The 259,325-nt window shown below is 48.8% G+C and overlaps 10 protein-coding genes across 11 annotated transcripts in view; 3 read left to right on the forward strand and 7 right to left on the reverse strand.

Annotated features, from left to right (window-relative positions):
* SLC41A1 (solute carrier family 41 member 1) overlaps positions 1–764 on the reverse strand; it is a 20,790-nt gene extending 20,026 nt beyond the window's left edge. Inside the window, exon 1 of the mRNA XM_082329910.1 lies at positions 1–764. This exon is cut by the window's left edge and continues 301 nt beyond it. Coding sequence (XP_082186036.1) covers positions 1–77 — 77 coding nt within the window. The 5' untranslated portion in view covers positions 78–764.
* Positions 765–10,330: 9,566 nt separating this feature from the next.
* PM20D1 (peptidase M20 domain containing 1) lies at positions 10,331–21,846 on the reverse strand (the record flags this gene model as incomplete). Its single annotated transcript, XM_082330120.1, has 13 exons — positions 10,331–10,897; positions 11,721–11,820; positions 12,540–12,708; positions 13,566–13,637; positions 14,775–14,853; positions 15,110–15,171; positions 15,404–15,479; positions 16,299–16,418; positions 16,858–16,991; positions 17,806–17,892; positions 19,336–19,568; positions 20,168–20,254; positions 21,639–21,846. 13 exons carry the CDS (start codon positions 21,844–21,846, stop codon positions 10,768–10,770), a joined length of 1,557 nt encoding a protein of 518 aa, XP_082186246.1. The 3' UTR covers positions 10,331–10,767.
* A 3,798-nt stretch (positions 21,847–25,644) lies between these two features.
* SLC26A9 (solute carrier family 26 member 9) lies at positions 25,645–39,084 on the reverse strand (the record flags this gene model as incomplete). The annotated part of the gene is made up of 20 exons (XM_082330126.1): positions 25,645–25,692; positions 26,313–26,390; positions 27,184–27,329; positions 27,734–27,788; positions 28,019–28,336; positions 28,908–29,024; positions 29,475–29,567; positions 29,809–29,878; positions 30,448–30,554; positions 32,843–32,938; positions 33,280–33,357; positions 33,813–33,926; positions 34,663–34,810; positions 35,067–35,149; positions 35,541–35,693; positions 36,293–36,457; positions 36,907–37,082; positions 37,379–37,489; positions 37,810–37,949; positions 38,960–39,084. The coding sequence occupies 20 exons, from the start codon at positions 39,082–39,084 to the stop codon at positions 25,645–25,647; spliced, it is 2,421 nt and encodes an 806-aa protein (XP_082186252.1).
* Positions 39,085–58,195: 19,111 nt separating this feature from the next.
* RAB7B (RAB7B, member RAS oncogene family) lies at positions 58,196–61,396 on the reverse strand (the record flags this gene model as incomplete). The annotated part of the gene is made up of 6 exons (XM_082330368.1): positions 58,196–58,276; positions 58,769–58,894; positions 59,296–59,511; positions 59,803–59,929; positions 60,080–60,141; positions 61,223–61,396. The coding sequence occupies 6 exons, from the start codon at positions 61,394–61,396 to the stop codon at positions 58,196–58,198; spliced, it is 786 nt and encodes a 261-aa protein (XP_082186494.1).
* Positions 61,397–65,249: 3,853 nt separating this feature from the next.
* CTSE (cathepsin E) lies at positions 65,250–69,567 on the reverse strand (the record flags this gene model as incomplete). The annotated part of the gene is made up of 9 exons (XM_082329921.1): positions 65,250–65,414; positions 65,647–65,745; positions 65,853–65,994; positions 66,088–66,210; positions 66,472–66,671; positions 66,767–66,885; positions 67,838–67,955; positions 68,715–68,871; positions 69,509–69,567. 9 exons carry the CDS (start codon positions 69,565–69,567, stop codon positions 65,250–65,252), a joined length of 1,182 nt encoding a protein of 393 aa, XP_082186047.1.
* A 3,879-nt stretch (positions 69,568–73,446) lies between these two features.
* On the forward strand, positions 73,447–79,326 carry RHEX (regulator of hemoglobinization and erythroid cell expansion). Its single transcript, XM_082330109.1, has 7 exons — positions 73,447–73,592; positions 74,145–74,322; positions 75,284–75,385; positions 76,020–76,108; positions 76,981–77,094; positions 77,471–77,532; positions 77,887–79,326. Exons 3-7 carry the CDS (start codon positions 75,369–75,371, stop codon positions 78,091–78,093), a joined length of 489 nt encoding a protein of 162 aa, XP_082186235.1. The 5' UTR covers positions 73,447–73,592; positions 74,145–74,322; positions 75,284–75,368; the 3' UTR covers positions 78,094–79,326.
* A 1,871-nt stretch (positions 79,327–81,197) lies between these two features.
* AVPR1B (arginine vasopressin receptor 1B) lies at positions 81,198–83,399 on the reverse strand (the record flags this gene model as incomplete). Its single annotated transcript, XM_082330431.1, has 2 exons — positions 81,198–81,505; positions 82,421–83,399. 2 exons carry the CDS (start codon positions 83,397–83,399, stop codon positions 81,198–81,200), a joined length of 1,287 nt encoding a protein of 428 aa, XP_082186557.1.
* A 23,340-nt stretch (positions 83,400–106,739) lies between these two features.
* FAM72A (family with sequence similarity 72 member A) lies at positions 106,740–110,138 on the reverse strand (the record flags this gene model as incomplete). The annotated part of the gene is made up of 4 exons (XM_082330177.1): positions 110,059–110,138; positions 108,970–109,047; positions 107,747–107,871; positions 106,740–106,834 (listed from the first exon to the last, which is right to left on the reverse strand). The coding sequence occupies exons 1-4, from the start codon at positions 110,121–110,123 to the stop codon at positions 106,740–106,742; spliced, it is 363 nt and encodes a 120-aa protein (XP_082186303.1). The 5' UTR covers positions 110,124–110,138.
* A 2,053-nt stretch (positions 110,139–112,191) lies between these two features.
* SRGAP2 (SLIT-ROBO Rho GTPase activating protein 2) lies at positions 112,192–221,102 on the forward strand. Its single transcript, XM_082330178.1, has 22 exons — positions 112,192–112,349; positions 148,897–149,089; positions 158,774–158,936; positions 173,424–173,486; positions 177,180–177,395; positions 178,305–178,433; positions 183,161–183,382; positions 184,437–184,538; positions 185,428–185,625; positions 190,212–190,296; positions 193,067–193,094; positions 195,021–195,045; positions 197,091–197,151; positions 199,147–199,224; positions 201,160–201,294; positions 202,665–202,770; positions 204,216–204,440; positions 207,764–207,843; positions 211,996–212,176; positions 212,599–212,745; positions 214,864–215,191; positions 217,832–221,102. The coding sequence occupies exons 1-22, from the start codon at positions 112,283–112,285 to the stop codon at positions 218,213–218,215; spliced, it is 3,216 nt and encodes a 1,071-aa protein (XP_082186304.1). The 5' UTR covers positions 112,192–112,282; the 3' UTR covers positions 218,216–221,102.
* An 8,430-nt stretch (positions 221,103–229,532) lies between these two features.
* On the forward strand, positions 229,533–242,735 carry IKBKE (inhibitor of nuclear factor kappa B kinase subunit epsilon). 2 transcript variants are annotated; one of them, XM_082330065.1, is made up of 21 exons: positions 229,533–229,705; positions 229,862–229,962; positions 230,761–230,901; positions 231,313–231,442; positions 231,930–232,111; positions 232,430–232,590; positions 233,115–233,225; positions 233,546–233,725; positions 234,074–234,276; positions 234,704–234,768; positions 234,848–234,939; positions 235,050–235,151; positions 236,497–236,572; positions 236,672–236,784; positions 237,082–237,158; positions 237,410–237,449; positions 238,299–238,400; positions 240,457–240,553; positions 241,134–241,237; positions 241,542–241,613; positions 242,385–242,735. In XM_082330065.1, the coding sequence occupies exons 2-21, from the start codon at positions 229,876–229,878 to the stop codon at positions 242,416–242,418; spliced, it is 2,169 nt and encodes a 722-aa protein (XP_082186191.1). In that variant the 5' UTR covers positions 229,533–229,705; positions 229,862–229,875; the 3' UTR covers positions 242,419–242,735. The 2 variants fall into 2 exon arrangements, with proteins under 2 accessions (XP_082186191.1, XP_082186192.1); XM_082330066.1 differs by lacking the exons at positions 237,410–237,449; positions 238,299–238,400; positions 240,457–240,553; ... (1 more) ...; positions 241,542–241,613; positions 242,385–242,735 and adding an exon at positions 237,478–237,599 and having other exon boundaries at positions 229,533–229,962.
* Positions 242,736–259,325: the final 16,590 nt, after the last annotated feature.

Here is a 259,325-nt window from a genome sequence, read left to right on the forward strand (position 1 = left end):
AGACAGTCCACGGGCACAATGGGCAGCACAGTCCCGTTGGCCTGGTGGCTCTCCTTCTGCTCCGGCTTGGAAGACATGCTGCAGAGAGGCTATCCTGACCTTTGGGTTGGTGGGCCTACAGCCAGCAGCTGTTCCAGAGGAGATCTTCTGCCAGGAGCTTATACAAATGGCCTTTCCGGCATCTAGAGGCGACCTCTCCTATCCCTGCTCGCCTGCCTTTGAGTGCAGAGCCTGCTCCTGCAGCAGAGATCCCCATCAAGCAAAGTCCAGGAACGGAGGACACCAGCCACTGAGCTAGCAGGGAACGCTGCGGGAACTGGGAACTACAGCAGATCCACTCTAGTTCTCCTCCTCTCCAGCACTGTGTGGTGCAGCAGCCACCGAGACAGGATCCAAGCCTTTCTTCTTTGATGTATGACACTTTAGTGCATCTTTCTCCAGGTCTTCTTCCAGCAGCACGATGTGATGGGGCACACAAGGCAGAGAGAAAAACAGACGAAGTGAAGACCACTGAATAACACAGATGCTTAAAGGGATGAGGAATCAGAGACTAGATACGAGAGGGACTGGCTTTTAGAGATGATACAATCCAGAAAAGCTCTTCTTACTACCAGGGCTTTGTCACTTCCTCCAGTGGCACTGTCCCTCTGCAGAATTTGAGTCTGAAGGCTCCTGTGGGCTTTTGCTGTTTCAGCCTGTTTCGTGCTCCCTGCCAGAAGGGCCAGCAATACCAGCAAGCTCCAAGTGTCACTGTCGTCCTCCTCCTCTTCCAGAAGAATTTCTCACCTTACAGCACGAGGCAACGAGAGCTCTTATTTAAAGTAACAGCAAGTTCCCAGTTAAGGTTACTCACTGAGCTGAGCAGGCTGTAGGGTGGGAGCTGGCATTTGGACAGCCTTGGATTTAACGTCACTCTTCAAGAACTCGCCTTTCACCTGAAATACAGGGGAGGAAAACGGATATTCTGTTGGGTGTCGCGGCGGTCAGCACAACGGCTCATTCATTCGACGGCGTGCGTGGAAGGCTGTGCTGTCCCCCGACTCCTCGAGTCCCCTTCCACGACCCGTCGGGGGGGCTGTGCCAGGGACCCGGGGGCAAGAGCAGCTCCCTGCTCCCCATGCTGCCGAAGCCGGCACCCGGGAGGGACCCCCGGGCCGCAGGACAGGGGCACCCCGCCCGGAGGCCAAAGCGCCGGCGCGGAGCCACCGGTCACAACGGCGGCAGCCGGTGCTGCCCAGCGCAGAGCCGGAGGAGGCCCGCAGACGGAGCGCGGCCCGGGGCTCTGCCCCCGTCTCCGGCTGCCGCAGAGCCCCGCAGCCCCCGGCGCGGGGGGAGCGGGCGGCCGCAGCCCCCGCAAGCCGCCCGCTCTAGATCGGACCCAGCCGAGGCCCAGCCCCGCCGCCGCCGGCGGGGACAGCGGCCCCGGGGAAGCGCTGCCCCGAGCAGAGCGGAGCTGCCCCGAGCAGAGCGGAGCTGCCCCGGCCGCCGCGTCCCCTCCCCGCGGCACGGGGCTGCTGCGGCCCCGGCGCCCCGCGGTGCCGCCGCCCGCCCTCCCGGCGCGCCGGGCACCTCACCGCTGCGCACCGCGGCGCCGCCCGCTCCCGCTCCCGCTCCCGCTCCCGCTCCCGCCGCGCTCCGCTCCGCTCCGCTCCGCCGCGCCGCGCCGCGCCGGCCCCGCTGCGGGCTGCCCCGCGCCGCCCTGACATCACCGCCCGCCGGCGACGGCCCTGCCCAGCGCGCCGTGCGGCCTCCCCATTGGCCGGGCGCGCGTGGCGTCACGCCTGGCCCCTGCCCACGCAGCGGCGGGTCAGCCGGCAGGCCCCGCCCCTTCGCGGGGCGGAGGCGTGGCCTGGGGGGGTCACGTGTCGCTGAGCCCACATGGCCGCCATCCATCCCGCCGTCCATCCCTCCATCCTGCCGTCCATCCCGCTGTCCCTCCATCCCGCCGTCCATCCCTCCATCCCGCCGTCCATCCCTGCATCCTGCCATCCCTCCATCCCGCCGTCCGTCCCACTGTCCCGCTGTCCATCCTTCCATCCTGCCGTCCATCCCTCCATCCCTCCATCCTGCCTTCCATCTCACTGTCCCACCATCCATCCCTCCGTCCCTCCATCCCGCCGTCCATCCCTCCATCCCGCTGTCCCTCCATCCCGCTGTCCATCCCTCCATCCTGCCATCAATTCCGCCATCCATCCCTTCATCCCTCCATCCCGCCATCCCTCCATCCCTCCATCCATCCCGCCGTCCCTCCGCCGGGCTCAGGGCGCTCCCCGGGGCTTTGCCTGCTCCCGGGGCGCGGTGCTGGAAGGAGCGGCTCCTTCTCCCCGCCGTCCGCCCGCTCTCGCTCAGCTGCGGCGGGGGAGCCCCTCGCCGGTGGGGCGCACCGCGGTGCGCTGCCGGGGGGCCTCCTTCTCCCCGCCCGCGGAGGGGGGGTTCACGGGTCACAGGGCTCCCTCCGCTCCCCAGGCAGAGGCGCGCCGCCGTCCCGCCCGCATCGCTGCGCCGACGCACCCCGGACCGGTGCTCGACACCTCCGCGCGTCCAGCCGCGCCGCTCAGCTTAGAACGACTCTGAAATAGCAACCCAAGGGCATTTTCTCATTTTGACTCAGTAACTTATTAATTAAGCCCAGCTTTGGTACCTTGTCTGTCGCTTTGGGACCGGGGCCCAGGAGCACCGACACGGTACAAGCGGTACGCGCGGGCTTTCACGCCTCTGTGCCAGACTCAAGGGCTTCTCCGATGTAGTTCAGCAAAGAAAATCGGGAATATTGTCACGTACTCGCTTCGCATCTGTTTACGCCACACGGTCCCACAACCAATACACACATAAAAAGCAGCAACTCCTGCTTACAGAGCTCAGCGCCTCATCGCTCTGCAGAATTCTGTACTCCTGAATGAAACCAGCTCTTCTGATTCATGTTTTCCCTTTATTTCCTTTTTTTTTTTCTTTTTTTTTTTTTTCTTTTTTGCACAAGTGGAACTTTTGACCAGTTGTTGTTTTTCCTTCCTGCCTTTCCTTTCCTCCCAGGAAGCAGTCAACAGCGAGTTATTACCCAGAACGATTACGTGATCCCCAGCTCCGTGCCTTGGAGACAGGTCCGGAGCCAATAACGGCGGCTGCGACCCAAGCATGCGTGCGAGGGGAAGAGGGCGGGCGGCGCAGGAACCGCGTTCCCCCGCAGATACACTGAGTCAGGCGTGACTAGGGCCGGTGACTTCATGTCTTAAAATAAGGAAACGAAGGCAGTCACGGTCAACGGCAGCAGAGATCCATTGTGATCGAGACCCCTCTGAAGATGTGGGCCGTGCTACTTCGTTTCTTTCTGCTCATATTAAAAAAAATAAGAAATACTTATAAATAATATATAATAAATATAATAATAAATACTTATAAATAATAAATTTCCTGAAATACTTGTTGCTTTGGGAGAAAAGGGTGACCGGCACACTTGAAGCAGAGCAGGACCTATAATTATATAAAGCAGCACGAAGATAGCTCAGATAAACCCACTCCGGTCTTCTAACTTTCTCGGGCCCCCAAACCTTTGCAAACGCGTCTCTTGTGAGGAAGCCGAATTTCTGGAGCAGATGAGCAGAGCGCCGCTTTCGCTGGGGTAAAGTAACTGGCAAAGCGCGCTGGGTTTTGTGCCTGTCTGCTGCTACACAGCCTACCCGAAGCCAGCCCTTCAAGGGGGGATGAGCATTTGCAGTATTTAACTAATTCCCAGGGCGCCCTGCTGTGACATTAGCAAAGAGGCATCAAGGAAAACGTGAGACATACAGAGACGATGCCTTAGCTAAAGCCCTAGCACGGTTCCACACTCAAGCTGGGAGTGGAGTTCCAAATCCTGCCTCCAAGCCTAGCCTCCCTTCTCCTTTCTCCGAATAAACCCGGTCTGTAAGGCTCCCTTTCCGCCTTCATCTTTCCTTCCTGACCTGGAAAATCCGTATCTCCCCCGGAGCAACCATTCTTCCCCCACCCCCCTAAAAAACAACGCGCACCAAAATGTGACCTTGTTGATTAACAGTCCAGCCAGCTGCACGCTCGGGAAGTGGAAACGCGGAGACAAAAGCCGCCTGAGACAAGAAAACAGAAATAGATAAAATCCCTACCAGCGACACTGACGCGCAGAGATCAGAAAGGCCGAGGATGAAAGGGCAGGAAACGGGTTTCCAGTTGCAGAGCAGCAGGTACCAAAGGCAACAAAATGCTTGGAAAAGAAAGAGTTTACCATCGAGCTACAGCAGATCACGGAATGTCGTGCCCATGTGTTTCACAGCAGCCACGTGGCTTTGGCACAAGCAGGCTGCCAGCTCTGCGCAAGCACTCGGGAATGGCCTAGGAGGCCACAATGTGTATAGGATGATTTTGCCCTTTTCACAGAGGAATCCAGCAAAATAAAGCGGTTCGGCCAAAGTCACTCAAAAAACCCCCCTAACGCAGAATTTGACAGCGTCCTGTCCAACCCTTTGCTCTCTGTTCTAGCTCCACTGCTGTCTGTCATGTCGAAATGCTGATCTGAGCAGAGTCCTGGCTGCCTTTGATCAAGGATCCCGAGGGAACCTAGTTCTTAATTTCTTGTAACCAGGAATCTCAACAGGCAAACTCAGAGACTGAATAGGTTATGGGTAATGACTTACAGGACGTCAGTCCAGAGCAGAAGCAGTTCATGAGGGCATGCAACAACGTCAGCAGCTGGCCCTAATCTGGTCCTGATCTGGGAGAAGAAACGCAGACCACGGAAGTTCCATTTTACCAGTCTGGAAGCAAACAAAACCATCACCATCCCTTTTCCGAAGGTCCAAATGACTACCGCTCCCAGCTGTGTTCACGTGTCACCCGCGTGCTGTGCCCGCCGTGACAAACACAGGCCGACCTCAGTCAGGTACATCCCTAGGGCTTTTTGCCACGTGAGAGCATCTGGCGGAGGGGAGCTGGAAGGTCCCGGCTTCCTGCGTTCCACCAGGCCAGCGGTTCCTGTGCCAGCGGCTGCTGACCCAGCGACAGCAGGGACACCTGCCACCGCGGGGCTGAGGACAGGCCTCGCTTCTCTGCTTTGTGCCAGGTATACGCTGCGAATTCGTTTATATTCAGAAATTAGAAAGGACTAACACCACAAGCCTGCTGGACTGATCAGAGCAGACACGGATATTAAAAAAAAGTATAAATGAAAGTAATTTCTTAACTCCCCCCTATTTCCTACTCCACAAAGATCCTCTCACTTCCCAAAATCCCAAAGAGGACATTGGATTAACCTCTTCTGGTATCTGTATACTGACAGTACTGTAGTAACAACGTTTAAAAATCCAAGTGGACTTGGAAGGAGAAAAGTGCTCCAGGGCAAATAATAAGTATCATTCCTGAGTACTTATACAGCTTGTCAAGTAGGCTGAACTCAGACCTATACCGAAGCTAGACTAGGATCCGAGCTAGTAAGTTTAAAGGTGGTTTAGATATGCACGTGCCAGATGTAGCGGCTGCAGTACAGTCAAAATAGTTAGAATCTGGAAAAAAAACATTCAGGTTTTCTCCTATGGCCTTTCTGGAGGAGGCTATATCCCTTACCCTGGCCACCGGGTCAGTCTGGGATGGTAATCCACTGCTGCCTGTCTCTAATCATCTTCACCATACAGAAAACATGAAAATAACCTGTCGTACCTGTGGTAACTGGAGGGCGAGCATGCAGACAGCCTCAGCACTGACACGCAGCCAGCACAGTCACCAAGCACAGGATCATTACCATGAACTACAACGAGCTTTTTTGGTTACTCAGTTAAATAACTGAAGCGCAGCCAGGCCCCTCCACGTGGTTGCCTTTCTAGTGCAAGATCAGGCACAGTGTTCAACTCATCTGAGTATTTACAGGGCTACAATAAACCATACAATTATGTTGGATTAAAAATATAAATTAAAAGATGCGTGGAAAGCCCTCTGGGATATGCTACATGACTTGCACGTTGCTTCTCATACCCCACTGCCCAGGCCTTGGCCAACTCATAGGTAAATCCATCAGTGACAGAGCATTCACCCTTTGTCCCCTACCCCCTGCATTAACCACCCTTCCATGTGGTCATTTTCCTTCCTGCTGAGAACTGACTGCAGCTTCCTCTGGGGCCCACCATCACAGCTCTTCAATCAGCCAGAGCGATCTCTCCTGAGTGCAGCAGGTCACTCCCTTCCCCACCATGCTGAGCGCTTTATCTCTGCCGCCCCCGCTACCCTGGGAAGCCGTGGAACCGGAAAGCGGAGCCAAGCCCCCTGCACGGCAACTCAGATGACACACAGCCTTCGCTGTGTTGTTGAGTTAAGGAAAATAATTCCCTGGGCAGCACTTCTGCACGCCTCTGGGCCTTGCTACGGGCACTGAGAGATGCTGGCACGCAACTACCAGTGCTGTATGAGACCTCACAGCTCATGGCAGCACAGTGCCTTTAAAGGGTTATTGCAGGAACCTGAATTTGGGGACTAAAATGACAAACACGTCTAAAAGTTTCAGACTGCTAGCAAGCTCTGCATAGGAGCTGCGGATGAGGACTGAATGCGCTGGCAAGAACCCGTGCAGGGTTCAACCTGGCAGCAGCAGGCAGCGCTGAGGAGCGCTGCAGGTCAGGATGAAGGGTCACAGGCTGAGCTACAGCAAGGACCGCGTCCCGCCAACGGCAAAGGACACTGCAGGCTACGACGGAGCGGCCTCCAGAGTCCTCAGTGCTCTGTGGCACTGGTAAGAGTAGGGCTCGGTGGCGTGGGCTGAGTGGGGAAGCTTTCACAGCACCTGCTTGAGAAAATGGATTTCACCAGCTCCATGAAATACCAAACAAAATGTCAGAAGAGGAGCCAAGAATGCAAGTGTCAAATGCAAGGCTGGAGGAAACAACTTTGTAAACACCTTGTTCCTGCGTTCTCCTCCAGCTCTGTGCCTGAACTCTCCACGGTCACTCTGGGCTGAAAATAAACCAAGCCCTTGTAAATAGAGGCTAGCAACAGAGCTTTCTTTAGAAAATGCAGGTGTGGAACGTGACCTTTTCTCCATCGCGTAGCAGGCCCGCATGACCCTCAATCAGCTGGTCTGCTAGGTAGCAGGCTGCTACAGCTGGACAACTGCAGACGTTACTTTGAGTAACTTGTCGGAAGAATGGCAGCTTTGTAGACTTGGCTACACAGAAGGGGAAAAAAAGGAAGTTGCTATGGATGTAACACAGAACATGTTAAAACACTGGAACCGGACTAATACAAACAGCGTTCAAAACCCCATCAGGTACGACACCAAGTTGTGTGTCTTCAGAGCAGAAAAGCAGGCTTTTCCTTCTCTGATGAATCAGAGGTAATTGCTCTACATGCTCAAAACACAATGACTCACTACAAAAAAAAAGAGAATAGCTCCCAGAGCTATTACTCTGTGTTTTCATTATGCACTTGACATTATCAAGTAACTACTCATACAATGCAAAGTTGTATATGATCTTAGCAGAACAGGCCAGCGCATCATCCTCACGCTATTATTTACATGACGACGCTAAGATTTCAAATACCACTCAAGATGAGAGACGTTCTCTGAAAACATCTCATGGGAGCAGTAAAATGGGGTGGAAAGAAAACTGTTCTGTCAGGAGAGGTGTGGAGATACCACATCATTGAGTGATCCTTCAGAATTGTGCCAGATAAGCATGACATGGCAGCTAATATAAAATAAGGAGACTTGGGAATACGAAGGGCAAAGCCTCTGCATAGAAAAAAACCACAGACAATTATCAGAAGTGACTTGAAAAAATGGGCAGAGGTGGGGAATGTGCTTTTCCACCATTGGATCCCGCAAGATAGGTCTGTGTCAAGCACTTCAGTTTAGTGGCTTCAGGTTGCAGCAAAGCCCTGTTGAACGTTTACTCAATGCGGAGGCACTGCATGATTTCAGCAGTGGCTGATGAGCAGCACTTAATGAGGCTCTGCAACAAGCTGCATTAGCAAAATCTCATGGCGCACATTTGCACAGTACCTGCCAAAACCAACCCTGCCTTCCCAGCGCTGTTTGCCCTTCACTTTTCCTTCAGCAGCAAAATGAATCTCCAGATGAACGTCCTTTAAAGAAACAATCCTCACCAAACACAGAGATGAGTGATTTTTGGTTGGGGACGGGAGATTACAAAATATAAAGGATGCTTTATGTCTTTAGGACCCATTTGCTATTACAACAGACAACAAATCCCTCCTTCCACAACACAGCCTTCACTGAACAACAGCGTGACCCAGGTTAGGATTTTCACAACCTGTGCCCTACAACAGAATCACAGAACGGTTGGGATTGAAAAGGACCTTGGGACATCATCTAAGCTTTACTCCCAGGAGGCTGCCGGCCTCCTTTGCTCCCAGGGCACATTACTGGCCCATGTTCAACCTGCCCACCAGGACCCCCATGTCCTTCTCTGCAAAGCTGCTTTCCAGCCAGCCAGTCCCCAGCGGGGGGTTATTCCTCCCCAGGTGCAGGACTTTGCATTTCCCTTAGTTGAATTTCATGAGAGACCTGTTTTCCCGTTTCTCCAGCCTGCCGAGGGCCCTCTGAATGGCAGCACAACCATCGAGTCAGCCAACCACTCCTCCCAGTTTCGCATCACCTGCAAACTTGCTGAGGATGCACTGTCCCATCATCCAGGTCATTAATGAAGACGTTAAACAATATTGCCCCCGTACTGCCATAGCCAAAGTGAAGGCTTTAGACTCAGTTGTGTTTATAGAGACTAGCCAGAGAAAAAAAACCCCAAAACCCTTCCTCCACCTCCCACTCCCGGGGATGTATTTTGTTCTGTGCTGTACCCTGACACATCGCTTTTGCTGTGTCTGCAACCGGAGTTTGCAAGAGGAATGACACCTTCACAAAAGAGCCATAGACATGTGGCTAAACAAATTAATGACGTTATGGCACACAGACAAAATGCAATAAACCGTAAAAGATGCAAGCTATTTACTACCCAATAATGCATAAACAGAGTTAGCTAATTTTGTATAGAATGGGGAGCACCAGGGAGGGTGCAAAGATTGAAGCAGGCTGGAAAATATGTGGATTTGTTTTGATGGAAACTTTATTACTTGCTCTAGTGTAGAATCAGGTGTGGAAATGACTTCATTGCAATTATACAGTTACATAAAAAGACTAAATAATAATCAGAAAAGAATCTGCATTCCTTGTTTTATTAGATGAAAATGCTGATCTGGTTTCAATTATTTAGTAGACTGATACAGTTTTAGCCCATTGGCCATACTGATAAGATCAGACTGCAAATAAATAGAGAACAGTGAACGGAAAGAATAGGAATCACCGTTCCATCACTGTTTTTCAGGATACGTTTCAGGGTATTTCCTGTACATTCCAGTACATTTTACAATATGAATTTAGAGCAGAACAACCACCCATTCCAGTGTATAATTCAATTTCGGACAAAGAGACACACATCGCTGCAACAGTGCAACAGGAGGAGTTGCACTAGTACCTGCAGCGCAGAGGCTGCATGGCAGTACAACAAAGCAGCTTTCGCCCAGTCTTTTCTTTGGCTAGCATCTGGTTCTTAACTCTTTCTTTGTTTAATTAATAATGGTAACCACAACTAAAGAGGCTATCAAGGCCAAAAGAATGCTTAACCCTTCAGTGCTAACAAGGGTAGGCATGCTAGTGCAAGGGGTGCAAGATTAAATAGGGTCAACATCGATGGCCTGTCTACACTGGGATTCCCCAAGAGCTGAGTCAACAGAAGTGCTGCAGCAAAGTGAAAACTGCTTGCACAGGCAGAGAAGGAACAAAGACTCTGCTCCCACTGAACTGGAAGAAACTGAAGGGCTTCACCGTCTTTTGCAATCAAGTTCTCAGAGGAACAAAAGGGAAACGTACACTACAGAAACTGATTCAGTGAAAACAGAATATATACGAGCAGACAACACCGATTTAGCTTCTTATTTGAAGCTGCAATTCCTTATTCTGACACCCAGCTGCACAACATACCCTGCGCCTTACCAAAGAGTGAGAGAGAAAAAAAAAGTCATGAGAGGACAGGAAGAAAAGTTTTCAGCACCTCTGAGATCAGGGCAACATCAGTTAAAGCAACACAGCTAGGACTTCTGGAGCTCAGGATTTTAAAGTAGTCAGAAATCAGTGCATACATGGGAGAACTTAGCAGTAGCAAGTTAACACTGACACTGGTTGAGAGCACCACTGATGCTGGTTGAGGAAGCATCAGCTGGGGAAGAAGCCCACACCACGCAGCAGTGCCACAAACTCGTAGTGCAACTCTACCAATTACGTGAAACCTACACCATGTCACAAACCTTCCACGTGAGCTTCTGACAGACACGTCATTTGTGAAAAATCAACTAACTGTATAAAATGAGTTTGTCAAAAGCACACATAGGAAGATTCACCTCTGTTACCGACAGCTGAGTGACTGCTGATTATAGCTTAGATTTCTAAGTTACTACCAACTTCAGAGGCTTAAAGAAAGCACTGAAAAAATTAATACCATCAGATTAATGGCTGCATGTCAGACCAGGGAGGAACAGAAACCAGGGTTACTTGTTGTGTTTTGTCCAGGTTCTTATCACTTTCTGGCAAACCGTACATTTGCCTAAAGCAGCAACAAGCAGTTTTTCCATCTGTATGTAAACCACAATATGCAAAAACCAGATTCCAGACATAGCTCAATATGCAACACAACCGCATCTTACGGCCCAGAGCCCTGCCATCCCGGAGTCCACCTTAGCAGCTGCTCCTCTCAGGCGTGCTGCTCACAGCTCGTGGGAGTTTGCGTGAGGCTCCGGAAGCTCGTCAATGTCACAGTTCTTAATCAGCTGAAAGAGGAACTCGATCTGCTTCTCGTAATTCTCAATTGAGATTCTCTCATTCAATCCATGGATCCTGGTAGAAAGAGAAGAATGTTTTTCATTCCAGTGTGCATTGGTGACTCACCTGCATATAGCCAGCACCCTACTTGCCTGTTCACTTCATAAAGCAATGCCCAACACAAAAAAGCAGCAATATACACCAAATACTGCACTGTAACTGCGATGCTTGTTCCTCAGGCCAACCAAATTTACTGATTCTAAGGCTCAGAGCGTAACAACTAAGTCCATGGTGTATGTGGAAAAGAAAAAACAGTACTCCAGCTCTTGGCCATTTATGTCATGGTCCTGTACAGCTACAAGAGCACTCTACTCCGTATCACCTGCATCTCAATAAAATGCCAAATCTATTACATGGTGAATAAATAAACAATCCTTTGCATGATGATGTTCTTTGCTATCACTTTACCCAAGCAAACCAAACTTCCAGCTTTAAGGAGCAAATAAATTCAGAGTAGCATGTGTCCAAACGTACGGATAAATCTCTTAAACAAGGCCAACTACCAGAACCACACCTTTCACACTGCTGCACTACATAAAGGATCCGGTCAGCTTGACAGCATTGCTGTATCACCGAATGGGACGCCTAAATGAGGTCTTGTCTGCATTTGAAGTAAAGGAGAGCGAGGGCTAACACTCTCCCAGTGTAATCACCACCCCCTATTTGTGTAGCACCCAAACCCGCAGGAAATGGGTGGCCTAACAAAACGTGAGGCAGCACCACCACCACGCCAAGGTATACAAGGTTGGGTTTCCTTCTTCTGCCTAACGCATATCGATTTTCTCTTTCGCTAGTCCCCACCCCAAACAGCTGCTCACGTGCAGACAGAATACAGTACCTGGGAAGATCATCTGATTTCAAGAGCAGTGGGTTAAATCGATAAATGGCATTTGTGACGTTAGTGAAATGCCTGCTGTCTGTGTTTCCAATGCATGTGCCTGGAAAACAAACGTCAGGTTTACTTTGCACGAGAGCAGCATTTTAATGACCCACGCTTTTCCCAGGAGAAAGGAAAGGCATCTGATAATAGTTCTATATGAGCCCTAGCTACACCAAAAGCAAAATCACTAGAAACAGTTTATTGGTACATCCTGGAAGAAGAACATTCTCTCTTTCATGAACAGGAAGAGCTGAACATACAATTCAATCATTCTAAGAACAGCCATGATACTCAGCCTCCGCAAAAGTTTAAGCGTTAAACTGCAGTCTATAAAACAGAAGAGAACTAGGAAGGAGCTGCGAGAAAGGGAAGGGGCTGGGATCATAAGGAACAATACAGAAAAGCAGGAATGGCTTTGCCAGCTATGAAAACAATAAAAGAAGAGCTAAAGCAAGAAGACCTCCTACTCTCCCTCACAATTCCTTTCTTCCCCGAAGAGATTCCTTTGTATATGCAGAGAGTCAAATTCAAGGCTCATTGTTTCTGTCAGTTTCCTGTTTGCTTTTTTACTTCCACTACTAAAAAACAACATTAAAACTTTTAAAACATAAAGAGAGAACGGAATAAAAAGAGGAAAAAACAGCTGTTTCCAGTAGTTAACAGCTGGGGTGGAGAAATACACAGAAAATGGAAACAAGTCAATACTGGGGGATGGGGGAGAGAAAAGCAGGGCGGAAGCTTGAGAGGAAACAATAATTATCATGTGTTTGCTGTTACCTGGGACTACAGTGTCAACATCTGGGAAAGTATCCAGAATGGTTCTTTGAAAAATATGGGCTCCAAATGTCTGGTCATCCCAAGGACTGACGGGGAGTGGGTCAAAGGCCTCTACTACATCAATCTTCACTCTGTCATCAGCAATAGTGTTTCTAACTATCTCTAGCACCTATGGGTAAAACACAGAGATTAAATAAGCAAAAGAAATGACAGCCCCCTTCTAGATGTCAGCAAACGTTCCACTTTCCAGAAAACGTTTGTCCGTGAACTGCCAACTGTGCCTGCAAATACAGATGCATAGTTAGGACTGAAACTGCGTGGCAGGCTCTCTTCCTCTTACTCCGTGGATGGCTGATACTTAAGCTAATTGTTTTTCTCCCTAGTGCAATCAGATGCACATCACTGTCTCAAGGTATTCCTGAACCGCTTCAGTCCTGAAAGGCAGGTGGTCAACCTGCTGCTACTTGGTAGTTGGGTCATCCATGTAAACGATCCAGAAAAAGCTTCCAGAAAGATAAACTCTCAGCAAAAGTGTGGGAAGGGAAGATACTATTTACTGACAATGTTTCACGGCTGTCCTTGGCTGGACAGGCACGCTGCACCTACTGAAGTGTGCAAGACTCCCGTATTCTCACAGGTTACAAACCTCGACGTTACCATTCCATAATCACATAAGATCCACGTGCTCTTTGGCAAAAAAGACTTCTGAAATCTGCTCGGTATAACTGCAAGGCACCCTGCCGAGGCTGGCCTGCCTCTTGCTCTGCTCCACATTCAGAAGCCATAGCAAACAACACATTTTGCAATCCATCTCAAAGGAGGAGAAAAGACATTAGATAAGCTGTATTTCTGACAGCCTCCATAAAGGAGCACTTCCCAAATCTTCCCCTTCCACTGCCTGTATGAACACAGGGAGGGACGAAAAGAGCATTCTTATAGAACAGATGTGCTGCCGCAAACGGGCAAGTGCCACGCTGCTCAGAAGGGGATGGAGAACAGCCCCGCGGCTGGGGGTACAGGAAGCACCTCAGCGGCCTTCTCTGCAGAGTGGATCCGGAAGTTCACCGTTGCTTTTGCAGAAGATGGGACGACATTTATCTAGAAAAAAAAAAAGGAAGGACCAAAACTTAAAAGGAAGTTAAAAACAGATTAAAATGCCAACTGCAAACTCAGAAACTGCTCAAACAACTCCAGGCCTCAGACTAATGCTTCACTCTGCTTCCACTAACATTAAGTGTGATATCTCTCTCCGTACTCTGTGTTAAAATACTGTAAATCTCATCTATGTGAATATCTCTTATCTGCATTAAACAGATATTCATCAAGTCAACAAAAATGAAGTTAGCTGTTGTACAGAAGTTTTCCTCTTGAGATAAGCCCTCTCCCTTCAGAAACTTTACACTGAGAAATTCTGAAAGTTTACGTTGGTTTTTTTAAGCAGTATTTTTACTAATTGTCATATTACTTTTCCCCAAGTATGAGACATGTAAGTCGCTTAACACATGATGTTACTGAAGACATGTAACTCTTCTTTTCCACAGAATGAATATTTGTAATTTCGTTAAACAAAAAAGGAACAATCTTTAGGAAAAAAACCAAGAAACCAGGGTGTCACTTCTCTCCTGGCCACTCAGTGTCACTGTTCAGCCACTGTATCTTGTTTTCTTGTCCAGCGATGCCTTCCAGTAACAAATTTCTTCAGGGACACACCAAAAAGCCTGTTTATTTTCCAGGGCTACAGTATTTTTGGATAGCTACACCTCCTTATCAGGGCAAGATCTGGCTAGATCAGCCAGAACCTGTTAGCTCTCAGTCCAAGGCGCACACTAACCCTACTCGAATGAAGGTAAACGTCAGACCCATGCTGGCAAACACAAGATCCCATCTGGGCTAGGGAAGTGTTTTCGACTGTGACATAGTTTCAAATACTGTCATCGATATTTTGCGTGATTACATAGAAAACACTCTTTCTCGTCCATCCTAAAACATAAACAATCTTAACACTAGTTTACAGAAAACGTTTTATGACAGAGATCAGACACTTCTGAAAGAAGTGATTTTCAACTGTAGCTAAATCCAAGCCACACCTAAAGTAAAAAATGAGACTGGTGGTGACACTACACAGGGTCTAAGACCAGGGCTGGTACTGATATTGTAACTGGATACAAATAGGTGGAAACCAAATGTCCTAATTGTCTCATCGTACTACATGGAGAAAAATCAAAATGAAGCTACCTTGATTCCTGCGTTAAACATTGTGACTGCTGTAGTAGTTCGAATCAAGGCATTGGTGGAAGGTTTCCAAGCAAGAACTCTTACAAAAAAAAGAAAAAAAAAACATGTTTCAGAGAAGTTAAGTATCGATAAAACATAAGCACCGCAATTACATAGGCAAGAAGCTGAATGATGGCCTATTCAATTAACAAAGTGGTTATTAACAGTAAAGCACTGATGTTGTCTACACTATGAAATGGTACAACTGATTTCCTGGGAAGACTAGAAATGGCTAGTGGTCTTCATCTTCAAAGGGTGAGAGGCTGGGAATGTTCATCAAGCATCTATTTTCTTACCTGCTGACAATAGGTGAAAACAGCCATAGGTTGCTCATGATGAGATTGAGAGGAAAACTGAACTAAGTGGAAGAAACAAAACCACAAATCAGAAAATGTCTAGTTTTCAAGAGGACAGTGTAGTCACTTGGCTGTGGTTGAACAATTCCAGCAGAAACAATTATCTGGCAGAAAGGACAGCTTAAGTCTTCTCCTTCCCATGAACTACATAACTGTGCTCTAAATTCATATGCTGGGTCACCCTTCACTTATTAAGATGAAAATCTGAGAATGAAATTATAGTTCTTTCCTCACCTCTGGTGCAAGGTGCTCCATAGTCATGAGCTCTGGCCCATGGCCAAACAGATTGCGCAAGGGATTCTGCTCCAGTCTACGACAAAGCAAATCGACATTTGAAATTTAAAAAATCTGTGGCTATTATTGCTCCAGAAGGTTGATAGGAATTTGATTTGTGAAATGTATCCATGTATTTGAGATGCAATCACACTTTCCTCTCCTGGTAAGTAAATCTGTGAGCACAGTTCCGTGACAGATTTCTGGGCATTCCAGTCCCATGCAAGGATTTTCTTTCAAGAACAGCTGAAAAAATCCAAAAGCCTGACTTTTATAAAGAATACATGGAAATCTATAAAGATATCACACCAAATACCATCAAATCTGTACATTTTAAGTTGTTCTAAAGTAAGTATTTATTAGCCAATTTGCTATCTACACAGACATGTAATGAGGTGATTTACCCAGTCACATTCTGACTTTACACCATGTTTATTGGCTTGGGTAATTACCAGCTAGAGGTAGCAGGTATGTGCAAGGATAAATTCCAAAGAAATTCTGCAACCCAAACAAATCAATCTCTATTGCTACAGAGTAAATTATGATAGACATCATGATGTACCCATTGTCTTGGTTTTAAGGAATCAACTGACACCAGGAACAGCTGAAGTGAAAAGACACTCCAGACATTTGGCAACTGTCCCTTTGCTGGGGATTGCATTTCTGCCTTTCAAAGTGAGCTACAAACTTCAATTTCAAATATATAAGGGGAATTTGCAAAATAAATTTAATACAAATATGACAAATATTTGTAAATAAATACAAAAAATACAAATATGAAAAAGAAAGTCACGTATCAGTGACTTAGGAGCCTGCTTGACTTGTCTATGACATTAGGTGACAGGGAAGCTCTCACCTCGACATTGCTGCTGCAAGAATGCCAATACTGGTCTCCTTAGGAGGAAAGGATGAATGTCCTGGCTCTTTTTCCACAGTGAAGTTCAGTGTCATTGAACCCTTTTCTGTGATAGCAATTCTGGTGAATGATAAACACATAAATGATTAATGCAACTCCAAACACACATGCACAGACTACAGGTAAAAAGAACTACTCTGCATATTTTTAGCACCATAAAAAACACCAAAGAAGCAGTAACAACACATCCTTAACACAATCCCTACATGTTTGGAGGACTGATGCCTTGGCTGCTTCTCCAGTGAGCAGACCACGATTAACATGCTTGCACTAGGTAAGTGGAACATCCTGCTTTTGTCAGCACAACTGTGATGGACAGCAAGCAAAAGCTCAAGGTCCTTGACTTGCACTTTGTGCCACTGCTGTAGCTTTAGCAACACCAACGCTGCTACATGCCTTGAAAATGTATTTTATTGACATTAGCAAGGTCATTCCTCACAAATTAATTCTTGAAAATGAATCACTTTCATCATGGTCAATTGTGTTCTCTCTTACTTACACAGCTACTGGCTTCTTCACTCCCGCAATGATGCCATCTAGTATTGCACTTCCCTCATCTAGTAAGAAGGAGAGTTTCACTCCTCTAGCTTCCAACAGAGCTGCAATCTTCATTGCTCCCTTCCGACCATGCACCTGTGAGAATCCAGTCAGAGGAACTGGTCAGATTAAGCCACGCCATTGGGAAGGATACTGGAAAACATCTTGCTGTTGACAGTGACCAGTGCTACAATGCAAAGAATGCAAGAAATCCCCTAATCAACAGCTCTAGAGCAACCTGTCGATAAAAGATTCTTCCTAGCAAAATTCACTGGAGATTGTTAACGGCCTAGTAGCATATGAATTTATATCCACGCTGAGGAATGCTCTCATTCACGAGTCACTGAATGTTGCTTTGAATCCTACTAGTTCTTGGACACAATGGTATCTCAGAGCTATAAGCTCCACAGATTAATTAGCCATTTTAAAGAGATATTCATTTTAACTACTAACAATTCTTCGTCTTTATATTTTGAAAATGAAAAAACAAAACCACCTCATCTGTTTCTTTGTACTGTTTACTTGTGGGTATACCCACAACCAAAGTGAAATATTTTTGTTAGCTCCTCCTGATCATTTGGAACAGCCATGTAAATCTTAGGCCAGCTTTTCATGTATTATATATATTCCAAAATGTGACTCCTGCTGGACCTTCCATGCAGAAAAGATTTTGAAATAACATTCTACTGTTTTCTTTTCTCTTTGCTCATCACACTAAACCCTTTGTCGATGTCACTTAAAGCCAAACAATCAATATATAACTATGACCACGTGCCTGACACAGTATCTACCCACATAACCAAGAAAAACAGGAAAGACTTTCTAGCTAAACCATGTTTAAAAATTAAGCCTTGTTACATACATGAACAATGCAAACAACTAGTTGTTTTGACGAAATGAAAGAAAATACCTCTTCATCATGTCCAATGCCAACATAGAAAGATCTGCGGGGTCTGTAATTTCTTCTCAGCAAAAATTCTAGAGCTTGCAGAATACCCTGCAGAGAAAAAAGCAGAATGTGTTGTACTATTCTTGTGTGTTAGTAAGGAGAATATATGTAAAAGAATGCAATGTAACGTAAAAGAAATACGATGCATTCAGAGCCCTTAAGGAAACTTTGTCCTGTCCACAGCTGAGCTTTTATTTCTACAACTCCTACTGATTATATTCATATTCTCTGGAAAACACACTGCAATATTTTCGATCAATAACGCTTAAGACTTAGTGTGCTACACAGTGTCAGTGTGCATACACAAAATACAGTGTAGGCTTGTTCTTGCTACTGATGAAGTCAGTGACAAACTGCACAGGAAGCACGACAGAGTTATAATTGCCCAAGGAATTCACTGTTCCTTTAAGCTGTCTATCCTACACACAGTTTGGCTCTGACTTGAGCTACCAAATCCATTTATTTTAATAAGCGGTATGTTTTGTACAAAAAGTGCTAAGAAGACAGAAACAGAAGAAGAAACTTAATCTGAAGAATGAGAAATGAAATCTACCATTTGCTGCATTTTTTCATCTCACCTGTTTTCTCAATTTAAGCTAGTTAATTTTTTTACATTTCAGCAGAAATTTATATCGCTTCTACCTTGCCAGCACCCATTTTTGCCGTGTTCGCTGAAGTTGTTGATTCTTATTGTCCATTTGTGGAGTTACTCGTGCAGTTGACAGCAGAAGGAAGCACCAAACCCAAGGTTTAAGTTGCAGGGCTTTGAAACTGACGATTAAACAACTTGAAGAAACTTTCTAGGAGTACGGCCTATGCCGTAACAAGCAGCCACAGCATCTGTGACACTGGTTTGCTAAACATCTCTTTAAATTTAAATACAGGGCTGTCATGGAAGTAATCTCTGCAAATCACAAAGGACTGTTTTCCTTATTAATTTTTCCATCAACCTTTTCCCAAATGAGAAATCCTTCACAGATCCATGTTTTTTGTACTTCACTCCTCCCAAATGTACTTAGTACAACAGCTCTTTGTTCTGCCACAGACTAGATAACAAAAGATATAAGGTTGTTTGACTATAATATTAAATAAACATTGTTTATTTTGAAACTCAAGCCTTTTCAAAGGGCCAAGTTTGGCTCTGAATGCCCATATGACACCTGGAAAAAAGTAAAAAGTCTATGCCTGGTTTCAAACACAGCATTTGACATAAAATCTAAATATGGCATTTAACCAAATAAATCTGCATCTGTGAATATGTTTTTCTGTATCTTCTACAAGCTTTAACTCTGCTTTCTTCAGTAATAAAAGACCACTTCATTTCTAGGAAAATTTGGAAGAAAACCACAGGGCTTAGGAATTTAGCACTAACATCCTGCATTTAAAGAGGGGAAGAGAGACAATACAGTAAATCTCACGAGAATAGATTCCTCCAATCTGCCTTTTTCAGGCTTTGTATCTCTCTGAAACGATATTACCCAGATGACGTACTATGGCAGAGTTTTTGTTATCCAGCGTTCCTCGTCCATAGATGAAACCTTCATGCTCTGCAGCTGAGAAAGGAGGGAAATCCCAGCCCTCTGGGGGCGCAGGCACAACATCCATGTGTGCAAGCAGCATATAGGGCATCATTTCAGGGTTCGAACCCTGAACAGTAAAGAGATGGCTGTATTTCCCAACAATTTCATGTTGAATGAACTTTGAAGAAAATACAGCCGGGAAGACTGTTAAGAAAAAAATTAAAAACACATGAAAAAGAAAAATTAACAATAATGTCCAATTTTATCATTATATACTCCACAGAGCCGTCATCTATCTAGCCTCAAGGGGAACACTGTAAGACTGACCACAACAAATTTGCTTCAGGAAGCAGATGTGCAGCTTCGTTCTCACACCTCTACCAATCCATCTCACTTTGTATTTAAGACTTTCCTAAGCAAACCCAGGAACTGTTGTTCACCAGTGCTGCAGCTGGTTTTCAGGTAGCAATGATGGGACTGCCAAAAAAGCGGGCTGAAGCAGGGGTAGGCTTCCCCCATTTTTTTTTTGTTTTTAATGGCAAGGTCATTTAACCATCTCAAGCACCAAAAACCATCATTGCAAAAAGACATTTGAACCTTCTCTGTTCTAGCTTTGCCCGTTGCTACGCCAAAGCACACTGTTGCAGAGGTGACCTACACATGCCATTTTTGCCAGTCCTTTCTTGAGGAAAAACAAAATAAAAATCTGTTCCATTACATTCAAGAACCATATAGACTCTCTTCAATTTGTTTATGAAAATAAAATTTAGCAGCAGAGATTAGTAAGAATGAAAGTTTAGTACCTTTCTGAATGTAATTCCCAAATTCTGCCATGGCAGTTGTATTCAAGTCCTCTGGAGATATGGAAACAGTTGGGATTTTAATAGCACCTTCAATGAAATACAAAATAGAACTCATTTGACACTGAAATCAGTCAAACAATACTTGAATTGCATTTCAAAAGGGAAAGTAATATTTATGTTCCTGAATATTTTCCAGGCTTTAAAGATTATTTCACAGGATAGTAAGAGCTGCCACTATCAAAAGAGACTGATGTACTTCAGCTGAGCTGCGCACATGCAGCACACCAGTATTTCCTTCCAGTTTCAGCCAAGGTATTTCTCTAGTTACTTCAACTCCATTTTTCATCCTGAAGTGTCGAGTGATAATGTTAGAAATGCTACTGTCCAGAAGCAGCTGCATTTTGCTAGGGTGAACTGATTCCTCATAGCCATAAAGTATTCTGGCAGCTAAGCAGGCAGCTTAGTTGGCAGTTCAAGGTTCTTTTTCAATAGGAAGTCAGGTTGTGACGGCAAGACTGTAATAGCACCTTTTTTCATACTGCTCTAACCCTTAAAGATATAGAGAGAGACAGGCCTTTTGTGGCTCCTTCTAGCCTGCTCTGTCATTCAAAAAGGCTCAGACAAGGCTGCTCTCCAACATCGCATCACCGTCATGCAAAGCATGGGTATAACTTAGTCCCAACGACTGCTGCCTTTCCTAAGAGCATCTGTTAAGTGTGGGTACAGATTCTTTTAAAGGTCGTGTTATTCAAGAAGAAACACAGCAGTAAGTATCTCTCATATCGCTGCGTTTTCCCATTAAAAAGTACATAAACAGAATTTGCTAGGCAATAAATCTTTCAAACCAACAATGCCAGGTTTACAGAACCCAACCCCTACTTGAACAGCCAACGACCATCGCTTCGTGCCAGATCACGGTTTCCTGCAAAGGGCCAGCCCTCACGAGATCTAAGTATCCTCAAAGTCTCCTGCAGAAGACCGTGTCAGGGAGCACAAACACACCCTGACTTGTTACAGACAGGCTGCCTGCAGCAAAGCGATGTGCAAGGTTTCAGCCAGCAAGGAAACAAAACAACCCGACAGTGATTTATCCAGTGGACAACGCGATGCCTAGCAAACGCAGTCACAGGGTGCCTGCAGCTTTCTGCGTGTACCAGAGGGAAACACTGATCATCAACATGGGAAGATGGCTTCAGGAGAATAAACAACCGGTTTCCTCCCAGGGGAAAGCACCTGAGCAAGCCTCCTTCTTCACTGCTGCCCGGTTCCCACCCGTGCCCCAGGGCCGGCCCTCGACGCCAGCCTCTCTCCCTGCGGAGACCTCGGGACGCCCCGGCCGCGACGCCGGGGACAGAGGGGCCGGCAACAACCCCTGAGCCGGGGCGGGGGGCACACAGGCTGCAGGCCCCCGAGGGGGCCCGGTGGGCCGGGAGGGTGGGTCCAGCCAGGGCGGCCGGCCGGGCCCCCTCACCTCGCAGCGCCTCCTTGAGCTCCAGCCTCTCGCCGGCACTGAAGGCGGCGGTGCCGCCTCGCCGGGCCCACAGCCGCGGGATCGCCGGGGCCCGCAGGAGGTAGGCGCGGAGCAGCACGGCGGCCAGCAGCGCCAGCACCGCCGCGCACAGCCCCAGGCCCGCGGCCCACGCCGCCGCCCGCCGCGACCGCCCGCTCCCGCCCGCCATCCCCGGCGGACTCTGGCCGCCGCCGCCGTCCGCCCCGCCGAGGAGCGGACGGGCGTGGCCGAACGCCAATCGTCACGCAGCCGCCCCCAAGGACGGCCAATGGGCGGCTTGGACCCGCCCCCTCCGCGAGTGCTCCTGGGAGCTGTAGTTCTGCGCCGCGGAACATTTGAAATGGCGGCGGGCGGGTGGGCAGGGCGCCTTGGCTCTCGCTCCCCTGCGTGAAATCGCATATTTCTTATCTCGAGGGGACGTTTAGGAGCCGTGGCGAACGGTGTCTGGTATCCACAGCAGCAAGCAATAATGGGAATGTCCCCTCACCCTGGCTTGGGCCGTGCCTGGAGCCCGCTGGGAGGCCGAGAACGCTGGGGCTCAGGATGCTGCTCCCAAAATGACGGAGGGAAAAGGGGTGCCCGTGGGGAATAACCACCCCCAGGTTCAGTGAGGTGGCGAGAGCCACAGGGTGGGCAGGAGGGTGCTGGTGAGGAGCAGGCCGAGGGACGGGCCCGCGTCGGGCACAGTGGTGTGTGCCGGGCTGTGCCAGCCCCGCTCCCGAGGGGCTTAAATCCGCCGGGTTTTCAAAACGCGTTACTTGCCTGGTTTAGGGAGGACAATGGAAAAAATGTTGTTCTCCTCTTTACAGCTGTCTTGTACTGAATTTGAAGATTTATCCTGTCTTCCCATTGCATAAACTGTCCTGCGATGCTTAATACCTGATGGGAGCTGCCATGGAAAGCCAGCTCTTGAATCAGCAGAAGCAGCAGATGATTGTTCACACATTCTTTATTATCAAAAAAGAACAAAACCAATATTAAATTAAATAAATTACAAACATTGCTGAGCTGGTTATACATCATGCATTTATCAAGTAAGGCTTCAGAGCCATTACACATCAACATCACTGTTACTGTAAGAGCAATAAAGGGACACTGGAAATCAACATTTTTCTACCCCAGCATGAATTTGAGCTTCCCTAATTTTCTCGCCTGGGCACTTGGAAATTAAGACTTCGAACTGGCCACATTGTGGCTCCAGCAATGCCACTGGCCCTCTGATGTAACATTTATTGCCAGAATGGGCCCATGGCTGCAGAAATGAGGTATCCTTCTTCCTAGGTCATCAGAATCGCAGAGCATATAGTCGGTGCGGCTACTTTCAAGCCGTCTCTCTTGACATCCCATCCATTATGCTTGGAGGAACCTCAAGAAATACAATCTGTTTTTTACACATGGTCTGTTGCTCTGAGGCTTCCTGCGTTTGGCCTGTCAGTCCCTGAGACTGTGAAATCAGCCTCCGGTAATTAACCTTGAACGAAGAACTGGAAACTGGAATTTTCCTCGTTTAACGTGATGCCACCTCAGAGATACAGAACTATTGATTAGCTGCTGTAGGATAGTTTCTTGTTCCATTGCACCAATTTCTTTGTTGCTTTTTTCAAACGAGCAAGTAAAAGGAGCACTCAGGCAGTAACGAAAGACCATGAGCAATCACCCTCAAAGATAATTTAAGAGAATTAATCTCTTGATTTTACCTTATAGAACAAGCTATACATGGTTCTGGAAAAATCACTGCTGTCTAAGATTAAAATAAGTAACAACCATTAGTTAGTGGGTTTTTCCTTTTGGAAACTAACCTCCTTTGGTTTTATTACTCTCTCCTGCACCACATAATCAGAAACTGAGGTAGAGAAACGGTGACTTAGTTAACGAGGTGTTACATAAAACCAAACTGGCAGGGTCCTGACGTTGTTTCCTTTAATGGTTGTCTGGCTAGGATGGTTTGTGAAGCTCTATTTTCCTTAAAAATGAGACATCGGGGAGCTGTAGGAAAGCCCCACTTTCTCTCCTCAGAAAGCCTTCTAGCAGTCTGCTAGTGAATCAGCTCAATAATGTATTAAAGCTTGTTATTATTTTTAATATCTTAGAGTAATAAAATAGAAATAACCTTTAAAAATATAATTTACATTCATTATTAAGGCCACTCTTTATTTTTTGCATTCATGGAAAGAAAACAGACTGTCCAGTTTTACTTTCATTAGTGTTCACTTTTTCTTGTTGACTCTTGCATTTTATCCCAGTGCTGGAAATACCTTTTAGGAAGATTTGGAATTCAAACAAAAGAAATTGTTTTCATTGCAGTTGAAGACATACCAGGACGTGTCTTTATCTTAACTTTTTTATAACCTTATTTTCATAAAGGCCATATTTGAGGTTGAAATGCACTGAAGAAGGGTCCCTTTAACCCTTGGCTTATGCTTAGATTTTGCAGGCTTTATATTGTCATCTTGTCATCACTGTCACAACGTCAGCACTGGGTAAGAAAGGAAGGCATCAGAGAGGGAAACTAAAATAGCAGTTGTTATTAGCATCACTCAAATATAAAAGAATGTCAGATTTTTAGAAATGATTAAGATCTCAGCTGTCTGTCTCTGGGTTAGTGAGGCAGGCTTGTTTGCCTGAGAGGTAGATGGTCCTGGTAGCATCAGTCTGTGGTGAATTTTAACGGAAATCATTGAACGTGTAGTAGAGAATCGTTATGGAAATATCACCTACTATACAAGAGCTGTCCCTTGCTGCACAAGTGACCATTTGAGAGCTTGTCACCAGAGGCCCTGCATAGCACAGGGTGTCACTTGGGCTGTTCCCTAGTTGCAGGCATAAAATACACTCAAATTTCAGTTTTACTGCTCTGGATCTATGGCATTATGAAAGGTGTGCAGGAGGGGCTTCCTTCCCTGTTTGCTACTTGTGATCAAAATGATTTGGGAAAAACATCTTTCCCCAAAGCACTCATCCATGTTCTGGACTAAATCTTTTAGTTGCTCCAGTCAACTAGAAGATGGGAAGAGTCAGAACACCCTTGGGATTAATGCTTTCATGCCATTCACAGTCCAAGAGCCTTATCTGAAGCGCCATTCAGTCAGTAGAAAGATCCCTAAAAAACTTCGGAGGGGATTTGAACTGGACCCTGGGTCTTTTGAACACGTACTCAGCCTCCCGGGCAGGCAGGACAATGTGTGCATGTAACACACAGTAACAAGGAATTCTTATTTCTGATTACAAACTAGTCCTATTAGTAAGAAAAAAAAAAAAAACGTAATCCAGAAAGTAGCCCTACTGAGACAGAGTACCAAGGTCTTCAGGGTATCAGAAAGACAGCACTGGATTGAGGCAGTGGTTTCTGCGGCCACAGGAGAGGCAGAGGTGGTGCTACACAGACGCGGGGAAATTCAGGGCCTTGCACTTACTCCGCAGACACCCCGAAGGTCAGTGCACGTTTTAGAACAACATTACCTTACAAAGCTGCATCGCCGCACCTTGCAAGAGTTGCTTTTGCTCGTGAATCAAAGCCGTGAGAGGCTCCTAATATTTGCTTGTATTTCACTTCATCGGGAAAAGAGAGAGGAGGGAAAAGAAAGAAGCGGGATGCCCGAGTTAGGTAACGCCTACGTGGGCAGAAGAGTGTGTGAGACAAAGGAGAGCACTTGGCAATCATGACTAATTGTCCCATGTGTTAAGGCACCTGCCTTCAAATGAACTCGCTTCTCTTCTGTAATTAATGAGATGGCATTTCCTGAGTTCCTGCTGCCGTAGGTTTCTGTTGCCCACTCCAGAGTCCATTGCTCTGAATACCAGAAGCAGAGCAGGAAGGAGGGAGGAGTTTATCAGTTCACGAGGTGTGATGGCCTCTTGCTTTGCAAACTTATTGTATCCCCAGGTAGAAGTGCCGCTCTTCACGAAGGGATGGGAGAGAGGAGTCTGTTCGGGAGGGTTTGCCCGTACGCTGACGCTCCCCGTGCGCTCACAGAGCTGTCTGGGTCTCTGAGTGGAACATGCTTCCAAACATCTCCTAAAGGGCACACAAGGCACGCTGGGTTAGCGCTGATGCCGTGGCACAAACCCAGCAACACAGCAGTCGTTCAGTCACGCAGAGAAACCCCACCAGAAACTCCAGCCCTTCCCAGCCCTCCTCCACAAGGGAAAGCTGGCGGTGGGGAGGTTGCTCTGCTTCCAGCCGTGCATGGATAGCCCGGGGAAGGTCAGCACTGGAACGTATCTCCTCCCGGGGACCTGGGTTCAGTGAGTGCAGATCACTTCAGCATTAACAAAGGCTGTGCTGAAAAACTTGACCAGTGGCTTTTGGGCTTGAGCTAAACCTGGTTCTCCAAGTTCACCCCAGTGCGTGCAGACCACAGGTCTGACTATGAACCTGAGCTATGCGGCCCAGAAGGGACCAAAGGATTCCCCTGTGGGGTAACCTAGCTGCTCCTTCATCCAGGTGCCTGCCACTGCTCCTCAAGACAGGGATTTTAAATTATTTTTGCAACTAACTTTTCAACGTGTTACTGTTGCTGGCAGTTTTTCCTGGCAATGGCACACGGGACTTCCCATCTAATCAATCCCAGCCACGACTTCTGATTTCCACCTTAGGTCCACAGCTGAGAAGTGACCCCTGGCACTAGAACTAACCTCCTCCAGGTTCTTGAACTCTGCACTGCTTTCACCCACAGACTCGTCGTAGATGGAGAGCTCTGTCTGAGTCGGCTCCTGTGCAGGAAAGAATCAAATCCACAAATTATCAGAGTGCAGGGTTGAAAGGAATGAAAAAAAATTACTAACCCAGGCTTAAAACGTCATATGTCCTCAAAGGGAAATGCCCAGGAAGAAGGGGCACAGAAGGAATCCTGTTTCAATTGTTTATCTCCTCTGACTGAGCTGGCATTTACATATCTCTCTGCCGAGATATGCGATACATTAACTTATCCTCACAAGAGAACTGGCTAATGCTGCCCGGGTTCCAATGCCAATTATCATGCAATAAACCAACCCATATTTAGGGAAATGGCCTGTTTGACCCTGTGTTGTCAGCATGTGCCACATTCCTGCCTCAGCCTTTTCTCCTCCCACCAAGGGAAGCGTTCATGGATGCTGGGGCTGTTCAAGGACAGGCGCATGTGCTTTGCCTTCATTTCCGAGGGCCAAATTCTGCCTTTGTGTGCAGCTGCATGATCCAGCCAACGCCAAACTGAGGGCATAGTGCTGGAACAGCTCTTTTGGCTTCTCCAGGCTGGGACAACGTTCATCTCCCAGCTAGGGGTTTGCAGAAGACATTTACACTTCTAAATTCCCATTGAAATCAATTCAGTCAGTAGGTACTTGGCCCATTTGTGAGAATTAGGAGATGAAATATTTTGTTGGATTGAGACCTTTACCACTTGAGATAAATAAGGAACTTTCTTAGGTGCAGTATTGAGTTGTTATTCTTCCTTTGTGCTGATGCAGTGTGTAAACCTAATAGTACAGTACTGTGAGCTGGAGAAAGACTGGGGAGCAAATTTACCTCTTCTGAGATGGGCGGGTGGACAACTTCTTTGATATTTGCCAGTGCAAACAAAACAGCATCATGGATCGTCAAGAAGATGTGACTTTGGTCCAGGCCTCCTTCCTCAAAGACTCCACCTGTGCTAATGTCATTGTACACCTGGGCTGAAGAAAGGAAAAGCACGTGAACAAGAAGGAAACCAAAGAAGGAAGCTTTTGAGAGTGCACGTGGCTGACAGTGGTCCTCTGAGCTAAAGCAAGGCTGAGATGCATAGGGAAGAAGCAGGTTTGCTGCAGAAATGAGAGTGTAGGGATCTATTTTTCTACATGCTAAATGTGGAGATGTTCCGGTCGTATCACTTCCCAAATGAAAGGACCTATTTCACACACAGAGAACAGTGTTTCTCTTTCCTTTCTTCTGTTCTCTTCTTTCATCTGTTCTGGTTTGGTCCAACGAAAGGCTGACAGCTCACACAGTTTGCATAAAGAACACAAAAAGATCTCCTGTCTGTCAGGAGCACATAAATGGGGGAAGATCACATGGAAATGTGTTCTCTGTGGATTCTTACCATGCACGTTTGCCAAGAACACTTTAATCCCAATCTTCTGATAACTGGAACACAACTAGAAGGGATGAGAGGGGAGAGAGAGGATTAATAACACTGCTGCTCCAGTTTTGTGTTTAGACATAAAGTCTTTTAGCCAGGGCTTTACACGTGTCCTGGGGATGCTGAAGGAGAAAGCCGCACAAACCTTCTGTTGAGGAGGGTAAACATCTTTATCTGAGCTGCCCAAGGGAGTAGAAGGTACCTGGGTGATACGTTGCTTGGCTATGTTTGTAGTACAGAACTAACCTTGCCCAGTGCTTTTGTGCCCATGAGGTCAACAAAACACACTCCACTCATGTCCAGGATGATGGTGTGAAAGCTGATATAGGGCGGTGCTGTCATCATAGGGTCGCCATCTGCTGTAGGCATGACGCTGAAAGTGCTTCCTTGCAGAGTAGTGGTGCTGCCCAGCTCACTGGAGGTGTGCACTTGCCCAGCACCGTTGGCAGGTGGATGGAACGTGACATAGGAGATGCTGGCACCATTAGCAGTCGTCTGGTTGTTATTGGTGTCTGTTGGAGAGGTGCTTTCAAAGTCTTTCTGGAGCTCTTGCAAAGACAAGGTCTACAGCAAAGCAGAAATGCACAGTCAGGGCAGGGCGCAGCCATCAGCACAAGCTGAGATCCTGACATGTGAATGCACCTGAAGTATTCAGTGGCATGAAGTGTTTTAATCTAGACTAACTCCAGCCTGGTGCCAGACTGGATGTCCCTTGGGGCTGGCATACATTAGGTTAATTTTAAATGATTCCTGTTCACATGCTTCAAGACTGCTCAGCAATGCAAACCAAATGAAGCTGGGATGACTGGGAAATATGCTTCAAAAGGGCACTTTTGAACTGAAATGCTGACTTAGATGCATCCTTAGAGAAAGGGCAAGCCCGGTTTCTAGCAAATTTCTCACCATGTTTCCATTCTAGCCATCTTTATGGCTTTCTTGCTCCCAGCCGTTTCCAGTTCTCCTGCATCTTAAGGTTTTGGCTATTGGGAGGAATGGAGATGTGGGTGGGAAGGAAAGGATGCAAGAAGTGGTGAATGTGGCTAGGAAGACAGTGCAGAAAATCCTGTGTCAAAAGGAGCTGTTTGATGGGGACTTGGGGTCTTATTCGTCAACGCAGGAACCCAAACTGAGTTACCTTGTTCTGCCTCAATAAGAATTTCGGTAGCTTTGTTGATGGTTGTGCTGTCCCCTTCTCCTGCCGTTTCACATATTTCTTCCTGGCTAAGTACACTTTACCAGGATCCACCCCGGTCTGTGGAAAAGAGAGAGTTTTCTTTGAAACGGTCTGTTCAGCCCCGTAGTCAGGGACTGCTATTTCTTTCCTGCTATTTTCCAGCACGTGGCACAGGAGGACAGCACCAGCCGTACTGCGGAGTGAGGCGATCCTGATGGCAACCAAACAGCAACATCTTCAGTAACTGAGGGTACCTGCACATGCAGGGAGGAGAGACTTGCAGTAGCAGGATGACTCTGCTGTGGCAGAGCTTGGAGGAGGATCCCTGCCAGGATTCAGGCATAACCTCTAAAATGAGGTCTACAAACAGTCCTGAAGATCAGGGAGAAAAGGGTGGAAGAGTACAGGATGGATGGGACCATTTTTCGTGATCATCCTAGGCTTAATTATCTGCACATAGCAGCGCAGGAGAGAGCAACGGCCATTTGGGATTGGCTGCAAGCAGAAATTTGTTAGGGCCTTGCTCACCTTGGCTATAATCTTCTCGCGGAATATCTCTGAGTTGGCAAAATATAGTGGCGAGCAGTAGGTCACGATTTTAATCCCATTAAGTTCATGTACCTGCAACAGAGACAAGAGCTCAAACCAGGCCTGACGGGGTGTGTGTGGGGTGCAAGGGGGCCGGGAGTTTGGGCAGCAGATAATGGGGAAGGTCGAACCGAACGGCAGCTCTCCTGCCACCCCTAAACAAGCAGCAACCAACCTCGCTGAGACAGAAACATGGACTTGAGTTTCCTGGTCACATTGGGTACCAGTGGCAAAGAACAGCATTTTCTCTGAGGATGCTTTAGCTTCTGCTTACCTTGTTGTAGGCTTTAGGGTTCTTGTAGATGTCGGTGGAAGTTACTTGGCCCAGGGCAGAGCCGTTACGGCTAGGAGAAAAGAGGCGATCAGAATTAGAGTAAATGCTGCAGGGGAAGAAAACTGCTTTGCTTCACATTCCATACCAGGATTTGAAAATTTGCTTTATGAAAATACTTAGATTTCATCCCTGCAGAGTCTACAGGGCAAAAAAGAGTCAGCAGTTTGAGATCCCAGGCTGGGAAATATTAATAAAGGGCTTTGATGGATTAAAAATGGTGTGAAAACTTCACGCCAGTCTCTGCACATATACGGGGCTCTTTTATGAGCAGGATTTTCTGCTGGGAGCTATGCAGGTAGCTTTTCGTGCTGAAGTAAATACTTTCAGACTTCCCCCTGCCTTGGGATGTGCACATCGCTAACCGTGTGCCGGAGTGGGAATGCAGGCAGTAAATTAGCGCCTGCCATTCCTGTTTGCACATTCCAGGGGCTGGGGAGGACACCTGCACTCCCCCAGGCTCCTGCCGCACGTTCCTTCGAAACATGGGCCAGAGGTCGGTTATAAAAATAATCTGTCATTTATTCTGCAACTGGGAGATTTTCCTTCTCTTTCGATTTTTGTAGATACACCGGTACTTACAATTGGGTATGGAAAACCACGACCAGCACGGAAAATCCCACACCCACAGCGACTCCGTAGGGAAGGCTCAGGAAGAAAGCGGACAGGAAGCTCACCAGCCAGACCAGCTGCGGAAAGAGAAGAGCATGGCAGGTCTTTTTACTCTACCATGGGCTGGAGCACAGTGATGGATGGAAAAAGGCTCTGTGCTGATATTCTCGACCCAAAGAACTACACAGCTGAGGATCAAAAGACCAAGGCCTGAATTCTGCAGCTATTCTAATTATACAGTTTATTGCATGCTTTCATGTGAAACATCGTTGCTGGGAAGCTTGCCAGAAGCCCCAGTTTTTCAGCCGTAAAAGCAGCCAGTGCGTTTCTTCACAGCTGCATGAACACCCGCACCACTCATTCAGTTCAAAAAGTATCAGCCTATCTAGCCAAGAAAAGGCTCCTGCGGATCAGATCATCTGCTGCTCAGTAACTGCGCCCAGCCCCAAGAAAGCTCCTGCTGTCAGTCAGAGCGCGTCAGAAGGAATGAGCATCCATCTGAAAACCGTCTGAGCACCTTCTATAAATGACCTGAACACAGCGCAGATCTGATGACAAAGTATGACAGAGCATACCAAAACCTGCTCCACCTCTCAGCTCAGAGCTCTGCCATTTATCATTTTTATACATTAGCACTCGAGCATCTCCCTCCCAATGAAATTAGTCCTGCCTAAGCGTATAAACATGCCCTCTGAGAATCATTATCAGGTTATTATAATCCCATCCTCAAGGCTGGTAAAACCTAACTTTGGCCTTGGACAGATCAGGGTAACTTTGATACCTTCAGCATCTTAATTTATATGTGTGGTGCGTATAAGTAAGGGCTTCCCTCCATCCAGACTTGGAATGGTCCCTGCAGTTAGCACTGACACACAGCCACACTTGAGGTCATGAACACCGATGGTCTGACATCACCCAGAAATGGCGTTCCCCATTTTGGGACAGGACACTGAATCTAGTTCAAATTCCAGGGAGATTAAGGTCAGGGGAGTGCGGTTCACTCCGTTGGCATCTGCCTGGTCCCCACGCTGCCGGCACCTGTGGGCTGTCTGTGGCTGCTGGCAGCAAGAGCTTTGTTCCAGCGTCTCAGTGGAAACACAGCACAGCCGGGGCAGCGGGTCTGGCTGTGCCATGGAGGAGAGATGATTCACACGGGCCAAACCAAAGAGGCTTCTGGCAGCCGTTCACCTCCGCCATGGTGACCACGTCTGGCAGAGACACGCTGGCAAGGCGTTCCCAGGCAGCACCATGCGTCTCCGCTCAGTCCCCCGTCTGCCCAGACGTGGGGCTGGGGGCTGTGGAGCCCGCGGGGCCGGTCTGTGCTCCCTTCTGTGAGCTCCGATAACGGGCAGTAACTCCACCAGCCCTCACGTGAACGGCCAGAGCCACCCCGGACCTTCCACCCAGCCCACCAAGCACCAGCAGAACCCATTCAGAGATGTGCTTAAATTGCCACAAACAATTCCCGACAGAGAATTGCATCTTCCCACCAGCGACTTTCCCTCTCTGATGGTTCTGGCCTGCATAACTGTGTCAGCTCAGACCTGGCACGTCCCTGGTCCGGTCGGTCTGCCAGGCTCAATCCTAAGCACGGACCATTTTTTCTGTAGCCCGTGCCCTGTGCTAGGGTGTGCCTTCACATCATGATCACACCCCTGCGAAATCTCTGCCGGGCCTGCTAACCCATCGCCTCTCCAGCACCTGTTTGAACAGTATTTTGGGAAAGCTCTTGATGACTCAGGTCAGCCCCTTTGGACTCCTGATTTCTCCGATAAGGCGGTTTGTCGGGACCTGACAGGATATTGGCTCGGTGTCCACACACACCACTCAGCTGTGGGAGTCCTGTTCAAACACTGTCTTTTTATGTCAGACATTTCCAAATTCCGTTCTCACTCCCCCGCACCCCCTGCCTGGGTTTATACATCAACCAGTGCCTGGAGTCCTTATCGCTGTGAAGGGCTCTCCTCACCCTGGAGGGCTATTGTGTGAGTTTTTAAGTCATGACTCCTAGATATTGAGCAGGGCCGGTTTGGCTAGTTCTGGGCAAACAGGCTCCCGCAGTTGATTGGCATTTAAACAGAGCAGGTAATAGTTCAGGCCTCTCTGATATGTGCGCTAAGCATGAGAGGGCTCAGCTGGGCAGGACAGGCTCCGCCGCTGCTCGGGACCTCGTTGGCGAGGGGTTGCGAGCATGGCCACACCGAGAGAGCGAAACCCACCTTCTGCAGGGGACTCACACAACCCTCCTGCCCCCACAAGCCTGCCCGGGGGCTAGCCTGCTCGCCCTGCCTCTGCCCCGCGCAGCCGTGGGCTGAGCGGCCAGCGAAGGCGGGCGGACGCCTCCCACCCGTCCCCAGGCACTCACGCAGTCCAGCTTGCTCTTCTTCCACAGGTAGAAGGGATCAGCCAGCTGCTTGAGGGAGTTCTTCAGGTTCACTGCGATGAGGGCTCCCAGGACAGACTGCGGAGGAGAGGGGGTCGTGTCAGCTAGGATGTGGACGTGCAGTGTGGATGTGCCGCGTTTGGCAGCAGATGCTTTCTGCAGTGTCTCCCTTCCTTGATCCAGTTACCACAATGGGAATGGGAAAGGGAGACGCTCACGAAGATCTCACTTGGATCTGAGCATAATAATTTTGACTATTCTAGCTTCCAGAGACTCAGTGCGAACAGGACCCCGGGCCAGGAACAAACTGCGCTGTGCAGCAGTTTGCATCAGGGGTTTTTGGAGCAAGACTGCCTTCGCTTGGCTGTGTGGAGTATGTGACGCAACGGCCGCGCTGCTTGCACAGATGTTCGTGTTACCTTTGGAAGAGGTTCGAGGTAGATCCCCAGAGCCAGCATGGTCACCATAACCACCAAGGCCACAAAGAAACTTGCCACCTGCAAAAGAGAAAGAAATCACTTCAGCAAATATCAGGGTCTTCCTAAACCCCCTCTGGGTCTTTCCTCTCCTGCTGCTTCACCCAACGGCACAACTTGTCACTGCAGTATTTTATGTGAGCAGATGATTGCCTCTGAGAAATAGGCTAGGATTTTGCAGATCTCACAGATAACCCCAAAACTCCCTCACGTGGTAGCTCTGCTCAATCGGGGGAGCCAGACTGGGAATGCAGATTTACAGCCCTACATCCGTGACCAATCCAAAGAACCATCCAGGGAACAAAATGGGGTTGGGGAGGGAGAAAACTCTGCTTTAACAACAGTAACGTGAAACACTTATATATGGAGCTTCTCCAGACTTGCAGCAGCGATGTCAGGCTGGCAGCAGGCAGCAGCTGCAGGGGTTTGTGGTCAAGTAGGGTCATGCAGGGAAGAGAGGAGGAGGAGGTACTAACTTGTGATTTCCCTCCTGCCCCATCGACGGCGAGAGTGACGGAGAGAGCGCAGCAGATCACGTGGATTTTGAAGAAGGATCCAAAGAAGTTGCTGCAGCCCAGGGCCAGCATCTCCTGTGGAGATGGGGGAACGTGGTCATCAAAAAGCACAACTGCCCCTCCGGCCCCACCGACGCCTGTGAGCTGCCTGGCAGGAGGGCAGGTGCCCGAGTTTGGGATTTGTGTGGCCAGGGAAGGGGACCTGGGTTCCTTGCAGTGTGTTCCAGACCCTTTCCTTCCAGGAAGATCTGGGATGGGCTCTGGTAGAGCAGGGAAACCTGGAAGCACAATTCCACATAAACACTTTGTCATCTGTTGACACACTAAGGGCAGGGCTTCATGTGGTATGTGTGGCTGTTATTGAAAGCTGCCACGGTGCCAGTGATGACAGAAGAGGATTATTTAATGTCCTGCCTCTCACAGTGTCTAGGTGACACACCAGGAATCCAGGTCTTTCTCTGCTCAGTGAGAAATACGTGTGCCTCGTTGTGCTCCAACAACCTGCAAAAATGCTGTCAGTGCCAGCACTCAGGGATGAAACCTCAGGTCTGGAGGGAGAGCAAAGCAGACAGCTCAACCTAAGGTTGTCTTCCCTTTTGCAGGCTCTCTCCAGTCCATGGGAGATGGATCTGCCATGTCCTTTTGACCCGCACATGGCAAGCTGCCACGTGAGCCTGCGTGCGTGGGAACAGAACGTCTGTTTTAAGCAGAGAATGTTTGAAAGCTTCCTATTCATGCAGCGAGGTTTTCCTTTCACGCCTGAGAGCAAGGGGAACGGTCCTTGACTGCGTCCTTCCAGACCAAGCGTTACCTGGTTGGGGTCCACGTCGTAGCCATGCTTGGCTGCCAGCGTTCTCCCCATGGCTAAGTTGATCACGTAGCTCACGATGGCGAGCGAGAAAGCTGTGCCGATCATGTCTTTCCATTTGTTCACCAGGGGCAGGGTTGGCACTGGGAACCTGCACGCAGAGCAGAGGCGAGAGGCCGGTGAAGTGGGTGAGGAGCTTGTGTGCTCAGGAATGACATAATCCATGTCTGCGCTGTGGACAGCGTGAGTGGATGGTGGCAGTTGTGTAACAGGGCGCAGCAGTGCTGCCTGGCACTCCTGGAAGGGGACCGTCATACAGCAGGGAAGAGTGAGGTGTTTTCCAGGCTGCAGGAGGAGGAGGAAGAAAAATTATCTGGAAGTTGAGTCAGACCCGTACACGCACTTACCCCATGCTGATCTTCCCAACGACTGGCATGCCATACTTCTCGGGCATGTTAAAGCTGCCAGAGATTGCAGTCGCGACTATTACCTGAAAGTACAGAGAATGAAAGAGCAGTAAGCAGAAAGAGCATGAGCTCTCTCAGAAGCACGAAGCTCGCTGTGCTCCTGGGGCTGACAGTAGAAAATTAGCACCAAATTTGGGCTAGGAAAGGAGAGAACCTCCCCAGCAGGAGTTCCTCATCCTCAGCATCACCAGGATGCAGGTACAGTCCAGCAGGGACGAGCTGGGCATCAGAGGTATCCTCCATGAGGATGGCCCCATTTCTGATCCCAAGCCATGTGGGGGTCACGTCATATTCACTGTGTAGATGCTCTACACGATGGGCCTGCTGTGAGCAGTAGCGGGTGTCCCAGGGCTGTAAGGTGAGGGGAGGGACTGTCTCTGGGAGGGTCCAGGGGACAGCTCGTGCATCACTTACAATGATGATCTCCATGGGGATGGGCATCCGGATCTTTTTCATGTACTTTAGGTTGAGCTCCTTGACAATGAAGAGGAGTACAGCACTGACCAAGGCATAGACCAGGGAGGCCACGTTGGTTTTGGGCAGACCTTTACAAATATCAATGAATGTCTAAAGGGGAGAGAGGAGGAGAAGGTGTCATGAGAAACCGGAGACTCTGGACAACATGGACAGCACAATGGAGAACACTTGTTACCATAATCAACTGCAAACACCCTGAGATGTGACAAGGGTGAGAGAAGTGCTAGAAACCCTGCTGCTGAGAGATCAGCAACCAGCCCTGGGTCTATGCTGTCTGGTTAAATGCAGTTCTAGCTGCACCAATGGAGGATGAATCCATGGAAGATGCAGGAAAGCCCAGGAATGGGTAAACCTGGTCAGAGGAAAAGTTTCTGTTGCTAACAGTTGGGCAAGACTCCTGCTGTTCACATGAACACAGTTCATATTCTCCCCAAATCCCAGACCCGTTTCATTATTTGTAATTAGAAGCTAGCAGACAAGGGCTCGGATAATGCTGCATAGGAAATACAATGGCAGCAGCGTAAGTGTGCTGGGCTGGGAGCAGTGCAGACATCCGTATTCCCCCTCCCTCCACCCTTTCCTTTTCTCCGAGCCCCCCTTTCCCTTCATGGGTGGCAGTGATGCCTGCGGTGTGTTGGTCACTGGGGGAGGAGGTGCAGGGAAGGCTCCTGTCCAGAGCACCCACTTACATAGACGATAGCTAAGGGCCCGGTGTAAGACGGGACTGTCAAGCCGAAGACGTACTTGAGCACGGAGATGAGGATCTGCAGCCCTGCTGCTGTCATGAAGCCCCTGATGAACGACTCTGAGAGGTAGATAGCAACAAAGCCAAACTGCACGAATCCCAGGCACAGCTAGGGTAGGACAGACAAGGCGTTATTAGAAGCATGCCAGCCTGAAAGGGCAAGGTGCGGAGCCTGAGCCTGCCCACGTCGGGCAGGCTGCTCCACCGGGAGAGCGGGCGCATCCCTCCCACGCAGCCGCGGTGCAGGCAGGGCTGAGCCGACTGTCCCGGAGCAGGGATGGGGAGAGGAGATCTGCAGCGTGCCGGGGCATCATCACCACCTGCGATCCTGTCCCAGGGGCTGGCCTCACCCTTGGCTAGTCCATTCAGAGAATTTCACACCAAAACTGCAGCTTGGGCAGGATCCCCCCAAAACCTCTGTGCTGAGGCATCATCCACTTAGAAGTGGGGCCTCTTCTAGCATCTGCTACCACCATCTCCAAGAAGAGAGCTCGGCTGACTCCGTGTGGGTCAGCTCTGGCCAGGGGACACAGCGCAGGTGGTGGAGCGAGTCCTTACTTGTATGATGGCTGTCAGGCAGGCTAATGTGGCAGAGATCTCCAGCCTGGCCGCTTCCAGGGCTGTGGTATTCACGCTGGTCTCATTGGTAGTATGGTTGAAGTACTGGAAGTCCGACTCAGGAGCCAGCTCATTGCAGACATTCCCAACAATAATGCTGATGACTGCAAAAGTACCTACAGCACAACACAGTGATGTCAGTAGTTTTCTCTAGAGAGTGTCCTGCCCTGGAGGGCACTTGGACAGGTTAGGCTGTCCAGACGGAGACACCCAGCCCATCACCGCAGCCAGCCCTGCGGCGGGATGCAGCAGCGGTTCATTGGGGTGAGATCCTACTGTGCAGCCAGACTCAGGGATCTCGTAAACCTCTGACGAACCAAACATGCCCAAACATCTCTATTCTGGGACAGACCGGGTATTCCCAGTTGGTGTTTAATTGCCTTGTGCAGACAATTGCTCTGCAGACCCTTACCTGGGACCATCTGATGGATACCGCCAAGGAAGAGGTATGTTACCAAGGGGAAGAAGGAGGAGTAGAGCCCGTTGACGGGAGGCAGATTGGCCAGCAGCGCGAAGGCCATCCCTGGAAAACACAAGGGAGATGGCCAGGTCACCCAGGTCTGTGCAGCTGGCATCAGCCCCCGGCCCTTGTCGCACTCATTTCAGCTCCAAGAAGGTGCTGCGGCCAGCACAGACTGCTGCTTTCTGGGCAGGAGAGGCCAAAGAGAGCAGGGAAGGGCTCCGTGGAAAAATACAGGGACAACCAGGTAGGAGGTAGAGCTTGGGTTTATATATGTCAGCAGGTAGCTAACCCCCACAGACTGGACAGAGCTGTCATCTGCACACCTTGAGCTGGCAAAGTGCTATCCCTTCGCGGTGACCCCAAAAGGCATTGTGTCTCACCTTGTGGCACTTGGATCGTCCCCGCACTGAGCCCACCGAGAACATCGGACAAAATGTATTCCTTAATTCTGTACTTGGGAAGCCACACAAGTATTGGGAACAGGCTAAAGAGGATGAGTTTGAATCTGGAAGCTGAACATCTAGGGGAGACAAAAAAAATGCAAATAAGTAAAGAAGAAAGGAAGCAAGCAAGCTGGGAAGTGAGCAAGCAAGGAAGCAAGGAAGGATCTTCCTGGGAATGTCTCAACATTTCTCCCGCACCAAATCCTGAGCCTGATATTTGGTGCACAGCCCTTCCCTGCGAGTGCAGGGCTCTGGCAGTTAACCAGCTGGACGTGCCGTGGAGGATTATTGGGGGGATGCTCCTGACTCCGTGGGAGGTCCCCAATGCTGCCACAGCTGCAAGGAGAACCTGCACAGGGCGAAGGACTTAGCTCCGCAGTGTCCCGAGTCTTTGTTTCTAATACCCTTCCGATGGGGGTAGGTGAGCTGTAGGGATGAAGCACAGCTCAAAGATGCACGGGGCGGTTGCACAGAGCCAAAGGTGAACTTTTTCAGGAGCTTGGTCAAAAAACCCCAAGTGTGTCTGAAAGAAAAAGATTGCTTCTGGGTTGACACATGCAGCATCTCACATCTCTGCCTGCTAACATACATGTTCTCTCTTTCCTGTATTACTGCCTTCATTTTTCCAAGGAATGGAGATAGATTTCCAAGACAGCAAGCAGCAGGATTAATCATCTTTATTTAAGGAAAGCCAGTACTGTTTTTAATCAGAAAGCTGATAAAAGGAAATCCCAGCTGGAAAGCTTAAAGAAATAGTCCACACACTCATACCTACATCACCAATTATATCTTTTTCATTACTAAAAAATTTGGAAAACGGAAACCTAAATCCCAAATGCACTCAGTGCAAACTGTTCTGCGTATTTGCCTTACAGTGTAACAGCTGAGGCAGTGAAAAGAGTAACCAGTTTCACTTGCTACTGTACAATTTGCATTTCTCCTGTGCCTTTCATCCATCAAAGCCCTGAGGATCATGAAGAAGGTTTCCCAGAATAAAAATGGGAACTATATCCCCAGGTCTGAATTATATCCCAATTCCAGACCAAGTCTGGTTTAGATTGGCCCCAGCTATAACATTCTATGTTACCTGAAAAGGTTTTTCAATTTTTCCCCAACAGGGTAACTTCTGCTTTTCTTCTCAAACTCTTCGTCGAAGAGGCTGACCGAATACGCAGGACGTTCGATGACATAGCGAGGCCTGGCGTGGTTCATCTCTGGATCATTTAAAATTTTCCCAGAAAAAAGAAAAAGCAAAGCCAAGAATGTGACTGGAGCTGGCCCCACCTGCGGTATAACAGACCGGACACCTCCAGCGTCTGGGAGCCCTCCCCAAACATCTCCACCCTAAATAGTTTCCCGTGGCGTAGAGGCAGGTCCTGGGAGTGGCTTCTCCCAGCACCGGGGGCTGCTGCTCCCGGCACAGGGAGTTTTTACCAGCTATTTGGAAGCGATGCTAATGAGCGATGCCGTGTGAAGGGGACCGGACCATGTCCTGGATTGTCTGGCAGATGAGCACGGGTGTTAATCTTAGCTCTGCCAGTGACTGCCTTTTTGCCTCGGGCGAGTCACTTGACCTTTCTCATGCCTCAGTTTCACCATCTGCTGGTGGGGCTGGCAAGACTGCAACGCTGGGCAGCCCTGACGCAGTGCGCAATGGTAGCTACTGGCACTGGGATTAAAGGCAGTTTCCATCTGAGGTGTTCCTGCTGCGCTGCCGAGGGCTCTCATTTGCATTCAGCAGCCTTCCCATTTCTCACTCGCCATGAGAGGCCGTGGATGAGTCCTTGGTTTATTCTAGGAAGTGATGCGCAGAACGATAACCGTTGCTAATTCGTTTCAGTGATGAAGATGCCAAAACATCCGGATGGACTAGTCCTGCCCAGTATCTGGGTCTCACCAAAGAAAGATGATGAACTTCAGAGAGCCCTTATTTTACTATGACCAGCAATGCCCAGGAAGAGGGGAGAATCATTACGAACTGGAGAGGCTGGGGGTGGAAGGAGGAAGTGGTCAGATATAAAACAGGGATCTTGGTAATTATTTGTGGTATGGCGTGTATCTAAGTGGGTCATTGCCCAACACAGGAGTAGGGGGTGGAAAAAGCTGGTGATTCAGGCAGGAGAACGTATCAAGAAACAACATCCAGGTTGCTCAGAGCTTATGGAGTGATTTGAACGTACCATACCCTCCCCTCTCCTCTTTTGGCGCTGTGAGTACTGCTGAAGTCAGTGCACACCATGACACTGGGTTCAGTGGAACCAGGGTGAGCAAAATGTCCATCCGTAGGACTGATGTCAGTCCTTGCTGATAAGCAGTTACCTCGGAGTGGGGGCTGGAAGACATGAGTAACGTGTAGCAGAGTGGCCCAGCAATCCAGGGCAGGAAGGAAAGTATGATGCAGGCAGCCGAAACTTTGGGGAGAATTTAGGTCAACAGAATCATTATGCAAAGAGGAGCTAATGGGTTTAGACAGGGAGGTCATCAACCCCACTCCTGCAGTGGGTGCTTTGGTGATCACAGGGGCAATCGAGTGCAGTTTGCTGTAAAACAGCTCCAGCCATGGTGTGGTTCTGATTCCAGGCTCCGATCTGCACCCGCGCTGACTCAGGAGGGACGCCAGCCCGCGCCTTTGGAGGGCCAGCTAGGTGAAAGAGGAGACATTCCCCTCTTCCCGCATCACCCGGTGCTTAATCCAGTGCCCTCTGCAGGCGTGCGCACACTGCCATCCCTGCTGCTCCTTTTCAGCTAGAGATACCCTTCCAAGAGCAATTACAAGCTTTACCTTTTGGAGGACTGGTGCAGGCTGAGACTACGCAGTGTCCTAGGCTCTTTCCCAGTCTCTACGCTCATAGCAGCAGCCCATCTGATAAACGGTCAGTCCCTGGTTTTCCCACGTCAGTCTGCGCAAGTCTTGTCCCTGCCGTATAGCCTTGCTCCAGATCCTGCTGCTGAGCAGGTTCCCAGCGTGCCCAGCCTTTCTCCGGGTCCCAGCCCCACAGCTCTGCTCTAGATTTCCAGTTCTCCCTCGTGAATATTTTGCAGCCCAGGTCCAGGCCCAGCGACGGGCTTCTAAGGGGTGATAAACCCAGCCGAGTTTCTGGTGCAAGAAGTCTCCCTCAGCTTTATTTCTCGGCCCCATCACTTGCCGAGCAGCGTGCCTGCCATCAGACAGACTGAATCAGCCAATTCTATCACAGCTCTTTAATGTATTTCTCCCGCTGAGCGAAAGTGCTGGCAATCAGGAAAAATAATAAACAAGGCAAGTATAGAGGTAAAAATATCCCCGTGATTAAATTCCATCTTAAACAAACAGGCTAATGATGTCAGCATCTCGGACAGAGTCAAGTTCTTGACTGGGCTTATCACTGGCCTTGCCCTAGATCAAACAGCAGGTTAAACCTCTGAGATTTCGGAATTATAGAGAACGAGCTGTGTGACTGCTCCTTGAACAAAAGGCAAACCCAGCTGTCCTGGTGTTGATGGGATAAGACCACAGCAAGCTGCAGAGCTGGTTTAAATCCTGCAGCTGGGGCAGGACACTGAAGCAGTGCAATGCGTGTGGAAAGAAAAGCACAGTCCCAGTAAATTGCTGCGTGGCTGGGACCAGGTTTTTTAAGAGCTCTGTTCCAGTATGGGCATGGAAATAAAGGAGGAGGTCTGGGGGGAAGAGCTCCGAGTGCGGAGCCCCCGTTACAACCGTTTCAGGAAGCCCATTCCTCCAACGTGTTGGCTAGAGTGGATATTGCTGAGAAATGTGAAGTTTCGCCTCACTGATAAGTCTACGGAGCCTGGGGTTTTGGAGAAATTGTGACACACTGAGTACATAACTGTGACGTGATACTTGGAGCAAGTGACAAATGAAGGCAGAACTGCTTCACTCCAAGAATATGATGTGGGTGAAAGATGTTGTCCCCGTAGGTCACTAGCTAAGAGTCTCACCAGTTCACACCTGGCTGATCCCTGCCCTGCCAGTCTCAAACCAGCCTGTGCACGCCAAGTACAGACCTTTTTTCCCAGTGTTCATCTTGCAAATGCATTTACTAAACCCTTATCTTCTGTCCCTGTGCTGGCGATAGCTGTGTTTGGGAAGAGGAAAGTCACATTGAGGTTTCTGGCCAGTCTTGATAGGAGCCATTGGCATAAAGCCACTTCCCTGTGCTGGCGTAGGCACAGAAAAGGGACTCCAGTCCAAGGAGCGAGTCAAAATTTAGTGGGAAAGCAATCTGATTACCGCCTTATGCGGTGCGTGTAAGGGCCTTATAAGGGCCCAAACTGATGCCAGTGCAAGAGCTGGACATTCAGGGAATGCCGCTGCTATGTTTTCGGGAGAAAAAAAATCAGTGCTCTGGAAATAATGTTCCCTCCTTTGTCTGCCCCCTCTCCACCCCCCCTTCTCCTTGCACAAGGCGATGCACACGCAGATCTCCTTGCTGATTGCTTCTCAGCTGATGGAGTTCAGAGGTCTGGTGTCTTCCAAATCCTGGGTGAATCTTCATTAAAAACATCTCTCTCCCAGCTCCATTGCCCAAGAAAGAGTTATAAAAAGCATCTCTCCCCTACCCCAGGAGACAAGGTCTGCCTGGAGAAGGCAAGCACAGGTGCAAGGGTATGGTTGCGACACCAGGACAAGGTCTTGACTCCTGTTCCCCTGAATCAGTGCCTTCAGCACCGCGTCTGCTGCAACTCCAGCTCCGGCTGCAGGTGCCATGGGAGCCCTGGGGCAACGTGGTGAAAGAGCCCAAGTCTTGCAAGGTCAGGCGAGGAAGCTGTCACCTCCTCCCCTGAAGCCTGCGCTGTGCTTCCTCGCCGAGGCACGGCACGGGGAAGGACAGGGCAGCTGCTGTGCCGGGCTCTGCGGTGCCAGATGCTGCAGCGCCGGGTGCTGCGGTGCCGGGTGCTCCCCCCGGACTGAACTCTGCCTCACCCTCCTGCCGCACACCCGCTTCCCTCTCCCTTTCACACCTCTGGTGTCGAGCTGGGCTCGCAAAGCACACAGGCAGGAGGAAAAGGAGGTTTCTGCTGTCAGTCAGTTCAGGTATTTCAAAAGGATGTTGTATAATTCACGTCTGCTGTCGGGCGCCGATCAGCCCAGCAGATCCGCCCCCGCACTCCCGGCTCGTTCACTCTCTTCCACCTCCTGGCATCAGGGGCAGGCCAGGACCGAGCCCCGCTGATGGGCCACGCTGGCCACACTGGCAGCTCGTCACCAGGGCACCACCAGCACGTTCATTCAAGTTAGCGTCTTCAGCTGGCCCGTTTGACTGGGCACACCTTTTTGCTCCCAGTTAAAATTGCTTTGATCCAATTTAGTTTTGTTTTACCTTTGGCTCTGAATTGCCATAGGGTTCATCAACAAATGAACTGATTCGGGAAGAAAGCACCTTGCAGTGGTGAAGCCATTTCTATAGTCCCACATTTCTGGCACAAGTATATTGGTAAAAACATCTTTCCTAGAAATCTGGGGAAGGGGAAGAGGCAGAAGCAGGGAAGTGGTGCTTGTGTTTCAGGGGCTGAGCAGCCGGCTGCACGCACAGCACCACGCGCCGAATACGCACAACGTTTGGCCATGAGGTTTATCTTTTTCTTAACCTCTGCCCTTTGGAAATAGAAGAGGCTGATGCTAGGAGAGCACATAGATCATTTCTGAAAAACATCCTACCACAAAAACAGCTTTTAGCCTCAGAAAAGGCAAAATGCCAGAGTCCATAAAGTTCAGTAAAAACTTAGCTGTTTCAATCAGTTTTCCACGAGCAGCATGCAGGACCCATCGTGATGGCTGGTGGAATAAAAGCCAGAGAGGGAGAGGGCGAAGGAGGGAGGAGGTGCCGGAGGTGCTGACTGGCCCTGCCTGACGGTGTCGGGGCCCGGAGGGAGCCGTACGCCGCGGGTGCAGGGGCAGGGAGGAGACATCTCCGCTTCCCTCCAGCTCCCGCCTTCCCATCCCGTTGCACCACGCCGCAGCCTCGGCTTTAACGTCCCCCTCGGGAGCAGCCATCCCCTTCCTCCGCTCCTGCACTTCTGCCATGGAGCAGCCAGGCATTAAATCAATGTTTTCTTTTAGTTTAGATTAAATATTTGGAGTGTTAAATAGGTGATTTCCATAAGGCAGATGGCCCTTTTCTTGTTTTAAGCGACCCAGCCCAGCGCAGGCACCGGGCAGGAGCACTGCACTGTGCTCTTGTTCTGCCGTCGCTGGGCCGGTGCCAATGTTTGATGTACCACTTCACATGAGTTTCTAACCAAACTAGCTCTGCACTTGGTAACCAGAATAATAAGATCTGCAGACATCTGCCAGCTTCTGAAGGTGAAGCCAAAGTGTTTGGCTCAAAGGGTGTTTATTAAGTAAAATGCTTATATTTGGCAGCTCGGCTTCTGCTCTTTTTAATGCTGTTGTAAATGCAGGAAATGCTGTGGGCATGGGGGATCTGCTCTGCGCTGACACCGGGGTAAACGAGCCCAGATTTGGCCTGCTCTTTCTGTGATTTGTTTGATTAACCCACTTGTTCTCAACCCCACCCTCACTCTCCATTGCTTTTGCAGTTGCATCCACGCCGTACCTCGCCGAGGGAGGGCTGGGCTGGGGTGAGGCAGTGGGCGCATGGCCTGGGGTGCTGCGGTCCGGGATGCAGCTATGGCCCCATCGTAGCCCTCCGAAAGCCACCAGCTTCCCTGCCCTGCAGTCCCCGGGAGGTGTCACCTTGCTGAGTGTAGCCCGGCGGTGCGGGGATCAGGTTGCCAGCTCCTTGGCAGGCAGAGAGCAGTGCCGGACCTTAACGGCATCTGAGTCTGTCCCCTGGAAAGCGGTGTGTCCATCCTCCCCATCCCCTTGCTGCTCCCTTGGCACACAGAGCCACGGGGTGGGAGGAGGGAAGGTTGGAAAGTACTTAAAAGAAGGAGAAGTGAAACTTTGGCATCCCTCGCTGCCATCAGTCTCTGCTCTCCACATGCCTCCGACACAGACCTTGCCCTCCGCCTTTGAAGAGCAGGTAGGCGATGCAAATCCCAAGGAATTAAAAAGTTTGCAGACTGCAGCATTTTTGCACTGCCTGCGACCACTTATCCGGGATGCCTGCTGAGAGCTCGCGCCTGCACACCCTCCCTGCCCCTGCGGATTCGCTCTTGGAGAAGGAAAAACACCTCTGGGGTCACCCAGTCCATCCTCCCCCAGAGGCAGAGGATGGGAGAGCATTTCTGCACTGGAAATCTCTGACCAGGGGCAGAAATACTGTGTGGCCAGCAACAAATGTCACTTCAAGGACTTGCCATCAAAGGAAAGTAGGACAGATCCCTAGCTTAAGTTTTCAGCTTGCTTACAAATAAGGTGTGGGCAAATTTTATCAGGGCAGAGCAGAAAGCATCCTAGCTGCATGAACAGCAGTTTACCGCAATGGAGCAGGCTTATGAGGATATTTTCTCTTGCTATATATGAGGGAGCCTGCCCAAACCGGACCTAAACATCCCATGAAATGGCACTGGGAGGAGCCGGAGACCCTGCAGTCCAAAGACCCCTTGCCTAGGTTAGATTCCTGTACACAGCTGAAGCTCCTCAACCATTGCCTGCCGGCACTGGGCTCCGCATCCTTTCTCGCTGTGCCTGGATGTGCAAAGCCTAATTTGGGCTGCAACATCCTCGGGGCAGGGACCACTTTACATAGTGCCATGCGCAGAAAGTTCTGATCATAACAAGGATCCAGAAACAGAGGGTCTTTCATCAGTATTGCCTCTCCTATACCAGGCAAATCCCCCTACAGATCTCAGCAGGAGCCAGCCAGGATAAGATGGCAGGATTTATTCTAGCAATAATTAATTCACATATTTGGCTCTTCCAGCCTCTCTTCATAAATCAAGCTCTTGGATCGTTGGTGTTGCTAATTCCTGAGTAAATCTGCTGCTGTAAATCCCCTTTGCAAAAGGAGGGAGAAAAAGAGAAGGGGGGGGGGAAAGAAGTACCAGTTCTCCAAATACTGAAACTCACACCCAGTGGCTGTGCAACCGGAGTGTAAATCCCCCACGCCCACCCAGACAAAGAGCACGATTGTTGGAGCTGGGTTACCTGCGCCTCGCCGGGCGGAGAAAGGGCCGATTCTGCGAGGGGAGCTGCAGATGTGGCAAGAAAGCCCAGGCAGAGTGGTGCTCCCAAGGAGGTGTGCAGAGGTCTGTGCTTAAATAAGCCAGTGAGTCATTTATAAATCACCTCAGTCAAGGGGACCGAGGGCTGTGCTCGGCGCCTGATTGGCTTGTAGGAGGTAATTGCAAGCAAGTACACCCAGGCTAAGCCCAGGAGATAGCCAGGGGAGATAAGGAGAGATCTGAAGAGGGACAAGGGCTTTTTTGGATGTCCCCCCTCACCCCACCCCTTCCCGCTCAGGCTTGGGCCGTTTGATCACCTTTGCAGGTCCCTCCGTGCTCCGGGCTCTCGGTGACAATAGCTCATATTCACCGTCACCCCGGGCCCCCTCCCTCGCCTGCGTCGGACTCGGGGCGGGAGAAGATGCTTTTGTTGGCCTGGGCGAGCCTCCTGGCGCAGTGGGTAGCGTCTCCCCGGCCTTTGTCCTCTGGCCGACTCTCCGCCTCGGGAAGGGACAATGGCGCGCTTTGTGCCAGCGCCGGACCCCGCCGCTCGGGCTTTGAAGATGGGATTGGCAGGGGAAAGCAGTTTCTTTCTTATTTCCAGGTTCAAAGGGATGAGAGGAACGGGAAGGAGAGGCGAAGCCCCCGCTGCCTGCCCAGGAGAGAGGGCGCGGGCTCCGTTCCCCTGCATGGGGAAGAGGTCGAAGCCCTCAGCGGCACAGGGATGTGCCGGTGCGGATCAGGCTGGGCTGTCTGTCATCAGCCTTGCAAGCACGGTCCCCAGGCAGGAGCCACGCCTGCGCCACGTGCTCGTCCGGAGGAGAGTTTGACAAGTTTGGCGGCCGGTCACAAGCGGTGTTCCCCAGGGCTCAGTGTTGGGGCCAGTCCTGTTCAATATCTTCATTGATGATCTGGATGAGGGGATCGAGGGCACCCTCAGTAAGTTTGCAGATGACACCACGTTGGGCAGGAGTGTCGATCTGCTGGAGGGCAGGAAGGCCCTGCAGAGGGACCTGGCCAGGCTGGATCAATGGGCTGGGACCAACTGTATGAGGTTCAACAAGGCTCAGTGCCGGGTCCTGCACTTGGGTCACAACAACCCCATGCAACGCTACAGGCTGGGGAGGAGCGGCTGGGAGCTGCCCAGCGGGAAAGGGCCTGGGGGTGGTGGTTGCCACCCGCCTGAACATGAGCCAGCAGTGTGCCCAGGTGGCCAAGAGGGCCAATGGCATCCTGGCTTGTATCAGGAACGGTGTGGCCAGCAGGAGCAGGGAGGTGATGGTGCCCCTGTGCTGGGCACTGGTGAGGCCGCCCCTCGAATGCTGTGCTCAGCGCTGGGCCCCGCACCCCAAGGCGGCCATGGAGGGGCTGGAGCGTGGCCAGAGCAGGGCAGCGAGGCTGGGGCAGGGGCTGGAGCACAAGGCTGGGGAGGAGCGGCTGGGGGAGCTGGGGGGGCTCAGCCTGGAGAAGAGGAGGCTGAGGGGAGCCCTCATCGCTCTCTGCAACGGCCTGAAAGGAGGCTGGAGCCGGGGGGGTCGGTCTCTGCTCCCCAGGAACAAGCGATGGGACGAGAGGGAACGGCCTCAAGCTGCGCCAGGGCAGGGTTGGGTTGGGTATGGGGAAAAACTTCTTCCCCCAAAGGGCTGTCAGGGCCTGGCCCAGGCTGCCCAGGGCAGGGGCTGAGTCCCCATCCCTGGGGGTATTTAAAAGCGGGGGAGACGTGGTGCTCAAGAACATGGGTTAGTGGTGGGCTTGGCAGTGCTGGGTTAACAGTTGGACTCGATGATCTTAAGGGTCTTTTCCAACCTTAACGATTCGATGATTCTGTGATTCTAAGTTCTTCCAGCGCCCCTGGCAGTGGACAGGGATGGATCGGGGAGGCTCTGGGATGGGCTGTCCAGGAGCTGCAGACTTGGGGGTCACCCCCCAAAGGTATCAGTCAACCTCCTGGCCTGAGAATTTGCCAGTGTCTTCAGAAATGCAGCTTTTTGAGCTGAAAAAGGCAGTGGTGTGACATGCGTGTTGGCAGGGAGCTCAGACTAGGGGAAAGGGCTCGTCCCCTCCTGCCACCACATCCCCGACCCACGCTGGCACCTCTGTGCTGAGCTGTGTCCGGGCTCGTGATCTCATCTCCTCCCAGAGGGATTTGAGAGTGCAGGAGCCAGGTACCAGCAGATGATGAGCTGGATAGGGACATCAGCAGGGGACATCACCGAAGGAATAGGCCACTAGAAGGAAGCTGTAGGGGGTTATTTGCTGTGGAAGAAATTGATCTTTCATGTTCCTGTTGTCCCCAAGGGCAGCTCGGCACGAGCTGTTTATAGGGGACGGCTCTGCTGCCCTCCCTGCTCCAGGTGTGAGCCCAAAGTGCAGACGCAGGGCGGGTGGGATGTGCTGCTACCTCTGAGCATAAGTTGGCCTCCATGTGGGAAAAATGATGGGAAAAGGGAGAGGGGAGAGAGAAGGCAGGGCACCGAGAGAGCGGGGAGAAGGAGGGAGACATGGCTGGGGTGGGAGGAAGGGAGAAGGCAATGATGAGGCCTTTGCTCGCTCCCAGAGGCTGTGAGAGTAAAAATCTCTGGTACCTTGTGCATGCATCAACATTTACGGCCAAGAAACCTCACCTTATAGGAATGAATTGTTGTGTCCGGAGCATGCCAAAGGAACACTCTGCCAGAGGGTGCCAGAGGAAAGGGGGGCTGATTCATTGCCAGACAGAGGTAATAATTGCCAAGCAATTACCCTGTAAATATCATTAATAACCCATATCAAGTGTTTTATTTAGAGGGCAGCCTGATATGCACGGAGCCCTTTGAAACGGAAACCTGTGACATGGCAGGAGGACCAGTCCACAAGTGCGGGCAGTGGTCCCTGCCGCGGGGCAATGCCGGGAGCCCCGGCACCAGCACCCAAAGGTCCCAGCCGCAGGGGCCCTGCTCGCAAGGCACCACAGAAAGAGAGGAGACAGCATCTCTGCTGCAGAGGCCATGCTGGTATTGCTAAACTGCCTGGACAAGCAGCTACTGCTAAAAGGGACTTTTTTTGCCATCACTGAACTGGCACTTTTCCTAGCAGAGCTCCACCAATGAAAGATTTTTTTCCCCTTGTTTTCCTAAACTGACACCCCAGTGTGGGCAGAGCTGTGGAGCTGGAGGAGTGGCCATGGGCATGACGGATAAATGACCTGTTTGAGATCAGTATCTGAGCTTAGAATGGGACCACAGAGTCCTGAATTTAAGCTTCCACTCTAATCACAGCCATGTGCCTTTGAAAAAGAGGAGCTGCCAAGCAGAGAGGCTGTGCAGCCAGTCTGTGCCTCCAGAGGGGACAGGTCTCGCCTCATGGACCAGCCCAGCTCTGAGCTTTGGGAGCAACGTCAGCTCCATTTCAATCGAGCTGGTATGAAAAGTGAAATCCCAAAGCTGGCTCACTGCATGAGTGAAGCAGGAACGGCTCCAGGCAAGGAGGCTGCTGGTGCTCCTCGTCTTCCGAGCTCTCTGCTCTTTGCATCAGGCCCTGGGCAGGCACGTTGTGTAGGACCCAGCAAGGTCAGCAGTGGGGATGCCAGGTCCAAGGGAACGTCACTGATCCCTGGCAGACAGTAAAATGCAGTTATACTGGGATGCAAAACCAAACCGGCCAAAGGGACCCAGTGCTGCAGTTGCTTGGGGCTTGGGCTGGGACATTGGCAGGGCAGAAGTCCAACTGGTTGGGTTTCTTGTCCACCCAGAATGGGCAAAACCTGAGGAAGTTCTCAATCTTGTGCAAGGTAATGTGCCCACAGGGGATGACTTACACGAGACCTTCAGGCTTGCTCTGTCCCCTTCAAATCCAGATGTCCCTCCCGCACAGACAGACTTGCCACCGGTTCCCGCTGCGTGGGGACATGCGAGCTCACGGGGAGGGCTGGCAGCTCCCCATTGCAAGAGGTGCTATTCCAAAGTCCCGGTGGGTGTGATCAGGAAACTACAAGGTCTTGCCCTATGGAGAAACCAGCCCAGTACAGCCACCGATGGTCCTTTGGCATTTCTTGCAATGGGAGGTGCAGTCCTGGTCAAATTCCACTTTCAGTAACTATAAATATAACTCCAATTCTGCCTCTTTCTGCTTCGGCCAGACTCACTGTGTGTGGCCCAAGCCACTCTGCTGGGATGTGTCTACCAAGGGACCGGCCAGGACGATGTGCAGGGCATGGACGAGTGTCTGGGGAGCGCTGGGGCTGCCTGGAAAGCCGGGAGGCACTGGGAGATGGAAAGGCACCACAGGGGCTCCCCTGAGTCAAACATGGAGTCCTGGGTGCATGGACTGCTGAGCTGTTTATCTTCTGGTCTGATAACAGCATACCAAGTGCTGGAGCATGTGGATTTATTTGTAGATGATTAATATTAGCAGATATATTGCACTTAATGAGGGTAATAGTTCAGCGAGAAAGCTTCCTTGGACCCCTGGGGTTAGAGTCGGCGGGGAAAGGCAGCGTGTTCCCCGCGGCGGAGGGGGCTGGTTCCTGGGAGCTCTGCTGGTGGTGGGACCTGCAGGCAGCCTCCCTCCCACCCTGGGACCTGCGGCCGGAGCTGCTTCTTGCTTTTGGACAGTTATGCCAAGGAAACGGGGCTCGTGCGGCCACAGGCGTGGGTAGGAGGCAGGGTCTGGGATGGAGAATCTGCAGGTGGAGCAGGGCAGCCTTTGTGGAGAGAAACTGGTGCTTGCAGGTGGATCCGGGAGGTCCTGAAGGGCTGGTGCTCCACATGGCTGATGTGTTGCTTGGGCTGTGACACCTGCGCAGGGGACATCTGAAGTTAGGTGGAGTGTCCTGCTTCCCTGTCTGTCTCTGTCTGTTCAGGAGCTTTCGAAACCAGTATTGTAGCTCAGCCAGACAGGGACGCAGAGATTTGGGCTGCCAAATTCCTACAGGAATGAGATGGCTGTTCCTGGAGCAGAGCATTGGTCATGCCCAGTGCTGTAGGATGCCCTGGCCTGCCGGCTGCGAGCAGAGGCCAGGCAAGGCTTGGTACCCGCCAGGTAGCCGCAGCGTAGCAAGCAGTGTCACCCACAGGGGCCGTGTGTCACCGCACAGAGCCTGGCTGGAGCAGTGAGATTCCCAGGGCTGGTTATCATCGTTTCCTTCTCGCCCAGGAATGCAGCTCCTGGGCCTGGGCCGGACGCCATGCTCTCGCTGGCAGACGTGGCTGAGCCGCCGGCTCCGCGGTGCCAGGTGATGGAGACACAGGTCTCACTTGAAAGGGAACCGCCAACTTTTAACGCTTCCCAGGCTTCCCCCTTTGCTGCAGGGACACGCGGTTGGTCTCACCAGCTGGCACAGGGGTCAACGGCTTTATCCGGGGAGGAATGAGGAACACAATGTCCTAGAAGGAGACAACAGGATTATTTACAGCACCAAAATAAAGGGTGGAATGCAGAAAGGCATCAGGAGGTTCAAAGCTGCCCCTATGGCTCAGCACCACGTGGACATTTCATGCAGTTTATTTCATGCTGTGAATTTGGAGCGGGGGAGAGGCACTACATCTTTCTGGTTATCTGCCGGAGGGAATTGCCGTGTCTTATCTGCTCACGGCCTTTACAACCTGCCTTAGCCCTGCAGGAACACCTCCAAAGGCAAGGGAAGGGGTAGCCTCCTGATGAGACCGTGTCCCCTGCACGTGTCTATCGAATAAGCCCTATCACATCAGTGCTGTCCCTTGTCTTCAGAGGGAGACCTCACGGGAGAGCCCTGGGCCACAACAACAGGGCTGGCACGGGTACAGCGTGCAAGTGCATCCCCAAATTGAAGGCTTTGCAGCATAAGACATCCCGGCTCAGGGAGCAGAGCACATTTTGTTGGTTAGAGTCAATGCCACCAACTCTGATCTCCCTCTGGAGCAGAGCAAGGGCCTCCAGAGCCACCATCACCCCCGAGAAGACGCTGCCCAGCACAGGGGCAGCCCCCGGGGAGCATCGTGGAGCAGGCGTGGGCTGTGTGTGGCAGACGCTGGGCTGTTTGTCCTCGGCAAAGTGCTGAGGCTGGACGGCGCTCTCCTGACAGCCCTCTTCCCAGCTCTGCCTCCGGTGACCTTGAGCAAGGGCTGTTATCTTATTTGTAAAATAGGTGCAAGATAGCTGCCTTCTCCAGGGGAACACACAAGTGCTCAGCAAGGTCTGCCCAAGGCCCAGGAACACGAGCAGCGCTCGGCAGCGGGGTGAGCTGCTCCCAGGGGCTGGGTGGGGAGCAGCCCCGGCCCACACCTTCAGTCAAAAATGCATGGTGTTGGAGCAGCTCGGTGCCGGGGGGCCGGCATCGCCCCCAGCCCGCGGGCTGCAGTGCGAAGGATCCCGCTCGCCTGGAATCCGGGCTCGGGGCTGGTGCTGGGCTCTGCCTCCCCCCACCGCTCATTGCTTCCCCCCTCCAGGCTTTCTGCCCACTCTGTGAATTAGGAGAGTCAACCGAAATGAGGCTTTTTCGCACAATTGAATTCCATTAGAGGGAGGTTTTCCAATTTAAAAAAAAAAGAAAAGGAGAGAGGAATCTTTGCCCCCAAAAACGTGGGAAGGTGTGTGGAGGAGTTTGGGAGAAGCTCAGCAGCACGCAGCTTCTCCCTCCTTTCTGCCAGCATTTGTGCAAGGCGGTGCAAAGCCGGGGAAGCCGCGGGAGCAGGGAGGCGCGGGTGAAAAGCGAACGTGGTCCTGGCGGGGCAGGAGCCATTGAGCCATTGCGTTTGTACCTCGCTGCCTGCTATGTGGCCTTGGGCAACTCATTAAGGCCAAAATGCTCAAACCTCAGTGATGGGAGATAAGCCTCGAAATAAAATGTCTCATTGTTCAGGGCTCTGAGGTCAATATCTTCAGAAGTACTCAGGTGTTTAAAGTGAGGACGGCTGCGATGGAGGTCCTGTCGCCCCTGGTTAGAGAGATCAGGATCCGGCTTTTAGATGAAAGAGCCGGCAGCCTGCTTTGCCTTTTTCAAAAGTTTTAGTCAGGGTGTTGCCGTGCTGCGCTGATGGCCTGGCGCCGGTGGCACAAGGCCAGGAGCCAGCTCGTGCTGCCAGTCTGCCTCGAAAGAGTTGGCGGGCAGCGGGCATTTAAAGCTTCATAAATCATTTCAGGCCAGAGGGATGCAATGCCTGGGCGAAATCTGGCGGGAGCGCAGTTCCCTGCCCTGCACCGCACCCAGGGCTCGGAGGGAGGCTGCAGCCCTGGTCCACGCGTGCCCTGGCTCCCGGTCTGGTCTGGCCACATCCCCGGGGATGCCGGTGGGCTCATGCAGGCTGCACTTTGCAAGACCCAATAGTGCTCAGCCAGGATGGCAAGAAGTATGCCTGCACTTTCCCTGCAGTCAGTGCAAGGGAAAGGTTGCAAGTCACCATGGTTCACATCTGTCCATGTTCTGGCGAGCCGGTGGCTGGCTTCGGGCTGGCCCTTTGCACAGGGAGCAGTCCCACCCCAGTGAAACCAGTCCTTCCCGGATTTCTCTGAGTTGCTTTTGCTGCTGTTACTCCTGCCCATGCCCTGCCCGTGGGTCTGGCCCGCGCACAGGGCCCTCTCCACAGCACTCGGCATTTCTGGAGGGCTTTGCAAGATGCACATTGACTGCGGCGAGGGGTGGAAAACCCTCCAAGGAGAACGCTGCCCTGGTTAGTGCCCCACAGGACCACGGTGCAGTCCCGTGCCCAGCTGGCCAGAGCAAACCTGCCCATCCCAGCAGATGGTTGGCAGCAGATTGCACTTTGCTGCTGTCCCGCACACGGCTGGAGGGACGCCTGAGGCTGAGGCTCGCTGCTGACTTCAGCATGTACCTTAGCTGACTGGGGGACTGGCCACAGCCCCTAATCCTCTCTACGTGCCGGCTTGCAGACCTGCCGCGTTCCCCGGCCCCACCGCTCGCAGCCCCTGGGGCTGGGCAGAGCCCCACGGCCCCACACGACCCCGCACGTGGACACTTGCCGCAGCTGGGAAGCAGTAACAAAAGCTCCCGTGTGATGGGTTTCAAGGAGAAGCATCAATATTGGCCATGAATAGGTGGACAGAGAAGCAGAGGGCGAGGGGACGGTGTCCGCTCCCGCCTGACTGTGCTTCAAGCAGGGGCTGATTGCAGTTGCGGGGGGGACAGTGACAGAAATCCCATTAGTGTCACCCGCAACTGGCTCGCTGCTGGTCGGTTGAGGTGGAATAATGGGGCAGTGATCGAGGAAACAAAGAATAGTTATTCAAATAATTAATAGCATCAGCAGTGCTTGTGTAGAGCAGCACAAGAGGTGCCAGCGCGCCGCGGGATGCTCCGGCGTTGCTCCGTGCCCGGCCGCGTGCCGCACCACGAGGCCAAACCCTGCGTTAATGAGCGAGCAGTGCCCGGCACGGGGCTGGTGCCGCCGCACGCGAGAGGGACCAGGCACGTCCCAGCACAGCACATGCAGCCTGCAAAAACTTGCGCCGACAGGCTCTAGATGTGGTTGCATATCTGCTGCCCGGTGGCACTAGAGGGCAGAGGTAAAGCTTTGCTTGATGCCATGATTTTATTTTTCGTGCTTGAAGCTCTTGAAAGGTTACCTGTAGCTTTGAGCTCTGGGGTTTATCATGTTTGCTTTTAGGACTAACATCTTGAAGTGGCTGAAACCGCTGCGTTACTCTCAATCCCAGCTCCAGGTTAATGGGGCTCCTTTGGAACAGGAAAACTCAATTTTTTGAAATCTGCTTTGCAGATTTTATGCTACTTTATTTTAACTATCACAAGTTGAGTAAGAGAATTTAATTCCACCCAGCGCCAGGTGCCGCAGGCTGGGCTGGATGGACGCTGCTCCCTGTCCCTGGGCTGCTGGGACGTGTTTGCAGGCAGGGAGCTGCAGAGGAGCCGCTATCTGGTGGCCCTGCAAAGGTGCAGTTTGCAATGCAAATCCACAGGCTCTAACCAGACTCCCACACCTGGAACCAGTCAGAACTCAACCAGTCTGGTTACACGAGATAAAATGGAGCGCACGCTGTATTTTTAGAGCACGTGGGGTGGCGGAGGGTGGAAGAGCTGTTAGGAGTAATTAAACCTCAGAAGCACTGAAGCAAACTGCAGCTGGGAGTCAAGGATTTAGGGTGAGTGTCAGGCACTAATTCTGCAAATACCGAGGGCAGCACTCTCCTCTGTACCTGCCGACAGGGTAGGGATGGTTTCTGTTCGGTGATCAGCATCCTCAGGCTGGGGTTTTACCGATTTTTGTGTGTAGCTTTGATCAGTGAATGAACACCTGTAAAGGCAGAGGTGCAGCCTGGCTGTGCTGGCCAAGCTGAGTGAAGCGCAGAGCCCAGCATCGCGGCTGGAAAGTATCTTTGACTTATTAAATACCACAGTGTGGGCTAGGGCAGCCGGAGGGTGAGAGCTCAGGTTGATTTGGTTTCTTGACTATCGCCACGGGCCAGGCCCTCCGCCGGGGTGAGCTGGTACCACTGGCTGCACAGGAACTCACTGAGTCACACAAGGCAAATATTTTTCCCTTTGATTTTCACCCTGAGAAAATCTTGAGCTGACCTTGTTAATCCCACGCGTTACAAACCTCCTCCTGTCCTTTATCACGTTTCGGTCGCGGGATAATATTACCAGCTTAGCACCTCTGGCTGCTCCTGCCAGCATCCGTCCTGGCGCCGTGCCACCCCGTTCAGTCTCCCGGTCTTCCTGGAGGGAGGATTCCCGGGGCGATCCCGACTGTCCCAGAGCTGCCGAGCCAGCAGGACCACGCCAGTGCTCCTACCCGGGAGGGATGGAGGGAGAAGAAAAGCTGGATGGCTGCGGTCGGCTCCGGCATGGTGCTGCACATCTGCAAGGTGCGTTAGCCGCGTTCTCTATAGGGTGGTGATGCCATTAGAGATCCTGCCAGCTCCCAGGGTTGCGATCTCTTACGCAGTCTTGATTCCTGTGTCTGGAATGATGCTCAGTGGCCACACAAAGTGCTTGGGCCCTGCTATTCTCCATCCCCCTGTTGGAGCCCAGCATCTCAGAGCCTGAACAAGGGCTCTGGAGCGAGCTGTGCCTGCAGTCAAAGCTCTGACCCCAGCTCGACTGGGTGCTGCGACACGCTCCTGGCCGTGCCTCGCTGGGGCAGCCCAGTCTGCAGGCGGACCCTGAGCCAAACCTGCAGCTCCCGCCTGGCTCCGGCTCCTGCTGCTCGTGGGCACCCGTGGCAGCCCTGGGCATGCACCAGCCCCAGCCGAGGGAGCCCCCGCTCCGCTGAGTGCATTTGTTTGACCTGCTCAGCTCTCGGTTTCCAAATTGCTGCTTGCTGGAATAAAACAGATCAAGTTTGCATCCACCTCCAGCACTGAGAGCTGCTGCAGAAAGGGTGTAATTAGAAAGAATATCTCTGTTGACATGGATGGTGCTTAGTACCCGTCGTCCAAACAGACCTGGCCGAGCACGCTGGCTGATGCTCGGCCCGGGGCTGTGCCGGGAAGGGGGCTGCATCCCGCGGGCGATGCCGGGCACGAGGCGGGTGCCGGGCAGGCTGCGGAGCCTGGCCAGGGGCTGGGGCTGTGCCAGCTGGCACTGGGGAGGTGCCGTTGGCACTGGGGAGGTGCCGTTGTCCAGCTGCCTTGGGGATACAGGGGGAAAGGGCGTGCGGAGCTCGGGGAGGAAATAGTTAATGCCCCTCTGCTCCCAATATTGAGGGACAAATCCTCTCCCCGGCCTGGTGCCCAAATAAACAGGCTGAGTGTTGCGAAAGGAGGAGGGTGGAATATCTCTACATGCCTCTCTGGAGACTGGCAGGCTAATCACGGCCCTGCAGCCCCCCGCGCCGAGCCCCCACTCAGGTTTCGCCCTGCCCGCCTGCACCCGCTGGCCCCGTGCCCTGCCGCCGGCGCAGATGGGTGCCATCCCCAGCTTGCGTCACAGCTCGGTGGTCCTGGGTGGGGAACAGCCACGATGGGGTTGTTGCTCATGGAAAGGTCTGGGAGATGCCAGGGCAGAGCCCCCCGGCCCCGGGAAGCTCTGCGGGACCACTGGGGTCAGTGTGGATGGGTCTGGAGAAGGGTGCTGAGAGGGCAGGAGGTCCCGTGGAGACCTGCCCGGGCAGCCACGGGGCAGGGTGCCCGGCTGGGGGTCTCCCTGCGTCCGTCCAGCCCTACAGCTCTGCAGCGAGCAGGGTGCTGCAGCCCCAGGGATGCGACTCCCGAGGCTGCAGGGAAGGTGGCACAGGGTGGCCATGGCCACCTCTCTGGCCAGCATCCAGTGTCTGGATGCAGCTTCTCGAAGGTGCCCGAGCCAGAGCGGGATGGATGCAAGAAGGGGAGCGGTCGCTCGGCTCGGCTCCCAGCGGGCTCCCTCTGCCGACAGCCGCCCCGGCCAGGCCCCCACGCCACCACTGCACACCCACTTTGCACCATGTCCCAGACGCCTCCTCTCTCCTCTGACCCAAAATTTGCACTGGAAAAAAAATCCAGCCCCAAAATGCTTCCTCCTGCCCTGAGAAGCTGGCACAGGCTCCGAGCTGCCGGCTCTGGAGCATGGCCCGTGGGACAGCGCACGAGCCCGGAGCCCCCGCCCCATCCTCCTGCTGCCAGACCACAGGAGCATTTTGCGACACATATATATAAATAAAAGTGAAATATTTAATTTCCTTTTTTTAAAAAAAGAATCCCTGACAAAGTGCTTTACTGAGGGTCCTCACCAGTGAGGCGGGGGGTGGAAGGTGTTTGACAGGGGGTGTGCATGAGAGCAGGGGACACTGAGGCACGGAACGGTCACATCCACGGTGGCTGACCCCGGGAGGGGACCCGGCTGCTCTCAGACCTGTGCCATGGCCACCAGCCCCACTCCTCCCCCAGGACAGCCCGTGTGCACCGTGAGCACCGTGGGGCCACCAGTCCACGCACCGGGAAGGGTCACCCGTGGGGCCAAGGTCATGGTCTCTGGCAAGGCATCAAGAGCACTGCCTGGCTCCCTGGCACTGTCACCGCAGGGGGATCACCTGCTCGGGTGCCACATGGCAACGGATTCAGGGGGACGGGGCCACTGTGACGCAGTGGCAGTTTGGGAGGCTGCTGGTTTGGGAGAGCAGCTTCAGAGACGTGGGAAGCAGCAAGCCCCAGGAGAGGAGCCAGCTGGCCCTGGTGTGTTGAGCGGTGGCCATCCTGCGTCCTGGCTTGGCCACCCTCTGCGGCCGGGCTGGGGCGGGCAGAGGGCGCGGACGTCCCGCGCAGGGCTCCAGCCCTGGGCATCGTGGGGTGCTCGGCCGGGCCGTGCTGGCGCAGGACAGCCCGGGGCACGGCAGCGAGCCCGGGGTCAGCAGCAGCGCTTCTTGGGCTTGTCGTTGGGAGTGAGTTTGATGGAGTCAGTTAAATAACTCTCAAAAATCCCTTTATACTGGAAAAAACAGAGAAGAGAAAGGGTGAGTGCCATTAGTTCAGAGTCAGCCTGAATGGATCGAAGGATTGGGAAGCACAGGTTCACCCCGATTTGTGATTAAAGACAAAATCCAGGGAAAAGCTGCCCGGCTCAGCCGAGGAGCGGGGCCACCCCGCGTGCTTGGCGTGGGGACACGAATGTCCCCGTGGGGTGGCCGCTAGAGGACAGTGCTGGCACGCCGTGCCGTGCCGCCTGCCCCGTTCCTGTCACCATGGGCACAGAGAAGTAGCAATCCTTAGTCTTTTCTAACTTGTTTTAGATCTATTTTAAGAAAACAAACACTGATGTGTTTCTCTTCCTGGGCCTCTCCTACACGTTATAAATAGCAGATATTCTGCGTCAGAAGGTGGGCTGTGAGGGCCTGTCGGATCAGCGCCGGGGAGCAGCTGAGTCCGGCTCCCACCCGAATCCCTGCTGCGGGCAGAGGCCTGGTGCGGGAGCGATGCTCACCGTTGTTAACGCCTGCTTCGCCAGGGTCTCGAAAGCCTCGGCAACATTGATGTTGTTCTTGGCGCTGACTTCAAAATAAGGGATGTCTTTCTCCTTGCACCAGGCTGAGGCAGTCTCCTTGGGTACCTGCGGGAAGGGAGGATGGAGCCCCGGCACAGCCCTGTGCCGGGCTGCCCGTAGCTGCTGCAGCGTTGGCAGAGGGGACCCTCCTCGCCCATCCAGGCGCTGCTGGGTGGGGGCAGGATGCTGGCAGTGCAGGCAGCTCTCTGCGATGCTTAATTCCTGCTGCCTTCAGTGGGGACGATCTCTGCCACCATGGGCAGTGGAGGGATGCTGCTTATGCCCTCGGAGAGGCGTGGGGGAGGCGGCAGCACTGGCTGCCCAGCAGCTCCTCACCCGGGAGCCCTGGTTTTCACGTGAGCATCAGAAGAAGGCTGGTTCTGCAGGCGAAGGATCAGCGCTCATAAGGTGTTGGGGCACTAAGGCATCCCAATCCACGCACCCCGCTCGCTCTCCTCAACCCTTACCTGCCGATCGCAGATGTCTATTTTGTTCCCCAGCACGACCATGGGGAAACCTTGCTCCCTTGGAAGGACCTTCTCCAGGAAGTCATCTCTCCAGTTGTCCAGGGACTCAAAGGACTCCCTGTCCGTCACGTCAAAGGCCAGCATGCAGCCGTCCGAGCCTTTGTAAAAGGTTGACACCATGGACCGGAATCGCTCCTGTCCTCCCGTGTCCCAGATCTAGGGCAGAGAAGGGCACGGGTACAGACACACGACACAAGAGCCGTGAGCGTTTGCAGCCCTGTGCTCTGTTAAGCTCAGGGGACCAGCTTCAGGGAGTGCTGAGCCCCCAAAACTCACGGGGGATTTCAGCATAGTTCATGGATGCTCAGGGCTGCTGAAAATCAGGCCCTGCAAATCCAGTCCCGCACCTCATGACACCAGTAGGCATTTGGGGACAGCAGGACATGGTGGGACAGACGTGCCCACGGGACTGGGGCGGGCACCGCGGGCAGTCCCAGCCCCGCTCACCTGCAGTTTCAGGGGGGTGTTGTCCACCGCGAGGACTTTGGTCAGGATGCTGGCGCCCAGCGTGGTGCGGTAATCTTCGTAAAACGTTTTGTGCACGTACTGGTGCAGGAGGGAGGTTTTGCCCACGCTGGCGGGAGGGAAGGGACACGGGTGAGGATTTGCGCTGGAAAGCCGGGCTCAGGGGTTGGTCACAGCAAGGACGGGGGCTGCGCATCCACAGGCTCCTGGGCCAGTGGATACGTGGGGCTTCCCTCCCATCGCCGGTGCCGCTCCTTACCCTAGAGCTCCTATGATAATTATCTTCAGATCCACCTTCTTGCTGGCATCCATGGACGGGCCCTGTGGGACGAGAGGAGGTCACCCAGCTGCAGGGATGGGACTGGCTCCCAGAAAGCCCCACGGCGCTGGCGGAGGCGTGGGAGCAGCCGCTGCTCCCCATGGCCTCTCCCTGCTCCCACCCCGGCCATCCTGGGGCCCCTGACATCACCGTGTCCGCACCGTGCTGCCAGCACCGTGTCCATGCTGTGCCAGCACCCTGCTGCGCTCGCGTCCCGGTGGGGGGCAGAAACCCCTGTGCCGAGCCCAGCCCACGTCACCGCCTGGCACTGGGTCCTGAGGTGCCGGTGCACGTCCAGACACGCCACCGCGCCGCACCAAATCATCACCATTAAAAGCTGCTGTGAGCAACTTCTCTGCCTCTCCCTCTCCCTCTAAAGCGCAGTCCCTCCCCCAAACCTGGCATACACCAGGGGTCCTGGGGAAAATTACATTTATTAAAGAAGACCACGGCTGGCTGGACTTTCCTGGGTGCCACAAGCACAGCCCAGGGATGCCACCCAGCCCAGGATCACCCCGAAAAGCTCCCTGCAGTCTGCATCCCCAACATGTCCTGGTGTCCCCATGTGCTCTGTGCCTGGCCATCCCGAGGCAGGAGCCCCAAGCACCTCCGGCAAACCCCCTCCCCAGGCAGGGACAAGCAGCCTCCGGCGGTCTCCGCAGCCCCGTCCGTGTGGCAGCGTCAGGCACAGCCCCAGCCAAGGCGCAGATGGAAACACTTACTGACAGCCTCATCCCTGTATTTTTCCCTGATGCGCTGGCCAGCCCTGCGGCGTTCCCCCTTGGCACGTCGCCCCTGCCAGGGTGGCTCTTGGCCGTGGGGTCCAGGCTCTCCCGCACCCCCTCTGCCACCCCAGCCCTGCCGTGGGCAGCATCCTTGGCACAGGCAGAGCCTCGTGTCTCAGCATGCACAAACTTTCCAGTCCTTTTGCCAGTGCCGAACAGCTTTCTCGGAGGCCAGGCGGTTTTAAACTCAAAATGGAGTTTCCCAACCTTTTTGCCTGCTGGCTGCTGCTCCAGGGGTCCCCCGAGCAGCTGCAGTCTCGGCCGCAGCCCCGGAGGGACCGGAGGGCAGCGCACTCACCTGCCGGGGCATCCGTCTGCCGGGCGGCCAAGGCTCTCGGCTCCGTTCCAGCCAGCGTCCCGGGGAGGGAAGAGGCGAGAGAGGAGGATCCAGGAAAGGGCGGCCGTCCCCGGCGCTGATTCCCGCCTGCTCACCGCCCGGGGAAGGCGGCTGCGGGGCCCCACGCCGTGACATCAGCAGAGAGGGGCCGAGATCCTGCCGGAGCTGGCGGAGGAGCCGTGGGCGGGTGCTGGGGTGTCACAGCATTTCCCTCGGCCCCGAGGCTCTGCCGGGTGCTCCCTGGCTCAGAGTCTGGCAGGGGAAAGAGAACAAGGTCCCCTTATCCGCTGGGGTTTGGGATTGACTTTTGGCCTCTCCTCTTGCTCGGGATCACCCGGTACCTTTTACCCACCTCCCCAGGACCCCTTATCTGTGTTTCTGCCAAGGGATTATTTAGGGCTGAGAACAAAACCCCGGCAGGGCTATCGGTAGCATCCTTGGAGCCCACGGGAGCCACCCTGGACTTTGCTCAGGCAGCTCCAATAGCATGGGACGGGATAAGCGGCTTCGGGAGCTGGGGACAGCGGGGGACGGTGGCAGGTGAGGTGGGGCTGGCGGCTCAGTCCGGCAGAGAGGAGGGAGCAGATGGGCAGGGGTCCCTTTGAGGGGGCTGTGGGCTCTGTGTGGCTTTGTCTCCTTTTGCAGGCAGGAGGAGAGGGGCAGGGTGGGAAGCAGGAGTGTTTGCAGCCCCTCAGTGCACCGTGCCGCATCCTTGCAACCCCCAGTCCTCAGGGGGTCCCACCCAGCACCCATGGCCAACGCCAGCATCCCACGGGCACCCCAAAAGGAGGGGACCATGTCAGGATGGGCAGCCCCAGTAACCAGAGCATCTCCTGGAGGAGGATGTGTTCAGCTGGCAAATGGGATTTTGGGGATCTCAGCTGCCACCATGGAGCAAGCGAGGAAGTCTCTGGCCACCTCTCCGAGCATCAGGCCAGTGGCCACAGCTCTTTGGCATGGGAAAACCCGCTTGGCCATGGCTGAAAAGGCAGAGCTGTGCTCCCCAGCGTGCAAGGGCAGCTCCTGAGCCTTTGCCAAGCATTCAAAGGGATTTGGGGTTTGCACTGGGAGCGAGGTATCCCCCCCATCTGTGAACCCTCCTGGCTCCCTCACCCTGAAAAACAACTGCTGGTGGCCTCGGAGGGACCCCACGACTTGGGACACAGGGTCCCTCTGAGGCCACCAGCTTTTGCTTTTACACTGGCTGCCCTCATTTTTGCAGATTTTTTTCCCTGTAGACATCCCTTATGGGATCTTGGGGAAGATCACTGCGCTCAGCAGGACAAACCCTCCTCCTCCTCCTTCCCAGGTGTAATTTTGGGACCTGTCTGGCCAGAAAAATCTGTTTTTTCCTGCCACGAGGCAAGCGCGGGGAGGAGCTGGGATGAGGCAGGAGAAGCACCTGAGCCAGTTCTCATCGGTGGTGGGTAAAAGGCTGACATTTCCCCGGAGCAGGTTTCTTCTAATCCCTGTTTTCAGCCTATTTTAATCGTGCTGCTTCACCTTTGCCCTTGCAGCAAGACTTCGTTGTCCGACCTCCCCCCTGACTACTTCTGTCCTCGTTCCTCTCCACATGTCCCTCCAAGCCCGGTGGGATGGACATTGCTCACCCGGTCAGATGATCGATGCCTCTCCACGCCAGTGGAGATGGGGTTTGCAGTTGCGTTGCTACAGCCGACGCCTGCAGCCACTTCTGCTTTCGGGCAGGAGGGGCCGTACCCATCAGGGCACCCAGCCCAGGCTCAGTGCCGGCTCCGACTTTTGTTTGATTTCACAAGAAAAGGGCTTTTCCCAAAGCTCCTGCTCTCCTTACTGCTCCTGGTGTGAGCTTTGCCCCACATGAAGGCAGGGGGAGCGGTGGTGTAGAGGAGGTGATGGCCAAGACGTCGCTCAGCAGCTCCTGCAAGCACAGCTACAATCCTGTCCTGATTGCCTCACCAAGTCAGCAATTTTGAGGAAAAAAGCGTGGGTTTTGTGCCCTGTGACTATGAGGAAGATCTTGCAGCTAGGAGATGATGAAACACAGACTGAGGACTGCCACGTCCAGAGGAAAGGCTCGTGTGGACAAGGAGAGGACGGGCTGTTCCCTGCGGCAAGGCTCGTGGGGCAGTGAGAGTGAGGGAAGGGGAAGAAAGCAAAAGGCGTCCAAGTGACTAAACTGCTCCCTGCGGCTGTTCGGCCACTTCTGCTCCCCAGGGGACAGAGGGAGCCTGGTTGCTCCCTATGGCGATGCTCAGTGTTTGCAGGAGCAACATCCCCTGGTCATCCCCCGTGTGTGGGGAGGAGGGCTGGAGAGGACCCCCCGACACCCACCGAGAGGGCGTGGGTGTGTTCTGGGATCTCAAGAGCACATGGCACTGGAGCCGTCCTGGTCGAGGCCAGGCTGGGCCACGTCTCACTGCCGGCCAGTGTTCGGGGACACCAGGTGGTCCCTCGTTGTGCTGGGGAAGCTGGATGCTCCCCTAGTGCCTACGGCTGCGGTGATGGGCTGGTGCCCAGCAGCACCTTGGCATGCTAAGAGTTAAGCTGGAAGAGGGAGAGGAGACCTTTGTCCAGCTGCCCCTGCACCTTATCTGCACCGTGCCTGGGGAAAGCACAGCTGAGGTGAAGTCAATACCGGAACCGGTTACAGAAACCACATGCTGGTCAGTGGCACAAACAGTGTTTCTGAGTAAGGCAGATATTTTCTTTTATTGCAAATGACAAGGCTAAGCCGCAAAGTGTACAACCAGATCTGAATTTTCCAGTGCTCTCAGACCCAACCCTGAGGTCTGCTCCGGTCTGGGAAAGATGCAGCAGCCACGAAGCCTGGCCCCGGCCACGGGAACCCCGGCACCTCGGCCTCGATGCCAGCCTGCTGCAGGGCCTTGCTTCAGTGTCAGCCAGGAAAACTGAGCAAAGGCACAGATAAAAATAACCCTTCTCTGTGCTTCCCGTTCTCACTGCCTTCCATGCACGTCTCGGGATGCGTCATGCATGAACCATGATTGCTCGTGCTTTCTCCTGCATCCCTTGCGCTGTCAGCAAGTCACATGCGCTGCAGTGATTCACGGGGAGCACCATGGCCGGCAGCACCCCGCAGCCCCCCGCAGCCCCCCGCCGCTGCCTGCAGAGCCTGGCAGCTGGTTCGCCCTCTCTTGCTTCCCCCAACGGCATCGCCTTTGCAAGTGGCCCAGGGATCAAAGCAAAATTCACTGGAAATCACCAGGAGTTTTGTGGCACAGAAAGAGCCCCAGGGTCTCTCCAGTCTCATAGTCACCTTCTTGTTTATCAGCATGCTGAAGCGACACGTTTTCCCGGTGAATTCGCTGCTCCCCCAGCCCCTGCCCGCAGCGGTCGCCTCAGGCTCGGCGGGGAGCTCCGGGATGCCCCGAGCCACCTCCTGGGACTTTCTGCTCTACGTGGGCAAGGTGTCCTCTTCTGCCAGTGTGGAAATCCCAGCTAAGGACCATGGAGGCTGATCCATGCATTTCAGATCCAATGCATTTCAGATCCAATGCTGCCCAGGGGCAGCAGCATCTCCTGCACCGCCAAGGCTCCCTCCAGAGCGGGGAGACTCCGGTAACACCGAGCCTGCAGCCCTGGCAGTGCCGTGGGTGCACCGAGGCTTTTAGCTCACCGAGGAGGAGGGCAGGGGCCAGGGAAGGAGGATTTAACACTCCAGTGTATCCCAGCTGGTATCTGCAGGGTTCTGCTGTGCCAATAACAACACGAGCATGGCAGGTTTTGTTTTATTAAAGCTTTATTGACCCATTTTTAAAAAAAGAGAATCTGCAAAGCAGATCACAGAGCTGCTCAAGACACTTCTATATTCATTATGAAATGGCTTCCTGGCGTGGACCAAACTTCTGCTGGGCTCTTCAGCTGCGGTCCCTGGGTGTCTTCATCACCCCTGGGGACACTGATGCAGTGGTGAAATCCCCTGCCCTGCCCAAGGGCAGCAGCCTGGTGTCTCCATTCCCCTCCTGCCCCATGGGATGCCACAGCCCTAATGGATGGCGGGGGCCAACCCCACCCTGTTGTTTCCACGGTCAAAGACGGAGTAAAACTGACGGATGAAAACGTCACCCAGAATCCAGAGGGGGCCAGCGGGAGGGGTGATGTCCAGCCCCTGGAAGCCGCTGGTGCAGAAGGCCATGCCGTCGCTGTACTCCTGGGGAAGGAGAATTGCAAAGCTGGGGATGAACCCGAGAGCCTTGTGCACACGGAAGCCTGCAGGAATGGTGACTGCGGGTCCCGTGCACGAAGCAGTGGGGCTCGTCACCCGCCGAGATACACAGCTCAGCTCCCGGGGTGGCTTGGGGCCACCCTTGTCTCCAGAGCCACTTTTCCAACCCAGCGGATGGGAACGGGGGAAAGTGGTGCTGGCGGAGCCGCAGCCATACCATGAGGGTGTAGGCTTGGGCACTGAGCGTGTAGGGGAGCCCGTTGATGGTGAAGGTCACGTCGGGCATCATGTTGAGGTTGCTGCACTCCACGGCGTACTGTGAAACAGCCGGGCGGCTCGGTGGTGCTGCTCCACGGGAGGTCCCTCCCGGCGGGGTGGGGGTCCCAGGGCTTTGCCCCCTCCTCTCCCCACCCTCGCTCTCACCTCTTTGTCCACAGGCACGGCACCGATATACCCTTGCAATTCTTTTATATCCTTGGTGGGACCTGTGATGAGTGATGTCCCGGTGTCCACGATGGCCTGGCAGCCGTTCATGCAGAAGACCACTGTCCCACCCAGCTGGATGCTGGATGAGGAGGAAAGAGAGAAGGACCAAGAGGGACTTTTCCTGCTCCCCCGCCCCAGCCCAACAATTCCCTCCCTGCCCAGCACCACTCACTTGTCCAGCTGGATCTGCCAGTACCCTTGCTGGGTGACTGGCACCCAGTTCAGGGTCCCCACGAAGCGAGAGGGGTCAAAGCCACCAAAGAGCAGCTCTCCTCCCAGGGAGGATTCGGGGTTCCTGGAGGGAGGAGGAGGAGACGTGAGGGATTTTCTCTCTTTTACATTGCATTTTAAATGGGTGGATTTATACCCACTCTCTTCCCACAAATGCCTGGGGTCATTCGCTTTATTCCTGTAAGGCCTCGGGTCCATGATGCTCGGCATGGTACCAAAAAACTCTACTATCTCAATCAAACATCCTTATTTTAGCAGCCCCCCCCTCCCTCCAAAAGCAATGCCTGAGTCTGAGCAACAGTCTGGAGCAAAGCCATGTCCGTACGTGCTCATGTAGACGGAGAACATGGGCAGCTCCACCAGATTTTGTGCCATCATGTTGTCAAAGACGGGAGTGATCCCATCCACGGCCAGCGAGGGGTAAGCCAGCCCCAGGATCCCATCAAACTCGGCATCCAGGAAGGCTTTTCCCGGCTCGCTGACGCTCTCTGCAAACTGCTGGTTGTTCACGGTGAGGCCCTCGACCTGCGGGGAGGAGGAGGAGGCTCGATGGTGATGCTGAGTCTGTAGGCAAGTCCCAGGCACGTTATCCAGAGCAGGAGAAACCAGAGATGACTCACGACTACTTGGTCAGATCCGATGACCCCTGTCAAACTGCCAGTGCCGTACTGGATGGAGAAGGGGGTCCCTATCGCCTGGTACGTGCTGGACCGTGACGGATGGAACTTGGCGTGCTCATCTGGGGAAGGAGATGGGAGCTATCACCAGAAATGCTATTTATCTGCACGGCCATGGATGCCCGGAGCCCTCACCACAGCTGGCGGCAGCAACCGGCCGCGGAGCAAAGCGATGGGGCAACATGGCATCGCCGAAATGCCTGCGTCACCGGCATGCTGCCGAGGGAAACAGCTGCTCCTGAGACAACAGGGCGTGCTGGCGTTTTGAGGAGGGATAAAACTTCCCCCATTTCAATCTGCCTGAAAGGTGTGAGGTTTGTTAAGGGGAGCGGGATTAGCTCATGCAGTGTTTTTATGAGACCTGAAAATCAGCACTGCTGTTCCCGTCCCACAGACAGAAGCAGCCCCACGGGCACTGCTGTATCCAGCTATTTTCCCCGACCCCCCTTGGGCTCTGTTGGAAGCAGTGATGAGCTCTGGGGCTGCTCGGAGATGCTCCGTGTCGTCCCGGGGCAGCAGGGCTGGACTCGCTGGGGCTGGCTTATTGCTGACAGCCCGAACAAGCCCGGTGCTTGTCACCCGCCGAGCCCCCGGGCAGCCAGCCCAGAGCCACGCTGTGGCCTCTGTGCCTGCCTTGTTCCTGCCACCCAGCCCCTTGCTGACAAGCTATATTATGTGCTATCATCTTTGCTTGTTTGTTTAAAGGCTTTCCCATAAGAATGGACTAAAGAGCACGTCCGATATCTCCCACAGGCTGATGGTGCTGGGTGCTGGTGGTGTGATCGCCGCCTGCGCCTGAGCAAACAAACCCGCCGAGGCTCCCCTCGCTCACCCCCGGTTTCTGTTATCTGTGTGTGCCTTGGAGGGCTTGGCTGGGCGGGGAGGTCCCCCCGAGGGCCCTGGGCTGTGTGCGCTGGTGACCCCACAGCCTCTCTGGGGCCACCCCGGGGCTGTCACCCGGGGTCCCACCGCAGCCGGCCAGGGGGGACGGCCGGTCGGGGAGCCCCTACTCACCGCAGGCTTTGCTGACGCAGTAGACGGACGGCACCCAGAGGTTGGAGGAGCCCGTGTCGAATACCACGGTGAAGTTCTGGGGGGGGCTCCCGATGGAGATCTGCCCGAAATACTCCATCTAGCAGAGAGCGGAGCTGTTAGCCGTCAGCACACCAAGAAATCCCGGCAGAGGAGAGTCTGTGCTGGGGCATCTGCAGAGAACTGATGGGGTTCAGTGCAGGGGATGGCTGGCACGGGGGCAATGTTTGATCTGTCACGGCTGCATTGTGCCAGGTGAAATAAAGGAGCCAAATATTTAAGGAACGACAAGGCAAGGCGAGAACAAACGGCAGGACGGCGGGTGCAGGTGCCATCCTCTTCCTGCTGGATTCAGCGGGAAGGCTGGGCCCCGAGGGGACCCTCGTCAGCGGGATGCAGACAGGGCTGGGGCTTTGGGGACGGGACCCTCACGCTGCTGGGGAATGGGAAGAGCCTGGGGAACACCCTCCACCTCTGGCTCTGGGTGCTTTGTGGTGGGGTCTTCTCTGATGCCTGTGATACATGTTAGTTTTGGAGGAAATCTGTCTCCTCGCTGCATGCCTGAGAGCACCGCAGGCTCGGGGAGTGCAGCAGGCAGGGAGAGGGCTGGCAGCGCCTGCCATGAATGTGGTCCCTTGTCCCCTCGTATCGTCACATTCCTGGGAACAAAGGACCAGGCAGGCAGCGAGCCCTGGCACGCTGGGGCACTGGCTGCAGGCATGCCCCATCAGCAGGCGTGGGCTTAATGGGAAGCATTTGGGCATTGGGAACCGCTCATGCAAACTAATGTGCTTTTGGGGTGTCTGCGGCATGCTGCTGGGACTCAGTGCCCCTCAGCCCTCGGTGCCACCACGCTTACGTCCAGGTAGTTGATGAGAGGCTCGTTGGCCTCCGTGAAGGCAGTGCAGTCCTCGCTGTACTGTACCATGTCGAGCTTGTGGGCTTTCCAGAAGTGGGAGAGCTGCCCACGGTCCCGCAGTGACTTCCGCAGGGAGCGGTGCCGTGTCAGGGTCACCCTGGGGGAGCAAAGGCCCCGGTCACTCGCCCGGGGCCGCGGATGCTGCAGATATCGTGCAGCCCCCACGTCCACCCTGAGGGTCCCAGTGCCACCAGGATGCAGGTCCAGAGCCTGCTTCCCTGCATCCCCCGCTGCAATGCTTTCTAGCCGAGGCACAGCAAAACGGGGCACTTGATCTGCTTTAGGAGGCAGCAAATCAAGGGCAAAGCTGGCAGGAGAGCCCGCACGCCCCAGCACAGGCCTGCTTGCAGCAACGGGTCAGGCAGGAGCTCAACATGACTGATGGAGAAGGACCCTCAGGCTGGAGAGGGGACGTCATGCCGGCATTTTCTGCCCCGTCTGTTTGCACAGCCCTTGGCTGCAGCCGGCAGCTCACCCTGCAGACCCCACCGCAGCCCACTGCCGCTGATGGGGTCTGCCCGGAGCGATGGAGATGGCCACGGAGCCGACGGTCTGATGGGAGCAAACCAGCAAAGCCCCGTGCGGTCCCCACGCTCCCGTGCAGCCGCAGGCTGTCCATGCCGGGGGAGCTCAGCTCTGCACGGTCACTGCCACGCTCGGCGCTGGCAGGACGCTGGGAGCGAAGCCCCTCCGAGAGCCCAGGGAGCTGGGGTGCACCCTGGGGACCCCCTTACCTTTTCAAGCTGCTGGCCAGGGAGAGGCAGAGCATGGTGAGGAGGAGGAGGCGTTTCATGTCAGCGGCTTGGCAGCAGCGCTGGCCTCGGCCGGGATCTGCAGGTGCGGGCAGTGCCGCAGCGTTGTTCTTATACCAACGGGTACACCCTCACCCCGGTGTACCAGCGCCCGCGATAACGCCCCTTTCAATGTCAACATGGGGCTTGAAATGGAAATGAATCACTGGCCACATCCCAGGCGAGGCAGAGCGAGTGCGCCGGGGTCAAGTTTGTTTTTGTGGGCGAGGGGCTGGCAGCAGCAGAGCAGGATGGTGCATGGGGACCCGCCGGGCGCTGGGCAGGGGCTTGTGTCGGCTGCTTTTGGGGGCAGCAAAGGTCCCGCAGCAGGAGCAGAAGGGAGTCTCCATCCCGGCGCCAGCCCCTTATCCACTGGAAACACAGGGCCCAGCTGAGCTGGTGGCACCCCCCAAATGCTCCGGGGGAGCGTTTCCCCTTTCCTGTGCCCCACAGCTGCCCCCGGGGACCTGCCCGTGGCCATGGGGTGCCCCACACCCTGGCGGCTGCGGGGGGGCCGCAGGAAAGGGATGCTTTCAGAGCGTGGGGCAGCTGCTGAACAAACTTTAAAAGGCAAAGACTAATCAGCAGTGATGAACTGCCCAGGAATCTGCAACTTTCCCTTTTAAATAGCGGTCAGGGTCATCAAAGCATGGTCGAGAAGAAGCGCTTTGCATGGGAGACAGTTACATGTTGCCTTACAGCCACTAATGGGCTCTTCCCCAGTGGCTGATTTTTGTTTGACACAGGATGGCCGTCTCATTAAGCCTCTGTGAATGCAAATAAAAAATGCTAATGAACAAATAAAGCCTTCAGATAGGGAGGGGAGGCGAGTGGGGGGAGGCGAGGGTTTTCTTGCTGCCACCATCTCTGACACGCGGCTGAAGGCTTGTGACGATGCTGTGTCGTCCCGGTGGGTTTTTTCCGTGTTTATGGCACTATAATAACTGGTCATGGGTGCCACAAAGGGAGGTGTTTTACGCAGTGAGCACCGGTCATGTAATTAATGGGGTTTAGCACTGTGCTGATCAGTTTTCCGTTTATCCCGGTTAGTCTATTTTATCTAATTAAAGTCCTCGCCTTGGGAAATTAAAGTCCTTGTCTGTGAGGCGCAGGTACTGGCGGGGCGTGAGCCCAGCGTGGCCACCTGAAACCCCTAATGGGCTAATGGGGAACAGCCTGAGAAAGAGCCGACGGGTGCCTCCTGTTAGGGGGGTCTCGTCTCCCCATCCCTGGGAGCTGCTGCCGGGTTCCTCCTCTCCGTGGCTTTGCAGGGAGCTTAAGCTTAAAAAATCTCATCAAAAGCTTCTTCGGCGTGAGCACGGAGGCACGGGGCATGGCAGAGTCGACGCTGGTGGCAGATGCAGCCGTTTTTTCCAAGTCAAGTGCAAATTCCCTGCATTTCCCCTTGCCCAGGTTGGTGGCTGCAGTATTTTTTACTGAGTAGCTTTTATACAAAGTTATTATCTATTTCCCTTTTAAGGTGCAGTTTAATGTACCGGCCTCTCTTCTCGTCCTAATCACAGAAGGGATTTAAAAAAAACCCCAGACCTTCCTAAAACAAAACCAATTGCAGCAAGTGCCAGATCAGCTGAAAGCAGCAAGTCGAATGTTACGGATATGGTTTATAACGCGAAAATCCTGTAAGAAAATCCAGCCTGAAGGGTCGTTGGGCTTCTGAGATAAACGTGAGTGTGAGCTGTAGCACAGACAAGCCAAATACTTAAAGCGAAATAGTTTATTTAGTGGAAAAGATCCCCAATTGGATCATAATAATCTGCGAACTCGTGACAGTACATTCAGTGTTAAAATATGAAGATTAAAGAAATATGGAGGCCAAACCTTTCATTTAGAAATGTCTGAAGTTAAGCAAATCTATTTCTACTTTTATTTAGTTATTTTAAAAGTAATTTTAAAACCCAAACTCTTAAAGGCAAACAATAGCTTATTTCAAGTCTAATGAAATGCTTTTTTTTCCTCTTTCTTTTGGGAGCCAGTGCAAGGCTTGGCCATATTTGTCCAGAAAACTGGGAGAAAAGGCTTTGCTTCATATGCACTCAGCTATTTCTTAGTGTTTGAAATACACTGCATAGGCACCATGTGCAATACAGGGCGCCCCTCACCTTGGCAGGGGTCAGCCATGCCGCTGCCCGTCCCTGCCTGCCGCTGCCCGTCCCTGCCTGCCGCTGCCCGTCTGCCTGCGCCGGCGCTGCCTTCACGGCACCTCCCGATGTGGCGGAGAGAAACCAGCGTGACAGAGCAAAACATGCAGAATTATTCATAAAACTGGGGGCCTTTGACTCCATCTCGTTAAGAAAACAGTAGAAAAAGCACTTACGTTCAGTAGAAATGTAATGAAATGTGACTGCCAGCTACTGGCACTTCCCAGGTCTTGTAAGTAATATATGGCCTATATATAGTCCTTATTGCTTCCAGGCAGTAGCTGTCGTGAAGCGTCTCACCCCATCCAGCTTTACATGCGTGCCCTCAGATACATCTGAAATAGGTTATGCACCTTGTGCGGAAAACACGCCTCTTGCCGGCTCAGCGTATGGTGCTTTACTCATTTAAGAAACCTGCTTTCAGGCTAAAAATATGTTATCTGTGTTCTTTTTTTATATTTCCTTTAGTTTAACCACTTCTACGATTAGCTCTGACTGATTGAAATCGCACTCGAGTAGCATTTTCTGAAAAGCCTTTTTTCTGTTTATCAAATACTTCTTCCACCTGTTAATCTGTTTATACATCACTGAGCACTTGAAAGAGTGAAACCCTGCAATAGCAAACACTTTTTAAAAAATAAATAAAAACAAGCAAGCTTCAGTTAACTATTAACCTGTGGCACAGAAGGTGTGGGTAAAGCAGGACTAAAACCCCCTGCGAGGGAGCTGATGGACGGCGCGGTCCCAGGGGCTGGCAGGCAAACGTGGGCAGCGACTGACCCATGGCAGGGACGGGCAGGGGACCCCAACTCGTGGTGCAGCTCCTGGGGGCGAACCCCGACGGCGCCCAGCAGCTGAGGGTAGGTAGAGTTTCTCAGGAGCCGGTCTTTGCCTTTCGAAAGTCCGGGGGGATTCACTGAGATGCTAGGGTGTTATTACCCCGGGAGAGGATTGCTATGGGAGCACGGGGGTGATGGAGATGTTTGGGCACCATCCCCAGGGGTCAGGGACCCCACAAGAAGGGGGGGTCCCTCGCTCCCTGCCCATCTCCTGCCAGGGCAGAAGCACGAGAGGGGTCGGGCTGCTGCAGGGCAGCAAAAACACTGTCTCAGTGTGCGAGCTGCAAAAGCAGTTCCTATGGAGCAGTGGCCCAGCGCTCCCCAAATCTGCTGCGAACCGACGAGAGTGGGTCTGCCAGTCTGCTGTTTGCACCCCGCTGTTATTAAGTGATACCACGAGTTACTACTGACCAGAATTTTTTTCCGGAAAATGGGCGGGTGGAGACCCATTCACCCCCCAGCAGACACCAAGCCATGCCAGGCTCTGGGACCATGTCCCGTATGATTGAAGATGTTTTACCCCTATGGAAGACTTTTACTTGGAAGCACCCAGAGCACTTTTTGGGTGGCAGCTGAATTGCTCAGGGCTGAGCCAGCTCCGCTGCTGCTGGGCAGAGCTCTCTGCCCCCGGGGACTGCTCTGCTCCACCGAAGCTCAGCTGCATTTTAGCACAAAGCTGCTGGAAGACGGAGCAAGAGGGAGAACTGCCCGGGGGATTACAGTGTCCCCAGCCCCAGAGCAGAAGCGGCTGTAGAACAGCAGAGAAACACCCAAATATATTTAAATGAGCCCGTTGACAGAGGGGAAGCGTCATGGAACCTCGCGTGGGCTCGTTCCTGCCACCGCCATTGGGGTTGAGCGAGACCGCATCCGGCACCGAGCCGGCAAGCGCTTCTGCACTGCTGGACCCCCGCGGCTGCACGGCCACCGAAAATGCTGCCGAAACGTCCTTAATTCCTGCTCCCTCCAAGGCCCTGGCTGCCCCAGTCCTGCGGGAAAGGGAAGGTGTGGAAGGCTCTGGTCCCCCAGGTAAGACACTACTGGATATTGCACTCCACCGGCCTTTGCAGGCGATGCCTCGGAAAGCAGAGGGGTCGTACGTCAGGATGAGAGCTGGGATGGTGCCCGCGGCCAGGGGATGCCTGCAGGCGTGCGTCGCTGCCAGCCTGAGCTTTAGCCTGAGTTTGGGGCAGCAAGGCCTGACTGAAGTGGGATTAACATAATCTGAGGCATTCTCGTGATTTTGCTTACCTTTAGATTGAGCGCAGACGTCTTGAATTCGCTACTCGGTAACCAGCCGTGTAGGAGCTCTTTACAAGCCTTGATTTCAATGGGGCATCTTGCCTGAGAAAGGGTTAATACGTTGGGGGCTGGAGGGAGGGAGGCTCACAGCAAGTTACCTGCTACACCAAAAAAGCACATGCGCTGCCAGTGTCTTACTAGCTGTTATCTTCAAAATAGATATTTCAATATGCATATGCTTATCGTCTCTTCAATCTCGCCATACCCCCTCTCAGCAAAGAAGCTGCCCGCTACTGATATTTGGATTTGAGTCTTATTTTGCAATTTCCTTTTGAACAGCTCATTTTTCAGATCGTTATCTGCTGCAGCAGCGGCTCCTGCCCCACACTAGGAAACGCGCCATTTGAGAATGACAGCCATTTGAGAAGGATATTTGGGGACAGAGCAGTTCAATAAGGGAGGGGGAAAATTCCAGCAAGAAATGGACTTTTAGCTTGGCAGTTGCCCAACTGTTTGGGTAAGTGGAATTTCGCAGGAGATTGGTGAGGCTATCGGAAAAGCTTTTGATGAGTTACTCTTAGAAATGTGTCATAGAGGAAATTATAGAATCTGATCCACGGAATGGATAATGCCTTTGCTCTAACTATCAGTCTGTCTGTCTGTCAATCATATTATTATGTCTCCTTTAATCATCGTATCAGAGCTTTAGTTGAAGATAACCTCCCTATGTTAGCCATTTATAAACAGTAAGTATATAGGCATTGAGTGAAAATTTAAAGTGCCTTTTTGCAAGTGAAAGCTCACAAAATGAATGCCCCCGATTGCCGTCCTTTATTATAGATCTCTTGAATATTATGGCCAAAAGTCCCAAGCCGAGGGGTCCAGTTCAGGCATAGGTGTTTTCTAATTATGTGCTTTAAGTCCCCTTAACTTCAACAGGATTTCAGCACTCACCTAAAATTAAATCCAAGGTGTTTCAAATACAGAGGTGTTGAAGGGCCCCCAGCCTTTCTGGCTGGATCTTGACCGATGCAAGAGCCTGGCGCCAAACCCGGGGTCGTCTTTTGGTTACTTTCTTCTATGTTTTTTTTTTTTCCAGATTATTGCTATCAAATCTTTTTTGTGGATTAAAAAAAAAAAAAAGGCAAGAGTGGATTAAAGCAAGAAGAATAAATTTCGGTTCTTATTAGCGCCGCGGTGGAGCCCAGAAGCTCCACTCAAGTATCAGCTATGACCGAGGCGGCAGCGTATAAAGCCATTAAGCTCAATGATAGTGGCAGGGGGAGTCTGTGGCTGTGCAAGGGGTGCGTAGCAGAAGGAATCGCACGTACAGTAAGAGCCTCGCGCAGAGGGAAGGCTGGGTACCTTTATTTTACGTTTGTAATGTCAGACCACTGCTTTCAATTGGCGAGCCTGATCTTCAGTTGACGTGGAGCAGCATGAAGCTCAATGGGACCATTTTGGTTCATTGCCACCAGGGCTAGCTGCCTCTCTCTGTCCCCGACGAGACCTCCAGCGCTCCGCCGGGCATCACACCGACCACCGAGACGCCTCGCAGGGAGGATGAGCACTTGCGAGTGGTGAGTACAACGCCCCGGGGCTGAGCTGCAGGTAGCCCTTTGCAGCCCTCCTGCAGCGAGGGAGATGCTCTAAGATGGAAGGATAACCGCTGCTACGGGGCACCTCTCTGCTCGGTCTCCCCGTCCTCGCTTGGCCGGGCTCTGGCTGCGGGGATGCTGTGCCGCGGGGCCGGGAGCAGCGGCAGAGCGCGGGGATGCTGCAGCCCCCGTCGCTGGTGCCACCGCGCCTGCTTCTTGCTGTGCTGGGGACAGTTACGCCTTGTCCCTGGATGGCCGCGTCTGGCAGACGCAGGCGCGAGTCTCAGAAAGGGCTTGGGCTTTTGGCAGGAGCCACGTTTGTAACTTCTCTCTTCCAGCAAGCGCTGCGCACCCTCCCGCTGGCAATGAGGCTTTCGAAAACCCTTCTTAAGACGGGCACCCAAAATTGAAGTGCAAGGAGCACTAGTCATTTTTGAAAATGAAGGCCCAGATTTTTGGGCACATCCCCTTAAAGACAAAAGCAAAACCAAAAACTGTACCAGCAAACCTTGGTCTAAAACATGCTTTGAAGCAATGGCGGCCAAACAGTACGTGAAAGATTTAAAATAATGTGCTTATTCCTTTCATTTAGACAAAATATTTTTCTCTTGTTCAGGTGGGTGCTTGTTGTCATCTCAGCTGTCACGTTGGTCCTATACGCTCTCCTCTTGCTGACACTTTACATCATGCTGAGTCGGAAAATAGGTAATTTACTGTCTTGTCGGTTGTACCTGTTGTGTTCCTCATTCTTGCTCACAATCGTCCAGTTCAGAGACTGAAAGTCATTTGCCCAAAGCTTCAGCATCCCCCGGTTTGTAAAGCACAACCGAGTCCTTGCTCTGGGTCTGGATCTCGCTCCCGCTCTGGGGAGCGACCGGCACTGCTGCGGAGCCCGTGCGGGGCGAGCGCGGGAGCCGGGCCCTGCCAGGGACCCTCCGGACCCCCGGGTGGGCCAGGAACGGGAACGGGAATGAGTCAGGACAGGGATTATCCATCAGCGTCACTGTGCTGTGCCGGGGGGCCAGGCTGCCCGGCCAGCCGCTGTGCGGGCAGCTATCAGCGGTGCGGGCAGTATCGGATAGGGTTATACAGCCTTTTGTTGTTTCAAAACCAGTTTCTTTTATTGCTCTTGTTAGTAAAGTGGTGGAAAAATACTATCAGAATCAATTTGCAGAATATTAATTCAGATGAAGCTACAATTTCCAGCAGGCAAATCTTTCACGCAAAACTGCTGCCCACATTTGTACATAAGCAAGCTCTGCTTGGCCCCGTGGGTCAAACTAATTTCGAACTTGCATGGGAAGAGGCCTTGATGCTGTGATTTAACACTGAAGTCTTTCATTGCAGGAGAACAGGGCACGCACTTAATCATCTCAGTAATTGAATTGATAGATATTTGCCCGCTCCAGTACATAATAATAATTACTGCCGTGCCAGCGGCTTGCGCTGAACTGGCTTTGCGGTGGGGCAGTGCTGGGGCTCGCGGAGCGGGTGGGGGTCCGTGGGGCACGGTGCGTGGGGAGCATCGGACACAGCCGGCGTCTCGGGCGGGAGCGAGGAGCTAACTCGCCTCTCAGTTGCAGCCAGCCATTCCTGCGGCAAGCAGGCGAGCAGCAGCCCTGCAGCACAGCCCCAACAGCCTCCGACCTCTTCAGCCGGAGGGGAAGGGGTGCAAAGACCGACCTACGCAGGTAAAGGGGGATCCTACAGCAACGGGGTTTTCTCCTGGCACATGAAAATAAATGTATGGTATTGCAGTTGTGCAATACTTTCTTCCTTAACCAGCTGTGAAGACCCTCACTGCTGGCCTTGGGGTGGAAGAGGGAGCAAGCGGCCGGGCGAAGGGCAGGCGCAACAGCTGCTCGCAATTCCAGTGGCCTCCTGCCTCCTCTGGGCTTTCCCTGCACGGTTCCCCAAGGGCAGGGGGATGAAGAGGGGAGGGATCACACTGATGCTTTTTGGATTTTCAATTTTCACTTTCGAGCGCGTCTGCTTTTTCTCCCTGATTTCTTTTTTCCTTTAACCCCCCAAGTAGTGATGGAGGTGGTAATGTTTCCTGTTTTTAAGGGAGCAGCGACACGTCTTCGGAGACCTCAGAGGACTCAGACAGCAGCCCTTCCTGCTCGCAGGTACGGCTGTGGGCAGAGAGCCTTTGCCAAAAGCAACCACAGCCGCAGCAGCGGAGGTGCCGGCGCCGTGTCCGCACGGCTCCTGCCCAGCTCGAGACCCACGGAGTAGCAACGGGGGGGCGAATGCATCGAATCGTGTTGAAATACCGGCAGTGAGGCTGGGGCTGGGGTGATGGCTGTCACCTGCCGTGTGCAACGTTCCCCATTTAGAGGGCAGCATCCCCGGGGGCCAGGGAGATCCCTGGGCACGAGCCAGGCACCTTGAACGGTCGCACGCCTTTGTGTGCGTTCAAGGGCAGAGCCGCCCCGGGTGAACGCTGGTGCCTGACCTGGCATTCGTGTTTGCTTCTGCAGGGCCCTCTCACAAAAGAAAACCTCAATTACACATCCCTGGTCTTCCCAGGGAAAGGCCGTGGGTCAGGCTCGGTCACGGACTACGAGAACATGAAGACTGGGGCGGACTACATCAACGTGGACCCAAAGAAGAGGAAAGTGGATTTCTGGCCCTGCTCCAGCCCCGTGACATCCAAGTCCATCGAGTACACCGAGGTGAAGCTGTGACTCCCGGGATGCCGCTGGCGGGGTTTGGGGTCAGACCGCCACGGGGACGGGGAGATGCCCCAAGCCCCTGGCAGCCGCACGACCAGGGCTTCCCCTTCCCCTCGCCTCGGTCAGTGCCTGGCACGGGCTGACGCCTGCCGGCTTTTATTCCTTGTAACACTCTAACCCGCCGATACAATTCGCTTGGTATTTTACTTAAATGCACCACTGTTCCTGAAGGCTGCTGAGCGTGGGTTGGTGCAGGGAAGCGTTCCTCCTACCCAGGCTGAAATGTGCTCTCCAGTTTGGGTGATGGCCCTTTTTCTCATTTCATGAAAGCAAATGAAACAGCCCCCCCTGCCCCTCCAAATGGGATGTAGTTCGGGGAGGGAAATGCAGTGGTCTTCAAAAATACCCACTCGAACTGGCTGGCATCTCCTCTGAATCATGCTTTCTTTGCTGATCGCTGTCATAAAACCCTTTTAAATATAGTTCCTCCACCGGCTTTGCCCTCGCTGCCCAACAAGCCCTGATTCATCGCCCTCCCCTGCACCCCTTTTCCTCTGATGCTCAAAATGTTTCCAAGTCCCCGTCACCTTCAGAGCTGTCGCTGGGGCTGGGGTGGCCGCGCGGGCGGCTTGAGCCCCGGCCACGCATCGGGGGGATGCCAGGGCCGGGGGAGGAGGGTGGCCCCACCGGGGGGTTCCCTTGGCCGGCTGAGAGCCATAGCCATCAGCCCAGCTGGCAAATGGCCCAGGGCTTCCCAGGGGATTTATATCCCCCCTCCTCAGCTGGAGGGTCTGGGCTGGCTGCCGGTCCCTCTGGGCTGTGAGGGGTGCAGGACTGGACCACAGGTCTCCATGTGAGCGTAGGCAAGTCAAATCCCTCTGTGTCTTAGGGGGAGGGATGATATTCCCTGTCTCCCACCTTTTGCTTTTGCTGCTTTGTCCCTGCACCAACTGCCCTGGGTGCAGGAGTTGGCCTCTCCCCAGCCCAGCGGTGCCTGCACCCAGCAGAGCTGGAGGGGGGTCTGTGCCCCTGCCCGCACTGTGGTCTGCCACCCCCTTTCACATTTTCCTTAAGTATTGGGTTAATTCCCAGGGGACTTGGAGTACAGCACTGCAATTTTCTCTAACAAAACTGAGTTGGGGGCTCTCCCGCTTGCAGAGATAAGCTCGGGATTGAGAACTGAATGTGCTGGGAAGGCAGTTATCTTCTCGGAGGTGCTGCTGCCCCTGCTTGCCGGTGATTGCATTTGCCAGGTCACCTTCATGCTCCCGAGGTCTCGGAGAGCCGGTGCCCTGCCGGCAGCCGGGGCTCGCCGTCCTCGCTCTGCCACAGCAAATCGCTGCTGCAGATGGGGACCGGTTCCCTCCCATCGCTCTGCATTTTGTTACCTATGATTATTCAAGAAATAAACTTTCAAAGTGCTGGGGAAGGGGAACGGTGCAATAGCTGGGAGCTCTGTTAGGCTGGTGGAGCTGCTGCCTCCCGGTGCAGCCCCCCTGTGTCAGGGATGGAGCCGCCCCAAGTGCATTTCCAATTGGCTCAGCAGCACTGTGCTTTAATGAAAGGTTGCGAGACGATTGATTCGGTATTGATCCCGGGGAGGACTCTGAGGTCGGTTTTATGACCTTATGGTGCAGATCTGGCCCAATTTGAAGGGCATGTGAAGGAAAATGTTCAAAAAGCAAACAATTTCTGGGAAACATTGCTAAAGGCCGGGGGAGTTGGGTTTATGCAACTGGAGATGAGGTCAAAACCAGCTAGTGGGAGTTTCTGGAAAAACTGATTCAAATGCTTGGTGATTAAAAGGTGAAAATAATTTAAGATTTCAAAATACTCTTAATGTCTTATTTTTTGAGATTTAGCCTGTAATAATAGAGAGAATAACACACCCTGCTTGTTGGGAGTTCGGTACCTTGCTCGCTGGGACACTTGTACGTCCTCCATCAGCAGCTTTTGAGCTCGACTCCCAGAGCAACTGGATGCTCTTGCCTGCCTCACTCATGCTTTCTTCTGAAACAAAACAGCTTCTGGGAGACCCACAACTCGCAGGAAGGAGGGCAGGGGCCAGGCTGGGACTGCAAGGCCATGGCTCATTCATGGCCACCCCTTCTCTCTGCTCCCCAGTGCCCTGAAGCCATCTCCGAGCCCCGGGTGGTTTCGGCACTCTGATCTCTACGAAATAAGACAAAAGCAGCAGCAATTTGAGAGCAGCTCTTTAATGGGATGCAGCAGCTGTTGAACAGCGCGGAGCAGCCCTGCACAGCGGCTGGGGACTGCGAGTAAACCTGATGGAAAGTGCTGGGGCACGGAGGGAGGCAGGAGCTGCCTGGGCAAGCTGGAGCCGGGCCAGGGTTCCTCCGAGCAGCTCTTTGGTGTCAGGGCTGCGTTTCGGGTGCTTGCACCAGCACAGTGCGATGCCGCTGTGCGGTAGCAGGACAGCTGTGCACAAAGCGAGGGGACGTTCCTGCCCCGCGGCTTTTGCTGCAGCCCCGTCCCTGTCCCCGGGGAGGTGGGCAGGGGTCTGGCTCCGGAGCTGCCTGTCAGCAGAGGGTACCGCCACGCCGCGCCGCGGGGAGAGTGCTGTGCCCCAGGGCCTGGGAAAGCTGTGTCCGCATTTGCTGCTCTGCCAGCAAAGCCCTGAGGATGGGAGATGAGTAAGTTGCTTGCAGGGAGCTCTCGAGCAGATGTAGCCACCTTGCCTCCTCCTGTGCTCAGGCTGCTTTGCTGGCATCTGTTAAACACCCAAAGCTCGAGTCGCTCCACGAAGACACACTGGTGCAGCAACCCCCGGGTTGTGAGACATTCCTGGAGGAGAGCAGCCAGGCAGTGAGAGGCTTCCTAGCGTACGAGGGAGGTGGATGCTGTGGTCAGGCAATGGCTGATGGGGCTCTGTCCATCTTCCCCGATGCACACAGCAGATGCAGTGTGCACAGTAGCAAGCACAGAAGGACAAGATGGACAGTGATGCTTTCTGGGTTAAGCGCCCAGCTTTCTGCAAAATGAGAGCCTACCAGGTGGGGAGAGACACCTCTGCAGTGACAATGTTTGTGCTGTCACATCTGGTGGCAGCTGTCCTCAGCAGAGGGATGCACCCAGGGTCCGGCCACCGCTGCAGCCTAGAGCGTGCCCGACTCGGTCACCACCTCCTCACAGGGTGGGCAGGAGTCCTTGGTGCTGCCGCCGTGCAGGGGGAGGCCGGCGGCGCTGGCGTGGTGGCTGTGACTCAGGATGGTGGTTTTCCTGCTGCAGAGGCTCCCGGTGGAGGCCTGTCGCCGCAGCGCGGGCCGGGGGCCGCCCCAGCAGGACAGGCAGTGTGCTGCGTTCTGGAGCAGATGCCCGCTGAAGAACATGTAAATCCAGGGGTTGCAGCAGCTGCTGAGGCTGGCCAGCAGCATGGTGATGGTGAAAGCCACGTTGGTGGACTCTGGGAAGGCAAGGGAGAGAGCTGAAACATCCACCAGGCTGGGCATGGTCTGGGCAGGGTCTCAGTGTGCAATGGGCAGGACCCTGGGGGCTCTCTTTGGCTCGGACACGTGTCCTTTGTCCCATTCCCATTCCCATCCCATCTGACTGGCATTTCTTTGGGTAGGAGAGTTTGCAGCGCGGCAGGCAGAGCCAGGCTCTGCCCTTGGCTGAGGGCTGCAGATGGGTGATGTACAGTAACAGGGATGTGCTGGAGCTCGTCCTCAGGGAGAGTGCCGGGAGATGAGACCCAGCAGCTTTTGGACGTTCCTTCAGCCTGTTGGCTGCCCAAAGCATCTCCCAGAGGCCTTTCAATCTTGGATAAAGTTCCTTCTACCAACAAACAGGCTAGGAGAGCTACTGAAAATTGCCAGAAAAAGTCAACCTATGAAATCAGAAATCCACTTCTGCAACCTCCGCAGCTGGCTCAGCAAAAGCCTTAGGGGCACTCAGTGCTGCATGCAAAGAAGCTGCTCCAGCAGCACGGCTGCTCCGCGGGGCAGTCCCGGCGGAGGGGGGAGCAGCAGGCACAGTTAAAACCCTCCGTGCAGTCACATACCAGACACAGCAACTCCTGAAGCAAGTTCCCACGTGAGGGAAGAGACACACAGGGCAAAGATGTTCCCACAACATCTTTACAATGGTCAGAAGCCATTGATTTTCAGTGTTTTTTCTGGTGAAAGCAATGATTTGACTCTGCAAACTTTTCTATAAATACTACTGGGGGGCAAATCTGTAGCCTTCCCCATGATTTTTAAAATGACAAAAGAAGACAGCTCTTGTTTGTGAAAAATGCAACGGGCATGCTGCGTGCCTCGGGTGCCCGGGGCTCTGCGCCTGCTGTGGGCTGCAGCCCGGCATCCCCACTGCTACTCACCGTCATCAGGAGCATCCTCGTCCCACACCGACCACATCTGCATGCTGAAAAACGGTGCCCAGCAGGCGACGTAGGCCACCACGATGACAAAGGTCATCTTCACTGTGCGGATCTTGGCACGGGAGATGGTGCGCACGCTGCTCACCCGCGAGGGCTGCCCGCTGGGGCATTGCCCGCTCTTCTCGGAGGAGCGGGGAGCAGGAGGAGCAGCTGCTGTGGGTCCCCCTGTGCCGGGGGCACCGCTCTGGGTCTTGCCCTTGAGGTTCTTGCAGATCTCGTAGCAGATGAGGCTGTAGCAGACGGTGAGGATGCCCACGGGCAGGATGAAGATGCACAGTGTGGTCCAGGTGATGTAGGCTCGGGCTCCCCACGGGTACCTGAAGTCTGCCCAGCAGTCCAGCACCCCCGAGCCCTGGCGCACCTCCCGCAGGGAGAAGATGAAGATCTGGGGCAGGCTGAGCAAGCAGCTGAGCAGCCACGTAGCCCCGATCATCACGTAGGCCTGGCGGCTGGGCTGCTGCAGGGTGCGCAGCGGGTGGCACACGGCCATGTAGCGGTCCAGCGTCATCACGATGAGCATGTAGGTGGAGGCGAACATGCTCAGCACCTGCAGGTACTTGACCGCCCTGCAGAGTGGGTCCGGCCCCAAGAAGCGGTACGTCACCTCCCAGATCATCTGCGGCAGCACCTGAAAGAGCGCAACGCCCAGGTCAGTCAGCCCCAGGTGCAAGATGAAGAGATGCATCCGGCTCATCTTCTTCCTCAGGCGGTACATTGCCAGCAGCACCCCCACGTTGCCTACAGTCGCTATAGCCAGGATGGTGGCCAGCACCCCGATCTCTGCCTTGGCCAGCTCCTCATCCCGGGTGTGCAAGAGGGTCAGGTTGGGGTCCCCTGCCAGGGTCTGGGGGCTCAGCAGCCCCTGGCTGTGCCCAGGCCGGCTGCGATGAGAGCTGTTCCAGCCTTGGCCTGGCTCCATCCCTTCGGGAAGCTCTGCAGGAGCACAGGCAGCTATAACGCTGGCCTCTGATGGCCTGTTAAACCCTTCCCTGCCTCCCCAGGGCTGCGCTCTTGGGGTCAGTGCTGCCCCGAGCACCACTGCACCAGCTCCTCTTCCCCCGGCCGGCGGGGCTGGACATGCCTCCTCCTGCAGTCCCCCCCACCGGCGCAGGTTGTCACCTCCTGTCCCTTGTGCAGCTCAGCATCACGCTAATCCTGTGCTGCGCGGCTGCAATTCCCCTCTCTGGCTGGGCTGCTCTGTGCAAATTTTCCCGATAAGCAAAGAGGTGCAAGAGCCTCTGGTTCAGTCCTTGATCTTTCTTTCGGCTGCCCTAAACATTCCCAAATCCCCATTTCTCCCTGGACTGCTCATCTTGCACGTCCTCTCTCCCCGCTGTGCTGGTAAATTGAAGGGGGAAGAGGGGTCCTCTTTGTTGCCTCTTTCTAGTGCAGCAAAAGTAACAGAAAGCGCTACAGAGGCTGCATCTCTTTCGCCTTTTCATTCCAAGAATAGTAAAAGTCAGGTGAGCGGTGCCAGAGCATCCGTGTCTCTGCGGGAAGCGGGGCGGCCGTCTGCTGGCGGTGGCTCTCGGTCGCTGTGTGTGCGCGTGTGAACGCTGCCTGCCCAGGTCTGGGCTTTATAGCCTGGCAGCCCCCCTCCCTGGCTGGCCCCAGCCTCCTGGCTCCGCCACGCCGGCTCTGCCGCTGCGCAAAGGGCAGGGGAGAGCGGGTGCCCCTCCTGCCGCTCTCTTGGGAGCTGCAATCCCTGGGCTTTGCCAGCGGCTTTTACCAATTTGCAGTTTCTGGGCAAGAGGCGAAGGCTGGGAATCCTCCCGTCCTTGTCCCCAGCATCCCCTCTTCTTGCAGCGTCAGGGCTGGGGATGCTCTGCCCTTGATTTGCACTGTCCCTGCTAGTCAGACCCCGCCGGATCTCTGCCCTTGGCTTCTCCTGGGCCAGAAGAAGCAGCCTCTGTCCCGAGAGCCTGGGCATGGAGGGACAAGGGGGTGTGGGTCCACCAGAGCAGCAGGAGTCAGACATCCATCGGCTTTGTGCAGCTGGGTCTCAGCCCCGCAGCAAAGTCGGTGGAAACATCATTTACTGGCACCACATCCTGAGGCTGCCTGGCTTGATCTGCTGTGTCTTTCCTTCTGTGTAGGAAGGGGATGGAGATTGTCCCTGAGACATGGCAAAAGCCCAAGTCTGCCTGCTTAGTCCTTAGCTAACCACTGCCATTTTACTCCATCCGACAGAAAACGACCCCGAAGGTGGGGAGCAGATCCTCCTGCTCATCCGCAGAGCCACCTCTGCCTCGGGTCATCACTATTTGCCCCATCTCTCATCCACACAGAGCCTGGAAAAAATTCAAGGGAAAGGACAAGCTGATGGGGAGAAGTGAGCTGAAGAGGCCCCGGCAATCGCAGACTTCATGCAAAGGTGTGGTGTGAGCCAGAGGGAAGGCGATGGACAGCAGAAACACCCGCCGTCAAAGGACGAATGCACTATCATCCGTTGCGTGGCTGCAAATACAGATGAGGCCATAGCTGAAACGCTTTTGCGTCTCGCCTGCCTCGGCAGAGCTGCGGCTGCGCGCGGGGCCGGGAGCTCGGGCACTGCTCGCCTGCCTCTTCCCCGATCTTCCCTTCCCGTTCTGGTTTGAGCCTTCAGTGTGTCTTCCCACCTGGTGTGCGATCTCAAAATATTTTCATTGCATACGTATACAAATATAGGCGTACACATACACAATTTCACTTTTGTTTTGCAACATTAAGGCTTTGTATTTCCCCTACTGGCTATTGAATTATGTCAATAAGCAATAAAGCCACTCATCTATTGCCAACTGTTTTCCCTTTCTCTGCTGGGGAAAGGCGACAGCAGCAAACAAAAGAAACGCGGGCTTCTTCCTCGCGCTTGTCTGCTCGCCACGGGCTTTGCTGCTCGCAGAGCCTGCTCTGGCTCACTGGCTGTGATATTACAATTAAGTTGCCTGTAAGGCGGCTGTTATTTGCTGAATAAAGATTTGCAAATCCCCTCTAATAACCATAAATGAGCGCAGTTTGTATCTAATTAAAAGACGTTCGTCCTTATGAGAGACCCTATGGATATAAAGTACCCATCACAGGAGAGTGCCTGGCTGAGGTGCGGGAGCTAGAGACAGGAAGGTATTTCAGTGAATAATGTAATTTTCTATATTTGTGATCAGACTGCTGATTTTCTGGAAGATTAATAGAGGGCAGTGCAAAAAAACCTACAAAGCAATGGAAAGCTAAGATGAAGGCAGAGATGGAGAGGCCGATTCTGCAGAGAGAAAGAAACATTTAAAGCGTTTTGAGGACAGACCCGGCTTTCCTTGGCACCAGTTTGATTTGGGAGCAATTCCTTTGGAGTTAGAGCTTTTACTTCAGATTGACCTAAGTTTAGTTGTGGGGAGAATACTTCTGCAAAGGCACTTAGAGGAAAGTGAAGCTAATTCACAAAAGAAAAATGATCCTTGGAAAACAGAAATTTGTTTTCTTTAGAGAGAGAGATTATCACAGCAAGGAAATTTTTCAAGCCAATGGATTAAAAAATAAACTCATTTTCCTTCATTGGTTTCCTGAACGTTTTGACACATCACTAGTATGGCCAGGCTGTACGTGTTTCAGCAAAACCGTAGCTGGGTTCTCCAACTAAGCAGCTCGGGAATTACTCGCACGGTGCTGGTTTGTTTAGTGCTCTGGGAGCCCCTGGGACGTGATGGCCCAGCTGTGCCCAGCTGTGCCCGGGCAGCCCTGCCCAGCCCTGCCCAGTCCAGCCCAGTTCAGCCCAGCCCCAGAGCGCAGCCCTGCCCAGTCCAGCCCAGTCCAGCCCCAGAGCCCTGCCCAGCCCCAGAGCCCAGCCCAGCCCAGCCCCAGAGCCCAGCCCAGCCCAGCCCAGCCCAGCCCTGCCCAGCCCCAGAGCCCTGCCCAGCCCCAGAGCCCAGCCCAGCCCAGCCCCAGAGCCCAGCCCAGCCCAGCCCAGGCCAGGCCCAGTCGCAGCTGCAGCTCTTTAGGCTGTTTCCCATAAAGCCAGGCCCTGGGGGAGCAGAGGCTGGAGGTGTTGCAGGATGAGGAGGGTGCTGCTGGTTTTTGGTAATGCATCCTTTTGTGCTATGGTGGTTTGCGTGCCTGGTGCAGGGTGGGTGGGTGGTACCAGAGCCCCTTAGGGCTCTGCGCTGCTGGCGATTGCTGCCGCAGGGTGACCTGAGCCCTGAAACGCTGGGAAAGCTGCTGTTGCAAGGGCTGCGTTTCCTCCCTCCCCTCTGGGTGTGATGCTGAGGTATGGAACCATGTAACTGGATTTCTAAGCTCTTAACATTTGGTTTGTCAAGGTAATACTGTATTACATAGCTCATTTTTGGCAGCTGGTAGTATCAATACAGCGTGAAGCATAGCACATAACATGCTGTTTCTATTACCAGCTGGCATCCTATGTTCTTTTACTGTAGAGCACAGACACAGAGGTTTTGTGACTGCTAAATCATTTGGCACAGTAGCTGGTTACTTTGCTTTGTGGATAGCTTGTTGGTTAAATAAATAAATAAAATTTGTTGGCTTGGGTTTAAATACTGATTTGGCTCACCTTTCAATGTGACTGTTTTATTTGTGGTATGTGATGGTGTTAAACTTACATCGCTGATGGCACAAAGCATACTCAGTCTGCCTTCTGTCCTTAGCATTTAATCACCGAGATGTCTTTCATGGTTCAGGTCAGGAAAAAGCAAGATTTAGTCATTTTGTGCTGGTTCAGATGCTGTAAAATTAATGGTGTTGAAACCACTTTATAGCAGCTTGGGGTCATCTCCTTGGAAAGACAGAGGGCAGGGATGAGGGCTGGGAGTCCCTGGTATCTAAAGCTACTTCTAATGCCAACTCTCTGTCAAAATTAAGCCACGAATGACTTCCACCTCCTGAAAATATAAACTGCTGAGACTTTCCAGTTCTTAAAGGCTTCAGGACCTTTAAAAGCCTAGCTCGCTCTTGCCACTGACTTAACTCTATGTAGGACTGTCCGTTTTTCTCAGACTTGGGGAGTTTGGAAGCTGAAAACTTGATATGATTTGATTTTTGCTGCTTGCAATGGTTGTGAAGAGTTGTCAGAAAAGCAACCACGTCTGCCTTAGTAGGGAAACAAATTTCTCTGCAGTGTGGCCACCAAACAGAGCGCGTGATTGCACCCGTCGCCGGGAGCGCTGAAGGATTTAGCACAGCCCTGGTCCGTCCTGATACCATGTGAAATGCCCCAAAATATTAAACTGTCTCTAAATGGACACCTGGTTCAACACTTGCACTGTGACTCCCATTACCCTCTGGAGAGAGAAAACTCTGCTGTGTAATTGGGCAGCAATATCTGTCATACAGCTCTGGGAGCTGAAGACAGGAGCTTCTATAATTTTAAGGTAATTATAAGCCAGATGTGTCAGTCGGTCTCCCCTTTTCCTCCCCCTTTTCCCTCATTCAGATTTGTTTTTTCCATTTAATTAAAACCTCTGATGCTGCTTAATATTAGAGAGCATGTCTGGCTGCATAAATAAATATGCTAACCACATGGCAAATGCCCCAGAGCGGTGCCTGCTAGGGACATTGCTAGGCAGAACAGGCAGTTTTGATTTTAATGGAAAATCCATGTGAAGCTGTAAAAATTGGCAAGCGGAATAACAAAAGCTGACAGTGTTGCATTAAAGAACTAAACTTTAAAGTATCGGTGCTTAAAAACATTGCCTTGGACGTAAATTTGGGGGGGCTGAGCTGCCCTGGAGGCGCCGTGTCCAAGCTGCGACTGACACAGCCCAGCCTGCCTCAGAGCATCGCTCCCTTCGTCCTCCACGCTGCTCCCCGTGCCTCTGCTGTTTGGGGACAGCCCTGCCCGCCCGAACACCCCGAGTCTGCCGAAACCATGCCCAGAAGCCGATGTGCCCCCCAAACCCTGCGGAGGCAAGCCAGCCTGCGCCGGGGGCTCTGGAAGGTGATCCTGAAACGCCTTGCAGGCTGGTGAAGGGTACCGGGGGATTTCTGTTGGATAAAAATAAATCCAATCCTGGGGTGTTATTGCAGCTGATAACTCTATTCCAGTTTACTTTTTTCCTTGTTGTTTTGCTGTGTCTTTTCATTTGACCCATATGTGTGGAAACAGTCTGCTTCAGTAGAGGCAACTGCCAGAGGAAAAATTGAAGCTACAGGCATCTTCAAGATAGCAAATTACTTGTTTATCATCCTTACGTTCTCCCTGTTGGTTTCCTTGTATGGCCAGGGATGTTTAAAGACTTTGGTAGCTGTGAAATGCTTCAATTTCCTTCCCCGCTCCCTCATCTCCTTTTGCTGTTATCATCATTAGCATTTAAAAACCAGACACAGCCAGAACATTTACAACCTTAAAATCAATAATAAAAAAAACCAAAATTACATTTCAAGGCTGGAAACAAATGGCTTTTTCTTGTCCTCTCCTGACAGGCTGCTGTGGGGAAAATATATGTCTGTTAGCTCTGGTGTGGACAGACAGACAGGCCTGCGAACAGCTGCCTGGCAGGCAGCGGGGACAGGAGAATTCGCCCGGGTCAGAAGTCCCACCAAGGCAGCAGTGACACCGCGGCCAGGCTGGGAAAGGTCCTTTCTTTAGGTTTTGTATTTTGCTTTATACAGTGGAGGTCTGATCTGTGCAAGGGGATTTTCAGGCCCTACAGCCTATAAAGATGAGATGTTTTGTGTTATTTTTAATAAACGCCTCACTAGGACACTTGTGCTGGTCACAGGGATGACTCCCAGGCTCCAGTCCCAAGCGTGGCTGCGTGGGGACAGGTTTGCACGGGGCAGCGCTGGCCCCGCAGGCGGCTCGCGGCGGGGCGGCTGCTTCGGGCATCAGCACCGACAGCCGCTTCAGCCCAGGCTTCAGCCCAGTCACCTTCCCCATCCGCAGCTGGAATCAGGGTTGCAAGAGTGTCCCTGGGCACAGGGATGCTGGGGTGGGAGGGCAACTGCTGCTCTTACCCCGCTCCCTCCCCTTCGGGGCAGACAAAGGAGAGCACAGGATTTAAATACGTTTAATTGAAAATCTCAGTACAGGGGGGAAGTGAACCAGCACCTTTCCATGACCTCAGATCTGCTTGTCTATGTTCCCGTTCTTGCCTGATGGAAACGCTGCAGTTACTCAAACCCATTGCCTTCCAGGTAAGGGAGGCATCAATCAGCATTGTGAAAGGAGAGGAGCAGCTGTTTCGGGACAATGTGTTAGAAGATGATGAATCATAGGGAAAACGTCTGCAGTGATCTGTACTCTCCCTGCTAAAGCAAAGTTCAAGGCTTCATGATTAAAGGTTGTTTGGTAGTCAGGCCCAGGTTATGCCCAAATTCAGGGGAACTTCTCTGGGATTGTGCAGCTGCTGCGGTGGGACCAGCACTGAGGTCAGCCTGTATCATTCAGTTAAAACACTGGCTATTTCTTACCTGCCCTGACATTATTACCCTGAAAGCTCTTGAACCATCCATCTAAGGGACTTTAAGGTGCTGAGAGACAAGTTTGTGGCCACTAGAAGTACTGCTACTAGATGTGCTGCTGCTTTTAAGCTGTTTGAGCAACTTTTTTCCTGTTCTTGCTGCCCTTTTGTGTATGTGGAGAATAGGACAAAATAAGCCCAATTAAAGCACGTTATTGTAGTTTCACTAGTAGTTTAGCTCGACATGCTTAACAGATCAGAAGTGCCAGTGGAATTACTACCTTCAGCTTGCATGAAATGTGGGTCTTTTTATTTTTTTTTTTACCCCTGCCATCTTAGTGTGTGAAAATCTCCTAGGAAACATAGCCCTGATGGTCTGCCTCCTCCCTGTGCTGCAGTTCTTGCAAACCAAGCAGAAAGCTGTGCTCTAAATATGCTGTCTGGTTCTTCTAATTAAATTGCTGTGGGCAGAAGATCCTTGTAGTGTTGATGGAGTTGTAACGCTGGGATGATGGGTTTGTTTGGCAGTTTCTTGCTGTAGCTTTTGATTCTTGGGCATCCGTGGTTCATTACTGTGCTCTGATGATCCCTGCTGTCGCAGGAATTGCCAGGGTGGAGGTCCCAGCGGAAGGAGGAGAACCCGTGGAGGCTGGAGAGCACCACAGCTCTGCCTGCTGAAGGAGATGCTGCCCGAGATCTGTCCTGACCATGACCCAGGGGAGCGGATTTCCCTGGTCTCAACTGGGAGGTGCAGCTTCAGCCCTTCGGACACCAGCAGTGGGTTTGGTGAGAGGTGGCAGCCCGCCGGGGAGTCATAGAATCATGGAATTGTTAAGGTTGGAAAAGACCCTTAAGATCATCAAGTCCAACTGTTAACCTAGCATTGCCAAGTCCACCACTAAACCATGTCCTTAAGCACCACGTCTACCAGTCTTTTAAATACCTCCAGGGGTGGAGACTCAACCCCTGCCCTGGGCAGCCTGGGCCAGGGCCTGACAGCCCTTTCGGTGAAGAAGTTTTTCCTAATATCCAACCTAAACCTGCCCTGGCGCAGCCCGCATCCTTCCCCTGCCCGCCAGCCCGCTCTGCCCGAGGCTGCGGCACTGCCATCGCCACTGCCAGGTCCTGTTTGGAAATGGGCACCAGCTCTGGGGGCTTGCGCAAGTGCGATGAGCCCTTCCCTTGCAGCTTCATTAGCACCCACCCACCACCTCTTTGTTCTCTGGTTAGGACAAGAGTGGTTAATCCTCAAACTTCTCTTGTCTCAGTTCTCTGGCAGGCAGAGCAGCAGGACGGGAGCCTTTGGGAAGGCAGTTAATGCTGTTTAATCCTCTCCCGATGTGGGGTGTCTGAGGAGAAGGTGATAAAGTACAGCGGCTGCACATAATGTACTGCCTGCCTGGGAGATGGATGGCTGGGGTCAGATCAGGCAGCCCAGACCTGTCACCGGCAGCAGCAGCCGCGCCGAGGCGAAAGGGCCGGTGCAGGGACCCGTGCTGTCGGCCGGGGCAGGCTCTGCGGGACGTATTCTGCACCCAGCAGCAGCTGCAGCACAGTGCAGAGCCGTGTTGTCCCTGTCGCTCTGCCCTGCGTGGGTTTCGAGACCCCATGGACCCCATTCCCCAGCATCTGGGATGTTGAATGGACACTTGTTGCGGTGAGAACTTAGGATTGTGCACACTCACGTTAGCGTTAGAGAGGGTGTGTTTGTCATCTCACTCGGGTGTGGGCTCCAGTGTGCAGGGGATTGTTCAACTCAATGGGAAATCAAGTTTAAACCTCCCAAAGATCCACTGATAAACATCTGAATATTCTTCTGCATCTCAATTTTTATTTTTTTTAACCTGAAGTTCAACCTCAGATTCCTTTTGGGCTCTTGTGAAGAACTGGCAGAAACTGGTATTTTTGGTCTACAAAGTAGGAAGATTGCCCATCTGTTTTTGATCCCCTTGTAGACCAGGACTCCTCTGGGGAGACAGCAGTTGTGATTAAGAACGGTTGGTTGCTTTGATGGTAAAGGTAACAATCCAGAGTTCCTGTAACAGCAACTTGTTTCACTTCATACTGGTTGTCCAATAAGGCATTCAAGCAGCGTGGAATAGAAATGATTCTGCCCCCTCCTCAGAAATTGGTTTTAAGTATCTGCCTTGGTGCCTTAAAGTGCCTGATAATGGCGAACGAAGGTAAAAGTGTGGCAGGAGCATAACTCTCATTTTTCAGGCAGATCATAGATGGAAGGGGTTATTTTAGTCGAAGGTTGGATCAGTCTGTGGCAGTCTGGTTTGTGTGCCTCCGAACACCGTTTAAGACTACCAGACAATTGCTTTGTCTCTGACTCTTCCCTGCATGTACAGTGCTAATTGCCAAGGCATCTCTTAAAAGCTGTTTTCATACGCATTTGCACAACAGATTTGAAAGGCCATGAGGATGTACTTAGCACTGCTGCAAATGGGAAATGTTGCCCCGTGTCTCTGAATAATGACATTTTGGAACCTGCCAAATGCATAGCTTTATCACTTACAATTCAGATGATCTGTGGACCAGTATTTTTGGCTGGAATGGATTATCACTTCATCATGCAAGCAAATCATCAGTCTGTAGTGAGAGCCTGCTGGTAGGGAAACCACAGACTGAAATCAATGGATTTCTTCATCGGCCTTTACATTATCTCCCTGTCTCACTGAGCTGCTGCTGTCTAGAAAATGAACCAAATTAACATGCAGGTCAAGCATCAAGGGGTGATTTTTTTTTTCTTTAGGGTTTCTGTATGGGCATGAGAATACGGATATTGCCATAGCAGTAACAAAATAATTACATCTGTTCTGCATCCCGTCTTTGGGGGAGCTCACATGCGGCGTTGGCTGCAGAAGTGGGTGAGCCCGGGGAATCACAGCGCGTGCTTAGGGTGGGAGGGATGGATAGATGCTTGGGGGTTTTTGTGCATTGGTTGTTTGAGGTTTTATGGGGTTTTGTTTGGCAAAACAGAAAAATGAGAGGTGGCGTGCTCTGATCATAGTCCTGTTGTTTCCAAATTAGATGGGAATTTGCGTACGCAGTTCTGCCACGGGCCTTTCAAAGCCCTGTATTTGCTTGTGTTCAGCAGATAGCCTGTGCCTGGTTATGTCTAAGGAGCTTTTGTCTTACTCTTGAGCACCAAAGGGAGATCGCCACCGAGTCTGGCAGGCGTTTGGGGCTGGCGTGTCCTGGGGCTGTAACCCAGAGAGCTGTTGGCTCTCCGTGCAGATCATTCGTATCGATTCAGGGCATCAAATCCCACCCTGCAGCTTAACAAAGCCTCGTGCCTGTCACACCGAGGTGAGAGCAAGCACAGCCTCAGTGAGGGGGGTGGATTTACAGCTAACTGTTGGATTAAAATGAAATGTGAAAATCACGGCTAAACCCCTTGTGTTTAGCCAAGCGAGGCACGGAGACTTGAACCTGCCCCTGATGCCTCACGGGTCCAGGGTCTCTCGGATTGTTAGCTTCGATGGTGAGACCTAGACATTAATTTAATTATTTTTAAGTCCTCAAAAACTAACTGGGAAAGGATTATCCTGCAAGGAAACCAGAGATGCAGAGGAAAAGGGACAGCTAACCGGTGTGACCTGTGCTTGCCGCTTCAGCAGGTGATGAGCCAGATGCTCTTTTCCCTCCCGGTGATTTGTGTGTAAGAGAACCCCCTGCTAGGCCCAGCAGCCAGGCGGGGGGCTCAACGAACCCTAGACTCGACTAACAACCTCTTGGGAAACTTGGCCTTGAGCCACCTTGCGGGACACCTCAGCCACCCCTGGCTGGAGAGCAGAGCAGCCCTGACAGTGCAGCGGTTTTGAGGGGAATTATAATGCTGGGTGACTTCTGCAGCAGCAGTGGGCATCTGGCTTAACACGTCTTGATCTGACAAGCGTGCATTTAGTGCTGGAGCAGTCCCTCTGCCTTTAACGGGAGCAAGTGCAGCCTTTTGCTCCGATCAAGGATAATTCTCCTATTCCTGAACACATCGCTGCAGGGAGCCACCGTGCTCTTCTCATCTGCCCCACTTGGAAGACCACGTTCAGCATAGAAGAGCACGAGGTATTGCTTGGGAAGTTACAAAGGTCCCCAGAGCCCTGGGCAACCCCATTCAACTAATATCCCAACTTCTGACAACCAATATCCACTGTCCTGCCCCAAAACTAATTAATTTTATACATGAGTGAATTTAACACCATCATTTAGCTCTGTGTGCTAGCAGGGACTTTGAAGTACAAACTGATTATGCAGGGAACAAGCTGGGAGCTGGTTAATAAGTTCCAACAAAGTGTGTACTGCTGGGAGGCCATGTGAGATTAAACGCAGAATTTTATTGTTGTTTTGTCTTGGACCTCAGCTTGGAGACAAGTGAAGCAGCAGCAGAGTCTGTCACCAGAGAGAGAGAAATGCAATGACAGTGTTGGGAAATGTTTAAAAAGTGTTAATGATGGGGACCTGATTGCCTCCTCTGAAAACCTCATTCTTCACCTCATTTGCTTGGTTTTGCTTCACTTCAGGCAGGCTGGTGGTTAATGGAGGAAATCAAAGTGCATCAGCTCAACAATTCTGCTTTTGTGGGGTGGACTGGAGTAAAGCGTGAGACGGCTTAGACCCGAGCTGGTCAGCCAAGTCCAGAAGAGGTCTTGGCTGGTCCTGCACCAGCCCTTCCCAGGGCAGGAGCCTGGGTAGCTCCTGATTTCATCCCTCGAGGTTCTTCCCAATCTGCTGGGGTCGCGGGAGACTCCGTGTTCATGGTGAAGGGCTGAGGCGCTAATGAGCTCCTCTGTGGAGCAAGGCGAAAGCGAGACCTGAACAGTCAATAAGTATTTGCTGGGACACAGCCACGCTGGGAACTGTTTGTAGCCTTCTGGCCAAGCAGCAGCAATGACCAGTCCAGCCTGGGAAATTTAAGAGAAGCTCAAGCATCCAACCTGACACACAGTAAAACAGCACAACCTTCCTGACATCCTAGGTAATTGCCTTTTTTTTTTGCTTTTCAAATGCACAGTATGATCGAGGGAGAGAAAGGGACAGAAAAAAGGGAGTAGAATTGCTATGGGGAAAGACTGTTTTAAGTAGTTGTTTCCACACGGTCCCCAAGGATTGCTTGTTTCCTGAAAAGCTCAGTGCTGCATAGTGGATGCAAACTTAAATCAAAGCTTGTTAAATTGTAAACACTATTTTTGGATGTTCTTAAATCCTGATGCTGTGATTACCTCTGCCTTCTCTCTGGATGACCCCTCCATAGCTGTTTTCTTTCTTTTTGATAGCCTGGAAATAGGTAAGGAGTTACTTAATTGGATTTAAATGGCTCTCCACTACCTATTATTCACTTGATGGCACTTCTGAGGGAAACCAGACTGGTAAGCATGCACTGAACTTCAGCACAAATTCCAAGAGAAGAGGTCTGCCAACGGGAAGCCAAGTCCCAGTCATATTCTCCAGGGATTGTCTTGGTTTGGCCAGTGAAGGAGAGGTAATGGCAGTTACGGTATTTTGAAGCTGTTTGTGGCTATGGAAAATCTGCCTCTCACCAAAAGTCAAAACACAGCTGCAAAAAAGTTCATAAAATCAAATCAAAAGACTAACCAGAAGAAAGCTTCAGCAAAGACTTTAAATGAACCATTTCTGAGACTCTACAGGCTTTATTTTTCTCCTGATTTCTTATTTTAGTAATGGAGGATGACCTCAGGAGGGGTTCAGCTGCAATTCATGTAGAAAGAGAGTTGTGAATTAGATTGCCTGCCTGATACAGATGGTTGATTTTCTCGAAAGCGGTGCTCTCCCCTCCATCCTGGCACTGTCAGATACTGGGGCTGCGTTTCGTGCAGAACTGTCACTGAACTATGCTGGCCCAATCAGGCCATATTTCTACCCCACGATCATGGTCTTAAGAAGAAGAAAGAAAAAAAAGAGAAAGGAAAAGAGGAGAATTACAAAGGCCGCTGCAGCCGCCGTCTCTGCGCGCCCGGGCGCGCTCCCCCCGCGCTCCAGCAGGTGGCGCCGTGGTGCCGGCGGGGCGCGGCGGGGCCGGGCCCGGGGGGGCCCGGGCGGGGTCGAGGGCCCGGGGTCTGTCGTTAACCCACGCAGACGGCGGACACGTTGGCAGTGAGGTTAAAAATAGGCCGAAGCTGGCTGGTCAGGCTGCTCCCGGGTAGGAAAAAACCTCTCCAGCTCCTCTGCTGCCCCGGGGGCCTCTCTGGTTTCACCACAAGTGGCAGGGAATTACCCCTCGGTCTGCTGCTCCCCTTCCAGACGTGGCTGCAGGCGGATGCTGGAAATCGTTTTTGCAGTTTCTGAAAGCGCTGGGATGAGGGAGGGGGCTGGGGTGTAGCTTTCTCGCTTATGAGCACTGCAGCTTGGCAGGGACGCGTTCAGAGGGTGCGGGGGCTGCGGTTCAACTGACCGCACCATTCAATCCCATCTTCTCCGGCTGTGGTTGCGCTTGGATGTGCTCCAAGGCGTGTTGCCCGTGGGGCTCTGATAGCCAGGGAGCTGGTACCATCATGTCTGCGCTTGGACAGGGGTCAGGGATTGTCACTCTTGACAAATACGGTTGCCAGCATGTGGTGTAAGCTGTTTTACTTATTTTTTTAAAAAGATGTATATTGCTTGAGTCACTTCACCGTCTTCAAGGGAAAGGGTGACGACTTTTTCCTCTTTTGGGCCACATGTAAAGCTGTGTCATGAGCAGATGTGGGCACTGTTTTCACCCAGTTCCCCTGGTACTGCTGCTGAAAACATTTGCTCCTAGTCCATGGGTCAGTTATCCCATCACATGCCCACCAAAGTATGTCTGATGCCACCAGGGTCAGGATTTCTGGATAAATAAGTCTCGCCAAGTGGTGTTGCTGCCATCGCTCTCCCACTAGTTAATTCCTGGCCCAATCCCTTGTAAGTGAGACAGAGGTCTTTGCCCCGAGAACGGCTGCCATGACATTCTTTTGGTTAAGCATAAGCAGCTAAACATTTTGGAACTGGTTGGGAAATTTCACCAGTTTTAAAGAGAGATTTGGTTGAGATTGTTTTGTTTGTTTTCGCACATGTGAAATGTCTGGATTTTTTTCCTTGTGTCTGGCAGGAGAGTTGCAGTTAGAGAATATTCATATGCTGATCTTGCTGACTTTCCTCAAGCTGTTTTTATTCCTACTGCTACTCTATCCATATATTGCTTTTTTAATTTTTTTCCCCTGTTCAGACTAAGACAAGAATAATCTCCTCCATGCTTCAAACTGTGAGGAGAATGGGTAGGGTTATTTTGTGGCTGACTGGGCACATGATACGCAGACGTTGTCCTGATGTGTGCATTAAGCATGCCTACGCAATGCCAGGTTGATTTTTCTCTTTTCGCCTTCCTCTGAAGCTTCTGACGCAGCCCGTGGCTCGAGGAGGACGCGGCGATGAGGAAGAGGAATACAAGCAACACTTCTTTCGAGTTTAACAGCGGCGTTTCTTACCCCTGCTGCGTGCCTCAGGAGTGACTCCAGGCTTGGCCCTGCGTCTTGCAAAACCGATTTGGCACTCTGAGGAGAGCTGATGTTTTTGGCTAGTTGGAGCTTCTGATAAGTGTTGGCACATCTGATTTATTGTCTGACTCGGTTCCCAAGGAGACCACGTATGTAGCAGTCTGAGATAAGCGGCTTATAACCTAAAGGTGAATGCCTTAAAATATCAGCGTCCCTTTCTCTGTTTCCATTGATAGTGAGCTCTTGCTTTTTCCCTGCTATCTTTATTTCCCCTTGTTGTCAGAGAATTAAATACTTAGTGTTGTGTTGAGGAACCTTTCTGTCTTTAGAATTGGCTGGAGTTATAAACTCAGTTGGATTTTCTGTTATCGGTAAATGCAAATTTGTTGAGCGTAATGCCGGTGTCTCTTATTCTGTGGTTTCTGTGGCCTCTTGGCTATTGTGCTGAGACCCAGAGCTGGAAGACCCCCAGATCGCTGTGAACATGCACACGCGTGCATTTGCTGTATGACCCCCAGCCCTGCTTATTTGTGTGCTTCAGCCTCCTTCTGCAGGGACCCGCCTCCGTTAGAAGGCAGCGCCCCTGGTCCTGCGCTGGCTGCGGGACTCCGCCAGCTGGAGAAGGCGCTTGGGGCGTGGGGCACAATTTGTGACGGCCGTGATCTTATGATGATGCCTTTTCAGTGATAACTTCAGCAGGATGTCGAGCTGTGGGACCTCGGCAACAGGGACAGCGTCGCCTCCGGTGTACCTCAACGCCGTGAGAATCCTGAAGGGGCGTCTGAGGGTACAGCTGGGTATATGCAGGGGCTGAGAAAGGGGTCTTTTGGGGGCAACAGGCTAGCAGCAAGTTACACCAGCAAAAAAAAAGCCAGTTTTCTGAGCATGAAACACTTGTTATTTATCACAAAACAATTACTGGTTTGTGTTTGAAAATGGGAAGAGGAAGGAATTGGATTGTCTGTTTTACAAAGAAATTTGGAAGGTAGCGGGGGAGGCAGAAGTGCTCCTGTTTGGCTTAGAAACTATACAAACCCTATTAGCAGAGCTCTGGAAGCCTAGGATAGCTATCCGGCAAGATACTGGGGTGTTCAAGCACTGTAGGAATACAGACAGCTGTCTCCTGAAGCCTTAGCCAAGGCAAAGGGATGTGTATGAGTTAGAGGGACCAGCAGTCTTCTCAAGCATAGCAATACCCATCTTTTGAGTGGCACAAACGTGCTCTCCTGCTCGGGTTGGCATGCCCAGACATCGCTTGCTACAAAGCCAGCCTCCCCACCTCTCCAGCGAGAGAAAGGGTGAGTCTTGTCAACTTTTTATACACCTTTTTCCCCTGAGCACATTCCAACCGGTTCAGCACCTGGGGTCAATTTGCGAAGGTGTGCACAGACCTTGCAGGCTTGATGGATTCACCCGACTAAACCTGTACTTTATACTTCCCCTCCCACTGCTTTGTTACACCCCCTCAGAAGCCACATCTTGCAAACAGCAGCCTCCCTTGCAGGAGCAAAAGAAACAAGACCGTTCATGACGTTGGTCTGTGTCCTGACCAGCAACAGCCCAGCTGCGCGGCGTGGTGTGGCGGCCTGCAAAGGCGATGCCGCGCTGGCGTGGCGCCCGTGCTGTGAAATGCTGCATCCCGGGGAGTATCCTGGGTTGGCTTTGCCTGTCGGTGGCCACCATGGCCCCACCGACTCTCCTCTGAGACGTAAAGCACCGGCTCAGGCTGTGATCCCTCCGGGAGGGTGTTCCCCTTGGCCTTTCTAGTAGTGGCCAGGAGATGATGTCAAAATTCTGTGCAGTTTTTGGCTGAAGGGATGCTTCTCCTTACCTCTTATTAGACAGAGTTTTGACTTATAATCCGAGGTGAGAGTCCTGTGGCATCATGTGTGAGTTCCCAGCACCGTTCCCTTCTTGTAACCAAGGCAGCAGAAGGAAAATGATGGCTTCCTGATTTTTCTCCGATCATATCATCATCAGCGTCTATGAAATTAGCAACCCAGTGAAACAGTCATTGAGCCACAAACATGACTGCTGGTCTCGCCTCTCGCTGAGCAGGGAAGGTAAAGCTTAAGAAACAAGTCACTGCGTCGGTGCTATGGCATCAAAGCCTGTTTTGGTGTTGAGTTTCTGCTCTTCAAAGCACACGTTTCTCAGCCAAGATATACTTGGTTGATGCCTCTTATCCCTAAGTCATTTGCAATCCAAGGTTGTTTTCAAGGAGCAAATTGGACCAGCATGAGTTTTTGTGGGGGAGAGGTAAGTGACAAAGAGGGAACCAGTTCCTTTTCTAGCAGAGAAATTTTCAGACCGTAATTAATGTGTCTTCTCCATGCATGTATGTGCATGCACACACCCAAACATAGCTGTCTTTGATCTCTGCAGGGAGGCTGGGGAGAATACAGAGACTATAAAATCAAACTTATTATTAGGGACAGAGCATGGGGATAACTGCGCTGCTTTCCCTTGGGCTTTGGAAAATGGCAGGCTTGGATCCACCTGGCACCTCTTGCTAGCCATTCTAGTGTACGATGAGATGTGACTGCTTTAAATACACTAGCAAGGCGTTGGGAGGGGAAAGTAATGCTGCTTCCGTCGTCAGGCCTGGCAACGTACACTACAATTAATGACAAAGCCATCAGCGCCCGCTTTTTGAACCCCCTGGCAGGAGCAAGAAGAGGCTCAAGTGATGCGGGAAGAGTGGCAGGTTGTTATCAAAGTGCCTGCCGCTGTCCAAAGCGCTTGTTATTAAGGCCTATGAATTTAGTGGTTGACTTACAGCAAGTGCTGCTCAATTTGCTGAGAATCTTCCATCAGAGTGGCACAGAGGTAAGGAGCAATTCAAGTTCATGCATCGCTGGCGTGTTTGTATCAAGTCAGAGCGGGGATCCAGTTAATAAGGTAAGAGGTTTCTTATAGTGGCCAGAGCCAGGTGCTTTTAAGCAGTTTTTTAATTTTTGATTTCCCATAAGGACTGGAATAAAATAATGGACATATTCTGCTGAGTATACACTCATGAATGCTGCCTCCTGGTAGCGGGTGAGATGAAAAAAATGTATTTATCTGAATTTAAAATTCTAAGCTACAAAGAAAGTAATTTGGACTCTGGGTGAAATTTGAAGTAGAGTAAAATTCACTTTACAGAGTAAAATAAAAAGCAGAGCGATATTGTGGAAAGTCTTGTGATGGGCCTTTGCACAAGAGCAGATTGCTTAATTTTTTCCAAATATTTTAGGCGCTCATTAACATCCGAGTGGATGCTTGGGTGAATCTGCAGTAGCTTTCACAATCTTCCCTCAAATGTAACACTGTGTTATTCCATCTGCATTTTTAACCAAATAATTATCTGTGTTGGCTTCATTGACCACCCTGTGAGGGAACTATTGCAGCTTTGGTATTCTGGTGGTCTAAAACCATCTACTTCTCTCTCTGTGTCCACTTACACAGTGATGAATCAAGAGAATAAGTGAATTGGTCAAAGCAAGGGGCTCTAAAGCAGTTTAAATTCTGTAATTGAAAGGGCCTGAATTTTGTGTCTAGCATAGTAGCCTAGCACATAGTTTTGCTTGAATACACGGTTTTTGAAGGTGCATTCTTAGTCCTGTTTTGGGTATAGATCCTATCTATGCTGGTCTTTAAAGGTTTTTGGGTCTCTAGCTTAACACACTGTTTTTAATTTAGGCCAAAGTCTGCTTGCAACACTCGCAGTGAAGACTGGCACTCTTCACATCCAAAGCAGCTTGCTGCATGCTATCTTGTAGCTCTTCCATTGCCAATGTCTGCTGAAAAAGCTTTCTGGGTATGTTCTATAAGCATAGCAGAAATAATAGACCAGATTCATTCTTGTTGAATCTTTGCTAGTCTTGGAATTAAATATATACTTTTGAAAATTAAGACACATACATTTGTAATAAAAGAACAGCTAGTGGCAAAACCTCTAAAAGGCGTAGACAAAGGGCGTGTGAGCTTTGTATTCCCAGTTTTCTCAGTGTCCTTTGGTCCTGAAACTGCTTTGCTTATCTGGGCAGTCTGTTGCTGGAGCGTGGCATTGGCTCTGAGATGCAGACAGATGATAGGGAGAGGCAAAATCGGATGAATTTTTTTTATTTAATTCTTACTAGCTTGCTTTTGCGTGTGGAACTGTCCGATGTGCCCAGTAGACACAGGACCAGCTTCTTTTTGGTTTTATGTTCCTATATAAGTTGAGAGTCCCAAACCACCTGTATTTCCAGCATTGTCTCCTCTGTTAGTGGAAATTTCCTATTCCAGAACAGGCCATATGCTAGAGTGGAATGAACTAATAAGCTTCTGCCATAGCACAGCAGGGAAGAATCCTAGTGTGGCTGCAGTTATGTTGGAGCGATACTGGGTTATTTTTAATTAGCACTTTCCTCCAGGAAATACGTGTAGTTGGAGAAATGCAAAAGATCAAGTCTTTTTGTCAGTCTTGCTTTATAACTGCCTGCACAAATTTCTACATACGCTGACATGCAGATGGCAGTGCCTGAGTGCTATGGTGCTAATTTCCCTTGTGTGGCATTACCCAGAGACATCAAGCTGTCAGCATTCAGATGACATAAGAAGTGAAGCACCAGAGATTGTTTGGCTTCTATTTGACCAGCTTTGTTCCCTGTTGGTTCCCCCCCCCCCCCCCCCCCATTGCTGTCCAAAATGTGAGGCATGCTTTCTAATGAGAAATCGATAGAGTGCAGACTCACTTTGTTAAGCTTGTGTCACGCATGCAAGATGACAAGAGACTCTGCAGACAGCAAAGCAGCTAAAATGTCCCCCTGGCTAATAGCTGCTTGGAAATGCTGATGCTTTTGCAGAGAGCAGCATAGTTGATATTTCCTGCTGAGAAGAGGGAATTTTGGGTGGTGCATCAACAACTTGGAGTTCATTTCACAGGAGATGTTCAAGGCAGGCATCCTGCTTTGCTCTCTTGTCATTCTTGTATACTGCATAAATTGAAGAGCACGCCTTTCGGTTCTATGAATGCTGTATCTATACAGGTTTGGAATAACCTGTTCTCTTTGTAGGCTGCTTATGGGTATTTGGCTAGAGGCTACATCCACTTTGTATGCTAGAGCAAGAGAAACGCCTAATAACGCAGCAGAAATCCAGAAACACTGGCATAGAGAAGGATCCTTGCTTTAAGTATGAGATGATTGAGTATGTGTGCTGGAAGAGCTGAATCTATTCATAGACTTGCAAATGCCTCTTGGAATAGGACGCAGTGATCCATAGCTGCAGGAACGGGCACAGCTCGGTTCTCTGTTGTAGTCTTGGAACTAAGGAGGCTCCTTTTCAGGCTCACCTCGGGCTTTACCTCTGATCTCTGATAGAGCCACTGGTGCCGTTCCCTTACCGTCCCTGGGCTGCTTTGTTTACAGTGCAAGTCGCTATGCTCGTACAGTTTCTTGCACAATAGGCACCAGTGGCTGTTATGCTATGCTAGCCTGTAGACACTCCCTTAATCCAAATAATAGCACACAAAGGCTGTTTACTTGGGATACGCACTGTTCCTTGGGGTATGCTTTCAGAAACCACACAGACTGCAAACGTAATAAAATATGTAACAATGACCTCTCACGGCAAAGTAATTGGGTGATTTATAATAAATGACCACTTTACTTGACTTTAAAAAGCATGCCTGCTCTTGCATGCCAGAGAGAAGAGCAGAAAATCAAAGATAGCTTAGTAATTTCTGTCTCTTATCATAGGACTCTCTCTCAGATTCAAGGCCTGGGACTCTGTCCTAGGAGAGGTGACCCATCTGTCAGCTGGCTCGAAGTGGATGAACTGCATTCCAGGCTGTGTAAGGAGAGAGTGTCTTTCAAGTTGAACCTCCCTCAATAATCAACATATTGGTTTGTACTGATAGAGATCACATACTGAATTTCATTACGGAATGATGCTTACCATGGTCCTTGCAGCATGCTGTCTACTTGGCAGCTGCTTTGCATCCTGGAGTTGGCTGCAGTTCAATGGTAAAAGAATTTTTTAACTGTTTGTCATTGTAAAGCACTTTGGGATGAATGGTGTTACATAAATGTGAGGTTATGATTAGGCATTAATCTGTACTGGAATAACGAAGAATATTTAAATGTGCTTTTTCTAGTAAGTCTTACTTAATATGAAGGGGAATCAATTTATCACTGTCTTGCTATGACTTTCTCTTACCCCTCCAGCTAGTATTGTGCACTGCAGATTATGCATTGCAGGAAAGAAAATGGTTGACCGTCGATGGCAGCATGATTACACGGGTTCCTGTGATTTAAAAATCAAACCAAAGTTATTTATCCTCAGTGGCTTTTGGAATTCTACTTTCAAATGTTTTCCTCCAAACAAGTCTGCGACCCTGACCCTACAAGTCTGTATTACACAATGTCTTAGAGCTGCTGGGACCGGGCCGGGTACGTTGTGTGACCGCTGAGCGCCCCGTGGCAGATGCAATACCGTGGGCATTAACGCCAGCCGCACCATTTCGGCTGCGCTGTTAGCGCCAGGAGACTTGGGAAGTCTTGCAGAAACACTGACTTTGAGTCTAAATTTTAAGACCCTTTGCCTGGTGTTCAGTCCCTTCTGAATAAAACCAGATCCGATTAGAGACACTGAAGTTCTTTAATTACTTGTCTTGTCTACCTTAATGAGTAGAAGAGAAAGGCCTTAGGACTCGGTTCTTGTTTTTCAGCTTTGCCCTCTGCTTTTGACTTCATTGGCTGCACAGCAAAGATCACGTAAAATTTCACTGTGAAATCCTTACCAAAGATGACAACAGCTACCCAGCTTTTTCTGCATCAGACTGACCATAGATCTATCGGGAAGCTGAATCCTGCTGATATATTCATTCTGGAAGTTACCTGTCTTAATATTCAGCATTATTATACCAAATGCCTTGCAATCATTGCTTTCCAAATGATTTAAAACAGATTCCAGGGTTGCATTACAACATATGTATCTTGTATGTCGAAGAGTACAGAGAAAACAAAAAACCCATAGAGACCTGAGCTGTCTTATTTTAACCGAAGCTTTGGGTGGGGTGAAGTACTTGGGAGCGTTTCTAGAAATAGTGATCTGGTTTTGTGCCAGCTGTTTAGTGTTAGACATATCTATCAACCTGGAAAGTATTTCCCTACACAGGGTCATCCTTGGAAACTTAACCCAAAACATTAGGGCCCTGTGAATAAGGAGCAGTGGCTCTACCACAAACTGCTGAGTCAGTTCTCTTTTTAATTTCAGATAGAAAGAGTAGAAGTAGCCCTAGACATGATTAGTTTGTTTGGTAACATTCATGACAGCTGGGGCAATAGATGATGTTTGTTTACTTTGTATAGAACACCTACAACTTCTTTATTGTCAAAAAAAAAAAAAAAGACTGAACTTACTTAAAAGCTGGCTCATTTTTTATTTCAAGCTGATGCCTGGTTGAGATGAACTAGCTCAAACAGGCCTGAGTAATTAAAGTAGTTCATAGTAGAACTTCCAGTTCTATGTGTACAAACAGATAAGGAGCAAAAACAGAATTATTGACTTGATGTGAAGAAATTATAGTCCTCTGCTTCTCTGTGGGAGAATAGCGCTGACACCGAGTTGACTTGGAATTGTGAAGGTTATAAATGGCAAGTGTTGAACTTGCAACAAAGCAGAATTACATTATGGGAATTTTATTTGAACTATTGTGCTATTATACAAAAACACTCAGATATATTTTTAGCTCATGAATTCTGTTGGGAAAATCTTTGTGTGAGATGTCACCTTGCCAGCTTAACACTGTAGTCACAACATGATCAAATTCATGCAGCATAGAAAACTGGCAAAACATGGGCTGTTGTGTTATAGAACAGTTGACTGACTAAACACCTTTAAGACTGAGAAACTGTCAGGTTGGTCAGCCTATAAAGGAGGTGATTTTTTTGGGGGGGGGGTAACTAAAATAAAATCATAGTACTGAGAACCTAATTATTCAAGTAGTTTAATACAAGATGCTATTTCATCGTTTTGATTATCTGATATCATTACACATCCATATTTATTACAGCTCAGAAAACTATGTAGTCCAAAACTTTTATTTAATGAGCAGACATAACACAGGAAGTCAAAACAGACATAAACACACATGTACATATATATACCAATATACATTTAAACAATGCAGAAGAGGTAGTACAGTTAATTAAGAAATGTATAACAGGCAGTAAAAATACTAAGACAATTCAGATCTGCCTTCATTGCACCTCTTCCAAGTATCACAAGAGGCTATAGAATGATTTATTCAGCACCAATCCAATTTTTAAAATGTACTCTGTTCTCTTATATGATTGTACCTTAAATTTTCTAAAGGTGATCCTTCAGGTGACTAGCTGAAGGGGACGGTATTTAGTTCATAAGTTAAATACTATGGCTGTAACAACTCGGATAATGGGCTCTGAATCCATTACTTCTCACAGGAACCAGATTGTCTGTACGCTTCAGGATGTAAGGTTAGGCAGGAACACCAAATATTTAACCTGATTTTTTTTTTCCTCTAAAAAGACCCAATTGGATGACTGAGTTCTCTTTTGGAGGGATGCCTATCCTATAAGGGGAAAAAAAATAACACACAGAAGTGGATGGATTTCATTGTCAACCTTAATAAAAACTCCAGTGTAGTACTGAATTTATATTAGACATTAAATAACTTCAGTATTTAGGTTTTATCAGTGGGAAAAAAAAAATGAACTTGAGCTTGACAGAAATGTGATCCTAAAAGCACTGAAAGATGAAGATGGGAAGCCTCTGTAAGATAGCTCCCCAGTCCACATTCGGGAGCGTGCTAGCATGCCTCAGATGCCCAGAGAACAAGCTGCGAAAAGCAGGAGAGCCAGATCATGGAGCCAAAGCTCCAGTACTTTAAGCCACTTATTCAGCAACTCTGTACGCTCAGAATAGAAGCTCTGGGTGATGGTGCGTATGACCACAAAAGCAGAGCTCTGTCAGAACTTCGTCAACCAGACTGACTATTTCGTAAGATTTTTTTAAGCTGTATGTACAGCAACTGAAAGACTTTGCTCTGTGAACACTGTTTTAGGAAAGAAGAAAAAATACATGTAAGAGTGATTATCAGCTGTTGAGACTTAAATGTAAAAAACAGACCTAGACCTCAGTAAATGCACCTTGCCTCTGCATTTCCAATCTAACCAAGGCGTGCCTCTAGTCAGAAGATACACACTAGGCAGATTCAAGAGTCTAAGGAAGGCTACAGTGAAAGGGGAAAAATCTTTTTTAGAATTGTTTTCCAGATTTCCTGGTTTCCTGTATTGTTTAAGCGCTGATGGGCCAGCAGGAAAAAAAAAAATCCAAACCAAACAGCAATGCAACAAATCTAGGGAAGATACTGTAGTATATTACAGATAACATTTATCTGATATACTCCTCCTCAGAGATGCAGGACGTATCTTCATCTGTGCTTTCCTCCAAATCTGGCAAGTTGCCCCAGAGCAATACATTCACACCTGGTGGGAAGGAGGTAAGATGACAAAGGAGGGGGAAAAAAAAAAAGTATTTTTGGATTGTGACCTTATTAAGTTGCACAACTGTCTATTTTCAGAGAAAATAACTACTCTAATCATTGCAAAACCTGGTAAGTCACATTCATGATAAAAATATCTAGACTATTTCCTATTTTTCTTCTAAAGTGATCTTGTAAGTGTTGTTTACGGCATAGTTCAAAGAATAAGTCCCTGCCCACAGATGTATTTATATAGCTAATTCATGTAGCTATTGATAATCCCCTCATGGCTGATTTATTTTTAAATGCATTGATCTGAAACACAGGTGACACTGAAAGGTTTAGACAATTGGTTACTCCCATCTGCAAGGAGGAGAAATGATTTGTCAGATTGCTATGCGTTCCTGAGGACTCAAGGCAAATTATGCTAGACACTTGGCATCCAAACACCACCTCGCTGAAGAAACTAGCTAGCATGAGCTGTAACTTCAGCTTGAGCTAATGAGGACTCAGTTATATAGGGTCAAAGTGACAACATGACTCACCCAAAAAGAGTGCCCATTGGACAGCTGCCTAATAGCACAGTTAAGCTATACATACCGCTATAAATAGCAGCTGGTGGCTGTGTTTATACTAGTTAGAATATTGCTTCAGAAAATCCTGACTTCTGTCCACAAAAGGGGTAGGTTAAGTTCTTTGATGAAGATAAATTTTCATTTACAAAGTAGCTACAACTCCCCCCCCCCCCCCCCCCCCGCCAAGTAGTTTGCTAGATTAGCAATACAGTAACGCTTGCCTTAAGCCTCCATATGTTACACTCCCTCCATATGCTTTAACTATATTGAGATGCCTCATTAGAAGGAGGACTTAGAATTCAAGAGTTTAGGGAAGAGAAGGAAACATATGTGTTCCTTACCAGAAGGGTCTAGTCTGTTGATGCCAAAGACGGCTTGGCTATGAAACATCCAGAAGTGGCCGTTATTACAGGACAGCAGGCAAGGTTTGCAGGGAGAAATCACATGATAACCGACAATGTTACCACTAGAAAGACAAGTGAAATAATGAGCAATGCAAATGCCTGATGAATAGATAGATGTTGTTGGCTTTTCCAGCTCAAACTAATATTAAGTAGCCACGGTACCAGACCATTATGTAACGCTCCTATTTCGGTAAAGTTAAGGGAACACAGTTAAACAAGCATCTTAAATATGTAGGGAACATCTGTCAGGAGTTACAGAATATCTAAGTTTTAGATCTTTGGCATAGAGAACAATTTAGTAACCTAAATTGTGTAATCCAGATTAGTTTACATACCAACAAATGGTGGTGTGTTTTGTTTTGTTTTTTTTTTTGGAAGGCCTGTGATTCCATTGGAATCAATGCAGTTCATCACACATAAAATTCATCTGTACAGAAGCTCTGTGCACAGGAGAAGATCAGTAGTAGGAGCAATGAGACTGAGAATATTGAAGCCTTATCTACTCTCCTAGGTTGCAACCTAGAACAACCATTTTCCTACTTTCTCAGTCCTGCGCTCTGGTGAGATATTTCTGTTTCTCTGCTCCTGTCTAAATAAAATACTGTATTCCTATCACAACTCCCCACTGTTTAAATCTGAACAAGGTAAAAGTCTTGATTATGAAGCTGAAAGGATCGTCTCAAATAACTGTGAGCTATTTGAGAGTTGTTGTTTTTACTTTTAAATATCAGGCATTAATAAAGAGGATAAAAGAACTCCAAGAACTTTAGTGACAGCATGTTCCATCTGCTAGCAACAACTAGATCTGCCAAGAGGATGTTCTATTAATTAGAATATGAGTAACTACTTCTTACAGCGGCCTTATTCACACAATTATCTCAGTGTTGAAGCAGACATTTAATCAGGCAGGTGGCACGCAAGCTTTCCCATATACTCAGACTACTGACAAGGTTGTCACATTTCCACTTGGGACTTGCACAGAAATAGACTGGCAGCCAGGCCCAGAAGTAGTGGGCTGAGTTTCTATCAAGCACCATTAAATTTGAAATAGAGTATGCAATCTGTTCATTCATCCCTTAACTCTTGCACTGCAGTGGTCTACAATGAGAAGGTTAAACAGTATTGAGGCGTACTTGAGTGTCATTGAATGGCATTCTTACCACTTTAAACACGCAATGTTCTTCAGTTTGCATTTGCAGATCTCGGTAAAATAGCAGCTTCCGATGAAATCAACAGTACTAGATGGGAAGAAGGTAAAAATACATAAGTTTAGATGTGGCTATGATTACAATTGTGATGTTTTGATAATACAGGTCTGAAGTCACAATAAAGTGATGTTACCATTACAGTCTTGTATGGTTTTTTTAAACTTTCCCAAGACCACGCAATGCCATTTTCCTATCAGCCACCAGCCATACTCATATGGAAACAGAAAGAGACCCATGTGACATGACATGAGCGCATGGTAAGTCCTCTCAAATGAGAGGAGAAAGCACCGCTTCTCTTACCACTTACCAACGCTTGCACGCTCGGGCCCTGCTGCTGGCTGCGTGGCACTACCAGTCAGAAATCTGCTTATAGACGTCACCCTGGTTCCTGGCAAATCTCAGCTAGGGCTACAGAACAGTAGCTGAAAGGCTAGGACATTTAAAGCCAAATCTCTGATTTCTTATCTCCTTTTTAACCCATACTTACTTATTAACATGTTATTTTGCAATCTTATTTCTTTAGTATTCAAATATTGTTATGGGAAAGCAACACGTAGCCGACTTGGAGGAGAGTCGTTCTGGAACCAGTGCAAGATCAGGTTTGTTCTGTTTACAGCTCTTTATTTCAAATTCTGATCTGTGCTGGAGGAACTCCCCGTGGCTTCCCGAGCCTACGTCTTCCCCAGGAATAGATTAAATTAGACTTTTGATTTGCCAGACAAGGGACAGCCTTGCTCTCGCCGGGGCTTCCCCAGGGCTGAAGGAGAGCCGGGTGGAACTGGAAATGGGAGGAACGGGTTGCATCGTGCGCTTTGGGGCCGTTTTCCTGGTGACGGCAGCTTTTAAGGGTGATCTCTAGGGGGCCGGCCGGTCAGGGCCCTGCGGCCTTGGCAGGTCGCGGCGGGGGAGGCCGCGGCCCCGAGGCTGACAGGCTGCGACGCCCGGGCCGGCGGTGCGGGGCCTGGGGGCTGTCACCGTGCCCCGCCGGAGGCCCCCCGCGGCCTGTGGGGCCCAGCCGCTAACCCGAGGCCCGGCGCTTACCCCGAGGGCGGGATGTCGGTGGAGTAGAGGTCGATGTCGGTGTCCGCCAGCAGCACGGCCTTCATCCCCCGCGAGCTCAGCACCTGCTGGCAGAAGCGGCAGCACAGCACGGCCACGCACCGGTCCTCGAAGGTGCAGCTGCTGGCCGACATGGCGGGGGGCCACCGCCGGGCCGGGCCGGGCCCCGCCGCCGCTCCGCGTCCCCTCCGGTCCCCTCCGCTGCCAACGGCCACGCTCCCACCTGTCAGTTTGAATTCCCGGCCTCAGTCTCCCATTGGGCGCGGTGGGACCCGCCCCCCCCGATCTGATTAGTGGAGATGAGCGGCGGGGCCCACCCTCTCCCTGCCGGCCGTTGGAGGAGACGGGTGGCACCACCCCTACCGCCTGGGTATTGGCGGAGGGGCGCGCCCTGCCTTGCTCCCATTGGCCCAGCCGGCAGCCACTTTGCATGACTGGCCCCGCCCCTGAGCAGTCCGCGGGGCGGAGGTTACTGCGCTCCGCCGGGCCCCGCCCACCCCGTCCTGGCGGGGCGGTGCTACGAGTGCCAGGCGGCGGGAAGGGGGGTGGGCCCAGCCGAGAGACATGGAGCCGTCTGGTTGGCCGGGCCGCCCGTCGCTCCGGCCCAGCGCTCTCCGCCCATTGGGCGCTCCGGGCGGCGGGGCGGGGCGGCGGCGGGTCGGTGAGGGGGACCGGGTGGCGGGCACCAGCGGCCGGAGGACGCCCGGCTGCGGGGAGGCGGCTCCGCAGCGCCCAGGTAATCGCCCCGCCCGGCCCCCTCCCCTTGTCCGCCAGCCCGCCGGGTGGGCCGCGGGCTGCCCCCGCCGGCCGGCCCCGCCGCCTCCCCTCAGCCTCCCCTCAGCGCGGCCCTGAGGCGGGGCGCGGGGCCGCGTCCCTCAGCCCCGGCCCCCCCGGGACCCCCCCACGCTTCCTCTCCCCGCCGCCCTCATTGTTCTTCCCGGGCGGGATGCGGATCCGGCGGGTGCCCTGTTTATTTATTTCTTCCTCCCGTAGGCGCATCTTCTGCGGGAGCTGCCCGCCCGCGGGGGCTGCCGCCTCGCCCCCTCCCTCCCCCGGAAAAAGGGGGGGAAAATAATAATAATAAAAAACAAAAAGACGGGAGAAAAGTTGTGTCCCGCCGTCCCCCTGCGGGCAGGTTCCCCTCTGCCTCGCACATGCCGGGCTGCGGGCCGGCTCTGACCCGTGCCCCGGCGAGGGGCCGCCGGAAAACCCAAAATAACCAGGAAAAGAAAAAAAAAAAAACCTAACTAAAAAAAAAAAACCCGGAGGTGCCGAAGGAAAAGCTGCGGCTGGAGCCGCCCCGGCGGGGACGGGGCTGGGGTGCCGGGGAGCGCCTGGGCTCGTCCTCCGGCTCCCGCCGGCGGCGCGGCTGCGGGCTGGGCTGCGGGTTCCCGCCGCGGATGCTGCAGCCTGGCCGGGCTCTGGCTGCTCTTCCCCCGCATTGCCGCTCCGTCCCTCCCTCCCCTCCCTCCCTCCCTCCCCGGGGACCCCGCTTTCCAAATGAGCCCCTTCTCCCGCCTTGGGGCTGGCCGCCGTGTAGGCGTTTTCCCTTGGTTACCTGGCCGGTCTGCATTTCTAACCTCATGCTGCTGCTTAAAGGACAATTTGCAATGTCAGGGCAGCTTTTCTTTCAATCACAAATTTTGGCTGCGCATCTTGTGACTGCTGGCTGCAAGCTGTAATTTTCTATATATATATATATATAAATTTTTTTTTTTTTTTTTTTGCATTTGCAGGCAAGCAAACCAAAGAAAACGGCTTCTTGTCCTCCGTTTCTGCACTCGTTTGGGATTTGATTTGCATCATCTCTGAGCACATTAAAAAAAAAAAAAAGGCAAACCAAACCCACACAAAACATGTTGTGCGGAAGGACTTCCACTCCCTGGCTGTGCTATTAACGTTAGCAATCAGGAAGAGCCTTTGGGGGCTGCAGGATCTCGCTAGTCTGATGCTGCTGCTAAAGGCTTTGGTGCAGGGAGACAAAACTGCTGCCGCTTCCATCCACTGATCTCAACATCTGCATTTTGCTGCTGCTGTGCTCTGTCTCACACCCTCTCTCCATGGACTGATTTTTTTTTTTTTTGCCTTTTTGTGGGGGGGAGGACAAGCGGAAAATCAAGGCATTGCATTGAGAGGAGCGAAATTGCATTTACATCTTGTGTTCTGGTGGATCTGTTTCGAGGTTAATCTTTTTGGAAAAGAAAACATGACGTCGCCAGCAAAATTCAAAAAGGATAAGGAGATCATAGCTGAATATGACACTCAAGTTAAAGGTAGGAATGGTTTTATTTTCATCTCTTTTGCTATTGCAGTCCTCGCTTGCAATTCTAGGAGTTTGCAGTAGATGTTTGGGTGGGGAAGGGGGAAATCATTTGCAGATTGCCTGGAATTTGCAGGGCTTTTTCATAATACAATGCTGGATTGGATTTGCAATGCTTTTTCTCGTCCCCATGGGGTAGGTTCCTACTATGGTATTGCCGTTTTAAGGTCTCACGGGAAGGGCGTTTTTACAGAATATAACAAATCTTTGAGTTCGGAGATATCCCTATTTTTCTGTCTGCTGTTCTAAAATATGGCTTTGCATTTGAAATACGAGAGCTGGTTAATTGCTTTTTAATCCTCCTCCTATCATGGGAATCTTTTAAAAATCTGTGTAGTGTCAGAGGAGCATATTTCGACTGGCAGTAACGGGGACCATGCTGAGGGTCCCTGTAAAGCTGTTTGTGCTAGAAAGTTCCATTATTCAGGATTTTGCTCTTGGTTAGTCCATAATATTACTGCCTGGTTTTTCTTACTGTGCTCTTGAGTGTAACACCTTAAGGTTGCAGTGTGTGTGTATATGCACATATATATATGCATACGTATGTGAATGAATAAAACTAACGCATCAGTGTTATTCCCATCATCATAAGGAAGGCAATAAAGAGTCAGAGGCATATTTGCAGTGATCGTGCAAGTCTTCTGCAGAATTCATTTGGCTGGGTTTCAGGCTATCATGTGCCCTAGGTTAAAAAAAAAAAAAAAAAAAAAGGATGGTGAAATGTCTACTTAGCTTCTTATTTTTTGCAAAGTTTGCAAGATAACGCTTATTTTAAAAAATAATTATGGCTTGTGTATGGCTTGATATATCACTGTTAGGAAGTTATGAGATTCAGTGATTTATCTAATTGGTTAAAACTTGCTTGGTATGCTCATAGCATGCAGGAAAGATGGCCTTCGGGCAGGGTTGATTGAGTTAAATCAATGCGATTAAAAAAATGTGATTTAAATGTGAGTAGGAAACCTAGATTAAAACTGACAATTAAAATATTGTTTTGCAATTATGTACTTAGTTATTTTTCCTACTGGGGGGGCTGCTCACTGGTTGCAAATCATTAAAAAATGTTGTCCTAGAAGATGCATGTCCTACACTGACCCTAATGCTCTGTACCTAGAACTAGTTTTGACATTTATGCTAAAAATGCTTATCTGAGCAAATATAAAGCTGGGTAGGAGTTTATTTTGATTTTTTTTTTTTTTTTTTAATTTTCAGGTTCTTAAAATTAGAAATGGAGAAGAGAGTGTTTCTTTTTTACTAGTTTAGTTTCTATTCCTGTTTTCTAGCTGTCTTTGATGGAAATGGGAATTGAAGTCAGTGTAAAATTAGAGGCTTACATATTCTTTCATTATTTGCCCCATCAAAATGTGTGTGATAGATACAAGCTTGTAGTCACAATATTTGTGAATTGGATGCAATAATAAGAAACAAGGCTTTAGAATTAGTAAAGCGCATCTGCTCACCTCTCAGTTTTTTCATGCATTAGAAAAGAAATCTTTCCCTTCCTTTTCAAAAAAGAGACCGACAAGATGGATAAAATTGAAATGAGCCTTCCCTGTGTGCAGAGACCGTTACTGCCAAAATTCAGTTCATCTCTTAAGGTGCTTATGCAGAGACCTGTCAAGTCACCCTGTAAATGTGGTCCCAAAAGTGAATTGTTGTCATGGCATACCGATATCTTTGCTTTTTGCCTTATAAAACGTTCCTATCATCTTAAATGTGTGAGGTTAAGAAGAGCAGAACTGTGTAAATGGATGACGAGGAGCTGGGAGAAGGGGGTTTTCTTCCTGAATTAGTGGCGAGGGCAGCTATGGGTTTGTCTGGGGATATTCACCCCTCTCGCCTTCAGCTTTTCCTGCGCAGGGGACTCCTCGGGGTGCACGCCTGCCGGGAGGAGGGATCGCAGGGAGGTTAAGGTTAGCTGTGGGACGCCAGGGAAGCCTTGTGTTGGATGCCTAGAAACAGCCCTGAAAGTGGCTAATGGAAGGTGCTAATCCATCTCCTGCTCTTCCCTTGAGAGGGAGGTGTGGATGGGCCAAACAGCTCAAAAATACACATGACGGTACGGTAGCAATCCTCTCCCCATCACCTCATTTGTTTCAAAGTACAGCAGGGAGCTTCCCTTCCCCACCTGGCTTCAACCCTTCATGAGCTGCTTTGACCATGGGGATCGTTGTCTCTCTGCTTTTAGGTATCAAGTTTGGGGGGAGACTTTGAAGTTATAAGCTCTTAAAATTCCATGAAACTTGCTTTACACCTCCTAGATACCTTGGTTCTGAGTTGGGCAGTGATTTGGCTCTTCAGGAAAACTCACGAGCGGTAAGACCTCTTGCCTCTCTAATTCCAGAGATGTGCTGGTGTCTCTGCCACAGCGGGAAGATGAGATGGTACTAAAGACACACTTAAAGCCAAAAGCGTGATGCTGTCATTAAACATATCATGGTCCTTGCATAAAAAAATGTTAGTGTCCCGATCAAATTCTGACTTTAACTGCAGGAATGGCATAGAAATGGTGTTAACTCTGATTATGGGTTGTTTGATATCTTTTCTCTTGTGTTGTGAAATGATGCCATGAAGCAGTCGCTGTGGGAGTGAGATGAATCAGGTGTTGGTGTGCTACATAAATTGTAAGATATCATCTGTTTCTCAGATGAGAAAACTGATATTTTTCACTAGCATTTAGAAACTTAACCACATTTTTTGCTATGCTCCATTCTGGCCATGTTTAGAGGTTTCATTTAAAACCATTAATCCACAAACACGTACTTAAGCACTTTAAATTATTAATACTAGAATGATTGAGCTTTGTTTAAAAATTTAATAGTCTTCAGTTGTTAATCTAAAACTGTTTAAAGAATAGTATGGTTTATGGTTAATACATCACTGTTATGCAAAATTTTTGGTTTTCTGTTGCTGAATGAACTTGCTAATTTTTCTTGTAAAAGGTGTGTAGGGGTGACGGGGTGTTGAGTGAAATTTTTTGTTCTCCCATAGCCACGAGCTATAGATATTTGTTGTCTTCTTCCAACAGCCAGTTCTTTGCCTCTTTTGGGTTGGAGTTAGCTCTTCCCATGGTTTGTGCATGCAGCTAATGGCAGGGGAGATCAACGTTAGGATGAAATGAATTTCTGAAGATGAAGGTGATTTACCTCTTACACATCAAACTTACTGAGCCGTGGTCAGGGGACATGGAGGGAGCGATGTGTGTCTTCCTAATTACTTGTGCGTTGTGGCTGAGGATAAGCTTTGCAGTCTGTAAGTACTGGTGCATTGCATCCATCCTGGGAGGTTGCTGGAACCAGACTGGATGCAGCCTTGAGTAACTTGGTCCGACCTTACAGCTGACCGCTGGAGATCCGGCTGGATGACCTCTGAGCTTCCTCCCGGTCTGAATTGTCCAGTGATCCCGTGGCCTCCGGTATCTGGAGGTTCATTTACAAACTCGTTGTCTTCTGCAGAAGTGAATTAACTTGGTGAGGTGTCCAGACAGGGTGGCTTTGCTCACCAACTGCACTGACCTTGAGTCTTTTGCCCCTAGGTAACGCAAGCGAAGTCTGCCTTGTGTTTGGCTGCGTGGCTGTGCTATCTGCGCTTCAGTGTTTCACGCTGTTGGCGAGGAGAGGAGAGGCTGCCAATATTAGCGGGCTCTTCTCGCAAGACTTGTTGAGAGTGCTTCTTTCTTTGAGGAAACTCTGAAATGGCTGCGTGTCATGCGGTAGGAATTCTCCTGACAAGATGACACGGGGTCAGCAGGGGAGGGAAGTGCTGCTTTGATATGTTTCTGTACCATGTGCTCACCAAGATTATGAGTTCTGTGAGGCTGGAAAGTGAGATTCTGTGGTCTCCATATGGAGCCTTTGATATCTCAAGCTCATCCCCTTGTCTGGATTGTCTCTCCCAATTCCTTTGTGCAAGTTGCGGTAAAGCAGAGATAATTAATTTATGCTGTGCAGTGTGTTCCATGTGAGATTTGGACGTTGCCTATCTATGCCCAACCAAGGACTGTCAGACTGTTTTTTGGTTTAATGTATTAAATTGGAGTGTACATTTGCTGAGGAAAGAAAAGCCAGTGATTTATCTCTTAATTCTTCTTTTCTTTCTCCTCATGTCCCACGAGAGCCTTATATTTAATTAGTTTGTATAAAGCTTCAGTAAATAGCTTCATGGTTTGGGCTACAGAAATTTAATACTGAAATTTTTTACGCAGCAAGGGTTCATAACCCACTTCTGTCCTTGAGTAGTCTCTAGCAAAGGTTAAAATGCATCTCTTGCAGATCTTGCAGCACAGTCCAAAAAGCATTAGGAATATGAAAAATAGATGAGGTAATTTATAGCAGGAGTGAGCACAGCACAGAGGTGGCTGCGTGGTTATTTAGCAGAGTGTGTCTTGAACTAAGAGAAGATGCCTGATAAGAACTTCAGGCAAGCCTCCCAGCTGCCATCAGCTTTAGGCTACTATAATATCTAAAACTTCCCTTTTAATCTTCCCAAAGTTGCTGATAGATTTCGGATAAGTCCCTTTCTCTTCTCTGGGTTGAACGGCTGGTAGTTTATTTGATCTGATTGCGATCTTTTGCCTTAAATGCTGCTTAAAAATGCCTGAAATGCTGCATACAAATCTCATTTTTATGCTATATCTTCTGAGCACCTTGAGTGATGGTCGGCAGTTTTTAATACCGGTAAACTCCTAGGAGTGGTACAGACCTTCTCTGTGTGCAAGATTACAAAAATAGCCATGACTGGGTCAGCAGCTGCAATTGTGGGGATAGGAAGCGCGACGCTTTTGGTGGTGATCTGAAACAAAACTGGGATTTTTCTCAACTGTTGAAAGTTTTCATGCTAATACTGTACAGGCAGCGCTTGTCTAGAAAGCAACTGTTTGTAGAACTATCTCTTGATTTTTAGATCAATAAATTGAAATCACTGTAACTTATTTGTTGCTAAACCTGTGCAGCTGCGGGTTTTCAGTACTGTTGACGTTACGTACGTATGATGATTTCTCTTTTGCGGATATCTTCTGTTCAGGTCACCAACTTGGTCACTGCACACTATTGCTCTGTTGGCAGTCACTGCACCGTGTGTGTGCTTTGGAGAGTTACGGCTGAGCTCTTGACCACTTCTTTGGCAACGCCTATTTAATACACTGTGTAAATAGACTTTTCAGCCACGCACCCTGATGTGGTGGGGTGGAACAGTTCTGAATTTTGAGATTTGAGTTTGTATATATTGGATTACCACTTACATTGAAAATGTAAAACTACCTTTTAAGGGGTTTTTGCAGTTAATCATTACTCTGTGCGTGTAAGTGATTCCATTTGTTTGCAACAATGACTTGCTCCACGCTCCAGCTATGGAATTGCTGTAGGATCATCTGTTTTTCTGCAGTTCTTGATAGTGTTAATCCCTTGAGTTTTGGAGCTGGATTGGGCCAACGAAGCAGCCTGCTGCCAGAAAGGGGGAAGGGGCTGTTGGGAGGCTGGTTTGATGTTACAGCAATAGTTTGTATTTCTTTTTGTCCTATGTACAGTTCCTGCTAATGGATTATTAATGAGGATGGGAAGAGGTGAAAGAATGCAGAGTCCTCCTCCTTTCCTCTCCATCTCCAAAATCCCTCTGTTGCAGATTCATCAAGTGTTGCAAGGCTAGAGACCAAAGCTGACCAAAAGACCTCGGTCTCCTTAAGTGTTGCAGTTTCTTCCAAAAGCAGAAGGAATTGCCAGTGTAACTCCAGTAGGGTTTCTATAAAAAGTTTACTAGTGATAGCCAGTTTTCCCTAACTCCCAACTAAGGGAGCCCCACAACATTTTTCCTTAGCTCTGAATGATTTCCTTTCGTGGTAAGGGTACACATTAGTATCTTTTCCTTTTTCTGTTCGTTAAAAGGCTTGACTTTTCTTTTTTTGCTTTCAATGCTTACTAATTTTTGCCCATTTTGGGATTTTACTTGGAAGAACCTATTTGCCTGGTCAACTTTTTCAGCTGTCTTTATGAAGAGTGAAAAATCTAAACCTTTGTTGAGATGGAAAGTATGTTTAAGCACATGTTCTTTTGAATAGCTTTCACTATGCCATGCACAGTTGATATTCATTACTTATGACTTTATTTAGTTCATTTTTATATGACTTTTGCAGATTTCATGCTCTCTTTTTGAGAATTTCTACAACATCTTGGGAATCCTGCTCTCTGAATATTGGCAACGTTTTGTAGGCGGTGGAAGCAAACACAGAGTTATGGTTTGATTTGCTGAGGGATAAAAGAAGTATGGGAGAAAATGGGAGAAAGGGTCTTGACTTCACAGTAATTCCATCATTAGAGACCGTTCTTCATTTCTACTTTCTCCTTCTCCTTTTCTTCCAAAATAGCAATATTACGAAAGACAAAACAGGACCTTCTTTTTGTGAAATCTCTAGGTAGCGGTCAGTGAAACTCTTGATGTGAATGCTTAAAGTCAGAAAACACATGTGGATATAGAGTAACTGTCAAGGAAGCTCAGCTGGTATTTTTTCTGAGTAGATGCTGCAAATGGATTTGAACCATTTAAAATATTTTTTTTTTTTGCCATCAATGTAACTATTTACTGTTGTTAAACTCCAAAGCTTCTGACCCAGTCATTTTGCTTTGAGTTGGTATGGTGAGAGTTAATCATTGCTTGGAAAAAAAAGTAAGGGGCTGGGAATTTAAAAAAAAAAAAAAAAAATCACTTCCTCTGCAATTCTGAATGTAAAAGGATCATGTGTTTACAAGAGCTAGAGTTATTGGGGAGTGCTGCTTGCACTCTGAAGCAGCGTGGGCATGATGTTAGGATGGCAGTGTGCAGGCTGCAGCGGCGCATCGGGAGGAACGAGCCCAGCATTTGCTGTTCTTGAACCAAGCAAGGCAGCAGAAATGGAAGCAAGTATAAATGTAAATGTGAGCTGTGCCTGGGTGTAAATCTCGGCTGATATGCCTGGCACAGCCGTGCAGTTTAATCTAGTGTGCACCCTTTCGGATGCTGCAGCATGCTGCACAGTGCAATAAATCTTTGGCATAAACTACAAGCAGCAAATTCTCAGAACATTAATGGGGTTCCTCCCCTGCTTTAATGAGTGCTTTTTCTCCAACATTTTCTCTCAAGGTGTTGCTAAATGTGGTGCAAAAATTCTTAGGTCTTAAGTGTTTTCAGCATGCTGCAGAGACAACTTTTGCTTCACATTTATTTCTGTGAAATCAGCTGAATTAGGCTGGGGAGCTGCCTTATCCTTTGGCACATAAGCAGCTCCTGGCTTTTTGACTCTTGAGAAGGAGCCAAATAAACAGATTAACTCTAAACCAAGAGTGGATTTTAATCCAGAGTCGTGAAGTGCTGCGGCAGGGTGATTTGGTCGGTCCTACTAATTTTGAAGTTGTTTTTTTTTTTTTTATCATAGGACTTTCCAGGAAGAGCCTTTTGGCTTCCCTTCTTTTAAGGAGGGAAGGGTTTTTGGTTTGTTTTTGTACCGCTGCTGTTGGACAACGGTTTTCATGCAGAGAGTAAGCCATGGAGCTATGCAATTTATAGATGGGGAGTGCTTGCAAATTGAATCTACTTAAAATAACAACAGTTGTTGCCTGGGAATTAGTCCCTGACTCTTTCTTTGGACAGCAGTCCGGTCCCACTGCAGGGGCATGTTCTGACGGTCCCGCGAGGAAGAGGGGTTTGTTCCCGGCAGACCTGTGGCTGCCAGAATTGCTAAACTGCTCGCTCTGAACAAGTGGATCGATTGTTTTCTAACCAAGGATCCTAAGCCTCAGTCAATCAAAACAGTTCTGTGTCATTGGCGGGTTTTCGTAAGGCAAACTGTACAGCGTAATGAATGTGTTTTTCTTGCTGTATTTCTTTTATTTGGTGCCTGATAAGGGCGAGGATGATTAGCAGCACAAACTAGTGCTTATTCCACAAATGGGATTGTTTAGAAAGGTATTCTTCTATTTTCCTTAGTTTTTAGCTTCTGTGTGGCATGCCCATGGCATGAAGGAAGGCTGAGAAGCTGCATTTGTTCGGCTGCCGGTCACATCATCATTGATCCCTACAGCAAAGGAGAGTACAGGGCTTTAGGCTGTTGTTATAACACGGGAAGGTTCCCCCCCCCCCCTTGCATTTGCAGCTTGAGACTTGGTAATGATGGATGGGGTGCTGTTCTGTTTCTCATTTCTCACCCTCCCAATTTCCCATCCATCCTGTTCCACCGCTTCGAGAAATACTGAGGATGGTGCTGCAGATAACGTGGTGAATGCCGATGTTTTAATCACCAGCCCGTTCAATTTTGTTCAGAGTGTGTCTGGATATTGCAATAATAAAATACAACACTGTCTGCTGCTGATGGAGGCTTAGTGGTGAGAAATCTTAAGGGGAAACCTAGTTTGCGGTAGTAAGTCCTTCACAGCAATTGCTCTCTGTTGGTTTAGTGATCCGAATGAAATGAGGTAGGGATTGTCACTTCCCTGTGTCAACCGTGATACGTAGGCATTAATTGATCCCCTCGTTCCCCTTCTCAGCAGGGAGGGAGTGATCCATGCAGGGCAGGAGGAAACCAAATTGACGGACAATTTCAAGGAACTTTCTGGGCCATGGCACATTACGTATGATTATGCCTTTATTTGGGGAATATTTAAGATGCTTGTCGGATGAGGTTTAAATATAGTGGGATAAATTACTCTTGTGTCTTTGAAGATGCTCCTAGTCATTAGCACTTAATTTGCGAAGTTAGGTGTTAGGGGGAATTCCACAAAATCCTTTTTCTTTATGGGCAGTGCTCTTGCTATTCTACTGCTAAGAGTACCTGGTATCCAAAACACGTTTTATGTGATGCTCTTGCTCTTGGGGGGGGAAGGAGTTACTCAGATGTTTCATTAGCACTGCTTGTTATTAAAATATGAAAGAATTTTACATAGGGGCAGGATTATGGGTCCAAGAAGCTGCCACTCAGGTACCGGATGCAGCTACTCGGCTCGGGCAGTACTGCGGCAGCCGCAGGCAGATGGTAGCTGCCGTGTGCTCGCTGGCGGACGGCAATGCTCCTTCCTCCGTCCCAGTTCGTCTGGGGAGGGCTGTCTGAAGTGCTTTACTTGGAAATCACAACTCTGACGAGTTAACTTCTCCTAAGGCTATTGATGGCACTACAAATAACCATCCAGGCAGTTTTGATCGGTGAGCAGTCATGAAGCTTTCTAGAAAACTGATCCTCTTCCACCCCCTTGGAAACCCACAGCGGTCTCGTATGCCTTTAAAGCAGGATTTGGACATGCAGCACAAAGGCAAGGCAGAGTGAAGTTTACTGAGATGCTGACATGCCTGCCCTCTGAAAGGGTCGCTTTCCTAACCAGAGCATTTGGCAAAGCCACTGACAGGGTTATCTTATTTATTTATTTATTTTATTTTATTTTTTTTGTCATCAGTAGATGTAAATTCAGTTCTATGGACCATAAAGTGGGTATGTTACAGCTGTGTTTTGAAGAGTCCTGTCTGATGAACGTGAAGTGCTTTGAAAGCTCAGGACAGAAAACATGTAAATAAGAAGCAGCCATTATTACTGTGAAAAAAAAAAAAGTCTGCTTTTTTTTTAATATGTGTAGTGGATATATTAATGAATGATAATGACAAACCATAGCATACGAAGTGTTTTATGGACTGTTGAAGTACAGAGCTCTGAGCAGGCCCATGGAGGTTTTTCCCCTGTGTTTGATAACCAGTTATTCAGAAATTTAATAAATTAATATCTCTGTGAAGTGGTTTTGGAAAGGAGCCTGGTTTTGCTTTGGTCTCTTTAATGAAAGTAGCTCTTCCTAACTTCTCTGTGTTCTCTCCATCTGTTGAAGAAAGAAGCCTGCTTCATCCCATTTACCCTTTAAAAAAAAAAATGGGTAAACCACCACTATTTGTGCTGCATAGTGGGCTGCTTGTACCCGTCTGTGTCCCAGCTCAACGGGGCGGACTCCAGGGCTGCAGAAAGATGCTGAAATATGGACAAAAGACTTTGCCAGTAAACGACTTAAAAGTGTGCAGCTGGAAAAGGGAGGGGGAAAGGGTTTCTGTGCTGTATGGAGGGAGGAACAAACGCAACGCTACAAAGGTCACAGGATACAGTAATGATGTTTGGATGGAAACTTAACTTGCTATGAATGAAATTGCGCTCTTGTGTTTTCCCCCTGGAGCTGAATGTCTAAAAACTCTGGATACTTCTTGTTCTGTTTCTTTTTTTTGCTTTTCTTTTTTTGGCTCTTGTGAGCTTCCATGAGTTGTGCTATAGAAATGAAAAAAAAAAAAATGGAAAAATGGAGGACGGACAGCACCCACGCACATGCTGGGAGAGGCTTAAGTACACTAATCTCTCTTGGGTTAATCAGAGCTGTGGCATTATTTGCTTCTGGTTAATGTAGTACCACAGTTTGCAAGCCAAAGTTTTGCCTATACTAAAGAAATGTGTAAGGTTTCTTAGCAGGGAACTTACTACGTTACCGAAGACGTCAGCACTGCTGACCAGGGTTGCTGGATAAACTCGGAACTTGGGCTCAGCACCACTTGGAGCTGCCTCTCGGACCCCTCGAATGTTGATTTTATTTCCTGTGTGGTGGGAAGCCTTGTTACTGGTTGCTAAATTGCCTTTTCTCCCTCCATGTGCTCTTATCCCATCCAGATTGTCTGGATTTTCTCTGAGGTTGGTTTGATCTTTTATCAATCCATATGTTGTTGTTACCTTCCATTATATGATTAATTTCTGCCTGTAATGATAAATTGCTTTACCCAAAAGTGTAAGAGAAATCCTTTTATTTAGCCCAGTTGTCTAATGCTAAACACATTCATATGCTTTGCCTTCATACTTAAGGAATTAATCTTTACTTGGGCTTTAAATCAAATTATTTCCCCCATCCCCACCAGAATGAACTTGACAGAAGATAGCTATGAAGGGCTCCTTGCAGCCATTAATTTCCCCCTTTCACTCTTTTTCCCCAGAAATCTTGGCTAAAAATGCTCTCCCCAAACGTGCCCCCAGAGGTTCAGGTAGTGGGTTCATTTCAGATTTAAAACAAGGGAACAAATTCTGGCACTGGCCTCTCCGGAAAATCCCTGTAGGTAGAGTTGTCTTTTATGTCTTGAAAGCAGTGACAGCTGCTGCCAGCAAATGAGAAAGTTGTTTTGGTTTGGTTTGGTTTTGGGTTTTTGTTTTATTTTGTTCTGAAACTTCTTTTCTGGTTAATAGACTCCAACAGTTGGTCATTCTTGCTGTGATTTACAGATTTGCTTGACTGTTACGGACCAATTTCTAGCTCGAGCTTAAGGAGCACCCGTGGTAGGAGTATTGCAGTGCTACAGGAGAAGGCTCCGTCGGTATTTTGGGAAGGAGCCTGCGCTCGCCAGACCAACAGAGTGGACCAGTATGTTGTTTTTCTGCTGCTGGAGGTTTCTGCAGAAAGCAGCATCTGTAGCTTGCGCAGTTCCATAATAAATACTTGCTGTAAGTTGAAAGATCAGCTATAATTTTCTCTGTGCTCTGTTGCCTTTTCCAGCTCACTCGCATCGTTTCAGTGGTTTTGTGATGAGGCTTCATGCAAATAGTTCTCCTTCATGCCCCACCCTCTACCAACCCAGAGCGGCACGGCCGGCTGCCGTGGTTGGGATGAAAGTGCTGCTAATTTGCTGTTACCTTTAGTTTAAGGATTCTGGATCTTGTGAAAGGTTTGCTGTTGTCCTTGCTGTAAGAAGTTATTTATATGTTGACTATTTAAACACATTTATCAGTTCTAAAAGATCCTTGCCTCTCCTTTCAAGGAGGAGGTTGCTTTGAGGCTTTACATGGGAAGGTGCATGCAGAGGATGACAGCTGCATGTATCTATAGGAAAGAGTACGTTGATTTTTCTTTTTTTTTTGAAAGCGATCAGGATTCAGCCAGCCTTGCTTGGGCTGTCTGTTGTGGAAAGGTTACGCTGTGCTTACAGACTACTTTGAATCTTTGGCAAGGATGGTAAGAATAAATTCAGCCCTCTGCATGCGGGGCGCTCTGATGTACAAGGAAAACAGGTTCCTTTTCTTTCCCTGCCTCCTTTTTTTTTTTTTTTTTTTTTTTTTTCCCTTACAGTCGTGTGCCTCTCTCAAACTTATTTTGTTAACAAAACAAGGATCCCCCCGAAGCCTCACTACGCGTGCTTTTAGCTTATGGCAACTGTATTAAAATCTGTTGACCATTAACTTTTTAGAGCACAGGTGTTCTCATTTCTTTTACATAGAGGGGTTTTTATCAGATATGTGGAAAGCTCTTTTATTTTTATATTTTTATCTTCCAATGTATTACATATTTATCTAGTTGGGAGAGGTGTGTTTGTTTTTAAGTAGCCCAAACAAAATGCCTGTTCTGTTCAATGTGCTAAAGGGCTATTCAGCTGTATCATAAGTCTCGTACAGTTCATGCTTTATTACTACATCACTTTCTAAACTCCTGTTTCATTTAACATCTTAAATCTATTTTCAGTCTTTGCGGTGACCCCTTGCCTGTCAGTGAAAGTGGGGACGTTAATACATCCTACATAATATTTATAATTGAGAACTCTCGTATCTCTGATATTTAAAAACAAACAAACAAACAAACAAACAAAACCCCAAAACCAAAAACCTGCCCAAAAGCCAGAGTTGACTTTTGCAGAATTCTCGAGTTCTGAAACTTCCTGTAGCATATTTTAAGCATTATAGATGTTATTCCTTGTCTACTTTGAAGATAAATAAAGTAAATTATTTCTGGGTATACTTGTGGGCATAACTGTATGTGTATTTATAACACGCATGTAATAGCAATTTACTTTCTTTCCTCTTCAAAATTCCATCCATTTTCCTTTCAATTAGCTTTACGTGTTTTGTGATTATTGGAAGACCGTCCGGTCCAAATTAGCATTTTTACTGGTTTGATGTCTGTCTAAAGGTCAGAGCTTTGTGGGTGCTGTTGTCCCCTTGGGTGAGGACAGGCATCCTCCTGCGTTTGGTGCTGTTAATGCAGACCTATTTTGAGAGTCTGTGTTCTTTGGGTTGCTGAATTAGGTCTTTCAGTAGATCTTGCACAGTTGAACGGCATTGTGTTCCACGTAGACTGAAAGTAGGTAAAAAGATTAAAGGGTAGTGAATTACTCGAACTGACCTAAATCAGGGTCTCCGGTGAGATTTATGGGATTCAGTCACAGATCTTGAAACATGTTGAGAGAACATTGAACTCTTTTTTTTTTTTTTTTTTTTTTTTTGGTGCCTGGCAATGCAGCCTCTGTGGCTGGAAAGGATGGGCCTCTTCTTTTTAAGAAAACTTACTCAGACAGAGGAGATAACTGCATAGTTGTATATGTGGGGTTTTTACTTTTTTATTTTTTGTTCTTGTTTGGGTTTTTTGGAGGTGGTGGAACGACAAATCCCAGCATCGTTTTGAATGGGACAGCTGTCGAGTCGAGAGGCGCTCGCTGGCCCGAGTGGAAACGGGGAGCGGGGGAATGCAGCTCGCCACTCAAATAAAACTCGGCGGCGTTTACTGTGAAGAACGGTCAAAACCAATTCCATGAATGAGTCAAAATTTGTGCAGCCTTGAACTGGATTGTCCGGTAGCTGCAGTGTGTCCATAGGTATCCCCTCTTTTGACTCCTTTCTCCCTTCTCTTTTTGTCCTCCCTGACTACTGCCCTTGGGAAATGGTTTGGGCAACAAGTAGGAAATAAACACTCCCCTGAAATTTCCTAACACAAATAAACAGGTTTGCTATTTTTAAGTGCCAGTTTTTTATGATTCTTCCAAAGTTCTTTTTGCTCCACTGGGATCGAGTCTTGAATGAATGTTTTCTTTAAGATTTATTTTTAGGAGTTAAAGGCTTATGTGAACTTCAGTGCTGGCAAAGGCATTAGATTGCCAGTCCTAGACGTCAATTTTATATTTTAAAATTTTTAAATCTTTATGCTGCCAAGAAGAGAGGCCAGTTGAGAATATTGAAAGGGATGCTCATTTCGCTGCCTCTTGTACGGGGGTTTTGTTGACACTTTCCTACGTCTGTGAGAAATACTTTGTGTTGAAGCAAACCTTCACTCTTCACACTGAAGTTGAACTTCAGAGCTTTGTGAAGATTTTCAGTTTAAATAGGAGCAAGTTTGTGAACGTTAAATGTTTCTCCTGGTGGCAGAGCAAGCAGGAAACGCTTGTCACTGCAAACTATTTGGGGGCTGATTCCTTGTCCTTTTCTTGTGTCTGAAGTGCTCGGGTTCCTTGGGGTGGACTTGCCGGGTCCTAGGGCATCTTTTGTGTTTGTGGCGAAGAGGGGTTGTGCCAGAGCAAACAGAAGAGCCCCTGCGCCGCAGAGACCTTCTCCTTGGTTTTACCGCACGGTGCTGGGAACTGCCTCTTGCTTTCTGACCTGTTTATTTTGTCCAGCAAGAGAGGGGTCAGGGAGGCTGCTGCGGGGCCGCTCTTGGCAAAAGCTGCCTTTTTAGGAAGCTTTTTCAATGCTCGCAAATGCTGTTAATCCAGATGAAGGTGTTAATGCTTTCTTTTTTTTCTTGTCAGTTGGGACTAGAATAGACAAGGAAAAAGATACAAGGCAATCTGCTGTGTTTGAGGAAGAGTGTGTCAAGAGCGAAGAAAAATCCGCTTCGCCTTGTCGGTAATTAGGGTAGACTTAAAATTTTAGCAAGTGCCTGGTGCCTTGGTGATTTCATTTTCTACGTGCCTTAGCTTGGTTTGAGGTTAGACTGTTCATACTAACACGTTCTACAGAATGGATGTTCTCTGCGTAGTGGTGACAGTGGGTATGTCTGTTATTACTGATGGCAAATTGGTTAATAATGCGGTTAGTCTAAATAAACTAATAGTGCAGACTGTGTTTCTTTCATTGCCTAAGTTAATACTTTATACACCTACTATTAACTTTCTGGCGTGAAGGTTTTTCGGGGTTTAATTTTCGTTCTTTTGCTCAGCTAGACGCAGCTTTTTTGTACGTCAGTTCTGTCACCATCCACTCGGGCCCCGGCAGAGTTTTAACAGCAGGTGGTGATTCCTCCCTAGGAAGGCTTAAAAATGCCATTGAATGCTACAAGCTCAGGGCTTGAACTCATCTTTATCAAGCCGAGCAACCTGTTTATGGCTTAATTGCGGTCATCTTGTTTTGGATAGAGGTTAGTTTCAGTTTTCTCCTGTTGGCACAGTTCTGGATGAAACGAGAAGTCCAGTGAACGCAGTAGGTGGAAGAGAGCTGGGTATCAGTGAGTTGACTTTTGGGGGCTGGCTTTTTTCTTTGCTTGCTGAAGGGTTCCTCAATTATATTTTCTTTAATATAGCGTTCATATGTAGCAATCTGCAAATTGGGAATAAGTAAAATCTATTTTAATGAGTGAGAAGTCAGTGTGGGTGATTCAACCTTCATCTTTTTTAGGTCCCGATTCAAATTCATTCCCTGTTTGTAGCAACTGAAATGTCACCAAATGTTCACGCTGTCGGAAGAGCAGGGAGTGACTCCTGTCTCGATGATCGATTGCACCACGCTGCCAAAGGTGGTGGGCTCCGACTCCTCCTGGCAGCTCTGGCGGCGAAGCAGGAGCCTGGATGGAGAGTGGGAGGATGAATCACTTTTCTGCTCCTCTGGACCCAGATTGGAGCTGGGAGGAGCTTTTGGCTCTGCACGGCTGCAGATAGAAAAAGAAATTCTGCCTTGGGTTTTTGCAGATGTCTTACAAGCACTGAGGCTGTTATGGGGCTCCTGGGGCTTAAGTAACATGTTTTTTTAAAGGCTGATATTTCTGTGTCAATTGTGAATCAAAAAAAATAATGTTTATAGAAATAACCTAAGTACATTGCTTTATTTTGTGAATGGAGTATCACTTCATAAATAATGATGAAGTCGTGCCGAGATGTGTGCAGTATCCCTAGGCAATGACACTCATTCCCAGTATGCGCCTACTGGTTTTGATATATTTTGACCTCCTTACAAATGGTGGAGGTGAGCAAGTGTTGTCTTGCTCTTGGAAAGCAGAGGCGCAGCCGTGGCTTCTGATTTCAACTTCTGTGACTGCCGTGCTGTATGATTTTGCCTGATTAACTTAGTAACCATCATCTTCATCAGCATAGGTATGATGCTGAATCAGAGAGCATAGTAGGATTTTAGTACTTTTACAAAGCTTTTCAGATAATTGAATACAAAATTACCGAACTGCTGGCTTATTGCAGGTATACTAGGAGGCAGTGGCTGCAATTGGGATATGTTTACCGTATGAGGACAGTTCATTGCGCAGTCTCCCTTCTGTAGTTCTCTGTGCCTCTATTTATCACGGATGCTCTTTCAAACCTTAACCAGGTTGAAAATCGCAGTGCCTGGGTGCAGTAGCAGCCGGCTCCTGTTGGGAAGGTGCTGGCTTACGGACACGCGTGTCGTGGTGTGCAGCTTTCCAGACCTGCACCGGTGCGTTTCTCTTAGCAAGTTATTTCCTCAACTACTGTTTTTAAATACGAGATCTGCTCTGCACTGCTTAGTTAGTGGGTAGAGTTTTTAAAATCCAGCAATCTCAAAAGACTGCATTAGCTCTGACTTCCCATACAGAGCTGACATTCAAAGAGAAACTTGCTTGTTTGACACTTTAAATAGCTCTCTGATGGGGAGGTGGATAGTGAGAGCACACAATACGGCCAGCGCTGGGTTGTGGGGGCTCTGCAGGGCTATTATTAGATGACAATAGCCGGAATGAAAAGCCGTAGACGCTGCATCGCGTTTGGGCCATTGTGTGCCAGCGATATTTTTAATTCGGAGAGCCAGAGGTCTTTCAGGATCTCCTTCTCTTACACTCCTTGTTGGAGACCTCTTGCTACTTTTCTTTGCTGGAGACAGTGGAGGTTATGAAGGAAACTGGCTGTGAAGTGGCTACTTTTAAAGCAGACTTATAAATTCTGCTTTCATGGGATAAGGTTTAAGACTATCTAACAGGCTGTACGCATTTTCCCCATTGAGTGCTTGGAAGGTTACAGTTTTTGCAAAGATGAGTCAACTGCAAGTTCAAAATATGGCTGTCGATACCTTTTTGTTAATGTTTCTGTTCTCAAAAGGAGGTTCATGCATGAAAAGGAAGGGGGTGATCTGTGTATGTGTTGCTCAAAAGCTGAAAGCGCCCAGGGCTGCGGAGGAAGCTGATGTAGCTGAGCGGAGTTCATCTTGACCTTGACTGATGTCAGAAATGAAGAGGATTTCTTGGCATTTTGCAGAGTGATGGACTGAGTCAGCTTAGGAGCAACGAAGCCCTAATTTTTAAGGAGCAGTTTTTTTTGACTGAGCAGGTTTAACTTCTTTGCAAGAAAGTAGGCTGTTTGTTCGTAATTTCTCTAGCACAGGTTACTCGAGTTACGCATCTCTGCAGATGTGTCTGTGTAGGAGAGTGCCTCAGTTTCAAGGACATGCAATTTCTGACAACTGTATGGGCCAGGGAAAGAGAGAGTGCTGAAATATTTACATCACAAAGTAAAATCCTATTTGAAGCTGTAGATAACTGCATCGTATTTTTCACGATATGCTGTGTGAAATGGCTTCGTCAAGTCTGGTCTCCTCGATATGCCTTTTCCCCTTTATCTTCCCAAGCTTTAGAGGAAAAAAGCAGCGGCTATACAAATTGAACATCACTTTTTCTGGCATTAGGAGGAGGTCCTAGAAGGCAAATTTGCCAGTTTCACAGCTGATAAAGGCATTTTTCATGTATGGCTCTATAGAGTGGAACATAATTTTGGGTCTCCTGAAATGACATATCTGGCACCTAAGAAACAATCCCAACTGTCCCACAGCACTGAATATAATTTTATTATTTGAATATAATTTTAATAGGTCTTTACCTGACTTATTTACAGAGTGAAATCTTGGTCTGTTTCTCCATCAGCACTGTACCCTGTTTTCTTCTGTTTTGATCTGCAGTTTCGTAATGATGATTGATCTTTGACTTTCAGAAATATTAAGTTGAGCCCCAAAGAATAGTTGGCAAGTGCCTGCTTTGGGAGACTGAACGCGTCAGACTAGGAACAGTTCTGTCCTAAGTTGTTGATGCAGTTTTTGAAAAGAGGGAACTGAAACCTCTTGAGGAAAGAATTTTCTGTTCATTCTATTTTGAGTTTATTGTGAAATCAAGGAAAGTACAAACTAAATATTAAAATTTAGATAGTTGTGTATGCTGCAGCAAGAATCAATGCTTAGGGTGAAGTGTTTGGTGATCAGGAGAGTGTATCCATCAGGCAGCCTTGCACTAACAGCCCTTTACGTGTGCTGAAATCCGGGTTTTGAACTGAGCTGCAGTAAGGGACGCTGAGCAGAGAAGTGAGGGAGTTAAACCCTAACGTTGCTCAGTGATCTGCAGTGGTGGGGATTCGCTTTGAAACTCTCCTCTTGGAAGACGGTCATCTAAAATCCTCCCTACAAAGTACAGGGGGAAGAAGTAGTTTCTCTTAAAACTTCATTTTTAAGTGCGGGGCTTTTTGTAAGAAAGCTGCTGCATGCTTCTGCTTCCAGCGGCTGCTCTCGGTCTTGGCTCTAGGGGAAGCAGCCGCTGTCACCAGGCCCATTGGCTTCTTCCTCTGCAGGCTCTTGAATTTGAGGAAGATGATTTGCATTGCTGAGTACGTTGCTGATGCAAGCTGCAAATGGGGAGCTGTTCGTTTCAGCCCGGTCCTTCTGTACATCACCTACGAGGATGCACAGGAGCGCTGCTCAGTGTCACAGTGGCTAAAAATGAAGTTTTTCAGGTGGGGTGAGGTGGAAAGCCGGAATGTATCAGGCTCTTCAGGTTGACTGGCTTGCCTTCCTTCCCATGCAGTGGTTTCTTAGCTGTACTTTAGAAGGAGATTAAAAGCTGGACATCCTGTTCTTGAGGAGGTTTTGCACTTCTGGCTTGCAGTGTAGGTTACTTGTAAGTAGGAATGCTGCAATGATTGATGCCTTATGCTTATCTCATTAGTGCGATGGTATTCCCAGTCCAACACAGAGTAAACTTCCAGCCATGCTATGGGACAGCCAAACGTAACGTCAGCAGCTGTGCTGAACGCAGTGCTGTTAAATGCAGGGGATTTTCTTACAGTTCTTTTTAGTCTGCCCTGTCTGCAGGCGCTGGATGAAGAACAAGGGAGAACGGAAGGTTAGGGACGGGAGTCTTGGTTGCCATGCTCCGTAAACGCGGGACAGGGCAAGGGGTAGGCGCTTGTCCGGCAGCGACGTGGGCTGTTGCCGTGTTGGTACACACAGCGGTTTACATTTCTGTTCTTGCTTCCTTTGCAGTGATGCGCCAGTATCGCTGCTTCCCCTTCACTGCATTTCTTAGTGTCTTTTTTTCCTTTTGAAATTATGCTGGACATTTAATAGCAAAAATACACTTTGATTTATCCTTTTCTCTTTCAGTTTGCTTCTGAATGGTGTCCTTTTGCCTTCCCCTAAGCTCAACCCCGACTTCCCCCTAAAAGTAACTTACCAACAAACTGCTGGAATTTATCAAACAAAAAAGCCCAGGGTTTTTAAAATAATGCAATACTTAAGACCAAGACAGAGTGTCCGCTTTGCTTTTCACAAGCTTTATTTTTTGGAATTGCAGTAGCGTGTGTAATTCAGGACTTTAAAGTTTGCTGACTGACTACTTGCTCGTGCTGAAGAGCATCCGTACTTGCTCACTTGCTATGCAATCCATTTTCTTCAGGCAAATAAGCTGATTGCATCCAGGTTTTTTTTAAACATAATTTTATTCCTTTTTAATTACAGCATCCTCTGCAGATGTTGGAGTGTCATAAAAATGAAATGTGGAAACAAATGCAAAGTTGTCATGGCTTGCTCCAAATTTGAGACAGTTATTAAGCTGTCAGAGGGAGTAGTGGCAAGTTCAGCTGACTTTATCTGTATGTCCTTTGGCAAATGGCGTATGGACTCGTTAATGGGAAAGGCAAACGTGAAATGAACTATATTCAGTGGTTTGTCTGTATCAGTGCGTCTGCTTTGGCAGATAAACACTACCCTGGGTAATCAAGTCTAAGACTTGGGGCTTTATTTAGTAGCTGGAGCCATTGCTCATTGCTGTCGGGGAAATCGAGGCAGAAACGAGCAAGAATGCCCGGGGTCTGAGTATTTCTTCTTTCTGGTTGGTAAGAAGAAACATCGGCACAGCATTTGTGTTGGGAGATTGCTGGCGTAACTTAGAACGGCGGCTGATGGAGATGGGCTAGCGAACGGCGGCTGATGGAGATGGGCTAGCGAACGGCGGCTGATGGAGATGGGCTAGCGAACGGCGGCTGATGGAGATGGGCTAGCGAACGGCGGCTGATGGAGATGGGCTAGCGAACGGCGGCTGATGGAGATGGGCTAGCGAACGGCGGCTGATGGAGATGGGCTAGCGAACGGCGGCTGATGGAGATGGGCTAGCAGGTCTGGAATTGCTCCTGCCTGGCAATGACCTAAGGGGGTGGGGACCAAATCCTTAGGGCGAAGGTGACCTGATCCGTTAATGGCTCTTAAGCCACTGCAGGACGGCAGGCTCCCTTTAACCCCCAGTGCATTACCTGCTCTTGGGTTTTATATCTGAAAACGTTGAAATGTAAAAAGGTAAGTCGTAAGTAGATCCCAAAAGGATACGCGTTTCCTACTCTCTGTCTGCTTTCAAAGATTTTCTGGCTGTCTCTAACACGTTTGACAGATCATTCTGTGTAATCCTGTCTGGCAATTTGTTTCAAGATGTTGGGTTTTTTTAAAGCTCTTGTCTGAATGTTTTGTCCAGATGGTCTCGGTGTAAGTCAGACTGTAAGGTACTGTGTCTTGCTTTGATAAGGTTACTCGTTCTGTTCAGATAGCTGATGGCTTTATAGCAGTAAAAGAACAGATCTCTCATGTTAATGGGAAATTACCATTCATTCTCTTGAAAACGAAAATAGGACCAGAGCGTCTGAAGCTTTCACTGCTCATTTCCCACTGTAAGTTATTCTGATGTTCCTGTGAAAGTGTTGGATTTTAAATGGTGATAACAAATCCATCTGTCCTGCCTCTTCGCAGGAATGTCTCTTGATAATACTGGTCCACCACTACGAGAATTTACAAATGTCAGTCAGAGCTGTGTGTCATTAATGATTTATACATGTTATGAGCAATAAAAGAAAATGAAATGTCTTGTATCGATAATTCATAATTCAAGGATGCCAATAACTGGATTTCCTCTGTTATCTGAGGTGCTGCCAGCATATAAATCAAGTTTAAATAAGTTTTATCAAAAGTTTCACGTGTAACTTTATCAGTGGAGATTTTACTACACTATTTGTTTTCTTGCTCCGTATTGTTAAGGCAGTATTATTCATAGCCCTTCCTGACACAGGCTTTTGTTAAGTATATATATTTCTAAAAATACCTCAAAACAAACCCCCCGAAACCAAACAAAATGCTCCACCATCTTTGGCATTTTAGCAAGACTGCGAAACATGGATATTCCTGGGCTCCTTAAATCTCTGGATAAACTGACATGCCACTGAGGGACTTTCATAGAGCGACGTTTCCGTTCTCTAATTCCAAGTGCTTTTTTCAAAGGGAAGATGCAGAAATGTCTTGAAGTAACCTGAACCTGAATTCACACTGAAACTGAGAATGACTGGCCCATAAAATAGTTGGCACTCAGAAGTCTCCTAGCTATTTCTAATATTTCTCTGCTGGGCTGTTTGGTTGGTTGGTTTATTTGGGCGTGTTGTTTTAAGTCACTGGTAAATGAACCAACATAAACATTCCTTGTTTGAGGCTGGCGGAAGAGCTGAAGCCGACCGCTTCGCTCCCGGCTTCCATGTTGACTTTGGCTGGTGCTGTACGGTGCTCGTTCAGGGGCTCCTTTTGGCAGATGGCTGGAGCTTCAAATAGTAAGGGTAAATAAGTCACACCCAGCATCTGAATTGCAACAGTGAATGGGTTACGTGTGCTTTGGTTTCTTCCTGCCCAAATGGCTTTAATAAAAAAATTTTAATAAAAATTTTTTTTTTGGGGGGGGGTGGTTTTTTCTAGGGACTGAGTTGTTTTTTTGTGGAGTTGCATTAAGCAAATGAAAAATGAAGTGAGTTGCTACTCAGGGCTTGAGTAGAGCTCGAGCCGTACGGAGGAGACCCGGTGCGGCACCTGCCCTGCTGGGATCAGTCTGCATGGGAAAATAAAAAAATTCTAAACTCAGGATTGTCTTTTGGGGGTCCAATCCAAAAAAGAAGAAGAAAAGGAGTTGTAGTGCAGATCTTTAGGGGGTTCAAACCACTGAAGACCAACTGCTGAGATCAGATATTGGGGGACTGGGAGCAGAAGCACTTGGCCAGTGGAAACTACGTCAGTGCAGCGTAGAGGTCAGGAAAGGTTCCTGTGCTTGCAAACGTGAGGGGAAGCCAGGACGTGCACCAGGAGATCGAACTGTGTATCCAGGTGATTTTTTTCCACTCTTTCTGTGAAATACAACAGCCCCGCTGCGACTCGTGGTCGTGCCCATCTCCCTGCTGCCAGCTCGGGCTCGGAGGCAGATCTCCAGGCAGAGGCTTCAGTTTATCAGATGTACTTATGCTCTGCCGTTTCTCTGGGTATCGGCACCTGACGTGATCCGAGGAGCGAAGCTCCCGGTTGCAGACCCTTCTGCACGCTGAGAATGCTGAGGCAGAGCTCCCTGCCTGTGCTCCCCCTCCTCGTCCTGCCGGGTGCATGGTGCACGCGGTTCTCGCCCGCTTTTGCACAAAAGGGCTTCTCGTGCCTGCCTTTGGAAAATGCGCGTGGTTGTCAGTTTAGCTCTGGTTTCCGCTTAGAGGGAAGAGCTTTGTGATGCTGATAGGTGCTGAAGGGCTTTAGTTTCCTAATGTGTTTTTTTTAATAGTGATAATTTTTGTTATCTAGGGGTTGAATTTTTCTAGAAGTATCAAATCCTGCAAAGCTTTAACTTTTGAGCAGCTTTATTCGGATATTTCTAACAAGTGCTTTTTCTCTGATTTTGCCTAGTCTTTCAAATGCTCTATAAGAGCAGGATTATTTCCTTCCCTCTGTCCCCGCTTCCGTCTGCTTGATAAAAAGGCTCCTTTTGACTTCTCAGAAGTGGAAGGAAATGGCACTGGACAACATTCTGCTTTTCAGTGAACATGTACTTGATGTCTGCTGTACAGGATGCTTGATTTCAGGGAATACTTTGGTGATTCTGTTATCTAATTGGTACTGGGAATCCAGATTAGTACCTGGTTTTGTGTCTCATACTCTGGCTTCAACTGATTCAAAGTTATAGATCTTAAAAATTTTTTTTTTTTTTCTTTTGACTACTAGTCATATTTCTATGTGACCATCTTAATGAATGGCTGCAATTTGTGGAGGGTTGCATCTGCGTTTCTTTGGAAAAAGCTTTTTCTGGGAAGTAGGTGTTTTTTCCCAGAGGGGACTAGGTGGGAGCAGAGAGGATTTTAATTTTATTTTTATTGCAGAAGTTACCTGCTGTGCAAAAACTACGTAGAAGCTTATACATCTTCCAAACAGTGTTATGTGGTATGGTTTGCTTTTATTGAACTTTGAGTAATTTATTGTAAAAGTTGGAGCCACATAAATGATTTCTAAATGATAAAGTGTGCATGCACGTGTGCGTGTAAAAAGGAGGACCTGAGTTTTAGTGTCAGTTTTCTGACAAAGGCACATGAAAAATGAGCATCTCCTTGTGCCCGGTCTGGTCTAAGCTGCGCTGATTAATGGGTGTTGCTGTAGCTGACAAAGAACTGATAGAAAAATGATGATTCACATAATTTGAGATTTGCAGGCTCTGTCAAATATTCATTTCCCCTCTTTACAAGAGGTGCTATAGAGTAAAATGTAAGCTCCCTTGAAGACAGCAGTTGCCCGCTTACACAGCTGAATATTTATAACTCTAAAGGAATGACTTCTGTGTTTCCTATGATTGTATAGGAAAAGCCTGCTTGGGATACCTTTGCTTTCATTGAGTATTCCTGCTGTAAACTTCTTAGGAACGTGAACAAAGACGGAGCCAGTAAGCGACAGGGAGACTGGAAGAAGATTTTTACATAAACTTTTTTTGTGGTTTTAAATTAAGCTTATATCTGCTGTTTTTTAGGTGTGCTATATAAATGAAAAACAATGCTCCGATTTGATTTCTTATGTAAACAGTTAAGACTGATATATCGTAAACTCTCATGCTGGTTTACAGAGGCATTATTTAGGTTTAACGTCAAGTGTTAATTATTACAGTGAGGAAAATAAGAGGCTGCTCTGGCAGAAACTAGCTCTGTCATCAGTGTCCACTGGTATTGCGGGCAAATAACTCCGACCTTTTTGATCTTGTTGAAGTCATCTGTGAAATGTCTGTAATGATGCTTATTATTCACCTCTCCTGGAATGTTTATGGTTAATTAATAGTTCTCAAATCCTCCCTGAAACACACACAGCAGTGTCTCTGCCGGGACTGACAGGGAGGCAGTGACGACTCGATCGGGCTGCAGAAGTATATTTGACTCACCTTGTTGACTTCCGTGGACAGTCGTCTTCCTTCTCGATGGACTGAGAGCCTTACCCGATGCTCCAGCGGGGAGGGAAAGAGGAACGTACGGAGACGGGCTGCAGAGATCCTTCATGGTACACTTGTACAAGTCTGCGGGCTGCTGGCCTGCAGCTGCCGCGGGCGCTCGCTGGGTTATTCGTGACCGACCAGGTGGGTCTGTCCCCGCTGCGATGTGGCACTCGGCCAGGAGCACATCCAGCCTCAGATCTCCCGGGCACCCTCAGCCGTAGGAGGTGTGCGAGGAGGCGGGAGGGCTTCAGATCTGATGTCCGCTTTCGGGCTGCGGCAGCTCCGGAGTGTGGTTTCTCTACACGAGCGGGAGGACCAGGAGGGGGACGCGTTGGCGGGACCAGGGAAAGGTATTCGCTTCCATGGCAGCTTCAGGATGCCTCTGGAGCAGTGGTACTAACCCAAGGTTATCTTTCACTGTTACAGAGTGACCGGATTTTACAGCGAAGCCTGCTCCTGTTTGCTTTTTTTGTATCTTTAAGAAATATTACGGGTAAATTGGTGTTGGTTCTTTAAAACGTCAGCTTAAACACAAAGCAAGGATGAAAATCACTGATGCAATTAAGAAAAACAACCCCACATTTATCTCTTTCCCCTAGCTGCCTAAGAGAACCGTGGAATTTGGCAGTCTACTAGAAGTGATTTCGAAATTTAGTTTACTGTGCTGTGCTTGCGAAGTGTTTACATGTCCCTTTTTGTTCCTCTTCATTTATTTCTCGATCATTTACGCATGTTAACGTGTTAGTTACCAAAGAGGAGAGGGAGGAGAAGAAATCTTGAAGTGAAATTAAATTAGACACCAGCATTAATCATTCTATTTGTATCTCTAAATAGATGACATAATTCACCAAAGGATTTTCCTTTCATTGAAGAGGTTAAAACATTCACGTTGTAAATTGCCACTTTTGTTCTAGCAATTTCATTGATTTGAAAAATCTACTTGACCTTACTTTGCATGAAATACTTCTGTGTAAGAGCGTACCTATTAGGTCTTATGAATTGGGAAGAAGTAATAATTTTTTTATATTAAGAGTACATCTGGTTTCTTGCAGCCCAGTATCTTTCAGCACTTCCAAACTTTACTTTGCCTTTGGAGCACCCTTGACAGATAGAGAAATGGAAAATTGTAATGTAAAATTAGCTAAGTTTTTGCAGTAGGGCCAAGGGTGGTTGGGGATTGGGTCTGGGGAACCTGCTCCATCCCGGGACTGTTTTCCTGGGGGAACAGTTGGCACTATGGAGGGTTTCGTGTGTCTGCGTGTGTGTATGGATGCTACTTGCTCACCTATAGATGTTTCTGTGTGTGCATGCATATGAATGCGGTAGTCTAGTGATGTATAGCATATAGTGAGTTTAATTTGGGATTCCTGAAGTGAATTCAGGCAGTAAGAACATATGGCAAATGCCAGAAATAATGATCGCATTACACGTTTCTGATGAATAATTCAATTCAGTTTAGTACTGTTCCACCATTAAAATAAACCCCTCACAATATTTGACATAATGCAGCTGAAACACGTCGAGAAAAAATTTTGGAAGGCGAACGACGCAGTTGTTTCACTTCTGTTTTAATCACCACCAGTAGAGGAAATCTTAATGCTTAGAACAAAGACATGTGTAAAGTCCTGGGCTGGAGCTGTGGCTATTAAACAGCTCCTCTCTGCTGTGTAGCAGGGGAGCAGACCTCAGGAGGAAGGGCCGTGGTCACGAAGGGCTGCTGTGGAGCTGCTAAGAGAAACTATTTCTAAAATAGGCCAGGAAAGCACAGCAGAAACTCCTAGAAACAACAGTTGGGAGAAATGTGCCAGAATTATTTTTAAAATTGAGAAGAAAAAAAACTAATCCTTTCTCCTAACCCTAAAGTCCACCTTTCTGAATTAGACTACTCATAGATTTGGGGCAAAAAAAAAAAAAAAATAGACACCCAAATATTTCTGAGGTCTTTTGAAAAAGGTTCTGCCAGCCGTCACTCGAGGGGGGTGGTTTGGGGAGGGGGAAGCGAACATTTCTGCAGCTGCTGGATGCCGTTTAGGCTTGAGTTTTACTAAACGCTCACAGAGCTCTCGTGTCGGGTATCCTGCGTAGCTTTAAAAATGGAGAAAGCGAGGCACAGGCTTAATTGTTTGGTGAAGGAGGAGTGTTTGGAATGGAAATTTGTTTCAGACAGTAGGAAGAGGCAGCGGCACTGTAGGTACCTAGCGTTGCCCGTGACGATGGGTGTATAAAAGCCTAAAGCAGGAATAGTTAGGAGCAGAAAATTTCTCTTTTAACTTCTGGCATCAGGTAGCTAATGGCATAGACCAAGGCTGATTCTTTATCGACTGAGCAAACCAGAGCTAACCAGCCCACTTTGTCTTTTGTTGCATCTGAACTAAAACCAAAGATAATGCTGATAATACTGCATTTTACAATCCACTTTTCCAGGGGTTTTGGTTTTTTTGTTTGTTTGTTTGTTTTTTTAATCTGTTTTGTGTAAGGCATAGGAGAAGTACTAGCATGCTGCAGAGTGATGAAATGCAGAATGATCCTGCATCTCCGGCTTCATGGTGATTTCAGGACGTAGTTCCAGCTGCTTGTTTTTCTTCTTTGTTTTTTTTTTTTTTCTGGCTTTTTTCAATAAGGTATGGTTTTCCAAACTGTTTTCTGTGGACCACTCATGATAGCATCAAGAAATGACTGAAGCTGGTGCTGTGCAGAGGTGTCCCATAGCCCCCGTCTCGCGTGGGAGCCAGCGCGCCCCGTGCCACCCGAGCTCAGCAGCATCTTAACTCTGCTGCTGTCTCACGGACCCGTTCTGCTGTCTCTTCCTGATGGATTTCCATTCTAGAATAAAGAGACATTTCTGTTGAAAGCAAGTGCCAGCCTCTCCCTTTACGGAGGAATTTAACTTCCTTTGTGCAGCGTGAAACGCTGCAGTACGGCATTCTTCATTCAAATCTCCTCCTGTTTTGAAATGAAGAGCCGTGAGTACCTGGCTCCCCTGCCTCCCTCTCTCCACGCCCAGGCGGCTCATTGCTTGCAAATGAACTGACATGGTTTCTGAAGGGTGTTTCTCTACATTTCCCACACGTTTTGGTCAGTCTGATTAATTCTTGCACTCTGATGCTCCGTGGTGAAGCCGAAGATGATCGCTGCTCATGAGCTTTCCCTGGACTTGATATTTCATTCCTTCATGCTTTCTCATGGTGTTTAAAATACTAAATAGTGGTGTCAATAGTGTGCTGGACAGCACAGCCCGTGTTGGAAACGGGGGGTGGTTGGGGAGGACAGGGGTGGTCCTGGGGCTGGTGGGGGGAGCAGGAGTTAAACCGCTCTTGCGCGGAGCCTGAGCGCCTGGTGCGATACCCCGGGAAATCCCCACTCTTCTCCTCTCTCCCAAAAAGGATCCAGAGACCCACGTTCTAGTAGTAGCCAGCCTTGGTTTTGTGAGCAATCGAGAGTCGCTTGATTGAAAATGTGTCCAGCATGTGCTTAGCTTTATTCCTTACTGCATTTATTCCCTGCTGTTGACTTCCTATAACTGGGAGCACACATCCAGGCTCCTTGCACTGCTAACCACCTTTTATTGTAATTAACGCAGCAGGGTTTAAGGGAAGAATCTGTTCTTTCTGGGAGAAAGGTTTGAGCGGTCAGTAGGAGAGTGTGATGAAAAATCCCTGAGATTCTGGTGCTTCAGGGAGACGTGGTTTGCCCTGGGCCAGAAGCAGAAAGGGCATTTAAAGCAGGAAAAAAAACCCTTTATGTTAAGAATGTTCACCAAATTTTTGGCCATCTGTGCAGTGTTGGCTTCATCACCCTGCATGAGAGGAAGCCGTTCAAATAACTATTAAAAAGTTGTTTGGAGAACATATTATTTCAGGTTGCTTAATGAGCCCAAAGCGATTTCTCCCTCCCGGGGCGCGCGGGCAGGCGGGGTGCTCGTTGCTGGAGGCTGCGCAGAGTTCCGCAGCACGAGCTGTCTTCCGAGTACTGAAAATACGGACTGCTCTGTGTGTGCGCATTGCTTTTGATTACGGTAAGAGTCCGTGTGTCAAAATGACTTTTAAATTATTTATTACAGGAATCCATGCTGCAAACAGGTGATAAAATGTAGTTTTACTGCTTGTCCGTGGTATTTTAGCCAGCATTCAGAAAGTGGGAAAGCATAAGCAAAGGTTTGTCTGAGGTTTTTTTTGGCTCGATGTCATCTGGGGGAAACCTTTCACTGAGTACAGACAATCCTAAAATAGCTGTGAAACTTCTGTAGGCAGAAGCAGTTGTAACGCTCCTGCTGCTTGCACGCAGGTTTTGGGTTTTGTCTTATTTGAAATGTATTGATAAACTTTTATTTGTTTTGAATAAACAGTTGTAGAACCTAAAAATATAATATTGCCCGATGTCCTTAGACACGTTACCTTTATCAGGGTTTTTATGCGCACTACGGATTAGTTACAAAGATGAGGACTTTGCTGGTGCGCCCAGGAGGAGTTACCCACGCTCTGCTGTTGGAATTGGGGCAGTGAATTAGGTAATTTAATCTGGATTCTGTTTTTAAACATCCTCCCTGAAAAGTCAACAGTGTGGACTGTGTTTTGATAATAGCAAAGGAGACTTTCATGGCTATTTCGTTAGACAAAAAAATCTAAATATTTAATTTGAATTCTGTGTGGATTAAATGCCTTGGCAACTTTGTCAATATGTTTAATTGCATAATTTTGAGCATTTGCTGAGAAGCTTTGCAGATCTGAAGCCTTGTATCAGTTTGCAGTCTGTAAATTGCAGAGGAGTGGTTTTTTTTGTGTGGGTATGGAAAGCCAATGTGTAGGCTTGCTGTGTTCAATGGGATTCTAGTTGAAGGGTGCTTAAAGTTATAAAATTTCCAAGCTGCCAGTTGCGACTGAGGCGTTACACAACTGTAAGAAAGGCAGAAAGCATCGACTGCCTCGCTCCTTTAAGTGACACTTTTGTTGTACCTAGAAAAGCTGGTAGACCCAAGTAATTAGTGATGCAAATATATTGTGATGTAGGTATGAGAATAAAAGATGAGTGTCCTCAGTACTTCACTGAGACTAGCCTTAATTTTTGCTTTTAACCATGTCTCGCATCCTCTTCTTTTTTACTTCGCTAATGCAAAACTTCACGCACTCATTTTACACCTCAAAACAGTTTTATCAATCTGTATTAGAAAGAGTTTCAGCTACTAACGCCTACGATTCTGTTTATATATTTATAACTATAAAGGGATTCTTGTCAATGTGTATTACCCAGTGCTAATAGTTGTCAATGGGAAAGGAATATCCTTTTGTTTAAAGGAAAATTTACCTTTTCCAGGGTATGCAGTTTCTGACAGGATTATGAACCTGAACCTGAATCTCCCTCCTGGCTCTTCTCTTAAACAAAAGACTGTATTTCCTCATCTTATATCATTTTCACTTCAAAGCCTAGTTTTTAGATCACCAGCAAGATTTTTAAGGCTGTGATGATCAACAGCTTTCGGCTAGCAACGCAGTTTGTTCTGTGGAATTCTCCCTGTTACTGTATAAAGGCTTTTCCAAGTCATTAAACCTCCCAGCCATAGTCAGGGATGTTGGGCTGTTGCCTGTCATCTGTCATAGCCCTATTTGTAATCACATACCCAAAAAAATACTGGAGCTGTTCTCACAAAACTACAAAGTCTTTCACTTTTGGAGTACGGCCGTTCTTATATATGGCGGTAGGGGAAATGTGAACAATTCTGAGCAAGTAGTAATGTGCTGGGAATATGTCAAAATATGTCATCCAAGCCATTTTCTAAAACTTACTTATATATTTAAATGGTTTTAAATTTTAGTCAAAGCTGTAGTGTTGGTTGTTTTTAATTTTTTGAAACTGAATGGAGTGTTAACTTCAAACTAATCTGTAATCTTAACCTAAACCTCCGCGGGGCTGGCAAAGGGAGGCAGGTGGATGCTGTGCCGCTGCCATCTTACTCTGACGTTCAGGACCCGAGTGCGTGGCAGCTTTCAGGAGATGGGGGTTTAAGAAACTCATCATAGACAAGGCACAAGATCTAAAATTACTGCTCCAGCCTTGTGTATGAAGTGGAGATTTTGTTCATTTGGACTGCTTTGTCTTTCATATGCTGCTGAGTAGCCTGAAAGATAAGATTGTGTTAGAGCTGTGTGTGCAATTTAATGCTTGGTGACTTCCAATCCTTTTGCGTAATTGCTTCTTAGGTGCTGGGTGGGTGTCCTGAAAAGTCAGGGGTAACTGAGCTACACAGGAAGGCTTTGAATCTGCTGACTTCCACCTTCCCATTCGTGGTTTGATTCTGTTTTGCTTTGGTTTTGATGTGCCTCCTGCTTGTACGGAGCTTATATGGCATTAACATGGGAGGAGGACCGCTCCTCGCAAAGCGGCCGTGGGGGACCGCTAAGTCAAGGCGAGAGCGCGGACGGTTTTGGAGTTCAGCTCTGCCAGTTGGAGCGGATTTGTGTGGGTGAGAGGATTGCTGTTCAATCTGGGCGGGAGCTGGGGGTTGGTGGTTCTGTTTTGTTGTCATCCCACTCCTTTCCCAAGCTTGTCATCTTTTTATACAGTATGGCATTTGGGATAGGGGTGGGAGCATCTTGAGAAAGCTACAGAGCAGATACAAGGAGATGTGGCTAGATACAAGCAGCCTGAGCTGCTTTTCAGTGCCTTCTCCTGGTGCTCTGTGCTGTGCAGGCTGTGATCGACCGTGTTGCTATCCAGTTAGAGCAGTTAAAGCTTATCGCTGGGAAGAGCTGAAACCCTGCCTAGGGAGATGATCCTGCTTGGAGCAGGAACGTTGCTCAGAGCGTGTGAGATGACTGGGCAAGGAGGTCTCCTGGGTCTGAGTTCGTGCTTCTAGCTCTGTACATGACCTACCGAAGAATGAACAAGTTGGTACAGAAATTTCTTTGTTTCTGTACTTCCAACTTTAGTTTATAGAATGCTTAAGTAAAAAAAAAAAAAAAAATCATTTTGGTAAATTCTTTTTCAGAAGCTGAACGTCGCACGCTGTGGAAGAGCAGGGTATGGTGCCAGTCAGAGTGTATATATCCCCGTGCTCTGCGCGTAATTGTTTTACGATAGCACAGATTCCTGCCAGGAGATCTGCAGAAACCCTCACCTGTTCGGTGTAGTTTGAGAAGCCCCCACTGTTCAGTAGATGTCCATAATTGCACCACAATTCTTATAATCTGCTCAAATGTTAAAAAAAACTCATAAGTTTTTAAAGTTAAGAATAACCTACTATTAATTTTGTTTACTGGATCCTTCCCAAGATTGTAGGGTAGGAGTGTTTGGGGACCTCGGATTTCTCATGTAACTAGCCACCTAGAGACTCATCTAGTTCAAACTAGCAGGCTTTTTCAAGCAGGAACAATCAATTCATGAAGAGAATCCTTATTTTTTCAAGATATGACCAGGTGTGGTGGCAGCGTACAATGTAATGTGTCTCTTAGCTTGCCTGTGATGGAAACTACTGGTGGTGACCTTTCCATGGAAGTATTAGAGGCACCATCACTTAAATGCCAGCATTTTATTCAGGGACAATGACCTTCATGATAATGCAGTATCATTTGTGCCTATCAATACTTTATATGCTTCAAAGTTTAAAAAGGATAAAAAAAGTCAAATAGATTATAAATGTTGCGAATGACAAATGTGACTAAAATACAGAAGGGAGAAGATCCTTCCTTACCCTTTGAATTCATTAATAACTAGAGATGCCTGCTGAGTGCGACAGGGAATGTTGAAAAGGTGGTTGCAAAAAGGATAAAAGTAAAATTATACAACTGTCTAGCATTATACAATACTCTGTCCCTCTGTGACCTAGGTGACTTCATGATCTGGTGATGGAAGTGAATAAATGGCTTGTTTTAAACGGAAACTTTTGTTGCTACTGGGGACGTTTTAATTATGTAGTTGTCAGCCACGTGAGCTACACATACAATGGAAAGGATTCTGCAATACAGGGCAAGGCTTCGTGTGAGAGTAAGGATACCTGGTATTTAATCTTAATTCTACTACAGGCATCTTGACCTTGAATTAAACGTGCTTTTTCACCTTCAGGCACTCGAAGCATTGGCAGCAGGAGCAGAGTCTTTAGGATGCTGTTCCTTGTCTTGAATGATCACAGTGGGTGGGATCGCTAAGGTCTACAAGTTTTAGAGAAGGAAAGGAGGTGGAAGGCTTTTTGGTGTTTAAAGTGGCTGTTAACCTAATAACCTGTGTAAATTAAAAGATGCGAAAGCAGTGAATTCAAAATTAAAGTGGTTGTTGTGACTGCAGACATGAAAAGGTCCCGTGTAATACGGTGACCCACGGGTTAGAGCACGCACAGCCTCTGACTCTGCCATGGTATGTTCGGGGAGTAGGTCTGAAAAAAAATCTTGTGCTTGTGTAAGCAATGGGAAAACAAGCAGACACTTTATACTCTAGAAAGCCCAGTAAGCCTCAGGAAATTCCTGCATTCTTGATTTCATTTTGTAGCAAAGTACTGTGTGGTGTGTTTTTGAAAGATGAGCAAGGTTGCCCTTCTCCAGCCCAGTGCCACAGACTCGATACGCTGGAGCTGAATAGCGTATTGTTCCCCTGCGGGCAGCCCGATCAGCTGTCACTGTTCCCCTCAAAAAACACTGAGTTTATTTATAAAGAAAAATTGCTGATATTGCATTTCTTACTAAAGGAAAAGGTTACTAGTTCTTGCTGCTGTTTAGCAGGAGAGCTGTGTGTGAAGTATCCCACCTTGAGAACCCAGAGCTTCGTTGTAATTTCCATGTTAAAATACATGAGTTCTGCTGATCTTCTAGTCTTTGAGAACTACTATTTTTTTTTTTTTTAAGTGGTCTTTTGGATTTCTGCTTTTTCTCCTGGAGCTAGTTTCTCAGTTGAGAACGTGACTGATGGAGAACCTCAGGGTTTGCCAGGTTGTTGCCCTTGTAAAAGGTCCATCGGTTGTAGCACACAGAAGGAAGAAATGATGAACGCAGGGTAGGCAGCCACACCGTTACCTGTCTGAGCTGTATCTAGTATTTTCTATTCCAGTCTTCATTTTAAACGTGGTGCCTACTGTTCATCCATGCTAATAGTGTAGCTGACTTTTTCTGAAAAATAACACTGGGCAGATGATCAACCTCTAAGTGCACAAATAAATCCTATTCAAGGAAGGTATTTACTGCATTTGAATTCTGTGCCTCATTCTTTGTCTGCTTAGCAGAAAATGCCAGGTCAGCCCAAGTATTTTCTTTCTGTGATACCTTTTCATGGGTCTAGGAATTAAGCCACGGTTTATTAAAATTAGCCTCTCTGCCGAATGACTTCTGAAAAGTTTCGTCATAGAGTTGTTTCTAAGTTGGGACCATCTGTTTTGTTGAGGAAAGGGTGGAGGAGAAGCCACAAAGGGAGGAAGAGCTTTCTACTACTTCTTGCTTTGAAGGATGTTCTTTCTTGAATGTCAGACCTGCAGACGAGCGTTAGCTTACGGCCTAGGCAGCCTGATTCACTGCAGCAAGGAAACGCTACGTTACCGTGCATTTCGGTGCTGTTATCGTCCAGCCACCTCTCCTTATTTTCTTTATGAAGGTCTTAATGACAAAGCCACAGGTGGAATGGCGTTGTCTGGTGTGCATTGCGTGTGAGTAAACCTGTCACTCATACAGAGTTTTGCAAATCCATTAGTAGTTTTGTAATTGGGGACCGAGCTGAATGGAGGTGTAGATAGCATATGTTGAGCATCAACAGCAAATTTTAAATAAGTGCTAGCAGATTTAACGTGAGTAACGATTTGTTCTTTCCCCGTGCCCCTCCCAGCCCCTGCTAATCTGAAGTACTTCTGCTAGCTGGAACCGAGCAAACAACAGAGAAGTCTCACAAACAAAGAAATCTCACAAACTTGCAAGAAACGGCGATAGGCAGGTTTTACCTAGCGTGGCTCGTGCCTCCCCGTGCCGCCTTGCCCGCGGACCGAGGGTTGTGCCCTCGCGAGCGCTGTAGGGTCGAGGTTCCTTGGAGCTGCTTCTGGGGTTGTTCCTGCAGCCGCCTGGGCTGGGGGGGAGCGAAGCTGGGGCTTCCCCGGGCCCTGAGACACGGGCGTGCTGAAGTGGTTTCGATTAAAGAAGTATGTGGATAACTCAGGCCTCTGAATTTGCTTGTAGTTGTATTTCCTGATGAAGAGACAGAAATTTTCCGCTTTCTAAAATTCTCTCCTGAGAAAAAAAATAAACTTGACCAGTTTTGCCCACACATTGCAGTTTTGACTACTTCGGTTTTGTTCCGTGTTGCGACCTTGCCGCCTGTATTTTCTCCTCACAGTGAAAGCTACAGAAGCCCCTGGGTACTACAGTCTCAGAGACGTGCTACTACCAAGTTAAAGTGCTAATCAAGGTCATCTTCAAGCTTGAAAACCCCACATTTTTGCAGATTTTTTTTATTTTTTTTTTTGGCAAGCCTAACTAGGAGCCATATTTGTATACACATGTTTTGGGTTTTGGAGTCCCTAAAATAAAGATGCATCCTTTCTTCACTGCAAATCCTGGACCCCCTGAAACTGTTTGTTCCCGCAGATGTGAGCACAATTCAAGGCAACTGATACTCGCAGTGCGTGGCAAGAGTAGAGCTCTTGGAGGTCCAGATGGTATGCTTTTTCTGGGCAAAGGGACAAGCATACTGAGGAGGCCAAGCTGGCCTCTATTATTACGTTATCTCAGGAATTAGCAATGAAGTAGTTGATTAAAAAATTGCATTTGGAAAATGATACTTACCCTTCTTCAGTTGTGGTGACAAAGTTGTGGGTGCCTGCAGTTGCGATGCATAGACATAAACAAAGCTGTGCGTGCTGAAGACCTGAATGTTAGTTATTTTATTGCTGATTCTGAATTCAGCTTGGAACAACGCATCTCTGAAAACCTTTGGAAAGAGCAGCAGTAACAGTCAAGCAACAGCAGGCATCTCTAAAGTTTGAGTGCTCAAAGATCTTGAGATGAAAGTGCATATTTTATTGTTTTCATGTTGAGCTTATTGCCTGTATAAAAGCCAAATAACCTCTACTGCCTGCATCACTGAATACTTCTGCATATTTAGACTAAGGGACTGTTGCATTTCTGCTATGTTTTCTTGCCCTGTTTGTCCATCATTTCACTGTTCTGTCCCTCAAGTTCAGAATCAGTAAGAGAAGGAGAGCACCACCCTGGCTTAAAGGGCTAATGTGAGAAGTTTTCATATTTGTAAAATGTTTGAAAATGGCTTGTAAAATATTGTGTAAATACGAATAGATATCTTCAGTAACAATTATGCATAATAATAAAATTAACACCTATATCTGAGTGCTTTATGGGTCCTTTAGACATAGATATGTTACTTGCAGGTATTTTAAAAAGAATAATAGTCTTCCTGGAGATAATTCCCTAATGGGAACTGCTGTCATGTTGGCTCTCCGAAGGGGTGTCTTTATCTGTTTCAATGGCTTGGTTTATAATGAGAGCTGCACAGCTGGAGACTCAGTAACCGAGTAATCCGAAATCAGTGCCTTGGGGGAGTGCCCCAGTATGCGCAACGTCTTGTTTCTGCATCAGGAGTAGTCTGCAAAGGAATCTGATAGAAATTCCCTGAAGTGATTTTCTGAGCTGACGTGGGGTATTGTAGCATTCAGTCCTTTTTCCAGACTGAGATTCAGTACATTTTTACGCAGTGACTGCTTCTGTTTGATGCCAAAAATGCACTTGACACTTGTAACTGATGCACTGTTCAGCAGTCGAGCCTTGCTTGTAGATCTGTGCACCGGATTGCAGGTTATTGGGTGGCTTTCCTGCGACCAGTGCATCCGAGACGCAATCGCAATAATTTTCTGTCTGCAGATATAGATAATCATAATGGAGCTTTGCTGACATATTACTAATGAGGGAATATATTTTTAACTATATTTTACTGGAGTATTTTTATGGTCTTTTCTCTAATGGGATTTTGTTTAATCTTTAGTGCTTTTATTTGTTACAGAGATCCGTGCCCAATTGGTAGAGCAGCTGAAATGCCTTGACCAACAGTGTGAGCTTCGGGTCCAGTTACTGCAGGACTTGCAGGATTTCTTCCGCAAGAAGGCAGAGATTGAGATGGATTACTCAAGGAATTTGGAGAAGTTGGCTGAGAGATTCCTGGCTAAAACTAGGAGCACCAAAGACCAGCAATTCAAGTAGAGTATTTGCCTTTTGTTTTTGCCCTTTTTTCCTGCAGATGTGGTTGCGAGGGTAGGAATGGGAAAAGAGCTGATACAGTGAATGTAGATATCAGCACTGTTGTGGATGTCAGAATAAAATGTTTCCCAAGTTTGTGATAAACAGAAAACCCATTTCATATTTCCACACAGCCTGGTTGCTAGCTTCGTTTCAGTAATACCTGGTAGGTCATGTGTCGTCAGTAGGGAATGGAACAGTAAAAATTGGCACAATCTTTTAGATTAGGACTAATTTTCTGGGGAAGGTTGGCGAAGCTGTACACCAGATTTGATGGACAAAGCCAGGATTTCCTTCAGTGTCAGTGGCTTTGGTCTGTTTTTTTTTTAAGAGTAACTGTTTCTAATCTGTTATATGCTGTGATTTGCCATTGCAGCACTCTATTTTCAATATCCTACACATAGTCAGTGTAGGATTTAAGTATGTTGCATCTCTGCTACTGTCACTTCAAAACAGTAGAGAAATAAGACCAGTAGTACCTCCAAATAGAGCTGTGCCACTTGGGGGAGTGGGAAATCCCGAGATACTAAGCTGATGGGACTCAATTAAAATGTAAAGATATCCTTATTGACAATCAATTGTCTCACCTGCTTGAAACATTATTTACAGGTAGGTCTGACCATGCTGCTTTGGTTGTTCCCCGCTTAGCTGTTTGAGTTGGGATGACTAACGTGTATCAAACGTGGTTTCGTGGATTCAGAGCCTTCTGATTTACTACTGACTCCTGCCTGGAGCAAGGGATGCAGGTGTTTTTCCCAGGAAGGGGGATGCAGGAGAGGACCCGTGGGTGAAGAAGGGGCTGGTGCAGGCTGCGTGGCACGGAGACGTCATGAGTAGGTCGCCAGCAGAAAGCCACGGCCACGGGGCTCCTGTGGCTGACGTCTGGGCAGTGCACAAGCTTGTCGGGTTTTGTTGTCAGGGTAGCAGCTGGGGGGAAAACACCGAGCAAAAGCAGCCTTGGGATGTGAACCATTTCTGCTCTGGACAGATTGGTCTGAGAGGATCCATCTGCGTCTGCCTCCGCCCAAAGTGCAGCGTCACTTTTAGCGTTCCTTGGATCGGGCCATTATCTCTGTTTTGGTTTTTTTATTGCTGCTGTGTTTGGAGGGATATGGGGATGTATCAGCTTTCCCTTCCCACAAGAAGCTCTTTTTGTGAAAGCCATTAAGTAGGTGCCATTTTAGTTTCCTTTCTGTACAGCTTTGGTGCCATTTACTTTAGTTCTCATTTAAAATGCACGCTGTGCTACAGTGTTGGGAAAGCACGACTCCCAGACACAGCTATTTGACAGGTTGGAGAAGAGTTATTCTGCGTATCTGTAGAGCTGTAATTGTCTTAAGTATTTTTTTCTTTTCCTTTACAGTGAGAGTGTTCTTATAACTATAAGCTGTGCATATTCTGCACATGCCTTTAAGATGGCACTAAAGAAAATGATATCTCAAGCTGTAATTTTCCTCTGCATTATGACTGGTCTTTTTCAGTTTATTTTGTTGTTATTCCTGGTGAAAACTGAGGTGATTTCCTTTATATTACCTGATATGAAACATCCCATCAGAAACGTTTTTGTATTCAGCTTTCAGTGCTGGGAAAGTTCTATCTAGCCTACTTTCTATATTGAGATTTAGAGCAAATTTTTAGTGTGGAAGTTTTTGCCATAGTTGAACAGAATCCTACGTGGTGTCACGCTTCAGAGGAATTAAATAGGCTGGCTGTGATACTGCAGGGGGTTTTAAATTTTTTTTGTTTCTTCTAATGCATTTTTTTCACTGACCCTTGCCCCTGTTTTTTGAGCTGTTCGTACTTCAGATAGGCTTTATAAAGTTGTACCCAGACAAGATCGACCTCAAGGATCCTAGCTATTGAGTGTAGCCTGAATTGGACAGGTGATTTTTATCAGCACATGAAACTTCCACTTGAATTTCTGAATTAAGTGTCCATGCTTTTCTGGTCGAGCCCAGGGCATTGCCCAAAATCCTCTGAAACCTGGTACTGAGCCTCAGCTTCACTTTGCTTTGCAGAGAGGGGGCTGGCGCTGCTCGGGCTCCTGATTTCGCTCACGTTAGCAGCAGGTAGCTCCTGGCAGAAAAGCGCCTTGCTCTTGCAATGCGTTACCCCTGCAACGTTTGAGTCCCAAATGTACAAGTTGTTAATTTGGTCAAGAGTTGGAATAAGGGGAAAAAAATAACCCTTAACTCTAAGGCTGCTGGGTCTGTGGGCAGCGTTTGTCACAGCAGTGGCAGACGGTTGTAAAGCTGTCTGTCCTGGGTAGATCCATCTATTACTTGCTCGGTCATTTGTGTCTGCTGGCTGTAGCATTCAGAAGTGTGTCAGAATACCACAGGGATCAGTAAGGAAGCAATTCCAATTATAATTACCTATCCCCAACACTGCTCTGTCTGAATAGTGAAGAGTAGCTTGGCTGGTGTCTTTTCTGTAGACACCGAAGATGTAATCTCATTTGGAAGCCCCCAAAAGACCACTTGATCAAAGCCAACCATCAGATCTCTCCTCCTAAGGAGCCTGGTATTACATGACTACGAGATGTGCACAGGCGGGTGGCTACTCTGTAATTGCCTGGCTGTGACCCTATAAATATACAGTAATAGCATGTTCTTTCGATAACATGATAATTATGTCGGAAGGTACCATATAATTCAGTGACTGCTTACCATGTCACTTGCTGTTTTTAGATCTCATAACACACTGTCAAGGAGGAAATCTGTCAGGCAGCAACCCTGTAATTTGCATGTGCTTTCATACTCAATGGCTATTATGTAATTGCCAAGTTGCTCCAAATGTGTTCATTTAGGGGAATGCTGTCAAGGGCAGGAGGCTTCGGTCTGACCCTTGAAATTGGATTGTGTGGCTTCCTCCACCAGCCATCCCCAAGCTGGTAAAAGCACACGCTTAAGGAAAGAGCAATGTGAAGTGCAGGCTTGTGTTGGGTTTCTAACAAATGCATTGCATGGGGTTTATTTTTCTTAGATGTGGCTGCCGCAGAGGGTAAGCTGATCAGGTGGCTACGTTTTCCATATGGGTTTTCAAATGTAGGTGGTTGGGTCTTGACAGCAAACTGTGTGTAGCTGGTGGTGGACTTAAAGGGTGCTTGCACATTGCACAGTTTGAAGCTAGCTTCACTGGAGCATCTTAAAATGATTTACAGAGGTAGGTGTATGTTATTCTCATTTCATATCTTCGAAGAAGGGGAACAGATTGGTTTAGCCAAGGTGACATACGAGTTGATGACAGTTGGATATATCCCAGGTTTTACTTGCTTTTAACTAGTCTACCATGGCTGTTAGACCTCACTTTGTCTATTCTCTTTTAAAAATGTTTTTTCAATTAGAACAGACTATTAAAGAGAGTAGTCATATAAAATGTATGTATTTGGTGAGGCTTCTTCAGTACCCATTGGTAAATATCCTTGCACAAGATGTAAGGACTGGAGGAAAAAAAACCACGTTTCACAGCCCAGGTCTTATCACTCCGGTTGTTACAAGAGCTTGTTGGTCATGAGTTTGGTATAGTCGTCGCTCCTTAAAGATCTGTCTAACTAAAGGTCTCTTGCGTAGCAGTTAAATCGGAGCACCCATCTCAGCAGGTGCCTGCTGGGTGTCGGGGGTCCCTGCAGGCAGCGGCGCTGGGGGTGGGTCTGACTTCCATCCCCGGGGAAGGCTGTCCCGCTGCAGCGAAACCCTGGCACCTTTAACTCCAGACCTCAGTTCTCCCATTTCATGTGATTTTGTCCTAAAGGCGTTTGCCTATTCAAATAATCAGTTAACAATATAAAAACTGTGGCAAACCTTGAGTAATTCCTTTCAAGGAAAAAAAAAAAAGGGGGGGGGGGGGAGAAAAAGAAAAAATGAAGAGACAATGCTATTTTAGGGCCATATTTTAAATCAAGATAATCTTTGGAAGTAGGATACTGAGTAGCAATTGTCAGCTGGAGAGCTGAATGTCCAGGATATCCCAGCATGAAATTCAGATGGCTTTCTGGCAGCCTTTGCCTTGAAGGAGAAGATGCAGAATAAGTCTGGCAACCTTCAGGCTGAGCACTTGTAAACAACAGATGTTCATAACTGGAATCTTTTGGAAGAGAAGGGCAGGGAGCAGCGTGTATGTCCATGCTTGTAATTCTCAAAACTGCAGTTAACACTGAGCTGCGTCAGGAGGACTTTCAGGGGAAATCAAACGTTGATTTGAATGAGCATCTTGCAGAGAAGCTCAACTTCAGTTTTCTTAAAAGTGAAATGATTTCTTTAAAGGAGAGATGATACACTCTGTGAGGGACGTAGCGACAAAAGCATTTGGGTCACATGGACTTCAGCTATGTTTATTATTGTTATTGTTATTATTTTAACTTATAAATATTATAATAGGCTATTTTGACCTATGATTCTTTTTGATGGAGCTGAGTCCTGAACATTTTTTTTCTGAGTCTTTCAAATAACAACATTTGGAAGATTTTTTTCTAAGCACGAAGCATTCGTTTATTCAGTGACCTCATTGAACCTGGCAGGCTAGGGATACATGACCAGCAAAAACTGGTGTAAAACCCCAGGGAGGATCTTTGTGGTGGTTTTCGTCATATCAGCGATCCCAGTATTGCACTGCCTTGGTTGGTGTGATTGGTGCTACTCTGCGGGAGCACACTGCAGAGGACAAAATTCAGGCAGGTTTGAAGGAGTATATACAGCAACAATTACGTCTCTGCTCTAACACTTGGTCTGGCTCTGATGGTTTGCAGGGTGGACTTGACAATTGCACAGATCTGAAAATAACTTTTTCATCTCTCCCTTAACCTCAGATCTAGTTTTAGCAGGTAGTTCAGGTGAGCTGGGCGTGGGGTCAGTACTGCAGAGCGTGCACCCTGCAGAGCTCAGGGACCGGAGCCCGCGGGTCGCCGTTGAGGTGGGAAAGGTGGCGTGCGCGGGTTCCTCCGACGCGTGGGAAATAAATCAGTTTCTCGCTTCCCAGGATCTTGACCTCTATTTCGGGATGTACCCAGTCTGGAAGGGTCTGTTGCACACCTCCAGGAAACAGATCCCAAATATTTTAGGGGGGCAAGGAGGTGGAACAAGAAACTTGAGGATTTTTATGTACCGCCAAGAGACTTGCTTTAAAAACCTCAGTTCGAAGGAAGGATGGTCAGAGAAGTTTTCTGTTCACACGGAGGATGTGACATGCCTATGTTAATTTAAATGTTTCTCTCTTTCTGTTTAGTAATATTTTCAGTTCTCATCTGACTCACTCCTTCGTCTTGCACTCCTTATGGAAACCCAGTATTCCTATTCCCGCTTTGTGGGTGTGGTTTGTTTTGGTTTGGGTTTTTTTTTTAATCTCATTTCGGGGCAGGAGGTTGTTTTTTAAGATAATTTTTCTGCTGTTGCTCTGAACCTTGCAATGCCCAACTAAGTGTTGCTGGCCTCTGTTGCTCTCTCCTGCTTGCCTTAGAGAAGATAAATCTTGGATTGTCTGTGAGTTCCTTGTATGAATGAGTAATTTAATTAAGACGTTTCAGATACTTGGGACTCAATCTTCCCTTCTGATCTCTTGAGACTGACTGAAACCTTTGAAGTGGAAGTTGCACAGGACCCGATCAAGATAACACCCGAGAAACCACAGAGCTTCATACTTTGTGGTTCCTTAAAAATCTGTGCACAACTTCCTCTTCCTGCTCCCAAACAGCCCCGATTGCTGTGATCTGGTGTAATTTAGGCTAACCTAAATAAACTCTCCAGATTCACTATCATCACACGATCTTTAAATGAGTATAAATAGCGCTTGAAATAAACCTGGATCTTGGCATCTTCTTCCTCCTCCTCCTCCTCCTCTCCTTGCGGGGGAAGTTTGAGTCAAACAGTTGTGAATGTGAAATCGCCAGCGCTTTGGGAAAGTTCATAGCCAGGTCCTGAAGTTTTGGGTTGATCTCATCAATTTTACTTCTGAAGGGCGGGTACTGACTCCAGTCATTCTGCAGAATCTGTGGAAACCGAGCTCGCTCTCGATTACACCCAGCGGTCCCTATTGCATATTTTTCTTCCCTTTTTCGTCCCTCCTCTGTGGTGACATGAAACTGGAAGCAGAGTGTATTTGCCAGCTCCTTTGAGAATTGAAATGGTTAATGAAAATCGCAATTTGCGTCTCTGCCATCTGCTTGTGGTTATGATAGAAAAGGGTCTGTTGTAAACAGTTGTATAACTTCTGCTCTGTGTTGTGAAAACTGTTGCCATGTTCCACCCCAGAAAATGCTGCATTTTTAGAGGTGCTTTAACAGTTAATGTGTGTGTAGTTTTAAAGGCTACTTGGAAGGTTCGAAGCAAGTAACTGCCTCTTTCCTTTTCTGTTTCATTTCTGTCTTAAGGCCTGCCTTTATCTGCTTTTTGCCAGTGCTGGGAAAATTGTCACTAGCAAATAATGGAGAGTTTTTTGTCTCGCTTCCTGTAAAAGCCTTGCTGTGAAAACATTGAACCTGTACAAAAGCAAGACAGACCATTTTAGCGAGGTACCGAAGGGGTTAGCGAAACCAACAGACACCAAGAAATTAAAGGAATTGAAACGAAAAATCTTGACGCGCGTAGAGCTGCGGTTGCACGAGGTTGAGCTCGGGGTGCGGCGCTCACTGCGCAGCCCCGAAGGTGACAATCCCGGTCGCGGATTGGAAGCATGTGGGGTTGGGATTATTTTTTCCTGCAGGATGGCCTTTCATGTCTAACCACACGGAGTGTGTCAACAACCCATCTGGCGCCATTAGACACCAGCAATTTTACTCACCATGCTTTTCATGGGCTCTTGGTATTTGTGCTATGTGCTGCCTTAGAATAGCTTCGGGTGTTGTGGTAGGGCAGCCTGGACAGCTGGGAATTGTCCAGTTAACTATTGCATCTCTTCTGGTTCCCATTTGGTGCTTCAGTTTTCTTTGGAAAGCAAGGCGCTCGTACCGTGCTGCTTTCTGGTCCCTTGCATGTGCTCGTCTATAGTCATAACCCTCGGTCCTTGTTGCTCCCAGCTCTTCCCAGCTGCTGAAGGTGGGGTTGGACTGGTACCTCAGTGGGGCATCCACGAACGGCCAGGTGCTCTTAGTGGAGTAGATAGCGAAAATCCGTAACGGGATGGAGAATGCGATGGGAGATGTGAAGGATCAAACCAGCTGAGTTTTGGGGTTGGCAGTTCATGCAGATGAATGGTACAAAGCCTGAGAAGGCAAGTTAGCAGGCTGCGCGCAGCTGGACTTCTTCTGGCTGCTTCGAGGAGATCTGCGGCCGCACTGCTCTTAGGTGAAGAGCGAAGCAGCAAAGTGATGAAGCAGTAACAGGCTGTTAAGGGTTTTGAGGCAGGATTTCAAACAGCTAGAACAAGATCAGCTGGTGGAGAGTCTGAGCTTTTTGTTCCTAAGTTTTATTCCCAAACTTTTTATGGTAGTTAATTAATTTTCACTTGCTGTAGCTCTTCCAGCTTTAGAGGGCAAATACTAAGTCAGTGTGTAAAGTACTTTTATATCATTGGTGTAATAGAGCAAACAGACCAACTTTTAACATCTTTTAATACTGTCCTTCGTAACCTTCTCATTACAACCATCCACAATGCTATCTTATTTAGTTTGCTTGCTGGCTTCTACCTGAACCACACTTTGTTGGTAGAGACGGCGTCTACACCTCCAACCCAGCGCTGCTCCTTGGAGGAGCTCTTTCTGGAGATGCCTTTCCTCCTCCTGCGTCTCTTTAGTGGAAGAAAGCTGGCTGTTGTTTCTTGTCTCACCTAAACAAAATAAAAAACCTTAATGTGTATCTTACCTTCTCTTGTGGTGGCAGCTTTTATGGCCGTTTCAGCAGGAGTCAGCATCCCGCTCCTTGTCTGCGCCTGTGCCCTTCGAGGGCTGGCTGCAGCGCGGTCAGGACCTGTAGATGCACAATGCTATTAGACGGGTCTCACAGTTACCGATTAGCTCTCTGGCATATTAACAAAACAAACGGTATGCTGCAAACACTGATTGCAGATTGGGGGGCAACTATTTGATTTATATAGCTCAACATCTGGCAGTTTCAACCTTGTGCAGTTCTGCATTTTGATCATTCCATCTGGTTTTGCGCGTCAGCAGTATCTGCAATACAGGACACTGGAGTATGAAGGAAAATATTGTCTCTAAATAAAATCTATGCCTTCTCACATTTTATTTTCTATGCTTTTTTAATTCAAAACACCAAGAGAACCCAAAACCCAGAATTCGTTTTATACATCCTCCCACTATACACACGCGCACACACACGCTCCAAATGTTGAAGCTGTCCAGATCGCAAGCTGCAGTCATTTCCCGAGCTTTTCATTTTTTTAAGGAAAAGAAACAAAGCATCAAGATCAGCTGTTCTGAAACTATTCTTCTTTATCTAAAATTATCCATATTGCACTACAAATCCAACCGTTGATGTCATGAGAAGGGTAATGAAAGTCTGCCATGGCTTAATTTTCATGTTTTCACAATGTCAGGTGTTTCTCACAGCAGAGATTGCTGTCCTTTTAAGTGCAGAATATTCCCCTTTTCAATGGAAATTAACCGTGTTTCTTTAGAGGAAAGAAATCTGACACAATCGTGTACAATAATCAAGAAGAGCTTTGGCTTTCCACCAGAGATCTGACTTACTCTTTTCTAAATAAATATTATTGCACTGTAAACAAATGATAAACAGATCTAGAGGGAAGTAAATGATGTAGTTAAGACTACACCTCGATCTGCCAGTTCCAAACACAGCTGCAGGGCTGCTGGAGGACCATGCAAAATCACTGCTAATGTCCTTGCTTTCATCTAGTATGCAATGGTACCTTAAGAAATGACTTACTCCTTTCAGTAGATGAAATGAACCTCAGTTAATTTGGATCAACATTTCATCTCCCCTTTTGCCCTTTGTATTGCTTATTTGCAGGGTGCAGAGTGAATAAGGTGGAGAAAGTTCAAAGATGAGAAAATAAAGCTTGATGTATGAATGTTAGAATCACAGAATCATTTAGGTTGGAAAAGACCTTTAAGATCATCAAGTCCAACTGTTAACCCGGCACTGCCAAGTCCACCACTAACCCATGGCCCTAAGCACCACATCTCCCCGGCTTTTAATGAATGTTGCTTTCTCTTTTGCTCAGGACAGATATAGATCCTTGCACATACTTGTTTTTGTACATGAAACATAACATTTTGTTTCCTATGCAGATGCTATTTAGCTAACTGGATGCTTGAAATCGTTTTATTGTGGTTAAGTCACAAATGCCTGAGACAGCACTGTGAAACCTATTGTCAGACACTGGAGCCATCGCTCTCCCTCAGGCACTGTAATTTATGCACAAAATCTTGGATTCAAAAGAAAAAATTAGAGCCTACATTTGGCATACTGTAGCTTGCATTTGCCTGATCTGTTTGTTGGGGGACAAAAGCCCGTGGCCATCTGAATGTAGTCATGTGTAACCGAGGGCGTATTTTCTGTACGCGCAATGGCCATTTTATAGCCTTCCTCTGCTCTCCTCTCCCTCCGCAAATCCATACGTCCCGTAGCTGGGTTTCTAGTGTTTATAAATATAGAACATCATGAACAGAATCACTTTGTCCACTTCAGGTGAAGTCCTATCCATTTCTTGTTTCTGTTTTGTGTCCTTTATAGGAAGGATCAGAATGTGCTATCGCCCGTCAATTGCTGGAATCTCCTGCTAAATCAAGTGAAGCGGGAGAGCAGGGATCACACCACCCTAAGTGACATCTATCTCAACAACATCATCCCGCGCTTTGTCCAGGTCAGCGAAGATTCGGGGCGCCTGTTCAAGAAGGTAATTGAGTGCTACAACGCACGTATTTTTGTTTGGCCCTTCTGAAATAAAAGTTTTAGCTATTACTTCTGGTGGATTGATGTATTGTTGACTGTGCCTAACACATGGGGCTTTTTTCCTCTTTGTGGATAACTGTGCTTGACTTACCTTTGATTTCTTTAGTAATTTTCTTCTTCTAGTATTTTAGGATTTTCCCAAAAGTGGTCAGTTGCGATTTGTTGGTCTAAATTCAGGCCATGTTTTTTCCTCTTAACCTGCTGACAGTTTTGTCTGCATTTTGAAACTTTTATTAAATAAGGAGAAACCCTCCAGATCTTCAACTCTGAATATAATCAAGAACAACTCTCTAAAGACAAATTTATATCTGCCACGGAGGAGAAACTACTGTTAAAAGAAAAATTAGGGAGAACTCCTACCATGCTAGATAATAAAAGGATGTATCGTCCCTTTTCTGGATAAAAGGAGAAAATGCAGCTGAGGTCTCTTCCGTTAGCCTTGTCCCCTTTCTCTTCCCTTGATTTCCACCTGGGAAAAAAGGTGGGACAGTGTGGGAGGGGATTTTTCTATTAAGAATCTGTTCTTCCAGTTGAAGAAAGACAATATGGAAGCTTTGAACCTCCTATTAAACAGTAATGCCTAGTCTCTTCAGAGATTTGTCAATCGCTGTAACATCTGCTAGTTAACATGTTAAAACCATTGCAATTCTAACTTTGAAAGCAATTTCTCTTCCCCCACTCCCCACCCCCTTACAATGTGTCATGATCTTGGAGAGTTATTGCCACTATTGCAAGGCCTGGAGACGGGGCTGGCAGATGGACTCGAGCTTTCTAAAGAATACTTTTGTGGAGACTCGTCCTAAATCGCACTGCCTCTGAGCGAGAAATGGAAGAGGAACACTTCTGATAAAAACACTCCTAGCCTACTTTCATGTCTGTCTTTTTGCCTCTAGTGGTGTCAGTTTTTATATTAAAAGAGAGTCTTGTGAGTAGTGTGTGACTTTAAAATTAAAATCTGTTTAGGTGCAGTCTTGGCTGTAATTGGAGGCCTCACTGGCTTTTCACTCTGGTCTTGACAGTCTTTTGAAATGTCTTGAGGAAAGGGCGCTCAGATATTTCCTAACATCTCTATATTGCTTTAACTGATAAGGGAGTCTATATAATGCAGTCTGTTTAGACTGCTATAAAATGAACAAAGCTCAATATTGTGTGTGATATTTTATGTCAAGATGCACTTGAAGGAGCAGCGTCTTGTGTGGAGAGCAGGATGCATTTGCTCTTTTACAGCAGATATTTGTGTGTGTTGGCAACTGATTTCTATAGGAGAATGAAAATAAACTCAAGTGCACTGTTGTGTTCCTTGTCCTCTGCATATTTCTTGAGTTTTTAATGGATAGCAATGGAGTATGAAAAAAATATTCAAGTGACACATTCTGTTTCTCGTTTACTTCTTTTTTTGAGACATTGCCCAAGCAGAGGAGGAACCTTCTCTTTTTCAAGTAATGTCACACTAGGGCCTTTTTGACCTTTTAAAACTTTCTGGTAATTACATTATGGTTGATTAGATACTTACATGGGATTATTGAATGGCAGTTACTCTTCAATTCCTCTAATCCTTCCAAAGGATAAGTAATCTCCCCACTGAATTTCAACAAGGGCTGTGCTTGAGGAAGGTGCCTGAGAAAATGCCTTGGCAAAGTAGTACATGGAAATTGATACTATCCCAGTTTGGCTGGAAGCTGGCATCTTAATTTTCAGCCCCTTGTATAAGCATGGTTTTGCCCTGTTTTATTTCGTTTTGGGCAGTCGGACTTGAATAAAAACAAACAAATAACCAACCACCAACAAAATACCCCTCTGGTTTCTTTCTCACAGACCAAACACAAACTCCATTTGTGCAAATGGACAAAAACAAAACCAAACTCCATTAATGGGCGCAAACAAAAGGCACTTGTTACTAAATTCCAGCTACTTGTTGTCTGACTGTTTGCCAGGCACACCAAATTGGCTGAAGGCCAAAACAGGTATTAGGTGAATACTCCACTTGTGCTGGGTGGTTAAAAACATAAATTGCATCCTGTCTTATCTAGAGTGTCACAGAGTTGAATAAGATAGCAGCTGATAAATAGAGAAATTTGGCTGAACTTGGATCTGCCGCTACTTGTGCTTTTTCACTAGAATCTCTTCCCTTCCTGAGGCACAAGAAGCAACGTGAATTGGTACAAAAGCTACTGTAGGCTAGAAAACAGATGTGGTGTGTGGTTAAAATATTGCGAATCAGCTTTGTATTCCATGGATTTAAAAAAATGCTCTCTCTTTGTAAAGCCCCTATGTAGCATGCTTGTAGCACTCAGTATATCCCAGGAGCGATGCAGACGATCTTCAGAGTATCTCTGGACCATAGGCAGACAGCTGGTACCTTCTCCTGGATGAAAAACCAGGGACAAGTGGATGCAGTCCCTTATCCAGGGTTGCTCAGCAAGTCGCTGGCAAAGCCAGGATGCTTTTTCTGCTCAGTATCTGTAGGAATTGAAGGGGAATAATTAGGTGACTCAGCAAGATATTTAGGAGTGGCATATATTTTTGTGCCTCTAACCGGAAGTTAAAACCATGCCAGCCCAAAGGGAAATTAGTCATATTGATGAGAAAATCTAAAAGAACATTATCCTCCCTCTTCCCTTAGCTTCTCCCATCCTTTTTTAAACTTTTGAGACATCCTTTCCCATTTTTTAATGGAGAAGATCTGCCATAGTATGTGACAGCTCAGCAAACTGAGCCCTTTTTAAGAGTCTTGAGACATGTAGTTTATACAGGAGCTACACGGAAAATAATGCAACTGTGCCACGCTGCCAAACTTCCCATGAAGCTGTGGAAGGCAAATTCGGGGGTCCCAATCAAAACCCAGGTGTGAAGGAGCTCTGAGTGGCATAGCTGAATTAGTGTGGTGCTACATCTCAGCAAATTTTTGTAGCTTCTCCGCAGATCTAATTAGCCAGGCTATGTCAGTGAGATAACTGGCTGTTTTACTTCTGAGACCCGACTTTCCTGCCTCTCCTGTGCCGAGTGGTCATTCCGGCTCATTCCCTGCTTCTACACGGTCTCTGTCTGGTCTAACGCGTGCAGTATAGTCAAGCTAAAATGCACTGCAGTTGAATGAAATGCAGCCTGCAGGAGGAAGAGCCTTAGCTGTGATGCTGTTAGGGCACTCAGGTCTGGCTTAACGCGAGAGCTTCATTTTTACTGTTTTCCAGGGGAGATTGTAGCTGCTGGAATTGTGCTGCCAATCTTGCTGCTGGTTTGGGAGCTCTCTGTCCGTGTCTCATGCTACACAGGGAATCCGTGTTAAAAACAAGGACGCTTTATTATTTGAAAGTCTGAGGAACACTATTTTTTACACTTCTGTTTGAAAAATAGCATCTAAAAAGAGTTATATGTGTGTCTGACTGATTTCAGGTGCTCTAGCAACTTACATTTAGGAACTACTCCCTGGGTGGTAAATAATGCTATGAAATATGGAGAGGATAGCGATACAGAGATCCTCATCTGCTGAGGGCAGTTGAAAGAAAATCCTGAGGCATGAGATCCTTTTCTTGGGCCATTTATAATTTAGGGCTTTCTCGAATCAGTGCTTTGTATCATGCTGGGATTGAGCAGGTGAGCTAAGCAGGACAGACAGGGTAAAAAGGATGTACTTAAGATCCCTTTTGTTGCTAAACTCTTGCGTTGCTGTATCTTGTGCTGTCTGAAGTGGTGAGCTTTTTCAGACGAGAGAGATCTAAGCACAGCGTGCAGCCGTAATCCAGCCTCAAGGCTGCAAAGGGCCTGGAGGGGTGTGATAAGGTCTGCGCTGGGAAGGAAACACATCCCAAGGGCAGCGGAGGCGCGGAGGGAAGCGGGTGGGAGCTGGCCGTGTTGCAGCCGGAGCAGCACGGAGCCCGAGGTGGGCAAACCAGGTCGGTCTCCGTCTGGAAGAGCATCAGTAGTGGTGGAAAGGTGGGGTTTGTGTCTTCCAGCGGCTGCGGTGGAGAATCCTCAGGCTGAGACAGATTCTCGTGTGCTCACTCTTGCAACCCTTGGACCAGTTACCCGAAGGGCACAGCAGTGCTGACGTTTGAGCTTCGACGCGTCTGTCTTGAAATCAGTGAACTTGTGAAATTCCGGTGGTGGTGCCTGCATTGCACACAGGTTTTCGGAGGTTTTATGTTCGCGGGGTTTGGATTTGCAGTGTCATGGGAAGCCTGCACGGTCTGTGGTTTTGACTCACGCAGTTTTTCTGTTGGTGTCTTATGATGAAGAGATCCCTCTCCAGGGCTGTGTTATGATGTGGAGGGTCTTATTTGTTTGAGTGTTAGATGGAAGCTTGCCAGCCACTTCAAAGGTATCTTTGCTGATAAGAGAAACTGTGTTAGCTGCCAAAGCCAGTGCTGAAGTGGTGCTGGATGTACGGTGTATGTCAGCCCCATTTCTTCCCGCCTCTCGGATGTGTTTACTTCCTCGGTTAGGTCTCCTTGCAAAACTTTTACGTGTCTGGGCGCTGGGCTGTTTGCACCAAACGTGATTTTATATCTTATTGGAAACCTGCAACCGAAGGTGTAGGTATTCTTTGAACACTGTACTCTTTCCATGCCATTTGTTTGGGTTTCTCCTGAGGAAACGCTTTTACGTGTCAGTAAAAGATGTTGTCACTAAGGGGCTTGCTGCTAGGGCAGTCTTGCAAATGAATCCTGTTGGTGTCGGTGGGGATCTGGCGTTTGGCTTCAGCAGCGCTGCTGGCCCCAGGAGCAGTGTCGGTGCAATTCGGCGCTGCTACAAAAGAAAAGGAAGAGGAATGGTGAAATAACTGCTCTCTGAGCAAATAAAACTGGGGGGAAACTGGTGGAATTGTTCTAATAACAAACTGCTACACCTTGGGAAGGAGGTAATATTTTCTTATTTGTCCAACAGTTAATGATTTAGCCCTGGGTTTCGTACAAGGTTGAAGTTTAAAGCCCGTGTGCCACCCGGTGTTGCTATTCTGGTCACCTCTCCCGCTCTTGGAAGACCGTCCTGCTTTGATGTCAGGGCCTCTTCTCGTGCACGCTCCTTCTCATTCCTCCACCTGCTTTTGTAGCGAGCCCTCCTTTGATTTCTTCCTGCTTATCCTCCTTCAGCGTGGCCCTTTTATTTATATATTTATATATATGCATGCAAAATATTCTTCCATTTGAGCTGATTCCCCTTTTGATTTCCCCTTTTCTCCCTTTTCACTCTACCCCCCTGTCACCCTGTTGTTTTCACGTGGCCCTTGGTTTCTCTGCGTGGTACAACCTTTCAGCTTCTGGTATGGGTATCGGGTTTTCTTGCCTACGGATGTATCTTTTTAGTGGGATCCCTTGGTATTATATATACATGCGTAGCCTTTTGAGAAGCAGTCTCTTTAATTTGGTATCTTTAATCACTCTTTCTCTGTTGTCTCTTTGAGATTTCCCTAGAAGCAGACCAATAGCTCTTGTTCAAGTTTAATAGAAAAGAATTACATCTCTTTAAAAGAATGGACTATGGAAGCCTTGGTCACTTTGAGTAGTTTCTGAACAAACTGATTTTTTTTTTTTTTCCAACTTGACAGATTTCTACGTAACAAAATTGGGAAGTAATTGGAAAGCGTTAATAGGCAGAAAGGCAGATTTATTCTGCATATGCCCAAGTTCCTGTGTCCAGAGGGGCCTCAGGACGGGCAGTGGCTGGTACCGGCTGCTTTCTAGCGCTGTGCCTCTAAACAGAGCCAGGTACCGCCTCAGCGTCTGCCTGCCTTGCTGTTAGGTGTCCCTTTCATGCAGCGTTGGTCCTACTGCACTTAAAACCTACATCTTCTGCTCCATTTTTAACTTGGGGCTCCTTGCAGCAGCGTTAACTGGGAGGCTCGCTGGAGATGCTCGGAGCAGTAACCCTGTCCTGCCCTGCTTTCGGGCTTCTTCAGGTAGCCGTGTCCTCTCGGTGTAGAGTAGTGGGGACAGGGAAGGGTGGTTGCCCTACGGATCTTGCTTTGAGAGCGTAGCATTCCTTCACACTATTGTATCAAGGTCAGTTGTGATATTTATGGGGAGAAAACCCTGTAAGGAATGAAGAAAACAAAACTGAGGATTTGAAATTTGCTTCCTGTTTAATACCTTTGATTGTGGAAAAAAACAGTTTATCTACTAGTACACTGCGCAGTGTTTGATGTAAAATGAAAAATCCACAATGAGTCGGTGAGAAGCCTTGCAGTAATCAAGGAAGAAGAATTATGAATTCTCTTAAGGGGTCTGTGCTTAAGATGACCTACTTTACAGCTGCAGTACGTCTCATTGCTGCATTGGTACCAGAATATGAAAAATCTTAAAATACGCCACACGTGGGAAGGCCATGCACATGAAGGAAATGCACTGGCCAAAATGCTGGGCATTTGTAAAAATATTTCTCCATAACAGTATAAGCACATAAATATACAAATGCCATAAGTAAAACTGTCACTGAGGTGCAGAGTTGGTGAGTACGTGCTATATCCCTGCTCTCACGCTTGCGTCCTTACCCACTGCGCCCTCCTCTGCCTTAGGAGCCTTAGGAAATAGTAATGTTGAGTTCTTACTGTTTTGCCGAAAGTTAAACACCACAGAGGCCTGTTGTGAGATGATACTTTTTGATTTCTCATTGGGGAAATGAAATCTCCCCGTTTTCCTACCTGCTTATTTTTAGAACAAGTGGAAATGGGGGGAGAGGGAGTGAAATAATTTGTGTGGTGCTCTTATCTGAGTTAGCAGTACATAAATCTGCTTCTGAGTCAGGGATTTGATTCCCCCACCTGTAATTGGAGTGGATGGTTTCTGTTACGCTGCTAACACTTTGTACCCGGTCAGATATAATGATGCGATCAGAGCCTATTGCCCAGGGTGATGGACTGAACACCAAAGGCTACAGCTGGAGTAATTTTACTACATATGTTACAGGCTACAAATGTCACTTCTGCATATAGATTGGGCAAGGAATAGGATGCATTTGGCCCTTTTTAATGTGTGAAAGTAGTCCATTGTTATTGCCTTTTGCTTCTAATTTCCTGTATGCTTTTGTTATCTTTCACTGCACCAGTATGCTCGCCTCTCTTTATTTTGCTGCCGTGTGAATTCAGGTCAGCCAGGAACAAGGTAACAGCACTTTACGCTCCAGGTCATTCATCTGATCCATCGGATCCCTCCAGTCAGTTTTTCCTAGAGATAAATCGCAGCTCTTTGAAAGAGGGTATTGGGGGAAGTCGGTTAGCACAAAGCTGTCGTGCAGAGCATTAAAACTGTGAGCAGAATGACAGAACATTACTTCCAATATTTTACAGGACTTCACCACTTGCTGGTAGGTCTTGCCACCTTCTGAAGCCCGTTTCACATGCGGCTCAGTCAATGAGGGCAAATGTAGGTGGCTTCACAACAAGAATGAATGCTCTCAGCCATAAAATTGCTTGGTTTGTTGGGATTGAGTGCCTGAAGCCTGAGGTTCAATAGGATCAGCACAGAATTCAGCCAAAAAAAAGGAGAAAAAGGGGGTGGGGGTTGTTCGGAAGCAAGCCTTTCAGCCCGGAGTATGGGAGGCCGCGGTGTGACGTGGTTTCATGTAGGAATGGCTTTTCAGAGTACAGTATTCCGCTGTAATAAGGAAAATTCCTTATTACTGACATAGTGGTGAAACAAATCACTAGTGAAATGGTGGAGAAAACTAGATAATACAACTGTAATTTCAATATGACTGACCAATGCATAATGGATCATTAGACTGGAAACTGATGATCTATCACCCAAAATATGCATGTATATTGTATGACATAGATTTTGTTTCCTAGCTTCTCTTTAAATTCTGGAGAGTTTGAAGCTTTAGAAGAAAGTTTACAGAATTCCTGTTCTGTAGAGCCATGTGATAACGGCCGAGCACTTTATCCATGAAAGTTGTGGGAGAAACTCGCCTAAAACTTGCGCAGGCTTCAGGTGCAGGTTGCAGGCTGCCTGGAGAGCACGGCCTTGCAAAATAAGGGGTACGTTTGCAACAAATGGATTGGACTGATGGTGATGATGGAGTACCTCTGTACAGTGAAGCTAGTTGATTGTTTAGATGAGAACATAACTCATATTTGCTACTGCATGCAAATGAATTAAAGGCAGACCTCATTTAAAAAAAAAAAAATCAAGAATCTACCTACGAAGAATGCTTAACTTTAATTGGCAAATTCTATTTAAGTGCTACATGTATGGTCTTGGAAAATTTTACCTGGCAAGCCTTCTCTTTAACAAATTTTGTAAGTAGATGTTAACTAATGCATAATAAATACCCTGTATTGTAACCTTGATTTTAGACAGGAATAAAAAGGATCTTGTGCTTCTGCAAATTTCCTCACTGGTCTCAGCAAGAACTCAATCCACTTGCCTCCCAGCTCCCACTGTTGATTCAAAAAACATTAGAACGTTTAATGTTTGTTTTCCACCTATGTATATTTAATTATTCCTTTCTAAAAGAGGTAGAGAAGTGGTCTTGTTAGAGAGCCGTTTTCAGAATCGGCAGGTTTGGGTTCCAGTCCAGCCCCGTCACTGGCTGACATAATTGTAGGCAATGTGTTAGGTAAAATCTGTTATCTCAGTGTGTTACGCATTCGCTCACCAATGGTTTCCGAGTGCTTCCTTGCTGTTGTTGAGTTTATACAGAAAGCATCTCGTGAACTTCACGGTATGTTTGTTTTCAAGCCGTACCATCTTTCTATCAGATTTGGAACTACGTTACTGAGGCTTGAGATCCGGGGCATAAAATGTTGACAGCATTCCTTAGCTCTCATATTTATTATCCCCCCTAAATATTTTGAAGCTGAAGTCGTTAATGTTTGGTGGAATGCGGAACAGCCAAGCGAGTGCTGCAGTAGATCCCAAAAACATCTTGATTAAATTAGAGGGGAGGTGGAGGGGAGGAGGGCTGGAACAAAGAGGCCGTTGAGAAGCTGGCATGGCGTGCTGGGAATTTATGTTCCAGCGAGGGGTGGCAGCAACCTACAGCTCTGCACATGGTGCATATACACCCCGTTGTAACAAAGGAGTATGTGTGCATGTGTGAGCGTGTATGTATATGCATGTGCACGCACGCACGCTTAGGGCAGCTTCTTTTGCTTTCTTGTTTTGGGCTGAAGAAAAGGCTTGAGAAAGGCAGCTTGCAAGAGAAATATTGAGGTTGCAAGTTAGCACTCCAGGGCAATAGTTGCTGTTGTCACCTTGCTGAAATAACTTTCTTGTTCTCTTGGGTGCTGTTGATAATTTTCCTGGGTTGCAGGGAAAAGGAAGCCTGTGTTTATCACCGATGAGCACGTAGCTTTGCAGCGGCGCAGGTGAGGCGGTGCTGGCGCCCTGCTCTCCCCCTCCCCAGCCTCAGGCGCGCGGGGGGCTCCCGTGCTGTGCCATCTTCCAGGAGCACTAATGAGCGTATCGAACTGGGGAATCTCCCAGATCAAGAGGACAAGTGTTTAGCCCTGATGGGATAAGAAGGAGACAAGGTCTGTGGGGACACCCCCTCCCCACATGCACACAGTTTATTACTGGAGCCAATTAGATAAGATGTTGTTGCACAAGGCCTTCCTCAGGCTTTTTAAGGGATGTACAGATAGACTCTAGTTGCAGGTACAGCCAGGAAGAGATAATAAAATTTATCAGATTTTCTTTAGCTTTTATTTATTGTTTTTTCCTGGAAGATTGTTTATAAAATGAATCATTCTAAACTCTGTCTGCCTTTGAAAAACATTATATAGAATTTGATGTTGAAATAGAAATTGATACCTGGAGACATTTGCAACTGCGGAGACTATGTTGTTGGTTTTCCTTGGCGTGCATTTTATTTGTAATTCCACGCCACGTTCTAGCACGATCTTGAAATCTCTTGTGCCGGTATGGCAATGGTTAAGATCAGCAGCCTTTAATCTGGACGCACTTTGAACCCTGTGGGACCTCAGAAAAGTTCTCTGTGTGCAGCAGGCCCACTGCCCTCTCCATCACTTGAGCAACAACTTTTTTGCTCATGTCCAAGGCACTTTCCTTTGACTTCCCCAGCTAACCGTTCTGCTTCCTCCAAAGGATTTTCATTTATCAGGGTCAGCCAGCTCAGCTTTTTTCTCCGAAACCTTTTTTTTTTTTTTTTCTTTTGGTAGAATCAATACTGGGAGCAGCATTAAATTAACAGTGTTCATTGCATAGCTCTTGTTTTCATGACACCTGTGATCTACCTTACCTTCATCTTAATGTAAGGTTTTTTCCAGTCCAGTAATCTGGCAGTTTCTTTCTTGAGAGCTCATTTGGAAGCACAAAGAGTTTTGTGTTTTGACAATTTGGCACTTACACGTCTTCTTTTCGTCTTCAACCTGAATACTCATTAAAATATTCATTTTAATCTATTTCGCATAATTGATGCTTCAGCGGTTTGTAGAGTGAATGAGCAATTTGATGCAAGAAATAAGCAAATGGGCTGAAAAGGGCCGGGGAAAGGCAGATGATTGGTCCGGTCCAGGCAGTTTAACCAGCACAGTGAAGCGTGCTGCTGAAAAGCTCCTTCTGTGTGAAAAGTTCAGTGCTCAGGGCATTTAAAACAGACCCGGCCAGTCACTTTCATTAATAGTCTCCAATGTTGAGAAAAAGGCAGTCATAAAATCTTTGCGACCCATATCACTGCAGTGACGAGCAGCAGCTTCAGCTTTTTTTTCTGCTTTCAGAGATGGAAAAAATGTAGATCTTGTTTCTGCAAACTCTCTTGGAGGTTGGGAATCACCAACTTCTTTTCTTTTCTTTAATTTGAAGACTCCTCAGAAAAAGCAGGATGTTCCCCTTGGTCAGCGTTTGTGTCGGACACTTGTTTTTCCAGTAGCCCATCTGGCCACCCGGGAGCAGGTTTAGGAACGTGGGACTGGAAGGTACGAAAACGCGAAGGACCTGACCTTGGGTGCTTCTGCTCGTACGTCCCGTTGCGCTGCCGACAGCGCGATGCCGGGCTGGTCTGGATGGGTCACAATATACATGAATGGTCTATAATAAACATCTATGATCTCAGAAACACAGTAAACTGAGCACTGCTGAACTGGGTGGTATTCAAAAAAGGAGAATTTAAAATTTAATTATATAATCTCTCTCTTTTTGCTTTTTAATTTAGCAGCATGTTTGGTTTTTTCCTCATGGCTTAATGCTATCTTGACTTCTTAGGCAGAAATGCTGGTTTAAGTGTGGGTTTGTCTGCATTACCTCTTTATCTTTTTCTTTTCCTGAACTTTGTAGGCATAAATAATCTTGAACCTATCAAATGTGCTTGACCCAGTAGATATTATATACTTCTAACATGCAGAGCATGAAGGTTCAATCAGGCAAACACTGCCTTAGTAGGCAGTGAATGGGTAAAATCTGTAAACTGAATAAAGCTATTCTTACTACATGTAGCAGCAGATGCATTTGCACTTTCTAATTAGTGGGAAAATGTGGAGAAAACAGTTATTAGATTATGAGTGTTTAAGCCTGTCTGGTTTTTTGTGAATAGAAATGTTAGTGTAGAGAGACAAGATGTCTGCTCTCTTCCTTGGCTTTTCCAGTTACTCACCTGGATGTCTTTTATTAATAAAACCTCAGAAAAAGTGGAATTTTGTTGCTTTATCCCTTTCCTGCACCTCAGAATGATTAGAGCTATGAAGTTAGAGACAGGGGTTTGAAAACATTAAAGATTGTACTGCAAGGGCTAAGACTGCACTTCTGAGATTTCTGTCATTAAATACTAGCAACCGTTGGGATTTTTTCCGGTTAAACATTTTATAGGAGCAAAGCTGTTGGAGCTGGCTGGCTCCCGTGCAGCCCAAGCAGAGACATGGCTAGGGAATGTCACTTGGAGGTGGATCCGTCCTTGCCCTCTGAATAGCGTGTGCGGTTGGGTTTTTTGGTTTTGACAAGGTAACAAATCCCGGCGTGTCTGTCTGCTCCCGTCTCTCCGTCCGTTGGGGGAGATGCTACAAGGAAAACCTTGGGGATAGACCTCACCCCCATAGCTTCTCCTGCTTCTCCTGCCGGTACGATTCCTTCCCTTCCACCAGACTGAGAGAAACATTATCTCCGAGGGCTGACAAAGGCGGCTCTGTTTTATACTTCCCACCCCCATTTCCCCCTATTTTGGTACCCAGCTTGCAAGGTTGACTCAAAGCCCTCTTCCTCCTGGTGGGCTGTGCCGCGCTTCACGTAAGAAATAATTACCCGTTATCCTCAAGTTTGGGTTTTTTGAGGGAGCTTTCCCCGTTGATTGTGTTTTTGGCCCAATATATGGCTTTATAAATAGTTGATGATTGATCTCTCCCGTTTCCCCTCTTCTTCCTTTTTTTTCACCTTAAAGGGTGCATTGTATAATGCTCTGAACCCAGCAGCCCTGGTATTTTTATAATATGTGGCAAACTCGGCTGCTTGCTACAAGGCAGGGATGATAACCAGCTCCCCGACAGAATGGATATGGATTTTCCTGGAATTTCAAAGGGACGATCAGGTGTGATAATGTGCACCTCAGAACAGGGTTGAAGCAGTAAGCTAAAATCGTTTCAGCAGCCTGTTCAGGTGAACGGGATAACGGTTGGGACATCACTTCTTGGAGCCTTCAGCGGCAAAGAAGGGGAACATCTGTTTGGGTCTAAGTGTGACATTATTGACTTTAATCTCTCTCAGTAACTGTAGGCTCAAAGATGTAAATTGTATTACAAATACAGAGATTTTTCTTGATCATTTATACTCCTATAGAAAAATGGGATTTGTTAAGGTTTGTGTGCATGGCAGCTGGAGACGGCGAGGCTGGAGCGTGTGGCTGCACCTTTGCTTTGCTTTGCAAGGTGTGTCAGCAAAAGCTGGCTCAGTGTGCTTTTTGATGTGTCTGAATTTCTCAGCTTTTCTCATGGAAGCTCTTCAGAATGCAAACAGTGACAGTTTTAGCATGAAATCCTGTCTCTAATGAAGTGAAGATTAATAGTACCATCGAGCTCATCAAGGAAGTTGCTTCGCCCTCCTTTGCATACAAGCTATATTGCGTGCAGAAACGCCTCTTCAAAGAGGGCTTTGCATACAGAGGTGCCGTCGGTCGGTAATTGTGGATGCGCGTCTTTGGACATTCCGGTGTCCTTATTAGAAAACCAGAAGCTTATCTGTTCCTGTATTTAGCTAAAGCCAAATGTGTGCCAGCACCAGCTCTTCATGCAGTAGCTGAGTCCAGTTGCACACAACATGGAAGTGCTGGCTGCTTGTTACCTAGCAGGGAGTTTAAATAAGCAAATATATTTTTAAAATCTGACACTTGGCTGCAGGCTAGTTTGGGTGTCAGCTGGTTTGGACAACCAGTCATGTCTGTCTGCACCTTTTTTATTTTCACTCTGCTGTTTTAGTGGAAGAAACGAGCTCATGAGTCATATAGCCTTAGGTTTAACTAGGCAGCTCACTAATGCAAGTGTACCCCAGGACAGAATGGTTTGTACTGATATGGTTAAATTGTTTTGTAGTCCTTGTAGTTTAAAAAAAAAAGAAGCCAATTGCTTTGTCTATTGAGGTAAATCCTATATTGATTTAAAATTTGAAGGGAAATGGCAATGTATGTATGTAAAGCCCTGTCAGAGTAATTTTTTTTCCCAGTGCTGATGTGGTGGTTCTTTTTGTGATGAAATACAGAAGGGAAGGAACACTTGCTGGAGGAGGCTAGAGGGTGTAGCAGGCTATTGTGGTATTTGTGGAAGAAGACGTAAACTTTTGGTGAATCTCATGGAGACACAAAGAAGAGATTGTGCATCTAAAAGCATGTACTTTTTTTTTTTTTTTTTTCAACTCTGGCTTTATCATACCAAACTAAAAAACATTGACTTTAACACTGTGCTCAAAAATAGACTGCGGCTCCATATAGTCTTTCAGAAACAGTCAGCACAAACTCTAGTTGGATCAAAGCATCTCCTGCAGTACCAAGAGGCAAAGAGACCTGCCGTGGAGCACATCTCCCTGCTCCTCCAAACTTCTCTGTGACAAACGCTGCTTCTTCAGCGAGCCGTTTCCACTCCAGTATCCAAAAGTATCCAAGAGTGACTGTTGCCCTAGTGAACCCGGGAAATAGATAATAACCTGTGCGCAAGGCTTCGCGAGTGAGAGCTGACTATATTCGTAGTCTTGCTTGATCCTGCTAAAATGGGCAAAAAAGTTTCCAGGCTTGTAATGTTGAAAATCCAAGGTTCTCTGGAAATTTCCCAGTCTCCGTACTGTAAGGCTTTTCCGACAGTGCATATGTAACATTTCAGTTTATTAATACTGTTTGGGCAATTTGACCATAAGTGGCTCTGGGCTGAGCAGTTATTGGATTTGCAAGCATAAATAGCGGTGCTTAATTGAGCCGAAATTATCTGTAGATGCGGGGCATGCTCACTTCCTCCGCCGTTTTACCATCTTCCCCAATTAACTTTCATTTCTCTGTTTTGTTGCAGAGCAAAGAAGTGGGATTGCAGCTCCAGGAAGACTTGATGAAGGTCTTGAATGAACTCTACACGGTAAATCAAACTGACTTCTTGGCATCTTTTCAGGCAGAAGGAAGAAGTGTTTGACTTCTCCCAGCCTGCTGTTACAGCAGAGACTAAGCACCAAGACTGATAAATGTCTGCAGTCTTTGCAGTTTGAGGCAGCTTGTGTTCACCAGTCCATAGAGCACCATAAATCTTACTTTTTCATTCTGTCCTTATATTGTTTCAACTCTGTAAGTGTTGGCTCCACTTCTCAAAGATCTCACCTTAGCGCACACCTGCTACTAGCTGCAGTGTTGGTTTAAAAAGAGTAAGAGAGATTAGAATTATTTCCAAATACGCTAAAAATCTTTGGTTGGTAGTTTTGTCTGGTCTGAGCATACAAAAGGCAGCATACAGCTTCAGCGGGGGGACCCACTGTGTTTATTTGTTCCTCAACTCTTTCAGTAAAACAGCTCCCTTTAGAGTAATAGTCTTCCATCTGTGCTTTTTGCTTCCCAGTATATCCACTGGAGACACCAAGAAAGAGGCATTGCCTCGGGAAGGAGAAGGAATGTGTTCATAAAAGTTCATATGCTGCTTGGGGGTTTTTCTCCTCGTGCAGATGAGTGGAAAAGCCGCCTGTTTGATTAAATTTTTGCTTTCTGCAGCTGTTACTGAGCTAGTTCTTGTTTTAAAAGCAGAACCTACGCACGGTTTTGTTGCTCAAAATGTCTTTTCTTTCGTCCTTCCCTAATGATACATTGGGTCATTACACTGAGGTACACCTTATTTCCTTCATTCTTTCAAAAGATGATCCAGGGATGTTTCTCAAGCCACGGCATATCAATCTTGTGATGAAATTCAGTATTAATATCAATGCTAGAGTATGGCGGGGGTGGTCCCTGAAATTTCCCATATCAACAAAAGGTATAGAAGGGAATTGTTTCATTAGAGCATCGAAGCCAAATATTCAGACTAATCTTTTAGGGAAAAAGGGAGCTGAGGAGTAGGAAAAGGGAATTCATTATGCACCAGAATGGCAGCTGAAGAGGTGAGGCTGTGAATCCAGTTTATGATTTTCCTCCTTTTCTGCGTTAGTGTTTAGCATTACTGAGTCTTTCCTGTGGGCAAAGAGGGTTTGGGTTCCTCGGCAGGAAAGCCAAGCACGAGCAGTATGGTGGAAGCTGGAGGCATTTTGAGGCTGACCTGTGGTTCGATGTATTGTCGCTGTAGTTGTTAGTACAGCCGTGGTTTACAATAGTATGAGCAAACTGTGCTGTGCTCATGTTCCTGAAAGGCAGAGAATTGACTCTGGGTACGAAGGTGGCTTTGTAAACGGAGCAGTGCCTGTCATCAGCGCTGCCTGCTCTAGAAATGTAGTTTTTATTTGAGGGCACAATCTGATTCAACTTTTGAGTCAGGTACTTGGATGGGATCCTAAGGAAGAATATAGAGCTGTCTCTAAACAGACTTTTAGGAACTGAGATGTATTTCTAATCCAAGTTCACATGGCACTTAAGTTGATAAGGTGACTGGTTAGTGGCGTTTACGTAGACATAGGTAATCATTGCTGCATGCCAGGCTCTGACAGATCATTGAGCCAAATCCGGAGTCCTGATAACTGCTCTGTCACTGGAAGGAAGATCTGGAATTCAGCCTTTGATAACCAAAGCTGGGGTATTAACTTTTTTAATGTCAGTGCTAGGAACTTGATATCTATTTATTCATTCCTTCTGCTGTAAAATTTTAAATTGTCCCTTCACCAGAAAATCTATTTTCCTTTGAAAAAGCCACTTCTGCTGATCATATTAAAAGATATTTCTTGCTGAACTCAGTTTAATCACTAGTGGAATTGCTTTCATTGGTGCTTTAAGACGCACTTCCACAAACTAACCTCTTGTTCTGCTGGCTATCTAAAGGATTGGCAGAGTTAATACTTTCAGGCAAAATGCATGTCCATGAAAATGGACAAAGTCTTTAGTTTCCCTACACAGATGAAATCAGAGGCTTGATACTTGCAAGTTTTTGTCCTGTGCAATCCATCCTCGACTGTGCCGGAGCCCTCCGTGGGCACTGGCGGTCAACAGTAACCCCGTCACCAAACATGGGGCAGGCAGAGCTCGTGGTCACCGATGTGGCACTGTCAGCAGCATAAAATCATTAAAATTATGATTTCTTTTTCTGCTCCTCTTGCTTTCTGCCAGTTCCACTTTCAGTGATAGAGCAAAAAAACCTACTTTGCATCTATTATTATAAATGCCTGCTTTATAGTCTAAGCATATGCAGGAGCTGAAAGCGTGTGTGTGTGTGTGTGTAAATTATTCAGAAAGCCTCTCTTTAATACTGGCTGCGTTCATATTCTCTTTCATGTTTAAATACAACGTCTCTTTGTATCGGAGAACCTTTGCTGATCACTGCATAAAGAGAGAGCATGCATCCTACTTATGTAAAATTATGTTATGGTTCAAACTGAGGTGAAATAGGTATAAATGGGTTTTCATCTAAAATAAACCAAATGATTTGCAAGTGGGATCTTTATTAATGCTGGAACGACACTATTGGGGTGTCTATGCAACTTTGCATTGTTTTGGCCCCCTATCAAAATTATATCATCATAATCTTTGCTTTGGTATGTGAATTGAATTGCTTTGCAATTGTGGATAAAAAAGCTAGCTTATATATTATGCCCTTTGGGTTTTTGGTTCTGTTTTCTTAACACAAAGCTAGACATGAATATCCTGTGAAACAAATCGGGGTTTTTTGTGACTTTGGGGGATACTTATCTATACTTACTTATAAAAAATGTGCTATAATAGAAGTTGTCCATATAGTACAGGGTCCAGGTCTCCCTGAGCAAAAGAACCGCACTCTTTTTTATTATATTTTTATTACATAAAGTGAACAGAGGTGCTTTTACATATCAAATTTGATTTAAACAAATCGAACCCGAGTTGCTTTTGCAGCCATTGTGTTCAGGCTATTGATTTGCATACAGTTCCTGGAGACTTGTGGTGTTTAAAGGGCTGATTCATCCAGATGAAAGACTGATAGGCATCCCGTCTGAAACATTACCTGCTGATGAAAAGCTATCATTTTCCAACGTTGGCATTTAATTTTCTTTGAATAGTAAGGAGGCTGGATTTAGTCTGTATCTTTTTTTAGTTTTTATGACTCCTTTATTGGATTGTACAAGAAGGTGCCTGCCAAAGTTAAACAAAGAAGCAGCTGCAAAATAATCCACTTCGATTTCAGATTTCAGATTCATTTCGAGAGCCAGTTTCATTCCTGCATCTTCTGTCATGCTTTTTTGAGATGTGAAATTTCCCTGAGTATTTTGCCAGTTTAGGTGTTTCTAACTCCCAGCTAGCAATCAGACTTTCTGGTCACTGTCCAAATGCCTTTGCTTAGTTAGTATGAGATCTTGCATTTAATATAAACACGAGGGACAGCTATTATGAAGTAGTTATGTTAAAGAAACTTAGAGTATAGGGGAGTGCATTGGCCAAATTAAAAAAAAAAAAAAAAAAAAAAAGTGTTGCAGCTTGTGACTTCTTTCTTAGGATTTTTTCTTCCCTCCTAGCCTTTCCAGGCCTATGTATAACTCTTCTCCCTGAGACCTGGTCATGCAGAGAAAGTAAGGCAAAACACCTGTAAGCCTAGCCTGTTGGTAGGTAAGCCCGCTTCTTCTTCAGCAAATCAAACTGTGGTGCTCTCTGACTTGTGTGTTATCATTTTCTGCAGGTTATGAAAACCTACCATATGTACAACGCTGACAGCATTAGTGCTCAGAGCAAACTGAAAGAGGCAGAGAAGCAGGAAGAAAAGCAGATTGGGAAGTCGGTGAAACAAGAGGACAAGCAGACGCCACGCTCCCCTGACTCAACTTCCAACGTCAAGTTTGAAGAAAAACATGTTCGACGAAGCTCTGTCAAAAAAATAGAGAAAATGAAGGAGAAGGTACTTCCGTAGCACTGCTGCTGCTTGTGTAGGGTGCTTGAGGAGGGGACCTTGGCAGTAGTTCAGCACAGGAGCTGCCGAGTTCCCTCCTTTGTGACATGCAAATGCAAGTCTCCGTTTTTGTACAAGTTTTAAACATTCAGATTTAGGAAAAGCAAAAGCCAGCACCAGGTTTCTTTTAGGACAATGAAATATGCATTTTATATTATCTCAGGTTATACAGGCATGGCCCAGAAAGCTAAAACGAGGTTAGAGTATGAAAGTAACAGCTGCATTCTTGGAAGTCACGGTTAACATTTTTTTCTTGTACAGAGTGCAAGATTTTTGTTTATCATTTCATGCCAGCTTAAGATCTGACCTGTGCTGCAGGGAGACATGCAATCCCACATTGACTTCATGGGCAGAACCAGTCGCCTTAGCAATCGGTCAGTCGGTTAAGTAGTTCAGTGCTAAGATTCAAGCCAATAGAAGGTAAAGAGTTACTTCTGGATTGATTGGCTCTGAAAGGACCAAGTTTAGGTCTAATTTCTGCTAGAAGAGGTAGAGTGCCTGCTGCAGCCCTCAGACTACCTACGGGCTTCTAGCAGCCGCTCTGGTAGTGCTGGAGCTGGGCCATAACCTCATAAACCCACCTTGTTCCTTCATTCTTCCCTTAACCTTCCCCAGTTCACAGTCTGTTTTAAGAGAAGACTTTAAATGCAAAGCTGTGTAGTCTAGTAATGCTTAGAAACATCTAAATAATTAATCTAAATTCTAAGTCTTTGAGTCTTGATAAAACTGGAATCCAAATGAACAAACACTGTGTGAGCAGGGTAAGGTTTGCTCAGTATACTCTGGTGTTACTAAGACTGCTACTACTCCTGCTGCACCTTTTTTTAAAATATATTCTGGTTTTGGTTTTTCTTTTAGCGCCAAGCAAAGTACACAGAAAACAGACTGAAGGCTATTAAGGCAAGAAACGAGTATCTGCTAGCTCTGGAAGCCACCAATGCATCTGTATTCAAGTATTACATTCACGACCTGTCTGATCTCATTGATGTAAGTGCTGCTGCTCGGGTGCCTGCAATGAATATCATTGCCATTAACCCTCACACGTGCCTCTCCTTCTTCAACATCTTACATACCAGCGCAGCTGGTAACCTCTGTACAGCTGTGGAATGATGGTCTTGGATGGGCAGCTTACAGGGTAACAACAGGCGTGATAGTCAGTCATTAAGCTGTTAAGTGAGCTTTTCTTAGATGGCTAACTCTTGGATGGAGTTTGTTGCACAGGTAGAAGCTTGCACAAGAAACCTGGCTATGAAACGTGTAGAAGGAGGAGTTGCTTAGTTAAAATGAAACTCAGCTTCAGTATCACACTGTTGCTTGACATTTTCTATTTACTATTTTAAGCAAACCCGCAAGATTATAACTCAGAAGCACATTTAAAAAAAGGTTAACTGTAGAAGCAGTACACCAGTTGGTAAAAGAAATCAAGGACAGAAGCATTTTCTAAAGCTGCTTTTAACTTGTTCTGAAAAATTCCATATATTCCAAGGCTAATGTTTTCTCTAGCATATTTCACAAGAGGGATGAACCTCCTTGCTTTTTAGACTTTCCTTCTCTGATACCCCGACCCACCAGCTCTGCAGTAACTTCGTGCGCTTCTGGCATTGGGACTGCAGAGCACGTTCAGTCCCGTTCTGAAAGGCGTCGGAGGAGTGTCAGCAGTAATGGAGGTTCCACTGCTTGCCACCCCGCAGTCTGTCTACGCAAAGAAACGAAGAAATAAACTGGCGGTAGAAACCAGTCCCCCCTTTCCTTAGAATGCTCTCTGCAGACCCTGGGTAATGGAGCAGACGGTGGAGGGAGGTTGTTCCCCAGCTGCCTGCAGGCCCTCTGTTCTGCAGCTGAATGATGCCCCCAGTATTCAGGGGGCATCAATTCTACTTTTAGTAAAATGCACAACAGAAAACCCCAAATCTCTCCTCTTTGAAAAGTCAGAAAAGCCAATTAGGAATCCCAAGATTTTTCACAAATCCATAACTACCCACTTCAGCCTGCAGAACTGGAGTACCAAATGCACTGAACGCGGTGTGTCTGGGTCACTGACTGTTGCTTGATATTATTCTGCTTGTCAAGGACAGCCCGCTGCTGTCACTATTAGAAACACTCAACTGCAAAGCCTGAAGGGAACTTTCTTTGTAGGAAGGGGGAGTAATGAGCAGAAGTGTCTCTAGACACAGGCAATAAAGAGCACTCAGATCACTATTAATTAGTCAGCTATTACAATACCGAACAGTATATATAATACATTTATTTAGCTGATCGTAAAATCACATGAAGTGCACTTCTGCTAGGTATTTATTTAAACCTGTCCTTTGGAGGTCAGGATTGTCAGCGCTAGATGGTTTTGAAAAATACTGTTATTTCGAAATGTCACGTTCTGCAAAATTGCTGTACTGAAGAGACATGTTTGGTTTATACCTGTTGCCTGTTTAGGAGTCCTTTTATGGTTAACGTTTCCTCAACTTGAACTGTGCCATCTTGGTTTTTTAACAAATGATAACTTTATGTATATTTTTATATTGAAACGTACGAGATAGGGATTCATTTCACTGACGTCAGTGTAATTCAATTGTCTAATTTTTTCTTTTAAAATCCTGTCTATAAGTCCTCCCCCAGATGCTGCAGATGTGCTTGGTTCAGTTGTCTGCTAACAGACTGTTCTGAGTACGTTTTCGTGAGTCACATATAGTAAAGAATCCATTTGGATTTCATAAATCCGTAACAATTTTTAAGCACGGACCTGAGATCTTTTAAGCAGTACGTTGACAAATGTAGGTTATCCAGCTTTGAAGGAAGTGCTCCTCTCGCTAGATAGTCTCAGCCGTCTCTGGGGCATGGTAGGCGGTGGTGCAAGACAAGAAGCCAAGCTTCTGCAGTACGTGGATTTGTGAGTCCCCGCCCATGTTAACCCCCTTGTGTTCCTTGAAGTGTTCAATTTAACACTACATTGCAAGTTCTCGTAACCTTTAAAAGAAAGGTATTATCTGCTCTGTTTTCAGAAGGCATGGAAAAATGTGGGACTTGCCTGGGAGCACAGGAGACGGAACTCGGTTATCTCATTGTTAAGACATGGGGAATATAGATTTACTAATGCCTTTGATCCTGAAGGATCGAAAATTAACAATTATAACCAGTGATGGTTATCTGAAGCATCTGACTTAAATAAAAACGTGATTTTTAAGCCAGGTCTTAATTCTTTTCCTTGATCTAATCATTTGATGATATTGAATTTTGAAATATAATATAAAAGCAATCTTCAAAGTTACTTACAAGTAGATTGTGTTAGGCCAAATAGCATTAAACTTGTCATGTTTATACAATACATTGTGTTCCCCCTCCAGTGCGCATGGAAGGATAACAGTGAGTTAATTCTTCATCATGAGTTAAGAGCAATAAATTGTTCCTGACATAGCCCAGTAGGTTTGAATTTCCTGACTTTGGGGACTGAGGCAGCTCTTTGATGCTAATGAAATATTACAGTAATGGGGAAGTTTGTATTAACTCATATTTACGAAAGGGTCACTAGGACAGAATTTAAAAAAAGATAAAAATGCGTGTGTATGTGTGAGTCCTAAAGCTTACTTCACTCTTCTAGGAATTACTAGGAAATACTATCGCTGTTTACTCCTGGATCTCCTACTTTCCCTTCCAAATGTAAATTGCATTTTAAAACAGAGGGCTCTTTCTCCTTAAATCTTCTATTTGGGGCCTGTTTGGAAACTGCTAACTGGCAAAGGGTTAATCAGCTGTCATGTTGGGAAGTGAATTCGAAGGCATTATCATTAAATTCTTTATAAAAAATTGATTTCCTTGGAGAACAATTCCATCAAACATTTATATAACCCAGAAAGGGGTGGCAAGACTGATACCTTTATAAATATGATACGCTGGACGTCTAAAACTGTTAAAGTGGGGGAGTGGGCTGAAAAATGTTTTCTGTCACTGGCTTCAATAACACTAAGCTAAAAATCTTTGCCGTCTTAATGTAGTCCTGCTGCTCGGCGAGGCGGGGTGTAAAATATTAAGTCCCATTTGACTTCCCAGTCCCACCAGTGAACTCCCCTTGTGCAGCGGATCAGCTTTCCTTCCGGGCGCGGATGTGTGCTGGCGGAGGGCGAGCGCAGGGAGGACGAGCTGGTCGCCCCGGGCGGGTGTGCAACCGTCTGGCCCGCGGTAGGAGGAGAAAAGGAGCGACTGCTCCTGTTAAATCTGAGCTGATGCCAATCCTGGTTGGACTCTTGGCCCAACTTGGACTAGCTTTCCCCAAATTACTGCAGAGGATGGCACTGTAATGTGCATGCAAAAGAGCAGTAGCTTTGAGTGGCTGTTGATCCAAGACTGCTTCCACACGTGCAAATTCTCAATCAAGCGTCTTTTGTTTGTTTTTTGGTTTTTTTGTGTTTTTTTTGGCTGGTTTTTGTTCTTTCTGATTGAATGTAATGTCCTTTAATTCTCTGCCTCCAGCCTAACCAGCAACTGCAGCTCTTTTTACAAGACTCCCCACCTGCCACAGCGTGTTGGCACAGGAGCCAGCCTCTAGCAGCACTTGGTGACAGAAATTCTGTGAAAGCCGGGAATGGTCCAGTAGTTGCTATCTCTTCTCTCTCCCTCCACCCCTCCTTCCCCCCTCCCCCTTTTTTTTTCGCGTTTGCACACAATGACAGTGATGAGACCCAAATGGTGGGTGAGGAGGAGATTTCGTGTGAATTTTGCTTACAGAGCAGCACAGCAATCAAGCAGATGGTCTCTTTCTTTTTGGATATTCTCCTAGCGTATGTAATCTTGCTTGTAATTCCAAGAAGGTGGGCTCCTTTCTCGCTCACTTTATTAGATGTCTGAAAAATTCAGGCTGTTTCTGATCAGCTAATGGAAAGCGCCTTTCTCCCTTCTGAAACATCAAGACTTGGCTGCGCAGCCATGGTGGAGATGAAGCTGCTTGGTTGCCTTCCAGCGACATCATCCCGGTGTCAGTAATAGCCAGGAAATTCTTGACCACGACCGCTTTCTGCTTGAAAGTTTTTGCTCTTCTGTTTCACCCCAGCAATGAAGTCATCCCAACTGATCGCTGCTTGCTTTTTGGATGGCTCTGTTCCTTATGGCTGTGATGTACAGGTCATGTTCTTCCTTCCTGAAGTACACTGAATTAAGCAGTTTTCTGTTATCTTGGGCGGAATAATTTAGATGGAGATTAACCTTTGCAGATGATCCAAATCCTGTGTCTTGTTTCTCTGCCTAGTACTTTAGTGCATTGTTTTACTTTGAATAGTTTTATTTAAGGATTTTGGAGTGTTTTCAATGGGAATCAGCACCCCTGAAAGCAAGGTTAGAATCTAAAGTAGTACACTGAGCATACCCACTTCTGGGTTACTTTTTGTTTTTTTAACAGCATGAAATGAACTCTCTAGTACTCCATGAGAACTCCACAAAGTGTTACAATAGTTTAAGCTGTACTTGTCTTGGAGGCTAATTATAACATGATGTTGAAATTCGTATGGGATTAGAGGTTGAGAGTTCTGTTCAGGGCCAACTCTGAGGACCTCTAGTCAAGATGCCTCTGCGATCAGTGAGAGATGTGAGACCACTCTGGTACCCAGAAGATGATAAAATATCCACGGCTTGTTATCCATTTATATAACTTCTGGCTTTGGAAACATTTTCATTTCCATTACAGAATTTCTTCGCTTATTCATATGGAATTGTGTGTCTTTTTCCAGCAGTGTTGTGACCTGGGATACCACGCTAGCCTCAACAGAGCTCTCAGGACATTCTTGTCTGCTGAGCTAAACCTGGAGCAGTCGAAGCATGAGGGGCTGGATGCCATTGAAAACGCCGTTGAGAACCTGGATGCCAACAGTGATAAGCAGCGCCTGATGGAGATGTACAACAACGTCTTCTGTCCGCCCATGAAGTTCGAGTTTCAGCCACATATGGGTGATATGGTCAGTTTTATTCCTCCTCCGGCTCTAGCTCTGTAAACACTTGCAGCTTCGCCTGTTTACTCCCCTCCTCTTTGACAGATAGACCCACTAAAAGGCCACCTGTTTGGCTCTATTTTTGGGAGGCAGAATGGAGCCTTGGAAAAGAGAGCTGATTTGAAGATTAAGCAGAGGCTCATGGCACGGGTGTCTGAATATGACTGACTCTTGGTCTTTGACTGTCAAAGCTACTAAATGTAGATAGAAACACTGTTTTAACCTCCAGTTCGAGCCACAGTTAACCTCTGCACCCTGAGACAGACTCTGAAGTTAAGAGATTTGAAGGGGCAACAAGATAAGAGACTTAAATGCTGTTTTTGAGGCATTTGAGTATGTAATCTTAGAACACAAATGGTTTATAGGGGTGCTTTATGCATCTTCATTGTGAGAGAAGGCAGTCAGAGGACTTTCATTTTTGGCAATGAAAACCTCTCTCTTTATAGATTTATCAAGATGTGGTTACTCATCTGGGAACTGTTTAAAGTCGCACAAGCTGAAACCGGTTCCCAAATCTAAATGGGAACACATGTCCAATGTAATAATTTAGGTCAATTGGTTGGATTTCTAGATTATCGTCCTGAACACTGAGAAAAAACTGTAAGGATGGTTTCTTGCAGCCAGCCTCTTCTTACAGTCGCTGCTTAAGGCTTCTCTTTGTCTCTGCCCTCTTAAGTGAAACCCTCAGACTGCGAATGACCTTTCTCGGTTTCTCTGTGCTTTGGAGGTATCCTGTAAGATCATGGGAAGAAAAAGAATTACCTGCAGACTGTCGTTCAGTTAACAGCTCACATTCTCTGAATCATTTCTCTTGGTTCTTCTCAAGGCCAAATGAGTGTCTATAAATGCAGGCCGATAGGCTGGTAGAACACAGGCCTTTTCCAATGGTTGAAATCCAGGGCTACAAAGATTTAAAATTAAGCACTTGGGAGGATGTTTGTTTATAATAATATAATGAACTGTTTGCAATGTTCTTGATTATGTGGGGTTTTCTCTGAAAATGGGGATGTTTGTCTTCCAGGAGTCGCAGCTATGTGCCCAGCAGCCAGTCCAGAGTGAGTTAGTGCAGAGGTGCCAGCAATTGCAGTCTAGATTATCCACGCTTAAGATTGAAAATGAAGAGGTGAGCTGAACAACCAAAGTCAACAACCCTTTTACTACTTCCAGCGGGGAGCTGGGGACTGATTAAGGAAGAATCTGGTTGCTGTGATCCTCTTTTATGAAGACTTGGGGTAAAATTCAAGAATAAGGCAACTGAGGCCAGCAGTATATCAGTGTGTGATTTCACATGAAAACCGGGTGCACGGAGAGGATCCTTTAAAATACCCACACGTATCTCTCTTCCCATCCTTAAGTTGATAGGGCTGGCTATATTGCAAAAGTGGTATTTGAATAGCTAATAGAAAAAGGGGAATTTAATGTTTTGAAGTGAAGACAGTGAATATGCATAACTTAAGGTAAGAGCTGGTTTTTGTTTAATTGGTTGTCTGAGATGAGAAGACTAGATCAATGGCATTTGTTTGGGAACAGGTCAAAATACCTAATCTGCACCTCTGTGTTCAAGCATTTTTAATCCTCCTTGGGCAAAATTTGCAACTCCTTTATGTCCAGGAAGTTGATTCTGGCCTTCAGTAAAAATTTACAGTGCCACAAAGTCCTGGTTTTAATATCTAACATTTGCTGCCCAGTAGATGCAGTTACAGAAGACGATTATAAGATCTTTGTTCCAGCACTCTGCTTTGAGGTTAAATGTCCTTACGTCTCCTCCTCATCCCAGCCTCTGAGATTACGGGTGTTTTCCTCCTCCTGGCAGGTTCCGTGTGCTGCCAGCCCTTTGCTTATACGGACTGTGCTGTTAAGGAGCAAAACTTGCCCCTTAGTGAAGGCGCACAGCATGTGAAACCACTAATATCTTATTTATCAGTAAAATGCTCGAGGGTACTTACTACCTTTGTTTTTTACTTGCAACACACTATCTTCATTTTTTAAACACTCTCATTCTTGCTGGGCAGGTTAAGAAGACTATGGAAGCTACACTCCAGACAATCCAGGATATAGTTACGATAGAGGACTTCGATGTGTCTGACTGCTTTCAGTACAGCAACTCTATGGAGTCTGTTAAATCCACTGTCTCGGAAACGTTCATGAGCAAACCGAGCATTGCCAAGAGACGGGCCAACCAGCAGGAGACAGAGCAGTTCTATTTCACAGTAAGGAGTTAATTTTCAGTATGAGCACATGTAATGTATTTAGAATTATACTCACAAGAGAGTGCAAAATGAGGCTATCATGTAAAAATGTTTCTGTAATTGATTTTCGACAAGCAGGTTTTAGAAACGGGTACTTTGATTTCTTTACAAATACATTGGGATACCTTTGTTGATGCAAACTTAGTCTGTGGATAAATTGTGTAAAATTTGATTTCTTCTGCATCTAAAAAGAAATTGTCTGAGAAAGAACTTAATAGCTTGTAAATATCAATTTTCAAAAATGATACAAACTAAAAGAATGCTTAGCTCTTTCATTTCTTGTTATTATCATCTTACAATTTCAGCTCACGTAAGCTTTTAATCATGTCGATGCATTTTTACAAGATGCTAAGAGCTTTTTATATTGACTTTCATACCAGACTACGTGTTTTTTCCTAAATTAGATTTATGTTAAACTGTTCAATTTGCTTCCATTTTAAAAATATTTCAAAATAGCAGATGAAAATCGTACCTCTGATCCTGGTTACTTCGTCATTCCTTTGGGCATCTTGTGCTGTACTTACTGCCCTTTACATTCCTCTTCCAAGAATGGGGTTGCTGATTAAAAGTCTGAAGTTTCTGTGCAAATTACACTAGCTGGCAGGATGGTTTCTATCGGGCCTTGACTTAGAAAAATTAAAAAGCCTTTGTAGAAGGTGAAACTGGCTGTTCAGAAAAGTGGGTGGAGAAACTGATTCCATTAAGAAGGGATTGACCACCCTGCCCAGGGTTATAAAACCAGAAAAATGTTTTTTTAATTGAGCTCTAAGCGTTCCCTTTCTAGAGAGGGACTATTGTAAGTTCAAATAGGAGACCGAACCCCGGACTTTATTTGGGTGTAATATTTTTCCGTTTCGTCGTGTTAGGGTCCCGCTGCAGAGCAGCGAGGTCGCAGCAGGAGTGCGGAGCCGTCTCAGTAAGCAGGGGTGCAGTCTGTCGTGTCCTGCGCCCCGTGGGTAAAATAACCCTCGACGAACAAAGGTGCTTGTGGAGGCCCTCTTTAACCAGCCTAATCAGATGCTTGATTGATCTACTATTGACCAGACTTATAAATATCCTTTATAAGGATTTCAGGCTTTGAATCTGTAAGGAGCAGTTTTTTCAGCCTATGAGAAAATGCTCAGATGAGTATTAATGAGACTGAAGGCAGAGCTGTGTAGCAATATGGGCGAGGCATTCTTTGTGTAGGGGGAAAAAACAAAGTGTAGTGTGGTATAGAGATACAAATCCCCCCATGCCTTACGATGTGCTAAATGCTGAGGGATATGAACTGAAAGAAAAATACTAATTTGAAAGAATATTCCATATTACTATGTAACTCAAGTTGGAAATTCCGTGTACTGCATTGCTAGCTAGGCAGAGCTCTTAGGTAAATAGAGCGATGCCGCCATGGGAATTTAATTGAAGGAGTACTGACTGTAGTATCGCTGCGCTGGTAGAAGCTGTATTTCCACTAGAGGCATATCACTGCACGCTGGTGCCGAGATGGCTCTGTTGTTAGGGCTTTGAAGGAAGGTTTTTATTCAGAATAGAAGCTTAAACTTCCCCATGTCAGTGAAAAGCATAGGAATGCTGACTGACTGAGCTCTGAGCCGATGCAGGGAGCTGAGGCGAGGAAGCGGCAGTGACTTCAGGGAGCCGAACCGCGGGGATGTGTCCGGGGAGCCCGCAGGCGGGTACCGCCGCTGCCATGGCTACGGTCCCGCTTCCGGAGCCAGCAGCATCCGAGCTGGCCCGAGATGCCTGTCGGGGTGAAACCGTACTGCGAGTTGTAATACAGCTGGCACTCCGCCCTACCTGAGAAGTGAAAAGGGGGATGAATGATTTGATTCTTTTTACCTCTAAAACAGGGGATCATTTTAGTTCTTAGTCGAAATATTATTTTTTTCTTCTAGAAAGATTAAAACCCAGTACAACACTCATTCTGTGAAGTGCTTAAAATTAATGTAAATTTATTATTACCAAACCCTTAAGACATCAGTAAGTATTGTATAAAGTTCCCCTGCTAATCAGTCCCGCAGAAATGTCATGTTGGTTGTGTCAATGTGCCACTGTTCCCACGTTCAGTCGCTAGCAGGGGAGCGGGGATCTGATTCACCCGCTCCTTCAATCGAGTGCCTTGTTTGAAGTCATTCTTGCGGGGGGAAGGAGAGAGGAAAACTGCTGAGCTTTCCAGATCGGAGACAGTTAAGGATGTGGGACAGTGACACAAACTGTTTTTCTTCATAGCCTCAAAAGCATAAAACCTCCTTTCCCACGAGGTGGGAAGATATGGTCCAGTTTGCATTTCGCTTCATTATGTGCGGCACCCGGCAACTGGGTCCCGCTGGAAAAATACTGCAATGAGTTTGGGCTTGGAGAGGGTGTCAAAGTTGCATGGTTTTGAGGAGACGGTAGGTGCAAAACGCTCACTGTCTCTGGCTTATAACAGATCTTCACCTCTTAATTTTTACAATGTGGAAATAACGTGACTTAAGGATGTTTCTGCTGCTTTGTGTCTGATTGTACTTTGTCTGACTCCAGCTGTGCTCTGCCAGAAATGAAATCCGAAGGAGTTCTCCAGTAGTTTGATTATTTTTTTTTTTTTCCCTTGACTGCTTTTATCAAGCCAGAAATAAAATGCCAGCGGATCTTTGTAATTCATTGAAAAAAGCCTGAAGCCTGATTTTGAAATTACGTATTTTTTCATAAGCGTACTGGTAACAGGCAGGGTACAGAATGTTAGGCATGAGGAAACAGAAAGAATGCATGAAATACTGCACTGGATAGGAACCTTAGCTTTTTCTCCTTTAAAACGATCCCTGATACCCATCTGCGGGCCAGCGACGCTCTTAATGTGACCGCTGCAAACGCCTCCAAGCCGGAGCCATCAGCCAGGGCATCTGCGGGTGCCAGCAGCGTGCCCCTGAACCGCAGCCACCATAGGCTGAGCTTCACTTTTTATATCTGCTTCAAAGGGAAGCTTAACTCTCTTCCAAATTGAGTTGATTTGCTGATCTTTAAGCTTCTGTTAGAGCTATTTGGAGCTGAGCCTTCTAGCCCTTCTGTCTCTTTGCCTGATCGTGACTTTGAGACGGGGAGCTCAGCACCTCCCAGAACCAGATTTATCCTCAAATCCTCACTTCAAATTCTCTGGTTATTTTTGCAGCTTATACTCTTCATGTTTTCTTCTGTCAAAATTTGATGCAAAAATTTAACGGATTTAGCAAAATACGTAGTTGGGGCTTGGCGAACAGATTCTACAGAGAAATTCCAAAAGATAGGTTAATTTTTTTTGCCCCCGTGTTCATGCTTCCTGTTTTCTTCTAAAACACCAACAAAAAAGTTGAAGTATTCGTATAGGAAGCAGGAAGTGCTGAGAGTCTCCAAAGGGACTTAATTCTTGTGAAATTTTTCTTCCGATGTTGCCAACCAAAGGGACGTAAACCGCAGACTTTTGGCAATTGATGAAAGCCCCAGCTCAGCCATTTTCGTCGTGTCGGTACGCACCGCTGCTGGGGAGCCCAGGATGGAAACGGCGTTCGCTCCTGGATGGTTTCTCCCCACCCTCAGTACTGTCGCAGTGTGTGTATATATCGCCCAGGGTCCAGGCGCTCTCTGAGCTAAAATACCATTTTTTTACCTTAAGGATTTGCAGACTAATTTGGCAATACTAGACCAGAACTGGAAGAGGGTAGATAGAATTGGGAAAGGTGAAGACTAGAACTGGAACATGTCATTATTAAATGAGAATCCTTTTTGTGTTCATTTTGCTAGCTGAATTTTTAAAATAACTCATGTTTCTAAAGAATGGCCTGTGGTATTTGAAGAGTTGTGTGCTATTTATGTATTTTTGAGTGTAAACGTCCTAATTATAATGTGGTCGGCTACCGTATAGCAGAGTATTTTATGCGCTGCAGCACAGCGAAGATAAATAATGCTGTTCTGAACTGCAGAATAAGAGATGAAAGAGCTGTAAAAAACCTAGCATTTGCAGAGCTGTGAAAAATCAGAAAGAAGTGGGAAAAATGACTGTATGATTGTATAATATTTCACCGAGAGAACAAATCGGAACTTAAATAATATCTTTATTTGTTTTGTCCCGTGCCCCCCTCGCAACCCTGTGTATCACCCAGCGTGGAGGCAGACACACTATTTGACAAGTAAAGTGGGGTGAGAGAGGTTAAGTGAGAGAATAAGCACAGTAGCAGCCTTTTAGTTTGTTAAAACAGATTGCTCATTCAGTTGCCTGTGACGCGCGAGGGAAGCGCATTTCCATTTCGCCCTGTCTGGAGGGGAGATGCGTGACAGCTTCTCAGATGTCTAAAAGATGCCAAACATTCAGCTGATTCCACGGTGAAACAATAGAAATTGCACTGCAGATACTCATGGGCTGAGCTTCGGATTTGCATAGATACATAAAGCAGGAGGACTTAGTGCATCTCTTGCACTGTGAATTGCAGAGTAATCCTGTACTTCAGCATTAGGTTCAGAATCCAGTAACCTAAAGATGCGATCGAAGAAATTAATTGCCCACTCATGATCTTGGTTTTTTTCCACCTTCACAGAAAATGAAGGAGTATCTGGAAGGCAGGAACCTGATAACGAAGCTGCAGGCCAAACACGACCTTCTTCAGAAGACCCTGGGAGAAAGTGAGTCCGCTCGTCACTGCTATTAGCCAGGCTGTTGCACTTATTCAATTAGTCAGCTGACTGAGTGTAACCGTCTTGGATTACTGATGCAAAGTGGGCATACTCATGTTTTATGAATTTATTTTTCCGATCTGCATGATGGAGAAGCCAAATGACCTACATGGCCGCTTGATTAATGGTGAACGGAAAATGCTTAATGAATCACTAATGGGCATCGCTTATTTGTTAAAATGAAGCGTATGCCCATTTGTTCGGCCTGTCCTCTCCCCATACATGCACATTCTGCTTCTCCCTTAATAATCCGTATGGGGGTAAACCTTGCGATTTACAGTTTACTGATTAGTTGAGAAGTATTGCCTTGTTAGGCTGGTCAGAAGTTTCATTTGCATGGTAGTTTAGCTGCTTCTCACCTCTGTGGGTTCCATCCAGACCAAACCTAATGTCTGTGAGCACGGGCTTTTATTAGGAGAATAACAAACAAATTTCAGAGCATGTAAAATATGTTGCCTATCTAGAGGGCATTAGGCAAGGGGCAGCAGCCAGAACTGAATATGCATTTGCTATTAGTGTCAGAACAAAGGAAGATTTCTTTCCCTTCATGGTATGGGCAAATCCTGTTGGCGAAACACACTTAAACTATGCATCCAAGTTTCCATAGAAACCTGTCTGCCTCGTATTTGCAGAGGAGAAGGTTTTAACAGTCTAAATGTCAGGTCAAAAAATGGCTCAACTCGTTCCTGGGTTTGTATCCTGGAGCAGGGCTCGTGTTTTGATATGTAACTTAACTGGACTCCCCACAGTTTATGGCGTGCAAATCTTCTGAATGAAAACTTAAACAGCATGTGGTCTTTGAAGTGCTTTGCTTCCAGTTTAAAAACGCACTATAAAAATAAAATACTTATTGCTACAGTAATTAAGCGTTTCATGTTTATCAGACCCAAACCACTAGAAGGTAAGGAAAGGATGTTGCCATCGTTTTGAGCTTTATTGTTTAAAGTTGCTGGTCTCTTCAGCTGTCCTGTAGAAAGGGTGGATGAAGCCAAAGATCTATGTCCTTAGGGTATTTTTCTTCTGCCTCTAAATATCTCCAAATGACACCCGTGCTGCCCCTGTGACTAATCACATTCCTGGATCATAGCTGACCTCTGCATACCGAGACCTATTTCCTCTTAACCTGCCTGCCCCTTGAACCCATCTCAAGCTGTGGTGGGGGGAAAAGAAGAGGAAATTAAATGCGATTTCTGTATTGCTATGTAGATTTAAAGGCTGCTTCTGTTTTTTTGTGGTTGCTTTGCAATACCAGAGCTTTCTTAGTCACTCTGTGAAGGGACCCAGTGTGTGTCAGGGTGAGCTCCAGCAGCTTCTGAAAAAAAAATCACTTCTGTCATCTGTGAGATCAAACGGAGCTGGGAAAGGGAGGTACATTTTGTCTCCAAAACCACGTTAGCAGGTTAATGGTACAAACTGGGGACCGTGCCTAGGCTTATCCATAAAATGTCACTTAATTGGGAAATGGGCAAATAAAATTCCTTTCACAAGTCCCCGGAGCATGGTTAGAAGCTTTACTGAAAAATGTGCCTACAGCTGCGTGTCTTCAGTCCCTGGAAAATTCATGGGTTTGTTACAATTTTTATTCTTCTTTGCCCCATCCTCAGGTGACATTTATTAGCCCTCTTGCAAATTACCTTAATCTAAAGATGACAAGTTCCAGTAATAAAAATAGCAGCAAGTCTTCCTATCTACAAGCAATTATGTCCCTGCCTACTGTACACATTTGTCACCCTAATGTAGGAGCCTCTTGATGTTGCCACAGCCATGTAATTTATATATATGAATATTCTATGATGGAAATGGGACAGATGGCTGGAAATTCTGCTTCAGAATAACATTTTCATGTAAATTATGCACTGTTTTGGCTTTACGTGGGGAGAAGAAAGTGGCTATCGAGATGTGCTCAACTAATTGTCAGCCATCAGCAATTCGATGTTTCCCTCGTTCGTTCTTCCATCTCCCCAGGAAGAGGAAGGCATCACAGGGAAGGTGGATTTTCAGCTATTGTAAATCAGTGTGGTTTCACCGATGATGATCTATACCAGCAAAAGACCTGGCCTGTACAATTCCCAAAGGCACATACTAGTTTTCTGTCTCTCTTACTCCTTGTTGTGCTGTTTTAAAATGATGCCTGCATTAGCAGTAGTCGTTAGCTTGGCTGCTTCCTTGCAAACTCAGTGCAAGTTAATGGAACGTTTTTATAAATATGTTTGTGGAAAATATCATTAAACGTCTGTCTCCCAAAATAGCTTAATGCCAGCACGTTCAGTCTGTGGGCTAACAAATCCATGAATGTTTTCAGTCTTACTAAGTGGCTTTATAAAGTATAATCTCTCGCCCCACCAATTCCCCTGGGAAGGGGGAAGGAGGGAGGGGTTGACAAGCCCGTTTTTTTGGCAGCAGAAGTCAACAATTAGAATGCACAGAGAACTAATTTTCAAAAACAATACTTCCCAAAGAAAGAGTCCTCGGGCAGCCTGAGCTGTTTGCCGTCTTTCCTGGTCGGCCGCGCAGGAGCTGTGCCGGCGGGGACGGGCTTCGCTGGTCTCCCCAGCAGCGCTCCTGGGGGAGGCAGCCCCTGTCCGGCTCCTGACAGCTGCCCCCTCCCTCTCTGATGGTTTTTCTCCTCCAACTCCTTCCAAAACTGGCTTTACTAAGCAGTTGAAAGGATTTTCCCATTCCTTTCTCCTAATGCTGTATTTCTTTGCTGTCTTGACAGGTCAAAGGACTGACTGCTCCCTTGCCAGGTAGGTGTGGCTCAGGGAATCATTTTTTAAGGAAAATGTGATGCAAATTGGTCACTGCTATTCCAGATCAGTTACCAGCCCAGGATATGTATCTGTTAGAAAAAGATATTCATTTAGCTAATATGTAAGCAAATTCCTGCTAGTTAATATGGCTTTAAAGACCATTGCTATTAACCTACCTCAGTGCAAGGTGGTGGCACAGCTTATACATACGTTTTGTAGCCTCTGGTCAGCTGAGTAATGAATATTTCTTTTGATGCAGTGTCTGCTTAAACACTTCTGGCTTGTTGCTGCCCTGCGCAGCCGCCGCGGTTGTGACCGTACACCTGCTGGCAGGGCTGCCTGTTGCAACAGGTTGGGAAAATGATTGGGGTTAAAAATAACCAAGGGGAAAAATAAAGATACGTGGAGATCTTGCACTTTTTCTTGCCCTGGTGCATTTAATCCAGATGAGGAAGGGATGGGCAGGTGTGAGAAACTGTTTAATTTGGCACTATCACTCAGAGAAGTATTCTTCGAACTAAGATTTTTATAAACACGTTTGTATTTCTGGAAGGGAGATGGGCCCGTGACTCTGCAGGGTTTATCCACGTGGTTGGTGTGTGGGGCTGAGTAGCGTAAATCAGACAACTCTTTATCCTGTCGATGCTCTCTGCTGTGCTGTGGAACTGGATTGCAGCAGTAATAGAGGTCATACAGAATAAACTTTTCATTTATAATTAGAACCAATCACAGAACCATAACTAAGCTTCTCCTGATGGGGTTTTTATAAAACATAACAAATCTCCCTCTCCAAATTGATGGATTCAAGGGGCTCCGCTGGGCACGAGGAGCTGGAGTAGGGGCTGTGCATCATCCTGCCTTGTTAACAAAAGGAAGGTGATTACTCCCGATCTGGAGTCATTACTACTTTTCACATTCCTTACAGCAAAGCAAAGCTGACAGGTCCTAATTAGAGCCTGACATCTGTAATAATAAAATATTGTTCATCATGAAACAATTTTAAATATCAAAGAATCGTTACTGCTAATAGTTTAAAATAGACCTTATTGTCTGTGACAGCCCGTGGAATCTGATTTTTTTTTTTTCATTCAGTGTTTTTGATTTTTATAAAAGGAATTTCCCCTGAATTAACACATTGTACAGTCTTTTTAAAAATCACAGTTCTAATCACCTTATTTATAATTCAGCAGCCATCTGCCCTAGCAGGGAATTGGCTTGAATGATACATTAGGGCCTCTCTACTATTATCTCTCCTGCTTCGTTTTTACAAGAAACTATAGGAATTTAAAACCCCAGTAATAAATTTTGAGGGAAAAATCCTGGCAAAAGAAGGCTTTTTTTCCTATTTTTCTACAATTATTGTCTACCAACATAAAAAAAATGAGACCATCATGGTTTATACTGAAAAGGCTTCGCCTGACTAGCGTGTGCTGGTGTTTGAGGGGGTTTGTTTTATTTATTTCTTTGAAGTCTTGTCAGAAACTTAAAGACTCCGCAATGGCCGCTGTTACCAGCACGGGAGGAACCAGCGTGCTCCCGCCTGCTTCTCCCCTCTGTAGAGTGGCTCTTCTATGGCAATTTATAACAAACTTCATCTTGAACAAGGAGCCCTAAATAACAGATTTCCATATGGTTGGAATTAAAATGTCAAGGGTAATCTTTTGTCAAAACAGTGGACTCCCTTGTGTCTGTTTCAGGTTTTTAGTGATTTAAAGTAACTTAAAGTCTTTCTGAAGTTCCGTACATTGAATGAGACTAGGTCATTATGATTGACTTGTATATCTGGCTCCTTCCCTCCTCCAAAATGCGCGTGGTTTGGAATACCGAAGGAAGGAGAACGGTGATAGTGGAGGATTATCTTGACTTTTCTGTTCTGTTTTTCCCTCCTGCTCCAATGGGCGGTTCTGATCTCGCCAGCGGCAGACGCAGCTCCACCATAAGGAAGCAGGTAATAAACATTTCCTTGAGTAACGAAACAGGGGTGGGTGTGTGGTTGCGTAGAGGAGGATAGATGGAAGGCAGGGAAGTGTTTCTGTCCTTCCCTCCCTCTCTTAAATGGACCTTTTCAGTCTTGTTCAAGTGGAACTGGTGTCTACTCGTTCAGTAACTCAAATCAATAAAACATGGATACACAGCCTTGATTCATTTTCCTTGACAAAAATCTAAAATCATTTTACTCTGAGTTTTGATAGGCCTGGAAGAAAAAATGCCAAAGAGCCTTGAGTCTGTCACGGTTTATGGGTTTCTGCTGTTGTTTCTTTGTCCCCTCTCCCTTTATTTTCACTGGTGTCCCACTGCAATGCCATTAAACCAGTAACTGCTTGCTTGCTTGCTTGCGCCGCCTTGTAATAAAGACTTACAACAGCGATGCCTTGTTTTCCTGGCTGTGGTGGGTAGTCTGTTACTTTTTAGTACCTGATGAGCTAAAATGTGTTTCCTTGAGGTAGGGGAAAAAACAAAATATTTCTTGTTGATAATGTAAAGACAAAATTTGGCTTGGAGTTTCATTCCATACAGTCTGTCTTGGGGTGTTGCTTTGTAGATTTTAGGATCCCTGTATATTGGAAATTAAGTAAGAGAGCAGGTTGTGTTTTCGGTGTGCGGAGTCAAACCTTTCAGTTTTCTGAGCTTAATTGTTCCTTTACTTATGCTCTAAAAGTGCTCCTTTCCTATGCTGGAATTGAAGTATGTGTGTCTCTTGATTGCCATTTTCACAAGCAGTTTTTGAGGTGTCTCAGAAGCATATTCTGACTCGAGTAGAGCTGACAGACTGGTCTCTGATTTGGAAACCTAAATTAAAAATAATCTGTCTGCAAACACTGAATCCACAGCTCACAGTAACCTGCATGAAATCACTTGCATGTGGTTTTAATGGGCTTTTTTGATTGTGACCTAACAGTTTAAAACATAACTGCTCTGGGAGTTTTAATCTCTGCTGGGGACCCAGAATATGTGCTTCTCTGTGGGTTCCTCCTGTCAAACTGCAAAATAAGTCTGGGGGGTTATGATGCTGTTTGGATGATTATTAATAAAGCATGTCCTCGGGGGCCAGCTGAGCAGCAGAATGGCTTCTGAAGTATTCTTAATTGGTTGGTGGTATTCTGTACAGCATGGAGAAAACTAGTTCTAACTGGCTATGGATAATTAGTAGAGAAATTATTAATTGTCACTATATGACCAAGTTCTATGACACTTCAATAAAACAAAAAAAAATTAAACCTAAACAAGTTGGGAAAATGGTTGAACTGGTTTTTTTATATATATTTTTGAGCAGAGGACTGTCATCCTTTTGAGGCGATTGAAATGTGATACTGTGGCAACCTAACAAGTGAGCATTTTGATATAAATTAGAGGCATCACGGTCCAAAACTACTGCAGAAGAGGCTATATACATAAACAGAAACTTGGGAGTTTTAATCACATGGTAATTTTAATCACTGGCATTTGACCTTAAGCAAACTGCAGCACTTCTGTTGCTTAGTTGCTGTTCCCCAAAATGGGAGGAATAACTGCAGATGTTGCAGAAATTCAGTTGTCTGAAAAGTAACCTGTGATGCTGTGAAGGATCAGGGGATGCTGGGGAAGGCTGGGGAAGTGTAAAGGCTTGTTGCCATGCTGAAAGTTGCCATTAACGTTGTTTAAGCTGCAAAGTGGCAATCTGGAAGGTTTTGCTGCGTTTGGACTGAAGACAGTGTTTTCCGTGAGCAGGTGCCTGTATGGTGCGCCCTACTGAGCGGATCGTGACCGTAGGGTGCTGATGAGCTGTTTTAAATGTTCGTGACAAAACAGCCAGAGTTTGATGCAATCCTGAAATTGCTCATATTTGAGATGTTTGGTAATCAGTCCAGAAACTAAACACATCTGGAACTGCGTGGAGGCAGAATGTGGCAGATGAGAGGATAAATTTGCTTTCCATTCTCCCACACACACACACGCTTTTGCCCTCACTCTACACTCTGACCGCTGCTCTTGTTGACATTTCTCTTTGCGCAGGACTCCTCACAAGCCATTCCCCTGGTCGTGGAGAGCTGCATACGATTCATTAGCAGACACGGTAAGTTCATGGACAAAAGGTATCCTGTGCTATTTCCATAAAATTAACAGTGATATAGAAGCCTTCCGAAAAATGTTCAGAGTAGCTCAGGACGCGGTGCTTGTGCAGAGAGGAATCCTAGAGACTGCAATATAAAGAAATTATCACTGACTTTTTGGCTATATTTTTGGTATTGTGTGTGTGATCACTTTTCCAAATAGTTATTGCAAATAACTGACCTTGCAAATGTTCTTCCACCAATATCCCTTTGTTTCTTGTAAAATAAGGTTCCCACCCTTAGATACTACTCATGCCTCACCTCCACTCACCTTGCTTTTTGAGTCCTGAAATGTGGCCTTCACCACCAATAATCATCATTCCTCCTCTTCCTAGAGGAGGAGGAATACTCCAAGTATTTGAGTGCAGGAGGTCAAGTAGTGAATTAATTGCTTACTTATTGCCGCAGTGAGATGATTTATACCTGTTTGGAAGGTTAACTTCGCGGCCTTGAATGCTGTAAAAGATTTTAGATGTTTATTATAATTTGTTTTCATTTTTAATCGATATCATTTGTTGGTAGCATGTGAAACAGCTGCTAATTAACATATGTAGAAAGAGGTTGAATTTATCTTCATTAACCAAGATACAGAGCCAGATAGTAAATCCCATTTCATTTTCCTTGTTTAATTACCGTTTTAGAAACTATAATCTAGAGTCCCATTCTCATCATCACTTGGAAGAACCAAGTGCCGTAATCCTTTATTAAGGCCATACTTTGACATTTGCTGGGAAAACCGTTGAAACCACATTGCAATGCGAACCAAATCGGGGCCATCAGGAGATTTTGGTTTTTAGACTCATATTCCTGGGTTAGCTTAGATCCCCAACAGAAGGATTTTCCAACAGACTCAACTGGTTTTTGCTCTGAATGTCAGATCGTGGCCGTACAGGTACAGTTTGTAATGAGAAGGAATGTGCTTTTACACAACAAATCCACTTTGGGCAGAAGAAACGATAAAACTGCCTGCCTGACGCACTGACATTGCAGGAATGAATTTTGTTGGAGGTAGCCTGACATTTCTAAATGTTTTGCTGCGTAGGTGTGGGATGAATGTCGTTTTCATTCTTGCTTCTCTGCACTTGGGGTTGTTTCTTTTCACTGTTCCTAGCCGTGTGTCACAGCTACCAGGTACAGCCCCATACCGCAAAGGTCTCATTGCGTTGTGATAAAAACAGTCGCAGAAATTGAGAGGAAGAGGCCACAGATGCATTCAAGAGAGCTTATGAGTTTATAGCCATTATTATAAATAAAGCAAAGACATTGCAGCGTTCACTGTTTCAGAAAGTGTACAGTTAAAAGGCTTGAATGAATGGGAGTTGATTTCCCTACGTGAAGCGTGTATTTGTTCGTTAGGTGATTTGTAACGGTTGTTGCTCATCTTACATGTACTAGTAAAATTGTTACGATGGTAGTATGTTGGAACACCTCGCCTACTTGATAATTGGTTTTAATGACGTTGCTAATGCTTACTTTTTAGCAAGAATGTCTTTAAGACTATCCTAAAACCCTAGATAGCAGGTCATGCTGGGGTAATTAAATGCTTCCGTTTCAATCGGCTGATTTGCTCTGGGCCTTTGCGGTATCGCTCTTGCAAAATAAACTGCTTCATTGGGTAGTTAGCCATATTTTACTTCTGGCTGATATACCGTTAGTTTATGACTTTCTCTGGGTTGTAAAATCCTTTGGGGATCCTTCAGGGTAAAAGATAACATGCACGGCTGTTACAATCCAGTTATTCTGTCAGTTTAGGAAGAAGGGTTAATATTTTTTGTCCGTGGTGCTGAGTTCTGTTTTTACATATTCTGTACGTGCCGGGACATCTAAGGGAAAGATGGCTTTTAAAACGCATACTTTTGCCTGTGTTGCTTATGTTTCCTTTATCATATATGCTGTAGCTGATGAAGGTGCCAGCTTATCTTATCTTACTCTTATCAGCATTTCTTATTGTCTTACAGGTTTGCAGCATGAAGGGATATTCAGAGTGTCTGGGTCACAAGTTGAAGTAAATGACATAAAAAATGCATTTGAGAGAGGTAAGGAGGATCTCAGAAATTATTGCCAAATGTATTAATATGTTTAAATGTTCTGAAATGGCGTGTTTTGAATGCAACTTGCTATATTTTGTTCCTTTGATTTTTGTGTTTCCTAAATGAGTCTAGCCCAAACACTTTTCTAGTGCTCATTAACCTTGAATACGCAGTTGTTTGGCATTCTGCTTTATATCTTGTAGAGTGTCTGTATAATAAATATTCTGAATTCAATCTTCTCTCATGTCTGGTAGTTTATTGATTATTTGTAACACTAAAAGGTATAGAGAATTTCATTATTGGGTGTAAGTGGATTTTCCTGCCTTCTCCCCCCAGCTCTTTGTGAATAGGCTGGCTGCTAGAGGATGAAATTCTGTGTTTTCCATGTTCTCGAGGCACAGCTGGGCAACATTTATTCTAAATATCAGCAAGTGAGAGAGTAAATTTCAAGACACTGTTAATGTGACATAGCTTTTAATAGATTTGATTTTCTTTGTGAAGAGCCATTCCATACAAAGGCAAAGAACGGCTGGGAGCCTCCTGACTCATCAGCTTCTGGCTGGGCTGCTCTCTAGCAGAGCAGGTTCAGAAGAGCTTGTTCTTCAGGCCGTCCTTGCAGCCCGTCTCCCCGGTCTTGCTTGGGTCACCAAAACCAACAGGGCTCATGTTAATTCCCTGAACACATCACTCTAAAAGAATATAGTTAGCGTGTTTCTATGCTTGCTGTTGGAAGAGATGAGCAGTAATTACTTGGGCATAGCAAGTTTATTTTGCTTTTGGGGAGAGAGGAGTTTCATGGACATGTATGAAACATGGCGTCTAATTTCACCTGTCTTCATCTCCATCTACCTGCGAATTAAAATCCTCAAGAATGGAGGAAGCAGAAATGTCTATCATGGGCTGCAGGTAGAGGCTTGATATCAGAGTGAAAGACCTCTTTTTTTAAATAAAGGAAATACCAGTCATCTTGGGAAAATAGCCAGTTGTTCCAGCACTAACATGCAGAAATAAAAAGGTGATTTTTTTGGGTTTGGTTTTTTTTTGTTTTTTTTTTTTTTTTGCTTCATCTCACTTGTCTCTGTAAAGCATATAATATACAGAACTGAGAAAGTTAACAATAATGTCTCTGCAGTTTATTAGTTCGTCCAGAACCCTTGGTGGCAGTTAATATCAAGGATAATGCTCCAGTTTGTAGTGGCCCATTTATTATCCTGTGTGTTATTAAGATAATAGGCAAGCTTTGGTAATTTCAGTCACATAATGGATATATATAGCTTCAATTTGAGGATTGCCCCATCATTAAATCTAATTATATCTGATAGGAAGTTTTCCCTAGGGAACAACTCCTTAAGTGGGCATCTTTTCTTTTGTAATACAGACAAACTGTGGCATATCTGCAGTGACAAATTATCTGTCCCAGAAACACTCCCCCCCCGCCAGTTCAACGCGAGATGTCTGCATCTGCTGAGCCAAGCGCACGATGCTCAATGGCCTCTTGCGCGCGCACCAAATCCACCTTCGCTTCGGTTGTGAGTCTGCATAAAGACCCGCTCCTGGACTCATGTAATGTTCACCTCCGTGGTGGATCTGTGATGTTCACACCCTACCAAAATATCTGGAGCCTGGAAGCGTTACTACCGCTCTAGGAGCATCGCCACCCTCCGTGGGCGTGAGCCAGGCGCTCCCGTGTCAGACTGTAATCTGCTTGATAGAAAGCTGTCCCAGGTCTCCTGGGATTGCTGTCAGAGGCTTCCCTTCTCGACTGCGATGCACAGGAGAGATCTGTCTCTACCTCACGCTGGTTGTAGTGCAGTTGGAGTAGGTGGGATTAATTTTGTGCTGCATAAATCCTTTTCTCCAGCTGAGGTGCATCCTTCCAGTCGATGCCTTTCTCCAGTATTGTGATTTTTTCTTGTCTGTTTTTCTTTGCTTGTCATGAAGGGGAAGATCCACTGGCTGGGGACCAGAATGACCATGACATGGATTCAATAGCAGGAGTTCTGAAGCTCTATTTCCGAGGCTTGGAGCATCCTCTCTTCCCCAAGGATATCTTTCATGATCTGATTGCCTGTGTCAGTAAGTATATGAAGATCTGAAAAGAAATAGGATTAATTTTTCCAGCCTCATCTTCCACTTCCCTCTCTTCCCCTCTTCCTTTTTCCTAGCTCCAAAATAATCTTTTTACGGTTACTTTGGTTGGGTTTGTGTTGCACTGGTATCCTACTCTCTATTAGCCAGAGTCTCGGCATTTACCTGGTTACAGCCATCCTTATTCTGATAGCAGAATAGCATAGCATAGCATTTTTATGAATGAGCAAGGAGGTAGAAATGAATAGATTTTACGAGCTGTGTCATGGATTTTTTCTGAGACAGTGCTTTGTGACAGGATTCTTTTAAAACAGAATAAAACAAAAACCTCCCTTTCTGAAAAATAATCTTTAAGACCTCTCATCAGAAGGTGTCAGAAATGCCCTCTCAGAAGCAGGGATCGCCGGCAGGGTTTCTTGCCCTGCGTGCTTTCCCTAGTGTTGGTAGATACACACTGCTGCCATGCTTCTGCATGTCCTCTTCAGCTGGCAAGGTGGTAGTCGTACACCTTTTAGCTTCATAATCATGAGGGGCCATTTCTGGGCTCCTGTTAAAGAATATCAACCATGAGGGCAGGCACAGTCCAGTTGTTAACATTTTTGATGGTTTCTGAAGGTGGTTCTGGTGGGCAGAGGCTTGTTTGTGTTTTTTGTACGTGAACAACCTCATTTTAAATGGCCTGACTATTGCCACGTCCTTCAGAATCGAAGAATGATTCTGTTGTCCAAGTAGTGAAATGGCCTTTGCCGTGGCAGCCTTTGAAGTAAAGCAGAAGATAACTGCTTCTAAAATGGCTCGTGGTTTTTTCTCCTGATAAATGCGTTTACAGAGTTGAATTTACATTATACGAAAAGAAAAATCTGCTTCCAAATAAGTTCTCCCTTCTGAGATGATTTATGCTGCCCACTTATTTCTCAGTAGGCTGCTGCACACAGAGCTTTTTGCCTCACCCTTTAACTATGTTAATTTTCCTTTGAGTGTTATACAATTTCTTTTTTAAACACCCACCTTTCTAAGCTAACTTGAATGAGCTATTGTGCCAGAACTATTGAAACAGATGACATCCAGTGCTCCCACGCTAGGAAGGAACTTGCAGTGAAGTTCCACGTGTTCAGGGACCTTCGCTGTCAAAGGCTTCGCCAGCAGGTCCCGCAGCCTTTGCGTTCCCGTGCCGGGCAGCGCTGGAGGATCCGGAAAATGGGCAGACCCTTCCTTCCTCCTTCTACTGCTGCTCTGCTGGCTGTCCTTCTTGATAGCTTGCCCAGGAACCAGCATAGTATACTGGTTGCATTTGGACCCAGTGGCAAGTTGTGGGTACGGTGATACGATGACCCTGTGGTGCTCTTTCTTCCTTTCAGCAATGGATAATTTACAAGAGAGAGCGCTCCACATCCGGAAGGTGCTTCTGAACCTGCCAAAGACCACTCTGATTGTAATGAGATACCTCTTCGCGTTCCTCAATCAGTGAGTATCCTTGAGAGCACCATGGCCCTGCTGGAGGACTTGGTATAAACGTGATGAATGGCAGAACCAGCCTTAACATTGCTGCGTGTGATCTGAGCAACAGTTCAAGGTGCAAATGCCACAGGAGCTTGCTATTGCATCTGCCTTCCTGGGCTTTTCAGCCTTGCCGAAATTCATCCCAATGATACGAATGCAATCTGAAAGGAGTTCCAGAAATGAAAGTGAATAATGTGCTGGTAATCCAAGCAAAAAGTGATATGAAAGAGTCAGAAATGGGGCTCCGCACCAGCAAGGAGCACTATGTGCTTAGTGGTGTGAGTGGTGGAGGGCGAGTGTATTTTTTTGAAAACAGTCGACTGCGCCTGGCTGGTTCGTTGGAGAGCTTGGCAGCAAGGAGTCAGTCGTTTCCTCCAGTAGCGTGGTCTTGACACCTGAGGTACCATAAAGGAAAAATGTCCTAAGCAGAAGGTTATATATAGATTGTCACGGCCCTTTGAATACCGTTTAGGTGAAAGAGAAATACAACTGTAAGACAATATTTTCACCTAACAGAGGCCTGAGGCTTACTGTCTGCTTTTGTAAAGCTCCTGTTCATCTGCTACTTTTAGTGAACATCTTATTCCTTATATTAAATTGAGACAATGTTAGGGTTCGAGGTTTTTCTAAAAGATTTGTATTAAAATGGAGCAGGACATTTACTAATCCTATCCATATATTCAAGTGGTTATTTCGCTTTGGAAAGCAGGGGGGTTGTTTCATGGATGTCGCTCCTGGAGTCACCGAAATGTATGACTTTCCAGTCTCAGTAGCTTGTAATTATTCCAAGTAGTGATCTAGAAAACAGGGAGTTTCAAGGGGAATTGTATTGGAACTTAGTTTTCTGTTCAATCTTTAATTGACACCTGAAAGGCATGAATTGTAGGTTTGGGACAAAATTTAGTCAGATAAAAATTGTGTGTTTAAAAAAAAGGCACCATATAGAAACTGTAAGATTCAGATTTGCTGGGAAATCCTGAAGAAAAGTCCCAAAAAAGGCCCACTTGAGAAGCTCCTGGACCTTGGAGAAATGTTGTAACGCTCGGCACACTTGATCATGTGCGTTTAGGCAGAGAGGACCTGGTATAACTGTGGTATCGAGTGCTGGGCTATGAACAATAATACAGAAGAAGAAGAATGTCCTCCCCTTGTAAAGTCAGCACCCAGTGCTTTTCGCATAGTCTTGAGCTTTCAAACTCCCTTTGGGGTTTCTGTTTCATTTCTCTGTAAATGCAATCACTATCTCATTTTTTACGTGGACCCAGAACATTCATGTCCCAGCTGATCAGCTTTAAACAGCAGAAAGCCCAAAGCAAACCTTCCCAGCTCAGCTCTGTGCTCTCCAGCAGGTGATGAGGATGATAATGTTTTCTGCTGTTAACCCTCCTCCCCGCTTCTGTCTTTTGCAGTTTATCTCAGTTCAGTGAAGAGAACATGATGGATCCCTACAATTTAGCCATCTGCTTTGGGCCAACACTGATGTCTGTGCCTGAAGGTCATGATCAAGTCTCTTGCCAAGCTCACGTCAATGAATTGATCAAAACCATCATCATCCAACATGAGAACATCTTCCCAGGACCAAGGGAGCTGGAGGGTCCAGTCTATAGCGGAGGTGGAAACACCGAGGATTACTGGTATGAAAGATACCACTGAGGAGAAAATGAATGAGTGGATATTTATTTACGGATTAGCATGCTACAGTCATGCGTTCTGCGTTGTCTAATTCTGGATTCGAGCATCTGGCCCAGCCTTTCAAAAATCTGTTTTATGGAAGAGGAGATGGCTCTGGTATCTCTGGAGAGTCATCAACTTAAAAGAAATAAGCTGGTAGAAAGTAGCTGTTCAGTTGTCAAACCTAGCTCACTTATCTTGAAGGGCAAGGTTGTGTGGAGATTTTCTTGGATGTTCTGATATAGTAGCTGCCAAAATCAATCTCTTTTTTTTTTTTCTTTTTTTCTCCTACTTTTGCCTTTTTTTCCTGCTTGTCTTGAGTGCCTTTGCTTCAGACACAGGGGTCACTTGCAACTGAACCTAGAAAGCTGTGGCATGGTTTAATTTTCAGGGCAGCACTGACGGTGGGGGAGGGAAGAGGGAGGAATGCAAAATCACCGTTTCCATCCAGCTTAAAGCTCAAGAGGCCCGGCCGCGTGTTCAGTCTGAAAGCCACATCTGGAAGCAATTCAGCCAGAGCGGCTCCTGTCATCTGGGGTGGAAGGTTGGGGAGTGGGGGAAGGAAAGGAGGTGTTTTCTTTCCTACTGGCCAAGCTGATCTCTCCCTCTGAAAATGAGGAATGTTAAATTGTGTCCTGCTTCTCCCCCCGCTCCTTCCCCCCTCCAGTGTCCCAGGAATGCAAATGATTATTTTCATATACTAAAATAAATACCTCTTTTAAATGAAGTCACTCTGGCGACAGAGCTAGCCTTGTTTCCCTGACTTGTTTCGGAGTGGCTTTAACTATCAGCTCGCTCCACGTACGTGTGGTGAGGAGAGGCTCCTCTATCCTAACTGCTGTAGGCAGAAGACTTGCCAGAGCCCCTGTTGGAAATTCTGTTAATTTTACCCTTCACTCTGATGTTTTTAGCTGATGTTATATGTGAAAGAATTGTAGAGGAAAAAAAATTTAAGAATCTTTATGACGTTAAGGAAACATTAACTTTGACAAGAGATTTTGTCCCATAAGGTGAAGGGAATAAAAATGTGAAATGTTCAGTACACTCAGTGTGGGTGATGCTTCCCATGAGTACGTAGGAGGCAAAATGTCCTGGAAGGTAATACCAATTTTCTGAAGGCATTTGGTTTTTCTTCATTGCCCTTCCTAACCACCCTGACCTGAGACCCTATTAAGCAGAGAAGGGTAGAAGCAAGCAAGGGAGACTGCTTAAAGCCAGGAAGAAGCATCTGGTTCCCATTCAAGCCTTGTCATAGCCCTGGTATTTAGATAGTTGTTAGTTATTGCCCATAGGGCTCCTTGCCACAAAGCGTGCAAGCAGCAGAGTGAATCCTTGTCGTTCAGCTGATTCATCAGGGAGCGGAGCCTGCTGTATTTGTGATATCCCGGTGCCACTTCGCTGGGCTGAGTCGTCTTTGTGCCGGGGAACTCGCAGGCGGTGCTTTGGCATGGAGGCTGCCCGGGCTCGGCGCCACGGCTCGTGTGCTCTGCGCTCTCGCGGCGAGCGGCACTCGCTCCGAGTCGGCAGCTGCCGAGGAGCTTTGAAACGGCTCGCCTCGGGCGGAGGAGGGTAGGGCAAGGTTCAGAGTTGATGACAAATTCAGGGCTGTGCTGCAGGCATCTTTGAAATACTGCCTTTGAGTCAAGCCTAGGACTGTGCTGCATCTGTCTGTCCATCTGAGGCTGCACGAGGGACAGCATGGGGAGAGTCCAGGAGTCCTCTGTACCAGCAAGTGAGACCATCAGAACGCAGGGAAGAAGATAGCTTATAGATGCTCCACTTGCATTGCATTCCTCCAGCGGTATATATTGCTTGCACTTTCAGAGCCTTGGGGTGAAGCCCAGCAGCCTAGCACTAACCACTGCCGCATCCCGGGGCTCACGTGGCAGAGGGACTGAGTCTGCAGCAAGGACAGGTTTTTTGGTGGAAAGTGCTGTTGGAGGCATGGAGAGGAAGAGGCGCGTGGTCTTTGTGCAGTATTTGGATCTTCAGTGTTGGCTGTACGCAACATTACTTCACAGTCTGCATGAAACTTTAGCCCTCAATGCCGTGTTCCTCCTGGGAGCTCCATTTGGCTTCAAATTCTTCTGTAAACTTTATTAAGTAGCATAAAGGCTTTGCAAAGGATGGGAAAGGTTGATTCCTGAGGTACTGACTCAGAAGACGGTGGGGCAGCTTCGTGTCATGTGGATTAAGCATAATGAGACGCCAGAATTATCCGAACATTTTACCCCTTCTTTTTCTTTTTTTCTCTCCTTCAGAAGGGTATGGGAGGTAGATTACCAAAGGGAGAGGACTTTACATCCATGGTCACTTACTTTAACCATTGCAAGGCCAAAACGAGGGATGAAGTTGTTACTGTGTGACGAGAATTAAAAATCACTTCTAACGAGTTACAGTGTAAGAGTGCAGCAAACACGTTTTGTCTTTAGCAACAGCATCTGGTAAGATGAGGAGTGAGCACTTTTTTTTTTTTCCCCCTTCTAAGACAGCAGGCAGGGCAGGCAGGCAGCGCTGCCAGCTGGCAGCAGGTCTGCGGAGCTACTTGGGAGAGGCAACGGATCCTCTTCCAGTTTCCTTTCTGCTCCTGTCCTGAGGGAACTGCTCGTGTAGCTTCTTAGAAAAACATAACCTTTGGTTGCCACTTGTTGTCTATTGATCCTTTCAAAGCTTTTCTTCATGCAAAACATAAATGAGTACTCTTGGTGGTTTAGGTGCTCTGTAAATAAAGATTCCAGGCAATTAATCTGGCTATGGGAGTCGTTCACTGAAATGAATGGGACAATTTAAGATTGTGATAAAAGGGAAAGAGGGAGGTGACAAACTCGGACCTGGAAATATCATTATGAATTGAGAAATAATTTCCCCCAGGAAGAGGCAGCTATCTCATCAGTCATCTAATGAGCTAATTAGAGCAATGGAGAATACAGCTGAAGGAATAATTCTGGCATGGCAGAGAGGAGCTAGACCCAACATGCCTCTGCTGTCTGACTTCTGAACATCTCCAGAGGGCCAGGTTATAAGACCTGGAGTTGGGCTTTCCTGATAGCATACAAGGAGGTTAACAACGATGTTTGGTTTGCTTGATCAAATAAGAATTTAGCTTGATTTTTAGACACACTGACTTCAGTATGTGCAAATGCATCTGCAAAGTGTCTGTCACAGTGAAACCTAGATATTGACTTCTGATACGGATGTTCCTAGTTAAGTTATCTTTGATTTTTGTAAATGAGGAAACTCAGTTTCTACCAGTGTCAAGCACCTTCTCTGTTTCCCTCTGTTGTAGCGAAAGTCCTCATGGAGAGAGAGCCTCAACAGAAGACTCGGTTCAGGACGTTACGGCTGAGCACCACACCAGTGATGATGGTATGCAAAGTCTATTAACTCCTTGGTTAACTGGTGCAACCTCCTGTGAGGGAGGCATCTAGGTAGCGCCTTGCAATTTAAGTTCAAATTTAGATCCAAAGAGGAGTTTAAATCGGAATAGCCACTTGAAACATCACATACAGCATTTGATGCCAAAAAGTAAAAGGGTATGGGACCGACAGGAATCTTTAGAAGTTATCTGACTGGTTTGCAGTATCCCTTTTTCAAGGGTATCTTAGCAGCAGGCCTGGGCACACTCCACGCTTGCATGACTGTTTGAGCTCATCTGTACCCTAGAAAGATCTTAGAGTTGGAAGACGTGGAGGAAGCGTGGAGCCAAAGGCTGGATATGTGTCAGCGTGCGCTCCCCGCTGCGTGTGCCAGGCATTTCCCCTTTCGGTAGCTTTGGCAAGGGAATTGAGTGCCTTAAGCCCCAGTGCTTCTGCTTTAAGGAAGCGAGCAAAATAAAATAAAAAAACTGTTTGTCTTCCACTGGGAGCCAGGTTTTAGGCTAGAGGGTCCTGGTGGCATCTGTAATTTTTTGGGTTGTCTTTGGCAAACTCTGTTACCCTTCTTGTCTGATCAGTGAAAAAAGGGGTGCCAACGCTGAGAATTTCATGATATTTCCTAAGCAAAAGGTGACACTGCAGTCTTGGAGTGTCTGTTGTTGGTAATTGCAAAGCCTCAGCTGCATGTGAGCTCCATCCAGAAATGTGAAATGGTGATCCCCAGAATACTGACCAGCATGTAAAGCAGACTGACCAAAACAGGACAGAGTATGGTTTTATTCTTGGGTTTTGGCCCCTTGCAATTATCTAAGTAAGTTCTGCGATGGTTTTACTTCTGATGGCCTCAGTTGTAAAGGTGGGAAGAAGGTAACGTTCCCTTAAAATTAGGTGGCATCCTTTTTGAGCTGGTCTCTAGGAATCTGCTCAGTAGCCCTGCCATGTGCTCCTGCGCTGCTTTTTGCTCTCTTTCCTCCAGCAGTTGCCTAACAAACCTTTCCCATGGCATTGCTGTGCTCCTGCTGGCTTCACGGTGCTCACACGCCAATAACAGAGGAAACGATGTTGAGCACTGCTAGAAATGCTGGAAAATCAGTTCTCCCTCGGCAAGGTCAAGCACTGTCACAGCGACTCCTCACCAAGGTTGTTAGGAGGAAACACAAAGCCTACGGGAATGAACCATGAGTTCGCTGTCTGTCTTGAACAGAGTGTTCTTTCTGAAAAGTGTTAGCTTCTTAAAAATGCATGACATGTCCTTTTTGAGTTTGTACCTGAAGAAGGAGCAATTTCATTGCTGTAATGAAGGAAAGGCTAACTCTTCCCGCACCTGTAAAGCCTGCAGGCTGGAACGCCGTGGGATGTACTTGTATTGTTTCTGTGCGGGATTTTTAGATTGCTCATGTAGCTGCGAGGGCACAACGATGGGAGAATGAGCAGTTAGAGATTAGGGAAGGACACTGTTTTACAGCCTCTGGAACTAGATTGCGTGGGGCCCCTGAGCAAGGTAAAATTTGGAGGCATTTTGGATGGAGTTCTGCAACCTACATGGAATATTCCATAGGAAGCATTTGGGAGGGAGCATTTGGCACCAAAGCAGAGGAGGGAGCTGGGCCTCTATCTTTTTGAGGGAGCAGCAAGGTCTGGTTAACTAAGGAGTCTCACATCCTTCTAATTGAGCTGCTCAGTGTCATACCTCGGGTGTGCTTGTCAGAAGTGCAGCGTACGGCTCCGTGGCTTAGTGGGACAGATGTTCTTAGCTTTTTCTCACTCCTTCAGTCTTTAGATGTGGCCAAGTGCTTGCTCCTTTAGCTCTTTTGTGAGGCTGGCCCTAGTCCTCTCAAAGTAGAGCTGTCATCCCAGCCACCTTCCCTGGAGGGAGGAATCGGTTTTGGGGTGCGGGCAGAGGTCGTGTTTTGCAGAGCATCCATGCTGTTGACCATCAGCCTCGCTGTACGCGTGAGTGGACGCTCCGGTTTGAGACAGGCATAAGAGGTCAGAAATGCTGAAAGACATGCAGGTCGTATGTTCGTTAAATTATGTGTATGAGTGGAAAGATTTAAAACTGCTGCTTTCCTGCACAGGCTGTCAGACTGGCAGGGGTAATTGTTTGGCTTAGCCTTATTGCTCATTATTTGCGCAGCTTTCTTCTCGGAGCATACGTGTAGTAGGAAAAAGCTACTGGAAATTAGAATCTAAAATCACTTCTCTGGACAAAAGCCAGAGTCCTAAAAAGCAAATTGGAAACATAAGAAACCTGAGTGCCGCACTCGTCTGGAACAATAAACACTTCTTAATGAAACAGATGGAATTTACAAAACCACACTCCCATCCCCTTCGTAAATGGAGGGGGACACCAAAAAACAGCACTATCGGTTTTTTAGTGTTATGAAGAAGCTGGCTCCAGAGGCAAAACAAGCAAGAGGAAAGAAGGAGCCAAAACCAGATAACCATGTGCTTTGGGGAGTCTGGAGCAAGGCGGCTATCGCAAGCTGCAAACACGGGCCAGGCTTTTCTCACCCTTGCAGATCTCTCGCTGGTTGCTGAGGGCTGATAACGGGATTCGTGTGAGGCTGACCACAGGCTTACCTGAAAATGTGTGATTTGACAGAATTCTGACCTGTCTGGTTTAGTAATGGAGAAATTAATTACTGGGGGGTCGATCTAGCAGATCCTGTTGCTGATTGCCCTCAGCGCTCGGTCACTTCGTGCTTTGTAACAGATGCAGATGGGGCTCCCGGGGGGGGGGATGCTTCTGCTCTGCGCTCAGACCGGCTGATGAGACGGTGGTACTGCAGCATCGGCTCGCTCAGATGGATTTACGCTATATATATTCTCAAGCCCAGCTGCTACCTTGCCTGCCTGTAGGCAGCCTTGGAGACCTACTTCTTGAGCGTATGCTTTCCCAAGGAATAATTGTAAAAGCTGTGGCTCACGTTGGGCCTTCCAGTCCTTTTCGGCTGGCTCTTGCACTGCAGAAGCTTCCCGTGACGCAGAGGAGATCTCTGTGTGAAATGGCCTATCTTTCCTTGTCCAGGAAGAGGAACCACAAATCTCTTTCTCCAGGAAAGAACTCGATTTCCATGGACCGCTTGCCTGTGTTAAAGCTCCTTTAAAGTAATTAGAGACTGAAGTCCACTGGGGCTGTGTCGTTGAGCTCATCTCCATTCCCCTGATTCCTGCCTAGAACTGGGAGCTGGCTTAATATATATTTAGACTCAACCAATGGCAGATTTTTCTAAGGCTTAAAAATATCCACGTGAATTTCATATTGATTTTCCCGAGTGTCTAAATGCCCATATTGTCCCTCTGTATAATATCAGAGCCCTACAGGGACCCGGATTAGCGGCTGGTTGCAGACACAGCGTGGCTGTAGTTCTGTGAGCTTTTCAAGCAGGAGCAGTCAGATTTGGAGCGCGTTGTGCAGCTCCGAGCGCGGTGCCGCTCTGCGTGGCGTGCACGGTGCAGCCCAGCTGTGCGGAGCCCGGGGGAGCCGCTTGCTCTCCTGATCGCTGCACAAACCGCAGCGGCGAGGCGCTGAATGTTTTCGTTAGCTTCCATGACGGTTCGATGAATAGCACGGCCTCCCACGGTGCCAGAATCCGGTCTCCTGGGTCAGGTGAACCTCACAGGCAGCAGAAATTTCCTTGTGAATAGATGCTTTATTTCTGAAGCAGCTTGGAATCAGAGGATGTTTCCCTCCCTAAATGCTAATAACAACTCCTGCTTGCCGGCCCAGGAGGTTTAGTTTAGCTGCCTTTAAGAAAGCATGCCATAGGCAGATTTTTGTCTGGAACATACCTGATTGCTATGCGGCTTTGAAATTTTTTTTATTTTAATGAGATACTAATTTTGCCATTGCCACTTCCATCTTTTTACACTTGAATTGCTGTAGGTGGGTTTATGACTTGGAAAACGTGAATGTGTCCACCACGTAGAGATTAGGTAAATGCTGAAATTGCAACATCCTCATATTGTAGGGGTTCCCCTCTGAATCTTACTGCTTCAACCCTCTGCTGCCTTAGGAAGCAACACTTTGTCCTCTTCCATGCTCTCGTCATAAGCTGTTTTATGGTAGGTTTAAACTGTTGAATACTTACCTGAGCCCAAGTGTTTAGTGAATTATTGTTTATTCCCTTCTATCTCCTAGAGTGTGAGCCCATAGAAGCAATAGCGAAGTTCGACTACATTGGCAGGACTGCACGAGAGCTGTCCTTTAAAAAAGGAGCTTCTCTCTTACTCTATCAGCGGGCCTCAGATGACTGGTGGGAGGGACGCCACAATGGAATTGACGGCCTTATTCCTCATCAGTATATCGTCGTTCAAGACACGTATGTTACTCTTTAAGCCCATCTGCAAGATGGGCTTGCTTAAAACTCAGGTGCGGAATGGAGCGTTTGTGTCAAGATGTTGACACCAGGTGGGGAGAGTTCATCCTTCGACCTCCCCTGCAAGAAGGGAGTCCTCTTGAAACAAGCAGAGCTCCGCAGAGGCATAGGTGTCCACATACGCGGAGGCACGATATAAAAATTGTTCTGGTGCTGCCAGCCTGTTAAAGATGCAGAGCTGGGATCTCCAGGTTGCTCACAGAGATCAGGCGCTCTCATTTGAAAGATACGTAATGATTCGTAAGAGAAAGATGCTAGCACAGTGCTGTTGTCCTGTATGTATGTTTACATACACAGTGCTGTATTTGAAATTCAGTGCTGTTGGTCCTGTTTTGGTTGTGATTTCCTTCCCTCCTCCTTCCTAGTGAGGATGGTATCTCTGAAAGATCCAGTCCGAAGTCTGAAATAGAAATAAATTCTGAGCCACCGGAAGAAAAAGTGACTGCTAGAGCTGGTGCCAGTTGCCCAAGTGGGGGTCACGTCGCAGATATTTACCTTGCAAACATCAACAAGTAAGAACAGCCTTGCATTATTTTACTTAACTGTAAAGATCTTGGTGATGAGTCCAGTAAAATATTTCCTTCCCTGAAAAAGGTTAACTAACGAGCGCTGCCACCATTATTCTCTGCTTCCCCCTCTTCTAACTTGCTCACGTTTTGCTGTCCTCTCTCCCTCTGTCACCAGTGTGGCCAGTGCTCATGTAAAATCCCACTGGCTTCTCTTCCCTATCCCCAAGGTGCCATCTCTTCCCGTTTTCCCAAATATGTCCTATTTTATAAGCTAAGCATACAGAGAAAGGGAGGGGAGTAGCGGAGTGAGTTCTTGTAATCGTGCGTTCCCATGGCTTGTTATGTTCTGTGATTTGTTATGTGTCGTTTACATTTAACATGTTTTGTTTTATGGGGTGGGGGGCAGTTTCTTCAGAAACTAGTGTCACGTTTTGTGCTAAATGACATACCTTAAGTCCCACCATCTGGCATTGCCCGTAACATTCTTCCGTTTCTCCGGCGCTTCTCACCTTAGGTTACTAACCATATGCTTGCAGTGAAACAGCACACCTCCCTGTTGCTCTAACTTCACCTCCTCAACTAGAAATTGTTACTTTAGCCAACATTCAGCATAATAAAAAACCTGGGAAACTAAGCTAGTAACAGACTAAATTTCCTGATCTGTTATTTAATTATTCTAGAGCAGACTTATCCCCCATATCTTTCTGATTATTTCCTTCGTATTTAAAAAAACCACATCTCTCTATTGTGCAGTGAAGGTATTAATATGATAATTACAGTTTTATGGGAGTGGATATTTTTAACCTTCAGTTAATTTAACAGAATGTAGTCTATAAAGGCATTAACAGAAATGCATCCTTTTTAAAGGTTTGGACCTGCTCATGTCCTACACAGAGCCTGGTCCTTAGTTTATGGGAGTCGGCAGAGCTCCATTGGTGTCAGTGAAGCTATGTTAATCTGCATCAGCTTGGGATCTGGGCTTTCTTTGATGATACTTATTGTATGAGCCAAGGAAGTATGCCATTCTGCCAGTTATGGAAAGATTTGTAGAACGAACAGAGCTATGTTGGAGCTTCACCATCTGCTGGTTTTGCTAGTGTTGTATGTAGTGTTTTTAAGAAACCTGGGTAATGTCCACTCCAGTTTTTTTCCCTTTACTAGGGAAACTGATATTTAGCAACAGTAGCATAAGACTCATTTTGTTGTTTTTTCTTTAGGAATGAATCTTCTGACCTATGTGTGAACAGACTTGGGCAAAATTAAATCAGATGGTTTCGCAATGACAGTTGTGCCACCCACTGAATTATTATTTGGATGCCAAAATCCTACTGGAGTTAACACTTTCTTGCAGTTATTCATGGGGCTGGTGCTATATATAAATGGATCCTTCCCTGTATAATGGATGCCAAGCTTCAGACCTATGGCATAAAGTATTCTGCTGCATTGGCCTTCATATGATTTGAATGGAATCGTGCTGTCAGACCGCATGGTGCTGGGGTAGAAACTAAATTCTTTGGACCAGCTCATCCATTTGACATCATCTTTTGTTATATCTGTAGCCCGACATAGATAATGCCTCATGGTCCTGCTAAAGCAATGAAAAAGAAACATCTGTTACCACCAGCAAACATTGGAAATGATCATTAACCCCAACCGATGGGGTTCTTTGCTTGCCAATCTCTGAAAATAACAACTTGATGCCTTGGGCCAGGAGCTTAGTAGACTTATACTGTGTCCTCCAGTCAAAAATTGTAGCTCTGCTCTTCTAATGTAATAAAAACACATCATCAAAACCTGTTGATGGCACAGAGGGTTTTTTTTATTCAAATATAAATTCTTTTCTTCTTGACCAAGTAAATTACCTTCCATCCAAGTTTTCTGGTTTTGCTATGAATGTGCACAGCTGCCAGAAACTCAGTCTTGTTGTTAGAAGTGTTAAGCTGGAATGGTTTATAATTTTACTGTTTCATAATGACTCCTAAAATCCTGGGTGTGTTTGTAATCTGGGTGTCTTTATGTCTCTTCCCATTGTCCTCTGTGTTGTTTTGGGGGGATGTCTTCAAATTACAGCCCGTTCTGTGTACCTGATTGTATTGACTTGTTTTGCTTTTGTGACTGAAGGCAAAGAAAGAAACCAGAGTCAGGCAGCATCAGAAGAGCCTTCCGTCAAAGTGACAGCCATGGACTAGGTAGTTCAATGGCAGAACCAGCCTCCCCAGGAGCCATAGCCGGTTCCAGACCCTCATCTCAGCCCATTATGAGCCAAAGTCTTCCCAAGGAGGTTCCAGATAAATGCTCCATCAGTGGCCACGGCAGCCTCAATTCTATCAGCCGACACTCGTCTCTGAAGAACAGGATAGACAGCCCGCAGATCCGGAAAACTGTGACAGCAGGGAGGTCCAAGAGCTTCAACAACCATCGGCCCATGGACCCTGAAGTTATCGCACAGGTAAATAGGAGGGCTTTGCCTTAAAGATTTGTTTTGAAAACTGAAAGGATGTGGGATACAATGAGATGCTTTAACGCGAAGTCTGATTTAATCTCGTATCCGTTCCCTTCTCGCAGTGCAGTATTAACTTACTCCACAGCTTGAGTCTGGTCTTTCAACCTCACTGTGTGTAAGTCACTGAGGCTGCTTTCATGAGTGAAGATAAACAGTCAGGTCCTTCCTCCATAAAAACTTGGCCCTGTTCATTATTCAGAATTTAGTTTCAACAATAAAAACGTCCATTTTAGAAAGTTACACAGATTCCAAAGCTGTCAGCAAAAAATTAAACAATCATAACTTCAAGACATGAGAAAAGTAAAGTATTTAGTGTCAATTTAACATTCTCCTGTCAGTTGTGCAAACTTGCCTGTGGTTAGACATTGGAAGCATATGGAGCAGTACAGTCAAAATAAAAGCAGGCTGCTGAGTTGTACCGTGCTCACAGTGGCATCTTTATATGCTGTACAGGGTTCAGTGTGTGATTAGAAACCAACTTTGAACATAATACTGCTAGTTTTCATTAGTTATTTATTTAGACAAGTGCCTTGAAATGAGGGCAGGCTACCGATGCGTACGCAGCTGTGTTTTAACTTTGCAAAGAGCTCTGCGTTTGGGACTGACTCCACACACTGACCAGACAACAAGGAAACCATCTTCTCGAGTCCCTTCTGCGCAGCTTCAAGGGGAAGGTGCTCTTAGTATTTTTCTTCATCTTTGCTCATTTTGGCACAGGCTGGTTTATTACAGATTCTTCATCTCTGTGCATATTCTCTGCATCTCTATACGCAGAGATCTGTCCCGTCCCTGTGTCTGGGACCGTAAGCTGCCGCAGCAGTGCCTGTTGTTAACAGAAACACAAGTGGTGTCTCTGCATCCGTGCATCTGTGGTTTCACAAGTGGAACAGAAAACAATTGGAAGTCAGACTTAGAGTTGAACAAGTGACAGCTACTAAAGGGGTGAATGATGTAAATGTTAGAGATTTCCCTCCTCCATGCAGGATCTTCCCTTTCTCCCGCTCCAAGCTGTTAGATGTGCCTGCACATGCACGTCGCCTGTACCAACTGTTTTCAGTATGCGATGGATCTATCTAAAGCCAAGGAATGCTTGGGTCTCCGATTACAAAGCCAGCCCTGGGAGACCTGACTTCTCTGCCTGGTTCAGGAGTTTGTAGGTTTCTAAAGATCTGGGGGAAGATATGTGAAAATTAAACATCATTCTTATTGACAGAACAGCAATGTCAAGTAATAAATAAGGTCCAAATGAAAATCTGATACATGCTCTGATGGAAAATTGTGTTTTGCCGTTATGAATATCTTTAGCCAATTTATTCCCATGGAATTATAATATACGGTTCTTGTTGTCTTCGTATTTCATTGTCCTTCCAAGGCTTTCGTTGACATGAATCAGTTTCTTTGTTTTTTCAATTAAGCTCTAATTGAAGTTGTTCTGTCTCCTCCTCCTGCCAGAACCTTAACTCCATACTTTTCACTGGAGAAGAGTCTGGGAAGAAAAAGAAAAGAGGAGGGCGAAAAAAAGAAAAGGCGGGGAGGGGGGGGAAGCTGTGTTAAATTAGTGTTTCTCTTTGCCCTGTAGTATCTGTCTGAACACCATCTAAGAATCATCACGCATTTTGCATATTTTCCCTAACTTCGTAAGTAAAATCTGCCTGGCCTCAAGATAGACTCGAGTGTCGGATTACTGTCTCTGGTTTCTTCCACCATTCCTTGACTGATTTACCTTCCCCACCCCCTGAAAAACCTCTAAGGAAGCTAAAAAGCTGTAGCCAAACCGTGAGTCACAGAAAGGCTGAGCTCCTCTGCTCTCCGGTGAATTCTGTGCACCAGTGGGCTCCGCAGCGCGGGCTGCAGCAAACATGTAGGTCCTGCTACAGCTGAGAACACAAAAAGCCCTGTTTTTCTCTTAAAGTTCTCTATGTTTATTTGTTAATAACTGTAATATTTTATAAGAGGAAGGAGAAGTGCCAACTTGAATTTCTGTGTATGTTTCTGATGGCTTCTGTGTTTTCTAAAACATTAAAATTTTGACTCCCATGTAATACCCTTCTGGGAAGGGAAGGCAACTCGGACAGCAGGAAAACCAATGAGGCAGCAAGAACACACAGGGATTTCAGCATTCGGTGTGTGGCCTGTCAGCCAGTGTCCAAATCATCACTCCTTTCTTCAAGAATTTACTCTCCTGAATACTTTACTCTCACGTGCCAAATAAAGTACGAGAAGGGATCCTAATACTTTGGGTTGCATGCTTTTCTGTTCGTTGCTGCATTTTGGGATTGTACTCGTCTTTGAAGTCCAAGCAGCGTCAGGACCAGTAAAGGACCAGACTAGCATCGAGAAAGCGCTAGCAATTATTTTGCTCCCTGTTGATGGAAAATATTACTGCTTATTGGCTTCAGTATGTAACGCTGTGTAGTTTGGCGTGGGTTTCACTTTGACACCTAAAGGTCCTTGACCCGCCAGTTGATTCAAGTGTTGGTGTTTACAGGCTGAAAACAAATACGTCGTTCTCAAAGACTGACTTTTATCTCTGTATTTATGTGTCTGGGTTCTGTTACTCACTCGGTTTCTCTTTTGTGTTTGCAGGATATTGAAGCTACTATGAACTCTGCTCTGAACGAGCTGCGGGAGCTGGAAAGGCAAAGCAGCGTAAAGCACACGCCAGATGTTGTCCTCGACACCCTGGAGCCTTTGAAGACGTCTCCAGTGGTGGCCCCCACCTCGGAACCTTCCAGCCCCCTGCACACGCAGATCCTCAAGGACACTGAACCCGCTTTCCAGCGCAGCGCTAGCACAGCCGGCGACATACCCTGCACCTTCAGGCCAGTGAAGTCGGTCAAAATGGCCACCCAGGTGAAACCTCCGGCAACTCGGCCGAAGCCTACAGTTTTCCCCAAAACAAACGCCACGAGCCCCGGCGTTGCCTCCTCTGCATCTCAGCAGCCTACTGACAAGTCCTGTACTGTCTGATAAACTTGATGCTGCTCTGTGGATATAACTGTATTGTTTCAGATGAAGAGATTCTGTTAAAGACATTAAAATTGCTATTTAACTAATTTTTTTGAACTTCTGCTGAAGGTTAGTTGTGAACTGCTACTTACTGCTGGGAGCAATTCCTGGGAGTAAACTAAGTAGTAACAACCTCGTCCCATGTACCCGCATCAGTGATGTTCGTAAGGCGAAACAGTTCATGCCACGCTTAGGAAATCCAATATCGGGTCACTGTGAAGCTGAGGAGGAAAACACACAAAAAGCGATGAGGTGGATCTTGGTTTCTAGTTGATGCCTTGTTCAAGTGTTTGGCCACTGAAGGAAATATTTAGTGGCATCATGTTTTGAATACTGGTGTAGTGACTTATATATTCTGTGTTTCATTTATCACAGGGAAACAATAGGATAGATTTTAGTCTATTGCATGTTTTGGTGCCACTGGTTACGTGGAGCTTGGACATGCCTGTTTCTTGTGCATTATTATTATTATTACGTCGCCCGCTGGTGCCACGGTGGTTAAGGGTCTGTCTCGACTTCCATCACATCCTCTGGTTTTGTTTGTTTGCTCCCCCGTTCCTCCCCCCCGGGGCCAAAGCTCTTGGCCATCCAGCCTCATCCTTTAGTCGACACTTGTCATGAAAAATAGTTTACTCTGGAACACTCTTAGATTTTGTGGAGTTATACGTAATATGTGTCTGTGCAAATATAAACAAACATGTTCCTGAGGTTTAGGAGCATAAGAAAGAGCCCAGTTGTTGCTTATGGACAATCTAGCTGTTTACCCCTTTGCTCTCCCATATTGAAAAACAGCTTTATTGTTTTTCAGTGTAATTTTCAGCCCGTAGGCTATGATGTGGTGTGTGGTCTCGGGAGACTGAATGTAAAAACAAGTTGACTTTTGAAAACTAAGCGTACTCTGATGGGAGTTCATTTACTAACGCACACATCCTTGTTTTGATCATATATCAAGATGGATCCTTACCAAAATCCCAGTTACAAGCACTGTAAAAACTTCAGTCAGAAGTTCTCAAGCTTTGTATCTTCTCCCTCCTTCTGGTTGCAAATGCTTCGGTCGGTGGCTGTGACCGCTGTGGACTGCTTTAGGGATCTCCGCTCTTATAGAGCGGTGTAGGAAACGCTGCTGGGGACGGCGATGTGACAGCATGCAGCTTCTGGAGTGGCTTCCCTGCGCGTTCGTTGGTAGACTGGCATGCCTCCGTAGGACTCCGCAGACGTCTGAATGAATTCTTAGTATTTGTATTTATATGGTAGGCAGCAAATGCTTCAGCCGCTAGCAGGCTGCATGAACTCTTTTGTACTCTACTGAGAATTTTCCACGACGCTAACATTTATTTAATTTAAAAAAAAAAAAAAAAAGGAAAAAAAGGCATGTGCCACTTACAACAGTAAAGAAGATTTCACGGTCCTGCAAGAGAGGAGACTCTGGCTGACCCTCAGTTCACCTTGTTCCCAGACTTTTCTGGGATTTAAAAAAAAAGCTGCATATCTTATGTTTTCATCAAATAAATTCAGGCAAGGACAAGATAAGAAAAGTCATTTTCCTCTCCCGTTTAGGTGAGTTTCTTTTAAATTTGTGAGTTTCTCACACTTAACTTCCTTGTGACTGCGATGTCGTTTTAATTGGCACTTAGTAATTAAAAAAAGAAACAAAACGTACATTTCTAAGACCAGTTTCTTCAGTGTACTTTTCCGATTCATTTAGGATCTTTCTCAGAGAAACGCACAGGGTTTTACTGTGTCCCTGTCCATCCCCACACGCACACCCCCATCTCTCCAGATGTGATATATCCGTACGAATGATGGTTTTTGAAAAGACCAGCTTTCTCTGTGCCCTAAATTAAGAACATACGAAAACTGGGCAACACCGGGAAGATTTCAGTGGGAGCACTCCTGTTACTCGTTTCTCCTTAGCTGATCTGTAGCAGCAGTTGCCCCGGGGAAGCACCGCGGTACGTGCGTGACTGTCGCTGGACCTCACCCCGTTCCTCTCGCAGGGGAAGATCCCCGACAGTGCGACCAGCAACCTTTGCTCTCAGGTTCTGATGGACTTCTACCACCAAGGAATCACTTGTTCTTTTGGGGAAAAATAGAATTAAACTTGTAATTTTTTGCTCAGGCAGAAGTTTCTGGCATTTACTTTACGTAGCGAGTTTTTGGTTTTGTTTTCTTTTTGGTCATGAACGACCAAAGTTAATCTGTGTCAAGAGCAGGATCTCTGTAAATTTACTTTGACTCATTTGTAATGCCTTATTTTCTTTATATTTTTATGCCTAGCATTCATGTTTCTAAGAATTAAGTGTCCAGCCACGCACAGCACATTTGGAGGAGATGCTCTTTTCTATCTTCGAGGTCTGAAGTAGGAATGGAAATTAAGAGATAAAAAAGACTTCAGGTTACTGTAACAGCAACTGTCTGTATATGAGTTACTGTGCTTATCTCTAGCATCCACAGCTCTGGGACAATCCTACTGTCAAGGGGAATACGCTTAGCAGGATAACCTGTATATCGAGCAACTCAACTGGAATTTTGGTGTGCACTGTGATTGACACTTATACACTTACAGCAAGCAATATGGCAGGCTGAAGATCGTCCTTCCTCTTCCACGTGCTCTGGGTCTGGCCAGCCAGCAGAAAACTCGCACACGCGCACACACGGGAGAATAAAAAAACAAGCAAAGGAAACTTTTAGCTTGTCTGCTTCACTCTGTGAACATAGGAGGCTGAGAGAACATTTGCTACAAGTGTTTTATGACCAGTCGTTGCAGGAGAGGTGGGAAGGAGAAACTGGAAATGTCGGCACCGCTCCCTGCAAAACCAGTGGGCATCTTGTAGAGGAGACCAGTGTAGAGTGGACAGTACGACACAGTGGTTTGCTTGGGGAGGTATCAATGTTACTTCATATCTTCATATTCAGAAGAAATATTAGCTCTTCCATGGAAATTCTTTCATGACTTTTATGTAATGTTTGTGTCAAATATAAAGACAAGAAGTGTTTGATAACTGGAATAACGTATGTCTGTTTGATAGTGCTTTGTATGAACAAAGGATTCTTGTTCATCAGATGTTGGATTGAAATAATCCAAAGCAAAACTTTTAAAATAAAATACGATTTTAGGTGATCAATCTTAATAGTTTCTGAAGCTCTAACCTTTTATGTTTTATTTCCCTAGTTGGGAATTGAGCAGTGTGCTTTAACGATTGCTAAATTTCTGCCTCTCTAAGGTAATCCAAAGGCTCGCAGTTTATAACTTGTAAATTTGTTCTTCATGTCAAAGCAGTGGGACATGATCAAACTCTCTCATTTTATCTGTACTGGCTATTTTGTTGCAATGAAAGTGATTAAATAATTAGAGTGCACTGTGACAGCAGAAAAAAATTGTTGTATATGTATGTATTTTGATACCTGTTCAAAAAGAGTCTTTGGGTTTCCTGTGATGAATACCTCATATGTTGGGTTTGGGGAGTTTTTGTTAAATTTTTTTAAGTTTTTTTTTTTTTTTTTTTAAGGCAAGATTGTTCTTGCACAAAAGTAGGTTAAGATAACCAAGTTCTCATAAATTTATTTACCGAATCAAAACACTTCAAAGTTTGGCAAGAAATTCCATCTGTTACAGTTCCCCACCTTGCACTTGGTACAGGGCGAGCGGTCGCTTGGCTGCTCGCCTGCGCGCTTGCAAGAGCTCTGGCAATATTGAGACAAAAGAGGTCGTTGCAGGTGGAGTTTGCTGCCTTATTTCTCTTATTCTGTGTGTCAAAACCTCAAATTCAGTTGTACATTGTATAGGTTTGGGGATTTGTTAAGCATTTGAGAGATGTTCTTCAATAGAAATAAATGTCTCTAGTTAGCACTTCAGATCCTTCACGTACGTGTACTGGGTAGACTGGACCGCTCTGTCGCCTGGTGATACACGTAGTGAGGGAGCACTTAAAGGAGACCATGCTCTCAGCATGTAGTTTGCTGGTAAGGCAACGGTAACGATGGAAAAATGCCCATCGAGACAATTTGTCTGATGGACTCGGTAAGAGGCTGAGCTGCCTGGCCCCTCTCCAGCACGTCAGCGAGCACGGCTCGAGGTCGGGCACGGGAGCAGCCTCTGCCCCTCAGCCCTCCCAGTGCAGGCGTGGGGTGCTGGTTTGGGGGCCAGGTCAGGGATCCTTCTTGGCAGGATCACGGGGAGGTGCTGCGAAGTATAAATACATTTAGTCACTGGCCTACGAACCACAAGCTAGGAAAACTGCTTTTAAAAAAAAAAAAAAAAAGAAAAAAACTAAAAGGAAAACAGAAGCCTTTGGGCACTCCCATCACTAATGAGCCTGTCCAGAACAGAAAATGAGTTTAACAAGCTGGGGGTTTATTTATTTTGAGATTTTTAGTTTTCACAAAAATAATGAGCCTTTTTGTGGGCTTATCTGGCCTTGGCTAACGTCCCACAAATACAGTTACAGACATAAAGCTGTTTCTTTAGCGGACCGGTAGCACTAGAGGCCTTCGCGGAAGGGAGCGATGTTCTCTCGTGGGTGAACGCCGTTCCCTGCAGGATGCTTCCAGCCTCCGGGTCTGGGAAAATGCCCAGCACTTACTGGCCCTCTGGACTGAACTCTGGGGTTTGAGCTTACGTATCGCTTTCGAAGATAACCGTCTCTCTGGACCAGCTTTCTGCTTGTCTCTGTCTGCGTGCAACAACCTGGTACTTGGGAAAAAAAAAAAAAAAAAAAAACTTGACCCACTGCTTTGCGCCCGCCGAGGCTCCGACGGGGCCGGGGTGCTCCGGCGGCCGCATCGCGCACAAGCGGCGGCGGCTGCGGGAGCGGTTGTAGTCGCTCACCTCCGCCTCTGCTGACCCCCCGCCAGAAGGCAGATGCGTTATTTTCCAGGCTTGGTTCTAGGAGTCTATTTTGGTGGATCTAGAGATGCCAAAACAGCACTTCGAGGCCTGGAAAATGTAAGATTTTTTTTTTTCTCCTGTTATATTTTGTGCTTCCTATAACGTAGTTTGAGACGAGAGGTTGTTTTTCAACGATGGGCCAAAAACAGGTGAAGGCGGAGAGGGAGGGCAGCTCCCTACTGTACTAATACTTGATATACCAAGCTTCATACAGGGTAAATATTTAGCAGTTTGCAATGGAAATAATAGATGGACCCTTCCTTTTACAGGCACTGTAGTAACCTTAGTTCTGAGGCGGACTTCACCAGCCTTTCTCTCCAGGCAGAGTCCTGTAATTTGAATAACCGGAGTCCAATGGGATTGGACTCGTGAGCGTGCCAAACTGCTGGAGCAATACTTGTGAGCAGCAGGTTCTTCAAAAGACCAGCTCTATGTAGCCAAAATGGGGCAATTATTGAAAACCATCTCTGACGCATTTTAAAGGATGGCAGTGATGTCATGGTGCTGCTGTAATGTAGGAAAGTTCGGTCGCAAGGTCTGGAAATCTTTGTTTTCTCTGTTGGTCTGAAACCTCAGGCCTGCAATAGCGGGCTCGGGCTCGTGCGGTGCGTTGGGTGGGGGCTTTTATTAACAGCAGTTGTTTAATGGTGGGATGGAATGTTCTTGCTAAAATAGTTTCCATTGTTTCATGTCTTCTACACCAATATATATATGGTGTATATATTAAACTGTGTAAAATTGTACTTTGTATATAGAACTCTGTACAATATGGAGGTACATCCTTTTTTTTCCTTTTGGTACAGTATTGTACAGTACTAGGAGTACGTGTGTTGGAAATGTTACGTCCATACTGGGGCAACGAAATGTATCCATTGTCATTAGCGATAGTTTTGGAGAAATAAATGTTTTGGGTATGGTGGAAATACTGACCTATGGACCCCGGCACGTGATGTACGGAGCGAGTGCGTCTGCGTGAGCCAGCGTGCGGGTCTGCGAGCGCGGGTGCCTGTGTCCGAATGGGGGGGGTGAGCATCACCTGCGGGTGCCTTCCTCGGCAGGCGGCGCCGACTTTGGGAATTTTGGGGAATCCTTGGGATTTTGCTTTGAATGGCGACTGGCACCGGTAAGTAGGTGAGGAAGAATCTGCAGGGTGCAGAAATACACGGTGTTATTGATAGGCGCGGGGATGCTTGGTTGCAGTGGGGAAGGAGCGTTGTCCACAGCACGGCGATAAGGGGGATCCGAAGAAGAAGAGACTGGACTGGGTGCTGGAACAGCCCCCGCCGCGGGCAGAGCCCCGCGTCTCCCCACCCCGGGCTCGCGCGCACCTACCAGTAATAACGGGATTCAGTAGAGCACAAACTTCCCTTGCAATGACCCGATTTAAAAATGCTTAATCTTCATCATTTTCCTGGAGAGGCCGGGCCTCCAACTGTCTCTGGGAAAGAGGATTTAGGATTGAGATTACGGGTTGGATCGTTGTTGTTATTATCACTGGCTTTCCCCCATCTCAGTTTTTCAATATGCCTTTTTCAGAGCACAGTGGGGAAATGGTGTCAGGGTTTTGTCGTTTTGGATTCTCTTTGTTTAGGTTTCAAGGAATTAATTACTGACAGGGAGGTTTGATGTTTAACCGAGCCGTTTTGTGCTCTGCTGGGAGCCAGCTGGGGACAACCGAGCCCACCGTCCCGCGGGTGGGCTCCTGCGGGGCCGGAGCATCCCTGCGCTCCCCGGGGCCAGGGCGAGGAGGCGGCTGGGGCAGCCGCTGCCCCTGTGCCGGTTTGTCCCGCGTCTCCGCTCAGGGCAGCTGCTGTAGGGGTTCGGGAGCTGGAAAGCCGGGATGCTTTTACTCATTCATTAGTTCAGTAGCTCAAACCACAGCTGCTAAATGGCAATGCCTTAAAGCGGGGTGGGCACCTGCACTGGGCAAGGCAGCAACCGCTCTGCGATACCTGCCTCTCGGGTCTCAAATCTCTGCTGCAGAAGCTTTGCTGAAAAAAAAGCAGTTTTCTGTAGAGTGCAGGTCTACTTTGCAGTGAGGAGGGACAGACCTGTGCCTCTAATACACAAAGTAATTTTTTTTTTTATCTGGGGACTGCAGTTTGAAGCCATCCTGGTGCCTTTGCCACCCCAGTGCCCCAGCGCCTGGTCCCACTGCGGGGCGGCTGGCAGGGGTTTAGCAAACTGCCCGCATCTGTAGCACAGACCCCGAAACCAGACCCCGGCTTGCGCAGCCAAGCACCCGCCTCGGATGGCCCAGGGACGCCTGCGCTGGCCGCCGGGGCTCTGCCTCCTCCGGGATGGGCCACAGAGGCCGGGCGAGCCAGGAGCCCTCCTCAGTAAACCCACAGCCGCGGTGAATCCTCCTTCCCTTCCGCAGGAGTGGCTCCTCGATTAGTCTCCATTGATTTCTGGGGGACGCAGGTGGCTTCTGCCATGCTGGTAGTTGTTTTTTTTTTAAAGCATGAAATAGGAGTCGAAAGGTAACGGGGTGAACACGGATAACAAATGACTTTTGATTTTCCGTTGGTCGCTGCTGTCCAGCAGCGCAGAGGAGGACGCTGCAAGTAATCCCTCAAACCCTTCTGATGGCAGCATTTCTCCCAAACTGCGGAGAGCTCTGACCCTCCCCTCGCAAACCTCTTCTCATGTTTGTTTTTACCCGATAAAGAAACGCAGTGGTGTGATGGGAGGATTCGGGCGCTTGTGAAGGGGCAGTGAGAGAGGAAGGGTGATGCTCCGGGCAGGACCGTGGGATCTGGTTGGGAAGAGATGGGACACGCGGTGAGGCCGCACCTGGGTCCTGCTTTGCTTTGCTCTGCTGGGCCGAACCGTGCTGCAGGCAAAGGCAAAGCTGGGTGCGCAGCCTTGCACGCAGCCGGGCGTGCAACGGGGCGTGCAACGGGGCGTGCAGCGGGGCGTGCAGCGGGGCGTGCAGCGGGTGCCCCGCGCCGGCCGGCCCTGGGCCGCTCTCGGCGCAGCAGCCCTGCGGTCTCTGGCGGACGTGTCCCACGCCAGCGTGCGCCGAGCAGCGGGTTTGCCGCAGGGACGGCGTGGGGACAGCGCCGGGGCCCTGGGCTTCCCCTGCCCCTCGCTGCGCCCCCGTTTTCTCTCCCAAGCCCCCAAGGACGAGGGGCCTGCTGCAGGCAGAGCACGCCGCTTGGCCTTTATTTTTTAGGCTTTGCTGCCACCAGCTGGAACGATTATTTTTATCACAAACTTGGTTTCAAGGCCGTGGTTTTGCTCTCCCAGGGTTTATCCCCCGTGGGCACGCCGCGGCCTCGGGGTCTCGCTGCGTCTCTGGTGCCCGCTGGGATTTACCACTTTCTGACCGGGGATGTGAAGTCTGAGCAGCTCAGGGGGGCTTGGGTGTCAGCCTTGAGACGAGGAGGCTAAAATCTGCTGGGGGGCAACCAGGGCAAGGAAATAAGCTATAAAATTCAAAAGGATAGCAAAAGAAGGGATAAGCGGGTCTGAAAGGAGCCGGGCTCTGTTACAGGGCAAAACCTGGCAGGTGAGTGCCTGGGGTTGGACGGGGATCTCCCGCCGAGGCCGGACCTGACTGTGCAACCAGCCAGGAGAGCTGCTGGGGTAACTGGGATGTCCTGGGGTCCCTGGGCTCCAAGGGCGGGCACCATCAAGGCGTGTTGGTTCCCCTTTCGGGCACGCCTATGGAGAGCTGTGTGAAAAGACTTGCAGCACAACCCAAAAATAATCTTCTCTGGGTGTTATAAAATATTTATTTATTTCCTTCCTGTCTGTCTTTACCCCTCAGCAGCCCGAATCTGCTCACCCGTCAGTGAAAGCTGAAGGAACGTGTACAGGTCAGGAGTCTCAGAAAACGCCCCGAGTCTGGGTTTTCTGCCTTTAAAAAAGTCTTTGTTTCAGTTTCTCTTCGCAGCAGAGCGCTGAACCGCAGGACGGGCCCCTTCCCTCTCCCGGCCCCGGCCGGGCTCCTCGCGCTCCCGGGGCTCCCGCGCGGGAGCTGAATTTGCAGCGCGGGTGCGGGGGTGAGCGCGGCTGCACCATGCGCCGTCGCACCCGCAGCGGCTCCCTGCCTTCCAGCAGCTCGAGAAGAAACTCAGCTGGAATTTCCCCTCCAGAGGTTTTGTTCATCTCTCTTCCTTGTGTTAACTGCTCTTACCTACAGTTTCAGTGGTGGCCTGAGATAAGAAACGAGCTGCATTTCTTTTCTGCGTGGGGAAAGGCTTCTGAAGCATCCCCGGCTCAAATCGACGACCTTTTTGTCTGTGAGTGCGGGATACCGCGCAGCAGCCCCGCCGGCACGGACCCACGCTGCCTCCGCAGCCTGCGCCCGCAGCGTGACCCTGGCCAGCGCTGGTGGATGGATGGTCCCCGTCGGAGGGGGACAGGCCCAGGCTGAAGGAGGCAGTTACCACATGCACAGAAAATAAGGCTGGAAATGACTTCAAGAAGTCACCCCGTCCCTTTCTCTTCCTGTTAGCTGAGCCGCAGCAAAATGACTTTAATCAAAGTGATTTAAAGTTTCGCTTGGTTATACGCGCGTCACTCCGCTTCCGCAGCTGCAGACTATCATGAACTCTGCTACCCCGCGCCAGCCCGAGACGCCCCTTCGATAAGCTCAGGGCAAGGGCCAGCCCGTGCCCCACAGTCGTCAGCTCAGCAGCTCTCCGGCGGGTTTCTCAAGCAGACTCGCACGTGGCTGGGAAATGAAGCTCAGCAGTAATTAGCAAACGAGTTAGGTGCAGAGTTTGTGTGCAGACTGGTGATGTGTTGTATCAGTTTTTAGATGCACCACACGCTGATGTAGTCGCATACCTTTTCAGGCTTTATTTTGTGAAGACAGGGCCTTCATCCACGCCAGCCCAAAATAATTCCCGCCAGTGAGACCCTGGCTGCTGGTGCTGAGGCTGGGCAAGGCGAGGCGTGGGCGTCGCTGAGCCAGAAAGCGAGCAGGAAGCGCGAGCAGCCCCGCTCTGCCCTGCGCAGGCAGCAAGGGTGTGCTCTGAGCACCCTGCATCCCACCCTGCCTGGCATCCCGCACCCTGCCCGGCATCCCGCACCCTGCCCTGCAGCCCGCATCCCACCCGGCAGCCCGCACCCCACCCTGTGCCCTGCTCTGCATCCCACATCCCACCCTGCATCCCACATCCCACCCTGCATCCTGCATCCCGCCCTGCACCCTGCCCTGCATCCCATCTGCCAGCTGCAGGCTGGTGCTGTGAACCCCTGCCTGCTCTCCCTGCTGCCTCTCGCCCTGGCAGGGCCGGGTGCCGAGGATTTGGGGCTGGTTCTGGTCCCGGTCCCGCTCTGGGGACATCCCATGGAGGCACTGCTGTAGCTCCGGGTTCGGTTCCCGGGGGGGCTGTGCTGTGGCCCTGCCGTGAGCATCGTGGGGTGCTGCCCGCTGACGGCGTGGGACAGACAGCGTCCGTGTTCACGTGGGGAACAGCAATGCTCAGCCCCAACACAGCCACCTTCACTTTTTCTCGCTGAGATGAGAAGTCCTTGATCTACCTGATCGATCTGAATCACTGCGTGACTCCCGGTGAGAGCGATGCTGGCGGTGCGGCTGGGGAGCAGCTGTGGCTGGAGCCGAGCAATGCCCCAAAATTTCCCCTCTGCCCTTTGCTGGTCTCTGAAACCCTCTGGAAGCGTTTGCAAGCGCTGGGGCCGGGCCCAATCCATTGCTTCACACGCATGGGGGATGGGTTTGCGGTTGGGGGAAGGATCGGGGCTGTTTGCTGTTTGCACCTGCTTCCTCCCTCCCTTTCTGCACTTTATTATGAGCCGTTTTACCTGGGTCAGGCTCATGGGCTGCCCCGGGGATGCGGAGCTGTGGTCCTGCAGGAACCATCCCCGCAGCTGGATGCGGGAAGCCTCTGGGACCTGTAGCTCCTGCACAGCAGCTCTTGGAGACAGATGGCTTGAGCTAAAGCACCCCGGCCCTGGCGCAGCTCGCGAGCACCCGTCCGGAGCAGCCGGTGGCTCTGTAAAGCGGGACAGCGGCAGCAGCTCATCACAAACGCATCCCAGGATGCGAGGCTGTGTCCCGCGCCAGGGACAGCCGGGGCCAGGCACTGACCCCGCACACGGCGGGCGCCCCGCACAGCTGACGAAGGCTGGACGCAGACCCAGAGCCGGATCTGTCTTTGCCTCCCGTCTCCCTGCCCCAGGCAGGGCTGCGGGGTGCCCAGTGCTCAGCACCATTTGCTGTTACCAGAGTCCGTCCCGGCCCTGGCCGCTGAGCCAGCGGAGCAGCTGCGGAGCCCAGCGCGCCTGGGGACGGCTGCAACTCTGGGAATTTTTTTCTCGAGCAGGAAGCTGAAGCATTTCCTCCTCCAGCCGCAGCTGATGCTTGCAGAGCGGGTTTTGCAATCCCATAGGTTTCTGTTCTCGGGGCGGGGAGGTGCCTCTCGCCACCTTGCAGCTCAGCGTTTGTTTGCTCGTATTTTTTTGCATCTGTCAGTGTTTCGCTGCCAGCCCCGACAGGTCCCAGCGACAGGGTGGTTTTTGGCAGCGCTAACAGCTCCGTCCATGCTCAGCCCTTCGCGTGGTGCTGCCCGCTCGGCGCCGGCGAGGTAGGAGGCTGGTGGCTGCCTGCCAAGGGGTATGTCCTGCGGCTGGCTTTTTTGCCCGAGCATTGCCAGGCGAGGACGGATAAACGCCGGGATTTGGTGGCGGGGCTGGCGGAGGCCAGCGGCCCCCGGGGTGACCCGTGTGCTTGCCCCCCGCAGCGGCACTGCTGGAGATGCAGAGCACCCCAAACTACCTCTGGAGCACCGAGGACCTGCTGGGCCAGGGCGCCACGGCCTGCGTCTACAAAGCTCGCAACAAGGTGAGCGGGGGCAGCGGCGGGGGCTGCCACCCCAGAGCCACGGTGCCCCCGTGTCCCCCAGCCCTCCTGCCCCACGGCGCGGGGATGCCCGTGCTCCCCTCTGCCCTCCTGGGAGCTCCCTTCGAGAGCGGAGGCTGCTGGCAGCATCGGGGGCTGCTTTGGGTTTTATTTTCATTTTTCCTTTGGCTCCTTCCTCTCCGGGCGCCAGCTCAGGTCTGCGGGTCGAGGGCGGCTTTCGGGGCGCTCATGGCCGGATCCTGCTCGCCGGCTGCCGGTGCTCCCGTTCATCATGGGGGGAAGAAGCTGTTTTCAGGGGAATGCCCAGAGGTTTTGAAAACCCCGTCCTTGGCGATTTGCATATTTCATGCAAACACTTGCCAGGGTTGGAATAGAGACTCTCCGCCTCGCCGGCCTTTGAAGTTTATTGAGCAAGCTGCCTCTGCACGGCGCAGGGCAGGAGAGGCGGATTCGAGGAAAACAGCCCCGTCCCGCAGAGAGCAGGCGGGGAGCTGCCAGCCTCGGCTCCAGCTATAAACTTTTTATGAAGCTGAATAAACACGCTGCCATGCAGCACGTGGGCTTCGGGGACAGGAAGCAAAGGGAGGTGAATACCAGCGGTTTGCTTTTGCAGTGGAGAAGACGAAGGCTGTGGGACGCCTGTTCAGAAAACACGTTGTACTGTCAGCGTAGTTTGCATCCCGAGCGGGATGTGGGAGCAGTAACGGAGCTGATGGAGCTGCTTAGGACGTGGATGGCGTCACCTCCCATTTCCTTTTTCTCTTTTTACTCTTTTCCCAGAAATCAGGGGAGCTGGTTGCTGTGAAGGTCTTTAATAACGCCAGCTACCTCCGGCCCCAGGAGGTCCAGATGAGAGAGTTCGAGATGCTGAGGAAGCTGAATCATAAAAACATTGTCAAATTATTTGCTGTGGAGGAGACGGTAAGCGGGACCTCAGCTCAGAAACTTGCTGTGCCAACTGGGCCAGTGACGTGGGGGAACTGGTCTGAGCTGCGGGAGGGGAGCGGTGGTCCCGGGGTGCCTTCTCCTCCCACCTCTGGCTCCGCACCAAGCCTCAGCCCAGCTCTTCAGCACTGGTGGCACTGGGTCACTGGGCTGGAGCACGGATGTGACCTGCTGTTGTCCCCTGGCCAGGCGCGTGGCACAGCGGGGACATTCTCTAACGCTGGTTTGTCCGAGCAGGAGAAACCCAGGGACCCCCCAACCAAGGGAGGGGACCTGGTCCTGCCTGGGGTGGGGACAGGCCACTGGCTGGGATGCTGAGCCTGGGCCAGGCAGCGATGCTGAGCACTTTGTGAGCAGCCGAGCCCTCACGGCTGCTCCCCGCTGCAGGGCAGCAGCAAGCAGAAGGTGCTGGTGATGGAGTACTGCTCGAGCGGCAGCTTGCTGAACGTGCTGGAAGACCCGGCGAACGCCTTCGGCTTGGCCGAGTCCGAGTTCCTCATCGTGCTGCAATGTGTGGGTGAGTGCGGGGGTCCCCACGCCCCCGGCCCGGGACGGGCAGCTGCCTGCCATCGCGAGCGCAGCCCGGGGCCGAGGAGCTGCGGGCTGGGGACCTTGCGGTGCTGGTGGGACCCTGCGGGCACCAGCCCTGGGCTGTGGACGTGAGGGCTGGGCTGAGCGGTCAGAAATTGCACCCCCGCACAGGGTGGGTTTGTGAGCTCTGCGGTCAGGGGAAGGCTGAGGGTTTCTCCTTGCAGAGCTGCTCCGGGAAGCAGCTGTGGGAACAGGCCGTGCCCCACGACGGGGGAGCACGAGGGCAGTGCCCTACCGTGTGCTCGCTCGTCCTCTCCATTCCCCCAGTCACACTGGTCCCCATTTAAGTGCAACCAGCCCTGAGGCTTGTCCCCTCTCTGGCCCTTCTCATGTTCCTATGTTTAAATAAAACCCACTGGAGCAAACTGCTCCAGCCCCACGCACGAACGCTGCCTCCCCCTCCTTGTGCGCAGTGGCAGGGATGAACCACCTCCGCGAGAACAGCGTTGTCCACAGAGACATCAAACCCGGCAACATCATGCGGCTGATGGGGGAAGATGGGCAAAGCATCTATAAGCTGACGGATTTTGGGGCCGCCCGAGAGCTGGATGACGATGAAAAGTTTGTGTCTGTCTACGGGACGGAGGAATATCTCGTGAGTACAGCGTGTCACCAGCCTGGTGGCCCCTGGGAGTCCTGGGGGAAGCTGGTCCCCATCCCTCCATCCAACGGCTGGGCAGCTTGTAGAGAGCAGCAGGGACTTGGAGAGCCCAATCTCAAAGGGACCACATTTTTCAAAGAGGGGAGCTCAGCATTTTTGTTGTAGGGTTACAGGTGACGTTTTGTTTGGAGGATCCAGCAGTAGAAGAGGCCAAAGCGAGCAGTCCGTTTTCAGTCCCAGCGCCCAAGGTTTGATGCCCCTGCAAACCTGCTGGACGCGTTGGCAGTGCTGCTCTCTGCTTCATCCCTGCAGCACCCAGACATGTACGAGCGAGCGGTCCTGCGCAAGCCGCAGCAGAAGGCGTACGGCGTCACCGTCGACCTCTGGAGCATCGGCGTCACCTTCTACCACGCTGCCACCGGCAGCCTCCCCTTCGTCCCCTTCGGGGGACCTCGCAGGAACAAGGAGATCATGTAGGTACCGCGTCCAGCTGGGAGGGCTGGGTGCTGCTGTGTGGGGAGGTGGGACCGGGGCTGGTGGCCCTGGGGGCTGCAGGACAACCTGGCTGTGGCTCGGTGCGTGCCAGCAGCACCGTGTGGCTGTGCGCTGTCATTTACTGCTCACTTAGTCCCGTACAGCCTAGAAAGCCCTGAATGTAGCCCGTGGCTGACTCCATACTCTCTGCACGCTGGAGAGTGTCCATGTGAAGTGTGGTAAAGCATCTGTGCCCCATTTACCACATTTGCCCTCAAAATGCATCCTCGTGACTTTGTGGCTAAACAGCTGAAAGAGGAGACAGGGTTAATGTTTGCTTGAAACTTTTTGACTGTTTCTTGAAGTATTTTCCCTCTGTGCTTTTTTTTTTTCTTTCCGTGAATCGTGTCTTCCCCAGCCCATCCATGCTCTGCCCTTTCCCTCTTTGCTGAACCCGAGGGACACAGTGCCCAAACAGAGGCCCTTTGGCTCGTTTCACCTGCGAGCAATTTCCTTTCAACAGGTATAAAATTACCACCGAGAAGCCTCCCGGAGCCATCGCGGGGGTCCAGAGGCAGGAGAACGGGAGCATCGAGTGGAGCTACGAGCTGCCCGTCACCTGCCGGCTCTCCACGTGAGTGTCCCTTGCCGGGCTCGGCTCCTGCTGCGGGTCTGCTGTCCTGGCACCGTGGCTGGAGAGGGCATCCCACCTCAGATGGCACGGGCAGTTCTAATGAGGCAGATGAGCTTTTCATCTGCAGATGTCACAGCTCTCGGACCAGGTCTTTGCTTTACAGCTGGGAAAAGGGGGTGCAAGACAGGGCAGCGGCTCCGTCGGTACAGGAGCTCAGCTGCAGAAGACGGGCTGCGCCTCTGCCCGGCCCCGCGGGTCACCGCCTTTATGGCTCAGGGTCGTGCCAGTCCGTGCAAACATCTCCTCTTCTGCTGCTGCAGGGGGCTGAAGGACCAGCTGATACCCATTCTGGCTAATATCCTGGAGGTGGATCAGGAGAAATGCTGGGGATTCGACCAGTTTTTTGCAGAAACCAACGACATTTTGCACAGAATCGTGGTTGATGTCTTCTCCCTGCAGCAGGCTTCCTCGCATCGCATCTACATCCACTCCTACAACACGTAAGGATGCCAAGACTGTGTTAAAAGCGAATTTGGGAATTGAGCTCAGGAGCCTCAGCCCCTCGTTTCAGTAGGTGAACCTGGGGAGGGTGCCCGTTCCCTTTGCACCGCAGTTAAACCAGGTTAATGCCAACCGGACTCAAACCAGCCTTTGCTGGGGAGTGCACTAAACGGGAGCCGTCGGCTCCTGGCATGGCACACAGGGAGCCCCAGCGAGGTTGCCCGAGGGGCTCCGCTGAGCTGCTGGGATGTTTTGCTCTGAGAAGGTGGCAGGCTGTTAAAGCGATGGAAATCTGAGCGCTCGCCTCCTTGCTTATTCCCCATCCTTTCCTTTCTTTTTCATTTCAGTACCACCAAGTTTTTAGATGCTGTCTTCAAACAAACAAATATAGTCCCTCACCACCAAGAATATTTTTTTGAAGGTCATCTGTATGAGTTGGATCCTAATCTACAAGCTCATAATTTCTGCAAAACCACAGAGCACAACCCTCTGACCTTGCTGAGCTCCGCTGAGCAACCAGAAGATGTGGTAGGAGTCAGATACAGAGACCGTGAGTACCGTTGGCTTGGAGATGCGCCATGGTGTGCCCCATCCAGGGGTGGGCTGGGTGCCACAAGAGAGATTTGCTTAAATTATTATCCTAATAAACTCCAGTGTGCCGTAGGAGGTGGAGGGGTTACGATGCTGGAGCAGGATTAGGAGGTTTCAGGGTCAGTTTTACCCTGCCGTGTGCTGTTGCTCTCCAGCCACGCACCGTGCCAGGCTTTGCAGGTGTTTCAGGCCTTTGTCCGCGTTTCCAAAATATCTTGGAGACCTGCACTAAGCCCCCAGCATTGCAGCCGCTCCTGTGCCTGAAATCCTGAGCGGCTGCAGGGTTTGCCTCCGCGGGCATGAGACATCCCTGTGGGTCCGCTGCCGCGGCTCGGGGGCTCCAGGCTGGCTCCCCAAAGCACCGTGACCGCTGTCTGTCTTTCCAGCGGCACTTGAGTTTCCAAAGTTTGTCCCCAAGGTGGACGTGGTGGCCGACTGCAGCGCAGCCAAGGTAGGCGTGGGTGCCCGTGCAGCCCGGGGGAGCCCCGGCCGCGGAGGCACAGCCACCGGCAGCGCCCTTTGCTTTCCAGAGCGCAGTGGGCGCCGTGCACCAGACGCTGCGGATCGCCCAGGCCCTGCGGCGCTGCCGGGAGCTGCTGGCGAGAGGTCTCCACTGGGTGATGTGAGTGCCGGAGCCACCGCGGTCGCAGGAGGCGTGGGGGTGACCCGTCCCTTCCCAGCACCGAGAGCTTTGTGTGTTAAGAGTTAAATGGCTGTTTTCTCTCTTGACAGCGGGAACCTGAAAACGGAGTGCTCGAGGATTTTGGAGCAGAGGAGAGGGGCTCTTTCGGTGCTGACCTGCCTGCAGCTCACTGAGGTGAAGACCCGCGTGCTGTAAGTCTGGCTTTGCAGCCGTGGGGATGCAGGCGCTGGGCTGCGGCAGCCACCGGCGATGCCCTGAGGCTGCTGCAGATAAGATATGGGACTCTCAAAGGCGCCTGAATAATCAGAAATAAGTAAAATTTCAGGAATAAGCTGGTAGCTGGAAGGTAAGAGGCTTTTTCACTGTATGCGGAGGCTGCGGGAATTGAGCCACCCTGGCTGTTTCTCCCTCTTTGCATCAGTTTTAATGATCGGTCCCCAGTTTCATGGGAGCCCAGAATTAGTCCTCGCTCCTGTTCCGGGGCTTTGAGACTGTTAGGGCCGGCGAGCTGGCAGAGTGCGGAGCAGGCAGGGCTGCTGCTGCCAGCTCGTGGGAAAGGGAAAAAGAGCTGTTGCTGCCAGCAGAGTTAAAACACCGGGCAGGATGGCATCGGCAGCCAGGTCCCCTCCATGGTCTGGCCAGCATCGCCGACCCCTCTCCCTGCAAACAGCCTTGGAGAGCCGAGCGTGGGGAGCGTCGGGGAGGGCGGCCGGCAGCCCGTCGTGCTGCATTCCCACTGAGCCGGCATCCCGCCCGAGCGCACCGGCCACGATGAGACACCGGCCACAATGAGACGTCTTTTATTTCCATTGAAGAGGCTCCGCTAATGGAGCATTCACTGGAGGCTGGATTACAGAGGAACCCTGGGCTGTCCTTGCCGTAACCAGTGCACCCATTCCCACCCGTGCTGCCCCAGGGAACGCTGAACCCATTTTATCTAAAGTAACCCACTGTTATTTTGCTTTTCTGTTTTGTTGTTGTAGTGGAAAATTCTTTGCTGCTGCATTGCTGTTCTTTTATTCTTTTCAATTCAGCAAGACTCTTTAATTTCCATTTCATCTAAAAAGATAGGGACACATGGTTCCCATTGACTTCAGCCGGATTAGCGCAGGGCTGTAGTGCCAAGAGCACTAATGCTGCAGCTGGATGCTGCTGGCTTATCCATCCCTTCCGACACGGTCTGGATCAGGCGCATTTCTGCTGACTTAGCCAGCGTGCACTGCTCAGCGTTACACTCTCATGCCAGCTGCAGGGAGGCAGACAACATCTGATCTGGCCTAAAGCCAATCCATATGAAGCTAACAATTTTGGAACAAATTGGACACAACAGGGCGAGTTTTTACTGGATCAGCACTTTGCATCTTGTAGCTCCGATCCGTTGCCCTGAATGCAGTTATTGCCCAAGCAAACCACAGCCCGGCTCCCCCAGGGACTCTGACGCTGCCTCCACCACGGGATGGATTTTCTTTGCCCAAGTGACGGCTGCCTCTGGTTTATATTCCGCTTAAGGAATAGCCATTTTCTGTCTTTCTTCAGGTACGAGGCTGTTCCTGCAGGCAGCGGGGTGCTGGCTCTGAAGGACGTGGCCACGGTGAAGACGAGGCTGCAGCGGGTGAGCCCCCGCGGGCGGCTCCGTGCGGAGCCGGGCAGCGTCCGCAGGCACGGGCAGCGTTCGGAGCAGCCGGCCCCAACCTCTCCTCCCCATCCGCAGGTCGCCGAGGAGCTCTCTCAGTGCTCCCACAACATCTTTGACTTTCAAGGGGCGCTGGATGGCATTTTGTCCGAACTGGTGAAGCACAGGCAACAAGTGCATGAAGACAAAAGGTTTGCAGTGCCAGCTTTACCGAAATCCCCGCCAACGCTTTGCTGTTCTTAGCTGGATTGAGCAGACATCGCTGCCTGCTCCCAAAGAGCCATGCACAGCCCCTCATTGCAAACAGCTTTTAACGGCCCTGTGCACGCGCGTGTAATATTGGGTGATGTCCCTATATACAACACGGGGAGCAGCAGTGTCCCCTAGTTACAGCGTGTTCGGACTTCCCCCCAAAGTGCTAATTTCACCCCAGCCCCACAGCCCTCCTCCTGCGGGGCCTCACGCCTCCTTCCCTGTCCCGGTTTCAGCATCCGGCAGATCGAGTGCTGCCTGGAGAAGATGCAGCTGATCTACAAGCAGTTCAAGAAGGCCAGGACGTGTCTGCGTAAGTGACGGGGACGGCGGCCCCGGGGGCGCGAGGCGCGGGGCCGCGGCAGGGACGTCCCTGCGCTGGCCCGCTGGAAAAATGAATTATTTCAGTTTGCTGGGTTTAGCAGATATTTCTGTGCCACGACAGTAGTCCCAGGGGCTGCAGCCCTAAAAAAGCCCCCTGAGCGATCTCTGTGTGCTGTGAAATTGCCCATTTATTGGGTATGAACAGGGAAACGTGTGGTGACCGGTGTCTTTCCTCCCCAGGGCTGGGCTACAATGAGGAACAGATACACAAGCTGGATAAGTAAGTCCCAACCCTCTCCCCTTTCTAGGACCCACGCTGCAGCCAGGCGGGTGTTTGGCGTTTCCGATTGAACCCTAAGGGGATGTAAAATCTTCCTGGGTCACTAACGTTGAGAGAGGGCACCTCCAGGTGACTTCTGTGACAGCTCATGGATGCAGGACCTGTCACAGCAAAGTTTTCAAGCTGCAAGCTGTTTCAGACGAAGGTGTGAGAAAACCTCTGCAGACCTGGGGCCGGGGAGCTGCTGCTGGGCCAGATCCCTGCGTGGGACTGCGGGGAATGAGCCCCTTTCGGGCTATTGCTCACACAGTACTTAGTTTGTGGCCATTTGTTCGCTGAGATGCCGATTTAGGAAGTGTCTGTGCTTTCATATCTGCTTAACTTTCAGTGGGAGGAAAGCGTCTGATGGCTTTTGTACCTTTAAAAATCCTCCTTTCGGTTTCTGCTGAAACTAGGGGAATTTAACACGGGCAAGAAATAAAATTCACGCTTCAATATACACCAGGGATGGTGAAATTTAACAGGCAGCTTCTTTATCTTAATTAATCTCCGGTCTAACCTTGGACATTTGCCTTAAACTCCAAGGCAAAGACTTCTCAGAAGTGCCCCAGGGTGGGGATGAGCCCAGCTGGGCGTCCCCGCCTGGGTCCCCCGGCCCCCGAAGCCTCCCTCTCCTCTTCATCATACTTTGGTTTTCTTTGTAACATTGATGCAAAATTCATTACTGAGCATCCAGTCCCTCTTTCTCCATTCGGGAGCCAGCTTTAGGTCTCCTGCCACGTGAACGCTGATGTTCATTTTCATACATTTAAGGAAATAACAGTGTTCTCTCTTTTTTTCGGGTTTTAGGGTGAATTTAGGGCATCTGGCCAGGAAGGTTCTGTTGATTTTCCAGGACGACTGTGTCCAGCGGTACCAGGAGGCCCTCGCCCTCCACGGCAGCAGGATGAGGTACCAGCCCCTGCCCAGCGCTCTCCCGGGGTTTCGGGGCTCTGGCTTTCGGACCCCGGTGGGGATGGGGGACGGGGCTTTCCAGTAACCCTCCATCGACCAGGGCTGCTGAATGCTCTCTGCTATTGATCGCGTACTGGGCTGCGGGTGGAGATGATGCTGTTGGTAACTGCTGCCGAGGGGCTCTAAAGGGGCGATAAGGCCTTAAAGCAGCAGCTCCGTGGCACTGCTAGAAATCCTGCTGTCTACGCTGGTTCTTATCCCGTGCCATGTATTTCTGCCCTGTTGTTTTAAGTTGTTTTTTTTTTAAAAAAAAGCCCCCTAAACTTGCAGCTTGAGTGCAGGCAGCTGGTTTCCTCGCTTTCTGACAATGAGAGGTTATTTTATCAGGACAAAATTGCTATTGAGACAAAGAGATCTACTTATTAGGAATGATTTTCTGTTAAATTGTGTTTGGGGAATAATGCAAAGAGCAAATTACCTTGCAGTGATTGAGCACAATCCACTGCCTATCACAGCAGCAAAGAGCAGGGGCGAGGGGGAGGCAGTTAGAGGAAGAAGATGGTGCAGAAATTGGATTTTTATGGCAAGGTTGCTTTTAGAGAGCAGCAGCATCCATTCCCCTGGGCTGCCAGCGTGGGCAGAAGGAGAATGATTTTCTATAATGCCTTAGAATTAAACCCGGCTTTTGACCTGGTCCCTGTTTCTGGTGTGGAGTAGCCCTGCGTAGGATTTAACATGTGGGGGATTTTTAGGCTAGAGGTTTGTCTCAGGTGCTCAGGAATGCCCCAGGAGCAGCAGGCTGTCCCTGCCCTGTCCCTGCCCTGTCCCTGCCCTGTCCCTGCCCTGTCCCTGCCTTCTCCCCTCTCCAGCCTCAGCCTGTGCAGCCGGGGGTTTCCACGCTGCAAACCCTCTCCCGCGGGCAGGTTTCACTTCGGGGACAGCAGCCGGTGCCCGCAGTCACCTCCCGCCGCGTCCCATCGCGGGGCAGGGAAATCTCCCCTTGGCTTCGGCTGGAATTTTGTCTCGGGGTGCGATTCCTCTCTGGGTGGAGAGCCCCGCAAAAGCCGTGCGGTGCAGGAGCCCCGTCTGCACTAAAGCAGGGCTTTCACCTTTGCTCAAGGGAAGAAAAAAGCTTTGTGTTTTTCTAGAGTATTTTTGTGTCTGTTTTCCTGTCCTTAGGGAGAAGGCATCGTGAGTCACAACTGGATATTTTTAATTTATTGTTACTTCAGTTTTAATTGTTCTGTTTTGACTTTCTTCCTGCTAGAAGCCAGGGTTTGTGGTGTGGTGGCTGTTTTTCTGGGGACTGGAGGTGGGCTGTTCACCTTAAATATTCTTTCCTTTTTTATTTTTTATTTTAAAGCCAAACAAAACCTTTTTTTTTTTTTTTATACAACTGGCAGCGCGCCTGCCGGGTACGTGGCACCTCCGCCCTGGGGCCCCTCGCCCTGGCAGGAGCAGGGCAGTCGGTCCCCCCAGAACTCGCAGGAGGGTTTACGGGGCTGGGGCAGAGCAGAGGGGACGGCGGTCGCACCGTCCCCGCGGCAGAGCCCACCGAGCCGCCGCCGGGTTTGGGCTTTGGTGTCAATGGTGCTGCCGGCAGAGAGACTGGCCCCAAGGACACGCTCGAGGGGGAACTTTTCTGGCCTTCATACGCTTCAAATGTGAAAGGAGAGCATGCAAAAAGAAATGCAAAACCAAGGAGGCTTTTTGAGGAGATGCTCAGTCCTCCCGGGGCACAGAGGACCGGCCTCTGCGGCACTGACGGCAGAAGTGATGGGCTTGAGCTGTCTCTCATATAAGCAACACTTTCTCTAATTAATTTGCTGTTAGCGTTGTTTGGATAACCTGGCCTACGGTGGCTATTAGCAGAGCTGCGGCCGTAATTACAACAAACACTGTTGTGACTCATTTGCTTTCCTTCAGGATTTCAACTTCGATCCAGAAAGGTTTGCAGAAAGCAATACAAAATTTAAAATAAAAAAAAAAATTATAACGATCCACACTGCTGCCAAACATTGAGCGGGAATTTTGTCGTTGTCTTTCTTTCTAGGAAAGTTTGTGAGATAAAGAAGCATTTGAAGAAGCTCAGCAACCGCATCAGCGCCTGCAGCGTGGAGACGATGGAGTGCCAGGACTGCCTGCAGAGTGTAGGTGCCCGGGGATGCTGCTGCACAGCCTCTGCCTCCAGATAACGCTGCTGCTCCCCTCTCCCAGCGCCCACCGTGTGCACGAGTGCATAAGTAGGGAAACACCGGCGTATCTTTAAACAACTTGCTGCGGTTCTGTGTGGGTGATCCACACCGGAGATCTTGCTTCCCCCACTGCGCAGAGCAAGGAATGGGTAAACCTTCGGCAGTGGCACCTCTGGTCCCGAGGGTTGCCTGGCACGGGGGAAGCTGTACCCCATAAACAGGAATTGCGGGAGTAGAAAAATGATGCTTCACCTCCAGCTCTCATCATGGGCTACCTGACAAGCTGCAGCATAGCCACCTGGCAGATGCCCCGGTCCTTTGGTTATTTTATTTCGTTTGTTCTGAAGAAATGAATGTGCTGCACGTGACTATGTAGGCATAATTTCCCCGAGTGTTTTGTCCCCCTCCTGTCCCAGGGTAGGCATGCCGCACTCGCAGGGCGGCAGAGAGGGCCCAGGCAGGGCGGCACCCGGGGCTCAGACCACCGCAAAGCCCGCTGCCTGCCGGCGGCTGCCAAGTCTCTCTGTCTCTGCAGGCTCTGGACAGGTTTCTCCAGACAGAGAAACGGAGTTTGGCCCCGGTTCCTCCCGCGCCTTCACCTGTCCATCTGAGCCAGGCACGCCAGGAGATGGCTTTCCGGTGAGTCTTTCGGAAGAGGGTTTTGCAGACAGCCCGGCTCCCCGGGCAGGAGCGGGATCTCCCGCTGCTCATCCTCTGCATGAGCAACAGGGCGAGCGCTGGGGCGAGGGCTCTGTGCCTGCAGGGCTGGGATGCGTTAAGCCCTTGGCCGCTGCGCACGCCGTGGCCCTGCCGGCGGCGATCCCCGCTCGGTGGCCCCTGGGCCGTCCCTGCCAGCTCAGGCAGCCCGTCGGCGGGAGGTGCTCCCGCGGGGAGCGGGAGGCTGAGCAGCCTGGGGGTAAGGGGCTGGTGGTGTCCCCGGCAGGATGCAGGAGCTCCTGGAGCAGATGAGGTCAGTAACTTGTGATCTCCAGTTCAACAACAGCATCATCGAGCGGTGAGTAAGAGCACCCAGAGACGCTGCTCCGAGCGGTGATTCCTGCCCCTAACACCCAGACGTGCCTGTGCCGCCCTGGGAAGGGGCGGTGGGTCTGGGTGGGCTCCCTGGGGGACTGCGAATGAGCTCCGGCACCGGGAGCCGTGCCTGGGGCCGAGCACAACCACAGCGACTCGTGGGGTGGTTCACATGGGGGTTTTAACGGCACCAAGTTTAGATCATGATCTGGCAGCAGCAGAGTTTATCTTTCTTGGAAGTTTAAGCATGATCTTCTGCAAATGCTATGTCATCTCTCCACCCTCTTCCCAGCCTTTTTCCTGTGCTGCTCAGCACAGGCAGCTGCTGGCGGCCACGGAGAAGTAGATGCTTTTGATTTCTGGATGAAACTCTGTGCAAAACCCAGCATCCGACTGCTGACAAACCCTCTTGGGTTTCTTCCTCTGCAACCTTTTTTTGAGGATCTTAATGCAAATCAACAATATGAATATGCACATCAAAATGTCAAAGAGTTTCAGATCAGATTTTTAAGAGAAAAAAAGAAATAAGTGATTCACCCCAGCCCTGTTTTTATGGGACCAACTGTGTTGTTGCAGTACGTCCACTGTGAATAAGGGGATAAGAAAGGTCTGGTATGCTTTTGGTGAGAGGAGCTTATCCCAAGAGGCACAGGAACAAGCCCAGGGGTTGGTGCCCAGCCCAAACTGGACTTTGGGACTGCGTGAGCCCAGGCAACCCCTCTCCAGTCTAAAGCCTTTGGTTCTGTTCCTGCAGGTTAAGTGGGGCTGCCCCCACTCCTGGAATTTGAGAGACGTGGTGAATTTGCAGCAGGGAACACTTACGGCACTTTGGTTCCAGAGCAACGGAGACGTTTGACGTTCGTGTTTGTGTCCTACCTCTCCGCGCCAGCACTTTTGCACAGTTCACCAGCATTAGCTTTGAGTGGCTTGCAAGCCTTGAGCCTTTGAAATTTTGACCAGAAAATTGGTTTGGTTTTTTTTTCCTTTTAAAAAGTGCTTGAAGGACTTCATGTTTTTCTAGCTTCTCTGTATCACCGTGTTGGATGATGAAGAGGAAGAGGCTAGACAGATAAATTATCTTCTGCCATCTTACTCGTTTAGGGATTACGCCCACTTTTAATGTACTTCTGCTCCCTGAGGCTTCGTGGAGCGGGGCAGGAGCCCAGGGCAGGAGGGATGCTGTACCTGATGGAGGAGAGACGGGATCCAGCCCAGGACGGCTCCAGCGCTCTGCCCGGGAGTCGACAGCACGGGGAAGGCTGGAGCCGCAGACCTCTGCCCGCGGGCGCTGCAACCTCTCCTCCTGCTCCAGGGCTTCGCCGCCAGCCCAGCCCCGTGTCTGGGTTGCTGAGGGGTTTGGGAATGGGAAGGCGAGGGAGGCTTCTCTTTTTTTGGTACGTTTCTATAAATGTAACTGAGTTCTGTGTTTATGCACGCGGGGATATGCGCCTTCTCCAAACAACCCTGTACTGAGCCTACGACTCCATACACTGAATCTGGGGGTGCTACTAAATGCCAAGGCAAAATCTCAGACAAAAGGGCTCCCACGAGCCCTCTCCAGATGCAGCTCTGCAAGGGAAAGCAGGGATATTTCTTCTTCTTTTAGGTGAAAGATGAAAAGAAATCCTAAGCCGTCACCTCTGCCATTACTGTGCGGGGTGAAAGGATGCATTCATCTCTGGAGGTGACAGCAGCCGGGGTGGCGGAGCTGGGACGGGGACAGGAGGGACAGAGCGGGTGCTCTGTGGGGCTGGCTGTGAGCCTTTGGAGCTGCCCTGGGAAAGATGCCCAACACTTCACTCCTGTTACATTCCAGAGGACTAGGATGGAGGGGGAAACACGTCACCCCCACCTCATTGCCCCCCAGAAAGCGCACGGAGAGCTGTGGAAGGACCCCGATGCTCTGCGTCGGGCTGTACCCAGCCCTTTGTTAGGGGTAGTTATTATGCTCTGAATTTCCTCCTGTTTTTTGACCTTGGGTTTTACGAGGAGCCGTAATCCTCCGGTTATCGGCTGAGTCAGCTGCTCGCCAGCAGCAGCGTGCGGAGCAGCGATACGGGAAGCCTGGGGTCTCGGGGGCGCGAGCGTGAGATGGTATCAAGGAGCTCTTTGTGGGAAGAGTCAGACGCGCCGCCCCTCCGTCCACCTCTTCCTGCCCGTCCCCAGGGTGATTTATGGGTTGTCACCCACAACCCACATCCTGTGCGGCAGCAGAGGGGAGCAACGTCCCGGGCTGCAGCCAGAGCCAGGCAGGGCGACAGCCCCCATCCAGCCGGGCTCAGACACGGGTGTTTACACCTGGGAGGCTCCTGCCAGACCGATGGGCAGAGTTACCTTGGCTCTTCCCGCCCTTCTTGGCACACTCGAGTGCAAACACGCATAAATCACTGCCCTGGGCTCCCTGGAGAGCCCCTGCCCCCCGAACCCTCACCCTGGGGAAGGGGACTGCGCTACTGAGGCGCACGGTAGCAGCAAACGGCTGGTGGGAAGCGCAGGTCCCTGCACCCCTGCGGTCTGCGGGGTGGGAGGCACGTGGAGGGGCGTTTCAGAAGTGTTTGGATTCATTCCTGTCCCCCGCATAAAACCCTTCCCTCTGTGTTTGCCTGGTTTCTGCCTGTGCGCAAACCGTGACGGGCTGCTGGGGTTAAGGGAGGTTGGAGCAGGGACTGGGGAGCCAGGACTTTGGCAGCACCAGCACCAGCAAAGTCCAAGGGTGAGGGACTCGCTGCACCTCCCCGGGACCGACTCTGCATCTGGAAGGAGAGGTTGAGCCATCATCTGGGCAAGCAAACGTGTCTGACTCAACAGCGGTGGGGATGCTCAGAGTGCCTGCCTGGACCTGTCCCTTGGTGGAAAACGAAACACCCAACTCTGCCCTTCGCCTTTCCCCCAGTTCCCTTTCCAGCCCCTTTTCTGGAGGGGACACGCATTAGCTAAACCGAAAGCCTTCAGCCGAGTCTGGGCCTGCCGTGGCCGTTCTGGTTCCCCGGAGGTTGTCCCCAGCCCCCGGAGCCAGGGCTCGCCTTACCTGACGGTGGCCCGAGGCAGAGCTGCAGCAAGGACAGGGCAAGGGGCTGCCTGCCAGGGATGCCCCTGGGAGCGACCGCGCCAGCACATACTTCTAATCTCTGCTGGGAGACGAATGGGGACATAAGGCAAAATAGTGCCTCCCCGGAGGTGAACACCTTGCTGCGGCGCTGCCCTGAGGCTCAGCAAGGGAGCAAAATGAAGAAGGAGCGGTGGCTCCAGGGCTGTGCCCGGCCTTGCTTTCTTGTAAGAACAGGCCAGGCACCCCCAGGAGCTCCCCCTGCCCAGGAAACGCTCCGGAGTGGAATTTGGCACAAACCTTCCCATTCATTTTAATTGTAAAAACCAACATCCTGACTGTCAAACCCAGCTACTTACTGTGGAAGAGGGGGAACTAAGCCATCACTTAAAAGCTTTTCTCCCGCAAATTATTCTCTCGGATTCTCCTAGTTTTATAACGAACGTTATTTTTAATCCAGCTCGAATTCACTGACGTGCCCTGTAGGAACAGGGCAGGGAGCCCAGGCAGGGTCTCCTGCTGCACTTCCTCGGAGTCAGCGGAGCTGTGCTGATTCGTACCAGCTGAGCGTTTGACCTGGAACATGTTTGGCTTCAACAAAAAGGGATTTATTTCTTGGCAAAAAGAAAAAAGAGTTTTTACTAATAGCCCTTGTCATGCTTAAACTGCCATAACGCAGCAGCTGCAAAGGGGACTCCCGGAATCCAAATGAAACAGGAATTTTCCTGCCAATGTTAATTAGGGGCTTTTTTCCCAAATATTTTAACCCCTGGCCTAGAAGAGCTTCCTATGCTGTGAGACCTGAATACCTGCAGGGAGAGCTGGGAAGGACGACGACTCTGCCACATCTCTTGTGCCAAAGCTCCCTATGCTGACAGAGATACAACATTTATTTGTGCTAGAAGCTGAGGTCTGCAGCTTCCCCGGCCAGCCCTGGCACAGCCACCTGGGCTGCCAGCAAGAAGGGGCCAATGCATGTCACCCGTGGGTATAGGGTCCTCCGGCGTCAGGGAGGATTTTCCCTGGGGATGTCAGCCTCCGCTGGAGCATCTCCCGGGGGGAAGCTGTCTGCAAGCACAGTCAGGCTGTGCACGCACGCTGCTGCGGCCGCTCGGCTCCCAGGCACCGGGGATTTCCTCGGGGGCGAGGGAAACCAAAGCCCTCTGCGAGCGGTGGGGATCCCCTCCTGCCTCCCCCACCCTGACGCTGCAAAACTGGGACTGAAACTGGGCCCCAGGATGGCACTGGAAAAGCAAATGTCCAGAATGGTTTTAACAGGTTCCCAGCCAGGTGCCAGGTAGATCTTTGCCTTCAGAAAGGTCATTTGCTTTCTTGCAGGTGATTCTGTATACTATTAATGGTCTTGGAAGAACACAGGATAAAGTACCAAGTTTTTGGGAAACAATTTACGCAGGAATAAATCTGCTGCTCTTCTCAGGCAGAAGCAGAGGACGTGTGAAAGTGAATCAGGATCCTGAATGGGGAAGAAAAAGACCTTCCGAAAATTAATCTTGCTACTTAGCACAGAACAAAACTAGAATTTTTCAAGCTGCGTTGTTGCTCCTTTGGTTTGAAGCTCTTATTAGTGACTGCTTATGACACTAGTCTTTCGTAACTCAGAGCCAGTGTTTTAATCCATCCTTCAAATTAAAATCCATGAAAAGGATTTAGATATCCTTGGCTTATCCTGTCCTCAGGAATTCATGAGAGACATCAAATTCAGCTTCCCGTGAGCCCAGAAGCCGGGATTCACGGAGCCCGGGACTGCACCTACTGCAGCCGCCCCTTCACCTGGCTGCTCTCGTGCAAACCAAAGAAATTCAGGAGCAATTCTGTCCCAGTTACATATTTCAAACCAGTGCAACCGAGAGCAGCAGAGAAGGGACGGTCTGGGTTAGACGGCTAGCCTGCAGCCTGGGTAATGCAAGGCCAGCAGCTGCCCTGCGGCTGGTGTCCCGCATGACTCGGGGTGACCGTGGCACCCTCTCTGTGCGCTGGGCTCCATCGGAGACAGGGAGACAGGGCAGCACCCCGTGCCTCTGCCAGCCAGCGGGGAAGGTGTTATGGTGACGGGGGACCTTCGCATCGTGTGTGATATCCAGCTGCCCTTGTGTTCAAAGGAGGAGGGAGTCGCTTAGTAGTCAGGCTGTCGGGGTGGCAGAGGACCACGCAGCGCCTGGTCCAGCCACCCCCGTTCGTGCACCCCTCCTTTGCCCAGGGGAGAGGTTTGCAAGCCGGCTAGCCAGGCACGGGTGTCCTCGGAGCTGCAGCGCTGGAGCCTGCTCGGAGCCACTTCAAAATTTGGCCATAATATTTTCCCTTTTGCTTTTCCCACAACCGCAAGAGCCTCATCTAGGAGAGAGAATTGCTTCGGCTCACTGCCCTTAGCGTCGCTCCAGAGCCCTGCTGTCACTGCAGCCGGGAAAGGTGATTTGTTCCAGCTGCCCTTACAGCCTGGTCCACGCACACGGTTGTGCCAGGAGAGGGTTTGCACCGGCCCGTTTTAGTGCAGTGCCCCACGCGAGATCTGACGGCTCCCGTGGGGCAAAGCCCGGGGCGGGACGTGGCTGTGCTCAAGCTGCAGACGCTGGAGAAAGCCCCCGGCTCCGCTTTGTGCTGCGGGACCCGGAGCGGGGGGCGATGCCCGCACCCCCCGGGCAGCCCAGGGGCCGTGGGGGGGAGCGTCCCGTGGGGAGAGCGCCCACAGGGAGGGGGGGGGGAATTCCCACGGGGCAGGGTATTGCGGGGAGATCCCACGGCGCGGGGAATCCCACGGAGAGGAGAGTTTCCACGAGGAAGGACCTCACGGGGCGTCCAACGCTGATGGGTCCCGCGGGGAGGGGACCCGCAGGTCGCTCCTCCGGGGGGGGTCTCCACGGGAGGGGGTCCCCCGGAGGGCCGGTCCCGGTCCTCGGCCCCCCCCCCCGCCGTGTCTCCTCCCCCCCGGGCCGGTGCAAGGCGCCTGCGCTGCCCCACGCCCGCCCGGCGCTCCGAGCCCATGGCCTCGCCGGCCGTGGGGCCGTGCCCCCGCCCGCTGCCGCCCTCCGCGCCCGCCTCCATGCGCCGGCGGCCGGGCAGCCCCGCCGCCCGCCCCGAGCCGATGGGCGGCCGGTCCCCGGGGAGCCCCGGCGGGGCCAGGGCAGCGCGGCGGCGGCTGAGGCGGCGCGGCGGAGCCCCGCGGCTGCTGCCCGACGTGCGGAGCATCTTCGCGGTGCCGCGGGAGGCGGCGGAGCTCGGCCGCGGTCACCGCTTCGCCCTCCGGCCTCCGCCCCGCGGCTGGTGCGACCTGTGCGGAGAGGCGGTGCGGGAGCGCGCCCTGCGCTGCGACTGTGAGTGCTGCCTGCCCGCTGCCTGCACCCCTGCCTGCGCCCGGCTCTCCCGCACCCCTGCCCTGCCCGCATCTCCCTGCCCGGGGCGCTTCGTCCCGCACTGCGGCCCCGCCTGCCGCTGCCGTCCCGCACCCGAGCTCCTGCCCGGGCTCTTCCCCCCGCAGCGGCAGCGCCGGACCCTCTCCCTCCCCTTCGCCCCGGCTCTGGGTCCTCAGACCCCCGCTGCGGGTTTGCGGGGACCCGCCGGGTTTGCGGGGAGGGCTCCGCACCGGGCCGGGCTTCCCTGGGGGGGTCCCCGGCGCCCCGCGGTGCTGCGCTCCCGGAGCTGGATGGATGGAGGGACCTGGCCGGGGTCTCCCCGCAGAGGGGCCGCCGTCCCCGGGTACGGGCAGGGCTGGGGCCGGGGCTGGGCGTTGGGCACGGGGGCGGTGAGGTGCCGCCGGGCGGATTTGGAAAATGAAGCTTTTCCAGGAAAGAGGAGATTATCAGCTAATCGGCAGGGTTGCGAAGGCGTTTGGTATCAGCGCTGGGCAGCAGATCTCCGCAGTGAGCAGGAAGGATTTGTGTTTGTAAAGCACAGTGAGGTGTAAATTCCTCTGGGAAGAGTAAGTTTGTTAGACACCTTGCTTTTCCCACACTCCCGGGGTACGAGTGCTCATGCCAGGGCGATTCACTGAGGTGTGTGTTCCTAGTGTCAGACGCGTGCTGGAGTCGTGCTTGTGCTCTGCAGGAGAGATTAACCTTTCTACCGTGTGGAGGGGGACGCAGAGGGGCCAAACGAGGTGACCCAGCCGGGGCCGTGCAGCGGGATGTGCTCCGTCCCCCATGTCCCTGGGGTGCTGCTCTGGGGCCACGGGGTGTTTGCGCGGTCCTTGGAAAGGGGCGACCTGCATTACTCGTCGCAGCTGCGGTGGTGCGGGCAGGGAAACGAAGAGGCCGTGGCGTGCCAGGGCAGGGGAGGGTTGGGCGAACCCACGTAGTGGATAACTTGGTAGCAAGTGCTGCGCTGGCTGCTGATGCTGAAACTGCTCCTTTCCAGCTCGGTCCGTCAGCACGTCTCCTGCTGCAGGCTGGCTGGAAACTGGTCTTTTCTGATGCAGCTGTAGAGCTGCCCTTGGGTTTGAGTGACTCGAAGATTTGCTGGTCGGGGTCTGCTCAGCCTCTTGATTTTGGCAGTTGTTAATGCCAGTGCCGTTCGCCCCCGGCTTGTGCCCACAAGACCGCCCGTGGTCGGGCAGGGGCGTGTGGGGCGAGGGTGCCCTCGGTGTCGGTGTGGAGGGCAGGAGGTCGGTGCTGGTGGTTATTTGGGGCCAGGGAATGAGCTGCGTCCCACCCCGGGCTCTGGGCTGGCTGCCCAGCTGGTAGCTCTGGAGGAGGCTTCGTTGCTCGTTTACTGGTTTGTCTGGGGGGGTTATGCCAGGCACATGCTGCGACGCCAGCCTCCCCGGGGCAATTAGTCCCTCGCTCAGCCCGTTGTGGTTCTTATACTTGGCTTTCCTTAGATTACGAATCAATTCAATGTTTCTAGCGGTGATTTGCATAGCACGGTGTGAGCAGGGCTCTTACACATGCCTCCTGGTGCCGTTTGGAAATGAAGGGCAATTGGGAGAGACAGTCACACCAGATGGCCCTGCTGCATCGCATTAAGGTTTTAGCACTGACTGCTGTTAATTAAATGTAACCCAGCCGTCGCCACGCGGCCAGCACAACGTGACGCAGGAACGTGCCGGGGCTGGTGAACTTGCTGCACGGTGCGTTGTTTGAAAGAGGCTGATGTAAATACGTTTTGCTGATGTGTGCCTTTGCTTTCTTCCTGCCGTTCGTGATTAACTCCCTCAAAACCTGGTAAGGGCCAGTATATTCCCTGGGGTTGGCAGCTCTGCTGTGCCTGGCACACCGGAGCAAACGTGTGAATGAATGTGCTTAAAGAAATAGCGTGGGTTTATTTGAAGCAAAACAAACTTTTCCGAGGTTCTTCTCTTTCACCAGCCACCCTGCAAAGCTGTCACGGGACTCATGCATGAGGTGAGATACTGGGCTGTGTGTTTTGCAATCCTGATCTAAAGTAATAATTCACAGAATTTTGTGGTGTTGCAAATACTATAAATAGTTGTTTTGAGGGACTTCTCCTCTGGCGGGATTTTTTCCATAGTTATATTGAAACAAATCTTAAATAACTCTATTTCCCTTTTCCTTTGAGGAGAATTATTCAGACTGTGGGAGCAGTTCTGCCTCTAAAATTCCCCAAACAACCAGGCTGGGGGGGGAGGGAAAGTTCAGTGGAGATGCTCATAATATCAGCTGCATTCCCTGCCATCCCCGTAGAGCATCCTTTCAAAAATGCCCGAGAGCTGCAGGTGGGGTGTGCTGTGCTTCCTTGGTGAATATTTCTTTTTCTTCTGATGCAGAGCTGCTGCTTGTTTGCTTTTGAGTTGCAGCCTGAGGACACTTGGGGTTTTGTTTGTACAGTTCTGGCCTATTTTTATTTGCATCAGACCTGGTCGTCTTTAGCGAAATGTGAAAGTGGTGTTTATTCCTCCTCCCTCCCCAAACAGTCCGTGTCCCTCCCTGTCTGTGCCGTGGGCATGGTGTCCCGCGTGGGACGGTGCCTGGCCCCAGCCAGAGGGAAAACGCCGTCTGCAGCGTTGTGAACTTGAATTGCAAAGGTCTGGGTCTGCCCTGGGCGAGGGGAAGGGGCAGCGGGAGCCGGCCCCGCTGCGGAGCGAGGAGGGGGTTTTGGCCGCGTGGTTCTCACGCCAACCAGCGATGCGCTGAAATCTTCTCTGCTCTGCTTCCCCTTTCTGGAGCGGCGTGGAGCTCTCGTTCCAAGGCTAACGTGGGATGCGTGCTCTGCAGTTCCTCTTCCAGCCGGGGGTCTGGGTGGAAGGGGGGGGGCAGAGACCTGGCAAGTCCCAGAAGCAGGAAAAATGTTCCCCTTGGGTGGCTTTCCTCAGGCATCTGGCAGGTTTAGGCTGTCCTGAATCAGTCTCACGGCTCTGGAGGCAGCGGACAGGCTCTTACTGAGGTTTTAGCTCAAGTCCTACCCACGGGTGCCGCATCTGGGGTGAGGCGGGTGTTGTCTGAGACACCGGGAGCCCTTTCGCTGCCTTTATTGGGACCCTCTAGGTCAGTCCCGTGCATGACACACTTCAAGCATGCTGCTCCCGCTGGCATCGGCGCAAAGGGATGGGGAGGTGGGAGCTGGGCAGCGACAGACCCCGGGCCGTCCTGCTGGCGTTCGCTAAAAATGCTTGTTTTCAGTCTCAAAGTGAATGCAATTGGGCTTGAGGAGTAGTTGTGCCATTATGTGCTGTGTCTTGAATATCTCCTGTCTAATGCATGTGGCTTTGTGCTGCTGGCACCTTTGAAAGCCGGAGTGAGTCTTAAAAGAAAAATCTCACTGTAGGAGTGTAAATGTGTCCTGCTGCCGGCAGCTTTTCCCGACAGAAGAGGCTGCTGTAGCTGGGGAGAAGGGGGCTGGACGGGCAGATTGCAGAGGTGTATCTTTGCTGTGGGTTTTTTTGGTGTTTGTTCGGGTGGGGCGGAGTGGCGTCATTTGAATGCGATGGTGACTAATGCAGCTTCAAAGCCCTCAGTGTTTTATTTCGCTTTGGAGCGGGGACAGCAGAGAAACCGGGCTGAGCCCTGCGCTGGGGGCAGCTTCCCAGTGGGAAGGGTTTGGGTGGATGCCGGTGGGATCAGCACGCAGACAGGGCAGCGATGGCTCAGGCTTTGGCCGATGGCTCGAGTGCTTCCCTGGCTCTCGGCATCTCTGTTCGTGCAGTCTCAGGATCGCAGTTGCTTTTTTTTCTTTTTTTTCCTGGCAGCATCATGCTGGTGACTCAGGGTCCCTCTGCGCTGCACGGGGTGGGCTGGCACTGGCGACCGGGGATCTTGTGGCTTAAGGCAGAAGAATTACGTGAGAGCCTAATGTGTGTGTGGGTCGGCTGTTTTGCTCCTTTTCCATGCCAGTTCACCCTGAGATGGGCCGGTTCTTCCTGGGGGACTTTCTTACCCTCACTGTACCCGTGATGCAGGTGCTGATATGAAATTCCTGTTTCTGGTGCTGCAGCCATCAGCAAAACCAGCAGTAAGACCCATCCCAGTGATCGCTCAGCAGCGTGTCCGCTCCTTCACCGTGCTCCATCCTCTGGTTTGGCCGGGGCGCTTACCCCAGGCGTGCGCCGGCCCCGTGTCTGTGCCGGCGGGGCTCCCCCGTGGCCATGGCCTCTCTCGTCCTGGCAGCTGGGGGCATGATTTACCGCCCACGTATTTCCTGAGCCATGGTGATGAAGTCCCACGGAGCTGTTTGTGGCCCAGGTGGGTTAAGCCAGGTGCATCTATTGCACGTGGAGTGACCATAACCAGTTTCTGTTTGTTTGCTCGCGGGAGCTGCGGGCTCCCCGGCGGAGCCGCCGGCAGCTGGAATTGGATGCTCTCCCCGATCGGCGTGGTGGGTCTCGGCTCTGATGACCGCAGTGTTACCAAAATAGGACGTTGTTGGCTGAAGTGCTTGTGTGCAAGAAAATCGCTCCATATCTCCATGCTTCCCTGCTGGGAAGGCTGGTTATGAGGCACTGCCTCGAGGAAAACCTCGGAGCGTGTCCAGCGCCTGATGATCTCGGTGGCAAATGCAGCTGTACCTGAAGTCAGATTTTGATCTGTATATCTTGCGACATGGACCTGGTTCAGTAAAGCACTTCAGCGTCTGTCTGGGTTTATGGTCTGAAGCCACCCTTGTCTCTCAGAGCAGTTAATTCTGCGTTCAAGTACTGTGCTGAATCAGGACCTATTTCCTTAAGGAGGGAGCTGGTTAAACACACACACCATTTCTCTTTCTAGTTTGTAGAGCAAACTGCAGTTCTAATATTACTGGTTCTCAAGCAGATGTTTGCTTAAGATAATGAATTCTTTAGCAGGTGTGGACGCTCTTAAGAAGCACCGTCCAGCCTCGCCGGGATGAGGCTCTGCTCACACCACTGGCACTCTCCAGGACATGGTAGTTTTTCATGTTCTCTTCTTTCAACACATCCTCCCACGCTCTGTCGTGTCTCTGGTCTTGCCACTGTAAATAATAATTGCTAACAGTTCATAGGACCCACAGTACTTTGCATTTCTGTCCTATCGAGCTGGCCCAGACAGATTCCTGAGGCTTCTCCTGCTCGCCGGTGACTGGGGCAGGCTGGGATGGCGCTCGCCGGGCGGGTGCTGCTGAGGTCAGGTGAGGACGGGGTGGGGTGCTGGGGTGCATCCCGCCGCTCAGGCTCCCCGAGGCAGGGCGTTCGCTCACCCGGGGGAGATGGGGATGTGGGGAGGGACGGGGACCTGCCCAGAGCCGTGTTGCAGGCTGCTGGGGCTCCCGGAGTAGCTCAGGTCTTCAGGGTCATGTTTCTTGCTGCAGTCCAGTCCGGTGCCTTGGGAAGGATTTATGGAGAGACGTACCAGCCAAGGCTCCAGCTCTTCCTTTGCCGGTTAGTTTTTGGGCTGTCTCTTTTCTCCCTCTGCTTCATCCCTGGCCCAGTAGATTTAGTTGGGTTTGCTGGTCTCGGTGTGGGAAGACGGGGTGGATGTAGCTGAAGAGATGCTGTCCTGGCATTGGGACATCAAGGGGTGGATGAGAAAGTCCCCTGTGTTAACTCATTGCTTATGCTGCTTGGTGTGATTTTTAGGGTGAGTTAAATTTCACCTTTGTTACTCCCTGTATAAAAGCCAGAATGCGTTGTGTAGGGTGCTGGAAACCTGGCCTGTTTGTAAGGAGTCCTGAGCAGAGAGGGGACAGTCACGAGGGTACGAAGTGGCGGATTTCAGGCGTGCTGTTAAACTGATGTTTATGTCCCACCCCATCACTTATGTCCCACTCGGTGCAGTTGTAGCTGATAGATGTGAAGGGACTGTAGTGTTGATCTTAAAACCTGGCTAACTACCTGCAGACTTTAAATCAATATTATAAATGTAGTTAATCTCAGTGTATTCCTTTAATTTAACCTTTGATTAAACACTGGGGACTTTTTTCCTTAGACTTTAGATGACTGCAGGGAAAAGGCAGCGAAGTGAAGAGAGGGCACTGGAGAGAGCCCTCCCAGCGTACGGCTGGGTCCTGTGCTTTCTCTCGCTAATCTCTTCCGTTGGGTTGTTTTATCTTATCAAGCAAAAAGCCCCAGAAATAGAAAGTTTTCCATGGCTAACAGGACAAGCCCAGAGATGCACAAGCCCTGAGCTGCGTGTTGCCTCGAAAAAAAAAAAAAAGTATCCATCAAATGGCAGCAGATTGTAAATGGCCAATGTCACTGTTTTATCTCCATGGGGGGAAAGGCCTCTCGTGGAAGCAGACATAACTTGCACCGATGCACGTTGCATCTCAGCAGCGTTTGGCGTTGAAGAGCTGCCCGCCTGGCTCCGTGTGCCCGGGAAGCCATCGATCTCCTCTCGCAAGGATGACAGACGGGAAAGCGGGGGCAGCTGCTTGCTTTGGGCTTGTAACAAAGAGAATTCGCAAAATATTCAGGCATTTTCCCAAGTCAAAGTCTTGGTCTGAGGGACTCCGGCTGCTGAGGAGGCCGAGCAGGGAGGTCTTGCTGGTTAGAGGTAGGTGGTGGTGTGAATCGCTGTGTTTGGGCGTATTTGCTGGCTGCTGCTGTGCACAGGCTTTCTGCTGCTAATTAGGCATTAGGGGATTCCTGCGGTGCTGCCCTGTCTGCCGCGGAGCACGGCTGGCGATGCCCGGCAGGCACGGGGCTGGCACGCTCTCCTGCCGCCGCGCTGGCGGCACCGGGCGGCCTCAGCCTCTGCTCCCGCTCCTTCTGCAGCCCTGCTCTCGCGGGAGCACCGTGGCAGAGCACAGCTGGGGTGTCAGTGCTGCCCCACTTGCCACTCGAAAGGAAAATTTGCCTTTTAGTAAATTATGGCTCAGGAGCATCTGCCCGGCAGCTGGGATTGCACTCCCGACCCTGCAGTGGGGCAGGGACCTCTCGGGGGTTGTTGTCACCAGTGGGGTCTTGTCTGCTCTGAACAAACAGAAAACCACCCTTGGGTTTCACCTGCGTTTGCAAACAAACTGAACCCAAACCACCTGATTTAGACCTAAAACTGCTGAGACTTCCAGCTGCAGACCTGAGGCAGAGGTGGGGCTGGATCATTGCTGTGGGGATGTCAATGTGCTTCGCGGGAAAACCGAGACCCTTCCCTGCCTTTGCTCTGTGAATGCTGGAGCTGGTGGCGATGCCGCGGGTCCTGCCCTGTCCCGTCGTGGCAGGAGGAGATGCCCGCCAGCATCGTGAGGTCACAGGGCCACATCCTGCGGCCGCCGCTGAGGTCACCCGAGTGACGTCAGGCGTCTCCTCCGAGCGAGGGCAGAGGCACCGAGCCCTCAGCTTGTGAAATCAAACCATTTTTTTTAAGTGAATGGCAGGATCCTTAACAGACCAGGAACCGGAGCTTTAAGATAACTCCTGCAATTTCATGATTCGTTTTAATATCACACAAGGTTTTTTGTAGCTTCTTTCAAGCGAGTCCTCTCGACAACACTCCTCTGCGGTCCCGCGTGCGCCGGGGCTGGCAGCACAAACTTTGGCCAGAAATCAGCGTTTAAGAGCCTCACAGGGGAGGTGTTGGGACGCTTTTGACCCTTTCTGTCCTAATTTTGGGGGTAATCGTATCCGGTCTCCTGTGCGGTGTTGCTTCGGGGTTGCAGGAGGTTGTTCTTTAGGTGAAAGCCTGGCTGAGGTCAGGTTCTTGGAGCCTCTGTTGTCGCTGGGGCCAGGGTCTGGCCGCTGCCACAGACCTGTGCCGTCTCCTTCCGTCTCCCTAGCCTACAGATCTGGGGCTTGCACGTGGGTCGGATCGAAAGATGCCCCATAGCATCTGCGGTATTCGGGAGACGGGGTGGGCAGGATGACTGCAGTCCTATATTTAGGCATCTGGATGGGCATCTGTATTGGACTGTTTTACTCTATCCAACTTTATCCCCTGAGAAACTTCATCTGTAGAGAAAGCGAAATTCCTTTCAGCCACCAAAGTTTTTCACAGTATCGTGATTTTTTTTTTTTTTTTTTTTTTAAGGAACTACATTTCCAAGTGTTGCCTAGTTTGACTTCAATGGAAATTATCTTAAAGCATAAGTGGAGGCATCCTGCTTCTCTCGGCAAACCTGTCACGTGGTTGCTTCCTAAAGCTGTGCTGGGTTTCTAAAATTAGTGTTCCCTGCCGGATACTGAGTGATTAGGGCTGTTAATAGGTGACGGTGACTAAGGAGGTGTCATACTTTAATCCCGTAAAGAAATGCCTGGCCGTAATGGGCCTGATCCGGAGGTGCAATTGGGAGCTGTAATTTCTGTGGTCCCTATTACATATTGCGGACCTCTTACCGTGCACCTCCTTCGCCCGAGGTGCTCGAGCCTTCCCGCCCCAGCAGGCTGCGGTCCGGGGGACTGGGAAGCAGCCGCCCAAAGCTGAAAGCCCTGGACCAAAGAGGCAGAAGGGACTCTCCGCTGGCGCCAGATGCTCAGGTGAACCTGCAGCTGGAGCAGCCTCCGATTGGCACCTCCAGCAAAGACTTGGCGAATGTCCCCCACTAAAAGGCTGTTCCAGATGCTCAAAAGGTCATGCATTAAATTACCATGTAACTCTGCAGCTTATCTCTAATTAAAAAAAAAAAAAAAAGGCAAGTTTCCCTGCTTTCCCTCAGGTTTACTTGAGACAACTGACTTGGAATAGGAGAATGATAGACAGCTCATGCCAGATGAATGTTAAATGATAAATGATTTCCCTGTTTCCCCTGGAGACTGATGTTTCCCCCCTCAGGCACCAGCTCCCAGCAGTGGTTCAGCTCCTCTCATTCATTCTCCGGCATTCCCACGTGTGAGCATTCGGCAGAGCTGAGCAGAAATCACTGGTTCCAGAGCAAACATGGGATCTTCCTTTGCTTTCCCGCAAGCCCCAGATATTCAAAACCAATGGCCCAAGTGCTAAAGAAAAAAGGAAAAGAAAGAAGAAAGGTATTTAAAATACAAGCTCGCTGGCTTGGAGCAGGGTGGCAGGGCTGGTGCAGGGATGGGCACTTAGTCCCGTCTCCTTCTGTTGAGTGAATTCTCTTGCCTTGGTTTTAGGATTTTTTTTTTTTTTTTTTTTTCAGGTCAGTGACCGCTCTGGAATTTTGGATAGTGTAAAAAGTAAATTTAATGTTGTTTGTATGACGGTTAAAAATTAAAAGGATCAGAAAGGCCATTAAAGTGGAAGGGAGGTTGTTAGCTGCAGTCAGGAGGGTACAGGGAAGTCAGGGCTTTGAGGGAAAGGGCTGGGGGAGCGATAGGCACGAATAGGTGATAGCCGTTGTGTCTGGTAGATGGAGCTGGCTGTGCCGAATGCTGCTGCTCAGCAGCTGTGGGCGAGCGGGACCCTGTGCCTAAAGAGGTTAAACCTGGCCTCTGCAGAGTCGTCTGTGCAATTCCTACCTTGAACTAGTTAATGTCTTACAGCAGGATGGGTCAGCATCCAAAGAAAACACACGACGTAAATGCCTTACTGCACCTGGGCAGCGTGTGCGCTGGGGACGGAAGGTCACAGCCTTCGCCGGGACCCGGGGACGTGTCCGTACCCTCTCCAGGAGTGGCTTTTTGGCAGTCTGATGGTTGATCCACACCTCAGCCACTGTAACTGGCCCTTGAAGTGTTCATATTTAGTGACCTTAAATAGTCTGACTTCTGTCTAATACAAAGATGATTTTTCCCTCCTGATGTTGGAAGATGAAGCATCCTTTCCTCGTGAAGTGGCCAAGCTTTTGCTGCAGGTGACATCTCCAAGGAGCATAGCAGGGGAGTGGCATACCCTGTGGTTTGGTGGGACTTGAGCACATTCTTTACTTTGTATATCGAGGTGCCAGCAGATCAGGGGAAAGGCAGCAGGGCGCAAGGGGGGAACGCTGCCTGTGCCAGAGCATTGCAGCAAGAAACACGGGTTTCCCCAGGGAGCGGGCGTGGGAGCAATTTTTGCTCTGGATGAGGTGTTCTGGTGCGTCTCCCCATCTGCAGGAGTGTGTGCGAATGGGGACATGTGCCCAGCTGGCAGCTCTGGCCGTGCCGATGCCCGCGAGCATCGGTCTGCCCTCCAGCAGGAGTCTGATCCCTTCCCGGGGTTCCCCGCTGCTCCTCGACAGCAGGCTGCAGGCCTCGGGTGCCTCACTTTCTCGTTTCTCCCCCATGCAGACTGCAGATACACGTGCCACCAGGAGTGCAGCAGCCTCATCCAGCTGGACTGCCGCCGGCCGGGCCAGTGCCAGAGCCAGCTCTCGCCCGAGGGCACCCTCCTGCCACCCCACAGCCAGGTACGCCGGGGAGGGGGCTCCGCGGGGAGGGTCAACAGCCTCACGGTGACCGATCGCGTCTCCTTCAGAGACCTGATCTCTTGCTCCCGAAGGGTTTTGCAAGTGGGAGGTCTTGTCAGAGAGGTCAGCCCGTTGGTCCCACAGACCCACTCCACAAAGGAGTTGCCCATGTGCTGAGTGCATCTTGCCCGTACGCCCTGCCTGGGGGTGCAGTCTGGTGTGATGGAGGCTGTGCACGTGGGCATCCCCTTGCTGTAAATGTATGTGCAGAGCTCCATAGGTGTTTAAAACCCTGCTGTTGGCCGGGATGCCTGGAGCAGAGCGGGAGGGGAGCGGTGCCCTCCGGAGATGTTGGCACCCGCGCCACAGCCCAGCTGCGTCCAGGTGCCTGCAAGGGAGGGTCGATACCGGCGTTAAATTGCGTCCCAGCACCGGGTGCAACATGCTTGAAAAGGAGCAGCAAAGGTGCATTTCTCCTGCATCTTGGCAGAGTGCAAGCATGGATTTTGCAAGAAGCTCCGGCTTAATAGCCTTGATTTAAGAGTTTCAGTAGTCCCAGGGGATTGAGACTCTTCACTCTGTATTAGGGATGTGCAGTAATCCCCAGGGCTGCTCCGGAAGGCTTAGCTGTTTGCTTAATCCCCGCGAGGGTCCCGTGGTGTCTGGGATGCCGGCAGTGGCCTGCGAGCCGGCGGGGGTGTCTGCTGGGACGGGCTGCAGTGTGCGCGACAGGGCGCCGTGCGGCTGGCCAGTGCCACGCGAGTTGAGATGTAAGATACTTAACGCTGGAAGCTTAAAACATCACTTGGAAACCTGTGTGAAGTGGATTTGACTTGCACCGAGCCTTTTCAATCTCTATATGCTTTTTAAAAACTGCATTCTCTCCTTCATTATAACCATGCCTTTATATTCCTCTTTGTCGAGGACCTGGATGCGCTTGTGCAGAACTGGAAATGGAAACGTGCGCTTTGTCAAAGAAGACGTGGGGTTGCTGTTGGGCGT

Source organism: Platalea leucorodia (assembly GCF_965183815.1).
Source record: "Platalea leucorodia genome assembly, chromosome: 19".
Lineage (NCBI taxonomy): Eukaryota > Metazoa > Chordata > Aves > Pelecaniformes > Threskiornithidae > Platalea > Platalea leucorodia.

Excerpts from the sequence above, each read along its gene's own strand:
- RHEX (XM_082330109.1), top strand. Across the intron at positions 76,109-76,980 it reads CATGCTGAGTCGGAAAATAG|TTGCAGCCAGCCATTCCTGC; the intron begins GTAATTTACTGT and ends CTCGCCTCTCAG. Across the intron at positions 77,095-77,470 it reads GCAAAGACCGACCTACGCAG|GGAGCAGCGACACGTCTTCG; the intron begins GTAAAGGGGGAT and ends CCTGTTTTTAAG.
- SRGAP2 (XM_082330178.1), top strand. The coding sequence starts at position 112,283 with ATGACGTCGCCAGCAAAATTCAAAAAGGATAAGGAGATCATAGCTGAA. Across the intron at positions 177,396-178,304 it reads TAGAGAAAATGAAGGAGAAG|CGCCAAGCAAAGTACACAGA; the intron begins GTACTTCCGTAG and ends TTTTTCTTTTAG. Across the intron at positions 178,434-183,160 it reads ACCTGTCTGATCTCATTGAT|TGTTGTGACCTGGGATACCA; the intron begins GTAAGTGCTGCT and ends TTTTTCCAGCAG.
- IKBKE (XM_082330065.1), top strand. The coding sequence starts at position 229,876 with ATGCAGAGCACCCCAAACTACCTCTGGAGCACCGAGGACCTGCTGGGC. Across the intron at positions 237,159-237,409 it reads GAAGGCCAGGACGTGTCTGC|GGCTGGGCTACAATGAGGAA; the intron begins GTAAGTGACGGG and ends TTTCCTCCCCAG. Across the intron at positions 238,401-240,456 it reads CTCCACGGCAGCAGGATGAG|GAAAGTTTGTGAGATAAAGA; the intron begins GTACCAGCCCCT and ends CTTTCTTTCTAG.